Raw genomic sequence first — 280,221 nt, 5'->3', positions numbered from 1 at the left:
TTTGGGGCATACCAGGCCCACCAGAAGTTGGGAAACAAGCCATTTCTGGCCTCCACTGGGCCTTTGGTGCAGCAGGGGAATAGGCGTTGATTGCTTACCTGAACGCCTCTTCTCGTACGGTGAGCGGGTACAGCAGTCACATGGGTTGCTCATGTCCAATCCGGTGGAACTGAGCCTAGTGTTAAAAAAGCTTGCCGGATCCGCCCCTTCCCCAGAATTCGCGAATCCATAGACTAGGCTCAGCTGTGAAGCTCTGTAGTGTTCAACTCTCATTGTTAGAGGAAGAAAGATATAGAAAGGTAAAGAAGACACATACAAGGGTGGGAAGTGACTGCTGTACCCGCTCACCGTACGAGAAGAGGCGTTCAGGTAAGCAATCAACGCCTATTCTCCGTACTGAAGGAGCGGGTCCAGCAGTCACATGGGACATACCCAATAGATGGTCCCTAGGGTGGGATTAGATTGCTATCGTGTGAGATAACGGATTGGAGTACCCTTCTGCCGAAGGCAGCGTCCGCTGAAGCGTAAGAATCAATCTTGTAGTGCCTGATGAAGGAGTTTGGCGAGGCCCAAGTGGCTGCTTTGCAGACCTCCTCCAACGGGGCTTGAGTCGCCCAAGCGGCCGAGGTGGCTGCGCTCCTGGTGGAATGCGCTGTGATGTTCCTTGGAACTGAGAGGGAGGCCGACTCATAGGCCTTAGATATAGTCCCTCTGATCCAACGGCCTATTACTGTTGAAGACACTTTGGCCCCCATGACTCTGGGGTGATAGGCTATAAAAAGTGCTTCTGACCTCCGAAAGGGTCCTGTGCGTTGGATATAGATTCTCAGCGCTCTGATGAGATCCAGGGTGTGCCATCTAATTGCCAAGGGATGGTCTCGTTGGAGGCAGAAGGAAGGTAGGACAATATCCTGAGATCTGTGGAACATGGAACTGACCTTGGGTAAGAAGGTGGGGTCCAGTCGCAAGACTACCTTGTCCTGATGGAATTGACAAAGGTCCTGCCTGATTGAGAGGGCAGCCAGCTCCGAAATGCGTCGGGCAGAGGTAATAGCCACCAGGAATGCTACCTTAAAGGATAGGTACCTGAGGGACGCCGATTTTAGGGGTTCGTATGGTGCCTGCGTGAGGGAATGGAGAACCCGTGGCAAATCCCAGGATGGATACCTGTGGACCTTGGAAGGTCTGAGGTTGGCTATGCCCTTGAGGAATTCCTGAACTTCAGGGAAGGATCGGAGAGGCTGTCTGCGGGGACCCCCTAGGACAGATGAAATGGCTGCCAGATGACGCCGGAGGGTGCTGGTGGAAAGTCCTTTATGGAAGCCTTGCATAAGGAAGGAAATAATTCTGTGTATGGGGATGCACAGAGGGGAGAGACCTTCCTGTAGACACCACTGGTGAAACTTGGACCACGTGTGGTCGTAGATTCGATTGGTCGAACCCCTTCTGGCCTTTAAAATGACCTCCACTGAATCGGGGTCATGACCACGCAGTTCTAAATCTCTCCTGATAACAGCCAGGCGGTGAGGTGGAACCACTCCGGGTCTGGATGGAAAGAGGCCCCCTGCCGCAGCATATCCCCCGAAACGGGGAGTCGCCAAGGGTCCTGGACGGACAGCTGTTGGAGATCCGCGAACCAGGGCCGGCGGGGCCAATGAGGGGCGATTAAGATTATTCGGGCCCTCTCGGTGAGGACCTTGTGAATCACGTCCGGGAGAATTGGAATTGGAGGAAATGCGTAGAGTAGGCCTGGAGGCCATGGACTCCGGAGGGCATTGATTGCTTCCGCTCCCGGGGATGGAAATCTGGAAAAGAAGCGAGGGAGTTGGGCGTTCGCATTGGTCGCGAAGAGATCCAGGATTGGTAGGCCGAATCTGAGGCTGATTTGATGGAACAGGTCTTGATGGAGGTTCCACTCTCCTGGGTCTATCGTTGCTCGAGATAGCCAATCCGCCTGGACGTTGAGGCTCCCCGAGATGTGATCGGCTAGGAGCGACCGAAGATGTTTTTCCGCCCAAAGGCCTAACTTGAGGGCCTCCCTCATGAGAGCCTTGGATCTCGTGCCCCCCTGTCTGCAGATATGGCTTTTTGTGGCAATGTTGTCGGTGAGAATGAGAACGTGCCGGTTGGGAATGCGAGGAGAGAAATGCTTCAGAGCCAGGGAAACGGCTCTTAACTCTAGCCAATTGATTGGCCTGGAAGCTTCCTCCGGGGACCACGTGCCCTGGGCTATCATCCCCTGGGCGTGGGCGCCCCATCCCGATAGACTGGCATCTGTGGTGATGACAAATTGATCCGGGCACCTGAACGGGGATCCTTTGTCCATGGCCGGAGACTTCCACCACTTGAAGGATCTGCGAACACTTGGTGGGATGACAATGCGCCGATTTGAGTTGCTGTGCCCCGATCTCTGAAAGGGTAATAGGAGCCACTGGAGTTCCCTAGCATGAAGGCGAGCCCAGGGAATGATGCCTATGCATGACACCATCTTCCCCAAAAGGGAAGACAGAGTTACTATGGATACTGAAGAATTAGATAAAATGTTAGAAATTAACTCCCCTATCCTAAGTTTTCTCTCGGGAGAGAGAAAAACCTGGGAGGATTCTGAATTGATAATGGAACCCAGGTGAGAAATGGATGTGGAAGGTTGGAGGTGACTTTTTTCAAAGTTGATGGAAAATCCATGGTCCTGAAGGACTGACATGGTGACAGAAAGGTCTGTTTTAACTTTCTCTAGGGAGTTCCCATGAATCAAAATATCATCAAGATAACATAAAATGTGGATGGGAGACGCCCGGATATAGGCCGCCAGGGACCCCAAGAGCTTTGTAAAGACCCGAGGGGCCGAGGACAGGCCAAATGGCATCGCCCTATACTGGAAATGCCTGCCTTGAAAGGAAAAACGTAAAAATTTTCTGTGGCATTTGGCTATAGGAATGTGAAGGTAGGCCTCAGTGAGGTCTAAGGAGACCATGAAATCTCCCGTGTGAATGGCGGCCAAAATAGAAGATAAGGAGTGCATCTTAAACTTCCTATATTTGATGAATAGGTTTAGTTTCTTTAAATCCAAAATAGCTCTCCAACCTCCGGAGGACTTTGGAACCATAAATAGGATGGAGTAAAAACCTAGGCCCTTCTGACCGGAAGGAACCGGTTGAATGGCTCTGATGGACAATAGATGAGAAATGGCCTCCTCCATACGGTTACAATCTGAGGAGGACCTGGGAGAAGGGCAGGAAATAAAACGTTTAGGGGGAGGAGAAATAAATTCTAAAAGAAGGCCTGTTTGAACAGTGTCAATGACCCAGGGGTCCTTGGAGGTGAGACGCCAATTAGAGGCGAAATGAGCTAGGCGACCCCCTATGGGAATAGAGGAAAGATTACCATCTAGGTTTTTTTGAGGCCCTGTTAGAGGAAGCTCCCCTTTGGAAGCGAAAACCTCTACCCCTAGAGTTCCTACCTTGGGAACGAAAGCGGGGGGAATACTGACCTGGAGATCTCTGATAGGAAGCCGCTTGATCTTGCTGGCGCCCCGGGCAACGAAAGGACTGCGTTTTGGTAGCCTTTTTTGTAGTTGGACCCAAAACTTTCTTCTTGTCCGTGGTTTCCGTGAGGAGTGGATCCAGAAGATCACCGAAAAGAAGGTCGCGCTTTAAGGGTCCCTGGGATAACTGCCACTTCTGGCGTACTCCCGCTTGCCAAGGGCGAATCCATAGGAGTCTCCTTGCCGTTGTAGAAGCTGCAATAGACTTAGCAGAAAATCTAGTAGATTGCAAGGTGGCATCAGCCACGTACTGGGCAGCTGCAAAGACCTTGTTGAAGTCTTGTTGACCTCTCAAGTCATCGGGAGGAATATGCTGTTGAAGTTGGCGAAACCACAGCAGCATGGCTCTGGAGAAAAAGGAGGCTGCTGCAGAACTTTTAATGGCCCAGGAATCTGCGGTGAATCCTCTTTTGAGCATTTGTTCAATACGCTTGTCCTCTGGGCGGAGGACTTCCTCCGCCTCTCCTGGCACAGCCGCTGCCGAGTGAAGGATCTTGACAGGTTCATCCGGTTTGGGAAAGGATAGAAGCTCTTCATAGGAAGAGGAAAGTTTGTACAACTTTCTGTCTTTGGTAGAGGGATTAAGGCCAGAGGCTGGGAAATCCCACTGTTTGAGTAAGGCATCTTTAAACAATTTAGGCATAGGAATTACCTCGTTATCCTCCTGTTCCTCCGTGAAGTAAGGTAAATTCTCCTCCGGGGGATCAGTGGAAGTGGAGGCTTGTTTCTCCTGGGCCGCTAATCCCGTAGAAATCCTAGCTTTGAGGAGGAGAGATTTGAATAATTGAGAAGGGAAAATGGTAATTGGAGAAGGAACCTTTATTTGGGATTCCTCATCATCTGATAGGCCTTGAAAAGGGTCCTCATCATCCTCCATATCCTCATATTCGTCCTGAGAGGAATCTGAATCATCCTGAATAGGAGCTCTAACCGCTGGGGAAGAACCCAAGGGGCGGGAGGGACGAGAAGGAGGAGGAGGTAAGGGAAGCTCATTGATGGAAGAGAGTTTGGCATCAATGGCCTTAGACAACACAGCAAAAATAGATTGGAACTCAGGAGGTAAACTGGAAATATCAGCAGGAATGGCAGAAGAATCCCTAAAGGCCTGGGAGGACCCTGGCTGGGGGGAGTCTTCAATAATATCTGGTTCCTCTGGACCTATGCCCCATAGGTTAGGTTGGGGTCTGTCTAGGTTAGGCTCATCCAGAGATAACACAGGGACCCCAGAAGGAGGTAGACTAGAAGCCTCTGGGGGGTCTTGACTACTGAGTACTTGGGCCTGCACTTTTAGACGTTTTGCTGATTTGTCATGGATTCTTTGTAGGGCTAGGTCCCTTCTCTTCTCGGCCCTGGTGACCTTGGTCGAGGGGCGGGCCCCTGGAGAAGAGGAGGAAGAGGCCTGGGGGATACTAGTAATCTCATCGCCTGTAGGCCTGGCCTCTCTGGGACCTTTAGTTGTGCCTCTCTTGGGAAAAGTAGCCATAGTCTGACAATTAACAGAAGACAAGGCTGAGCCAATAACTGAATAGATAAGGAGAAGAATTTCAAGGACTTCCCAAGAGGAATGGATCCTGCTTCGAGGCCTCGAAGCTGCTGAGACGTGAGGACAATCTGGGCAAACCCAGAGTTCGTGTCCCCAAATCCAGCGGGGCCAGCCTCCCTAAACTTTTTAATTAAGTAAACCAAGGCACTCTGGTTGGAGGCTTAGCCGGTGGAGAATTTAGCCTGGGCGTCCCAAGGCCCGCTCCGGGATCCACGCGGTGGACTGAGGCCTACGCGGCTGGCAGGAGGCCAACACGAGAGGCCTAAATTTAAAAAGGGCGCGAAGGCCTTCGCGCCGAAAAATCGCTCCGAATATGTCTTAAAGGGGAAGCGATCGACTAAGTCCAGGAGACTAGAAAGCCGTCTCACTCCGCAGGAGGTATTTCTTAAGCCCTTTAATATATATATACAATAAAGAATCAATAAATCAATAAATTAATACTTGCACCAGAACCTCCAGGCCAAAGGATTAAAAGAATCCACAAGCGGCCGCGGGGATCGTACACGGCAAAACCGCCGGGGGAAAACGAAACCGCAACTTCTCCAAAGGAAAAAAGCCGAGCCGCAAACGGCTGGCGCTATTAGTGCAAGTAAATAATGATGGTAAAACAATTCTTACTACTTTTGAAGAAAAAGATCGAAGGGAAGGTGTTAGAATGTTGAACGAGCTATCACAATACAACCGCAGGATATGCGAACTGAGCGAATTCTGGGGAAGGGGCGGATCCGGCAAGCTTTTTTAACACTAGGCTCAGTTCCACCGGATTGGACATGAGCAACCCATGTGACTGCTGGACCCGCTCCTTCAGTACGGAGAAGCCATATTTCACCCTCCCCAGGCATTGAATTATGGGTGTGAGCACTCGCGCATGTCTGATAGTGCTCACTCCCATGTTTTTGGCACCCGAGGAAACAAAGGTTTGCCATCACTGTTCCATTCCATTGTCCAAAACTCTTCCAGATGCAATGTTTATTGTAGAACGGCACTGTTGTTTTTTAATGCATTTTTTCAAAGAACCCAGATACGCATATTTTCTCACTAATCACCGCAGTTGTTAAATTAGCCACATGGCTGTTAAGTTAATCTAGCTCCCCTGTTGATTTTGCTGGACAGGAAGTCACAAAAGGGGATCACATGACAATTCCTTCTCCAAAGCCTCCTGTGATGGAGCAACCATAACTTCATTCCACTGGTTAATTGTTCTCACTGCCAGGAAATTTCTCCTTAATTCCAGGTTGCTTCCCTCCTTGATTAGTTTCCATCCATTGTTTCTTGTCTTACCTTCTGGCGCTTTGGTTTACCCCCTCCCCCCCTTTTCTTGCAGCCCCTCAAATATTGGAATACTCCGATGATGTCACTGCGAGTCCTTCTTTTCTCTAGATTAGACATAGCCAATTCCAGCAACTGTTCTTCATATGTTTTAGCCTCCAGTCCCTTAATCGTGATGCTTCCGTAGCTTTTTCTATTTGTCTCAGCTCCTTCCCAGCATAATAATAGTGGAGGGCCAGAAGATTCATGATAGAAATACCCTTACGTTCACCCAAGAGCCTATACTGAAGCTGGGAGGCAAATGACTTACTCAATATTTTCTGAGAAAGTTCCTCTTTCGGGTGATAATATGGAGTTGCTACATTGCAAAGTCTCTTTCGGCATTGAGCTATAACCTCCTTTTTTTCAGGAACCTTCAGCTGAATCGCTGGGGAAAAGCAAGCTTTACGTAGCCAAGATCTTCACTCCTCCTTAGAAAGAAGGAAGGAACCATATGCATGTTCAATCGAAGCTTGTGGTGTAATGTCAGCTCTTAGAAACAGAAACATAGAAGACTGACGGCAGAAAAAAACCTCATGGTCCATCTAGTCTGCCTTTATACTATTTCCTGTATTTTATCTTAGGATGGATATATGTTTATCCCAGGCATGTTTAAATTCAGTTACTGTGGATTTACCAACCACTTCTGCTGGAAGTTTCTTCCAAGGATCTACTACTCTTTCAGTAAAATAATATTTTCTCACATTGCTTCTGATCTTTCTCCCAACTAACCTCAGATTGTGCCCACTTGTTCTTGGGTTCACTTTCCTATTAAAAACACTTCCCTCCTGAATCTTATTTAACCCTTTAACATATTTAAATGTTTCAATCATGTCCCCTCTTTCCCTTCTGTCCTCCAGACTATACATATTGAGTTCATGAAATCTTTCCTGATAAGTTTTATGCTTAAGACCTTCCACCATTTTTGTAGCCCTTCTTTGGACCTGTTCAATTTTATCAATATCTCTTCAATGTCTCTGTCTCCTTATTCAAATCAAATCCATGTATGGTTTTAACTTTTCAACAGTTTAGGAGCAGGTTATCTGAAAGAGCATTTTAGAATAGAAGTCTTTACTGGCCAAGTATGATTGGACACACAAGGAATTTGTCATTGGCGCAGATGCTCTCAGTGTACATAAAAGAAAATATATATTTGTCAAGAATCAGGAGGTACCACACTTAATGATTGTCATAGGGTAGAAATAAGCAATCAGGAAACAATCAATATTAATATAAATTGTAAGGATACAAGCAACAAGTTGCAGTCATACAGTCATAAGTGGGAGGAGATGGGTGATAGGAACGATGAGAAGACTATTAGTAATAGTAATGCAGCCTCAGTGAATAGTTTGACAGTGGTGAGAGAATTATTTGTTTAGCAGAGTGATGGTGTTCGGGGAAAAACTATTCTTGTGTCTAGTTGTCTTGGTATGCAATGCTCTTCCATAAGTACATGCCGGACCTAAAGATCATCTAATGAAATCTTCTTCCAGGCTGGTTAACATAATTCAATTCAATTCAATTCAATTTATTAGATTTGTATGCCGCCCCTCTCCAAAGACTCGGGGCGGCTCACAACAACAATAAAAACAATATAACAATGGAACAAATCTAATAATAAAATTACTGTATATTAAAAAACCCCAACAAGGAGGTGAAGTGTAAGTCAACCTTTTTTGTGGTAGTATTCCATTTGCAGAACCAGTATGTTATAGTAGTTAAGGCATCAGGTGGGAGACTGGGAATTGTAATCCTGCCTTGGGCATAGGTAACTTTGAGCCAGGCATTTTCTTTCAGCCCTAGGAAGGAAGCAATAGCAAAACCACTTTTGAAAAACCTTGCAGAGAAAACTGTTGGGACTTGCTCAGTCAATCTCTGAGAATTGGATACAATTGAAAGGAATAATTTTCTTTTCCAGAATTCCTTTCCCATACGTGATGGGCACTCACATATTTTCAGGGTGTCCCTAAGGCAGTGCGTCTCAATTATTTTCCTAGGAAGTAGTAAACATTTTGTGCCTCCCACAACTCTACACCAGGACAATTGTTTGCAATATTCATATGTTTTCACTGAAAAAACTCAAGCGGCTTATCAGTGTGATTGGGGTGTAACGTGCTTAAGAGACACTTTAATTTATTTGGCTTCATGCTGTATGCTGCCAACATTTTTAGACACAGTAAACATACCGGTCTTTCCTTGTCTCCCACTGTAGTTACAGTCAAGCCAAGTACTATATATGCTTTGTCCTATTTCCTCATCTTAGCTTTCAAGAGACTTACATTTGTCTCATGATCTCCGTCTCTCTCCTCCTTTCTTTTCTTCTCTGTTAAATATTTTTCCACGGTGCCTCTTAAGGGTTTGTTATCTGCATTTCATATCTCCTGCTCTGTACTCTGCAAAAAATCCCTACTCCCTATTACGGCAAAAAAAAAGTACATTCCCCAGGGTCACACAGCCCCCCAAAACCAGTCCATCTCCCCCCAAGCGGGCCTGCCCCACTATTTTAGAAGCAGTGCCCAAAGGCAAGTTATCTTCTAGCCTTCTTTCCTAACTTAAAACTTGCTTGTAGGGGCCAAGTATTTGAGGGTTCAGAAGCAGCATTTGGAATTGGATGCCCCAATGACTTTATTCCAAAAGGCTTTTTTTTTCTTTCTTTTTTCAACTTGCTTATATATATATGCTGCCCAACTCTAATGAACTCTGGGTGGCTAACAAAATTTAAAACAAGTATAAAAAGTTACAGCATCAAAATAAGATTATAGAAACAAATAATAGCCCTTAAAATAACATACATATACTCAGTCATTCATGGTCCCATGCCTGCTGGAAAAGCTAGGTTTTAACAGCTTTCCGGAAGGCCGGTGGGGTAGGGATGATTTGATTACAAATTTGAAAAATATAAAATGAAACTAAGCCAAATAATCACAATGATTTTAAAGCATACACACACACACACACACACGATTGAGAAATAAACATAAAATGTGTAAGAATCAACATTAAATAAGAGCAGGGGGGAACCTAGAGTCTAAATGTTTCTATAACAAGTGCTAAACCAACCACACACAAAAAATCAGAGTGTACACAAAAATGAAACTCTGTGGTTGTCAAATACTGTGAAATACAGCCCAGCGGGAAACACGTTGCATCATTTTATGGTAAGCGGCAACAATTACCTTCCTGAAGAGAAGAACTCGGTGCCATTTCAGCCAATTTAATTGTGTGAACCCAGAAAATTCGGGGGAATTGAATTAACAATGGTCAGGCAAACCCTGCCAAGAACTTAAGGCATTACTCACATTCAAGAGTGCCTGCCCAGTCTGCCTTGGCCACTTAGAAGTTGAGGAAGGGAAGTTGTGTTCAGTTTCTTTTTTTCGTTTCTTAATAAAATCCAAGCTTCTGCTCTAAAGAAAACAGTCCTCCATTGTTCACTCAGTTTGACTAAAGCCCTCCATCCTATTCCCGGTAATGACATTTATGAGAAGCACTGGGCTGCATCCCCGAAGAAGGGAATAAGAACCAAGACCACCGTATGTCCTCATTTCAACCTATCCCAAACTATTGGGTAGCCCGTACCGGTAGTATTGGGTTCCTACTCGTACAGGCCACTCTATAGCATGGTAACAATAATAATAATAATAATAATAATAATAATAATAATAATAATAATAATAATAATAATTGTTAGTACAAGGTACATGGTTGTTAGGGTTTGCCATTGTAAACTACCTATTGTAGTCTCTTGTACTATCACTTTAAATATTTTGGGCTGGTTCGCCATAAGAGGGTGCCAGTACTCCTTCCCTGAATGATGTTTTAATGCTCATTCACTTTTGCTTTGCCTTGAGGAGGGAGTGTACTTGCTTAGTGCTTGTGTTTTCTTAGTGCTTGTTATGGATTGTTTCTGTTTTGTATATATGTAAATAGTACTTATTAAGCATAACTAAGTCTGTGTCTTCTTCTTTGGCTTTACCACATATCCACATTCTGTTAAAATTCTCTGCTCAGTGTATGTCAAAGGTCTCATAGCCTCGCTATACCGAGACATACCAACAACAACAACAATAATATTATTATTATTAATATTAATATTAATAATAATAATAATAATAATTTATTAGATTTGTATTCTGCCCCTCTCCGAAGACTCGGGGCGGCTCACAACATAACATCAATACAATATAAATACAAATCTAATGTTAAAAAATAAAAAAAAACTTATTAAAACACATCGTTATAAAAAAACTAAAATGGAGCTGTGTGCATGACTCCGCCCTGACTGGCTGATGTCATGAATAGCTAATCCAATTGGATGAACATGGATGATTATTTTTAGGAAAATGGGGTTTTTAGAATTTTTTTTTATTATTAGATTTCTTACACACTTTGTATTTTGTATTTATTTCTGTTGCCCTGAGTTAGTTGAGAAGGGCGGCGTAGAAATCGAATGAATGAATGAATGAATGAATGAATGAATGAATGAATGAATGAATGGCTAGCTCAGGATTTCTGGGAATTGAAGTCCATGGTCATAAAGTTATTACAAAGTTGCCTGCCTCTGTGATAAAGACCAGAATAGAGAGAATAGATCAAGAAGGAAAAGAAGCCAGGAGGCAGAAGCCAGCACCAAACGTAAATCAAGAGAGATTCCCATCAAAATCAGGTTAAAAATAATTCTATCCGCTTCCACGTTGGATCTAATTGATGCTATTACTCAAAATTAGCCTACCAGGAGCCGGAAATTAATGTTCAGTCCCGCATCTGGGGGGAGGAAAGGAAGCCATTATATACAGGAAGCCCTTGCCGATTTGTTTGTTGGCAAGAAAAGTTAAAATTAGATTGGGATCAAATGTGATGAAATGCTCAGCTTTGGAGTGTGCTTTTTCTCAAAAAGCGTGAGAAATTTCTGCACGTCGGATAGGATCAAGTTTTCCCACATATATAGAATAGAATAGAATAGAATTTTATTGGCCAAGTGTGATTGGACACACAAGGAATTTGTCTTGGTGCATATGCTCTCAGCGTACATAAAATAAAATATACATTTGTCAAGAATCATGTGGTACAACACTTAATGATTGTCATAGGGGTCAAATAAGCAATGAAGAAGCAATATTAATAAAAACAAGTTACAGCCATACAGTCAACATGGGAGGAAATGGGTGATAGGAATGATGAGAAAAACTAGTAGAATAGAAGTGCAGATTTAGTAGAAAGTCTGACAGTGTTGAGGGAATTATTTGTTTAGTAGAGTGATGGCATTCAGAAAAAAACTGTTCTTGTGTCTAGTTGTCTTGGTGTGCAGTGCTCTGTAGCGACGTTTTGACGGTAGGAGTTGAAACAATTTGTGTCCAGGATGTGAGGGGTCAGTAAATATTTTCCCCGCCCTCTTTTTGACTTGTGCAGTATACAGGTCCTCAATGGAAGGCAGGTTGGCAGCAATTGTTTTTTCTGCAGTTCTGATTCTCCTCTGAAGTCTGTGTCGGTCCTGTTGGGTTGCAGCACCAAACCAGACAGTTATAGAGGTGCAGATGACAGACTCAATGATTCCTCTGTAGAACTGTATCAGCAGCTCCTTGGGCAGTTTGAGCTTCCTGAGCTGGCGCAGAAAGAACATTCTTTGTTGTGTTTTTTTGATGATGTTTTCGATGTTAGGTGACCATTTTAGGTCTTGAGATATGATTGAACCTAGAAATTTGAAGGTCTCTACTGTTGATACTGTGTTGTCTAGTATTGTGAGAGGTGGAAGGGTTTCTCCTTTTAAAGAACGTATCCCTTCTCATAAGGGTGGATTCCTCCCAGAACTGGTAGCCACCTGCTGGTGATGTCATGAGGACATCGCCGACCCAGCACATAGGCACTGCCATCTTTAAAAAAAAAAAAATTCCATTTTTGTGGATGGAAGAAGACACAATAAGAAAAGATCATCTGCTCTATGTTTTTATTATCTTTTATTTGAGGAAGAATAAGTGAAGGACTTGAGAATTCTTTATGGCATATGTATCGTCTTGGTTTTCCAATTAATTTCTGGAAGCTTGAATGTTTCTAAAGAGCCTCTTGTAATCCATGTTCTTAACTCTTTTTTGAAATTCACCGTTTTCCCTTTTTTTCATCCATTTCTTCAGCTCAGTCTTTCATTTTTGCCATGTAATCTCATCATCTGGGTTTGCACAACAAAAAGAATCACAGTGAAACAACAGAAGGTTAAAAATTACTCATGTTGGACCTGCTGTCAAACACATCTTTGCTTGTTTCTTACCCGAGTTACCTAGATAAGTGTTAACTCGGTAGATTAAATCATCCTCATTTATTCTCACGTCTCTTCCAGCTTAGGCGAAATGATAAGCAATGCTTTCTCATGCAGGCCAAATAAAATGTTTAATTTGCATTAATATTATAGGCAAATCAAACAGCTATGACCCACTTCCGGAATCATCCTTCCAAAATCTAAGCTTACTGTTATGTGCAAATAAGGGGTCCTTTGGTGTTCTCTGACCTTGGTTGTTTTCTTGCAGATGTTACATTTACCCAAAATAGGTAGTGAACAGTATGAAACTTCTAGATGAGCATAAAAACCCAAACTGGATACAGTATTCCAAGTGTGGCATTACCAAGGCCTTATAAAGTGTTAATATTTATAAGTGGGAGATAATAAAAGTGGGAGAATATTTAGATAATGAATTAAAGGGGAGGGATAAAATGGCAGGAGCGAGCATCCAGTGGACTGTATTAAAAAAGGCCATCTTAAAAGCCACTGGACTGTATGTAAGACAAATAACTAAAGGTAAAAGGAAGAAGAAACCGCTATGGTTTAGCAATGATGTAAGGGCTGTAGTCAATGAAAAAAAGGCTGCCTATAGGAGGTATAAAGAGTCTGGAAGTATAGCTGATAGGGAGGTGTATAAAATGAGACAGAAGGAGGCGAAACAGATAATATATGATGCTAAAGCCTCAAAAGAGGAAGAAATTGCCAAATCTGTAAAGAAGGGGGATAAAACCTTCTTCAGATATATTAATGATAAGAAGAAGAAAAACTGCGGCATCACGAAGCTTAGTACCGGGAATAATACATGCATTAATGGGAATAAGGAGATCGCTGACCATTTCAATAGCTACTTCTGTTCAGTTTTCTCAAAAGACACCTTACAAAGTAATACTATAGAGGGATATAGCATTGCTTCCAACTGTACGGATTCAGCTCCAGTGATCTTAGAAGCCGATGTCTTAGAAGAACTTGAACGATTAAAGATAAATAAGGCAATGGGTCCAGATGGCATCCACCCCAGAGTTCTTAAAGAACTCAGATCTGTCATTACTACCCCCCTGACTGATTTGTTTAACCAATCGTTGTTAACAGGAGAAGTTCCTGAGGATTGGAGAATGGCCAGTGTTGTGCCTATTCACAAGAAGGGCAGTAGAGAAGAAGCTGGTAACTACAGGCCAGTTAGCTTGACATCAGTTGTAGTTAAAATGATGGAGACTCTACTCAAAAAGAGGATAAATCAGCACCTAAAAAACAATAACTTATTGGACCCAAATCAGCATGACTTTACTGAAGGCAAATCATGTCAGACTAATCTCATTGATTTATTTGACTATGTCACAAAGGTGTTGGATGAAGGTGGTGCCGTGGATATTGCCTACCTGGACTTCAGCAAAGCCTTTGATACGGTTCCACATAAAGAGCTGATAGATAAATTAGTGAAGATTGGACTTAATCCCTGGATAGTTCAATGGATTTGCAGCTGGCTGAAGCGTAGACATCAGAGAGTTATTGTTAATGGCGAGTATTCTGAGCAGAGTCAGGTTACAAGCGGTGTGCCACAAGGGTCTGTTCTGGGTCCTATTCTTTTTAATATATTTGTGAGTGACATAGGGAAAGGTTTGGTAGGGAAGGTTTGCCTATTTGCCGATGACTCTAAAGTGTGCAATAGGGTTGATATTCCTGGAGGCGTCTGTAATATGGTAAATGATTTAGCTTTACTAGATAAATGGTCTAAGCAATGGAAACTGCAGTTTAATGTTTCCAAATGTAAAATAATGCACTTGGGGAAAAGGAATCCTCAATCTGAGTATTGTATTGGCAGTTCTGTGTTGGCAAATACTTCAAAAGAAAAGGATTTAGGGGTAGTGATTTCTGACAGTCTCAAAATGGGTGAACAGTGCAGTCAGGCGGTAGGGAAAGCAAGTAGGATGCTTGGCTGCATAGCTAGAGGTATAACAAGCAGGAAGAGGGAGATTATGATCCCACTATATAGAATGCTGGTGAGACCACATTTGGAATACTGTGTTCAGTTCTGGAGACCTCACCTACAAAAAGATATTGACAAAATTGAACGGGTCCAAAGACGGGCTACAAGAATGGTGGAAGGTCTTAAGCATAAAACGTATCAGGAAAGACTTAATGAACTCAATCTGTATAGTCTGGAGGACAGAAGGAAAAGGGGGGACATGATCAAAACATTTAAATATATTAAAGGGTTAAATAAGGTCCAGGAGGGAAGTGTTTTTAATAGGAAAGTGAACACAAGAACAAGGGGACACAATCTGAAGTTAGTTGGGGGAAAGATCAAAAGCAACATGAGAAAATATTATTTTACTGAAAGAGTAGTAGATCCTTGGAACAAACTTCCAGCAGATGTGGTAGATAAATCCACAGTAACTGAATTTAAACATGCCTGGGATAAACATATATCCATCCTAAGATAAAATACAGAAAATAGTATAAGGGCAGACTAGATGGACCATGAGGTCTTTTTCTGCCGTCAGACTTCTATGTTTCTATGTTTCTAATACCAGTTTATAAAGTCTTGGTAAGGCTACACTTCGAATACTGCATTCAGTTTTGATCGCCACAATGCAAAAGGGATATTGAGACTCTAGAAAAAGTGCAGAGAAGAGCGGCAAAGATGATTAGGGGACTGGAGGCTAAAACATATGAAGAACAGTTGAAGGAACTGGGCATGATGAGAAGGACCAGGGCAGACATGGTAGCAGTGTTCCAATATCTCAGGGATTGCCACAAAGAAGAAGGAGTTAACCTATTCTCCAAAGCACCTGAGGGTAGAACAAGAAGCAATGGGTGGAAAATAATCAAGGAGAGAAGCAACCATAGAACTAAGGAGAAATTTCTTGACAGTTAGAACAATTAATCAGTGGAACAGCTTGCCCCCAGAAGTTGTAAATGCTCCAACACTGGAAGTTTTTAAGAAGATGTTGAATAACCCTCTGTCTGAAATAGTGTAGGGTTTCTTGCCTAAGCAGGGGGTCGGACTAGAAGACTTCCAAGGTCCCTTCTAACTCCGTTGTTGTTGTTGTTGTTATTCCCTTTTGCATTCCTCTCACCTGTCCAATTCAGCCCAGAGGAAATTATGTCTTCGTTTACATATTATACTATATCATGGTTTGTTTAGTAAACCACATTGGGCTGCTTTTCTAAATGCATAAACCATGATTTGCCACAATTCTGCTCACGGAGCCTGCTGAGCCACAACCACTAACCACGTTAGGTCTCTGTGCAGTGTGTGAACTCATCTATGTTTAGTTTAACGAATCACAGGTAAGGCAGTTCATTGTGCGACTCCAGCCTAAAGTTGGCAAACAGAGCTCTCAGTCGGAAAAATATTTACCTAGTGGTCAGCGTGAAGACATGGAAATGTCTAAATAAAGAGGATGATGTTGTTACTATAGCAAAATTATTGGCAGATGAAGAGTAGCTGAGTTCACACTCTTGAGTAAGTCATGGTGTGCTGAATAGCAATAGCATTAAGACTTATATACCACTTCATAATGCTTTTACAGCCCTCTCTAGATGAGTTACAGAATCAGCCTCTTGCCCACAACAATCTGGGTCCTCATTTGACCCATCTCAGAAGGATGGAAGGCTGAGTCAACCTTCAGCCGGTGGTGAGATTCGAACTGCTGAACTACAGCTAACAGTCAGCTGAAGTAGCTTGCAGTACTGCACTCTAACCACCGTGCCACCCCAGCCCTTTAATAAACCCCAATAAGTTGCATTTAGTGGTGGGATTCAAATATTTTACTGCCAGTTCTGTGGGCGTGGCTTGGTGGGCATGGTTCAGCTTGAGGGCCATGGCTTGGTGGGCGTGGCAGGAAGGATTCTGCAAAATCCCCATTTCCTCCCTATCAGCTGGGACCCAGGAGGCAGAGAAGAGATGGGGGTCAGAGGTGGTATTTACCAGTTCTCCAAACGACTCAAAATTTCCACTACCGGTTCTCCAGAACTGGTCATCAGCTGCTGAAACCCACCTCTGGTTGCATTCACACAAACCTCACAGTACTCATACTCTGGAAGAAGCCATAGTGTGCTGAATAAACTCCAATCAGGTGCATTCACACAACACCTCAAACACGGTTGAGTTCACACTCTACAATAATACTTCACCAGAAGAGCCCTTCACCCCTCTACCCGAAACAGAATTCCCTACGAAACTAGATTTACAATCCTGGGTCTTGAAAGCTTAGAACTAAGACGCCTTAAACATGATCTAAGTATTGCCCACAAGATCATATGCTACAATGTCCTGCCTGTCAAAGACTACTTTGGCTTCAACTACAACAACACAAGAGCACACAACAGATTCAAGCTTAATATTAACTGTTCCAAACTTGACTGTAAAAAATACTGTAAAAAATACTTTAGTAATCGGGTTGTCGATTACTCATTACCAGACTCTGTAGTATCATCACCTAACCTCCAACATTTTACCCTTAGACTATCCACGGTTGACCTCTCCAGATTCCTAAGAGGTCAGTAAGGAGCGTACATAAGCGCACTAGAGTGCCTTCCATCCCCTGTCCTATAGACTCCTATATTTCCTATATCTTCTCTACTATATCCTCTATAACCCTCATTGTGTATTATTGTGTATTGGACAAAATCAATCAATCAATCAATCAATAAATAAGCTATGGTGTGCTCAGGGGTAGGCTACTGCCCGGACAGGTGGGAACGCAGTGGGGTAGCGAAAATGGACCTCCACCCCAGAGCACCCAATTTGCACTGAAAGATGTTGAAAGAAAATGCAATGCCCACAGTGTGGTAGTAAAAATTTTGGTAGCCCTTCACTGGGTGTGCTGAAGAAACCCCAATAAGTTGCATCTGAAACATGGCTGACTTCACACTTAGCCATGAGGTGCTGAATAAACCCTCATCAGTTGCATTCACACAACACCCCAAATGAAGCAAGAATTGTCTTTGAGGCACGAGTGTAAAACTTCCACTCAGGGTTCGTGGGCCTAGGTTCAGGCTCGCGCTTCCAAAGGGAGCAAGCCACACAAGGGGACGCATGAATTCAGTGTGCAGGTTTGAGAAGAGGCAGGGAGACACCCCGGGTCAATTTCACCAACTTTTGGTAACGAAACTCCTGCAAGTGGAACAACAAAGAACAGTTTTTCCTCAAACGCCACCACTCTGCTAAACATTTCCCTCAACACTGTCAAACTATTTCCTAAGTCTGCAATACTATTAATTTTCTCATTGTTCCCCTCACCCATTTCCTCCCACTTATAACTGCAAGACTGTGACTTTGTTGCTTGCATCCTTACAATTTATATGGACTGGTTCCCAATATGATTGGATTGCTTACTATGAACCCGGACTATCATTAATTGTTGTACCTTATGATTCTTGACAAAGGTATATTTTCTTTTATGTACAGTGTTCCCTCGATTTTCACGGGGGATGCGTTCCGAGACCGCCCACGAAAGTCGAATTTCTGTGAAGTAGAGATGCGAAAGTAAATACACTATTTTTGGCTATGGACAGTATCACAAGCGATCCCTTAACACTTTAAACCCCTAAATTACTATTTCCCATTCCCTTAACAACAATTTACTCACCATTATTACTGGCATTCGCCATTGAATAAGACACTTAGTAATCCTGATATTTATAAACATAATAATTTATTAAAAATAATTTTTTTTTTGTTATTTATTTGCAAAAATTATTAGTTTGGCGATGATGTATGACGTCATCGGGCGGGAAAAACCGTGGTATAGAAAAAAATCCGCAAAGTATTTTTTAATTACGGTAATATTTTTTGAAAAACCGTGGTATAGGTTATTCGCGAAGTTCGAACCCGCGAAAATCAAGGGAACACTGTACACTGAGAGCATCTGCACCAAGACAAATTCCTTGTGTGTCCAATCACACTTGGCCAATAAAATTAAATTCTATTATGTTCTCTTCTATTCCATTCCACTCCACTCTCTGCTCCATCCTTCTTTCTTTATTCAATTTCACTCCACTCCACATATTCTATTGTATTCTATCTTCTGACCCCATCCTACTGGCCTTCTGGAAAGCTGTAAAGACCTGGTTTTTCCAGCAGGCCTGGGACCATTGAAGGTACCATCCTGATCCAGCCACAAATGGCATATATTTTTTTAAAAATAACGGTAGGATTTAAATTGTTTTTAAATTGTTTTTTAGAAGTTTACTACTTATATGTTTTAATTTTTGTTGTAAGCTGCCTAGGGTGATAGGTGGCATACAAACAAACAAACAAACGAACAAACAAACAAACAAACAAGCATACCTTCTATTGTATCCTTCATTTCAATATATTCTATTCTATTCTGTGTTCCATTCCATTCATCATCATCATCATCATCATCATCATCATCATCATCATCATTATTATTTATTAGATTTGTATGCTGCTCCTCTCCGAAGATTTTATTATTCTATTCTGTTCTATTCTATACTCCATTCCACTCCTCTCTATTCCATTCCGTTCCGTTCCATTCCAGGCTCCGGGAGCACCAAGGACCCCCTGCGGCAACTTTAAGTGGCGGGAAACTTTTTACCCCCCGGGGGCCAAAAGGCGAAGGGCGCGCCAGCAGGGCGGAGGTGGGAGGCTGCAGCGTCGGGGCCCGTCGTCCAAGCAGGTCCCTCGGGCGCCGAGACCAGCGGGAGCCCCTTCCCCAGCGCCGCCCGACCCTTCCCTTCTCTCCCTCCCTGCGGCGCGCCGGGGCTCCCGTGCAATTCCTCGGCGTGGGAGCGGGGGGGCGTCGCCGAGCCGCGCTTCCTGGGAGGAAGTGACCCAAGGCCGCTGGAATGCCAGGCTGGCTGCAGCGCCGCGTCTTCCCGCTCGCTGCTCGGGCTGAGCGGAGGGAGAGCCCGGTTGCAGGAGGAGGAGGAGGAGGAGGCGGCTACTTTCCCGACGTCCCGCCGCGGCCATGCCGCACTTCACGGTGGTACCGGTGGAGGACCAGGCGCGCGCCGGCTACGACGCCTTGGAAGGGCTCAGCTGGGTGGACTACAGCCAGCCCGGGGCGGACGGGGAGCCCCGAGCCTCCCGCCAACGGGATCCCTACGACTCTGTCAGCTCCGACGGTGAGTGACGGGGGAAAGAGGTCGGGAGGGCTGGCTGGATTTCCATGCGCCCTGGGCGCACGATGGCGCGCCAAGGCGCTTTGGAGAGGCGCGGCTCTGTTTGTAGAGGAGGGCGCTTTTTAATAAGCCAGCGTTGGAAAACGGTGGCCCCGAAAGTGGCTGGCTGGCGCCGTGCTTCCATCCCGGGCTGGAGAGACCGGGAGACGAGAGGTCTCTTGAGCATAGGCAGAGTTTGAGAGAGTCGCCCAGCTGGCAAAGGAAGGCGGAGAGGAGGCGCTTGGCGGAGTTGGTGGAATTTTAAGGATGGGTTTTCCTGGGCAGAATTGAGTCAGCTTCTTCTTTTAGGACACCCACGCCAACTCTTTTCTTTCTTTCTTTTTTAGACAACTTTATTGATTTAAAAAAAACAAAAACTTTATTATTATTATTTTAAAACAATAATAAACAATACAAACACCTGAAAGATATTAACAAATCATTCAAGTAACTGTTCACTTGCATTTCTGTAGCATAACCATTTCAATGCGTTGTTATCCAACTATCTTATCACTAGTTTATTTATGTATTGATCTTTACATAATATTTACAGGAAACTTATAACTACTAATTTCTAATTTCTAACTATTTATATACATACCTATTTACTGTTATTCTTATTTTCAAGTCATGTACACAATTTTTCCCACACGGTATAAAATTCTTCACTTTATTGAAGTTTACATTTAGTTTGAAACTATTACTTTTAGTAATTCTGCCTTGATGCATGAAAAGAACAATCACATAACTGCATTTCATCATGGTGCTTTCATTCAAACCTTATTTCTTTAACTTAATAGTTAATATGATTATACATTCTTGTTTACATTTACATATACCGATAATTATATCTTTCTGTTAAACCAGGGGTCTCCACCCTTGGCAACTTAAAAACCTGTGGACTTCAACTCCAGAGTTCTCTAATTTGAAGTTCACTTGTCTTCAAGCTGGTTGGGGAATTCTGGGAGTTGAGCTCCACAAGTCTGTGAGTTGTCAAGGTAGGACAGTCCTGGGTTTAAACCAAGGATATGGGGGGGTGGAAAACAGGGGTTACAAAATTGTACACCAGGTATGCAAACTGGTACATTGTGAACCTCAAAAAGGCCTTTTGAGTTCCCACATCTTTGTTACCTGGTAATACAAGAAATTAGGAACCTGCTTGAATTCATTTGTTTTGTTTTGTTTCCAAGCCATGCCATTTGGGGTATTTTTGGCAGATTTGGTTATAAATCATCTGAATCTAAGAGCACCATCATTTTGGAATTCTACACATCTCTAAAAGGAACTCTTTAAGTTAGACCAGTGATTGCTAATCTTTTTGTGTTCATGTGCCAAAAGCACATGTTTGTGTGTGTGTGTGTGTGTGAGAGAGCGAGCGAGCACATGTGTGCCAGCCCCCATAATGCAATGCGTGGGGTCCCTGCGCATGTGTGCGCCATTCCCATGCCCCATTTTGGGCCCAGTAGGCCTCTGCTGGTGACATGAAAATGGCATCACGGATCTGATTTGGGCAGTGCTGGTCCGTGGGTGCCGCCATCTTTTATTTTGAATTTTTGATGGAATTTTACATCTTTGGGTGGTTTCTCTTCTTTCTCTGCTTCAAAAAGAGCCCGCCCGCTGGCCCCTGGGCTAATACTCACCTTCATTTCTTCACCCGAAGCTCAGCTGATGAGCTCCTCAGCTGTGTTTCGGGCTGAATCTCGCTACGGAGCATGCGCAAAAGTGAAATTTCACGTGGGGACATGTGCGTGAAACGTCGTGATGCTCACTGGTAGCAAAAGTAAATGGAACCCATCCCTGCCATGCAGGGCATGGCAGGTGGTGTGGCCAGGGTGGGTATGGCTGGCTCGACGTCACTCACGTTGGCAGCCCGAGTGCTCTGCCAGCAAAAACGGGCTTCCGATCCATGTTTCCAGCTGGGACGGTTTCCTGCTGTCCTCTGGCAGTGAAAAGAGCTCAGGAAAGACGCACGTGGCCCTCCCAAGCTCCATTTTCGCTGGCACAGGCACCGCAGGCCGGTCCTTTGCTGTTTCTGGGGTGGCCCCGCGAGCCAAATCCGGTGAGGTCCCACAGAGTTGGTCTCCTTAGGGTCCCGTCGACCAAACAATGTTGGCTGGCGGGACCTAGGGGAAGAGCCTTATCTGTGGGGGCCCCAGCCCTCTGGAATCAGCTGCCTCGGAGATTCACACTGCCCCCACCTTCCTTGCCTTCTCTAAAGAGTTTAAATATTCATCTTTGCCACCAGGCCTGGGGTTCCCCCTTCTCCCCCTGACCAATGAGTGCTTTAGTTTGATTGTTAAATGAATGATATTGATGGGCTTTTTAATTAGAATTTTAAAGACTGTTATTTTAATGTATTAATTGGATTGCTATTATTGTTTCTTGTTTTTCTGTACATGCTGTGAGCCGCCCTGAGTCCTCGGAGAGGGGCGGCATACAAATCCAGTGAAATAAATAAATAAAAATAAATAAATAAATAAGCAACCTGCAGACCAGATATGTCCCCCGGGCCTTGAGTTTGACACCCCCTGATGCAGATCCTACACCGTGCAAGGATAATCAAGTGCTGGCCGTCAGAACAGAGATAGTAAACTGAAGCTTTGATTTTGGTTTTGTTGATTAAACAGAGTTGGTGTTATGGCTAGTTATATATTAGTACGTAAAAGCAAAAAGCTGAGGTTGGAGTCAATGGTGGGCAGTAGCCGGTGCAGTCAGGTTCTCCATCCCGGTAGGAAATTCCGGGATGCGTGCGCGGCTGCGTGCCCCCGACATGCCCCAGCGCAAGATTTGGCTTTTGCGCATGTGCAGCAAAATCTCCCTCGAGGATGTGCACGAGAGCAAGATTTCGGCAATTTTTTGCCTCTGCACATGCGCTGAAGCAAAAGTATCGGCGAAAATCGCCAAACTCTCACTTGCATTTTGATGCAAGATTTCATTTATTACACATGCACAAAAGCCAAATCTTGCACCAATGGGCGTGGGTGCACCCACAATGGCCTCAGAGGGCACACTGGTAGGAGGTGGGACGAGCGGCCCTTCACTGTGGAGTGTACTCAACTTGTACTGTGCTAGGAAGAGTTGAAGGTCGATGCCGGGTTTTTCTTTCTCCTTCTCTCCCTACCTTGTATTCCACACTCCATTTTTCTTTCTTTCTTTCCCTTAATTTCCTCTTTTCTTTTCTTTCTCTTTTGTATTTTATACAAGTTTAAAAAATAAAGTTTTCTTAAAAAAGAAGGCAGGTAGTTTTGACCTATGACCCCCAATGGAGCCTGTTGTTAAGTGAAACATTCATTAGGTGAGTTTGGGCTCATTTTGTGACCTTTCTCACCCCAGTTGTTAAGTGAAACACCGCGATTGATAAGTTGGTAGTTAACTGAATCTAGCTTCCTTATCGATTTTGCTGGTGAGAAAGTTGCAAAATATGATCCCGTGACACCCCCCTTCCCCCTGGGACACAGCAATGGTCATAACTGTAAACCAATCGCCTATCATTTAAAAAATTTGATTACATCATCATGGGGACGATGTAAAGGTTGCAATTGTGAAAAATGGTCATACGTCGCATATTTCAGTGTCATCGTAACTTTTAAGTGGTCACTAAGTGAACTGTTGTAAATCGAGGACGGCCTGTAACTGATTCACACAACAGGCTGGTTTAAAATGGCCAAAGTGTAACGATGCATTGTGTCTCCTGTGGCTTTTTAAAAGGTGCATCTTGCAGCTGACAAACTATTTCAAGCGGTATCATTTCGGACTCTGTTGTTACTGGCTGTAGAACTGTCCTATTTAGTTAACATCCTTGTTTGCATCACTTACCATATTTTTCAGAATATAAGACACACGGGAGTATAAGACGCATCTTAGTTTTTGGGGAGGAAAATAGGGAAAAGAATCTGCTTACCAGGTATTCCTCTGGCTAGCTTACTTAGCTTCAGTGGTCAGCTTCAGCACATTATTTTATCCCCTAGTTAGGGCTTTAAAAAACTATTTGGAGAGAATAACAATGAAAGAGCTTGCAAGCCAGTATGAATTTCATTAGCACCTGGAAAGAAACATTTGGAGCAAGTAGAGCAATGGAAAAAAATCTTGCAAAGGCTTAGGGCTTGGAAAACATTCTTTGCAGAGAGTAACAATGAAAGAGCCTGCAAGGTAAGATCTGGGAAGATAGTTAGCAGCTACTTAGGGCTGGGGAGAAAAAAAGCTACATTCAGAATATAAGACGCACTCAAATTATCAGCCTGTTTTAGGGAGGGAAAAGGTACGTCTTATACTCCGAAAAATAAGGTATTTTTTAAATGGATTAGATCAACTACATAAGGGCATTACTGTATCTTACTTGTTTGCAAAACAAGTCCCAGAGGCCCAACCTGTGTGACATCAACCTATCTGCAAAAAAATTAAAATGATCCTAATAAATTCGTTACTCTTCGGAGTAAGGTTTGATCCGTCTTAAGAAGAATTGCTTTGCGGGTTGGTTCTAACACCTGTTCCCTTCAGTGGCCGACCACCAGGTGGTTTGGAGCACTGAAAAGGTGTCTTCTGCCATCACCGACATTATCATCATCGTGCAAGGTTGTTCAGGCAATAAACCATTTAAGCTAAATTGGTGGTTTACATTCTAAACTGTCTCTGTGTAGGGTAAAGTTTGAAAGGGGAAAGGAAAGTTTTGGAAATGTATATGCTAAAGAGGAAAAAAAATCAAAACAGCTTTGGGGAAGGCTTTTCCTTGTCCTGCTATTGAAAATAAAAACAAGTTCAGACATTGGCAAATGGAACATATCAGCAATTCAATGCTGCCGATAAATTGATTCTTCCAGGGTTGTACAATCGTTTGTGGATAGACTAGACTAGGCTAGACAAATAGAATAGAATAGAATTAGAAGAATAGAATAGAATAGAATAGGATTCTTTATTGGCCAAGTGTGATTGGACACACAAGGAATTTGTCTTTGGTGCCTATGCTCTCAGTGTACATAAAAGAAAGGATACATTTGTCAAGAATCATAAGGTACAACACTTAATGATTGTCGTAGGGGTCAAATAAGCAATCAGGAACCAATCAATATTAATATAAATCATAAGGATACAAGCAACAAGTTACAGCCATACAATCATAAGTGAGAAGAGATGGGTGATAGGAACAATGAGAAGACTTATAGTAATACAGTAGTAGTGCAGCTTTAGTGAATAGTTTGACAGTGTTGAGGGAATTATTTGTTTAGCAGAGTGATGGCGTTCGGGGAAAAACTGTCCTTGTGTCTAGTTGTCTTTGTGCTCTACAGCAGTGGTCCCCAAAGTTTTTTCCACCAGGGACCAATTTCAGCAAGACAATTTTTCTATGGCCCAGTGGGGGCGGAAAGGGGCGTGGTTGGGGGCGGGATTAAGCATGGTGGTGCTGGTCCTCCCCGCCCCTCTTTCCCGCCATCGTCCTGTGGCCGGCAGAACCTGCCTCCCAAGCCCTCTTGCCCAGCGGGAGCTAAGCACTGGAGAGAGGGGGTCAGGCTGGCCCTCCTGCCTCCCCCCAGCCAAAAACGCAAAAGCGCCCCGCGGCAGAAGCCAAAAGAGGCTTGAGCCTCTCGGTCCTTCCCGCCCCTCTGTCCCATCCATCGTGTGGCCGGCAGAACCTGCCTCCCGGGGTCTCTTGCCCGGCGGGAGGCGAAGCGCTGGAGGGATGGGGTGGCGGCATGAGGGCTGGCAGCTGCTGACTCCACGGACCGGTGCAACATGCCCCGTGGCCCGGTACTGGTCCGCGGCCCGGTGGTTGGGGACCCCTGCTCTACAGCATGCCAGGATGTGAGGGGTCAGTAAATATTTTCATGGTGCTCTTTTTTACTTGTGCAGTATGCAGGTCCTCAATGGAAGGCAGGTTGGCAGTAATTGTCCTCCCCCTGCCCCCCTGCAGTTCTGATTCTTCTCTGAAGTCTATGTCTGTCTTGTTGGGTTGCAGAAGCAAACAAGACAATTATAGAAGTGCGGATGACAGACTCAATAATTCCTCCGTAGAACTGTATCAGATGCCTCTCCCTATAAAAATTGGCCTTAATATACTTGTTGTGTTCTTGCTTTCCGAAATATTGGAGATGGAGCCAAGAAGAACATGAGTTTTTGATAAGTGGCCAAAAGGGGTTGATAAACCTATTATGCATTTCAGATCAAATCGTAGTAATGGTAGGGCGTGGCTTTCGATGCATTCCAAATATTGCAGTTAGAGCCAGTTCTTCATAAGTAGCTAAAAGGCTTGATAATCATGTGAAGGATTAGCAACGGTAGGACACCACTAAGCAGAAATAAAAAATAATGGAATAAGCATGTTGGAAGGAACCGTGGAGGTCCTCTAGTCCAACCTGTTTTTGCATAGAATCAAGGACCAAAGGCGACATGGGGAAATTAAAAGGAAGGAAAAATCCCAGAAGACAATTGTGGGAAACCTACAAAACTGTCTACAGATATTGTGGTAGACTGAATGTATCCTTAGAATCCCCAAGAATTCCATTTGATTGGCAGAGTTTGCGTAGCTTAGACCAGTGTTTCCCAACCTTGGCATCTTGAAGATATCTGGACTTCAACTCCCAGAATTCCCCAGCCAGCATTCGCTGGCTGGGGAATTCTGGGAGTTGAAGTCCAAATATCTTCAAGTTGCCAAGGTTGGGAAACACTGGCTTAGACAGTTGAGACCTTGTAATCAACTTTGAAAAAGCTAAGCAGGTTTGGGTAATGAAACCTCTGCAAGAAAACAACCGAATTCAAATTGTTGAGCCTGCTTTGATTACAGTAATCAAAATCTAGTTCAGAATCTAGAACAGGACACTTTATCATCTCTACTTGGTGGAGGCAGGGATCCTTCTGAAGTTTGATATGTAAAGATTGTGGGATTTTTTTAAAAAAATGAAATCTGCCAAACTCAATCAAAGTGTATAACTTATTATCTGCACATGATTTGCGTGCCTGAAGATTCTCCTTGTTCTCAATTAATCAGGTCTAAACCAGGGTTGGGGAAATCTTAATTAGAATCATCAGTGTTAAAGGATGCTAGAAGCTGTAATTTAGCAATTTATGGAGGATTTCAGATTACCTATTCCTGCCATCAGTAATAAACTGCTATATTCTCCTTCCTTCCTTCCTTCCTTCCTTGCTGTCTTTCTTTCTTTCTTTCTTTCTTTCTTTCTAATCCTTCCTTCCTTCCTTCCTGTCTTTCTTTCTTTCTTTCTTTCTAATCCTTTCTTTCTTTCTAATCCTTCCTGTCTTTCTTTCTTTCTTTCTAATCCTTTCTTTCTTCCTTTCTTTCTTTCTTTCTAATCCTTCCTTCCTTCTTTCCTTCCTGTCTTTCTTTCTTTCTAATCCTTCCTTCCTGTCTTTCTTTCTTTCTTTCTAATCCTTCCTTCCTGTCTTTCTTTCTTTCTTTCTAATCCTTCCTTCCTTCCTTTGTCCAGTTTCCAGCCATTGTTCTTAATGGAGAATTCCTTAGAAACCCCAAACTTCATGCAATATTTATTGAATTCATATCCTGCAATTTCATTTGTAAATTATGAATGAGGAGCGAACTGCCTGGACATCCTTGGAGAAATATAATACGAAAGCTACCATTAATAAAGGGACGTTTATGAAAATGGAACAGAAACATCAGATTCGATTCAACAAATCACACTTCCGCAAAGAAGTGTGGGTCAGTTTTATTTTATGCCAGAATGTGTAAAATCGTGTTCTTTCCTTGCAGGTTATGGGTTATGAATGTTATGCAAATTTAGCCATTTAGTGATGTATTCAGCAAATCCTAGTTATAAAATAGAGACACATGTCTTCCACCAAACTTATCCTCATTGTTTTTTGCCAGACTTTTGGTCTAGCTGAAGAACAGCCTGTGTGTTCGTCGAAGGAGGGAGGTTCTTAAATAATGACATAGTTTTGTCTAAATGGGAAAAGGCAACATGTAATTTCCAGGCTTACGTCTACGTGGTATGGTAGCTAGAGCATGGATTTGCTTTCCACCTGATGGACCCCAACCTGCAGCTTTTAAATGCTTTTTTAATGCAGAGGAAACCCCATAGATCAGTGTTTTTCAACCAGTGTGCCGTGGCACACTAGTGTGCCGCGAGACATGGTCAGGTGTGCCACAAAGCTCAGAGAGAAAGAAAGCAAGAGAGAGAGAAAGAAAGAGAGAAAGAAAGCAAGAGAGAGAGAAAGAAAGAGAAAAAGAAAGCAAGAGAGAGAAAGAGAACAAGAGAGAAAGAAAGCAAGAGAGAGAGCAAGAGAACAAGAGAAAGAGAGAGAGAGAGCAAGAGAGAGAAAGAGAGGGAGGGAAGGAGAGAGAGAAAGACATAGAGGGACATAGGGAGGGAGAGAAAGAGAGCAAAAAAGAGAGGAAGGAAGGAAGAGAAAGAAAGGGATGGAGAGAGAGAGAGAAAGAGGAAGGAAGGGAGAGAAAGAGGGAGGGAGAAAGAAATAGAGCGAAGGGGAGGAAGAGAGAGAGAATTTTTTTTGTCCAAACTTTTTTTAGCTCCCCCCCCCCTCAATATGCCTCAGGGTTTCGTAAACGTAAAAAATGTGCCGCGGCTCAAAAAAGGTTGAAAATCACTGCCATAGATGAGCTTACAGAGTTGAGGACCAATGAATTTATTAGGTTTTCCAGCAAACCTGGGGGCAGGGAGATTGGAGAGAGCGAGCGGAAATTCTACAGAAAAAAAGGACAAAGGGAAAACTTTCTCCAAACAATAAGACCCCATAAAAGCTCTTAAGAGCCCCCTCTTGTTTTCTTTTGAGATTTACTGGAAAAGTGGGAGACAGCTGAAGGCTGGAGAGATTACTGTCCTCAATAAAAAGACCTTCACACAGCCCTTGACTAACTCAATGCCAAAGAACCGCAAAATAATCAAAATTTTCCCCCCAGGACATTTTCTTTTTTTCCTTTGAAACCTTTTCAAAAGCAGCAAATTCCCCATCTTGTCAGTTGAAAGAGAACTGGTAGAACAATCCAGCTAGATAATCAACCATCAGGAATTAGTCCCTTTTCCTTGATGGTTATTCTGAAATGAAAAGCCTAAAAGTTTAAGTGGTTTTTTTGAAAAAAAAAAAAACCCAGCTTGAGAATATTCTGAGTTTTGCTGACTGCTATTTTTAAACACTTTGGTTTGCCTCTTTTTATTTGCTTATGATTCCATTCCGCGGCACAAAAAGGCCTTTATATGAAACAAGTTTTATAGGATACAGGTCCCTTGTTTTATGTAACTCAAAAGCTATTTTTGCCTTAGGGGGGGAAAAAAAGGAAACGCTGTTTATCATTTCTAATGCAGACATAACCAATGGTCTCCTCTTAAACCTGTTTTGTAATTATCCCCGTCTGGCTCTCTTTTCTCTGTTTTGTGTCATAGTTTTCTGAACCGGAGATTCGTACTGCCCCCACCCTCCTTGCCTTCCAAAAGAGCGTTAAAAAATCATCTTTGCCGCCAAGCCTGGGTTTTTTAGATCTTCCCCCTGACCAATGAATGTTTCTTAGTACGATTGTTGAATGAATGGTTAATGGAAGTTTTTTAAAGTAGAATTTTTAGGATTGTTTTTTAATGTATTATTAATTGGATTGTTTATTATTGTTTCTTGCGTTTGCTGTGAACCGCCCCGAGTCCTCGGAGAGGGGCGGCATACAAATCATAGAAACATAGAAGATTGACAGCAGAAAAAGACCTCCTGGTCCATCTAGTCTGCCCTTATACTATTTCTTGTATTTTATCTTAGGATGGAGATATGTTTATCCCAGGCATATTTAAATTCAGTTACTGTGGATTTACCAATCCAAATAAATAAATCCTAATAAGTAAATAAATAAATCCGAATGAATGAATGAATGAATGAATGAATGAATGAATAAATAAATAAATAAATAAATACTGAAAATGTGCTTACCAAGGCATTCATACTTGGTCAAAATTGTACACTAGCAATAAAATTGCTTGCCAAAAGATGGTGGTGGGGAAATCAGAAAAGAAGTCATACATTTATTTATTTATTTATTTATTTGTCAAATATAGGATATTAGTAGTTTGTATAAACATAACATAAGTAAAAAGTAACGATAAAAGAGGACAGTAGGACAGGGACGATAGGCACATTGGTGCGCTTATGCACGCCCATTACAGACCTCTTAGAAACGGGGAGAGGTCGACTGTAGATAATCTAAGGTTAAAGTTTTTGGGGGTTTGGGGAAGAAACCACAGAGTCAGGTAGTGCATTCCAGGCGTTGATCACTATTGCTGAAGTTGAATTTTCTGCAGTCGGGTTTGGAGCGGTTTACATTTAGTTTGAAACTATTACGTGCTCGTGTATTGCTGCGGTTGAAGGTGAAGTAGTCATTAACTGGAAGGACATCTTGGTATATGATTTTATGAATTTTAGATCAGATCGGAGGCAACGTAGTTGTAAATGGTCTAATTCCAGTATTTCGAGCCTGGTGGAATAAGGTATTTTGGTGGGGACGGAGGAGTGAAGGACTCTTCTTGTGAAATATTTCTGGATTCTCTTGATTTTATTAATGTCTGATATGCAATGTGAGTTCCAGGTGAGCTGTATTCCAGAATTGGTCTAACAAATGTTTTGTAAACTCTGGTTAGCAGGGTAATACTGCCAGAGATGTGCAAGAAAGAAACATTTTGCTTTTTTGTCTATGGGTTGCACATTGTGGTAGAAAGAGGATGGAGAATTTTGAGAATGAAAAAAACCGTGGCAAGATTATTTGCCTTACATGTACTGACTTTGCTAACAGATAATGATAGAAGTCTGTTTTTCCCAGCGTGGTAACTTCTAAATATCCAGGCATCCATGCTGACAGGCAGTGCCATTAAATGAGGCCAAAAAGACCTGTTTTTATGCTGGTCTTTCAAGATCAGAAGCAACGTGAGAAAATATTATATTACTGAAAGAGTAGTAGATGCTTGGAACAAACTTCCAGCAGACGGTTGGTAAATCCACAGTAACTGAATTTAAACATGCCTGGGATAAACATAGACCCATCCTAAGATAAAATACAGGAAATAGCATAAGGGCAGACTAGATGGACTATGAGGTCTTTTTCTTTTTCAATATTTTATGTTTCTATGCTTAAAGAGTTTTGCTTTGAATTCACAAATGTGTTTTTGAAGATCTCTGGAAATTGGTTTCTTCCAACAGTGGTTGAATATTGTATTGTCAAATTTAAGAACCAGACTGTATTCCTTCCTGGTTTGCTATAATTGCAAACTCTATGCAGGATACAGATACAATAATGGAATTCCCCCACCCACAAGCGGGTAGAAGTTATTTAAAAGCTTCGGATAATTCTCAACTTACAACAGTTCATTTAGTGATGGTCCAAAGTTACAATAGCAGTGAAAAATCGAACTTACGACCGTTTTTCACAGTTATGACTTTTTACATCCTCCCCATGATCATGAGATCAAATTTCAGATGTTTGGCAACTGGTTCATATTTATGACTGTTCTGAAAGCAGGAAGTCGGATTCGCTTAACAACCAGATCACTAATTTAGCAACAGTAGGGATTCACTTAACAACTGTGGCAAGAAAGGTCGTAAAATAGAACAAAACTCTCTTAACTGCCTCACTTAGCAACATAAATTTTGGGCTCAATTGTGGTCATATGTCAAGAATTAACTGTAGAATAGAACAGAACAGAATAGAATAGAATTCTGTATTGGCCAAATGTGATTGGACAGACAAGGAATTTGTCTTTGGTGCATAGGCTCTCAGTGTACATAAAAGAAAATATATATTTGTCAAGAATCATGAAGTATAACAATTAATGATTGTCAATAGGGTGCAAATAAGCAGTCATATAATTACCACTATTGGAGGAGTAGAAATTTAAAATATAGATATCCAAATGTAAAAAAATTAAAACTTACTTAACAAATAATTTTGCTGAGATATATATAGAACCTGTGGTTTGTTAGCTATTGTGACTCAAAAGTTTCCTGTCTAGAGATAATTCCAAGAGGACGTAAAAGTAACTCAAAAATGCTGTTTTATTATTAATTCTTGAGCCTTCTCCTGCCATCCTCTAAGTCAGAGGTCTTCAAACTTGGCAACTTTAAGACTTGTCGACTTCAACTCCCAGAATTGTCCAGGCAGCCAAGAAGTCCACAAGTCTTAAAGTTGTCAAGTTCGGGGACCCCTGCTATGGTGGACTTTTCTAAAGACCTGAAAATATATATCTGGCAAAAGGAAAAATCATTTAATCTCTTCCCTGGTTCGGCTGATAGGGAAGAGAACTTGTGGCTTAGAGGTTAAAGCAACTGCCTAACAGGCAAGCAGCTCAAGTTCGAATCCCAGAAGAGTATGGCTAGCTGATGAGAGCTAAATAGCTTGAAATAGATCTATACTTGTCTCCCTTTATTTCTTAATCAGCAAAATGTAAAGTTTAAAGTTTAAATAGTTTGTTGTGTAAGCGACTGCCTCGAAAGGCGAAAGGAAGCAGTATGCTTCCTCCCATATTTGGGTATACCAGGTGATCTGGCAAAAGGAGTGTGTGTGTTTGTGTGTAAAGTAATTGCCAATTTTATTTGGTTTTAATGGCAACAAAGGGTGGTTGACAATGTCAACATTTACCTAAGCACTTTCTTTCTAAAGTAGGCTTTTTTATTGTGATGTGTTATGTTTATCTTTATATTGTGATGTGTTATGTTCCTCTGAGTGGTTGGCAGTCAGACGTCAGGCAGGAAAAACGAGGTTCACAGGTGAACATCCAGTTAAACTTATTGTTGAAAGCCAATGCTCAGGAATCTTTTCAACATCAGCGTCTGCTTGGAGTTAAATGAGGGTCAATGGAATTCAAGGGAGGTTGGATTTAGGCCACTTGTGGCTATGTAGGGATTCTAGACTGATCCCTCTCTTAACTCCACCCCAGATTCTCCTTTGTACAGCGTTGTTCGCTGGCGTCCTGCACAAATAATCATGGACTCAGAGGACGCAGAGACTGTGGAAGCACAATCTAGGAGACATGAATGGTTGGCTAAGAGGAGATTCAATCAGGAGTAGGACTGCTGGTTATTGTGTCACACCCTCAGGGTATTTAAGAATAAGCTGAGCCACGCCTCGTTGCAGAGAACATCTCATTTTATTTTAGCTTCTAGTTTCGTGATCATCCGTCTTGTGTTTGAAAGATCATTCTTGGCCTTCAGAAAAACTCTGGACTTCAAGATTATTCCTGTGCATCTCTGCTTCTGACTATTTACAGCTGGGTAATTATTATTGTGCTTATCTCTATTTCTGGGGCTCTTGCCAGCTGATAATACTCTCCCTGCTCATTCCAGCAAAAACATTTAGAGACTTTTATTTTATTCGAAAGACTTGCAAATATATTTCTTGTACAAAGTAAATCCTTTATTATCTACATTTGGTGGTCTGCAGTGAAGAGCTGCAAAACTTTTTACTACCACATTGGGGCGTGGCTTGTTTTGTGGGCGTGGCTTGCTGGCCATGTAACCAGGTGGGAGTGGTTTGATGATCATGTGACAGGGTGGCTTAAAGGTCATGTGACTGGCTTAAAGGTGGCCAACTGGACGTCATTCACGTCAAGGGTTTGGGTTAGGGTGCCTGGCCTCTCCTCGCCTCCAAGAGATACAATTTCCCTATCTATCTACTGTTATTGAACATCCAAAATATACTATTTGATTCTATGTATATATGCCATATTTACACACAGGCACACAAAAATATACATTATCTGTTATATAAACTGTATGTAGATGTACACACACACATGCATGCACAGCCCTTCTAAAATTATATACATTAAATCTCATTTACTGCAATAGGGAAAACATACCCAGAGCCCAGAAAGGAAAAAAAGAAAAAAAAATTCTACCGGTTCTGCATACCTGTAGGAGCCCATCACTGTCTGCATTTGATTCCTGGGGGGCTTGGTGCTAGAACTTAATAAGAGTAGTCTATAAATCTCATAAGATGAATAAATATATTTCAGCTCATGAGCTGATACTATGTAGAACAGCAGTCTTTCCTTTATCTCATATATCATATATATTTTCTTCCTTTCATATATCTTCTCCTCTATTTTTACATATTATCTTTATATATATTACTTCATGTCTATTCTCTTCCATATGTATTGTGTATTGGACAAATGAATGAATGAATGAATAAATAAATAAATCAAAATAAAGTATCAATTCCATCTGTCCATCCATTACCCTGGGGGGAGAATCACTGGCCCCCTCAGAGAAGGTTCGCAACTTGGGCGTCCTCCTCGATCCACAGCTGACATTAGGGAAACATCTTTCAGCTGTGGCGAGGGGGACGTTTGCCCAGGTTCGCCTTGTGCACCAGTTGCGACCCTACTTGGACCGGGAGTCACTGCTCACGGTCACTCATGCCCTCATCACCTCGAGGCTTGACTACTGTAACGCTCTCTACATGGGGCTACCTTTGAAAAATGTTCGGAAACTTCAGATCGTGCAGAATGCAGCTGTGAGAGCAATCATGGGCTTTCCCAAATATGCCCATGTTACACCAACACTCCGCAGTCTGCATTGGTTGCCGATCAGTTTCCGGTCACAATTCAAAGTGTTGGTTATGACCTATAAAGCCCTTCATGGCACCGGACCAGATTACCTCAGGGACCGCCTTCTGCTTCATGAATCCCAGCGACCAGTTAGGTCCCACAGAGTGGATCTTCTCCGGGTCCCGTCAACTAAGCAATGTCGCCTGGCGGGACCCAGGGGAAAAGCCTTCTCTGTGGCGGCCCCAGCCCTCTGGAACCAACTCTCCCCAGAGATTAGAACTGCCCCCACCCTCCTTGCCTTTCGTAAACAACTTAAAACCCACCTCTGCCGCCAGGCATGGGGGAATTGAGATCCTCTTTCCCCCTAGGCCTTTACAATTCTATGCATGGTATGTATGTATGTATGTTTGGTTTTTATATTAATTGATTTTTAATCATCAATACCAAATTACTATTGTACACTGTTTTATTGTCGCTGTTAGCCGCCCCGAGTCTCTGGAGAGGGGGGCATACAAATCCAATAAATAAATAAATAAATAAATAAATAACATCATAGGAAACTAACCCATGATAATATGGTGGATGTGACCTCAATATGGGTTCTTTTAGATGCCCATGCTTGGGTTAAGTCCATCTGATGGAAGATGTAACCAGGTCTTGATAAACTGTATGTGTCCTTTAGAGCTAAACATGTGTGAATACACCCCTTCAAAGTGATCCTTGTAACCATAGTGGTAATTTCCAGACAAATCTATCTGGATGACTGAGAATCTTCATCAACATCACAGTCCCTAACTATGCTAAATCCACATTAAACATTGTTTAACAACTGGTGGCCACTCTGGGGTGGTTTCATATGGAAACTTAGCTTCTCAATCTCTTGTAGGAGCTTTCAGACTTTCTAGTCAAAGAGGCAAGCCTGATACTTTTAGCCTGGTTTGAACAAAGATTTACGGGTGAAAATACAATAAAATCTACAAACCTCACTATTCCATTCCCAATTGTGGCTTTGCTTGATCAACCAACAGAATACATCTGGAACCACCTTCTACCGCACGAATCCCAGCGGCCGATAAGGTCCCACAGAGTTGGCCTTCTCCGGGTCCCGTCGACCAAACAATTGGGCGGGCTCCAGGGGAAGAGCCTTCTCTGTGGCGGCCCCAGCCCTCTGAAATCAACTCCCCCCAGAGATTAGAACGGTCCCCACCCTCCTTATCTTTCGCAAATTACTCAAGACCCACCTTTATCGCCAAGCATGGGGGAGTTAAGATATTCTTTCCCCCTAGGCCAGGGGTCGGGAACCTATGGCTCGCGAGCCAGATATGGCTCTTTTGATGGCCGTATCTGGCTCGCAGACACGGTGCCCGCCAAAAACTCCCCAACTCCGATTGAGACAAACTCTGCCTCTGCGGCCCGCACCTTCTTCCCACCCCCATGAGGAAAGAAGGCAGGGAGGCCGGCAGGGAGGCAGGGAGCCCCGATGGCAGCCGCGGAAGGAGGAATGACCATGGGGTTGGCTCAGCCCTCTGGAAGCCAAGCCGCGCTGCTGGGGAAGCGGAATTGGGGAAGCCAGGAGAGGGCTGAGCCCGGCCGGCTTCTCCGCCAGCCTTGTGTCCCCCCGAGGATTGCAAGGGCAAGAGAGCCGCGCCTTTCGGCTTCCGGAAGTGCTGGGCCGGGGGTTCGGGGGGGCCATGAACGCCGCCCGGAGCCAATGGCTTCTTTTGGGCTTACTCGAATTCCTGCTCCTGGTAAGCGCGCGCGGGTGGCCGGGTGGGAAGGGCGAGGCACGAGGGGGAGGCAAGTGGAGAAGCGGAGAGAGAGAGAAGTGGACCAAAAGAAAGAAAAGGGAAAGAGAGGGAGGGAAAGAGAAATGGAGAGGAAGGAAGGAGGGAGGGAGGGGAGGGAGGGAGAGAAGGAAGGAAGGAAGAGAAAGGAGGGTAGAAAGAGAGGGAGAGAGAGAGGAGAGAGAAAGGAAGAGGAGAGATAGAAAGGAAGAGAGAGAAAGAAAGAGGGATAGAGAGAGAGAGAGAGTGAGAGATGCTCAGTGAGCCTTTCTTTGAAGTTGCCTTTCTTTCTTTCTTTCTTTCTTTCTTTCTCTCTTTCTCTTTCTCTCTGGCTCTTTCATTCTTTTTTCTTTCTCTTGCTTTCTTTCTTTCTCTTGCTTTCTCTCCTTCCTTCCCTCCTTCCATTTCTTTCATCCCCACTCTCTATTTTTATTTCTCTTTCATTCTTTCTTTCTCTCTTTCTTTCTTTCTTTCTTGCTCTTTTTCTTTCTCTCTTTTACCTTCCCTTCCTCTATTTCTTCTTTTCTTTCTCCTTCCCACCTTCTTCCCTCCCTCCCTTCAGCCCTTCCTCTCTTACTCTCCCCTTTCATAAGTTTCCTTGCTTCCTTCCTCTGTTCCTGTCCCTTCCCCCTTTCTTTCTTTTTTTCTTTCCTTCCTTCCCTCCCTCCATTTCTTGCTTTCCTTCTCCTTCCTCCCTTGTTTCCTCCCTCATTCCCTTCTTTCACTCCTTCTTCTCTTACTCTCCCCTTTCACACCTTTCCTTGCTTCCTTTGCACCCTTCCTCTGTTCCTGTCCCTTCCCTCTTTCCTTCCTTCCTTCCCACCCTCCGTCCATTCATTCACCCATTCCTCTCTTGATCGCCCCTTTTACCATTCCTTCCTTCCTTCCTTCCGATGTGGGCCCGGGCCGGCAGAGTAGTTTGCTTTTGCACCCCGTCTCGAGCTCCCTTGGTGCCAACCCGGCCCTCCCCACTTCAGAGAGAAGGGGGAGAAAGAGAGAGAGAGAAAGAGAAAGAGAGAGATAAAAAGAGAAAGATAGAGGGAGGGAGAGAAAGAGATAGAAAGAGACAAAGAGAGGGGGAGAGAAAGAGAGAGAGAGAGAGAGAGAGAGAGAGAAAGGGAGATAAAAGAGAAAAAAGAGAGAGAGATAAAAAGGAAGAGAAAGAGAGAGGGGGAGGGAGAGAAAGAGAAAGAAAGAGAGAAGGGGAGAGAGGGAGAGAAAGAGGTAGAGAAAGTGAAAGAGAGAGGGAGGGAGAGAAAGAGATAGAAAGAGAAAGAGAGAGGTTGGGAGAGAGAAAAAAGAGAGAAAGAGATATAAAGAGAAAGGGAGAGAAAAAGAGAAAAAGAGAGAGAAAGGGAGAGAAAAAGAGAAAAAGAAAGAAAAGTAGAGAGAGAAAGAGAGACAAAAAGAGAAAGAGAGGGAGAGAAAGAGAGAGAGAGAGATAGAAAAGCAGGTGGGGGGGCACACCTATTTTGCCAGCCCTCGGATGGGCCATAGGGATCCAGTGTATGTGGAGGGAGAGGTCCCCAGCTTTTGTTCTGCAGAGGGGAAGCCAAAGCCAGTCATGCGCAGGAAAAAGAAGCCAGACTGCTGGACTGATGTCATGCATCACAAGCTCACAATGTAAGTTATTTATTTAATTTTTTTACTGCTAATTACCATTGTTTCAGTCCAGTTGTGGCTTTATACAGCAGGGAGGAGCATTCCTTGCTGTACTAAGTGAACATTGGAGCGATTGATCTGTCAATGGCCCTTTAAACATATTGTACGGCTCTCGCGGAATTATATTTCAAAATATGTGGCGTTTACGGCTCTCTTAGCCAAAAAGGTTCCTGACCCCTGCCCTAGGCCATTACAAGTTATGAATGGTATATTTGTGTGTATGTTTGGTTTTACTATAAAGGTTTTTAGTTGTTTTATTAATTGGATTGTTACATGCTGTTTTTTTTATCATTGTTGTTAGCCGCCCCGAGTCTGCAGAGAGGGGCGGCATACAAATTCAATAAATAATAAAATAATAATAATAATAATAATCCAGAACCCAAGACCACAGCCTGGTACTGATATGATTAATTTGTCCTGCATGAAGGATGGAGAAAGTTAAGAGTTCCTATACATGGACGTTTGGCTAGAAATGTAAGGCTTCTGATATTCTGCAGACAATTGTGTATCTTGAGGCAGAATTTCTCTCAGAAACCACAAACGAGGCGGGATGTTATTAATCTAATTTGGAAGGCAGCCGCTGTTGATTTTGTCTTGCTGCTTGGTTGCAGTTCTGTAATTTGGCCGGTGTTTGCCAAAACGCTGGCATTGACATAATCAGATCTGCCCTGACAAGAGACGGCAAGCTGGCCTTGTCAGCATGGAGGTCAAGTGGAATCAGATTTCATTGTCCTTTAATCAATTTTTATTAGTCTGGACAACTGTTTATAAATGATTAAAAGGCGCCAGTTTCTTATTTAGAGGGCAGAGTTGGCAGGATCTGCCTACAAATAGTGTTGGGCTGTTGAGCGTTGGTGTAGTCAGAACTAAAACTTAAGTGGAAGTTAATGAGGAAATTTAGATAAGAAAGTTGGTTTTATGTTCCTTTCTTGAATATAACCGAAATGTGATGCATCTTTCTTCCTTCTACCCTCCTTCCATCTTCCTTCCTTCCCTCCTTCCCTCCCTCCCTCCTTCCTTCCTTTCATTTTCTTTCTTTCTCTCTCTCTCACTTTCTCCCTCCCTCCCTCCCATCAATCAATCAATCAATCAATCAATCAATCCATCATTAATTTCTACCCTCTCATCTAAGTGATAGGGATTGGGGAAATCTTAATTAGAATCATCAGTTTTAAAGGATGCTAGGAGCTGTAATTTAGCAATTTATGGAGGATTCCTGTTTACCTGCCATCAGCAATAGACATCTATATTCTTCCTTCCTTCCTTCCTTCCTTCCTTCCTTCCTTCCTTCCTTCCCTCCCTCCCTCCCTCCTTCCTTCCTTCTTCCCTTCCTCCCTCTTTCTTTCTCTCCTTCTCCCTCCTTCCCATCAATCAATCAATCAATCAATCAACTAACTAAGTAATCAATCATTAATTTCTAAGTGATTCTTAGACCTCTCATCTAAGTGATTCTGGGCAGTTCACAATATCATCATAAAACCCTATAAATGTATAAATAAAATCATGAATTAAAAACAGATTAAAATGTATAAATAAAAATAAAAATCAAGTTAAAAATTTCAAAAGGCTGGATGGATGGCAAGTACAATGTGGGCCCGAGGATTACATGGGCAAAAGACAGATTTACACTCCAAGCCTTTGTTGTACAGCTTGGTCTTTTGTGCAGCCGCAACCAGAGCTAATGCAGTAAAAAGAAATCGCACAGTCCACGTGCGCAGCAACACACACAAAGGGATGTGATGACTTTTTAATGAACAGCTTAAACCTGGAGTTTTGCAGCAATAAACCCCATGCTAAGCGGAGATTAAGGCCCTTGGCCAAGCTGCTAAATATGGCTGTGCACACCAAAAAATTATTCTTTCATTTTTCTTTCTCCTCTTCACCAACTAAGGTCCTGTTTTCCTTCCCTTTAATGTTCATTATTTCCTTTGAAAAGTGAAATGCAGCAGGATGGAAGATGAAGGGAAGTGCAGCACAACCATTCCAAGTACACTGCTCAAAAAACAAAGGGAACACTGAAACAACACAATATAACTCCAAGTAAATCAAACTTCTGTGAAATCAAACTGTCCACTTAGGAAGCAACACTGATTGACGATCAATTTCACATGCGGTTGTGCACATTCAACTTTGTACAGAACAAAGTGTTCAATGAGAATATTTCATTCATTCAGATCTAGGATGTGTTATTTGAGTGTTCCCTTTATTTTATTTTATTTTGAGCAGTATAGTAAGTGCTTTTCAGGAGCTGGGATTAAGGGAACAAACCAGAAAACAGATATACTGTATATTTTGGGGAGGGTGGGGGTGGTATAAAATTTTCTTTATTTTTCTTCCAACATACAATCAACATGAGCAGTAAAAAGCACAGAATCAATGCTTAAAATAATAATTAATGATATTTCTTTGATGCGTTAAACATTCAGAGAAAAAGAAAATGCTAATAATGCTTTTAATATATACTTTTTATCCTCTTCTTTGCTAAATTGATTAAAATTAATGACACATGAGATATATTTCATCTACAAATAATAATATTATGAAATCTAGTCCCTTATATTCCCTTTTTCTATTTCAGATGTTTTCTAGTTTTACTGCACTAGATTTACTTACAGGTGTAAAGAGTCTGCTAGATACTTGGCAGAAAATGTGATCCAGAATATAGTGTTCCCTCAATTTTCGCTGGGGATGCGTTCCGGGACCGCCCGCGAAAGTCGAATTTCCGTGAAGTAGAGATGCGGAAGTAAATACACCATTTTTGGCTATGAACAGTATCACAAGCCATCCTTTAACACTTTAGACCCCTAAATTACCATTTCCCACTCCCTTAACAACCATTTACTCACCATTATTACTGGTACTCACCATTGAATAAGACACTTAGTTATCCTGATATTTATAAACATAATTATTTATTAACAATAATTATTTTTTTGTGATAACAATGCTGATTGCCTGAGATTTCGGCCAATCAGCAATGGCAGATGAAAGTTTGGCATATGACGTCATCGGGCGGTAAAAATCGTGGTATAGAAAAAAACCACAAAATATTTTTTAATTAATATTTCTTGAAAAACCGTGGTATAGGCTATTCGCGAAGTTCGAACCCGCGAAAATCGAGGGAACACTGTACTTTATATTTTTATCTTTGATTTGGACTGGGACATAATCCTAACCCTAAACCCTGGCAAAGTTGGCTCTTCTGTGACATGTGGACTTTAACTCCCAGAATTGCTGAGCCAAACATGCTAGCTCAGGAATTCTGGGAGTTGAAGTCCACATGTCATAGCAGAGCCAACTTTGCCTACCCCTGGTATAGACCTATGGTAATGTCATCCCCCCACCCGCCCTTTTAATATTAATCCAAATGCATTCAAGATAATTTTCATTATTTTTGTAGAGGTGTAGTTATTTCTTATATATATATAGCGCAACTCCACCTTCTCTTTTATTTGCTCTATTTCTTTTAAATACTTTAAATCTCTCTAGCTATATATTCCATTTGTTGGTTTTATGCCACCAAGTTGCTGTGATGGCAACAATATCATAACTTCCCTCATTTACTTGAATTTCTAATTCACCCTATTTATTCCTCATATTCTGTGCATTGGTGTATAGACATCTGAGTCCATTTTTATTGAACCTCTCTTTATAACTCTATTAATTTTAGATTGCTGGGGACAGAAATGTTCTATCTCAATTAATTCTCTGTTCCTGCTGTTCAGTTAAAATATTTATAAATGTTTTAATGGGTTTAATGCAATTTTTTTGGAGTATAAGATGTACCTTTTTCCTCCATAAAGGAGGCTGAAAATTCAGGTGCCTCTTATACTCTGAATGCAGCTTTTTTTAAAAGCTTTTTCCCCCAGCCCTAACTAGGTGCTAACAATCTTCCTAGCTCTTACCTTGCAGATTCTTTGATTGTTACTGTCTGTGAAGAATGCTTTCCAAGCCCTAAGTCTTTGCAGGGGGTTTTTCATTGCTCTGATTTGCTCCAAGTAAGTCCTAATCAGGTGCTAACGATGTTCCCATCTCTTACAGGCTTGCAAGGTCTTTCATTGTTACTCTCTGCAAAGAATATTTTGCAAACCCTGTCTTTGCAGGTTTTTTTCATTGCTCTAACTTGATCCAAATGTTTCTTTCTGGCCCTAACCAGGTGCTAATAATGTCCCCAGCTCTTAACCACTTGCAAGCTCTTTCACTGTTACTGTCTGTGAATAATGTTTTCCAAACCCTGTCTTTGTGGTTTTCTACTTGCTCCGAATGCTTCTTTCCAGCCCTAACCAGATGGTAACAATGTTCCCAGCTCTTGCAAGGTCTTTCATTGTTATTCTCTGCAAAGAATATTTTCCAAGCCCTGAGTCTTTACAGGTTTTTTTCATCGCTCTACTTGCTCAGAATTTTTCTGTCCAGCCCTAACCAGGTTCTAACAATGTTCCCAGCTCTTACTGGCTTGCAAGCTCTTTCATTGTTACTCTCTCCAAACAGTTTTTTTTAAAGCCCTAACCAGGGGATAAAATAATGTGCTGAAACTGAATAAGGATGCTAGCCAGATGAATATCTGGTAAGCAGATTCTTTTCCCTATTTTCCTCCCCAAAAACTAAGGTGTGTCTTATACTCCGGTGTGTCTTATACTCTGAAAAATACGGTAAAGGGGTTATAAATGTTTACATGGGGCAAAGCTCACTTAACAACTGTCTCGCTTAGCAACAGAAATTGTGGTCGTAATTCGAGGACACTCTGTTGAGCTGCCTAATTTTGCACTCAAACATTGCTCACACACACCAGGATGAATACTTACGCTGTGCTCCTGATGTGGCTGAACATGTTCCTTGCACACCATATTTACATCTTCGTAGGAAACTCATTCAACATGATGCATCCCAGAACATTATGTTCCCCTTCTTTTCCTAGATCCAAACTCCGAAGGATCAAAGTTTCAGTTCATATTTACATTTCGAAAAGCAGGGAATGGGAGCCAATTGTTTTGCTGTGCCCTGTTAATTCTTTTACAGGGCTGACTTGTTGAGGCTTGCTGGGGCATATTTCAAATTGCTCTTTGTTCAGAGAGGAGCTGAGACTGGTTGGTGTCTATCAAAAATGTCTATGGAGATTCATAGCCATCCAGACCATGTTTGTCCCAAAAGTTGCTTTTTCAAAAGGCAGCTGGCCTTCCTTTGTTTTTCTTGAAGACGTTTCACCTCTCATCCAGAACTGAAGAAGCTCCTTGGATGAGAAGCGAAAGGTCTTCAAGGAAAAACAAAGTCCAGTTTGTTTGGGATATCTACCTGAAAGGGTGCCAGAACTAACTTCAATTATCCTTTCTAACACTGTCGCTGGGATTTGTGTGGCAGAAGGCGGCCCCGAAGGTATTCTGGTCCGATGCCATGAAGGGCTTTATAGGTCATAACCAACACTTTGAACTGTGACCGGAAACTGATCGGCAACCAATGCAGACTGCGGAGTGTTGATGTGACATGGGCACATCTGGGAAAGCCCATGATTGCTCTCGCAGCTGCATTCTGCACAATCTGAAGTTTCTGAAGTGCACGCTGTAATTTGCTACCTGAATGCTGAGGGCATGAATGCTGCTGTGATGGGGGCCCAAGATTTGTGCACAATGGGTCCCCAAGATTTTTCTCGCGGATTGTTGAGTTTTGAATTTTTTGGCTGAAGGAGAATGGGTATGGCGGCCACTGCATTGATTGACGTTTGCTCTCTGGAGTAGGGTGGTAAGGCCAAGTTTCATCTCCTGTCACTATACAGTTCAGAAAAGCCTCACCTTCAATCTCAAAATTTATTTATTTTATTTATTTGTCAACCAAGTATAGGATAGTAGTTTATATAAACATAACATGATAAATGATAAAAAAGTAATGATAAAAACTAATGTAAATAAAGAGCCGGGGTGGCGCAGCAGGTAGAATGCTGTACTGCAGGCCACTGAACCTGACTGTAGATCTATAGGTCAGCGGTTCAAATCTCATCACCGGCTCAAGGTTGACTCAGCCTTCCATCCTTCCGAGGTGGGTAAAATGAGGACCCGGATTGTAGGGGCAATAGGCAGGCTCTGTTAAAAAGTGTTATTGCTGACATGTTGTAAGCCGCCCTGAGTCTAAGGAGAAGGGCGGCATTAAAAAAAATATCAAATAAACAAACAAACAAATAAATAAATATAAAAAGTAATGATAAAAAAAGACAATAGGACAATAGACAGGGACGGTAGGCACAATGGTGCGCTTATGCACACCCCTTACAGATCTCTTAGATAAAAGGAGAGGTCAACTGTAGACAATCTAAGGTTGAAGATTTGGGGGTTTCGGGAAGAAACAACAGAGTCAGGTAGTGAATTCCAGGCGATGATCACTATTGCTGAAGTATTATTTTCTGTAGTCTAATTTGGAGCGGTTTAAATTTAGTTTAAACCTATTGCGTGCTCATGTGTTGTTGCAGTTGAAGGTGAAGTAGTCATTAACAGGAAGGACATTTTGGTATGCAGTTTTGTGAACTAGGGTTAGATCAGTTCGGAGACGACACAGTTGTAAATTGTCTAATTTCAGTATTTCAAGTCTGGTAGAGTAAAGTATTTTGTTGCGGGAGGAGGAGTGACGGAGTCTTCTTGTGAAATATTTCTGGACACTCTCAATTGCATTTGGTCAGTTGTAATTGGACGGCACTGACTCAATTTTGTGCTCTTCAGTAAGCATTCTGACCACCCATCGCGGCAGCGTTCACGCCCTTAGCATTCAGGTAGCGCACTTCTCACTTGGCAGGAAACGGAATGACGCTTATCTCTAACCTTCAACGCAACGGCCAAACAATGATCTACTGACCACTGGCATGGCTCGTTCTCTCCCGCTGGCTTCCCGCTACATGATAATAATACCAGCTTCCTCGGGAACATTCTCCGCGAGAGCTACGTGCCTTGTAACCCTACTTTCCAGATAACCTTCGTATTTATGTTTATTTTGTCTATTAATAAAAGTTCGCAGACTCCTATTTTTAAAAGGTTTCTGCTTGGAGTTTTGACGCCAAGAATTAGGGGGATGAAAGCTTGAGAACTCCAATAAAATCCTCCAGCCTTACCTGATGAATGAGTTCATTCAAGGTGGGGTCTGTTGGAAGCTTTTGAATTTCTTTTTCCCAAGGCTGTTTGCATGATGAGCTAAGGATTTGTGCCTTTGATAAGCCCTCAATAATCTTTCTCTTCTGATCCTGTCTAGAGATATTCCTCCTTTCTCAACCTCAGCAAAGTTGTAGCTCAGGTTGCAGCTTTTTCGTATGCTAACATCACAGCTACCGTATTTTTCAGCTGGTGCAAATCTTTGCAAAATTTTAGAAGCCCTGTAAACTTCCATTTCCATATATATATAATACATTTCTTTGTTAATGTTATGATTGCATAGTCTTTGATTATACTATAAATAAAATTACTTCAAGATACTTTATTAAACTACAGTAATACCTCGTCTTACACACTTAATTGGTTCCAGGACAAGGTTCGTAAGGTGAAAAGTTTGTAAGATGAAACAATGTTTCCCATAGGAATCAATGGAAAAGCCAATAATGCGTGGAAGCCCATTAGGAGAATCCAAAATATTAAGGCTTAAAAAAAAAAGCGGTGGCCAGACAAAGCTGAGGCGAACAGAGTGGGGGGAGGGAGTCCCAACGAAGCAAGGTGAAAAGAGCCTCTCTTGAGCTCCATGAGTCCCTTACTCCCGTTTTTGCCCACCCCACTCTCCTCATCTCCCCCACACTTTTCTCCTCCCTTGAGCTCCATGAGTCTTTTCTTCCTGTTTTTGTCCCCCCTACTCTGCAAAAGCAGAGCGCCCGTTTTTGCGATCCTGGGATTCCCCTCCTGGGATTTCCCTACAGCATTGCAAAAACGCGGAAGTCAGGAGGTGGGGTTTCCCATGGAGGGGAAGCCTCAGGGGGGATCCCAGGATCGCAAAAACCTTGGCTTGGCTTGCAACGAAAGTCCGGAGGCGGGGAATCTCAGTGCAGCGGCAGGTTCGTAAGGTGAAAAAAAATTGTAAGAAGAGGCAAAAAAATTCCGAACCCTTGGTTCGTATCTCGAAAAGTTCATATGATGAGGGGTTCGTATCATGAGGTACCACTGCACTAGACAATATCCCTATGTAATTTTACTTCATTTATCAGTTCTTTCTCTTAGCCAATTACAAAATTTATTCCATATTTTGTAATAATCAGATTTCACTTTCCCTTTCAATTTCCTTGTGACCACAATGCATTTTTTTAAAATGATCATTTCCTCATTCGGTATTTTCTTATTTTTCCATTGTTGCGTGTAAACATTCCTGGCTGCTGTTAAAATACCAATGATGAAGTACTGAGTTTGTTTTTTATAAATCTTATTAAAAATACCTAAAACTCAGGTTTTTTTCTCAATTTTTTCTTTTATAATTTCTTTTAACCAAATAACCAAATAATAAGTCCACCATTAATGATAAAATACTCTGATTTCTTTTTAAAAATTTTCAACATATGGATGATGTATTTGGAAGCATCTTTGATATTCTTAAGGGAGACAGATGCCAATAGTAAAACATTTTGCACTGGTTTTCCTTGAACACAGTGTAATTTGCCAATTAAATGTCCATAGTTTTTCCCATTTATTCAGATCGATTGGGTGTCCAAAGTTTTTTGCCTAACTAATCACAGGGTCTTTCACCATCTCCTCTTTTGTTTTATATCTGATTAAAAAATTATAAATTTCACCAATTAATTTTTACTCCGTACGCATGAATATCATGTTGAGGTCGCCCCTTCCCATTTAAAAATCTTGACCTTTATTATTGTCCTTTTGAAATCTGTCTTGTATCTGAACATAGGTCCATCAGTCTAGTGGTGTACCCCTTTCCACTAACTCTTCTTTGGATCTCAATTTTTGTTGTTCATTCAGTAAATCTTTATATTTTATTATAGCATCAAATTGTATTAAATTTGGATGATAAATTGATTGTAATGGTGAGATCCAGTCTGGTATCTTTTGATAACGGTGCTTTTTGATATCCAGTCAAATTTGTAGCAGGTGTTTTTTGAAATATGAATGGATTTTATATTTTTCATACCAAATAAAAGCATGATGATGGCCAGATCTTCGAAATACACGGAGCTTAGGGTAGGGGTGTCAATAATGAAGCCGTGCAAGAAGTTTTGGGCCTTCCCATGTCTCTCCAGCACTCCGTAAGCTGCATTGGTTACCGATTGGTTTCCGAACGCAATTCAAAGTGTTGGTTATGACCTGTAAAGCCCTACATGGCATTGGATCAGAGTCTTCGGGGAAGGGCAGCATACAAGTCTAATAAATAATAATAACAATAATAATAATAATAATAATAATAATAATAATAATAATAATAATACTTTCGGGACCGTCTTCTTCCTCATATATCCCAGCAGCTGGTAAGGTCCCACAAAGTTGGCCTTCTCCAGGTCCCGTCAGCTAGACAATGTCATCTAGGGCAGTGTTTTTCAACCAGTGTGCCGCGAGACATGGTCAGGTGTGCCGCGAAGAAGGAAGCTCAGGTTCCAATCTCGCAACTTTTTGCTGAGAGAGAAAGAGTGAGAGAGAGAGAAAGAAAGCAAGAGAGAGAGAAAGCAAGAGAGAGAAAGAAAAGAGAAAGAGAAAGCAAGAGTGTGAGAGAGAGAGAAAGCAAGAAAGAGAGAAAGAGAGAGAAAAGGAGAGGAAGGGAGAGAGAGAGAGAAATGAGCAAAAAGGGGAGGAAAAAAGAAATGAGAAAATGATTGAGACAGAGAATGAGAGGAAAGAGAGAGAAACAAAAGAGAGAGAGAAGTGACTCTTGATTTAAAGCATATGATAAAAAGCACCCAAAGAATAAGAGAGAGAAAAAACCCAGCCCTCACCTGTTTTTGGAAATGGTTCAAGAGTGTGTATACACACACACACACACACACACACAAGGGGGGAGGAGACAGGGATGGAAAAAGAGAGGAGAGTGTCTTAGGGTGTCATTTTGTGTCATTTTGGTTGGTGGTGTGCCCCAGGATTTTGTAAATTTAAAAAATGTGCCGCGGCTCAAAAAAGGTTGAAAATCACTGATCTAGGGGAAGAGCCTTCTCTGTGGTGGCCCCAGCCCTCTGGAATCAACTCCCTCCAGAGATTCATACTGCCCCCACCCTTCCCGCCTTCTGCAAGAGTTTAAAGACCTATCTCTGCCGGTAGTCTTTGGGCCATTAAGTCCATCACCTTGCCCCAGCCGGTAAATGAATGTATAGGTTTGACTGAATGTGAGTGATCGGGTTTTTTAAGAAATGGGGTTTTTAGTATGTTGTAATTTTAGATTTTTATATGTTATGTATTCACTTTTGTTGTGAGCCACCCTGAGTCTGAGGAATAGTCCTCGGAGAGGGGCGGCATACAAATCTAATAAATTATTATTATTATTATTATTATTATTATTATTATTATTATTAATAGGGTGGCGTAGAAATATAATAAATAAACAAGCAAGCAAGCAATGATGGTCAGGTCTTCTGAATGCAGGAAGCTCAATGGGAGTTATACACTGCTCAAAAAAAAAATAAAGGGAACACTCAAAAAACACATCCTAGATCTGAATGAATGAAACATTCTCAAAGTTGAATGTGCGCAACAGCATGTGAAATTGATTGTCAATCAGTGTTGCTTCCTAAGTGGACAGTTTGATTTCACAGAAATTTGATTTACTTGGAGTTATATTCTGTTGTTTAAGTGTTCCCTTTATTTTTTTTGAGCAGTATATAAGCAAACAAAGTTCCTAAGAACAAAAGATGTTACACAGTTGGGTAAAGAAACTTCTGCAAACAACCAAGCGTAGAGAGCACCAAGGATTCCACATTCCTTAAAATGATTTTAGTTTGGAAAGGATGATAAAGATTGTCACCCAAGAATACTGTACAGCTGGGGAGGCGGGGGGATTGTTACACAACCAAATATTCCACCAACAAACAAAAAACTAAAAGAAAAAAATACTTCGAAGCCTCATGTCTTTCCTGTTTCTCCGTACTGAAGGAGTGGGTCCAGCAGTCACGTGGGTTGCTCCTGTCCAATCCGATGGGACTGAGCCTAGTATTAAAAAAGCCTGCTGGATCCGCCCCTTCCCCAGAATTCGCTCAGTCCCCGCATCCAGCGGGTCGCGTGAACGCTCGTTCCTCTCAAAACACCTTCCCTTCGATCCTTTCTCTCTAAAACAGTAAGATTATTTTATTACTAAAGCTTGCCGGCAGTGAAATCTACTCAGCCGTATCGGGCTTCGAGTTTGGGGGAGAAGTGGGCGGCGCAGCCATTCGCGGCTTTTTTTCCCTCCGTGCTGTCGCTGCGGCCGGCCTGGAATTTTATCTTATTCCTCTCGGCCTGGAGGTCCTGCCGGGCAAGCCATTCTTTATGTAAGGATTAAAGGGCTATTTACCTCCTGCGGTGTGGGACTCGTTTGTCTCCCGGACTTAGTTCCCTCCGATTGCAAAAAAACGGAGCGGGTTTTTTGGCGCGAAGGCCCTCGCGCCCAGTAACTTCGCACTTTCGGTTTGCCCTGCTTGGTCATCCATCAGTGCTTCCAGTCCGCCACTTGACCCTGGAGTAGTTGTGAGTTTCCTCAGGTCCATTCTCCATGGAAGTGGCCTCCAACCAGTGTGCCTTGGTTTACTTAAGTTAAGTTTAGTGAGGCCTGCCACGCTGCATTTAGGGACACGAACTCTTGGTTCCGTCCGGATTGCCCCTAAGTCGCAGCCGCTCCTGGGCCTAGGAGCAGGGTCACCTCTCCTCTTGGGAAAGCTATTAAATTCTTCTCCCCCCTATTTTCTTTGGCTCAAGCCTTGTCTTCTGTAATTTGTTCAGACTATGGCTTCTTTTCCCAAGAGAGGCACTACCAAAGGTCCCAGAGAGGTTAGGCCTACTGGTGATGAATCTACTAATATCCCCCAGGCCTCTTCCTCCTCTTCTTCAGGAGCCCATTCCTTGGCCAAGTCCACCAGGGCTGAGAAGAGAAGGGACCTAGCCCTGCAAAAAATACATGATAAATCAGCCAAACGTTTAAAGGTGCAGGCCCAAGTGCATGTGAATCCAACCCCCCCGGAGGCCTCTAACCTGCCTCTCTCTGGGGTTCCTGTGCTATCCCTGGATGAGCCAAACCTAAATCCACCCCAACCTAATCTATGGGGCTTAGGTCCAGAGGAGCCAGATATTACTGAAGATTCCTCCCAGCCAGAACCTTCTCAGGCCTTCAGGGATCCTTCTAACTTTCCGGCTGATATTTCTTCCTTGCCTCCGGAGTTTCAGTCTATCTTGTCTGTTTTGACTAAAACCATTGATGCTAAACTCTCGGCCATCAATGTTCCTTCTCTGTCTCATCCCCCTCCACGCTCCTCCCGTCCCGTGAGTTCTTCTCCTTCCTACAAAGCCCCAGTCATGGAGGACTCAGATTCTTCTCAGGAAGAGAATGAGGACGTGGAAGCAGAAGAGGATGATGACCCCTTTCAGCGTCTGTCGGAAGATGAGGAATCTCAAATTAAGATTCCAGCCCCAGCTGCCATCTTTCCATCTCAACTCTTCAAATCTCTCCTTCTCAAAGCAAGAGTATCCACGGGGCTAGCCGGGCAAGAAAAGCAGGCTACTCCTTCCACAGATCCTCCGGAGAAAAATCTTCCTTATTTCATGAGAGAACAGGAAGACAATGAGGTAATTCCTATGCCCAAATTGTTTAAGGACGCCTTGCTCAAACAGTGGGACCATCCAACCTCTGGCTTCACTCCCACTTCCAAGGACAGGAAGCTCTACAAGCTCTCTCCCTCTTATGAGGAGCTCCTAGCCTGTCCCAGGCCAGATGAACCGGTGAAGACTCTCCACTCGGCTGCTGCCATGCCTGGCGAAGCAGAGGAGGTCCTCCGTCCAGAAGACAAGCGTCTTGAGCAAATGCTCAAGAGAGGTTTCTTCGCAGACTCATGGGCCATTAAAAGTGCTGCAGCAGCATCTTTCTTCTCCAGAGCTATGCTCTTGTGGCTTCATCAGCTCCAACAACATCTACCTCCAGATGATCTACGAGGCCAACAAGATTTCAACAAAATCTTCGCAGCTGCCCAATACGTAGCGGATGCTACTCTCCAATCTTCCAGATTTGCAGCCAGGTCAGTAGCGACCTCCACAACGGCCAGAAGACTTCTATGGCTCTGCCCTTGGCAGGCGGGAGTAAGGCAGAAGTGGCAGTTAGCCATGGGTCCTCTGAAACGCAATCTCCTCTTCGGAGACCTTCTGGACCCTCTCCTCACGGAGACCACGGACAAGAAAAAGGTCTTAGGACCTACCACCAAGAAGGCCCCTAAACCGCAGTCCTTTCGGCGCACAGGTCGTCAACAGGATCAGGGTTTCGCCTTTCAAAGGAATCCAGGTCAGTATTCCCCTCGGTTTCGATCCCAATCTAGAAACACCAGGGGCAGAGGTTCCCGCTACCAGAGAGGATCCTCCTCTACCAGGGCTTCCAAAAAACCCAGATGGTGAGTCTTCCTCTTTTCCCATAGGCGGTCGCCTGGCCTGGTTTTCCACCTCCTGGCACCGTTCTTGTAAGGACCCCTGGGTCATTGATACTGTGGAGAGGGGTCTCCGTTTAGAGTTTATTTCTCCTCCCCTAAGCGTTTTATTTCTTGCCCCTCTCCCAGCTCCTCTCCATCTCGTATCCGAATGGAGGAAGCTATTTCCCACTTGTTGGCTATTAAAGCTATCCAACCGGTCCCCTCTCTCCAGAGAGGCTTGGGCTTCTACTCCATCCTCTTCATGGTTCCTAAGACCTCTGGAGGCTGGAGAGCCATCTTAGACCTAAAGAATTTGAACCAATTCATTAAATATAGGAAATTTAAAATGCATTCCTTATCTTCCATCTTAGCCACCCTGCATCCTGGGGATTTTATGGTCTCCCTGGACCTTACGGAAGCTTACCTCCACATCCCCATTGCCAAAGGCCATAGAAAATTTCTACGTTTTGCCTTCCAGGGCAGGCATTTTCAGTATAGGGCTATGCCATTTGGGCTCTCCTCGGCTCCCAGAGTCTTTACCAAGCTCTTGGGATCCCTGGCGGCACATATCCGGGCCACGCCCATTCATATTTTATGTTATTTAGATGACATTTTAATTCATGGAAATTCTAAAAATGGAGTGGCTGCAGATCTCTCTTCCACCATGGCGGTCCTACAGAACCATGGTTTCTCCATAAATTTCAAAAAGAGCCACCTTAAGCCATCTACTTCCATTCTACATCTGGGAACTATCATTAATTCTGAGATATCCCAGGTTTTCCTCTCTTCTGAGAGAAAACACAGCATGTTGGATCTCATTTCTCGTATTCTATCCCAACAATCTGCCTCCATTGTCACCCTATCTTCCCTACTGTGAAAGATGGTGTCGTGTATTGGCATTGTCCCCTGGGCTCGTCTTCACGCCAGGGAACTACAGTGGCTTCTGTTACCATTCCAGAGATCGGGGCATAGCAACTCGACTCGTCGCATCGCCATTCCACCGGCAGTTCGCAGATCCCTCAAGTGGTGGACTTCTCCAGCCCTAGACAAGGGATCTCCCTTCAGGTGCCCAGACCAGTTTGTTGTCACCACAGATGCCAGCCTATCGGGCTGGGGAGCCCATGCCCAGGGTCTAATAGCCCAGGGCACGGAGGAAGCCTCCAGGCCCATCAATTGGCTAGAATTAAGAGCTGTGTCCCTAGCTCTAAAACAGTTCAAACCTCACATCTCCAACCAGCATGTTCTGATTTTTACCGACAACATAGCCACAAAAAGCCACATTTGCAGACAGGGAGGCACAAGATCCAAGGCCCTCATGAGGGAGGCCCTAAAGTTAGGCCTTTGGGCGGAGAAACATCTCCAGTCGCTTCTAGCCGATCACATCTCGGGGAGCCTCAACGTCCAAGCGGACTGGCTCTCTCGAGCGACCATAGATCCAGGAGAGTGGAATCTCCATCAGGCACTGTTCCACCAAATCTGCCTCAGGTTCGGCCATCCAGTGCTGGATCTGTTTGCGACCGAAGCCAATGCCCAGCTCCCTCGCTTCATCTCCAGGTTTCCATCCCCGGGAGCAGAGGCAATCAATGCTCTCAGGATCCCTTGGCCTCCAGGTCTTCTGTATGCCTTCCCTCCAATTCCAATTCTCCCAGACGTGGTCCACAAGATCATCCTAGAGAGGGCTCGAGTAATCCTGATCGCCCCCCACTGGCCTCGCCGGCCCTGGTTCACGGACCTCCAACAGCTGTCCGTCCAGGACCCCTGGCGACTCCCCGTTTCGGAGGATATGTTGCGGCAGGGGGCCTCCTTTCATCCAGACCCGGAGTGGTTCCACCTCACCGCCTGGCTATTATCCGGAGAGACCTAGACCTGCGAGGGTACGACCCGGACACAGTGGAAATCATCCTGAAGTCTAGAAGAGGGTCTACCAACTGGATATACAACCATACCTGGTCCAAATTCCATCAGTGGTGCTCGCAGGAGGGCTTATCTCCCCTGTGTCTTCCCATTCACAGGATAATCTCCTTCCTCATGAAAGGTTTCCACCAAGGCCTCTCTACCAGCACCATCCGTCGCCACCTGGCAGCTATCTCTTCTGTCTTGGCGGGGCCTCGCAGGCAGCCTCTCCGCTCCCTTCCGGAAATCCAAGAATTTCTCAGAGGAGTGGCCAACCTCAGGCCTTCTAAGGTCCACAGATATCCTTCTTGGGACTTGCCACGGGTTCTCCATTCCCTTACTTAGGCACCCTATGAACCCCTGAAATCTGCGTCCCTCAGGTACGTATCCTTTAAGGTAGCATTCCTGGTGGCGATTACATCCGCCCGACGCATATCTGAGTTGGCAGCGCTCTCTATCAGCCAGGACCTCTGTCAGTTCCATCAGGACAAGGTGGTTCTGCGACTGGACCCCACCTTTCTACCCAAGGTCAGTTCCATGTTCCACAGATCCCAGGATATTGTCTTACCTTCTTTTTGTCTCCAACGGGAGCACCCCCTGGCAATTAGATGGCACACTCTGGATCTTACTAGAGGGCTAAAAATTTATATTCAACGCACAGGACCCATTCGGAGGTCTGAGGCACTCTTCGTGGCCTATCATCCCAGATCCATGGGATCCAAAGTGTCCTCATCAGTAATAGGCCGTTGGATCAGAGGGACCATCTCTAAGGCCTATGAGACAGCCTCCCTTTCCATTCCAAAGAATATTACAGCGCACTCCACCAGAAGTGCTGCCACATCTGCCGCTTGGGCGACTCAAGCCCCGTTGGAAGAAGTCTGCAAAGCAGCCACTTGGGTCTCGCCAAATTCCTTCAGAAGGCACTACAAAATCGATTCTTACGCCTCAGCGAACGCTGCCTTCGGCAGAAGAGTACTCCAATCCGTTATCTCTCACGATAGCAATCTAATCCCACCCTAGGGACCTATCTATTGGGTATGTCCCACGTGACTGCTGGGCCCACTCCTTCAGTACGGAGAATAGGCGTTGATTGCTTACCTGAACGCCTCTTCTCGTACGGTGAGTGGGTACAGCAGTCACTTCCCTCCCTTTTATGTGGTCTTCTATGTCTTCTATTCCTACCTTTCTTCTAACACATGAGAGTTGAACATTATTGAGCCTTCACATCTGAGCCTAGTCTACGGATTCGCGAATTCTGGGGAAGGGGCGGATCCAGCAGGCTTTTTTAATACTAGGCTCAGTCCCATCGGATTGGACAGGAGCAACCCACGTGACTGCTGTACCCACTCACCGTACGAGAAGAGGCGTTCAGGTGAGCAATCAACGCCTATTCTATGTTGCTAAGTTGGAGATATTCTTTTGCTTTATCTCCTTTTTCCATTAGTTCATCTAATCATCGGATGCTCTTCTTTCAAAAGCATTCCCTTACTCCTTTTCTGTCATCCGTGGCACAAAATTGAACCTTGTAAATGATTGGCGGATGCCAGGACTCGCTGCCAGCAATAGCTAATAGCTAGAGAATGAGAATTGTTGTTCCAAAATCTCTGGAGAGTCTTAGATTGCCTGGTTCCAAGTATTATGTTACTTTCGTGTTTACTCTTTGTCTGGGCTTGAACATTATGTAATTCTTCTTCTTCTTTTTCTTTTGGTTTTTTGGTTATTCCACTTTTCTTCCAGATACAAATACATAGCATCCGACAAGCCACTCACACTAGACTACAACCCCCAAGAAGCATCCCCTCCGAATTCTTATTTTTAGTTCTGGTTTTGAATTGTGCCATTGGGGAAAGCTCTTGTGAGTTTCTTGGAGATCTAATTAGTCAATCCTATCTATCTATCTATCTATCTATCTATCTATCTATCTATCTATCTATCTATCTATCTATCTATCTATCTATTTATGATATTTATTTGCCGCTCCATTCTAAGAGGACTTTGGGCGGCTAACAATAATCACAGCTACTAAAAACAATGTAAAAATATGACAATCATTAAAAACAATAAGTACCGTAATATAAAATACACAAAAACACTAAAAACCATGCATACACTCACTCATTCCTAATTCCAAGCCTGCCAGAAAAACCAGGTCTTCAGGGCTTTCTGGAAGACCAATAGGGTGTGCATAGTCGAAACATAGAAGCATAGAAGATTGATGGCAGAAAAAGACCTCATGGTGCATCTAGTCTGCCCTTATACTATTTTTTGTATTTTATCTTAAGATTGATCTATGTTTATCCCAGGCATGTTTAAATTCAGTTACTATGGATGTACCAACCACGTCTGCTGGAAGTTTGTTCCAAGCATCTACTACTCTTTCAGTAAAATAATATTTTCTCACGTTGCTTCTGATCTTTCCCCCAACTAACCTCAGATTGTGCCCCTTTGTTCTTGTGTTCACTTTCCTATTAAAAACACTTCTCCCGTGAACCTTATTTAGCCCGTTAACATATTTAAATGTTTCGGGCTTCCGGTTTGGTGGAGATCGCGGCGGGACGTGTCTGGCAGGGCTCTGCCAGGCGAATCCTTTCTACCCCCTCCGAAGGTCGCATTTGCGATCGGATCGGGCCCGGATGGCCCGATCCATGAACAGGGGGCTCTCCTCTGCCCGAGGACCCATCGCCAGGACTCCGGAGGCAGCGGTTCGTCCCGCAGCTTCGGAGACAGGAGAACCGCTCCTCCTCGACTAGGAGGACCGGCCAGCGCTTTCTCCCCTCACTCAGCGGGAAGAACAAAATCAAAGAAGAGAAAGTATAAATATCTACATTTACATTGAAAAAGAATATAGCAGAGAAAGGACCTAAGGTAAAAATCTCCTTGTGTTTCGTGTTTAAAGCCAGAGATCGTAAAAGTTCCAAGTAAAATTTTTTTTTTCTAGGGCGAAAGTGAAAGTTTTTCCTTGTTTAAACCCATCCGCAAATAACAGCCGGATCTAATTCTTTTTTTCACTTTTACTTTTTCATCTTAACGTGAACTTTGGAACCTATAAAATAACTTTTTGACTTTATGGTTTAACAAAATAGTTTAAACTTGATATGACTATTTAACTGCTAAAGGAAATTCCTAATGAGGATCAGAATTTGTTCCTGATAGATTTTTAAAATCATAATGTTCTGGACTTAATTTTTGAAGCGGAGGAATACAGTCTTGCTGCCTTTTTTTTCTTCTGCTGCTCTTTTTTACAATATGAAATAATTTAATAACTATGAGTTATGGAATCTAGAGGAGATTGAAATTACTTCTTTTTTGGATTACTTATTGTTGGATTAACCTATTTGGAATACTTGCTGAGCCTTTTGGATTATTTGCTGACACCTTTTGGATTATTTGCTGAGAACTCTTTGGTTTAACATCTGCCTGCTGCACCGAAATTAACTTGACTCCATCTTGGGATCTGTTTCTTTGTTCTTTGTTCCTGTCTTGAACTTGGAAAATAAACTGACTTCATTTTGAACGCAAGCAAGCTTTGGATTCGTTTTACTCTTTGAACTTTGAATTGACATTAAATACAACTTTATCCTTTGAGATTTGGATTTTCATCTTCACTTCCTAGCAAACTACAGGATTTATAAGAAGAACTTAAGTATACAATACTGTTATTGTGTCTTTGAATAACTATCTGTTTCTTTTTTTTCCCCTGAATTCTCTTTGACTTTCTTCCCTATTTTTGGATATTTTATTACTAGAAGAAGCTTGATTTGAACTATATGCATTGTTAAAAACCTTGGGTTCCTGCTCTATTCTAAATAGTTGAATTAAAATACTACCCCCCTTCCTTTTCTCTTTTTGAACAACTCTTTTTACTTCATTTTTTTCCCCTTCCTTTTTTTCTTCTCTCCTCCTAAAGTTTCCTTTCCAATTCCTTTTTTTTCTGTTTCTTATATACAGTTGACATTCTTTCCTTTTTTTCTTTCTACTTTTTGTCTCCCTTGTACTTGAAAAGGCACCTGTTTTTCAGTTCTGTGGCACTAAATAATAATATTTTTTTTTCCTCCTTTTCTTTCTTCTCTTTTCTTTTCTTTTGAATTCTGTTACTAATTGAATTGTTATTGAATTGGCATAGTCATATTATAAGGGAAACAAAATATATTGAACAGATTTGGAATTTATAGTAATTTCTTTTCCTTTTCACTACATATAAAATTGAAACTAACCTTAAAATTTGAAATAGTGGATTTTAATTTGATAATGTCCCACACCTCAACCCTTGTTAAAACAACCAAAAAACAAACTACACCAACTACTCTATCTCCACAAGTCTCACCGCACTCTTCTCCTTCGCATCAAGTGTTAACCATGTCTACTAAAGACAAAGACAAAGACAAAACAATGCAGTCCAATCTTGCAACTATACATGAGACTTTGAATACTTTGAAGGACTTCATGGTCAAATCACAAGAAGATGCTACTCAACAAAGAGAGGCCATAAAGGAGGAGGCAACACAACAAAGAGAAGCCATAAAGGAGGAGGCAACACAACAAAGAGAAGCTATAAAAGCTGACTTGGCAGAATTTAAAGTGGAGATGGCCCAAATGAAAGCTGATATGGGTGAGATGAAAGACCAGATAAAGCAGATCCAACAAACACTTCAAGAAAGTGATGACTGAGTTAAAAAAGTTGAAGAACAATCTGATAAAAATGAGAAAAGAATGGAATATCTTGAAGGGAGAGCCAATGAGAGATACAAAAGATATGATGAATCTATTATCCAACTGGAGATGCAACGAGCTTCGTACGGACTTCGATTTCAGAATATAAAAGAGGAAAAAGATGAAGACTTAAAAGTGACTATGGCGGAAATCATTGGAGCTATACTTCAAGAGGACCCCATAGCTTTACAGAGAGAAATCGATGAAGTTTACAGAATCTCGAATAGCTATATCCGTCGGCACAACCTTCCAAGAGAGATACATATTAAATTTACAAGAAAGGCGTTGCGAGATGAGATACTTCACTATTCAAGAAACTCCCCGCCCCAACGCCATGGAGTAGAAATAAAGATACTAAAGCAAGTTCCAAGAAGTGTCAGAGAAAACAGAAGAGATTATCACTTTCTAACAAAAATTTTGATCAAAGAAAACATTACCTACCGTTGGCTTATTCCACAAGGACTTTCTCTGACATGGCGTTCTACAAGGTACAAACTGGAAAATGTAGATCAAGCCATGTACTTTCTTGAACAGAGTGGTTTGGGCCACTCCGACTACGCAAGTAAGCAACAAGTGGTTCAACTACAACTAGTTCAACAGCAACCAGGGGAAAAATCACCAACTCAGCAAGAAGAAAACCTGGGGGCAACTGCTCAAGTAATAGAGCAGGATCAAGGTGCGAGAAGAGTTCAACCTCAGCGAGAAACCAAAAAACCCATTAAATGACAACGAATAAAGACCTAAAAATCTTTTCCGTAAATGTTAATGGACTTAATGAACCAAGAAAAAGGAAGCAAATTTTTTCTAAAATTAGAAACCAAAATGCTCAGATTGCAATACTACAAGAAGTTCATATTAAAAAAGATAATCAAAAATTACTGTTGAATCCCAAAATTGGAAAAATGTATGCTGCATTAGCAGACCAAAAAAAAAGAGGTGTAGTGATGTATGTCAAGAATTCTATAAATTCCAAACAAATATATAAGGATAAAGAGGGTAGGATATTGATTGTACAAGTAGATATCGAACCTAGACCTCTAGTGGTTGTTTCTATTTATGCTCCCAATGAAGACCAAATGACATTTTATAAAAATTTACACCAAACAATAATAGATTTAGCTATTGACAATGTATTGATAATAGGTGATTTCAATGCTATCGCGAATAGACAACTAGACCACTCAGGAGGGGGAGGTAATAAAAAAAGGGGAAAAGGTAAAAAAACAAGAAGAAATTTGTTACCTAGTGCTTTTCAAAAAATGAAAGCGGAATTACTACTAAGCGACATTTGGAGGGAAAGACACCCTCACAAAAGGCAATTTACCTTTTACTCCAATCCTCACAAAATTTGGACGAGAATTGACATGTTATGGGCACCAAAAACGGTGGCAGAACAAATAAGAGAGGTCGAGATAGACGTTAATACATGGGCTGATCATAACCCAATAGTGGTCTATATGACGATGAACAATAAACAGAACAACTGGCGGATGAATAGGTATATATTAAATGATAAGAAATATAAGGATTGGATTGAAAAGGAATTAAAAATATTTTTTGAAATTAATAAAACATCAGACACTACTCCACAGAACTTATGGGATACAGCTAAAGCGTATATAAGAGGTTTAACAATATCTTACACAGCAAAACACAATAAGGAAAAGAAATTAGAGTACTCACAATTAACAAATGAACTAAAACAATTAGAATCCTTATCGCAGCAACATACTAAGAACAGAGATCTAAAGACAGAAATAAACGTAATTAAACATAAAATTAGAGTTATAGAACAAAACCAACTAACTGAAAAGATCAAAAGAGCAAAGCAACATTATTTTGAACATGCAAATAAACCTGGCAGATGGCTAGCGTATAAACTTAGAAAACAGAGTCAATCAAAATTAATCCAAAAATTAGAAGATAAAGATGGTAAAATAAAATATGACACAGAAGGTAAGGCAGACATTGTTTATAATTTTTATAAAGAATTATATGCTAAAGATCATGTTATCGAAGATGAAGTTTTTAACTATTTAGAGGCTTCAAATTTACCACAAATAACAGAAGATCAACAGGCCACCATGGACGGACCAATAACAATGGAGGAACTCTTAACAACAATTAAAAAACAGAAAAGCAACAAGGCTACAGGCCCAGATGCCATACCTGCAGAATGGTACAAGATAGACAACGAAATAATAAGAAACCATATGTTAGAAACTTTTAATTTATGTAGACTGGAGGGAAAAATTCCCAAATCTTGGTCAGAATCATTGACAACCTTAATACATAAACAGGGTACAGAACCAGAAAAGATTAAAAACTATAGGCCTATATCACTATTAAATGTAGATTATAAGATTTTTATTGCCATTTATGCAGAGAGACTCAAAAGAGTTATAAATGGAATAATACACCAAGACCAAAATGGGTTTCTTCCAGGGAGACAAATTAAAAACAATATTAGAACTGTAATAAATATACTAGAGTACTATGAACAACACCCAGACAAGACGGCATCTTTAATGTTTTTGGATGCTCAAAAAGCCTTCGACAACGTTAATTGGATATTTATAAAAATGCAATTAAATAAAATGAGATTTGGCCCAAAATTTGTTAACCTAATAGATACCATATATTCAAAACAAACAATGAATATAATATTGAATAACAGTCAATTACCAATACTTGACATAAATAAGGGAGTTCGCCAAGGATGTCCTATATCACCATTGCTATTTATTATGACCCTTGAAACCTTATTAATTAAAATAAGAGCGGACCCCAAAATAAAAGGTTTAACCGTAGGAGATGAAACCTACAAACTCCAGGCCTTTGCAGACGATCTAATGTTTATAATTGAAGAGCCGATTACAACAGTTCCTACCTTACTACAAACCATTGAACAATATGGAAACGTAGCAGGTTTAAAGATAAACAAAAGTAAAACACATTACTTGACTAAAAACATGAATAAAACACTAGAAACGAAATTAGAAAGTATTTCTGGAATAAAGATTGTAAAAAAGGTAAAATATTTAGGAATAAATTTAACAGCGAAAACAATAACATTAAAAAATGATAATTATATGAAATTACTAGCAGAAATTAAAAATGACTTAGCAATGTGGAATAATTTGAAAATATCTTTCTTAGGAAGAATTGCAACAATCAAGATGAACATTTTACCCAAGGTCTTATTTCTTTTTCAGACAATACCAATAAACCCAGGGGGTATCTTTTTAAAAACTTTAACAAACTTAGTTAAAAAATTTATATGGCAAGGTAAAAAAGCAAGGATAAAAATGAATTGTTTAGAAGATATTAAAGAAAGAGGCGGATTTGGCCTTCCAAATTGGAAACTATATTATCAGGCCGCTGCATTAACATGGCTTAGAGATTGGATAACTTTAGATAACAAAAGAATACTTGACCTAGAAGGACATGATTTAATGCTTGGATGGCACGCATTTTTATGGTATGATAAGGACAAAAACCATTCATATTTTAAAAGGCATACGTTGAGGAAATACTTATTAGAAGTATGGAAAGACATAAAGAAAAATCATTTTTTAAGTATCCCAGACTGGCTAGCTCCTTTAGAAGCAATAATACATCCAAAGTCTATAAAGGATAAGAAAATAACTTATAGATACAAAGAACTATTAAATGATCAGATGAAGCTTAAATCTAGAATTGAATTACAAGAAGAAGGGATAATAATAGATTGGTGGCACTACGCCCAGATCCGATCTAGATATCAGAAGGATAAAACTCTTTACATTTTTAATAAAAGTAAAAATCCTTTAACTACTTTAATTACCACTAATTCAACAAAAATGATAGGGAAAATATATAAACTACTTATCGCTCATAAAAATATAGAGTTGACTTTAAAAGATACTATGATAAGATGGTGTAGAAATATTGGCAAGGAAATAGATATAGACACATGGGAGAAAGTATGGATTAACAACTGGAAAATGACTAAATCAGTTTCCCTAAAAGAAAATCAAATCAAAATGTTTTATAGATGGCACCTCCCACCAAATAGGATAGCAAAAATGTTTCCTAAAACATCCCCAATATGCTGGAAATGTAAGAAGGATATAGGAACCTACTATCATCAATGGTGGACATGTGGTAAAGCAAAAATATATTGGAAAATGATTGAAAAAATATTAAAAGAAATAATAAAGCAAGATATAGATAATACCCCGGAATTTTATTTACTAGGTGTTACAAATCAGACCTATAAGAAAGAAATCTTTTATTTAATTATACACATATTAACTGCGGCTAGAATAATATATGCGCAAAATTGGAAAGGGGAGGAAATCCCCAAGGAAGAAGAGGTCATAGCTAAAATATTAGATTGCGCTGAAATGGATATGATGACAAGAAGATTAAACGATCAAGAGGATACTAAATTTTATGAAACATGGAACAATGTCTATAAATGGATAGATAAGAAAAAATAAGATATATCTTTAGTTGTTTTTCTTTGTATTAGTTTTTACCTAGGTGATAATAATATTAATATTAGTTTAAAAGGACTTTTTGACGATTATGATATAGTAGTGTATGTATGTATAAGTATAAGCAATATACCAAGATGCATAATAGTTGAATTTAGCTTTATTGTTTGAATTGAAGGTTTCACACTATTTTACTATAGTAATTAAGATTATATTAAAGGTATTTTTTGGTAATTATGTTATACTAACCCTACTTAACACTTACATCAAGATTTGTAAAACTTTAACTCAAATTTATTAACTTTTTTTACTATAATAGTTAACATATATTTAATTATGTATTCTTTTTCTATATTTGAATGTATACTTTCAAAAGAAGCGGGGGAAATATACCCCCACTTTATGTTTATTGTTTGTATGTATTTGTCTGTTTTTATGAAAAAAATAATAAAAAAAAATTGGAAAAAAAAAACATATTTAAATGTTTCGATCATGTCCCCCCTTTCCCTTCCGACTACTGCAATGCTCTCTACATGGGGCTACCTTTGAAGAATGTCCAGAAACTGCAAATTGTGCAGAATGCAGCCGCGCGAGCAGTCATGGGCTTACCCAGACATGCACATATCTCTCCAACACTCCCCAGTGACTGTCAATTGGTATCCGGATGCAATTCAAAGTGTTGGTTATGACCTATAAAGCCCTACATAGCATGGGACCAGAATATCTACGGGACTGCCTTCTGCTGCACGAATCCCAGTGACCAATTAGATCCCACAGTGTCCGCCTTCTCCAGGTCCTGCCAACTAGACAATGTCGTTTGGCGGGAGCTAGGGGGAGAGCCTTCTCTCTGGGGGCCCCAGCCCTCTGGAATCTGCTCCCCCCCCCCAGAGATTTGTACTGCCCCCACCCTCCTCGCCTTCCGTAAGAGTCTTAAGATTAATTTATGCCGCCAGGCTTGGCGCTATTAGATTCTTGCCCCCTGGCCAATGAATGTATTGAGAGAATGCCGAGAGAATGGAATGACTGTTTTTTACGGTTTCTTGGGCGTTTTAGACTTTTAATTTAATTAATTGGATCTAAGATATTGTATATTGTTTATTATATGTTGTAAGCTGCCCCGAGTCCTCAGAGAGGGGTGGCATACAAGTCCAATAAATAAATGAAAAAATAGTACCGATCTCTGGAGAAAGTTGATTCCAAGGGGTCGGAGCTGGCACAGAGAAGGCCCTTCCCCCATGGCTCCGCCAGCCGACATTGTTTGGCAGACGGGACCCGGAGAAGGCCAACCCTGTGGGCCCTTATTGGTCGCTGCGAAGTATGAGATAAAAGGCAGTCCCATAAGTAGTCTGGCCCTGAGCCATCCTTCCGAGGTGGGTAAAATGAGGACCCAGATTGTTGGGGACAATATTCTGGCTCTGTTAAAAAGTGCTCTTGCTAACATGTTGTAAGCCGCCCTGAGTCTAAGGAGAAGGGCGGCATAAAAATCGAATAAATAAATAAATCGAAAAATCGAATAAATAAATAAATCGAAAAATTGAATAAATAAATAAATGATTGACCGTGCAAAGAGCCTCCTGGTCTAGGTAGGGTCACCTGGGATCCTAAAGGGAATCACTGCCTGGGAAAGCCAAGGGAAGTCATCAAAACCATTAAAAAGCAAAAGTTAGAATATTTTGGACATGTGATGCGCCACCCGGAAAAATATGCCATACTTCAGTTAATCCTCCAGGGAAAGATTGAAGGCAAACGATGTCCAGGCAGAAGAAGAACATCATGGCTTCAAAATCTGAAGGACTGTTTTGGACAAAACTCAGCAGAACGTTTTTGTGCGGCTGTCGAAAAAACAGGATCGCCAACATGATTGCCAGTGTCCAGTGATGGATATAGAAGGAGGAAGAGGAGGAGGAGGAAAAGGAATCAATCCTAGATGTTCATTGTAAGGGCTGATCCTGAAGCTGAAGCTCAAATACAAAGTAAGAAGAGGAGACTCATTTCTAAGCAGGAGATAAAATTATGTGCTGAAGCTGACCAGATTAAGGAGGCTAGTGAGATGAATACCTGGTAGGCAGATTTTTTCCCTGCCCCCAAATTAAGGTGTGTCTTACACTCCTGTGCGTTTTATATTCTGAAAAATACGGTAATTAATGGAATAGCTTGCCTCCTGGAGTCGTGGATCCTAGAATAAAAAAATTGGACAGACATTTGTGGTATGAAGTCCCCCACTTGAACAGGCGATTGGACAAGGCTCCTTCCAGCTCTATGAGTTTATATGATTCATTCCACAATTATAATGCAGTGATACGTCGTCTTACGAACCCCTCGTCATACGAACTTTTCAAGATACGAACCTGAGGCTTAAGATTTCTTTGCCTCATCTTAAAAACCCTTTCCGTCTTACAAACCTGAGCCCGGGTCCATGGGCTCTCCTACTGTGCATGAGCTATCTGACTGCCGAAGGGATTCCCCTGCCTTGTGACTGTCACCACCAGATTCCCGCCTCCTTTTGCTTGCACCTGAGGCGGGGAACGCCGGAGCTGCCCCATTTCCCTGCCACTTTCCCCTCTAGCCCTCCGCTTCCTCTGCTCCCCGCAGCCGCCCCATCCTGCTGCCAAAATCCCCCCTAGCCTGCCACTTCCTTCACCCCATCTCGCTGCTAAAATCGCCAGTCCAAAAGCTTTGTATCTTGCCCCAAACCTCTCCAAAAATCGCTCCCCCAAAAGCTTTGTATCTTGCCCAAATCTCTCCAAAAATCTCTCCCCCAAAAGCTTCCTAAGCCACCCCAAATCACTTCCAAAGTCTTCCAAACTCACCTCTCCTTTCAAAATGCCTCGTTTCTTCTTGCTGCCTTTCTTCACTCCATTTGCCTTCGTTAGAACCTCGATTTAGCTGGCATAGGAAGCTTTTGGGGGAGCAATTTTTGGAGAGATTTGGGACAAGATGGGAAGCTGTTGGAGTGATTTTTGGAGAGATTTGGGGCAAGAAATGAGGCTTTTGGGGGAGCAATTTTTGGAGAGATTTGGGGCAAGAAATGAAGCTTTTGGGAGAGCGGTTTTTGGAGAGATTTGGGGCAAGAAATGAAGCTTTTGGGGGAGTGATTTTTGGAGAGATTTGGGGCAAGATACGAAGCTTTTGGGGGAACGATTTGGGAGAGATTTGGGGTGGCGTTAGCTTTTGTTAGGACCTCCATTCCTCACTTCTCCTCGCTGTCTGTCTCCACTCAGTTAGCCTTCACTTTGTCTGCCTGCCGCTTTTTTTTAAGCCTTAAAGTGGGTTTGCACGCATTATTTGCTTTTACATTGATTCCTATGGGAAACAATGTTTCGTCTTACCAACTTTTCACCTTACGAACCTCATTTTGGAACCAATTAAGTTTGTAAGACAAGGTACCGTGTTTCCCCGAAAGTAAGACAGTGTCTTACTTTCTTTTTACCCCCAAAAGCCCCACTACGTCTTACTTTCGGGGTATGTCTTACATTGGAAAAAAATTGAAAGGGTCCTTTCAGCGGCGCAGCAGCGAGGAGGCGAAGATTGGGGTTTCCCCTTTGCGTGGGCGGCGGGGAAGACCCAGGGAAGGTTTCTTCGGCCGCCCAGCAGCTGATCTGCTCGGCAGCGCGGCAGCAGCCCTGGCGGCGGTTCCCTCGGCAGCGCGGTGGCAGGGAGAGGCTTGCGGCCGCCGAGCAGGTGGGAGAGCTCGGCGGCAAGGCACAAAGGATTTCCCTCGGTGCACGCGTGGAGCCGCAGACGCGTGTCGGGGAAGCGTGTGTCTGGAGGGGAGGAGCCGCTCTGCGCAGTTGGGCAGCCCCACCTGCCTGCCGGAAAGGAGGCGGGCGAAGGAGGGCACAGCTCCGGCCGCTCGCCTCGGAGCCGGTCGGCTTCGCTGGCCGCTTGCAGCCGAGCCTCGGCAGGACTCGGTTGCTGGGACGAGCGCTTTCGCTGCAAGCCGCCGCCCGCTCGGCTCGCTTCGGACCAGCGCCGTCCTTCGCTTTTTATGACATCTCTTCTCAAAATCTCTTCCTAACATTTTACCAAAGATCTGATTATATGTGGGGGGAGGGAAGGGGCAATCTATTTCCCAGCTCCATTAGCTTATTTCATGCTAGCTTGTTCCATTCCCATTTACTGATCAATACTGTGAAGCTGTAGCACCAAAGAACAGAGTAGATTTTCCAGGGGAAGTACCCCATTACGGTCTATCTTCCTTGTTTGCTGCCAACATGATGATATTGGACATGTCTGCATACAAGGTGATTTCAAGGGTTGGGTGAGTAAGATAAGAGTGATGAGCCACGTGTCAGACAATAGACAAGAATTCTTATTAACAGGTAAGGTTATTCCTTGGCTTTCCATCATAATTTTGTCGCCCCCCCCCCCCCGCCTTGTATTTTAGGTAGAATCCTCTTGCTGGACAACATAAAGTGAATAGACTGGGCATTCATTATGTTGCCTTTCCATTTTTTTAGAGATGTTTATTTTCATAAAGTTTGGTAGTAACAAAACAAAGGCAAAGAGATGTTGATATATAAAGCTGTGAGCCAGATCTAAAATCAGAACTATTTTTTTAGCACTTCTGAGAAACATAGAAACATAGAAGACTGATGGCAGAAAAAGACCTCATGATCCATCTAGTCTGCCCTTATACTATTTTCTGTATTTTATCTTAAGATGGATCTATGTTTATCCCAGGCATGTTTAAATTCAGTTACTGTGGATTTACCAACCACGTCTGCTGGAAGTTTGTTCCAAGGATTTACTACTCTTTCAGTAAAATAATATTTTCTCATGTTGCTTTTGATCTTTCCCCCAACTAACTTCAGATTGTGTCCCCCTTGTTCTTGTGTTCACTTTCCTTTTAAAAATACTTCCCTCCTGGACCTTATTTAACCCTTTAACATATTTAAATGTTTCGATCATGTCTCCCCTTTTCCTTCTGTCCTCCAGATTATACAGATTGAGTTCATGAAGTCTTTCCTGATATGTTTTATGCTTAAGACCTTCCACCATTCTTGTAGCCCGTCTTTGGACCCGTTCAATTTTGTCAATATCTTTTTGTAGGTGAGGTCTCCAGAACTGAACATGGTATTCCAAATGTGGTCTCACCAGCGCTCTATATAGCGGGATCATAATCTCTCTCTTCCTGCTTGTTATACCTCTAGCTATGCAGCCAAGCATCCTACTTGCTTTCCCTATCGCCTGACTGCACTGCAGTCAGATGCAGTGAAATAAGATGAAAGCATAGAAGTTTTCAGCTGAATTCAAAACGGTGCTAAATTGGAAATGTCACATGTATTTTTTCCTTCAGATCCAAAAGATATCTGCTGTTAAACCATCAAAATATTTACAAGTACTTTGCTACAAATTATGTGAAAAGAAACTTCAGTGTTACATAAAATAAAGCTAAAATATTTTTTTTGAACATGACTCTTGTGATGTAGTTTGCTGTGATAACAGTTTCATAAAAATACAGTCAAACAAACTAGTTTTGAACGGACCCAGTTATACATATGTGTGAATCCATTGCGTACATTTTTATTTATTTCTTTGTTGCTCTTTTCTTTAACCAATCATAAAATTTTGCCCATATTTTATAGTAATCTGATTCTTCTTTTCCCTCTAATCTTTTAGATAACCTGTCCATCTCGGCAAAGTCCAATATTTTTTTAATTACTATATTTTCTTCCAGTAGTTTGTCTATTTTCCATTGTTGGGCATATACTATCCTGGCAGCTGTTAGTATGTGTATATATAAATATCTTACCTCTTTTTCTATTTTTTTATTAAAAATACCCAATAAATATAATTCTGGTTTTTTTCCCAATTTCTTCTTTTACTATTTCTTTTAACCAGTTTGTTATTTTATTCCAGAAATTTTTTGCTTGTATGCATGTCCACCATTGGTGGTAGAACGTGCCTCTTTCTTTTTTGCACTTCCAGCATAATGGGGAGGTTTTTGGGAACATTTTTGATAATCTTTCCAGTGATAGGTGCCACCTGTAAAACATTTTTAATTGGTTTTCCTTGAATGCAGTCAATTTTGTCATCTGCCAATTATTAGTCCATAATTTTTCCCATTTTTCTAATTCAATTGTGTAGCCACGTTGAATAAAAGAATTGAAAAATTAAAATTAATACTATGTGAAAGAAGTAAAATTCTCTGATCATGTGCATGTTTGTGTATGTTTTTTCTTTTTTATGTTATATTTGAAAAAAAACAAACAAATAAAAAAATACATATGTGTGAACCCAGTCAATAATTCCTTCCTCAACTTTTGTTTGGGGGAAAATTGAGCTTATTTGGACAACAGCCTACTAGGACAAGATATGATTTGTGTTTCTTTGCTGTTTACAAGTAGTGTGGCAATTTGTCTGGAACCAGAGAGAGGGAAAAAAGGAAGCCATGATATTAAATGTGGGTGAGAGAGACTGACGGAAGGAGGAAGATGTATTTAGAAGCTTGCTTGTGACACATTATGGTTGGTAGGATGTCTAAGCTCTTAGTTTATGGGCAAAATTTAAGAATGTATTCATGTTCCATTGTAACAATCCATTTTTGTTTTAACAAAACTGTTGAAGGGAGCAGAGAATTTGGTCATGGGGTGTTAACTGCATTTTCGATTATGAAGTTCAGAACAAAAGCCTCGAGCTGTTGGGAATTGATTGGCCTCCTCTGGATACAAAATTCAATACAGTTAATGATAAAAGTTCTTGACCTCCTCTGAGTTGGCACATACACAAACTTTGCTGTTGGAATCATTGGTTTCACTTCATTCCCAGAGTCCTGAATTGCAGGAGGAACAGAGCTCACCCGGTCATGCAGTGCTTGGGTTCACTAATATTTATTTTTATTGATATGTTTCATTGGATAAAGTTTGATTTATTGCAAAGGTACGATATGCATTGAGTATATTGCTAGTAAGCTGCGTAGAGTTTTATGAGTGAAGGGACCTAGAAGCATTTGTAATAAAGCCATTTTCTAATAGCCCTCAGATAGAAAACCAGAAATGGCTTGGGTTATGTTGTGGTTAGCTCTGGCCCAGCTCCTTCCCCAAGGACTGTGGATGTGGGGGAGACATCCACATGCTGCAGGCCTGTTTTGCTCCTGGTGGAATCTGTTGATGAAGGCTCCTCTGACCAAGAAGACATGAGTGACATGGAGGAGGAGAGTGTGGCAGACAGCTCAGAAGGAGATCAATTATCTAGTTCCTCCTTGAATTCGGAACAAGAGTTAATGATACAGCCACGCATGAGGAGAGCGATGCATAGGCAACAACAACTGAGAGATTATTATCAAAGAAAATGAGGCCACCTGTGGTTGGGTGGGGCTGTGGTGATTAGTGAGGCTGCTATAAATAACAGCCTGTGGGTTTGGCCATTGTGGAGGATTATCTGATCCTTGTGTTTCGTGACTGCTTTACTGACTTTGACCTTTTGTGTGCTGATTTTCCCCCGCTTTGAAACTAAACCAGAGCAAATGTGTTTCACTTTGTGAAAGAAGAAGGACTGTGAATTGCGTCACAGCTGCAAGCTAAGTATCACAGAACTGATAAGGGACTTGTACAAATTACCAGTTTGTTTGGAGATGAGTGCTCTTTGCTATACCAAAAGAGGGCTTAGGTTAAGTGAATTTTCATTATAAAGAACATTGTTTTGAATTTTCAAACGTGTGTGTGTCTGAAATTTGTACCTGTGAATTTTTGGGAGGAGTCTATCAGAGAGCCCGACAGAACAAGTAATATAAAGGCAAATCCCTTTATGCTACTTTAGTTTATAAGCCATGACTTATAAACAAGAAAGAGAAGAAGTCACCAATAACCCCAAAATGGTCAGTAATAATCCAGTTTACAGCATTGTAAAATACAATGGAGGGATAGTTCCGTTTCTCAGAATTCTCCTGTACTTCCCTTCTTGAAATCACTGAAATCACCCTTATTTTTCCTTCTACAGGACATGGAAATCATAAAGAGAATTGCCCCTTCCTCAACAGCTCGGATCAAGGCAAATCAGATTACTATGACCGAAACTTGGCCTTATTTGAGGTAACGATGCTTGAAAATTTCATATTTTTGGGGGGTCAACCTTTTCAGCTTTCCAGAATGCTCATCTTGGGGCTTGTCCCACAAGTGGAGTTCTGAAGGACGTCAAGGAGGTTCTGGGTCAAGGAGGTTCAAACCATAGAGCACCTCTGTCGTCAAGCGTGGGGGAACTGAAACATCTCCCCCTGTCTATGTAGTTTTCTGTGTATGATATGACTGTATGTATGTTTTTTATATATTGGGATTTCTTGTTTTTTAGACTTTTTAAATGTATTATTGTTATTTTAGATTCTAACTATTAGATTTGTCACTATATATTGTTGTTATCATTGTTGTAAGCCGCCCCGAGTCTACGGAGAGGGGCGGCATACAAATCTAATAAATAATAATAATAATAGCACGCGGAGCCGTTTCTGCCAGAATGCGAGCTGTTGCCCTAGCTTAGCTCTAATGCTCATTGCAGCTGATTTTGGCTCACATGGAGGTTCTGGGAAGGCGTTTTTGGCTTCCGGAGGGCCCCTGGGGGGCGGGAGGGGGCATTTTTGTCCTCCCCAGGCTCCAGGGAACCCTACTGGGCTTACAGGAAGTTTGGAAATAGGCCATTTCCGGCCTCCAGAGGGCATCTGGGGGTGGGGAAGGCCGTTTTCACCCTCCCCAGGCATTGAACTATTCTTGTGGGCAGTCATTTGTGTGTAATAGTGTGCACACATGCGCTTTTGACACCTGAGGAAAAAAAGGTTCGCCACCTCATGCCTTCAGTTTTTTTAACCTAATTTTACAAAGGTGTGTAAAGACCCTCAGCATCCATAATAAATGTTGTTGTTCAGAAATCATTTGATCTAAAACGAAAAAATATTGATCTAATTTTTTTAAAAAATCAAGTTGTGATGGTCACAACTCCACGGTTGAAATACTGCTCTTTTATTGCATGTGCACATAATTTAGGAAGTACAGTGGTACCTCGTCTTACGAACGCCTCTTCATACTGTTCTGTCTGGGTCACTCCAGAAGCCAATACCAACCCAAAAAGAGAAGCCAGACACACTGGTAAAAGGCAAAGGCAGTTTATATAATTCAAGGAAAACACAGGTAACAGAAAATGTCCTTACAAACAGGAAAAACGCTGGAACTTCAAATATATACACGAAGGGAATAGTCCATGAAGCAATACCAGATTCTTGCTGCCAAGACGGAAATGTAGATAGCAAACAGACGCCTCCCACAAGTCTTCCAGACTGCGAGGCCACAAGCCAAGATCAGAGACGCTGAGAATCAAAACAGGGCAACGCAACTCCAATTGATAACACTCCACATGGCTTCAAGGCCTTGCCTGCCTTTTAAACCCTGCTGATGAGGACCACACCCAAACCCAGCTGCTTCTAATTCAATGGTGATAATATCTCTTTAACTGTTCCTTTTGTTGCTCTGAAGGTCTCTGTCTCATGTTAATGACAGCTTGTGCGTCATCACCTAATGACTCCAAGCTACTAGCTGGGGAGAGGCCCCCCCCCCCCCGGGGCTCTCATGCTGTTCTCCTTCATCCCATTCCTGACTCTCCTCTCCCCCGTCTGACTGTTCAGCCCCCTCCTCTGTGCTGTCATCCTCCTCCGGGCATGGAGCCAGCTGAGACACAGCTGGTCCCTGAGCAGCCTCAGGCTGAATCACAACACATACAAACTTTTCAAGATACGAACCGGGCGTTCAGGATTTTTTTTGCCTCTTCTCATGAACCATTTTCGTCTTACGAACCGTCGCTTCTCTCCCGGCTGCTGCTCTTGTGAGCAGCGGCCGAAACAAGCGCTTTTAAGTTTGTAGGCTCTGATGATCGCAAGGGAACTGGAGCCAGGCTTTGCCGTGCAGGGTCTCCACCCCACCCCACCCATCCCTTCTGCTACCGTCATGGAAAAGTGCCAAGGCATTGGAGAAGAGAGAACGGGCAGCGAACGTAGCAGCGGGTGCGGCAAGAGAGTTCGGGTACAGAACGTAGCAGCACATCAGGGACATATTGAAGAAAGATCGGGCACAGAACGTAGCAGCAAGCAGCAAGTTACGTTATGCCCCTGGCTTGCTGCTATGTTCTCCGCCCGATCTCGCTTCCAAAGTAACCTCTCGCCGGCCACTTTTTTTTAAAGCATTTAAAACATTATGTGCCCAAACTCTCTTCAATATGCCCCTGGCTTGCTGCTACGTTCTTTGCCCGGTACCTCTATACTTTGTAACTCAGGTTCTTATATCACTTGGTAGTAATAATTACTATAAGGTGCTCTACACGTGGCTACCAGAGATGGTTTGCTTACCAGTTCAGACCAGTTCAGGCAAACTGGTAGCACTGACTGCAAGTGGACCGGCCTGCCCACCTGCCCATACATAATGCCGTCCTGTTTAGCCAAGTTTTTGTGTTTGTGCGCATGCGCGAAGAGCGCATGTGTGAGTAAAGAGCATGCATGGGAGGCTTTGCGCCTGTGTGGAGGCTGCACGTTCATGCATAGCGAGCGCCCACACATTTGCAAACTGGTAGGGAAGGTAAGTAAAAACCACCCTTGTCATCTACCTTTAAAGACTATGTTGTCTCTGTTTCCATGAAAATAAGACGTACCCCGAAAGTAAGGCATGTCAGAGGTTTTGCAGAATTTGCTAATATAAGGCAAACTCCCCCCCCCCCCCGAAAATAAGGCGTAATCAAGTTTACATACGGTACGGTGGAAAATAATATGGTACCATTCAAAGCTGTTCATAGCGGTACCGTAATAATGTGGTGTCCCCTGCTGGCCCCTTCCATCGTTTTGTACCGTCCAGTACAGCAGACACAGTCTGCTGCTGTCTCACCGCCATTACAGTCTCCACTACAGTGCGTAGACTGTAGTTCCTCTGGTGGCCGGAAGCTGCAATAGCGGGAGTATACTGTTGTACCGTATAAGTGCCGTCGTTTGTGTGTGTGGGTGCCATACTGACAGGTACCGTACCGTAATCAGTGTACCGTACGGTACACTTTCTTTGGGGGGTGTCAGCTTTTCTGCCTGTGAATTTGTCTTATTTGAGAAATATAAGGCACCCCCTGAAAATAAGACGTAGCACAACTTTTGGAGCAAAAATGAATATAAGACAGTGTCTTATTTTCAGGGAAACACGGTAGTTGTTTTTTCTTCTTCTGATCAATCATGTCCAATTCTCTGAGCTTAGACAAGTCCCTTCAGTTCTGTTGCCAGGGTTTTTGAGAGTTCTTTGCCATTGCCCACTACCTAGGGTTGAGTCAAAGTGATTGGCTCAAGGTCATGCAGCTGGTTTTTGTATCTAAGGCGAAACCAGAACTCAGGGTCTTCTGGCAGTTCTGAAAAATTAATATTTTAGATTGCCAAAATTAATCATGATAAATGTTGGCAATAAATCTGCAGCAAGGATGAATTGGCCAAAGGTCCGTTAATGGTTTTTTTAAAAAAAAAAATCCTAATTTTTTTTGACTCAACAGAAGGAATTAATTTACCATGGCAGTACATAAATGTACCAATTTTATTTTTTTAACCCTTTACAAGGCGGGTGTCAGTTCCCTGGGGAGTTTGCACACACAGCCCAGTCCACCAACCAGTGTGTCTCTTTGTCCCCTCCCCTCCAGGGAGGTTCTGACCCGATAGCAACTGATAGTGGGTCTCCAGGCGGCTAAGATTCGGGGCTCCCCTGCGGGGCGCAGGGAACTCTGTGCCCCTTGCCCCGGGCTACAAAATTTTCAAAGTTTACAATGTCAATTTTAAAAAGATGTAGTATTATCAGTGAATAATAAGGTTGTATTTGTAGGTAATTTGTAGGAGAAGGCAAACTGTATCTTGGCTCTACACTTCCTTGGTCTTGCCTTTGATTCTAGGATAGTATTATCCATGCTTGACAGGTTGAAGATAAATGGACTTCATCTCCCAGCCGGCTGGGTGAATCTGGGAGTTGACCTACACCCATGTTCAAGTTGCCAAGGTTGGAGAAACACTGCTCCAGTGTTGGTTATGGAACTTTGGTTCGCATCATAGTAGAGAGTCAATGCCTGGATACGAGCTCAGAAAAGAGAATTGGGTTATGCATGGACGAGATGAGCATATCTTACTATAACTCCTGGGAAGATGTCTACTCACAGGTTTGGGACTAATGACACTTTAAGTTATCTTGAGTGCAGTTCTAGCTGGCTAAGAGAGAAGGATGGGGAGGTAGCTTAATATGGAAGGGGACAGGAAGCTCCTTGTTTATGGAAGCCACTTTATTGGACAGGATCTATAACTCTAAGGCAGAATTCTGGGAGTTGAAGTCCACATGTCTTAAAGTTGTCAAGAAACACTGTTCTACTCAATTATTGTATTTGTTTATTTGACTTATATGCCGCCCAATCCCTCAGGATTCAGGACTGCTTACAACAATAAAACAATACAATAACAAGCTAAAGTCAAATATTAATTGGGGGGTAGTTGGTTCCAAAGAACCGGGGCTGCCACAGAGAAGGCTCTCCCCCACGGGCCTACCAATCAGCACTGTTTAGTCGACGTGACCCGGAGAAGGCCAACCCTGTGGGATCTAATTGGTCTCTGGGAGGTGTGCGACAGAAGACGGTCCCGTAGATAGCCTGGCCCTAAGCCATTTAGGGCTGTATAGGTAATAACCAACCCCTTGGATTGTGACTGGAGAACAATTGGTAGTCAGTGAATGAACTAAAGATCTAAAGCACATGGAATGTTGCAATAAGTCTACAGTAGAATGAATTGGAGATCCATGATTGATTTTTTTTTTTAAAATCCTAAAAAATGGACTCAACACAAGGACAGAGGTAATGGCCAACCATTTCTGAAAAACCTTTCCAAGAAAACTGGGAAATTTGTCCAGGCAGATGTTTCGATCATGTGCCCCCTTTCCCTCCTGTCCTCCAGACTATACAGATGGAGTTCATGAAGTCTTTCCGGATAAGTTTGATGCTTAAGACCTTCCATCATTTTTGTAGCCCATCTTTGGACCCGTTCAATTTTGTCAATATCTTTTTGTAGGCGAGGTCTCCAGAACTGAACACAGTATTCCAAATGTGGTCTCACCAGCGCTCTATATAGCGGGATCACAATTTCCCTCTTCCTGCTTGTTATACCTCTAGCTATGCAGCCAAGCATTCTACTTGCTTTCTCTACTGCCTGACTGCACTGTTCACCCATTTTTAGACTGTTAGTTCATATATTGACAAACCCAACTGGTGCACTACGTAATACTGAAAACTATATCTGTAATATACACAATTATACATTTTTATCCAATCAGTCATAAATCAATAACCTATTTTGCACCTATTTTGTACTACTGTTGATCAGTCTGTTTTTCTTCACCTCTTTACACTCCCCTCCTCCCTCTGTCTCCATCCCCTCCTTCTACCTTCTTATTCCTTCTCTCCCCCTTCCTACTTCCCTCCTCTTCCCCTTCTCCCTTTCTACTTCCTCTTTCTCTCTCTTTAACCTTTCCCTGAGTGATTCTTATCCTAGTTCATCTCGTGTTTAACAGGCTGATGACATATTCCCATACATTTTAAATCTATCGGTGTCTCTTCTAACATCATTGCTTCTGTATTGTTTCTATATCATTTCTGTACATGTAATTCTTTATTCTAGGTATATGTTATTATACCGCCTTCTACTGCACGAATCCCAGTGGCCAATAAGGTCCCACAGAGTTGGCCTTCTCCGGGTCCCGTCGACCAAACAATGTCGTTTGGCGGGCCCCAGGGGAAGAGCCTTCTCTGTGGCGGCCCCGGCCCTCTGGAATCAACTCCCCCCGGAGATTAGAACGGCCCCCACCCTCCTTGTCTTTCGCAAGTTACTCAAGACCCATCTATATCGCCAGGCATGGGGGAACTAAGACATCTCCCCCAGGCTTATTATATTTCATGTTTGGTGTGTATGTTCTGTATGGTTTTTAATTGTTGGGGTTTTTATATATTTTATTATTAGATTTTATCCCATTGTTATACTGTTTTTTATATGCTGTTGTGAGCCGCCCCGAGTCTTCGGAGAGGGGTGGCATACAAATCTAATAAATAATAATAATAATAATATTAATCCAATGCTGCTTCTGCCAATGCATGTTTTCGCTTGTAGGAAGAATTGGATATTCGTCCGAAGGTGTCTTCTCTATTGGGCAAATTGGTCAGCTATACCAATCTCACTCAGGGAGCCAAGGAACACGAAGAAGCAGAAAATGCCGAAGGCTCGAGAAGTAAAGTTCCAAAAGTATGTAGCTTTCTTTAGTTTTTGTGTTTGGTTTTTCTTTGTGATTCAACTTTGCAAGGCCCAGCCAATCGGGTCTCTCCCACGCCTGGTCAGAACGTCCTACCTGTGGGATGCAGGCAGCACACGAAGCCACGGCCCCTCTGGTCCATGGGAAATCCTCTCCCCGTGGAACCGTCTCCCACAGCTGAGCCTGGAACATCGTTTATCGACTGTGGCGAGGGGGACGTTTGCCCAGGTTCGCCTGGTGCGCCAGTTAATACCTTATTTGGACAGGGGGTCTTTCCTTATAGTTGCTCATGCGCTCATCACCTCGAGGATCGACTACTGTAATGCTCTCTACGTGGAGCTACCTTTGAAAAGCGTTCAGAGACTGCAGGTAGGTGTTGGGGTTTTTTTGTTTTATTTATTTATTTGTTTGTTTTCGAATATAACATACAAAAGAAAAAACATACACATACAACATTTGGGAAATGAAAGTTTCCCCACTGTTTAGGTGTTCGATCAGAGAATTTTACTTCTTTCTTTCACATAGTATTAATTTTTAAATTCTTTTATTCGACGTGTTGCTTTGCATAAATTTTTATTTATTTCTTTGTTGCTCTTCTCCGTACTGAAGGAGCGGGTCCAGCAGTCACATGGGTTGCTCATGTCCAATCCGGTGGAACTGAGCCTAGTATTAAAAAAGCTTGCCGGATCCGCCCCTTCCCCAGAATTCGCTCAGTTCGCATATCCTGCGGTTGTATTGTGATAGCTCGTTCAACATTCTAACACCTTCCCTTCGATCTTTCCTTCAAAAAGTAGTAAGATTTATTGTCTTTATTTATTTACTTGCACTAATTGCGCCAGCCGTTTAAAAGAAAAAAAGAAAAGAAGCGGCTCGGCTTTTTTCCTTGGGAGAAGTTGCGGTTTCGTTTCCCCCCGGCGGTTTTGCCGGTTACGATTCCCGCGGCCGCTTGTGGATTCTTCTAATCCCTTGGCCTGGAGGTCCTGGTGCAAGTATTTATCCATTGAATTATTGATTATTTATTGTATACAAATATTTAAGGGCTTATAAAATACCTCCTGCGGAGTGAGACGCCTTCTAGTCTCCTGGACTTAGTCGATCGCTTTTCCCTTAAGAAATTCTACGGAGCGATTTTTTCGGCGCGAAGGCCTTCGCGCCCTTTTTTTAAAATCTAGGCCTCTCGTGTTGGCCTTCTGCCAGCCGCGTAGGCCTCAGTCCACCGCGTGGATCCGGGAGCGGGCCTTGGGGGTCCCAGGCTAAATTCTCCACCGGCTAAGCCTCCAACCAGAGTGCCTTGGTTTACTTAATTACAAAGTTTAGGGAGGCTGGCCCCGCTGGATTTGGGGGCACGAACTCTGGGTTTGCCCAGATTGTCCTCACGTTTCAGCAGCTTCGAGGCCTCGAAGCAGGATCCATTCCTCTTGGGAAGTCCTTGAAATCTTCTCCTTATAATTCAGTTATTGGCTCAGCCTTGTCTTCTGTTAATTGTCAGACTATGGCTACTTTTCCCAAGAGAGGCACAACTAAAGGTCCCAGAGAGGCCAGGCCTACAGGCGATGAGATTACTAGTATCCCCCAGGCCTCTTCCTCCTCTTCTCCAGGGGCCCGCCCCTCGACCAAGGTCACCAGGGCCGAGAAGAGAAGGGACCTAGCCCTACAAAAAATTCATGACAAATCAGCCAAACGTTTGAAAGTGCAGGCCCAAGTAATCAGTAGTCAAGACCCACCAGAGGCCTCTAGTCTGCCTCCTTCTGGGGTCCCTGTGTTATCTCTGGATGAGCCAAACCTAGACAGACCCCAACCTAACCTATGGGGCATAGGTCCAGAGGAACCAGATATTATTGAAGATTCCCCCCAGCCAGGATCCTCCCGGGCCTTTAGGGATTCTTCTGCCATTTCTGCTGATATTTCCAGTTTACCTCCTGAGTTCCAATCTATTTTTGCTGTGTTGTCCAAAGCCATTGATGCCAAACTCTCTACCATCAATGAGCTTCCCTTACCTCTTCCTCCTTCTCGTTCCTCCCGCCCCTTGGGTTCTTCCCCAGCGGTCAGAGCTCCTATTCAGGATGATTCAGAATCCTCCCAGGATGAATATGAGGATGTAGAGGAGGATGAAGACCCTTTTCAGGGCTTATCAGAGGATGAGGAATCCCAAATAAAGGTCCCTCCTCCAATTACTATTTTTCCTTCTCAACTATTCAAATCTCTCCTCCTCAAAGCTAGAATTTCTACGGGATTAGCGGCCCAGGAGAAACAAGCCTCCACTTCCACTGATCCCCCGGAGGAGAATCTACCTTACTTCACAGAGGAACAGGAGGATAACGAGGTAATTCCTATGCCTAAATTGTTTAAAGATGCCTTACTCAAACAGTGGGATTTTCCAGCCTCTGGCCTTAATCCCTCCACCAAGGACAGAAAGTTGTATAAACTCTCCTCTTCCTATGAAGAGCTTCTATCCTTTCCCAAACCAGATGAACCTGTCAAGATTCTTCACTCGGCAGCGGCTGTGCCAGGCGAGGCGGAGGAAGTCCTCCGCCCAGAGGACAAGCGCATCGAGCAAATGCTCAAAAGAGGATTCACCGCTGATTCCTGGGCCATTAAAAGTTCTGCAGCGGCCTCCTTCTTCTCCAGAGCCATGCTGCTGTGGCTTCGCCAACTTCAACAGCACATTCCTCCCGATGACTTGAGAGGTCAACAAGACTTCAACAAGGTCTTTGCAGCTGCCCAGTACGTGGCTGATGCCACCTTGCAATCTACTAGATTTTCTGCTAAGTCTATTGCAGCTTCTACAACGGCAAGAAGACTCCTATGGATTCGCCCTTGGCAAGCGGGAGTTCGCCAAAAGTGGCAGTTATCCCAGGGCCCCTTAAAGCGCGACCTTCTCTTTGGTGATCTTCTGGATCCACTCCTCACGGAGACCACGGACAAGAAGAAGGTTTTGGGTCCAACCACGAAAAAGGTTACCAAAACGCAGTCCTTTCGTCGCCCAGGGCGCCAGCAAGATCAAGCGGCTTCCTATCAGAGATCTCCAGGTCAGTATTCCCCCCGCTTTCGTTCCCAAGGCAGGAACTCCAGGGGTAGAGGGTTTCGTTTCCAAAGGGGAGCTTCCTCTAACAGGGCTTCAAAGAAACCTAGATGGTAATCTTACCTCCATTCCCATAGGGGGTCGCCTAGCTCATTTCGCCTCTAATTGGCGTCTCACCTCCAAGGACCCTTGGGTCATTGACACTGTTCAATCAGGCCTTCTTTTAGAATTTATTTCTCCTCCCCCAAAACGTTTTATTTCCTGCCCTTCTCCCAGGTCATCCTCAGATTGTAACCGTATGGAGGAGGCCATTTCTCATCTATTGTCCATCAGAGCCATTCAACCGGTCCCTTCCGGTCAGAAGGGCCTAGGTTTTTACTCCATCCTATTTATGGTTCCAAAGTCCTCCGGAGGTTGGAGAGCCATTTTGGATTTAAAGAAACTAAACCTATTCATCAAATATAGGAAGTTTAAGATGCACTCCTTGTCTTCTATTTTGGCCGCCATTCACTCGGGAGATTTCATGGTCTCCTTAGACCTCACTGAGGCCTACCTTCACATTCCTATAGCCAAGTGCCACAGAAAATTTTTACGTTTTTCCTTTCAAGGCAGGCATTTCCAGTATAGGGCGATGCCTTTTGGCCTCTCCTCGGCCCCTCGGGTCTTTACAAAGCTCTTGGGGTCCCTGGCGGCCTATATCCGGGCGTCTCCCATCCACATTTTATGTTATCTTGATGATATTTTAATTCATGGGAACTCCCTAGAGAGAGTGAAAACAGACCTTTCTGTCACCATGTCAGTCCTCCAGGACCATGGATTTTCCATCAACTTTGATAAAAGTCACCTCCAACCTTCCACTTCCATTTCTCACCTGGGATCCATTATTGATTCAAAATCCTCCCAGGTTTTTCTCTCTCCCGAGAGAAAACTCAGTATAGTGGAGTTAATTTCTAACATTTTATCTAATCCTTCAGTATCCATAGTTACTCTATCTTCCCTTTTGGGGAAGATGGTGTCATGCATAGGCATCATTCCCTGGGCTCGCCTTCATGCTAGGGAACTCCAGTGGCTACTGTTGCCTTTTCAGAGATCGGGGCACAGCAACTCAAATCGACGCATTGTCATCCCACTGAGTGTTCGCAGATCCTTCAAGTGGTGGAAGTCCCCGGCCATGGACAGAGGATCCCCGTTCAGGTGCCCGGATCAATTTGTCATCACCACAGATGCCAGTCTATCGGGATGGGGCGCCCACGCCCAGGGGATGATAGCCCAGGGCACGTGGTCCCCGGAGGAAGCTTCCAGGCCAATCAATTGGCTAGAGTTAAGAGCCGTTTCCCTGGCTCTGAAGCATTTCTCTCCTCGCATTCCCAACCGGCACGTTCTCATTCTCACCGACAACATTGCCACAAAAAGCCATATCTGCAGACAGGGGGGCACGAGATCCAAGGCTCTCATGAGGGAGGCCCTCAAGTTGGGCCTTTGGGCGGAAAAACATCTCCAGTCGCTCCTAGCCGATCACATCTCGGGGAGTCTCAACGTCCAGGCGGATTGGCTATCCCGAGCAACGATAGACCCAGGAGAGTGGAACCTTCATCAAGACCTGTTCCATCAAATCACCCTCAGATTCGGCCTACCAGTCCTGGATCTCTTCGCGACCAATGCGAACGCCCAACTCCCTCGCTTCTATTCCAGATTTCCATCCCCGGGAGCGGAAGCAATCAATGCCCTCCGGAGTCCATGGCCTCCAGGCCTACTCTACGCATTTCCTCCAATTCCAATCCTCCCGGACGTGATTCACAAGGTCCTCACCGAGAGGGCCCGAGTAATCTTAATCGCCCCTCATTGGCCCCGCCGGCCCTGGTTCGCGGATCTCCAACAGCTGTCCGTCCAGGACCCTTGGCGACTCCCCGTTTCGGGGGATATGCTGCGGCAGGGGGCCTCTTTCCATCCAGACCCGGAGTGGTTCCACCTCACCGCCTGGCTGTTATCAGGAGAGATTTAGAACTGCGTGGTCATGACCCCGATTCAGTGGAGGTCATTTTAAAGGCCAGGAGGGGCTCGACCAATCGAATCTACGACCACACGTGGTCCAAGTTTCACCAGTGGTGCCTACAGGAAGGTTTCTCCCCTCTGTGCATCCCCATACACAGAATTATTTCCTTCCTTATGCAAGGCTTCCATAAAGGACTTTCCACCAGCACCCTCCGGCGTCATCTGGCAGCCATTTCATCTGTCCTAGGGGGTCCCCGCAGACAGCCTCTCCGATCCTTCCCTGAAGTTCAGGAATTCCTCAAGGGCATAGCCAACCTCAGACCTTCCAAGGTCCACAGGTATCCATCCTGGGATTTGCCACGGGTTCTTCATTCCCTCACGCAGGCACCATACGAACCCCTAAAATCGGCGTCCCTCAGGTACCTATCCTTTAAGGTAGCTTTCCTGGTGGCTATTACCTCTGCCCGACGCATTTCGGAGCTGGCTGCCCTCTCAATCAGGCAGGACCTTTGCCAATTCCATCAGGACAAGGTAGTCTTGCGACTGGACCCCACCTTCTTACCCAAGGTCAGTTCCATGTTCCACAGATCTCAGGATATTGTCCTACCTTCCTTCTGCCTCCAACGAGACCATCCCTTGGCAATTAGATGGCACACCCTGGATCTCACCAGAGCGCTGAGAATATATATCCAACGCACAGGACCCTTTCGGAGGTCAGAAGCACTTTTTGTAGCCTATCATCCCAGAGTCATGGGGGCCAAAGTGTCTTCAACAGTAATAGGCCGTTGGATCAGAGGGACTATATCTAAGGCCTATGAGTCGGCCTCCCTCTCAGTTCCAAGGAACATCACTGCGCATTCCACCAGGAGCGCAGCCACCTCGGCCGCTTGGGCGACTCAAGCCCCGTTGGAGGAGGTCTGCAAAGCAGCCACTTGGGCCTCGCCAAATTCCTTCATCAGGCACTACAAAATTGATTCTTACGCTTCAGCGGACGCTGCCTTCGGCAGAAGGGTACTCCAATCCGTTATCTCACACGATAGCAAGCTAATCCCACCCTAGGGACCATCTATTGGGTATGTCCCATGTGACTGCTGGACCCGCTCCTTCAGTACGGAGAATAGGCGTTGATTGCTTACCTGAACGCCTCTTCTCGTACGGTGAGCGGGTACAGCAGTCACTTCCCGCCCTTGTATGTGTCTTCTTTACCTTTCTATATCTTTCTTCTTCTAACAATGTGAGTTGAACACTACAGAGCTTCACAACTGAGCCTAGTCTATGGATTCGCGAATTCTGGGGAAGGGGCGGATCCGGCAAGCTTTTTTAATACTAGGCTCAGTTCCACCGGATTGGACATGAGCAACCCATGTGACTGCTGTACCCGCTCACCGTACGAGAAGAGGCGTTCAGGTAAGCAATCAACGCCTATTTTCTTTAACCAATCATAAAATGTTGCCAATATTTTATAATAATCTTTTTGTGTATGATATGACTGTATGTATGTTTTTTATATAATGGGGTTTCTTGTTTTTTAGACTTTTTAAATGTATTATTGTTATTTTAGATTCTAACTATTAGATTTGTCATTGTATATTGTTTTTATCATTGCTGTGAGCCGCCCCGAGTCTACGGAGAGGGGCGGCATACAAATCTAATTAATTAATTAATAAACAAACAAACAAATAAATAAATGCAGCTGCGCGAGCTATCGTGGGCCTTCCTGGATACACCCACATCTCTCCAACACTCCGCAAGCCGTGTTGGTTACCGATTGGTCTCCGAACGCAATTCCAAGCGTTGGTGGTTACCTATAAAACCCTACATGGCTAAGACTAGGTTATGGGACCATTTTTTACCTCACATATCCCAACAACCAGTCAGAGACCACATGGTTGGCCTTCTCCAGGTCCCATCAGCTAAACAATGTCGGCTGGCGGGCCCTAGAAGAGCCTTCTCTGTGGTAGCTCCAACCCTGTGGAACTAATTCCCTCTGGAGATTTGCACTGCCCCTACTCTTCTGGCCTTTCAGAAGGGTCTAAAAACCTACCTTTGCCAGCAGGCCTGGGACCATTGAACTTGACACTCTGCCCCAGCTGATTGTTGGTTTGATAGTTGATGATTGGTATGATTGTGGCTGTATGTTTTCTTTTAAAAGCTGGGTTCTTTTAGTCGAGTTAGGTAATTTTTTAACTTTTTGGACTTAGGATGTTTTATATTGTTTTATACATGTTGTAAGCCGCCCCAAGTCTTCAGAGAGAAGTGGCACATGTCCAAATAATAAATAGAATTGTAGATGGATGGATGGATGGATGGATGGATGGATGGATGGATGGATGGATAGATAGATAGATGAGATAGATAGATAGATAGATAGATAGATAGATAGATAGATAGATAGATAGATAGATAGATAGATAGATAGATAAAAAACAACTCCCTGGTGCCCAGAAGATTGGGGATCTCTGATTTACATGGACAAAAATACAAGCTCTAATGAAGCCCATGAATTGTAACCAATCCCTTGGCTAAATCTCCATGCACTTACAGGTGACCTTTATAAGAAAAGGACAAGCTTTGGATTTAGAAGGATTATTTTTTGTCCCAGGAGATGACTTGCCTGAGCAAGGGGCATCTCTGAAGAGAGGGAAAGGGTGCTTGGACCACAGAGTCCACCATATATAAATATAAATACTTTATTGTCATTGCCAATACAACGAATTGTCATTGACAATGAAAGTCCCGTGACACCCAGAGACCAGTCCCACCACAAATAACAATCAGAAATAATAAAACAAAATGAAATGCCCCACCCACCACTAATTCCCCACCCTGAGCCACCCAAACATCTGCACAACAGACCAAATAATATTGTCAAAGTACCATCATGCATCTTGTTGAGATGTTTTCTTCTCTTTTCCAGTCTCCCAATATGGGGACCCTGATGGGCGTCTACCTGCCATGCATGCAAAATATCTTTGGGGTCATCCTTTTCCTTCGGCTGACCTGGATAGTGGGAACAGCTGGTGTCTTCCAAGCCTTCCTCATTGTCTTAATCTGCTGCTGCTGTGTGAGTACATGGTGTCAGTACTGTATATCTGACCAGTTGGTTTTGCCAATATATAGCTTAAGCCAGCAACGTATGGTTAAGAGAATTAGCACAATGTTGCTTTAAGGGTCTCTCTCCCCCTGATCTCTTACTGATTATTGTTCTGCTAGTTTTGTCTGTGTGGCTGCTGTAGAACTGCTTTGTGCTAAATGCTGGTTTAATGTATATGCATTGTGTAAGTAAGCTTGAAGTTGGTTATATGTATTGATTAAGATTAAGATTAAGCTTGAAGTTGGTTATATGTAGTGAATAAGATTAACTTTGTATACATATTGAGAATATTGCTTACTGTAATATATAAATGGTTAGGACTGGAACTGACTATGCTATTTGTCTACTGTAAATAATATCTGTACATTCGATGTATTTGGTCTAGTTATTTAAAGTACTGCTCATATATGTATGAACCTTAGCTGGATATCTATAACTTCCACTTCTGTCCTCTGTGTATACGCTCAGTAACTCTGCTAACTCCTTAATACTTAACACATGGCCTAGGGCAGGGGTAGGCAAAGTTGGCTCTTCTATGACTTATAGACTTCAACTCCCAGAATTCCTGAGCCAATCATACCAGCTCAGGAATTCTGGGAGTTGTAGTCCACATGTCATAGAAGAGCCAACTTTGCCTACCCCTGGCCTAGGGACAAACCTTCTTTAGATGCCACCTACTTTTTTACCTTCAAACCACACCATGATTTTTTTCCATAACCTTCTCGATTGACATATCTCAACGTCCAAATTTATGACCCACCCAGATTCCAGCTGGGTGGGTTTCTTCCCTATATTTTCCTGTGCCTTTTTTTTAAAACTAGAAACCTCAAGGCTTGCGAGATGGAAACTACAAACTCAACAAATTGGTTGGATAAACATGTACTTAGAATCAAGGAATTCTAGATCCAAGACTGAATTTGATGTTCTGTTGGCACATTCTCCTAGTTCTCTGCTTCTTCCATTCCCTTAAAATAGGCCCATTTGATGCAAATGAAGGGAACATTAAAGGAGAATATTTGTAGCTCAGGCTTGAAGTATGCAGGTCTTTGGGGGTTTCTGAGCTTGGTTGTTTTGTTGAAGATGTTTCATTACCCAAACTAAGTAACATCATCAATGGAGGAAACATCTATTGACCCCTAAAATCGCTAGAAATCTCTGTGATACTGAAAAATACATGTGTTTTCATCCATCCTGAATTTGATCTTGTTCTGTTCAGCTTTCAGAGATTTGTCCTTCTGTTATATAGACAGTACAGAATCCCAAATCCCTTACATCAGGGGTCCTCAAACTTGGCCACTTTAAGACTTGTGAACTTCAACTCCCAGAAGTCTTAAAGTGGCCAAGTTTGAAGACCTCTGCCTTACATAATAAAACTCTTTTGGGTTTGAAAGACAAACAGCTAAAATATTTGGTCACATCCCTTTGCAAACATGTGGTGTATTTAAATGGGATGGTTTTTGCGTTCTCATAGGTTTAAACTCTGTTGTTGTCATTCACAGACCATGCTGACCGCCATATCAATGAGTGCAATTGCAACCAATGGTGTAGTTCCAGGTACACTATGTTTTGTTTGTCATGGTGGTGATTTTAAAGCTCTTGAATCCCAATGGTAAAAAAAAATGCATGAATAAATGAAAGAAAGAAAGAAAGAAAGAAAGAATGACTTGCTATCAATTTCATGTTGACTACCTAGTTAGATTTTCCCCAGAATAGAGCCTGCGTAGTTAGATTGCAGTATTGCAGGCTAACTCTGCCCTCTGTCAGGAGCTTGATCCTTACCAGCTCAAGGATTCAGCCTTCCATCTTTCTGAAATATGTTCATTCTGTAAACTGCTTAGAGAGAGCACTGTAAAGCAGGGCTCTCCAACCTTGGCAACTTTAAGATTTGTGGACTTCAACTCCCAAAGCAAAGCAAACCTGGCTGAGGAATTCTGGGAGTTGAAGTCCACAAATCTTAAAGCTGCCCAGGTTGGAGACCCCTGCTGTAAAGCATTGTGAAGCGATAGGTAAGTCTAAGTGCTATTGCTATTGCCACCCTTTCAACAGATATACACCCATCACTGCTGCTATTTCTATTGTTATTCTCCATCTTCGGGTGATTGAACCAAAGTCAACCAACTGGCTTTTGCGGCTAAAGTGAGACTAGAACACCCCATCTCCTGGTGAACATCCTCGAGTTGGATATTTATTTAATTTACAGTGGCACCTTGGTTAACGAACGCCTTGGTTGGCGTACTTTTCGGATAACAACCAAATATTTCAGCAAAAATTTGCTTTGGATACTGAACAAAAATTAGGATACTGAACAAATTTTTGGTTATTAACCATAATGTTACACCCATTGTCCTTCACTCCTGCCCCCTCTCCTTACGCCTTACCCCCCCCATTGTCCCTCACTCCCCCCCCTTTACCTCTTGCCTCTCTGCCTTAATCTCCTCGCGGGGGGGGGGGTGAAGGACAATTGGGGGGGGGGGAGAGAAAAAAATCCTCAATTTTCCCCATAAGAAATAAAGGCTGGGAACCAATTAAATCCAAATCCAAGCTCTAAATGGCATTGGACCAGAGTATCTACGAGATCGCCATCTGCCGCACGAATCCCAGCAGCCGATTAGGTCCCACAGAGTTGGCCTTCTCTGGGTCCCGTCGACAAAACAATGCACTCTGGCAGGACCCAGGGGAAGAGCCTTCTCTGTGGTGGCCCCGGCCCTCTGGAATCAACTCCCCTCGGATATTCGAACTGCCCCTACCCTCCTTGCCTTCTGTAAAATGTTGAAGACTCACCTTTGCCGCCAGGCGTGGGGGGATTAATCTCCTTCCCTTCCTTTTTTCGCTGACCTTTATTATGTTTATGTTCAGTCGGACTGAGTGTGTATGATTGCATAGCAGGTAAGTTTTTATAACAATGTATTTTAAATTAGTTTCTTAAATTTTCTAACATTAGATTTGTATTTACATTGTATTGCTGTTATGTTGTTAGCTGCTCCAAGTTTTTGGAGAGGGGCAGCATACAAATCTAATATGTTGTTGTTGTTGTTGTTGTTGTTGTTATTATTATTATTAATAATAATTTCCATTATTTCCTATGGGGAAAATTGTTTCGGATAATGACCATTTCGGTTAACAACCAACCTTCCGGAACATATTGTAGTTGTTAACCGAGGTACCACTTTTCACTTTTTTTTGTATGCGTTTATGTGTGTGTTGTAGCTGGCGGTTCCTACTTCATGATTTCAAGATCACTGGGTCCTGAATTCGGAGGTGCGGTAGGACTGTGTTTCTACTTGGGAACAACATTTGCAGGTTCCATGTACATCCTGGGTGCCATTGAGATCTTACTAGTACGTAGTCAACAAATACATTGCCACTGTATTGAATTACCAATGAACATGTAGATACATTCACTGGGATTATTCCATTATTGCTTCTGCAGATTGAAGCATCTGTTTTCTTACAAGATGCTGCTCTTGGTGATTTCAGATAGCAATAATAGGCCACTGGTAATTCTTTATTTTTTGCTAACATTCCATCTGTCATCATATTTTACTTGCTACCATGCTATATGGGACAGACTGAAGCTGGTATCTCAAAGATCTGGAGACAAACGCTGTAGTTTTCAGCCTTCTGTTTTCTGAATACTATGCATTAAAATGTTGGGATTGCTTGGAATGGAATAACATGGGTTGAATTAGCAACACTAGTTAAATATGGGGAATTACGAGAATTTAAAGAAATCAAAAGAGCAGCTTTGGAAAGCGCTCAAGCAGTAGTGGTATTAGGGTGGACGGATAGCAATAAATGGACAATCCAGAATTGGTACTGGTACATGGTGGACCACATCCACTTCGAAATTATGGAAATAAGATTAAATAACTTTGATGAAAATAAATTGGAGAAGCTGATGGCATGATGGAATAAGGTGGAAAATTATATTTTAAGTAGAATTTATGACGACAATATGAAAAATAAATTCCAAGCACTTTTTGTATGTAAAGAAATGTAAACCGGAGCTAAGGAAGAAATTGAAACTTATTGCAAATAATTTAACCCCGCTAAATGGTGGTGGGGTTTATTGGTGTTGGGCACTTTTTCTTTAAGTATTTTTTTTGTTTGTTGTAATAAAATTTAATAAAAATATATTTTTTAAAAAATGGGTTGCTGTTTCTGCCTGAGATATCACGTTTCCCTGAAAATAAGACCCTGTCTTACATATATTTTTTTGACCCTGAAATAAGCACTTGGCCTTATTGCCATCTTATTTTGGGGGAAACAGGGTAGACTTTGTGCGATCATTTTAAAGAGTAGATGTCTTTTTAGATTTTGGCAGTGCAGAGCTGAGGCCAGAGAGGAGAAGCAGGAAGCAGATTTTTGCCTACTTGCTTTGATCATAGGATTAAAAAACCCCCAAACTTAAAAACGCCTACTGTATTTTTCGGAGTATAAGACACACCACGGTATAAGATGCACCTTAGTTTTGGGCAAGAAAAGCAAAATTCCCTTCCTGCTTTCCTTTATATCATATCAGATTTTAAAATAAATTGTAGTTATTTGCCTCTTAATGTCTCACACTTAGAAAAATATAGGTACGTTGTAAGTGTTAGTGTTGGTGATGATGGTATCATGTCATTTGAAAAGTAAGACCCTCTGAACTGAATGGGACATAATCACCGTTGAGACAACATGGGTTTATAATCCATGTTTAAGAAGTAAGCATGGAATTCTACAGCACATCTTCTCCTTTCTAGAGTCTGTTGGTTAGGTAAAGGCATCTCCACTGCAGAATTCCCTCAGCAGTAGCTTTTCAGATAATTTAGTATTTCTCAACTACAGTGTTCCCTCGATTTTCGCAGGGGTTGTGTTCCGAGTCCGCCTGTGAAAGTCGAATTTCCGTGAAGTAGAGATGCAGAAGTAAATACACTATTTTTGGCTATGAACAGTATCACAAGCCTTCCTTTAACACTTTAAACCCCTAAATTGCAATTTCCCATTCCCTTAGCAACCATTCAGATTATTACTCACCATGTTTATTTATTAAAGTTTATTAAAAAAAATATTTATTAAAGGCAGACGAACGTTTGGCGATGACATATAACGTCATCGGGCGGGAAAATTTGTGGTATAGGGAAAAAACCCCGCAAAGTATTTTTTAATTAATATTTTTGAAAAACCGTGGTATAGACTTTCTGCAAAGTTCGAACCCGCGAAAATCGAGGGAACACTGTGCAGCAATTTTAAAAAGATGTGTTAAAAAATGTGGAATGCTTCACCTGGTGGGAGAATTCTGGGAGTTGAAGTCCACACACATTAAATGTAGGAAGTCGAGGGGTGCTGTGTTTGTTTGTTTGTTTGTTTGTTTATTTGTTTATTTGTTTATTTTTGGGATTTATAGGCCGCCCAAATCCTTACAGATTCTGGGCGGCGAACAGCAATATAAAAACAACCAGGTTCAAATTTTCTTGGTTGAAATTCTGGAAGCTTCAATCTCAAATTGTCCGGTGGCTGGCCTCACATTGGAGGGTGGGGACTGTAGGGTCTGGATGTTGTCTCGACTTCCCCACCTGTGCCTTGGACAGCTTGTTTTTGTTGCCAACACTAAAGTTGTGTTCTTACTCTTTCAGACATATATTGCTCCCCAGGCCGCCATTTTCCATTCAACTGGGGCCCATGATACTTCCAGTGCCACCCTGAATAACATGCGAGTCTATGGGACCTTATTTCTCAGCTTCATGGCGCTTGTGGTCTTTGTGGGTGTAAAATACGTGAACAAGTTTGCCTCGCTCTTTTTGGCTTGTGTCATCATTTCCATCTTATCCATCTATGCTGGGTCAATTAAATCCATCTTCAGTCCACCTTTTTTCCCGTAAGTAGAAGCAGTGGAAGGGATGTGCCGGTGTCTGGAGGCTGTTGGGGCCTGGATGGGTGTCAACAGACTCAAACTCAAGTCTGATAAGACGGAGTGGCTGTGGGTTTTGCCTCTGTCCACTACCCGGGGGGGGGGGGATTATTGATCCCCTCAGAGAGGGTCCGCAACTTGGGTGTCCTCCTCGATCCACAGCTCACATTAGTGTTGTGGTTAGATCTGGCCCAGCTCCTGCCCCAAGGACTGTGGATGTGAGGGAGACATCCACATGCCGCAGGCCTGTTGTGCTTCCGGTGGAATCTGCTGATGAATGCTTCTCTGACCAAGAAGACATGAGTGACAGGGAGGAGGAGAGTGTGGCAGATAGCTCAGAAGGAGATCAATTATCTAGCTCCTCCTTGGATTCTGAACAAGAGTTAATGATACAGCCACGCATGCGGAGAGTGATGCATAGGTAGCAACAACTGAGATATTATTATCAAAGAAAATGAGGCCACCTGTGGTTGGGTGGGGCTGTGGTAATTAGTGAGGCTGCTATAAATAACAGCCTGTGGGTTTGGCCATTGTCGAGGATTATCTGATCGTTGTGTTTTGTGCCTGCCTTGCTGACTTCGACCTTTGTGTGCTGATTTTCCCCGCTTTGAAGCTAAACCAAAGCAAAATGTGTTTCACTTTGTGAAAGAAGGACTATGAATTGCCTCACAGCTGCAAGCTAAGTATCTCAGAACTGATAAGGGACTTGTACAAATTACCAGTTTGTTTGGAGAATAGTGCTCTTTGCTATACAAAAAGAGTGCTTAGTTCATTTGGATTTTTCTGTATAAAGAACATTGTTTTGGATTGTCAAACGTGTGCTTGGTGCACCAATTGCGGCCCTATCTGGACCGGGAGTCACTGCTCACAGTCACTCATGCCCTCATCACCTCAAGGTTCGACTACTGTAATGCTCTCTACATGGGGCTACCTTTCAAAAGTGTTCGGAAACTTCAGATCGTGCAGAATGCAGCTGCGAGAGCAATCATGGGCTTTCCTAAGTATGCCCATGTTACTCCAACACTCTGCAGTCTGCATTGGTTTCCGATCAGTTTCTGGTCACAATTCAAAGTGTTGGTTATGACCTATAAAGCCCTTCATGGCACCGGACCAGGATATCTGCAAGACCGCCTTCTGTCGCACGAATCCCAGTGGCCGGTTAGGTCCCACAGAGTTGGTCTTCTCCGGGTCCCGTCAACTAAATAATGTCGTCTGGCAGGACCCGGGGGAGAGCCTTCTCTGTGGCGGCCCCGGCCCTCTAGAACCAACTCCCTTCAGAGATTAGGGGAAGAGGCTTCTCACATATACAAATGTTCAATATTGTTTTGTGCTCTGGTAGAAGAATGCAAAATAGAATCTATGGTCTGTTTGATCTTTCTATTTCGTCCTCGGTTTCTTAATATATACAGTATTGTTAATATATATTGTTGTCTTTGTATCTCCAAGTTAATAACTTTCAAATGGGTTTTAATAGGAAAAAAACGTTTGAATTCCTAAACCAAAATTGGAACTTTAATTGAAAAGAATGCAACTTGTAAAAAAAAAAAGGTAGAAGGGTCACCCACCCCCTCGACCCTAATTGCTAATATTAGAACTTGGAATCTTTCTCTTGAAAGGGGATACATTTAGCTAAGAGGATTAAGAGGATAAATTTAGCTAAGAGAAAAGTTTCTTCTATCAGCAAATGTTGGTTTTCACCCTTGGTTTTACATGGCTGGCTGCTTATTTTGGAAAATCAGATGGTGGATTTAGCCTTATTCCTGTTGAGGGACGGATTTTTAATGAGTCTTGGCAGGCAGGAATCAAAGTAAAACAAACTTTATTTAGAAAGTAAAAAAGGAGTACATTGTGCCAGGAGCGGCACTTTATCAAGCAGCCTAAATCATGGCTGAACAGAATGGAATATAGATTGGAATGCTTGCTACTACGTAAGCAGGCGGATGTGACATGTAGGAAAGGATAAGAATTGTGGGAGTGATGTATGAGGGGGTGTGATCAGAGGGAAAACACACATTACTCTTTAACTACTGAATGTCTCTGTTGGCTGGCAATTCTCAGTGTGACAATTCCTGCTGCCTTCATGGCGTTTATCAAAAAGAGGTTTAATAAGATTAGAAATAAAGAAATATCCTTGCATATTCCTAATGAACCATTTTTGGCAGCCTTTTCAGAAAAGTTGGGTTAGTGGAAGAGGGGCATATTTCTCTTTGAATAGAAATGTGCAAACCTACACGTGGTGGAAGTGTTGATGTCCTTTTCCCCCTTAGGGTCTGCATGCTAGGTAACCGGACTCTTTCAAGGGACCAGTTTGATATTTGTGCCAAAACGACAGTGGTCAACAATGTGACGGTGCCCACCAATCTCACCAACCTCTTTTGCCCCGGTTACAACACAACCTCCAGCCAGTGTGATGAATATTTTCATTTAAATAATGTGACCGAGATTGCTGGTATCCCAGGAGCGGCGAGTGGAATTTTGAAAGGTAAACTTAACACCAGGGCATAATTGGGGATGAGGAAGTAAGAGCATTGATGGACACACCCAAGGTTTGCAGATTATCCACTCCGTGTACAAGCCCTGTGGCAGTTTGTATGGGGAGGAAACTGAGTCTGAAACTTTAATTATTGGTTAATTATCAGCAATTAAGCAAAGTCACAATGTATATTGAAACGTGCTGGAAACAGCAATGAAATTATAAGAATGTCAGTCGACTGCCAAAAGTCAACTGTTATCAGCACATTGGATAACAAGCATCCAAAATAAGGTTATAAATTCGAGTCATTAGTTCTCGTGTTGAAAGGTACTCACAAATTTCTTCAAAAACCAGGATTTGGATGGATGGATGGATAGATACAATAAATAGGTAGGTAGGTAGATGGATAGATGAATGGATGGATGGATGGATGGAAGGAAAGGAAGAAAGAAAGAAAGAAAGATAAATTGATAAATTGATTTCCCATTTCTGGACAAGCAAGAATACCAATCTTTGGGGCCTAAGTTTATTTTATTTATTTATTAGATTTGTATGCCGCCCCTCTCCGTAGACTCGCATATAGAAACTTTGCTTAGTGTTTAGTAAGGAGGGTTATTTTTGTTGTTGTTTCATTTATTCCTGATGGATCTTGTTTCCACCACCCTAGATAACGTCTGGGGTAATTACTTGGAGAAAGACGAGATCCTGGAGAGAGCAGACTGTCATTCCGCTGACGTTGCTGGAAATAAGAACAACCTCCACTTGTATGTGTATGCAGACATAGCGACCTCTTTCACTATCCTTGTTGGCATCTTCTTCCCCTCTGTGACTGGTGAGATTTTACAAAGGCTGAAGTTTCTAGCTGTATTTTGGTACATTGTGGGGCTTTGGAGCAGTACTGGTCCTATCTGTCTTTTTTTGTTTCCCTTTTAAGGCATCATGGCCGGCTCCAACCGATCGGGAGATCTCAAAGATGCTCAAAGATCTATTCCAGTGGGAACCATTCTGGCTATCGCCACCACGTCTCTTGTCTGTATCCTTTAAACCAGTGTTTCTCAAATAGTGGGGTGAGCTCCCGGAGGGGTGGGGGGCGTGACTCTGGAGAATGTGCTTTTTTTGCCGCAGGGAGTAGGGATTTTTTGCCCTGAACAATAGCACACAGCACAGAGCAGGAGATATGAAGTGCATATAACAAACACTTAAGAGACACCATGGGAAAATATTTAACAGGGATGAAAAGAAAGGAGGAGAGAGACGGAGATAATGAGACAAACGTAAGTCTTCCGAAAGCAAAGATATGACAAAAGAAGCGTATGTAGCGCTTGGTTTCACTCTAACTACGCTGGGAGACGAGAAAAGACCGGTATGTTTACTGTGTCTTAAAAATGTTGACAGCGGACAGCATGAAGTCACTTGCCCCCCTCAAAGATATAAACATAAAAATGTTAAGCACCATTAGGGTTATTGCGCTTATTTTTCACTTTTTCAAGTTCTTCCTTCTGCACAAAACACATGAACAAGTCCTTTTTCCCCGTGATCTCATTCTATTGAAGTCACATTTTGGAGCATTTAGAAGGTAGACAAGTACAGCAACAAAAAAAGGAAGTCCTTCTAGGTATTAGGTAGCTGTCTGAGATGTGATGGGGAGAATGTTTTCTGCGTGATGTTAGACCAACACAAGCCTCATGTTTTTATCTGCGTGTTGTGCAAACACAACAATGGTGTGATGTTAAGCATTACGTTGGCTTTTGTGCGTCAAGTTGTGAAACTGTGGTCTGTTCTTGAGATGCTATAGTTGACTTGAAGGACCTACCGTATATATTGGCCAGGTGCAATAAATGTTGATCTGCTGACGCACAGAAATGATATTCTCATTTTTATGTGTTATGAATATGTATGTAATGAAACCTAAGTGCTATAGTGCATTTAATTGCTCCCGATGTATTTAATTTCAATCTATTACCAAATGCTGGTAAGAAAAGTGGAAGAAGAGGAAGAAGAAGAAAGGGAGGGGGAGGAAGAAGAAGTGGAGGAGGAGGAATGGCATCCCCTTAGAAATAACCAATATGACTTTTGTGCTGTCCTGATCATTGCTACTTTGCTTTGCAAATTGTATTGGCAGAGTCTGACTATTTTTAAAATGTAGCAGAAGATAAGAGAAATGTTTTATGCCTGGTTGCCACAAATGTAGATATTTATTAATTGCATCAAAATTCTGGCTTCCTTAACCTTGATTTGCATCTCACAGATTTCAGCTGTGTGCTGTTGTTTGGAGCTTGCATTGAAGGCATTGTTCTTAGAGATAAGTAAGTATTGTAATTTTTGGACTCAATGATGCACCAGAGTATAAGATGCACCTTAGTTTTGGGGGAGGAAAATAAGAAAAAAGCTGATTGGTGGGTGAATCTGCCTCCTGGAATACCTCCAAACAGCTGTTCCCAGAGGTGAACTTTAGTAACAGGTTTGTTGGTTTGTGCCTTGCTTTTTCAGCCTCTAAAACCTCCAATTGAGGCTTTTTCCCCAGCCCCTGAAATCTCTGTTTCAGAGGATTTTTTTAGCCCCTGAAACTTCGGTTGAGAGGCTGGGCAGGGCTACATTTGATGTGTGAGATGCACCCAAATTTTCACCCTCTTTTAGGGGGGAAAGGTGCATCTTATACTCTGAAAAATATTCCAGATTTTCCTGGAAAGGAGTCAGTTTTTTCTCTGATTATTATTGCTGCTTTCCTTTGCCATATAGATATCTGATTTTTCTTTTTGACAAGCTACATGAAATGTATTTTTGCCCCCTAACAAGCATTAGTGGCTTTCAGTACACAGGACTATTATATGCAGAGCCTGATTTCATACAGATTTTAAAAAGTATCATACCAAATGCTCAGTAATGGCAAAAACTCTAAATTAAAACCTCACTTCTTTTTTAAAAAAAAATATAAAGCAGTTTTCTAGTCTTCCTTCCCCCCCCCCCTTTATTTATTTAGCCTTTAAAAAAAATCATTAATGTCCTTCCTTAGAATAACTACTCTAAACATTATGGTAGGAGAAGCCAAGAGATACTGATAGGCCCCAAATCACCCAGAATTGTTCAGAGATGAGTAAGACTTTGCATTGTTCATTCTGAATTAATCTGAGAATGAACTCAGAGCATCGCTGGCATTCTTGGAGTTGAAATCCACCCATCTTAAAAGTTGGCAAGGTTGGGAAACACTGCCCTACTGTGACTCGGTGCTGGGTTGATATTTACTTTGCTTGCATTATTTATATTTTGCATCTGACAACATCCAGATGGGTTTTACCCGGGACTCTCCCAGAATTGCTCAGCCGGCATGGATTTGCACGTCTTCGTGACGTCAAAGCTCCGCCTATGGAATTCCTTATTGGGATTCCCCACCTTCTTTCTAGCCTCCAGATCGGCCGAAAACGCCACCGCCGATCGCAAAAACGGTGCTCCGCCGAGTGGCAGCGCCCGGCTGTAACCTTCTGAAACAGCCGGGCACTTCTGGGCGGCCTCTGGAACCTGAACCCAAACCTCCGGGTTCGGCGTTCATGAGAACGCCAAGAAGCCCCCCCCCCCCCCCCGGCTGTTTCAGAAGGTGACAGCCGGGCGGCGGCACTTCTCGGCAGCCTCCCGAACCCGAACCCAAAAAGTTCGGGTTCGGGAGAATGCCGAGAAACCCCCCAGCTGTTTTAAAAGGTGACAGCCGGGCGGCGGCGCCCAGCAGAGCACCATTTTGCGATTTTTGTTTCTTTTTGCATGGATTAATCGCTTTTACATTGTTTCCTATGGGAAACAATGTTTCGTCTTACGAACGTTTCGCCTTACGAACCTACTTCCGGAACCAATTAGGTTCGTAAGACGAGGTATTACTGTATCTCAATTCCCCCATGCCTGGCGATACAGGTGGGTCTTAAGGAATTTACGAAAGACAAGGAGGGTGGGGGCAGTTCTGATCTCTGGGGGGAGTTGATTCCAGAGGGCCGGGGCCGCCACAGAGAAGGCTCTTCCCCTGGGGCCCTCCAGACGATATTGTTTAGTCGACGGGACCCGGAGAAGGCCAACTCTGTGGGACCTTATCAGCTACTGGGATTCGTGCAGCAGAAGACACATTAGAAGCATTTGTAAATGCTTGAAGGTCTCTGAGCCATTTCACAAAGACAGCACTTTTATTATTTAACCAAAGTTTTGCAGAATAGAAGCAGACTTTTATGTTTCCAAGAAATTGTTGTTAGATAATGTGGAAACAGATGATGTGAAGGGAGAAGGGGAAAAAATGTGGTTAAGCTACATTGGTATTATCTTACATTCTTAAATGGAGAGAATGGGAAATTTTAGACATTACCATTGCTATCAAGTTGTCCTTAAAGGCTCTGAATCCTGCCCTTGTGTGGTCTAAGATTAAAATGGTATTTATTGGGTTCCTAAGAATAATTTTTTTTTTGGCAACTTGAAAAGCTGAGGTTATTTTGTAAAACTTGAGTTGAACTAATAAAAAGACCAGCTCTCCTGCTGTTGTTTGCTAGTGCCTTATATTTATATTTTGCCTTTTCTCTATAAGAGTTTAATACAGTATACATCATTAAGTCTGTGCAGTAGGCTGGGCTGAGAGACAGCAATTGACCCAGCAACTGTGGTCAAGTAGCGACCTTAACTACAAACTTTTCCAACCGAAGTTCAGCACTTTATATTATGAGATCATGTTAACTTTTACCTAGTTTGTTTACTCTTCCCTTTTGTGAGAGATTTTTAAACAGATGGGGTTCTAGGACAGAATAAGGAGTGTTGATGGTGATGATGATTGAGGAGGAAGGAGGGGAAGGAAAAAGAAAAAGAGAAAAGAAATAAAGAAAAAGATAGATTGACATAATAGACAGATAAATAGATGACAGGTAGATGTAGATATAGAAGATGGATGGGTAGGTAGGTAGGTAGGTAGATGATGTAGATATAGAAGATAGAGGGAGATAGGGATGGATGGATATGGAAGAATAGATATGTATGTATGGATGATAGAGATTGATGGATAGAGAGAGAGAGTAGATAGATAGATAGATAGATAGATAGATAGATAGATAGATAGATAGATAGATAGATGATGTAGATAGAGTAGATAGAGAGAGAGAGGGATGGATGGATGGATGGATATGGATGGATGGATGCATGGATGGATATGGAAGAATAGATATGGATGGATGGATGATAGAGGTTGATGGATAGAGAGAGAGATGATAGGTAGACAGACACAGATAGATACCGTGTTTCCCCGAAAGTAAGACAGTGTCTTACTTTCTTTTTACCCCCAAAAGCCCCACTACGTCTTACTTTCGGGGTATGTCTTACATTGGAAAAAAATTGAAAGGGTCGCGTTCCCGAAGGCATCTCCCCAGAGTCCAGAAGGGCAGCCGCGGGACAGGAGCCTCGTGAGCCCTTTTCCAAGTTCAACCTCAGGGCTCCAAGCGGCGTGCATGCGTGGAGCCACAGATGCGTGTCGGGGAAGCATGTGTCTGGAGGGGAGGAGCCGCTCTGCGCAGTTGGGCAGCCCCACCTGCCTGCCAGAAAGGAGGCGGGCGAAGGAGGGCGCAGCTCCGGCCGCTCGCCTCGGAGCTGGTCGGCCTCACTGGCCGCTTGCAGCCGAGCCTCGGCAGGACTCGGTTGCTGGGACGAGCGCCTTCGCTGCAAGCCGCCGCCCGCTCGGCTCGCTTCAGACCAGCGCCGTCCTTCGCTTTGCCAAGCCGGGGAAGAGGCGGTGGCGCCGCGGCGAGGCGAAGGCGAGGGGCGCGCTGGGAGCTTGGAAGCGACGTCATCGGGCTCCCCCCCCCGGCAATACCCCCGTGTTTCCCCGAAAGTAAGACATATGTCTTACTTTTGGGGTACGGCTTATATTAGCCGACCCCCCTGAAACCCCCGATACGTCTTACAATCAGGGGTGTCTTACTATCGGGGAAACAGGGTAGATATAGATGGAGAGAGAGAAGTAGCTGGAATATGTATATGTAACTGAAGGTTTCTGGGAATATTTCTGGTGTTAACATGTTTCATGGTCTGAAAAAATTTGAACCCCTGCTTGATGTGAAGAGTAAGTTGACTTGTCCTTGGAAAGAGAATTGAAAATCAGATGGTGATATCAAACAATTTCCAATTTTTTTAAAATGACAAATTCTCTCCTCACAGGTATGGTGATGCGGTGAACAAGAACCTGGTGGTGGGCACGCTGGCCTGGCCCACGCCCTGGGTCATAGTGATCGGGTCCTTCTTCTCGACCTGTGGAGCAGGATTGCAGAGCCTCACTGGAGCTCCGCGTCTCCTTCAAGCAATTGCCAAAGATAACATCATTCCATTCCTCAGGGTTAGTCCTTTTTTTAAAAAAAGTGGAAGTTGAGATAATTTAATTTAATTTATTTAACTTCTAAGCCGCCCAATTCCTAGTGGCATACAGTCATAGGCAATATAAAACAATAAAATATATAACATTAAGTAGCACATAATTTGATACATAGATCTAGAGCGGTGTTTCCCAACCTTGGCAACGTGAAGATATCTGGACTTCAACTCCCAGCCCATTACTGGTTTCACTTACCATTGCTTCCGTTTGGGGAATTGGAGCTTGAGGGTGCATTAACAGAAGTATTGTGCATGCACCCACGAGCTCCCATTCCCAAACCGGTAGCAATGGTAAGTAATGCCTCTGTGCATGCACAGAACATTTTTGATGGTGTCCGGGTGAGTGGGCGGAGCCTCCCTCCACCGCTACCAGTTCACCGAACTTGTGCGAACTGCTAGCCAACCACTCTTGATTAACACCCTTTGAATTGGTTTCTGGACTCAATTCAAAATGTTGGTTGTTACCTATAAAGCCCTACATGACATTGGGCCAGAATACCTACAGGACCGCCTTCTGCCGCATGAATCCCAGCGACCGGTCAGGTCCCACAAAGTCGGTCTTCTCCTGGTCCCATCAATTAGACAATGTCGGTTGGCAGGGCGTAGGGGAAGAGCCTTCTCTGTGGGAGCTCCGGCCTTCTGTAATTAGCTCCCCCTGGAGATTCACACTGCCCCACCCTCCTTGCCTTTCGTAAGAGTCTTAAGATTTATTTATGCTGCCAGGCTTGGGGCCATTAGATTCTTGCCCCCTGGCCAATGAATGGGCTGAGAGAAAGTTTTGGTTTTTTTTAGATTTTATATTTAATTAATTGGATTTTAAGATGTTATACACTGTTTAATTGTATGTTGTAATCCGCCCCAAGTCCTCGGAGAGGGGCGGCATAAAATTCCAAATAATAAATAATAAATAAATAATTGTGTGGGAGAGGGAGTAAATTTCCAGAGAAAAATTGCAGACTGTAGGAACCATTTGCAGATAAACCTCCAAGTTGCCTCAACGACCCTCTGAAAGGATGCAAATGACCAGCTGTCTGCAAGGGATATCAATCCTTCCATTCCCCAGTTCTTCAGAACCGGGGAAGCTTCTTGGATGAGAAGTGAAAGATCTTCAAAGAAAAACCTTTGGAAAGTCCAGTTGCCTCCTAAAATAGAAGCTTTGGGACAATTCTGACTTGAAGGCACTTCAACAACCATCTCCAGGAAGTTGTTATAAGTTATCTACAATTTGTGACCTTCTGACTTACAACAGCTTTAGTTCTGAACTTAATTTCCAGTACTTGCCCTGACTCTCAGATATGCTTAAGCTGGCTGGGAAAGAGAGGGGGGAAATTATTTATTTATTTATTAGATTTGTATGCCACCCCTCTCCGTAGACTCTGGCGTTGGAAGTCATTGGGTAGAATGGAGACAGATGCTGCCCTCTTGCAATCGGAAGCTGCTTCTCCACAATTTGGGCCAATTTTCTGTCAAAACATCAGCACCAGATGCTGGATTTAGGTGCCTGTCAAGCTAGTGGAGAAGTTGGTTAACAGCTTGCCACATTATCTATAGATGGCCTGATGTTTATGGGAACTTGAGAGAGGGGATTTCAGGAGGGAACAGGTGCAGGCACAAAGCAATCTTTCCAGTGGTTCAAGGACATCTTATGCCCACTCCCCTGGGCGGAAGTGGAAGGAGGACTGGCCACAGTGGCACAATCTGAGTGGGCAACATAACAGGTTTGTGGGTGGGGGACAAGGGATGTGAACTTTCAACTGAGTGGGGAAAATACAGCAGACTAAATCCAATTAATTAAAACTAAATAAACTACTCTAAAATCATAATTATATTAAAAATCAATCACACCCATTCAAAAAAACAACCATACATAACATTTGTTGGTCAGGGGACTAAGGTCTAATCGCCCCCAGCCTGGCAGCACAAATGAGTCTTTCACTCTTGCGAAAGGCAAGGAGGGTAGCGGCAGTGCGAATCTCCAGAGGAAGCTGATTCCAGAGCGCCGGGCCCCCCACAGAGAAGGCTCTTCCCCTAGGCCCCACCAAGCGACATTGTCTGGCTGACGGGACATGGAGAAGGCTGACTCTGTGGGCTCTGACCAGTCGCTTGGATTCATATGGCAGAAGGTGGTCCCACAAGTAATCTGGACCGATGCCATGTAGGGCTTTATAGGTCATAACCAACACTTTGAATTGTGCCCGGAAACCATGTTCTCATTGAGGCTAAGCTAGAGGCTGCGAGACAATAACTTGTGAAACTGAGGCCAAGGGAAATTTTTGTACTCCTGAGTATGAAACTAATTCTCGTCTGCCTGTGGTACCAAATGGAGAATAGAGACCACAGATGTTTCTTTCAGAAGTGAGGGGGAAAGCCACTGTTTTGACCCAACAGAAGATGAACCCAACAAAAGTCCTGATGAATGGTGCTTAAGTGAATCATCATGGAAGGATGGCATACAAAATATTTTTGCTCTTCATTCTCTGTTTCTCTCACCTCCCCTGTCCCCCAACAGGTGTTTGGCCACGGAAAAGCAAATGGAGAACCAACCTGGGCTCTTCTGCTGACAGCCCTGATAGCCGAGCTTGGCATTCTAATTGCCTCCCTCGATATGGTGGCCCCGATTCTTTCGATGTAAGTTTGCAAGGTATTGGTTTTTAGATGGAGGAGGATAGGGGTGAAATCCAGCTGGTTCTGACGGGTTCTGAAGAACTGGTGGTGGAAATTTTGAGTGGTTCAGAGAACCGGCAACTACCACCTCTGGCTGGCCCAAGAGTGGGGAGGGAAGGGGGATTTTGCAGTATCCTCCTGCCACTTCCCTCAAGCCACGCCCACCAAGCCACATCATGCCCGCCAACCACGCCCACATAAACGGTAGTAAAAAAAATGGATTTCACCACTGGTAGGGGTGAGGGGACTTTGGGCCTTCTGACAAAGCACACGATGCACCATCCACCTTTGTAATTCCATGGAAGTCTTCTCCTTTGAGCGGAGTTGAAAATCTTGAAAGTTTTGTCTCGGAGATGGAAATGGTTGAAATAGCCTCTCTTCTTTTTTACTCTTGGAGAAGCTCAGAATGTTTTTACGGTATGATGTAGCTTACGTTTTTGGAATATGATGGGAATTAAAGATGAGAATACACTACCAGACAATTGGGGAGAGTTTCAACTCCCAACTTCTAGAAGATACCTAGAAGGTTGCTCCTGAAGGTTCTTTTCCAAAGACAATTGGGCTTTCTTGGGTTTTTTTCCTTGAATAAGAAAAAACAAGAAAGTCCAGTAGCTTTTGGAAAAACACTTTTTGAATAGTCATGAGTTGGACGATTGAGACTCTTCATAGGCATCAAGAAGATTGCCCATTCTTTATCATTTCTGGTCCTGTGGAGAAGGAATGATGATGGTTGGAATGATGCATCTGGAGGAATCTAGGCTGAAGAAACTTGATATAAACATTAAGAAATTTTTGGTGCCAGTATCTTAAAAAACAAAACAAAACTGGAATTTAAAAATGGCTGAGAACTTGAGTGAAGGCCAACATTTCATTAGACATCAGCCTTATCACAAAAAGTCTCTCGACAGATCATGCCAGAACTCTGATGTTTGTGAGATGTGGCAGCCTTGTGAGATTTCAGACCTTATTACTAGATTTTGCTTTATTAAAGACAAATATTGCTTAATATCTGTGGCAGGAAGGCTGTTCTGAGTCACTTGGTCTAGTGGCTGCCCGATTGCAAAGGAACATCGGTTATATTGAAGAAACAACTAGGGACATTCTCAGTAGGTTTCTGAGTGTTTCCTGGGATACACTTGGAAAGTACCACAAAATGTTGCAGTCAGAATAAGAAGTGGATTGCGTATTTTGATTCTTTTGGGGATTTATTGTAGGAGACAATTTTCGAGTGCCCCCTAGCGTTCATTCTGACACATCACTGCTAAACCCAAGGAAACTTTATTACTGTAGTTATTTCTCAAGTGGTTATTACCCGTTATTGCCATGGCAGTCTTTAAATCAATCTAATATTTGGTAACTTAGAAAACTTTTTCATTCCTCTGTTGTTTTCCTTTCCTGCATTTTTACAGCAAGTCAGGAACATCTGCAGGGCATGTTAACAAAAGTCAAGAGGGGGCACCACATTGATGTGGTTGTGGCTTTGTTGGGTTTTTAAAGTGCATCAAACATGGAAAATGAGTAGAGCTGAATTTGTTCTTTCTACTTGGGGAGGAGTTAAGATGGAGGACAGACAGCAACGGCTGTAAAGAGCTCCTCCAAAAATAAATTAGGTTTTTCTTTTTTTTATTACACCATATTTTTCAGAGTATAAAACGCACCGGAATATAACACACACCTAGGTTTTTGGGGAGGAAAATAGGGAAAATAATCTTCTTACCAGGTATTCATCTGGTAGCGTCCTTAGCCAGCACATTATTTTATCCCCAGGTTAGGGCTTAAAAAAAACTTATTCTGAGAGAGTAACAATGAAAGAGCTTGCAAGCCAGTAAGAGCTGGGAACATCATTAGCACCTGGAAAGAAACATTCGGAGCAATTACAATAGAATGCAAGTGCAATAGAAAAAACCCTGCAAATACTTAGGGTTTGGAAAACATTCTTCACAGAGAGTAACAATGAAAGAGCTTGCAAGCCGTTAAGAGCTGGGAACATTGTGAGCACCTGGTTTGAGCTGGAAAGAAACATTCGGAGCAAGTAAAGCAATGGGGGGGAGGAAACTACAAAGGCAAGGTTTGGAAAACATTATTTGCAAAGAGTAACAATGAAAGAGCTTGCAAGCTGGTAAGAGCCGGGAACAGTGTTAGCACCTGGTTAGGGCTGGAAATAAACTTACTTGGAGCAAGTTAGAGCAATGAAAAAAACCTTGGAAAGTCTTAGGGCTTGAAAAAAAATTCTTTGCAGAGAGAAACAACGGAAGAGCTTGCAAGCTGGTAAGAGCTGGGAACATTGTTAGCACCTGGTTAGGGCTGAAAAGAAACTTATTTTGAAGTAAGTTAGAGCAATGAAAAAAAAACTGCAAATACTATGGGCTTGGAAAACATTCTTTGCAGAGAGAAACAATGAAAGAGCCTGCAAGTTAAGAGCTAGGAAGATCGTTAGCACCTAGCTAGGGCTGGGGGGGGGAAGCTACATTCCGAGTATAAGATGCACCCAAATTATCAGCCTCTTAGGGAGAAAAGAGGTCTTATACTCTGAAAAATACGGTAAGTATTTATATATTTTTAACTCATTTTTAATCTATACCAGACTTTTACAAAAGCACATATAGTGTGCAGTTTGTTTTAGATAAATTTTTATGTCCACCTTGGCATTTCTGACTATACCCTTCAGAAACCCTGGCTGCAAATAGTACATAGCAGGAATTGCTACAAAAAGCAAACCAACGTTCAAATAAAATTTAGAAAGAAGAAATGGACAACTGCCAACTTCCATGCACTGATCTTTTCTCCTCTTTTGTCTTCTTTGCCACCCCAAAATTAGGTTTTTCCTAATGTGTTACCTGTTTGTCAACTTGGCCTGCGCAGTGCAGACTCTCTTAAGAACTCCCAACTGGCGGCCCAGATTTAAGTATTACCACTGGTAAGAGTTTTTGGAGTAAATGTGCTAGGAGGGGAGAGTTGCTTCTAAAATTGACTTCATGATCATGAGATGAGTTATGAGTCAAAAGCCCGAAACACTTGAGAATTTGTGAAACCAGAAGTGCTTGGAAAATGTCTCTTAGCCTATTATGTTTTTCTAGCCTGGTTTCATACCTTATTGTGTCTCATTAGCAATAGTAATAGCACTTGACTTATATACCACTTCACAGTGCTTTACAACCCTCTATAAGCGGTTTACAGAGTCAGCCTATTTGCCCCCCACAATCTGGGTCCTCATTTTACCCACCTCGGTAGGATGGAAGGCTGAGCCGACCTTGAGTCAGTCAGGATTGAGCTCCTGGCAGAGGGCAGAGTGGACCTGCAATACATTCTTAACCATTGTAATCATGGATGGATGGATTTGTTTTATTTATTTATTTATTAGATTTGTATGCCGCCCCTCTCCGCAGACTCGGGGCGGCTAACAACAGTAAAAAGACAATGTAAACAAATCTAATATTAAAAGTAATTTAAAAAAAACCCAATTTAACGAACCAATCATACATACAGACATACCATGCATAAATTTTATAAGCCTAGGGGGAAGGGAATGTTTCAATTCCCCCATGCCTGACGACAGAGGTGGGTTTTAAGAAGCTTATGAAAGGCAAGGAGGGTGGGGGCAACTCTGATATCCGGGGGGAGTTGGTTCCAGAGGGTCGGGGCCGCCACAGAGAAGGCTCTTCCCCTGGGTCCCGTCAAACGACATTGTTTAGTCAATGGGACCCGGAGAAGGCCAACTCTGTGGGACCTAACTGGTTGCTGGGATTCGTACAGCAGAAGGCAGTCCCGGAGATATTCTGGTCCGATGCCATGAAGGGCTTTATAGGTCATAACCAACACTTTGAATTGTGACCGGAAACTGATTGGCAACCAGTGCAGACTGTGGAGTGTTAGTGTAACATGGGCATATTTAGGAAAGCCCATGATTGCTCTCGCAGCTGCATTCTGCACGATCTGTAGTTTCCGAACATTTTTCAAAGGTAGCCCCATGTAGAGAGCGTTACAGTAGTCGAGCCTCGAGGTGATGAGGGTGATCTATAGAAGAAAGGGCAATAGCACTTACACTTATATACCGCTTCCCAGTGCTTTACAGCTCCATCTAAGTGGTTTATAGAGTCAGCTTATTGTCCCCCAACAATCTGGGTCCCCATTTTACTGATCTCGAAAGGATGTATAGTCTGGAGGACAGAAGGAAAAGGGGGGACATGATCGAAACATTTAAATATATTAAAGGGTTAAATAAGGTTCAGGAGGGAAGTGTTTTTAATAGGAAAGTGAACACAAGAACAAGGGGACACAATCTGAAGTTAGTTGGGGGAAAGATCAAAAGCAACATGAGAAAATATTATTTTACTGAAAGAGTAGTAGATCCTTGGAACAAACTTCCAGCAGACGTGGTAGATAAATCCACAGTAACTGAATTTAAACATGCCTGGGATAAACATATATCCATCCTAAGATAAAATACAGAAAATGGTATAAGGGCAGACTAGATGGACCATGAGGTCTTTTTCTGCCGTCAGACTTCTATGTTTCTATGGAAGGCTCAGTCAATGTTGAGCCTAGTGAGATTTGAACTGCCAAATTGCAGTCAGCCGGCAGTGAGCAGAAGTGGCCTATAACACTACAGTACACTCTACCCGCTGCACCACCTTGGCTCATTAATATTGATAATATCTGCAACCTGAATGTGTAAATAAACTGTTGTAGAATCTGCAAAATCTTGCATTGCCACTAACACAGGTTCTCTGGAATCCTGCCATCTGTCATTCTTCAAGAAATACTTGCATGTATGGAACCCGCCCTGTCATAACCTAATAACATTCCATGGTTTATTTTCCTAGGGCCCTGTCCTTCTTAGGGATGAGTATCTGCCTTGCCCTGATGTTCATCTCCTCCTGGTATTACGCTCTAGTGGCCATGCTCATTGCTGGCATGATCTACAAGTACATTGAGTATCAAGGGTAAGTAAATTTATGCATGGTATGGTTGTGTGTATGTTTGGTTTTATAATAAGGGTTTTTAGTTGTTTTAGTATTGGATTGTTACATGCTGTTTTTATCATTGTTGTTAGCCGCCCCTAGTCTACGGAGAGGGGCGGCATACAAATCCAATTAATAATAATAATGATGATGATGATGATAAAAGTAATTTGGGGCATTTTTTTATTATAATTTTTTTATTAAGAATATTAAAAAGTAAATTGGCATATACAAAAATGAAAGCTATACATAAAAAACAAAAAAAACCCAAAACAACAAAAAGCAGAAGCAAAAAAGGAAAACATCACATTTCTATCATAACTACCGTTCATATTCAATACTCATTGTCAAACCTACGCAGTTACACAGATCATTTTCTTTTTCTACATCAAAAATTTAACAAATCTCATTCATCATGGTAATATTAGTAATGGTAGTGGTATTTTCCAAGAAACAATGTCAATTATCAATTCTATTCCTACCTCCACTTCTTTACTCAGTCTTTTCTACAAAATGTTACCATTGTCTATAAATTCTCATTTATATTACTTCTATACTACTGATCTTAATTTATTTCATTATAAAATAATGGAAGTAATTTGATTTAAAGTAGATGGAGGGATAAAATTGTGAAAACTGGACACCTAAACCCCAACTGGTTCCATCTAGACCAGGGCTGGAGATTTTGCAGTATCCTTCCCTTGCCATGTCCAACAAGCCACGCCCAGTAAGCCACACCCAAAGAACTGGACATAAAAAAAATTGAAACCCACCACTGTATTGCATTATAGATTTATTCAAGCCTAAAACCAAGAATCTGGTCAATTAAAGTTGAGTACCAAATTGGCTGCAGATAAAGGTAATTGGAATTCAGGAGGGTTTAGACTTGGACTCTTTGTGGCAGTGCAACGATTCTAAGCTGATGATGCATTTAACACTACCCCCAGCTCTGCCTGCTCTTCTACAATTCTGATGCTCTTTATTTATTTATTTTTTAAACTAGGGCAGAGAAGGAATGGGGCGATGGGATTCGGGGCCTCTCTCTAAGCGCTGCCCGGTACGCTTTGCTGAGATTGGAAGAAGGTCCTCCCCATACCAAGAACTGGAGGTGGGTTCTTTCAGCTTAAAGTAATTTTGAAGTTGATTGGGGCATGAATGAGTGTGAGTGTGTATGCATGGTTTTAAATGGGTTTTAGATTAATTGGGGTTTTAAATTATTTAATACTGGACTTTGTATTTGAATTTGTTTTTCTATTTTATACCTTTATATGTTGTAAGCTGCCCCGAGTCCTCGGAGAGAGGTGGCATAGAACAGTGTTTCCCAACCTTGGCAACTTGAAGATATTTGGACTTCAACTCCCAGAATTCCCCAGCCAGCATTCGCTGGCTGGGGAATTCTGGGAGTTGAAGTCCAAATATCTTCAAGTTGCCAAGGTCGGGAAACACTGGCATAGAAGACCGAATGAATGAATGAATGAATGAATGAATGAATGTATGTTATGTAGGTTTTTTAATGCATTAAAATGCATATTATTAATGCATTATTGTTAATGCATTCCTGACTTCATCATCACTTCTCTGTGATTCAGAATTAGTCAACTTCTCTTTGGGGGCTTGATTTTCTGCAGTTGCTAAACTTTGAGGGACTCTGAAGTCATAAGAATAGAAGTACAGAAAGGGAATTCCCGGAATGACAGAATATTTGCGACACAAATAGAATGCCTTTCATGGTGTCTCAGGGTCCTTAAAAATCAAACCAGTTTGCATTAGATTTGGCTGAGAACAAACCTTCTGTGTGTGAAACAAATTGCAAGGAGCCCAAAGGAGCCGGGGGCAAAACACTGAAATTTCTTAAAGTCTCTTGGGCACAGCCAGAAGGAAGGGCCGGTCCTCTGCAGAATGGTATTAATTTATTCCAGTTTGTTGTCGGAGCGCATGACCTCTGTCTATCAAAATTCACCCCCTTTTCTTCCTTCTTAGACCCCAACTGTTGGTGTTGCTGAAGCTGGATGAGGACTTGCATGTGAAATACCCCAGACTCTTGACGTTCGCATCACAACTCAAAGCTGGCAAGGGGTTGACCATTGTAGGGACTGCCATACAAGGGAACTTTCTAGAAAGTTATGGAGAAGCTCAGGCAGCTGAGCAGGTGAGGCTTGCCGAAAACAGGGGGGAGGCAGGAATGGGCTGCTGCCCCCCACGGGAGGGTGTAGTGGGGATAGTAGGTTTATGCACTATTTATTGAATACTTTAGTGTTTTTTCATTGTCCTTCCTTCTCTAATACCTTAGTATGATCCTTAATTAATTCATTGCATGGGTATACTGGGTATATACATATAATGACAATAAAGTATTTATTTAATTATGATTAATGTTGGGTGAACCCAATGAAGTTTGGGTTTGGCGAACTCACCCGAACTTTGCCGTGAAGTTCGGATGAGTTCACCGAACCCGAACCTGAGAATCCGCAGCACCGCTGCGGCATCCTTTCCTGTAAAAATAAACAAGGAGGTGGAGAATTCCCCACCTCCTTTTGCTTCTTTTTATTTTTACAGAAAAGGATGCCGCAGTGGCACAGCAATCAAAAGGAGGTGGGGAATCCCACGATGGGATTCCGGGGGCGGGGCTTTGACGTCACGGAGGCTCCTTCCCCATTTCAGCCGGCCAGGAAGTAGTCTCTGTGACGTCAAAGCTCCGCCCCCAGAATCCCATCGTGGGATTCCCCACTCTCCTCCCGGGTGGCGGCGTTTCGCGGTGTTCGAGCAAATGCCAAACCCGAACTTTACCTGAACTTTTTAAAAAGTTTGCGTTCGGCATGCCGAACACTGCAGAGTTCAGCAGGAACCCAAACTTTTCAAGTTCGGTTCACCCAACATTAATTATGATCCTTGATTACTTTTAAAATAGGAAATAATTAAATAGTATGTTTTTACCCATAACACTTTAATCATTATCTAGAACTGAACTTTTATAGCAGTTAAAGAAAATTGAGCTACTTGCCTAATTTGTTATCATACTGAACCTTATGGATTCAGTATAACACCTTAAAATGTTACTGTGCTCCTCAACAAATAATGCTATCTATCATTTGTCCTTTTTGTGGCTATTCCAATAATGTGACTTAATCAACTGAAAAAGAGTCCAAACACCTATTTTAAAACTTACCTTGGTCGGTAAGCCACTCCCACCCAGTCACATGACCTTTAAGACATCCCCCACCTGGTCACATGGCCAGCAAGCCACCCAGTCACATGACCATCAAGCCACACCCACACCGTGGCAGTAAAATTTTGGCAGCCCATCATTGGGTGAAGGATGAAGCCCTGAGTCTACGGAGAGGGGGGGGATACAAATCAAATAAATAAATAAATAAATAAATTCTGTCTCCTGGAATCTTGGACCAAAATGTTTATAACATATTTCCGTCCACCAGAATGAAAGTTCAATGGCAGATCAACCAACCAACTTCTCTTTCAGCATTTCAAACCATTCATTATGTGCGCAATAGCTAAATTTTGTGTTGCTGCGATGAAAGCAATATTAAAGTTTATTGCAAACATCAAAACCAGGAGTACACACAGATAACCGATTCAGTTAGATTCGTTAACTTCTTTATAAACATAATAACAGATGAATTTACAATACTATTAGCAGAGTTCTTCTTCAATGTAGGTACAAGAAAGCAGGTACAAGCAGAAGAGTTAATTTCATTTCAGCAGCAGACAAGCACATAGTGGACAAGAGAGCAGAGTAGACTGAGCCACATCCAGCCTTTCAGTTTCAATTCTCTGCACAGACTAGAAGTGGTTAGCTCCTATTGGCTGACTTAGTTGCTATGCCTATTCATTGGCTAACCTTATTAACATGGCTCTCCCAGTTCATAAATATCTTACTAAGCAAAATGTCATTGGTTAAAGACACATTTATTTTTGCTTTAAACATTACTTCGGGTTGGATACATCTTAACTAATCAATTGTGGGGGATATATAGTTTTTATTTGTCAGAAACGAACTGTCAAAGCTACTACAGCCAGATTTATTAATATTGTAAACTGCATATTTTAAGCTCATCTATGAACTGCCACAGGTATAATATTTGTGGTATAATTTCAGAGGACACAGTGGTTAGAGTGCAGCACTGCAGGCTACACAACGTCCAGGGTCCCTTCTAGCTCCTATTATTCTAGATTCTACATTCTAATCTCACGACTGCAATTTACTTCATCGTGAGTTTTTCGTGTAATCTGCATTCAATTTATTTATTATTTTTAGGATTTGTATGCATTCAATTTAGTCTCTTCCCACCCTATTGTGACTAAATGAATAGTCTTTAAGCATACATGGGTTTAAAATCTCTGCCCCATTGGTCATGTGGGGGCCAACAAATATTTCTAAAATGAAGTATGATTTATCCTCTGTAAAAGGGACAGATCTTTGTGTGTATTAATGGTCTCCTGTCCAGCTTCCCATAATGATGACCCTTGGGTCTCCTTGGTTGTCTTTCCAGACCATCAAGAACATGATTGAGATCGAGAAGGTCAAAGGATTTTGTCAAGTTGTTGTGGCCAATAAAGTCCGTGATGGCATTTCACACTTAATACAGTCCTGTGGATTGGGTGGCATGAAGCACAACACTGTAGTTTTGGGGTGGCCCTACGGCTGGAGGCAGAGTGAAGATTCTAGGGCTTGGAAAACCTTTATAGGTAAGTTTCAAAGGATATTGGTTAGCGTTCTTCTTGGCTGGCTTCCCTTCTCGAGCATGATTCAAGCATTGTTTTCCATGGTGAGTAGTAGAAACGAATTACAGTGGTACCTCTACCTAAGAACGCCTCTATTTACGAACTTTTATAGATAAGTATTGGGTGCTCAAGATTTTTTTAGCTCTTCTCAAGAACCATTTTCCACTTACAAACCTGAGCCTCCGAAATTGTAACCAGAAAAGGCAGGAAGAAGTCTCCGTGGGGCCTCTCTAGGAATCTCCTGGGAGGAAACAGGGCCGAAAAAGGTGGGCAGAAGCCTCCATGGGGTCTCTCTAGGAATCTCCTGGGAGGAAACAGGGCCGAAAAAGGTGGACAGAAGCCTCTGTGGTCTAGGAATCTCCTGGGAGGAAACAGGGCCGAAAAAGGTGGGCAGAAGCCTCTGTGGTGCCTCTCTAGGAATCTCCTGGGAGGAAACAGGACCGGAAAAGGCAGGGAGAAGCCTCCATGGGGCCTCTCTAGGAATCTCCTGGGAGGAAACAGGGTCGAAAAAGGTGGACAGAAGCCTCTGTGGTCTAGGTATCTCCTGGGAGGAAACAGGGCCGGAAAAGGCAGGGAGAAGCCTCCATGGGGCCTCTCTAGGAATCTCCTGGGAGGAAACAGGGCCGAAAAAGGTGGGCAGAAGCCTCTGTGGTGCCTCTCTAGGAATCTCCTGGGAGGAAACAGGGCCTCCACCTCCCTGTGGGTTTGTACTTAAGAACCTGGTCATGGAACGAATTAAGTTCGTAAGTATAGGTACCACTGTATTTAGAATTCGAAATAAGGATATTCTGCTGCTCAAAAAGATGGTTAATACTGTTGTGGGTTTGCAAGGATTTCTGTTGAAAACACTGGTATGGATGGATTTTAATCTGAGTAAAAAAATCCATCTGCCCATAAAATTTTTGTATGTGCAATTCTTCCTAAGTCTTCTGTATCCTTTCTTATTCCATCCTTTCTTAATATTTCTTTTAAAAGTGTCTTTGTTATTTCTCTGCACTGGTTTCTAAATTGCCACGATATAAATTCTGGTATCTTGTCAAGTCCTACTGCGTAGCTCTGTATATCCAGACAGATTCTGTTTCTCTGTATATATAAACAAATATGTCTAAAACAATGACCAATGCCTAGCGGGTTTTCAAGCATGAGATATAATTAAAATCCAGTTCTGCAACTAACCAGATTCGACTCTCGGCAACAATGTCTTCCCTCTTTTTTAAAAAATAAAATTCAGATACCGTCCGTTGCACAACTGCAGCCCACCTCGCCTTGCTTGTGCCGAAAAATGTGTCCTTCTATCCCAGCAATCACGAGCGTTACAATGAAGGGAACATCGACGTGTGGTGGATCGTGCACGATGGAGGCATGTTGATGCTTCTTCCGTTTCTCCTCAAACAGCACAAAGTAAGGAGGCTTTTCATCCTTCTGTCTCCTACTCCAACCCCCTGCCCAAGCAGGAGACCATGGACTATTTGTATGTATTTCTTGGATTACATTTCCAAAAAAAAAAGAAACTCATTTTTATTGTGATTAGAGAAGTTGATGATTTCTCTCTCAATCCCCCATAAAGTGACCAGGCTAGATACCTTACTCATTCATGTGGCCCAAGTTCAGATGATTGATGTGGGTGCCCTGTGGGTGGGGAATTGGGAACAATATGTGACCTGTGACTCACACACCTATACAAAGAGGCATTGCATGGAAATGCTGGTGTTTACCAAATGCTGATTAGTTTGTAGTCTTGTTTTTGCTTACGTACAAATATATATATACTATATCTACAGCAGCACGAAGCTTACAATTCGGGTTTTGCCCCGTGTAATATTTTGCATGTCAACGCGACATTTCGGTGAAATCACATTCACCATCATCAGGCTGAAGTTGAAAGCTTCGTGCTGCTGTAAATATAGTTTGTTTGCAACTGCCATTTGTTCCTTATAAATAGTGGTGGGGATGGAGATTTGGTTTGAATGTAGCAAATAGATTGGGTGGCTATGTTTTAATGATTTGATTGGTTGGTGGAATCACATTTAGTTGAAGGATTGACATGGTGATGATTATGATATGTTTTTTATTTAGGGCTGGTTTCCAAATTTCTGGTAGGCGGGACGTGTCATCACGTTTATCCATACAGAGGGGGTGTTTTTCTATCTCTATGGCTTCCATGATTATTCTTTTATATACGTGTTCTGTTTTGGAAAGTAATTTAGTTTTTTCGAAATCAATTTCATGTCCTGTTTTTTTAATATACACAGGATGTATAGAAAGAGGTATATTTTAGTTATTTAGTTAGGGTGTTTTTTTTAACTTCTTCCTTTTATTATTTTTATAAATAATTCAAGGTAGCTAACCAGAGCTGGGTTCTGGGGGTTCACAGGGGTTCTAGCTAAGATTGTGTGTAGTTCGGAAAACCCCTCTCCACACAAATCCCATTCCTCACTGGTCCTGCCCTCTCCTCCCAGGAATCACCACGGGGCCCATTTTGGATGTAGGGCAGTGATAGCGAACCTATGGCACAGGTGCCACAGGTGGCAAGCGGAGCTATATCTGCTGGCACATGAGCTGTTGCCCTAACTCAGCTCAAACATGCATGTATGTCCTGACCAGCTGAGTTTTGGCTCGCCCAGAGGCTCTTGGATGGTGGTTTTGGGTTCCAGAGAGCCTCCAGGGGAATGGGGAAGGGTATTTTTACCCTCCCCTGGCACCAGGGAAGCCTGTGGAGCCTGGGGAGGGTGAAACATGAGCCTACTGGGCCCACCAGAGCTTGGGAAACAGGCCGTTTGAATTATGGGCGTTTGTGAATGCGGAAAAAAGGTTCGCCATCACTGATGAAGGGCGTGTGCAGAGGCTTGAGGAGGCCTACTGGAAGTTTGGGAAGGCCGGAAGCAGGTCTGTTTCTGGCTTCTAGAGGGCCTCCGGTCTGGAGCCTGAGGAGGTCATTTTTACACTCCAAGGGGCTCAAGGAAAGCCTCTGGAGGCTGGGGAAGGCACCTCCCACCCACCGTGATGTAGGAGGCTGACTAGGCCACGCCCCCCATGACCACACCCACTCACCCACCAGGCAGAGAACACCTTGCTAAAATTCTTGAAGCCCACCCCTATAGCTAACATATCCAACACACCTTCCTCCTCCTATTTTTTCCACAGCCGTAAGCCTGTGAAGTGAGTTGGGCTGAGAGCATATGGATGGCCCTAAGACACCAAGCTGGCATTCATGGCTAAGATGGGACTTTCTCGCTTTCTAGCCTGATGACTTAACCCACCAGGCCAAACTGTCTCTCTCATGCTGTTTAGGGGCCTGAAGGGCTGAAAATTTTACTGCCACCCTGTGGGCGTGGCTTATTTTGTGGGTGTGGCTTGCCAGCCATGTGACCAGGTGGGGGTGGCTTGACAATCATGTGACTGGGGTGGCTTAAAGCAGTGTTTCCCAACCTTTTTTGAGCCGCGGCACATTATTCATATTTTCAAAATCCTGGGGAACACTGAACGGGGGGGCGCGAGGGGGCTAAAGAAAAGTTTGGACAAAAAAAATATCTCTTCCTCCATTTCACTCTATTTCTCCCTCCCTCTTTCTCTCTCTTCCTTCCTTCCCTTCTTTCTCTCTCCATCTTTCTTTCTTCCTCTCTTTTTTGCTCTCTTTCTCTCTCCCTCCTTCCCTCCCTCTATGTCTTTCTCTCTCCCTTGCTCTCTCTGCCTCTCTTGCTATCTCTCTTTCATTCTCTCTCTTTCTCTCTCTTTCTCTGTCTCTTTCTCTCTCTATCTCTCTCTCTGTCTCTCTCTCTGTCTCTCTTGCTATCTCTCTCTTTCTTTCTCTGTCTCTCTTGCTATCTCTTTCTTTCTCTCTCTCTCTGTCTCTCTTTCTCTTGCTATCTCTCTTTCTCTCTCTTTCTCTGTCTCTCTCTGTCTCTCTTGCTATCTCTTTCTCTCTCTCTCTTGCTATCTCTTTCTCCCTCTTTCTCTCTCTCTCTCTTGCTATCTCTTTCTCTCTCTCTCTCTTGCTATGTCTCTCTTTCTCTCTCTGTCTCTCTCTCTCGGGTGGGGGGCGCGGGGGGGCTAAAGAAAAGTTTGGACAAAAAATATCTCTTCCTCCATTTCACTCTATTTCTCCCTCCCTCTTTCTCTCTCTTCCTTCCTTCCCTTCTTTCTCTCCATCTTTCTTTCTTCCTCTCTTTTTTGCTCTCTTTCTCTCTCCCTCCTTCCCTCCCTCTATGTCTTTCTCTCTCCCTTTCTCTCTCTCTGCCTCTCTTGCTATCTCTCTTTCATTCTCTCTCTTTCTCTCTCTTTCTCTGTCTCTCTTTCTCTGTCTCTTTCTTTCTCTCTCTATCTCTTTCTCTGTCTCTCTCTGTCTCTCTCTCTGTCTCTCTTGCTATCTGTCTCTCTTTCTTTCTCTGTCTCTCTTGCTATCTCTTTCTTTCTCTGTCTCTTTCTCTCTCTTGCTATCTCTCTTTCTCTGTCTCTCTCTGTCTCTCTTGCTATCTCTTTCTCTCTCTCTCTTGCTATGTCTCTCTTTCTCTCTCTCTGTCTCTCTCTCTCGGGTGGGGGGGGTGCGGGGGGGCTAAAGAAAAGTTTGGACAAAAAAATATCTTCCTCCATTTCACTCTATTTCTCCCTCCCTCCCTCTTTCCATTGTATCTCCCTCCCTCTTTCCTCCCTCCCTCTTTCCTTTCTATCTCTCCCTCTTTCCTTTCTATCTCTCCCTCCCTCCCTCCTTCCTTTCTATCTCTCCCTCCCTCTTTCCTTTCTATCTTTCTCTCCGTCCCTCAGCGGCAGCAAAGAAGAAGGAAGGAAGGCTGTAGAGGGCACCGAGGACAAGAGTGCTCACTCGCTCCCTCACCCTCTGACTTCCCTCCCTCGCTGCTGAAGGGACGAGCGCGGGCACGAGCGCGCGCACAGGCCCGCTGCAAGAAGGGTTTTTTTGCTTTTTTTCCCCTTCCCCTGCCTCACGGGAGAGAGAGAGAGAGAGAGAGAGAAAGGGCAGCGCCCTGTCGGTTCCGAGCGCAGCCAGGGAAAGCGGCCTCGAGCCGAGTGCGAACTGCGGGATGCGGCAAAGGACTCCTTGCCAACCAAAAAAGGGGTGGGGGTGGCGAAGGCAAAGCCTGGGAGGCGGGGAAGGGAAGAGCGGGAGACCCCCAGACAGAACAGCTGAGGGGAAGGAAAGATGGAAGGAGGGAGGGATTGAGAAGCGAAGCCAGGGAGGGCTGAGAGAAAAGGGGAGCGGCGCGAGAGGGGCGGGGCGGGCATTCCCGAAACGGACGGAGAAAGCCCTCTCTTGCAGCGAAAGCGCTCCCAGCCAGGGGGCTGCGAGAGAGGGCTTTCTCCGCCCGTTTCAGGAAAGCCCGCCCCGCCCCTCTTGCAGCCCTTTGGCTGGGAGCGCTTTCGTCCCAAGGAGCTGAAGCCACCGCGAGAGAAGTCACGCCCCAAGGCAGGGGGCGGAGGAGGAGGAGAGGGGGCAGATCGGGCAAGAAAGTTGCGAGTGGGAGCTCCAGGTCGGAGGCACCGGCGGTCCGGCACCAGCAGCGCCCCGCCCAGCTGGAGCTTCCCTAGGAGCTTCGCAGCACACCTGACCGTGTCTCGCGGCACACTAGTATGCCGCGGCACACCGGTTGGGAAACGCTGGCTTAAAGATCCTGTGACTGGCTTAAAGGTGGCCAACTTGACGTTACTCACGTCAGGTTTGGGTTAGGGTTAGGATTAAGGGTGCCTGGCCTCTCCTCACCGCAAAGAGATAGAATTTCCCTATTTACTATTCCTGAACATCCAAAATTTACTATTTAATTCCATGTATGTTATGCTGGGCATCACGTTACAAGCCCCAATTAAATCTGAAGTGGAAATTCAAATACACACTCTCTTATAAGGTAAACAAAGGCAGTTTGTTACAAAGAAAAAATACGATCCAAACCCACTTTTATCAGCCAAAGTGCTCTCCCACAAACCAGAAACTTTGAAGTCTGTGATAAGTCAAAACAAAAGAAAAACAGATAAAGGCAGCTGTGAAGACGTCACAGCCACACACCCCTTCAAGAGTCCTCAAGCCAAACTTAACTGTGAATTGGTCCAAGAGTCCTGGTAAAATCCTGAAACAGTTCAAAGAGTCCTTGTAAAATCCTGACGTAAAATACAGTTCTCTCTCCAAACGGATAAACTCCCACGCCGAGAGGCAACAACGCTGGCAATTTATCAGCAACCCCATTAACCTAATTGCCCCAGCCATAGATGTTCTCCCTTATTTCCTATAATGCTTACGCAGTTGTTCCTTCCTTGACATCAACCTGTGTCTGCGAACATCTATGAATGCCTCCTCTTCTGCATCTAACAATGATAATAATGATGATGGTTCACTAATGGGGTAATTATCTAATGGGCTGCCTGTAATTACCTCCTCCGTTGATCCTACTTCACTTCCAGAATCTTCTTCTGACACAGACGCTTCACTGTCGGAAGCTGTTGGCAGTAAAACCGCCCTCTGATAATATGAGGATTCTCCCACATCAACCCCCACAGTCCTTGGAGCAGGAGCTGGCCCAGAGCCAACCACAACAATGTATATATGTCATATGTGTACATACATATTACACACAGGCACACAAAAATATATGTATGTAGAAACACACTCATGCACATTCAACCTCATTTATTGTGATAGGAAAAACAAACCCAGAAAGGCGGGGTGGGATTTAAAATTTTTCTACCGGTTCTGCATTCCTGACTGTACCCATAGGAGCCCATCACTGACCTGCATATATTTGCACAATGGCCTGAACCTGTCAAATAACCTTTCTATAAAAGCATGTTTTACCAACTTCATTGAACTCTGCAGAATGGACTGAACCGTTTCTGAGAGGATAAGAGGTTTTTTTTACCTCTACAGGTTTGGCGGAAGTGCAAAATGCGAATTTTCACCGTGGCCCAGATGGACGACAACAGCATCCAAATGAAGAAAGATCTGGCGGTCTTTCTTTACCACCTCCGAATCGAGGCCGAAGTAGAAGTGGTGGAAATGGTAATGGACCTCTCCTGTCCTTTGGGGGCTGGTCTAAGTATTGTGAGCCTGGTTCCAACACGGTCTTTATGCTTCCTTTAGCAAAACAGTGACATCTCGGCCTACACTTACGAGCGGACCTTGATGATGGAGCAGAGATCTCAAATGCTGAGGCAGATGCGGCTGACCAAAACAGAAAGAGAGAGGGAGGTATGTCTTCTAATCGCCATCGCAAAATGATGGGTGGAGTGACCATCAGTTGGGTTATTTTTGAAGCAAGGATGGCAAAACCAATAGGCTGTAGGATTATCTATAGACATCTAGGACAAACCATAGAGGAGTCCTGCATTGTGAGATGTTGTAAATCCTCGTACAAAATTATATATAACAATAAGTCACTTTGACCTAGTACCTGTTGTGAGTGGTCCACATCCGGCTCAGCTGGTCACGGATTTTGAGGACCAGGAAACGGAGGATTACGGGCATCTCAGGCCAATGTTATTGCCATCTGAGAGTGAGAGTGAAGGGGAATTAGAGACTGAGGAACCACCAGAGACTGTAACACCCCCAGTTATGGGACTTAGTGAGTCGGAGAAATCAGAGGAGGAGGCCCCCCTATTAGATGCAAAGGTCTAGACAGGAATATCTGAAAAAGTGGGGTTCTTGGTGTTAATCTATGATCTATGGAACCCTTGGTCACGCCTTGTCAGTATATAAGGGACTTCCTAAGAGGAAGGGAGTGTGGCGAACAACATTCCTCATCATGGTTGCTGGAGAATCGAAGCTGGGAGGACTTTCTGAGTCCCAATCCTTCCCCTTCATGTCTGTATTACGTTTTGCACTTTTTCCCTAAAATGTAAGTTTTGTCCAAGCTGCCAGAGAAACTTCAAGGACTAAAGATTTATAGCCCCTTGGCTCACAGCCTGGGCTTTCCTTATCTTCAGCTCATTAGAAAGAAATCACTGCCAGCATGAGTTCCTTAGCATTAACCAATGGGTTGCATGATTTGCTTTGCCAATAGATTTTGCTTATAATCAAAACTTGAATCAGTATGTGTGGCTCTTTATTTCTGATCGGTACGAGGCTTAGACAGACCAATATCCCTTATGAAACCCAATCCTGTTCCCGTGATAAGGTTACTACAAATACAGCAGCTCGTGTTTAAATGTCTAGGGGATTCTCAGCCATCCAGGTCATTGTCCCAAAAGTGCTTTTTAAAGAAGCAGCTGGACTCTCTGATTTATCTTTGAAGATGTTTCATTTCTCATCCAAGAAGTTTTTTCAGCTCTCAGTGACTTGGATGAGAATCAAAACACCTTCAGAGAGAAACAAGAAAGTCCAGTTGCCTCTTGAAAAAGCACCTCTGGAGCATAGCCCAAGTTCTTCTGCATTGCCAGGTCTGCAACGATATTCATCTTCAGTAGATTCCTTTCTTTTATTTAAATTTTATTTAAACTCTCAACTTTTATTTAATTAATCAAGATAAATATATTTCTCTAAAAGTATCAAAACTTTGCTATGATATGTGTAAGCTTCGCTCTCAAATGGTTGCTAATAATTCCTGTTGTTCATTTTATGGATTGTATCTTTATTGGTCATTGGCTGAAATGACATTCTGTCTATATCACGGGTCTCCAACCTTGGCAACTTTAAGACTTGTGGACTTCAACTCCCAGAATTCCTCAGCCAGCCATGAATGATAGAGTTAGAAGAGGCCAGAAGGGTCTCTGCTGATTGAGGAACTCTGGGAGTTGAAGTCCACAAGTCTTAAAGTTGCCAAGTTTGGAGACCCCTGGTCTATATGACTTGGCTACATTACCAATCAATCGTGATATTTTGCTCATCCCAAGATACTCCATATTTATTTCTTGATTGATTGATTGATTGATTTGATTTGATTTGATTTGATTTGATTTGATTTGTATGCCGCCCCTCTCGGTGGACTCGGTTCTTTGGAGAACCACCATTCCCCACCATTTGTTCTTCTAGGCTCAGCTGGTGAAAGACAGACATTCAATCGTAAGATTAGAGAGCCTTTACTCCGATGAGGAAGATGAAGGGGAAGCAATCCCAGAAAAGATCCAGATGACTTGGACCAAAGCTAAACATGACTCTGAGAAGCAGATCGGAAATAATGTGGTGGAGAACTTCCGAGAACTCATCAGCCTTAAACCGTAAGCATACAAGATCTGTGCTGGAATGAAAGCTCTGCTGTTTTTACTTTGACCCAAATCCTTCGGGTCAATAGTGTTGCATAAACGTTTGGTTGAATTGGCTCTGTGTTCATCCTGATGCTTTTATTTATTTATTTATTTTGCTTAATGCCATGAAAAAATATTAGTTATATTGCCCTGGATGCAAAATCTAGCTGGAAGAAATCACCACTACTGCCAGAAGTCCTTAATTAAGGAATGATGTGATGCATCATGTCCTCTCCTGGTTAAATTGGTAGGAGTTCCCAAAAGATCCAAAAACATGGCATTGTCTAATTAAACATCGCCAGCCCTCCTCCTCTTCCTCCTGTCTTCGCTCCCTTCCCCTTCCTTTGCCTTTCCAAAGAGACTTAAATTGAGAATCTGAAAGATGCCATATAGATTGTTGTAGTTGTTGTTAGTTGCAAAGTCATGTCCCACCCATCGCAATCCCATGGACAACGTTCCTCTACAATTCTCTGGAGTTCATTTAAGCTCATACCGACTGCTTCAGTGACTCCATCCATCCACCTCATTCTCTATTGCCTCCTTCTTTTGCCCTCCATCGTTCCCAGCATTAGGTTCTTCTCCAGTGAGTCCTTCCTTCTCATTAGGTGGCAAGAGTATTTGAATTTCATCTTTAGGATCCGGCCTTCTAAAGAGCAGTCAGGGTTATTCTCCTCTAGGACTGACCGGTTGGATCGCCTTGCACTCCAAGGGACTCCCAGGAGTCACATAGATAGCAATTCTTAATTAACTCCATGCGATCAAGAAGTAAAGACTGTTTTTACTCCACCTCTGGAATAGATTGTTATGAATCGTTCCTGCTCTTTTACTTTTGTTCATCTCTATAATCTGCATTATTAATGTCACCTCCAATCCAGTTTTTGTCAACGGCCAAGTTTAATGTCGGTACACATGCAGCATCTAATCCATGAACATACATACACACATCCACCTTAATTAAGACTGATGTGTGCATTGGAGTTGATTAATTTTCCTTAAGTGAAATGAAAAAGAACTATTCCTAGATCCATTTTCATATGTAAATAGAGACAGAACACATTATTATAATGATCAGTGCCATCATTTTTTATATGTTTTGAATGCCCAACTGTTGACATTTGAGCAAGTATTTTCTTTAAGGAGATGGAGCTCAGGTTTCCAACTTGACAACTTTCAGACTTGTGGACTTTAGCTCTCAGAATTCTCCAGCCAGCATAGGTGGCTGGAGAATTCAGGGAGTTGAAGTCAACAAGTCTTAAAGTTGCTAGGTTTGAAGACCTCTGCTTAAGAGGACGACTAGGTATCACTTGTATCAGAGAGGCCTTCCAAAACAAAGTGTGGGTTTTTATGTACACTGCTCAAAAAGATAAAGGGAACCCTTAAACAACACAATATAACTCCAAGTAAATCAAACTTCTGTAAAATCAAACTGTCCCCTTAGGAAGCAACATTGATTGACAATCAATTTCACATGCTGTTGTGCCCATTCAACTTTGTACTGAACAAAGTATTCAATGAGAATATTTCTTTTAAAAAATTATTAGTTAAAAGCAAAGTAAACAAGCCTTGTATTTACGGATGTGCATATGAATCAAAGAGAATAACATGGCTGCAACAAAGAAAGAAAAGAGAAGAAGTACAAAAACATACAAAAATTCACTTTGTTAAAAATAGGGGAGAAAGCTCCCCTTCTCTCTTGTCTATCAAGTTATTTATCTTTTTTTTTCCTTTTCAAAGAATATTTCATTCATATTGTTTAGCATTGTTACATTCTCATTTTTGGTGTATTATAGATCTATCACTTTAATAATACATTATTGCTATTCAGTAAAATATACTATAATTAATTAACACATTTACTATCTTTCCACTTTGTATACTAAATGTTTTTATCTATACCAATTTTCTTGTTGTTATGTATTTTCCATAAGGTCACTTCATTCAGATCTAGGATGTGTTATTCGAGTGTTCCCTTTAATTTTTTGAGCAGTGTATTTGAATGTGTGTGTGTGTGTGTTACCTTCAAGACAATCTTGATTCTCGGCGGAAAATCATTGGACAACTTACTGAAGTTTTCTTAATTGATTTTTCAAAATTTTCAAAAAATTTTCAAATCTCCTACTGAGAACTGAATGGGAGTGACCAGCCCAAAGTCACCCAGCTGGTTTTGTGCTTAAGGCAGCAGTAGAACTCACAGTCTCCTAGTTTCTAAACTGGCACCTTTAGCTGCACACCAAACTGGATCCCAACAATATTTCTTGGGGTAAGCTATTTCTGACTTGTTGATTTCTATGTAATTTTGATCCCTCCAGTGACCAGTCAAACGTCCGAAGGATGCACACTGCTGTGAAATTGAATGAAGTCATTGTAAATCGATCGCATGATGCCCGACTTGTTCTTCTCAACATGCCTGGTCCACCAAGAAACACGGAGGGGGATGAAAACTGTATCCTTTTCAATGGTTCCATGTACAATGTGTAAAACCGTCTGAATGTAGAACCTTATGATGGATTCATCTAAATTTAGTTAGGTCTCCATTAGCTAGCTAGCAATTTGACTCTTATTTCTTGGACTCTTCAAGTGCCCAAAATATAATTCCCTAAGAAAAACAATTCATTTTCCCAATAATTTAGACCAGTGTGGCTCACCTTTTCCGGACTGATTGCCCCAACCGTATGCACGCAGGTGCTAATACAATGTGCATTAAAATGCAATGTGCATGCCCCTGTCTATGTACCCCACACACCCCACATGTTCACATATCCCCCACATGTGCCATGCCCCCTGCATCCACTCACAGCCCAGAGTATGCGCCATACCTCCTGCGCATGCATGGCAGATGTTGTCTTGACTCAACAACCAGTCAACAATTAAATCCCCATTAATTTAATTTCTAATAGAAACATTTCTATGTTTCTATGTTAATACTCAGACACAGAGTTGGGAAGTGTAATAGTCTATTGTAGAAGCAAATTTGTTGAAAACCACAAATTAAAGCAAAGAACGTCCGTCGACTGCCAAAATTCAAAGCAAGCGGCAAAACTGATAAGGAATGTTCCCAAAACAGGGTTGTAACTTAAAGCTTGTAGCTTGGTTGAAGCAGAAATACTCACAGACAATTTTTTTTTTAAAACTGCAGCAATATTTGAGAAGGGGGGGGGGACTCTGAACTTGCTCTTTCCCTCTTGTAGGTATAAACGTTGATCTCCTGCAAAGGGAACCTCCCAGTCTCCTCCCCTTTTAAATGCTCTGTGATTACACACTGCACACAACAGTATTCAAGGCCTCCCTGTACGTCTGCGTAACTGCTCTTGTCTCCCACGCATTCTTCTCACCTGTGCATCTAAAATAGGGGTAGTGATTTCTGATAGTCTCAAAATGGGTGAGCAGTGTGGTCGGGCGGTAGGAAAAGCAAGTAGGATGCTTGGCTGCATAGCTAGAGGTATAACAAGCAGGAAGAGGGAGATTGTGATCCCCTTATATAGAGCGCTGGTGAGACCACATTTGGAGTACTGTGTTCAGTTCTGGAGACCTCACCTACAAAAAGATATTGACAAAATTGAATGGGTCCAAAGACGGGCTACAAGAATGGTGGAAGGTCTTAAGCATAAAACGTATCAGGAAAGACTTCATGAACTCAATCTGTATAGTCTGGAGGACAGAAGGAAAAGGGGGGACATGATCGAAACATTGACATATGTTAAAGGGTTAAATAAGGTCGAGGGGGGAAGTGTTTTTAATAGGAAAGTGAACACAAGAACAAGGGGACACAATCTGAAGTTAGTTGGGGGAATGATCAAAGGCAACATGAGAAAATATTATTTTACTGAAAGAGGAGTAGATCCTTGGAACAAACTTCCAGCAGACGTGGTTGGTAAATCCACAGTAACTGAATTTAAACATGCCTGGGATAAACATATATCCATCCTAAGATAAAATACAGGAAATAGTATAAGGGCAGACTAGATGGACCATGAGGTCTTTTTCTGCCGTCAGTCTTCTATGTTTCTATGTTTCTACAATCTCCCCCTCCTCATCAGACCCGGACAAGGCCCTAGCTGGGTGTTCTATATTCTTTGCAGGACCCTCAATCTCTATCCCTTACTCACCTTCACTATCTGACTCCTCTGATAGCCACATGGGTCTATAATGCTCAGACCCACCCGGTTCCTCCTCTTCAGAGTCTGTGAGTAAAGATGCTGGCTGTGATCCAACCACAACAGAAGACGCCCAAAGACCAGTAGGAGATGCATGTGTATATGTGGTGGAGCTCAGCTGGGCAACAACTTGTGTATCCAGAGAGGACTCTGTGTGCCACCTCTGGCACAAGTTGCCATAGTTTTGCCACCACGGACCTAGACCATAATTCAGGATAGTGCAATCCAGTGAAGCAATTTTTTTTAACTACCAGTTCTGTGGGCGTGGCTTGGTTGGCGTGGCAGGGAAGGATATTGCAAAATCCCCATTCCCAGGGTGCAGTTGAGCAGTGATTAGATCAAGTGACTCAGAGCAGCCTTCATGCCACAGATATGAAGCAATATTTGTCTTTAATAAAGCAAAGTCTGGTAATAAGGTCTGAAATCTCACAAGGCTGCCACCTCTCACGAACACCAGCATTCTGGCATGAGCTGTCGAGAGAAGGCTGACATCTGATGAAATGTCAGTTTTCACTCACATTCTCAGCCATTTTTAAATTCCAGTTATTATTTTTAAAGATGCTGGCACCAAAAAGTTTCTTAGTGTTTATATCAAGTTTCTTCAGCCTAGATTCCTCCAGATGCATCAGTGCAAGCCTTTTCATTCCTTCTCCACAGGACCAGAAATGATAAAGAATGAGCAGTCTTCAGGATGTCTATGGAGAACCTCAATTGTCCAACTCAGGGTTATCCCAAAGGTGCTTTTCCAAAAGCTTCTGGACTTCCTTGTTTTTTCTTATTCAGGAGAAAACAAAAACAACCAAGAAAGTCCAATTGTCTTTGGAAAAGAACCTTTAGGAGCAATCTTCTAGGTATCTTCTAGAAGTTGGGGACTCAAACTCAAATGATCTGGTAGCATATTCTCATCTTTTAATTCCCATCCTATTCCAAAAACTTAAGCTATATCACCCTATAAAAATATTCTGAGCTTCTCTAAGACTAAAAAAGAAGAGAGGCTATTTCAACCATTTCCATCTCCGGGACAAAACTCTCAAAATGTTCAACTCGGCTCAAAGGAGAAGACTTCCATGGAATTACAAAGGTGGATGGTGCATCGTGTGCTTTGTCAGAAGGCCCAAAGTCCCCTCACCCCTACCAGTGGTGAAATCCTCCTTTCTTTTTTACTGGCAGTTATGCGGGAGTGGTTGACGGGTGTGGTGTGGCCTAGTGGGCGTGGCTTGGTGGGCGCGGCAGAGGAATGATACTGCAAAATCTCCCCACTCCAGGGGAGGGATCCTGCAAAATCTCCAATCCCACCCAACTCTGGGACCAGCCAGAAGGGGGTATTTGCTGGTTCTCCAAACTATTGAAAATCTCCACTACTGGTTCTCCAGAACCTGTCAGAACCTGCTGGATTTCACCCCTGGTGCAATCTTTCCTTGGTAATTGTTATTTATCCATTGCAATTTTATGTTGCATGGGTATATAACCAAAAATGTATTTGAGGTTCCAAGGAACAAGTGCCAGGGCCACCGGAAATCAGGAACTGGGCCATTTCCACCCTCCTCAGGCTCCCTAAATTTGGGAAACTGGATCAGAAGGGATCGTGCACACATGCACGTGCGTGTATTCACAGGGGGCATTATGGTTGTGGGCACTCGTGCATGTGCTTTTGGCACCCGAGGTAAAAAAGGGTTTGCCATCCCTGCTCTATGCCATTTCAGACAAATAGTTATCCAACGCATTTGCAGTTCCAGAATACAGTGGTACCTCTACTTAAGAACTTAATTCGTTCCGTGGCCAGGTTCTTAAGTAGAAACGTTCTTAAGTAGAAGCAATTTTTCCCATAGGAATCAATGTAAAAGCAAATAATGTGTGCAAACCCATTAGGAAAGAAATTAAAAGCTTGGAATTTGGGTGGGAGGAGGAGGAGGAGAGTCACTGCTGAAGAAGGTGAGTTGAGGGGAATCAAAAAAATCCAAAACTATAAGGCTCTGAGGTGGCGAGGAGCACGCGCTTTCAATACACCTGGCGTGAGGCTGCCTCCCATACCTGCTACCTGCTGCCTCTTCCTTCCCATGCTGAAGGGCTCCCCTCTCCTCTCGCTCGCTCGCTTTGTAGCCGGCGCCTTTCCTTCGCTGTGGTGACTCCTCGGCTGCCCAGAGTGAAGGGAGCATTTCTTTTCTCTGGGCGTTGGCAGAGGTTTAATCCCTCTCCAAGTGCCCAGAGAAAGGAAAATGCTTCGTTCACTCTGGACTGCCAAAGCCGCCTTAAGCACCACCGAAAGGCTCCTCTGGCAGCCCAGAAAAGCCCGAGATGGCTGGGATTAAAGGGGGAATGGCAGGAAACTGGCCGGGCCTTTGTGCCGCTCTCAAATTAGCTGGGAAATTTTTCCGGGCTCGGGTTCTTAAGTAGAAAATGGTTCTTAAGAAGAGGCAAAAAAATCTTGATCACCCAGTTCTTATCTAGAAAAGTTCTTAAGTAGAGGCGTTCTTAAGTAGAGGTACCACCATATTTGTTTGACACATACGTTTTGACATTCCATTCACAATTCCAATTATGTTGATATTTCTTAACACTTCTGATCCAGACATGGAATTTCTTGAAGTTTTAACGGAAGGTTTGGAGCGTGTATTGCTAGTTCGAGGAGGTGGCCGGGAAGTCATTACTATTTATTCCTGATCCAAAAAGGATCTGCTGTAGTTACTATTTTACCTGCTTCACCAGAAAGGACATTACAGATGGAGAACATTTTAACTTCTCTTGCTTTCTGTTACTTGGTTTCACACATGTGCCCCAATACACTACAGATGTGAACACAAATTCCAGTGAATTCTTCCATTTGCCATCTATATGAATATTTCTGCTAGGGACACACATTTAATCACAAAGGCTGGGGTGCCAATTTGCTTTTTTATTCCAACAAATTTGTGTAGTTTCAATGCACAAGGTTTTCATATTATTTTTTCCAACACCCCCCCCCCCTCCGCAAAACTCAAGTACATAATTTTAAATTGTGTCCCTTGCTGAAGGACTGGATTTGGTTATTAGGTAACATTTAAAAGAAGTCAATTTCTCCGTTAGGATTTCACAGGGACTTTTATAGAACTGCTAGGGGTTGTTTTCTCCTCTACTCAGTATTTTCTACATGAAAAGAACCCTGCATTGTTTTTTAAAATGTGTTATGTGTATAGTTTTTGTAAACTCACCACAACCACAATTTCAGTGTTGGATAAGAATTTATACTTCACCAGTTTTAAATTAAAACGCTAGTTTCTTGCAGTGTTACCTACAAAACTCGGGGTCTCAGATTAAAGTTAGACCCTCTATGACTTATTTATTATTTTTCCTATTTATTGATTAGAATCAGTGGCAATAAAAATATCACCTAGATTTTGTTAAGGTTGTGTTGCTGCACTAAGAGAGCCTGCTGTCGGCTAAATTTGCAACTGTCGGCTAGAGGTTTCTTAAGGGGTATTTTTTAAACATTTACTGCTATCTTTGTTCTCTTCCAAACTGCACGCAAATATATAGATCACACTTATGAGAACATGTTAAATACACCAGGTGCTCGCTACAGTTTGACGAGAGTAGACATTTAAGGAAAAGACATTTTATACTCGAAACGTACAGATTTTAAAATTAGTTTTCACATCCATTCATTTGTACTTATTGATATAGGTCTGTATCTCTCTTTTTCCAATAAAATGTTACATACTTTTCAATCTGTATTGGATGACATGAAGTGAATAGTACTGTTTATCATGCTTAAGGTAAGTATTTCTGCCATATGATTTACCTTGACCTCTTCCCTAACTAGTTTGACTGCTACTGTAGAAAAATCTGCAGCCCATTTGATAAACGCTGCAGGACAAACGGATGCCAATTGCCATGGAAACTTTGAGATGGTTTGCCTGTCTCATAGGCTCATCCTATTGTGTAACTTCCATTATCCTTGTCCTTTGGCTAGAACAGTGTTTCCCAATCTTGGCAACCTTGAAGATGCCTGGACTTCAACTCCCAGAATTCCCCAGCCAGCAAATGCTGGCTGTGGAATTCTGGGAGTTGAAGTCCAGGCATCTTCAAGGTTGCCAAGATTGGGAAACACTGGGCTAGAAGATGTAAGGGCTCTATTCAAAAAATCTTTGGAGTGCAAAATTGAGGATAGCTGATAAACTATTCAATCTTCCTGGTTGATTTTATTATTAAGAGATTATATTAACAGTTGTCCAATGCAGTCATTAACAATATTAACTATTCTAAAAAAAACCACTATATTAACTACTCTTGATGTGTATATATCAAGTGATATACTGGTTAGCTATCTTGTCTGTCTATCAATTATCTAGTCTAGCTATCTTATCTATCTACAGTATATATATCAATCTATCTATGTATCATCTCTGTCAATCTATCATCTATATATCTATCCATCTAATGTCTATTTATTGTCTATCATCTGTCTATCATCATCTGCCTAGCATATATTTATCATCTATCGTCTATCATGTATCTATATATCAGCTATCAACTGTTTACCTATCATGTCTGTCATCTGTATCATCTATCTCTGTCTATCATCTATTTATCATCTGTCTATTATCTATCATTTTTACCTATCTGTTTAGCTATCGTCTATCAGCTGTCTATCATTCTATCTCATCTATCTATCCACCCATTTATCTATCTTCTGTCTGTATCATCTATGTCTATCATCTATTTACGTATCATCTATCATGTCTGCCTATCATGTCATCTGTCTATATCATTTATCTTTCATCTGTCTGTCTATATATCTAAAATTTGTCTATATCATCTATCAGAATCATCGGTCTATTATGTATCATCTGTTTACCTATCAGGTGTCTGTCTATATCATCTATCTTCTGCCTGTATCATCTATCTCAGCTATCTATCATCTGCTTCTTTCTGTCTATCATGTATCTATCATTTGTCTGTCTCATCTATCTGTCCGTCTATCATGTCTATCATCTATTTGTCTATCTCATCAATCATCTATCATTTGTTTCTCATCTATCATGTCTGTCTCATCTATTATCTATCATCTTTTTACATATCTATTATCTTAATCTGTCTATATTATCTATGTCTATCTCATGATCTATCTTCTGTCTGTATCTATCTTCTGTCTGTATCTATCATCTATCATGTTTACCTATCATCATCTATCGTCTATCATCCTATCTATCCACCGATTTATCTTTCATCTGTCTTATCTATCATCTATCTTGTCTGTATCTATCTTCTGTCTATCATCTATCATCTATGCCTGTCAGATGATAGATACATGATAGGTAGACAGATGATAGACAGAAGATAGATGATAGAAAGATGGTGTTGTGGTTGGCTCTGGGCCAGCTTCTGCAACGGAGAATTTGGATGTTGCTTCAGGGGAACTCTTGAGTTCACAGAGATGTGTGTTATTGCCAGAAGATTCTGATAGTGACGATTCATTGCCAAGGTCAGAAAGTGGGGGAGGGGAATCAGACGGGGAGATGGGTGCAGCCAGGTCTTCTTAAAGTGTGTGCTTTCAAAACTGTTTCGGAAAAACTATTTCCATTTTTCTTCTGTGCTGGTGTGTGTTTGAATTTGCATTCCTAACTCACTGGGGGGCTATTAGCGAAGAGCCCGGCATTACAGATGATAGACAGATGACAGACAGGCAGATGATAGATGATAAATGATAGGTAAACAGATGGCAGATAAGACTGAAAGATAGATGATAGACCGACCGACAGACAATTGATAGATGATAGATAATAGACAGGTAGATGATAGATGACTGGATAGATAGGTAAACAATGATAGATAATAGATACACAGACAGGCATGATAGTTGATAGATGATAGAGACAGATGATAGACAGACCAAAATATGATAGATAACATAGACAGATGATAGATGGACATGATTGATGATAGACAGACAGATGAAAGATGGGTGGGTAGATGATATAGATGGATAGATGATATAGACAGATGATAGACATGATAGGTAGACAGATGATAGGCATTAGATTGATAATGATAGGATGATAGAAAGATGAGATAGGTAAATAGATGATAGACAGACAGATAGATGTTAGGTAAACATGATAGATAATAGACAGACCAAAAGATAAAAGATAGAGGATAAACATGATTGATAGATAATAGATGACTGATAAATAGATGTTGGATGGATAGGTAGGTAGGTAGGTAAGCGTGATATAGACAGATAGAGACAATAGATGATAGGTAAACATGACATAATAGGCAGATGAAAGATAGACGATAGACAGATGATAGACATGATTGATAGTAGATAGATTATAGATGGGTGGATAGACGATATAGATGTCTATCATCTGTTTACCTATCATCTACTATCATGTCTACCAATCATCTTATCTTGTTTATCATTCTATCTCATGTATGTATCCACCTATTTATATATCATCTATCAGTCTATCATTTCTATTGTCTGTCTATCATCTATTATCTATCATGTTTACCTATATCATCTGTGTCTATCATGTCTATCATGTTTACCTATCATCTATCATGTCTCCATCATCTATCAATCATCAATCTATCATCTATTATCTTTACCTATCATCTATCTCTAATATCTTATCTATCTTATCTATCCATCCATATCCATCTAACCATCCATCCATCTCTAATATCTATCTATCTATCCATCCATTATCTGTCTGTCTGTCCATCCGTCCATCCATATCTGAATATGGCATCCCGGTCCCAAATCGGGGTTGATAAGCCCCCCCGACTGTGGGAGTACTGTACTGCAACCTGCAAAAAATGCAACCCAGTTATCAAGCCCCCAAAACACAATCACGTAACTGTGTGTGTATATTTGAGGAGGGGTGAACGTTGGAGCGCTGGAACCAGGTCAGAAGTAGCGCTGGGGAAGTCTGTCATAACTGGACGGTCGCTAAGCAAGGATTACCTGTACTTAATATGAAAATTTTCATTTCTTTGTATCCTGTGATGCCGTTCAAAGTTGAAACTGGAGGAAAAAGTTATTTCAGTAATGACACGGAATAATCATTTTAATATGCTCCAGGGCCTTCAAAGTTGCCACAAAAACAGCCACTTTACAAAGTCACCCAGACAAAATATATACATTTATACTTGTCGTGTTTTAATCCCCTACAATTGTACAAATCTGTGTAAATTTAGTGCCATTCAGCCTTATACATACACTCATTCCTTTTGACGTACACAAACATTTAGAAATAAATAACGCTCCAGCCTCGTAACTCGGAAACGGATTTTACAACTTTTTTAAAAAACCATGCACGCACGAAGTTGGTTTTTTTTCTTTTCTGACTTTTTTTTCCTTCTAGATCTTGCATAGGAATAATCAGGCATGCTCCATAATCCAGCAGGTGGTTTAGCCTCCTTTTTTGGTCTTTATATTATTTCAAAACTTTTAATCCGGTCAAAATACAGTGGATGTCTTCTCTTCCAGAAAACAGGCAGGCGGGCAATACAGTTTCACCTAGCAAAGGCACAAGAAAAGCATAACACTGGGTTTGTTTAGGTTTGGGGAAAGTATGCCTATGTCTCTCCAGCACTCTGCGAGCTTCATCGGTTGCCGATTGGTATCTGAACGCAATTCAGTGTTGGTTATGACCTATATAGACTTACATGGCATTGGACCAGATTACTTACGGGACCATCTTCTGTCTCATATATCCCAGCAGCTGGTTAGGTCCCACCAAGTTGGCCTTCTCCAGGTCCCATCAGCTAGACCAGTGTTTCCCAACCTTGGCAACTGGAAGATATCTGGACTTCAACTCCCAGAATTCCCGAGCCAGCGAATGCTGGCTCGGGAATTCTGGGAGTTGAAGTCCAGATATCCTCCAGTTGCCAAGGTTGGGAAACACTGAGCTAGACAATGTCGTCTAGGGGAAGAGCCTTCTCTGTGGCGGCCCCAGCCCTCTGGAATCAACTCCCTCCAGAGAGTCGCACTTCCCCCCCTGCCTTTTGCAAGAGTTTAAAGATCTATCTCTGCCGGCAGGCTTGAGCCATTAAGTCTATCATCTTCCCCCGGCCAGTGAATGTATAGGTTTGATTGACTGTGAGTGATTGACCTTTTTAAGAAACAGGTTATTTAGTAGGTTTTAATATGCTTTAATTTTGGATTTCTATGTTATGCTGTGAGCCGCCTTGAGTCTGAGGAATAGGGCAGCATAAAAATCAAATAAATAAACAACAAACATTGGAATTGATGCAGGTCGCCCTAGACCAGGAGTGTCAAACCGGATTTCATTGAGGGCCGCATCAGGGTTGTGTTTGAACCTGGAGTGACAGGTGAGCATGGCCAGCTTGATATCACTTGTCAAGGCTCCATTTTTGGCCTCAAAGTCCTCCTGCTTCCCTCTGCCAGCAAAAATTGAGCCTGGGTAGGCCGCATGTGGGTCTCCCTCCATTTTCACTGGCAGAGGACTTCACTGTTTCCAAGGTGGCCCTGCAGGCCAGATCCTAGCACCCTTCTAAGATTTGGAAAGCACCGGGCTCCCATTTACCAGACAAGCACCTGTAAGTTTCCAACCTCTGAAAAGTGGAGAGATAAACTCCGGCGGCAACACGGAAGGCCAAAAACAGCCCTTCATCCTGTGCCTACAGGATGAGGAAGCAATTTTCTCTATCCAGTTAAATCGGACTCTTAAACATAAAATGAGAACAGTGATCCCAGTGGAGAAGGACCAGTAGTTAACATTGTTTTGTAGAAGTGGTGGATCAGTGTCAAAGTTTTCCCAATTCTCGATAGAGGGAGAACCAGCAACCACCAGCAATTTGTCTGAGGACTGAGTCAAACAGGGGTCCCCTGGCTCACGGGCAGGAATGATTGGTTAAAAAAAAGACTTAGTCCTTTTGGATGAATGGACGAGGACAATTCTAGCTCCACCCTCTATGGAGAAAGGTGCTGATAAGTTTAGGAAGCCGAGGCTAAAATATACGATGAACGGTTGTAGGAATTGGGTATGTCTAGGCCAGGGGGTCAGCAACTCTTTCATCCTTCTGATACAGCTCCCTGTCACTGGTCGGCTCCCCAATTGATAGGGCTTTCGGTTAGGACAGATAGAGGAAAAAGGATGCCGCATTAGGAGGAGACAGATGGAGGAAGCGGTCCTCTGCTCAATTCCAGAATTGAATGGGGTTGGGGGCTTCCCTTTAGGACCTTTGTGGCTCTTTGAGTGCTTAAGGTTGCTGACCCCTGGTCTAGGCTAACAAAGAGGAGTGTGTGTGTGTGACATAATGGTAGTCTTCCAATATTTGAGTGGCTGATACAGAGAGGAGAGGGGTCAACTTAATCGCCAGAGCATCTGTAGGCAGAACACGAAGTAACGAATGGAAACTGTTGTGAGTGGTCCCCGACCAGCCCAGTTAGTCACAGATTCTGAGGAGGATGAACCGGATCCTTCTTGGTACCCTCGGCCAGTGTTCTTGGCGGCTGAGTCAGAGTGAATTGGAACCTGAGAAACCTTGGAGAGAGGCGGCATATAAATGAAAAGGAAGGGAAGAAAGAAAGAAACAGAGACTATAGAAACCTCAATTATGGTAATGTCTGACTCAGAGGAGGAGGGGACCAGGAGCCCCTATTAGATGCCAGAGCAAACAGAAATACATTTATGGGAAAAGTTCTAGAAGGTGATATTTCTATGAAAGAAAGTCTAGACAGTAAATATATCTAGGAGACAGTTGACCACACCCAGACAGTATATACCGTATTTTTCGGTGTATAAGACGCACCTTTTTCCACCCTAAAATAGGCTGATCATTAGGGTGCGTCTTATACACTGAATGTAGCTTCCCTTTTCCCCCCCCCCCCACCCCAGCCCTAACTAGCTGCTGACGATCTTCCCAACTCTTACCTTGCAGGCTCTTTCATTGTTACTCTCTGTGAAGAATGTTTTCCAAGCCCTAAGTCTTTGCAGGGTTTGTTTCATTACTCTAACTTGCTCTGAGTAAGTTTCTTTCAGCCCTAACCAGGTGCTAACAATGTTCCCAGCTCTTACCCGCTTGCAAATTCTTTCATTGTTACTCTCTGCAAAGAATGTTTTCCAAGCCCTAAGCCTTTGCAGGGTTTTTTCCATTGCTCTACTTGCAACATAAGGAAGATCTGAGGAAGGCTACGCAACTGGGATCGGATGGAGTGTGAGTTCGGATGGGGGCGGCTAGCTTTCCGCCAGGTTCTTTTCTTTTAAAGAGAGAGATAAAAAAGGGGGTGGGCAAATAACCAGCTTCTCTAGAGAAAGAAATGTGTATCTCCCATCAATTGCAGTGTAAAGACAGAACTCACACTCCAGCCAATTGCAGGTGCAAAGACTTCCTCAGATCTTCCTCAGCTGGGCTTGGCTTCTCACTTGCGGCTGCTATGTCTTCAGAGCCTGGAGCTGTCATGCAATTGCAGAGTGATGCAGCTCTAAGTCCAGCTAAAGCAGAAGCGGGTGTGAATCTGAACCGTGGGGTGGGTAGGTATGGGGGGGAAGAGAACCAGGAGGAGAGCCGAGTCTGGAATGACTGGTGGAGGAATTCTGGGAGTTGAAGTCCACAAGTCTTAAAACTGTCAAGTTTGAAGTTTGTAAAAAGTGTACATGGTTTAAAAAAGTATTCATGGTTGTAAAAAGTATTCTGCTACAATGGTATTTTATTAAACAATTTAGTTCACCATTTAGTTCAGAATACTTTTTTTCTTATTTTCATCCTCTAAAATCTAGGTGCACCGAAAAATACGGTAAGTGAGGATTTATGGGTAAAGAGGTGTGGAGTTGCAACATTTGCAATGGAGAAGGTCCTAGATCCAGGGTTCCAGAAATGCTTTGCTAGCAAACTGCTGTTATTCCTTTAAATCCATCCTGCGGAGATGCAGCTGTCTGAGGAACATCTGAAGAATGTGACTGTGTGTAAAAAGACCTGACATCATTGAAGAAAGTCTGCTTTGGATCTCAGCCACAGCCATGTTATCTATCAATTAATTTGACCAGGAACGCTGCCAACATGGACTGAATTTCTGACTCTGTTTTGTACAAATCATTCTTAAATATAGTTTTGTTTTTGGTTTAAATTTTGTGAGTGGGTGCTTTTTTGTTCCGATCCGAGTAGGCCCAAGCAGAACAGAAACTAATCAAAGAGAGATTGTATGTAAAATTACATCTCTCCTTAAATTGTAAAATTAAGGTGTTTCCTGTCAGTGAGAACAATCCCAACTGGAGATCTGAAAGAAGAGAATGGACAACCATTGGTCTATAATTGTACAGTGTCTCCTGCTTGAACAGAGGGTTGGACTAGAAGCTTCCTACGTCCCATCCAACTTTTGCTATTCTGATATTTTTATCTACCCACCATAGATAGATGTTTTGTTTGGAACATAAGATGACAAAGCTAAAACCTCACCTCATTGCAAGTGGGGGAAAAAACCTGTTAGAAAATTGTTTTTTGATCTCTTCCAAGACCCACAACCTCCGAGTTAAGCAGTATTTTCAGGGCGCGGTAGGAGTTCTTACCAGGTGGGTTTTACATAGAACCCATCAAAGGAAACTCTGGTTTCTAGGAATAGAATTTGCTGTTGCTAACTCGTTTCTCTTTCAATCTGAAAGAAAGCAGAGGGGGAAAGAATCAGAAAGGCCACTTGACATGCACGAGCTCTCTTCTTCCCTAGCATTGCGATTTCTTAAAACTACTTGAATGCAAATAATTCAAAATAAGTAAAAAGGGGATAATAAATTGGTAGGAGACAAATTTGCAGATGGTACTGCATACTTTTGGAAGCTCCAAGCTATTTTATTAATCATTCATTCATTCATTCATTCATTTGTCCAATAGACAATACATGTGGAAGAGAATAGACATGAAATAGTATATATAAAGATGATATGTAAAAATAAAGGAGAAGATATATGAAAGGAAGAAAATATATATGATATATGAGATAAAGGAAAGACAATTGGACAGGGGACGAAAGGCACACTAGTGCACTTATGCATGGCCCTTACTGACCTCTTAGGAACCTGGAGAGGTCAATCGTGGATAGTCTAAGGGAGAAATATTGGGGGTTAGGGGTTGACACTATTGAGTCCGGTAATGAGTTCCATGCTTCGACAACTTGATTGTTAAAGTCCTATTTTTTACAGTCAAGTTTGGAGCGGTTAATATTAAGTTTGAATCTGTTGCGTGCTCGTGTTGTTGCGGTTGAAGCTGAAGTAGTCATTGACCGGTAGGACGCTGCAGCATATGATCTTGTGGGCAATACTTAAATCGTGTTTTAGGCGCCGTAGTTCTAAGCTTTCTAGACCCAGGATTGTTAGTCTATTTTCGTAGGATATTCTGTTTCGAGTGAAGGGCTCTTCTGGTGAAATATCTTTGGACTTTTTCAAGGGTGTTGATGTCCGAGATGTGGAATGGGTTCCAGACAGATGAGCTGTATTCTATTTTATGTATGCATTCATTTTATAAAACAGCCACTTGACATCAACTCTGGCCGACGCATGCAATTTTTTAATTAAAAAAACCCAGCAACTAATAACTGCAATATAGCAAGCTTATTGTACCCAAGGCAGTTCAGACAACCCAAACAAGCTCACAGGGCCAATGCTGGTGGGAGAAACCACATCATTTGGGTCATTTATCAACTGTGACTGTTCATCTGTTGCCCGACTGGTTTTGTAATTTCTATTTCAAATGCTTACTCTCCTGTCTTTAATAAGCATCTCAATATGGAATGTAGTAGAATACAAAGCTGTAAATAAATAAAGCACGGTGTTTTCTGACTTTGAATTGAATGTTCTCCAAAGGATGGACTTGCAGAATTTGTTATCTAGTCAACTTCCAACATTCAATTCTATTGCCCACTTATTTCAGTTATTTAATCAAATTCTTTGAGGATCCCTTGATGCCACAAAATTATCTGCCACAACATCCTACCTATCAATGGCTACTTCACCTTCAACTACAATAATACTCCAGCAAACAATAGATACAATTTCGAGGTGAACCACTCCAAACTCGATTGCAGAAAATATGACTTCAGCAACGGAGCAGTCAGTGCCTGGAATTCCGTACCTGGCTCAGTTATTACATCTTCAACCACCCCAAACTTTAACCTTAAACTGTCTACTGTGGACCTCACCCCATTCCTAAGAGGTCTATAAGGGGACATGTATAAGTGCACCAGTGTCTTCTGTTCTTGTTCAAACTGTCCCCATTTATTTCCACCCATTTCCTATATTGGTTGCCGATCAATTTCCGGTCACAATTCAAAGTGTTGGTTATGACCTTTAAAGCCCTACATGGCATTGGACCAGAGTACCTCCGGAACCGCCTGCTACCGCACGAATCCCAGCGACTAATAAGGTCCCACAGAGTTGGCCTTCTCCAGGTCTCGTCGACTAAACAATGTCGTCTGGCGGGCCCCAGGGGAAGAGCCTTCTCTGTGGCGGCCCCGGCCCTCTGGAATCAACTCCCCCCGGAGATTAGAACTGCTCTCACCCTCCTTGTCTTTTGTAAACTATACAAGACCCACCTATACCGCCAGGCATGGGGGATTTGAGACATCTTTCCCCCAGGCTCCTTATAATTTATGTTTGATATGTATGTGTTGTTTGATTTTAATATGATAGGGTTTTAGTTATTTCTTTTAATATTAGATTTGTGCTACTATAATATTGTTTTTATCATTGTTGTGAGCCACCCCGAGTCTTCAGAGAGGAGAGGCATACAAATCTAATAAATTATTATTATTAATTATTATTATATTACTGAAGAGCTGGGAGTGGCGCAGCAGGTAGAGTGCAGTACTGCAGGCCACTGAAGCTGACTAGATCTGTAGGTCAGCAGTTCAAATCTCATCACTGGCTCAGCCTTCCATCCTTCCGAGGTGGGTAAAATGAGGACCCGGATTGTGGGGGCAATATGCTGGCTCTGTTAAAAAGTGCTATTGCTAACATGTTGTAAGCCGCCCTGAGTCTAAGGAGAAGGGCGGCATAAAAATCGAATAAATATATAAATAAATAAATATTCATAAATACTTATATCTGTTACCTCGTACATGTTCGAAAAATAAAATGACTATCCAAAGGTTATGGAGATTTGAGCGTTAGTCTGGCAAGATCCTGTCAATAGTGAGCAATAATAAAGTACAGTGGTACCTCTACTTAAGAACTTAATTCGTTCCCTGGCCAGGTTCTTAAGAAGAAAAGTTTGTAAGTAGAAGCAATTTTTCCCATAGGAATCAATGAAAAATGCGTGCAAACCCATTAGGAAAGAAATAAAAGCTAAGAATTTGGGTGGGAGGAGGAGGAAGAAGAGGAGGAGGACAGTCGCTGCCGAAGGAAGAAGGTGAGGTGAGGGGAATCAAAAAAATCCAAAACTTTAAGGCTTAAAAAAAAAAAGGAACTCTGAGGCAGCGAGGAGGAGCATTCACCCTCCATACACGCGGTGGGAGGTTGCCTCCCATACACTGCGCCAGAGAGAGCAACCCAGGGGGAATGGCAGGGAATTGGCTGGGCCTTCATGCCACTCTCAAATTTCCTGGGAAATTTTTCCGGGTTCGAGTTCTTAAGTAGAGAATGGTTCTTAAAGGGGACATGATCGAAACATTTAAATATGTCAAAGGGTTAAATAAGGTTCAGGAGGGATGTGTTTTTAATAGGAAAGTGAACACAAGAACAAGGGGGCACAGTCTGAGGTTAGTTGGGGGAAAGATTAGAAGTAACATGAGAAAATATTATTTTACTGAAAGAGTAGTAGATGCTTAGAACAAACTTCCAGCAGACGTGGTTGGTAAATCCACAGTGACTGAATTGAAACATGCCTGGGATAAACATAGATCCATCGTATGATCAAATACAAGAAATACTGTAGTATAAGGGCAGACTAGATGGACCATGAGGACTTTTTCTGCCATCAATCTTCTATGTTTCTTAAGAAGAGGCAAAAAAATCTTGAACACCTGGTTCTTATCAAGAAAGGTTCTTAAGTGGAGGTGCCACTGTATTGTGAAGTCACTTCCGGTGTCGTTCTTGGTTCTTTGGGCCTGGCACATACCTCTTGTTGCAGGTTTCCTGATAGACCTGCAGCTGCCCCTCATTTGCACTGAACTCTCTCAGCAACGCATCCCGGCTGGGACTCCGGATGTTTCGCCGAGTGTCGTATAACTCATTGTTCAGTTCCGCTTGCCGTTGACGCAGCTGCCGAAAGGAGGAGTATAGATCTTCCTCGCCTTCCTTTAGAGGAGAAAAGAAAGGAAAGAAAAAGGAAAGGGGTCTTAAGCCATGTTAGAACATATTCTGCCGGCGTGTTTCAACCGCCCGTAATTACAGGGTAATTAGTCCAGGAAGACACACACCACACGATAAAAGGAAAAACCAAACGTTTTTATAAACAGAAAAACAGAAACAGCTCCCTTTTTAAATGTCAAAGGGATTTTCTTGTACGCACAAGGCACAGGTTAAATGCAGTCCAATCGCTCACCCAATAACTCTGAAATTGAATCCAATTCTAAAGTCCAGAGAGTCCACACACACAACCCTGAAGAGCAAAAACCACGATCTTGACGAAACAATGAATCAGATAAACTGCCATGAGGCTAAAACACCAAGCTGCACTGTTATCTGTAGCACTAATTACAGCAGCCCCACCCAACCACAGGTGGCCTCATTTTCTCTTGTAATAATCCTTCAGTTGTTGTCTCCTATGCATCACTCTACGCATGCGTGGATGTGTCATTAATTCTTGTTCAGAATCCAGGGATGATACAGATGATTGATCTCCTCCTGGGCTGTCTGCCAAACTCCCCTCTTCCCTGTCACTCACGCTTCCTTCGTCAGAGATTCCATCGGGAGCAAAATAGGCCTGCGGCATGTGGATGTTTCCCCCACATCCACCTGCACATTCCTTGGGGCAGGAGCTGGGCCAGAGCTAACCACAACAGAACACAACTGACAGAAAAGCAAAAATTAGATTGGACGGGCCAGCTGGAGGTGGTTTCAAGAGTTATGCCCATGAAACTGAAAGTAAATTTAAGTCAACTAAATTTTTGCCGTTAAGTTATATCAGAAATTGGCCGGATTGAGTCACTCCTGGAAAGACAAGGACTTTTTATTTTAAACCAAAAGAAATATAAACACATGCATAGTTTTTTATATGGGTTTATAGCTTTGCTGGCTGGGGAATTCTGGGAGTTGAAGTTCACACATCTGAACGAGGTTAAAGCTGGGAAACACAGATTTAAACTGTTCTGAGTCTAAGCGCTCCTTAAATAAGACGTGGAAAAAAATTATTTTTTTTTTCATTTTGTTCTGTCTAGATCAGTGGTTCTCAAACTTTCTAATGCCGCGACCCCTTAATACAATTCCTCATGTTGTGGTGACCCCCAACTATGAGTCTAGCACCAATTCTCCCAGCAGAGCTTTAAGCTGATTGGCTGGAACGTCAAAGGGACACCCCCAATGTAAATGCCTGATTGGTCGGATTGTAAAATGTGCCACAATAGAAGCTGTAGTTCCTAACATCGTGGGAAATTTGTCATTTCCCATGGTCTTAGACGACCCCTGTGAAATGGTCATTCGACCCCCCCCAAGGGGTCCCGACCCCCACGTTGAGAACCACTGATCTAGATGAATCAACGATCAGAATAAAAACCACAACACACACTCAGAGGATTCAATATAAAACTACATTGTTGTAAACGTCCAGATGAAAACAGGTTAATATTTTTTGTCCATACTGGCAGTGTTCCCAGCTTAATAGCCTCTGAGATAAGAAATTAATCCTGGGCCAGAAGCCAACCCTCATTAGAAGAAATTCGTTGACAGCGTTTCTCTCAATTATCAGAACTTATCCGGAGCCTTTTTCAGAAGATGCAAAGTACATTTGGTTAAAGTGATCTGAAAGCAAAAGTGCTCACCATGGCCATGTTTTCAGACTTTTTCGTCATGCCCTCTTCTCCCAGGCCTGTCACTTATATAGGGACCAGGCGTAGCCAAGTGCTCCACAGAGCTACTAATGCCAAGACCTTTTCTTTCTCAGATATTCTTGCCTTGATATTGTTCCCCTGATCCTTGCATCTAACAGGGGCTCCTCCCCATCGTCTAATTCCCCATTGTCCTCTGACTCACTCCATACCAAAACTGTGGGTGCTACAGTCTTTACTTGATCCACAGACTTTAACTTCTCCCCACTCTCAGGGGACAAGAACACTGGCCTAGGATACCAATATCTGGTTTCTGGACACAATTCAAAGTGTTGGTTATGACCAATAAAGTCCTACGTGGCATCGGACCAGATTATTTGCAGGACTGCCTTCTGCCGCATGAATCCCAGCAACTGGTTACGTCTCACAGAGTCGGCCTTGTCCAGGTTCCATCAAGTAGATAGTGTTTTTAATAGGAAAGTGAACACAAGAACAAGGGGGGACAATCTAAGATAGTTGGGGGAAAGATCAGAAGCAACGTGAGAAAATATTATTTTACTGAAAGCGTAGTAGATGCTTGGAACAAACTTCCAGCAGATATGGTTGGTAAATCCACAGTAACTGAATTTAAACATGCATGGGATAAACATATATCCATCCTAAGATAAAATACAAGAAATGGTATAAGGGCAGACTAGATGGACCATGAGGTCTTTTTCTGCCGTCAATTTTCTGTTTCCATGTTGCAATAAACTCACACGGAGTAATAGGATTGTGTGTTTGTTAGCAGGATTTACTGGGTCAGGGATTTTGTGTCTTCCACTGTGAGTTGCACTGGGTCGGGGGAGTGCACGAAGGAAGGCTCAGCCAATCTCATTGCACACACGTACTCTGACAGTCAAGGTTTGGGGTTTGAATTTGAGATTGGAAGCCCCAAAACAAAGACACGTCCGAATGGAAGCTCTGAACGGAACCTTTATTTCTTCTCCCGAATCACAGCTGATCAACTCCTCAGCTGCGTTTCAGGATGATTCCGGCTCCTGAGCATGCGCAGAAGCCTAATTGTATGTGCATGTGCGTGGAATGAACGCACGTGTGCCAAACGTGGCAATGTGTGCTGGGGGGGAAAGGCAAAGTGGAGCCCATTCCTGAATCAGACGTCCAACTTACCAAGATCTGTTGCATTTCACAATATACCAGGAGGGAAGCCAGCTCTATGTCTTCGCTATATCCGTTTTTGAGGGGGACTGACCGATAACCTAAAAGGGGCAGGGGAGAAAGTGTTTTAATGGCCACTTCGAGGCAGTCTCGGATTTCACACACCTGAAAGAACAGACCGAGGCTCACCTGTTCTTCTCTTGAAAGGACAGAGTTTAGTAGGAAGCGGCAGGAAAGAGAAGGCACCGCGAAGGATCGCAAGACCATCACCCACGCCCCAGAGCTGGAAAAAACCACAAGCAGTCGCAAGAGATCTGAACTTCTGCAACAGGTCAAAAGCAAAAGAAGAAATAGAAGCGGTCCAGACAATTTTATTTATTTTTTTAGTGGGAGGAAAGTACAGATGGAACAGTAACAGAGTTGGAAGGGACCTCGGAGATCATCTAGTACAACCCCCTGCTCTCACAGGAGACATATACTATTACAGTGATACCTTGTCTTACAAACTTAATTGGTTCCGGGACGAGGTTCTTAAGGTGAAAAGTTTGTAAGATGAAATAATGTTTCCCATAGGAATCAATGGAAAAGCGATTAATGCGTGCAAGCCCAAAATTCACCCCTCCTGCCAGCCGAAGAGCCCGGTTTTGCGCTGCTGGAATTCCCCGAGGCTCCCATCCATGCGAAACCCCACCTCCGGACTTCTGTGTTTTTGCAATGCTGCAGGGAAATCCCAACAGGGAAATCCTAGCATCGCAAAAACGAGTGCTTCGCTGGCAATGGAAGTCCGGAGGTGGGATTTCCAAGTGAAGGGAGCCTCAGTGAAATCACAGCATCGCAAAAACACCAAAGTTCTCAAAACTCCACCTCCGGACCTCTGTGTTTTTGCAATGCTGCGATTTCACTGAGGCTCCCCTCGTTGGGAAACCCCACCTCCGGACTTCCGTTGGCAGCGAAGCACCCGTTTTTGCACTGCTGGGATTCCCCTGCAGCATCACAAAAACATGGAAGTCCGGAGGTGGGGTTTCCCATGGAAGGGAGCCTAAGGGGAATCCCAGCAGCCCAAAAACGGGTGCTTCGCTGGTAACAGAAGTCCAGAGGCGGGGCATCCCATCGGCGGCGCTGGGTTTGTAAGGTGAAAATAATTTGTAAGAAGAGGCAAAAAAATCTTAAACCCCCGGTTTGTATCTCGAAAAGTTTGTATGATGAAGCGTTTGTAAGACGAGGTATCACTGTACTGTTAAATGGCTGTTCTATCTCTTAAAAATTTCCAGTGTTGGAGCATTAACAACTTTTTCTTTTTTGGAAAAATAAACTTCATTAAATATATACATTAAAAGCACCACAATATACAATATACAGTGTTCCCTCGATTTTCGCGGGGGATGCGTTCCGAGACCGCCCGCGAAAGTCGAATTTCCGCGAAGTAGAGATGCGGAAGTAAATACACTATTTTTGGCTATGAACAGTATCACAAGCCTTCCCTTAACACTTTAAACCCCTAAACTGCAATTTCTCATTTCCTTAGCAACCATTTAGATTATTACTCACCATGTTTATTTATTAAAGTTTATTTAAAAAAATATTTATTAAAGGCGGACAAAAGTTTGGCGATGAGGTATGACGTCACTGGGCGGGAAGGACCGTTGAACTTACCTTAACGGTCTTCTCGATGTACTGCGAGGAGAGTCCAACGTGCGTGATACTTCAGCCTGATTGGTTAGGGACTGAGTTAAATTAGAATATTAATTAGCTCCACCCTGTAGACCCTCCCTTGTAGCTCAGTCAATAAAACGAAGGAGTAGTGAAATCAACAGAACTTTATTAACTTAACTAGAACTGTAACTGAGCCCCTGGGCCCCAAGGTCGGGTTGGGTTTGGACTCTCCTCGCAGTGCATCGAGAAGACCGTTCAGGTAAGTTCAACGGTCCTTCTCCAATGCACTGCTGCGGAGAGTCCAACATGGGATATGCCCAAGACTAAGACAACAGGGTGGGTGACGACTGGACCAGGGGCGCATGCGACACACCCCCCCTCTGTAATACCCTACGGCCAAAGGCCGCCTCTGCAGATGCAAATGAGTCCAGTTTGTAATGTCTAATGAACGTGTCCGGAGTGGCCCACGTTGCTGCTCGGCAGATATCTTCCAGAGGCGCTTGGGTGGCCCACGCCTCTGAAGTTGCAGCGCTCCTCGTGGAGTGTGCCGTAATGTTGCCTGGTACAGTTCTTCCTTGGGAAGTGTATGCTGTAGCGATGCATGATGTTATCCAGCAACTAAGCATCGTCGGGGATACTCTGGTCCCCTGTGAAGGAAGTCCAAATGATACGAACAAGGCCTCCGTCTTGCGGAACGGCGCCGTCCGCCGAATGTAGATTTTGACAGCCCTGCGTACGTCCAGTTTATGCCAGCGCAGTTCGAGTGGATAACTCCCCTGCGCGCAGAAATCCGGAATGACGATGTCGTTAGACCTATGAAACAGGGTATTTACCTTCAGTAGGAATGTCGGGTCAAGCCGCAGGACCACCCGATTCTGGTGAAAGATGCATAAGTCCGATCTCACCGATAGGGCCGCAAGTTCGGACACCCTTCTAGCTGATGTGATAGCCACTAAAAAGGCTGTTTTAAGTGACAGCAATCGAAAGGAAATAGTGCGTAGTGGCTCAAATGGTGGAGCGGTTAACGCGTTCAGCACCAGTGGGAGATCCCATGAGAGGAATCTGTGCACCGCTTGAGGGCGGAGATTTGATGCTCCCCTCAGGAAGTCTCTCACCCATGGGTGGTGAGAGATGGATCTCCAATTGTCTAGCTTAATTAGTGTGGAGATGGCTGCTACTTGCCTTCGTAAGGTGTTAGGGGCAAGCCCCTTGTCCAGTCCGGATTGCAAGAATGACAAAATGTGTTGTATCGATGCAGATTGTGGTTCCACCTCTTGGTTTGCGCAGAACTGATGGAATGCTGCCCAGGTGGCCTGGTAGATCCTGGTGGTGGATGGTCTGCGGGCCGCTTGGATGGTGGAAATTACATCCTGTGAAAGCGACGACGCCCTCATTCTTTCCCCCTCAAGTGCCACGCGGCAAGTTGCCACCAGTGGGGGTCTGGATGGTAGACTGACCCCTGGCTGAGGGAGACCAGGTTGAGCGGGATCCGCCAGGGCGGTGATATCGATAGGTCCATTAGGTCCGCGAACCACGGGCGGCGAGGCCAGTATGGTGCTATAAACAGGACCTCGGCCTCCTCTCTGATTAATTTGGCGATTGTCTTGTGGATCAGGCATATCGGTGGGAAGGCGTATAGCAGGCCGTCCGGCCATGGGCTCCTGAGGGCGTTGACCCTCTCGGCCCCTGGTGCCGGAAAGCGGGAGAAGAAGCGGCTCAGGTGGGTGTTGTCCGGGGTGGCGAATAGGTCCACCAGTGGTGTGCCGAATCTGTCCGTCACCGCTTGGAATGCCTCCTGTCCCAGACTCCACTTGGATGGGTTGAGAGTGGTCCTGCTGAGCCAGTCTGCCTGCGTGTTGCTGACCCCCGAGATGTGTTCTGCCCTGATTGACAGCAGGTTGGACTCTGCCCATGCCATCAGGGTGTCTGCCTGTTGCATAAGCCTTCCTGACCTCGTTCCCCCTTGGTGATTTATATGGGAACGGGTGGCCACATTGTCCATGAGTATCAGGATATGGTTGTCCTGACACTCTGTCCGGAAGGCCAATAGGGCCAGGAATACTGCCCTCAACTCCAATAGGTTTATGTTGACGTCTGTCAGGTCTGCTGGGGTCCACAGTCCCTGTGCGACCTGGGTCTCGGAGTGGGCTCCCCAACCCGTGAGGCTTGCGTCTGTGGTAATGACCACCTCCTCCTGCTTCAGGAAGGGGGAACCCCGGAGGAGGGCGGATGAGAGCCACCACGTGAGGGAACGCTTGACCGTCCTCGGCAATGTGACTAGGCGGTGGAAGTGGCTGAGCCGTCGCCGTTGGTAAGGCAGGAGAAACCACTGAAGGGGCCTGTTATGCAGTCTGGCCCAGGGTACGATATCGATGCAGGACACGAAGTTTCCTAGAAGTTGGGATAGGAATGCCAGTGATACCTGCCGCTGATGACGGAGGAGTTGGACTAAGTCCCGTATTCGTTGTCGACGTTCGTCTGACAGGAATACTTCGCCAATCTGAGAGTCTATGGTGGTTCCCAAGTGAAGAATGCGCTTGGTGGGCGTCAGATGGCTTTTGGGAAGATTCACCGTAAAACCGTGTTCCTGCAAGATCTGCATGGTAAGAAGTAAGTTCTGTCTCGCCCTCTGAGGATCCCTTGACAATATGACGATGTCGTCCAGATACGCCATGAAGCGTATCGAACGGGATCTGAGGGAAGCTGTTAAAATGTCCAAGAGTTTTGTGAAAGTCCTTGGTGCTGAGGACAAGCCGAATGGCATTGCCCGGTATTGAAAGTGGTTGTTGTTGATACAAAATCTGAGGTATCTGCGGTGGTCTGCGTGCACTGGCACGTGCAGATATGCCTCCTTCAAATCCACTGACGTCATCCAGTCGCCTCTTCTTATGCAGGAGAGGATGGTGCGGAGGGAATGCATCTTGAACCTGACGTATCTGACGTACAGGTTGAGTTGTTTCAGGTTCAAGATGAGCCTGCATCCCCCCGATGCTTTCGGCACCAGAAATACTACGAAGTAATATCCCAGTCCCTGTTGGTTTACTGGTACTGGTTTTATTGCCCCGATGTCTAACAAGTGGAGGATCTCCTGGCATAGGAGTTTCCGCTTGTGTGCACACTTGGTCCAGGGGCACTGAATGTAGCGTTGGTGCAGAGGGTAAAGGAAATCCAACTTGAGACCCTGCAAAATTGTGCTGCGGGCCCAAACATCCGAAGTGGTGTGGTGCCAGGTGTTGGTGAACGCCTGGAGTCGACCTCCTATGGGAATACGTTCCGCCCAGTCACTTGTGTCCGCGGAAACCCTTCTGATTGGTATTTCGGTAGGGCTTCCTGGAGTTCTGGTATTGCGGTCCTCTGCCTCCGTATCCGCCTCTGTCGGATCTGAAGGTATTCTGGGAGTATCCTGTAGAGTATGGTCTTGCAGTCTGGGTGCCCGCCGTAGCAGGCTCCTGCCGAAAGGGCTGTCTACGAAAGAACGGGTTCTGGCGCCGTTCAGTGCGTTTTGCTGATTTTGGAAGCACCTTCCGCTTTTCCTTATCCTCGATAAGGACCTTATCCAGTGATTGGCCGAAGAGTTCAGACCCATGGAAGGGTGCTGAGGCCAGGCGCCACTTGGATTTTGCATCCACTTGCCATGATCGTAACCAGAGCAGTCGGCGCGAGGCCAAGGTGGTTGCCATTGCTCTGAAGGCAAATTTTGACGCATTCAGCGTAGCATCCGCTGAAAACTCTGATGCCAGGATCAGTTTGCTTAGGTCTTGCCTAAGGCGCCCGTCCTCTGGCCCAACTCTGGTTTGCATTTCCTGGAGCCAGAGTATGCAAGCTCTGTTGAAGTAAGAGGCAGCTGATGTCGCTCTGAAAGCCCATGATGCCATTTGATGGGCCTTTCGAATCAAGGTTTCGGCCCTCCTGTCCTCCGGTTTTAGGCCCTCAGCCAATTCCGATGGGACCACTGCATTCGAGACAAGGCTCGCTACTGGTTCATCAATTGTTGGGAAGGTAAGTAAGTTTTCAATGTCCGGGTCAAAGGTGTAAAACTTACGATCCATCATGGACGGTCCCTGCGCCGCAGCTGGATTCTGCCATGGGCGTTTGACACTATCCATAAAAATCTTTGATGATGGAATGTGGTAGGACTCCGGTTGTGGTTCCGTGAAGAGTCGTTCTGCCGGTTGCAGTCCAACTGCTGCCTCAGCAGGTTTAGAAGTGGGTGTCACCGTGGTGACCTGCTTGGCCTTTCTGAGCATGACGTCATAGAGAGCAGGTTTAAAAAGCATAGCAGATATGGGTCGCTCTGGTGGAGGGCCCTCATCTTCAGACAGCTCACACTCGTTGTCTGTATCCACCTCCCCTTCATCCATCTCTGATTCCTGTGGGAATGAGGAATCTAGAGGCACTGACCAAAGGTCTCTTCTGACCGGCCTGGATTGGGTGGCTGGCCTTTGCTGGGCACCCATGGACAGTCCTTGGGTATAGACATTAGTAATCATGTCTTGTAAGGCTTGAGGCATAGATTGCCAGGTGTCATTGGCTCGCAAGCCTGCTGCTGAAGGGGTAAATGTTGCTGATGGAACTGGAGCTGCATGGCTCTGTTGTGGGAGCTGGAACCAGGCACTAGGCTGAGGTAGTGGGAGCTCAAGCCTTTGTGTTGCCTCAGCAGGTTGATATGCTTGTCTCTCAGGGGATAGTTCTGCACTGTGCCCTGACATCATTGATCCCCTCGGTCCTGGGGAGCCCAGGGGTGGCCATTGTGCTGGGCCTTGAAAGGCAGCTGCGCTCTGGACTGGAGGCGAAGGAATCAGCGATGCCTGCCTTTGGGCGGCCTCTAGCTGCGCCTCTAATGCCTTTATCTTCTTCTCTGCCTCTTTAAGGGTAGAAGAGGACTTCTCCTTAGAGCGAGAGGGATGTGACTTGGCACTTGATTTTGGTGCCTCATCCCTCCCAGACAGGGCCTCAGCCGGGGCAACAGATGCCTGTTCAGCCATCTCGGTACTCACAAATTGTTGTAGAAAACTGCAACGCTGTTAGAACGAGTGTAGCTTGAATGCCTGGAGCCGGTAAAAAAACCCTCTGCCGTTTATGGGTGAGAAGAAAAGCAGTCTCACCAAGATGGCGCTGCCGTTTGTCGTGGGCGTGGCCAGGCTTCCGGATCTGGCAAAATGGCGGGTGCATGATTTTGGCGCCCAAATATGGCGGCCGCATCAGTTTGGCGCCCAAAAATGGCGGGCGCAACCGCTGCGTTCCCTCCGAGCTCCCCTGAGAGCGGGCTACAGCCTTGACTCTCCTGCGGGGGCTTCTCGGCTCTCGCTCCTCATTGCCTGCTGCGTTTTCCTCCGACGCCTCTGCTGCTATCAGCTGGGCGTTGGGCTCCCGCTGGGCGTGCCGCCGTCGAATCGGCGGCTTTTTGGCGATCCGAGCAGAAGAAAAAGTCAGCGCTGTCGGCTTCTCGGCTTGCCGCTCTCGGCGGTCCTTTAAAGCTGCCGATTCTCCCGGGAACGAACTCAAGGTTTTTTTCTTACCCTGGGGAGGAGGAGGAGGAGAGGGGGGGGGTTGCCTCTGGGGCTGCTGTACCTTCGCCCCTCTAGACTTCCTAAGGTCTGGCCATGGAGGCTAGGGACCTTAAGTCTACTTACAGCTCCATATCCATTCACTAGGCATAAGAAGGGGGTCTGGCCACGGAGGTCAGGGACCCAGCCTAGGGGAGCTATACCTCTGGGCTATGCCCACGGGGGGCAAAAAGCCTTAGGAGGTATTGGGTGCAGGTTTTGCCCACGGGGGGTATCAACCTGAGGTCCTCTGTCTTCTGTCCTCTTCAGATTCCTGTAGAAAGGAGAGAAAGACAAGGAAAAACAGATAATTCATTAGTAAAACTTTATTAAAACATTCATTAACCTAACAAAGGTAGAGAGAACAAAACTCTAGTCCCTATCACTACGACTGAGTTTTTAAAACTGAGCTACAAGGGAGGGTCTACAGCAGTGATCCCCAACGTTTTTTCCACCAGGGACCAGTTTCAGCAAGACAATTTTTCTATGGCCCGGTGGGGGCGGAAAGGGGTGTGGTTGGGGGCAGGATTAAGCATGGGGGTGCTGGTCCTCCCCGCCTCTCTTTCCCGCCATTGCCCTGTGGCCGGCAGAACCTGCGGCCCAAGCCCTCTTGCCCGGCAAGAGGTGAAGCGCTGGAGGGAGGGGGTCAGGCCGGCCCTCCTGCCTCCCCCCCAGCCGAAAACACAAAGGCGTGCCGCAGCAGAAGCCAAAAGAGGCTTGAACCTCCCGGTCCTTCCCGCCCCTCTATCCCATCCATCACCCTGTGGCTGGCAGAACCTGCCTCCCAAGGCCTCTTGCCTGGCGGGAGGCGAAGCACTGGAGGGAGGGGGCAGCGGCAGGAAGGCCGGCAGCTGCTGACTCTGCGGCCCGGTGCAACATGCCCTGCGGCCCGGTACTGGTCCGCGGCCCGGTGGTTGGGGACCCCTGGTCTACAGGGTGGAGCTAATTAATATTCTAATTTAACTCAGTCCCTAACCAATCAGGCTGAAGTATCACCCACGTTGGACTCTCCGCAGCAGTGCATTGGAGAAAAACCATGGTATAGGGAAAAAACCCACAAAGTATTTTTTAATTAATATTTTTGAAAAACCGTGGTCTAGCCGTTTCGCGAAGTTTGAACCCGCGAAAATCGAGGGACCACTGTACAACAAAAGGAGAAAAGAAATAAAGGAAAGATAGAAAGAAAAGAAAAAATAGATGGACATATGAATAATTCACACTTACGGATAGCGCAAGTGCTCGGAAAGATCGCCATTTTAGACAACACAATTTTTTTTCTTCATATATACAAATTAATTACCTTATCTTGCCTTGTTGGATTTATCATTGGAAATTTTCTGCTTCTAATGATTGGACTGGAGTATTTTCAGCCTAAGGCTGTTACAGGTTTATGGGAGAGTTCTTCTCCAGACTGGAGAGTAAAAGGAACATTGGGGGCAAAATTGAAGCTAGTAAAGGGACTCAGACATATTCCCTGGCTGTGTTGCCTTTGTGCCAAGCCCCGGGTCATCACAGTTGTATGTCTAGTTGTAAACTAGATATATCCAGTTACAAGAGTGCTTACTCCACGGATTAAAGAGAGTTAGGAAAGTGTTTGAGATGTCACCAGTGAAACTTGAAGATCAAAGGTTGTGATGTAATCCCATTGTCACTCCAACCACCAGAGATAAGAGAGCGAGCTCATTCTCTCTCTCTGCATCGATCAAACATGTTATAGAAATCCAAAGATCAATATCATACAGGTAGCCTTCAAACATCTGGCCACAATTGAGCCCAACATTTCTGTTGCTAAGCGAGAAGGTTGTTAATTGACTTTTGCCCCACTTTACGACTCTGTCTTGCCACCCTGAAGTTAGCAACATTTACTTACTCACTGACTGTATTTTTCGGAGTATAAGACGCAGCCTTTTCCTCTCTTAAAGAGGCTGACAATTTGGGTGCATCTTATACTCTGAATGTAGCTTTCCCCCCCCCCAGCCTTAACTAGATGCTAACGATCTCCCCAGCTCTTACCTCGTTTCTCTCTGTGAAGAATATTTTCCAAGCCCTAAGTCTTTGCAGGGTTTTTTTCCCATTGGTCTAAGTTGCTCCAAATGTTTCTTTCCAGCCCTAACCAGGTGCTAACAATGTTCCCAGCTCTTACTGGCTTGCAAGCTCTTTCATTGTTACTCTCTGCAAAGAAGGTTTTCCAAGCCCTAAGTCTTTGCAGGGGTTTTTTTCCATTGCTCTACTTGCTCCGAATGTTTCTTTCCAGGTGCTAATGATGTTCCCAGCTCTTACTGGCTTGCAAGCTCTTTTATTGTTACTCTCTCCAAATAAAGTTTTTTTTAAAGCCCTAACCAGGGGATAAAATAATGTGCTGAAGCTGACCAGACTAAGGGCGCCAGTCAGATGAATACCTGGTAAGCAGATTCTTTTCCTTATTTTCCTCCCCAAAAACTAAGGAGCATCTTATACGCCGAAAAAATACGGTATATATTTAATTTGATTTGTATGCCACTCAACTCCCTAGGGACTCTGGGCAGCTCACGACCATTAACTTGTCAGAAGGTCACAAAAGGGGATTGCATGACCCCATGGACACTGCAACCGTCAAAAAATAGGAGCTGGTTGCCAAGCATGTGAATTTTGATCACTTGACCATGTGTCAAAGTTCCAGGTAACATCCAAACTAAATCAGAATTTATCACCAACTTCTGCACAAGCTTGACACAATGGGGAAGTTGCAACAGGGTGACAAATGGCCACCAGTCACTTTTTCCATCAGTGTTGTCACCTCAAATGGTCACTAAATGTTAGGCCCCAAGTCGAGGACTGCCCGTATGCAAAGTTCCATGTTTGATCCAGTTATATTTGATATCTACCTGATTTGACTCCTTTGATTGGAAACGTCGCGTGCGCTAAGAAGTTGAGGTCACTGAACATGTCTTCTTCGTAGACAACGAAGCGCAGAAATGCTATGGTAGGGTCGTGAATTTCAAATTTCACTTGCTCCTGAAGCGTCCAAACTGGATTGAGGCCATTGTCATCTGTAACAAAATGAACTTTTTGTTATATCTTCTAGTCCACACTCTGGCTTGAAAATCTGAATAGCAAACTCAAGCACTGAGGTTCGGCCATGCACTAGCACTTAAGATTTATATACCGCTTTACAGCTCTCTCTAGACCAGGGGGAAGCAAAGTTGGCTCTTCAATGACATGTGGACTTCAACTCCCAAAATTCCTGAGCCAGCATGATTGGGGCTCAGGAATTCTGGGAGTTGAAGTCCACATGTCATAGAAGACCCAACGGTTTACAGAGTCAGCCTCTTGCCCCCAACAATCTGGTCCATCATTTTAGCGACCTCGGAAGGATGGAAGGCTGAGTCAACCTTGAGCCTAGTGAAATTTAAACTGCCAAACTGCAGGCAACCGGCAGTCATCAGAAGTAGCCTGCAGTACTGAACACTAACTATTGCACCATGGCTGCCCATACTGATCTTTCAAGAGTCTCAAGTGTCTCTTATTTTTATAAAAACGATGCACGGTTTTGTGGCACTTTATAGGTTACCCCAATTTATTATGGCATAGGCTTGTGTAGCCCCAGATACATTGAATAATCTGGAGAAATGGAAATTCTTTCTTTTGCTCACAACAAAAAGATGGAAAGAGTAAGAAAGCATCATCTATAGACCACTATTTCTAAACTTTGGCAGTCTTCAGTTCAATCCCCACAATTCTCAGCAGGGGCCATGCTAGCTGGGGAATTCTGGGAGTAAGAATTATTTATTATTTATTTATTTATTTGATTTTTATGCCGCCCTTCTCCTTAGACTCAGGGCGGCTTACAACATGTTAGCAATAGGACTTTTTAACAGAGCCAGCCTATTGCCCCCATAATTTGGGTCCTCATTTTACCCACCTCGGAAGGATGGAAGGCTGAGTCAACCTTGAGCCGGTGATGAGATTTGAACCACTGACCTTCAGATCTACAGTCAGCTTCAGTGGCCTGCAGTACAGCACTCTACCTGCTGCACCACCCCGGCTCTATTACCCAAGTCTTAAAAGTTGCCAGGGTTGGACACCGTCTGATTTAGCAACAGCAATAGCACTTAGACTTACCATATTTTTCAGACTATAAAACTACCTTCCACTGCCTCCCAGCAATTCGCCTCCTTGTAGCAAATAGCAAACAGCACAGTCAACTCCAGCACAGCCTGATGTAGCACAAGCAGCTGATCAGCCATTGTTTCTGCCTCCTGGAATACCACCTATCAGCTGTTCCAGCCTGCAGGGATCGCCACCACCCATTGCCGCTGTCATCGCTCATTGCCGCTGTCACCGCCCCATTTTCAGCCTCTGCACGTGCCATTCTGGGCCTCTACATGCCCCATTTTCAGTCTCCAAAAGTCCCAATTCCAGGCAGCAGCGATAGGGAGCAGAAAAAGGTGGTGACAGTGATCCACCCAGCCTGGAACAGCTGATAGGCAGTATTCCAGTAGGCAGATATAACTTCTAATCAGTTGCTCGTGCTAAATCAGGCTGTGTTGAAGCTGACCAGGCTGTCTGCTGTTTGCTGCAATGAGGCAAATTGCTGGGAGGCAGAGGCCAAAGGGGGGGGCGTTGGGTGGACAGGGGCTTCAGCAACATTCACTGTATAAAACATAGAAACATTTCCACCCATTGTGGAGGGGAAGAAGTGCGTCTTATACACCGAAAAATACGGAATATACAACTTCACAGTGCTTTACAGCCTTCCCTAAGCAGTTTACAAAAGTCAGCATATTGCCCCCAATAATTTGGGTCCTCATTTTACTCACTTTGGAAGGATGGAAGGCAGAGTCAACCTTGAGACTGGTGAGATTCGAACTGCCGAACTGCAGGCAGCCAGCCGTCAGCAGAATTAGAATTTACACCATGTAAGTCCTCTCCCGATTAAAAGGTGAACCCAATTTTTAAAGAGCAGCCAACAGTACTTACTCACAACAGTTGTCTTGAACTTATTGTTGTCATATTCGGCCCCACAGATCTCCACCTCTACAAAGGGGCATGCGATGCTTCTGCCAGACTTGGGGAGATGTCGGGCAGCAATGACCTGTTTCAAGGCAGCGTATAATATTCAAATGATTCCAAATAATACTGAATTACTGTTCCACGTATCCGAAAGCTGTTTCTCAAACCAAATCATAATTTATCAGCTCCCTCCTCCAATTATATAAGGCACAACTAGTTCAACAAAGATTCAATCATATTCATTGGTTCCCATTTAGCTACACACTGAAGCTGCTTGGGCTTTGTTAAAGTCAGATTTTTGTAATAATTTTGATTGTATTAATCCCACTGAACGTAAATTTAATAATAATAATTTATTAGATTTGTATGCCGTCCCTCTCCGTGGACTCGGAGCGGCTCACAACAAAATAACACAGTATAACAAATCTAATATTAAAAAACATTTAAAACCCAACATTAAATCCATGCAATACAATCATTCCATGCATAAACTATATATGCCTGGGGGTATCTTAGTTCCTCCATGCCTAGCGACATAGGTGAGTCTTTAGCAATTTACAAAAGGTAAGGAGGGTAGGGGCAGTTCTAATCTCTGGGAGGGAGTTGATTTCAAAGGGCTGGGGCCGCCACAGAGAAGGCTCTCCACCTGGGGCCCGCCAATCGACATTGTTTAGTTGATGGGACCCAAAGAAGGCCAACTCTGTGGGACCTAATTGGTCCCTGGGATTTGTGCGGCAGAAGACGGTTCCGCAGGTATAATAATACATTATTATAATACACGTTATTACTACCACCCTATAGCAGGCAGGGTAATAACTGTGGGGTCCTTGGTACTCTCTGAGTTTGGTAGTTTTCTTGCAGGCATTTCATTACCAAACTAGGTAATATCATCAGTGCTAGAAGAAAGTTGTGTTTGCCTGGTTTGCCCCAATTAAGTCAGACATACAATCAAAAACAACAAACAACAGTCTAATCAAGGAACTACCAAGAAGAAAACCCCACCAAGTGTGACAGGGAAAGCCACTGATATATCAAATGACAGCAAACCCCACTCTCTTCTGATGAAATTACCTAGTTGGGTAATGAAACGTTAAGCAAGAAAAACACTAACGGAGAGTACCAGGGACCCACAATTCAAATCTGAAGCTACATATGTTACATTCTCTTCTAAGGGTAAGAATTAGTCAAGAAATCTAAGCACAGGAAACTTACTTATGGCAAATTATAACACAGTTTTAGTAGTTGGAACAATAGCAGAATCTAATGAGGTTGATATTTTTTTTAAAGGCCAACTTTGGTTTAGCCAATATATAACTAGAAAGGTGGCAATCACCTTGATGGCTGACATTTCTGCAGTTTTGTGGAAAGTGTGGTGCTTTGATGACAGAGGCCCAATAAGTACAGTTTCATAATTTTTTCACCCATATGTTAATATTAATATTTGTTGCTTTCTTGCGCAGGGCAGAAAAAAACCCAGGAGCCCCAACGTCATGGGAGGAACAACATTTACCCTCACGGTCAAAATCATCTGCAGCTTCTTCTTGCATTCAATAGTCATGGGGTCGTAGGCCTCGTTTCTCATGCTTTCCGGCTGCAGCACGAAGCCGGTCCAACCATTCAGGGAGAACAAAGCTTGATTCATCTGCATGTATTTATCTGATGAGAATATTTGGAAGGGAGGAAAGGGTGGGGGGAGAGAACATTAGCCGGATGGTTACCTGGTTAACCAAGGAAAAGGACTGGCGAAAAGCAAAATATTCTAAATAATAATATGGGCTGGAGCTTTTCTATATTACCCTAGGGCGAAAATGAGCAATGTGGAAGAATTGGGCAGGATTGGGCAGCAAAGAAGTCAAACAATCAAATTAATATTGCTTCTTCATTGCTTATTTGACCCCTATGACAATCATTAAGTGTTGAATCACATGATTCTTGACAAATGTATATTTTATTTTATGTACGTTGAGAGCATATGCACCAAGACAAATTCCTTGTGTGTCCAATCACACTTGGCCAATAAAAATTCTATTCTATTCTATTCTAAATAAACATACATACATAAAGAGGGAGGGAGGGAGGGAGGAAGGAAGGAAGGAAGGAAGGAAGGAAGGAAGGAAGGAAGGAAGGAAGGAAGGAAGGAAGGAAGGAAGGAAGGAAGGGAAGACAATGGGATAATTTCCTAGACGATGCAGCGATCATCCTTCTCAATAGAAATGAAAGAACTATAATAGGCAGCTAGTCCTCAACAAAGAGGACTGAAACTTCAATCTCAAATGACACGGTGGTTAAAACATAGAAAGAATGGTTTCTGGAATTTGGTATGTCTGGTCTGAGGAAAAGACTAAAGGACTAAGGGAGACATGATAGCTGTGTTCCAGAAGAGGGAGTCAAACTATTCTCCAAAGCACCTGAGGGTAGAACAAGAAGCAATGGGTGGAAATTAATCAAGGAAAGAAGCAAGCAACTTAGAACTAAGGGGAAATTTTGTCAGAGTGTGCACAGCGAGACTATTATTTTGAGACAACCCAGGAGCAAAATACAGGACACAGAGGTTTGTCTTGCAAACAGAGATTTATATACATGACTTCTACATATATACATACACCTGGTAAGGACATACCAAGCAAGCAAGCCAACTTCAACTCTACACCGAGAACTACAATGCAGATAGAACACGACACAGCCTCTCATGGCCTCCCTGATATAGACAGCTTCTTAAAGAGGCAGTAACCCTCTTGACTCATCCTCATTGCATCAGCAGTGATAGATAGATAGATAGATAGATAGATAGATAGATAGAGCCAGACAGACAGACAGACAGACAGACAGACAGACAGACACATACTTACAAACAAACAAATATAAAAACAATTACTGCTAGTAACTGAGAACTGTCAGGTTTGAATTCATCTGGGGATAAAACTTAAGATACTGCACTCTTAAAACATTCAATGGAATCATTTCAGAAGGTTGTGTCTTCAGTAGCTTCAGTTTTCCCTTAGACCAGGGGTCTCAAACTCACGGTCCGCAGGCCAACTGTGGCCCTCAGGACAATAGTGTGCAGCCCCCTCCTCAATATCAAAGTTTAATGTTAGTGCGGCCCAAGTTTGATACGAATGGCACTTTTCAGTGTTGTGTGTGGAGCTGAATGTGGTTTCTTCAGTCTTCTATATCTGCTGTACTATTATTATTATTATTATTATTTTCTTTTTCATTTTATTTATTACTGACTTATTTATTTTTTACTTATGAATTTGTTAATTTATTTTTATTTATTTTTAACACAAAATAAGATGAAAAAATAAAGACATTTGATAACATTGGAATGTTTTTGTAAAAGCTTTTCTTGTGGAAAACCTGATGTGGCCCAGCCTCACCCAGACTCTACCTCCAGCGGCCCCCGGGTAAATTGAGTTTGGGACCCCTGCCTTAGAGCTTCAGGTGGAGGATAATTTTTTCGGTTTCCGCAAGGCATTAAAGACATTCCTCTTTGATTCGGCAGATTAAAACATCCTTGTTCTGGGGATCAGCAAGAGGGGAGGACATTGGAGAGGATGGGAAGGTTTTTTAAACAAGTTTTGTGGTTTTATTAGATGTATTCTAATTAAGTGTGTGTATTGCCTACTGTCTGCCTTTGTTAGTTGTATATGGCTTGCTGTTATGCCCTTTGTTAAAAGGGCATTATAAATAAGCGTTTATTATTATTATTAATGAGAACTTTGCCTTTCGGTTTTACCTGGTGTCTGGAAATTAAGAGCCACCATCTGCACCCCACAAAACCAGAAGCGAAAAGGATCATAATTTGAGGAATCCACTCTTTGTCCTTTGGGGTAAATTCGAGTCAGTCCTTTCTGATTGTACTTCAGGAGGTCAAGGGGTTTCTGCTTGACAATGCTTTCTGCTTTGGTTTCCACAAAAGAGCGAATTTCTCTGAAACTGGGATTGTCTGCAAAAAGAAGGTGTGGGGAGAAGCAATTTCAGACATATATAGTTACAATAACCTACGACAGAGCTGCAATAAGAGAGTCTGTTTGTCTCAATGGTTAAAGCACCATGATAGAAAATAGTAGTGCTACTTTAGCCATGAAAGTTAGGTGGGTGGACTTTGAGTCAATCACCAGGAGACTGTGAGTTCTAATCCTGCTTGAAAGCCAAGTGAGTGGCTTTGGACCAGCCTCCATCTACAGTTTAACAGTTATTAAAGTCTTCAACTATTGGTAGAGGATTCTCCCAATGGAACCTGACAGACTCCCAAAAATGTGCTTAGAAGAACAGATGGGCACACCCAAACCCACTATATGGGTCAACCAACTTTCTCAAACCACCCTATATTTCAGTTTCTCAATGCAACACCTGCTTTCAGGCCAAGGCAATATTTAAACAAAGAGTTTTAGATGTTAATGCACAAACTGATATTGAGGTACTTTCTAAGTGCAGGTCACTGAAATGGTTAGCCAAGAACAAAACAGCCTTTCAACTATAAAAATACCTGACAATGGGTCTGACCCAATACCATAGAACAGCACTCACTAGAGCAAGATTTGAGCAGTTAGATTCTATGGTCAAATATGGACGATTCCACCAAGTACCATATTTTGAGAGAACATGCATTTGCGGTGCACCAGAAATAGAAGACATTGCACATGTGCTACTCAATTGTAAACTATACTCCTCAGTAAGACCTCAGTATTTACAGCCCCTACTTGACAAACTCATACACTAGGACTGTAATAAACAATTATCATATTTTCTTCAGGGTACAAATATACCGGTATATGTAGTTTCTAGAACCGCTAAGTTTATAGTCAGGGCTGTTCAGATGAAAATACGTTTTATAGAACATATTGGGGTGGCATGCAAAGGAGATGAACTCACTTAATAATATTTTATATCAGTATCTTATATTTGTTTAATATAATCCTTTGCACGAGTTATATTCTCATGTTTTACTACTCAATTTTAGCATATTATACTACATTTTAACTTATTATTTATTCAAATTCCCTCTATTTTAGCCAATTTTATTGTATTTTAACCAGTCACAGTTTTATGACGACCGATGGGGTCCTTTTCCTCTCTTTGATATGGTCGATTGACTAATCAAATAAAGTTGATATTGATATTGATTGGCTTTGGACCAGCCCTTCACTCTCAGCTCAATTCACCCCATAGGTTGTTGTGGGGAAAACAGGAGAAGGATTGTGAATTAAGATACGCTTGCTGCCTTTAGTTAAATTAAATTGTAACACGAATATGCTGGTGGCAGAAGTTTGCAAAGTAGATCGTCGTACATGGAGGCGGAAAAGATAAGAGTGAATGACTTCCAATGGCTCATGCAGTAATTTCCACCTATATCTCACTTCAAATAGAAAGAAATTGTCCCATCCAAAACCCTTATGTTGCAGATCTCCCAGGTTTGCAATATTGGAAAATATGCAAATATCAAACAACTTGATTTGAAGATACACCTCTCTCCTCTCTGAAAACAACAAATATTCTTTTGGATTTAGCAAGCCAACTGTTGGGTTGAAAATGGTTTACCGAGGTTGTCTTTGGTTTTGCTCGTTGGTACGCAATAGATCACCAAGTCAGATAACTCTATGGCAATTAACTGCTTCTTTTCCAAATATCCTTTTAAATTTTCCTGTTTTAAAATGTAATTAGAAAAGCAAAGTTTAGAGAATATACATTAGATCATGGCAGTTATCCAACAGGAAAAGAAACATCACAAAATCCCTCAGTGGACGTCAACTTTAGGCTGGCTTGTAAACAAATCCTGTTGCAAGAAGATCTGCAAATATTTTAGCTACCACTCCAACTATGAAATCTCACTGAACTTTCTACCTTCCTAAAAAAGGAGAGAACAGCTCCCTTTCAATCATGTCAAAACATAAAAGTGTTCATAATATTTGATTTCCAGGTAACCTAATTAGTCAACTGTCAGAAATGCCATGCTACCTTTTTGTGATGAGAATAACATTTGGGAGTAAAAGCTAATTTGGAATAATAAAGTAATTGAAGCACAATTATCTGATGTTGAACCATACACAGAATATCCTTGACTTATAGCCTTTCATTTAATTATCATTCAGAGCCATGGTGGCGCAGTGGTTAGAGTGCAGTACTGCAGGCTATTTCTGCTGACTGCCAGCTGCCTGAAATTTGGCAGTTCAAATCTCACCAAGCTCAAGACTGACTAAGCCTCCCATCCTTCTCAGGTGGGTGAAATGAGGACCTGGATTGTTGGGGGCAATAGGCTGGCTCTGTAAACTGCTTTAGAGAGGGATGTAACAGATTGGGGAGTGGTATATAAGTCTAAATGCTGTTGCCCTTCCTTCTATCGACCATCCATCCATCCATCCATGGTGTGCTGTGGTTAAGAATGTATTGCAGGTTAACTCTGCTCACTGCCAAGAGCTCGATCCTGACTTGGCTCAAGGTTGACTCAGCCTTCCATCCTTCCGAGGTGGGTAAAATGAGGACCCAGATTGTTGGGGGCAATAGCCTAACTGTGTAAACCACTTAGAGAGGGCTGGGAAGCACTGCGAAGCAGGGCTATTGCTATTACTATTCAAACTTGCATGAAAAAAGTGACTTGCAGCCAGTCCTCACATTTAAAACCACTGCAGCATCCCCAAATTCAGGCACTCGGCAGCCAAATGTATTTGTGATGGTTGTATGATCCCGGGGTTGGAGGGGGAGGCGGTCGTGATAGTCTTTTGCAACCTTCTCAGCTTGCTTCGAAGCCGGATTTCTTTAAAATGAACTGTATGATTCATTTAATCTGCAACAATTTGCTTATTGACTGTGTACTAGCAAGTACTAGAAAGTTGTACTAGCAATAGCAATAGCATTTAGACTTATATACTGATTCACAGTGCTTTATAGCCCTCTCTAAGCGATTTACAGAGAGTCAGCATATTGCCCCCAACAATCTGGGTCCCCATTTTACCAACCTTGGAAGGATGGAAGGCTGAGTCAACCTTGAGCCTACTGAGATTCGATCTGCCAAACTGCTGGCAGCCGGTGATGTTGCCAACCGGTGATCAGCAGAAGTAGCTTGCAGTACTGCACTCTAATCACTGCACCTCTGAGGCTCTTGGTAAAATGGGGCATGAGTTAAATTTAATGACTGTCTGGTTTAACCACAAAAAATCCAGTCCAAATTGTGGTCATAAGTCTAAGATTACTTTACTTCCAAGGAAAATAATATTCACAGGAGAATCTCTATTCGGATTTTCGGTTACCAGCATTAACTGGTTGGAAAACTGGTCTTTTCAACCCCTGCCAAAAGACTATTTATTCATTTTATTTTATTAATTTAATTTATATGCCAACTTCCAGAAAATTCTGGCCTGCTTACAACAAAAATTAACATTTACCAGGGTCACCCAGAAAATGATGCACCACGTTTTTTTTCTAAGCCTACAGTAATGGTACGAATGCGAAACTTTAGGTATACATTATTTGAATTGTCAGGGGTGCGTGTGTAAATTTTGCATTTCTTCAGACAGATAGCATAGCTGCAGCAGTGTTTCAAAAGTTCGTCTGTAAATGAGTTACGTTACAAGCTGCATGTCGTCATTGAATTTCTCACTGCGGAGAAAGAAACTGTTGGAAACATTCACAAACGTTTGTGTACAGTTTATGGAGAATCTGCAGTCGACAGAAGTACGGTTAGGCCATTAGAAGACAGTGCACAGTGCAGAAATGGCTTTGTGACCAGAACAAGGAGTGGTACCGACAGGGCATACACGCCTTTTGTGTCTCGCTGGAGTAAAGCCATACAGCGGGACGGAGATTACGGGATAAAATAGGGAGTGTAGAAGAAACATCATTCTTTCTTGTGTGTAAGTTTCACTGTGTTCAATAAATAATTATTGAAGGGGGGGGAAATGTGGTGCATTACTTTCTCGTAAAGAGGCAATTTAAAAACAATTTAAAACCCGCTAATAAAATCATACCTATCTATTGTGGCTGGATCTAAAAGCTGTGTCAGTTGATCAACGCTTGGGCAATTATTTTATTGGGTGGTTTTCTGTTTTTGACAAAACGTATGAATAAAAACTATCCTAAACTAATAAAACCTGAAGACTAAACCGAATGGCTGAGCAGTGCTTTGGGCAGGGACCAGAGCTCCTACCTCTTCGACAGTTCTCCAGGTGATTTCTCTGATGCTCTGAAACCACTCAAACCATTCTTCTACTTTGTCGGTGGCGAACTCAACGGGAGGGTCTTCGGGGTTCTTGGGCTCCAGGACAAAGACAAAGCTCTTCCTGTGGTTTCCTTGAGGCATTTTCACTGTTGGAAATGACAAAAATGAGGAATTTGCTCCATATTCCACTAGCTTAGGAGCAAAGGTCAACGAAGCAGTGAAAGTGATGTGCCGGTGCCTGGAGGCTATTGGGGCCAGGATGGGTGTCAACAAACTCAAACTCAACCCAGACAAGACGGAGTGGCTGTGGGTCTTGCCTCCCAAGAAGGACAATTCCATCTGTCCATCCATTACCCTGGGGGGAGAACTATTAACCCCCTCAGAGAGGGTCTGCAACTTGGGCGTCCTCCTCGATCCACAGCTGACATTGGAACATCATCTTTCGGCTGTGGCGAGGGGGGCGTTTGCCCAGGTTCGCCTGGTGCACCAGTTGCGGCCCTATTTGGACAGGGAATCATTGCTCAGTCACTCATGCCCTCATCACCTCGAGGTTCGATTACTGCAACGCTCTCTACATGGGGCTACCTTTGAAAAGTGTTCGGAAACTTCAGATCATGCAGAATGCGGCCGCGAGAGCTATCGTGGGGCTTCCTAGATTCGCCCACGTTTCTGCAACACTCCACGGCCTGCACTGGCTGCTGATTGGTTTCCGGTCACAACTCAAAGTGTTGGTAATGACCTTTAAAGCCCTACATGGCATTGGGCCAAAATACATCTGGAACCACCTTCTGCCGCACGAATCCCAGCGGCCAATAAGGTCCCACAGAGTTGGCCTTCTCTGGGTCCCGTCGACCAAACTATGTCGTTTGGCAGGCCCCATGGGAAGAGCTTTCTCTGTGGCGGCCCCGGCCCTCTGGAATCAACTCCCCCCAGAGATTAGAATGGCCCCCACCCTCCTTGTCTTTCGCAAATTACTCAAGACCCACCTTTGTCGCCAGGCATGGGGGAGTTAGGATATTCCTTCCCCATGGCCATTACAAGTTATGTATGGTATGTTTGTGTGTATGTTTGGTTTTCATAATAAGGATTTTTAGTTGTTTTATTAAATTGGATTGTTACATGTTGTTTTTTATCATTGTTGTTAGCCGCCCCGAGTCTGCGGAGAGGGGCGGCATACAAATCCAATAAATAAATAAAATAAATAAAGGTGGCTCTTCTATGACTTGTGGACTTCAACTCCCAGAATTCCTGAGCCAATCATCTTATAATTTGGTATGAATTAGATGCAAAATCCAGATGACAAAATGAGCCTTTTTACTGGTGGAGGTCATACACATACACACACATACACACACGCCTAAAATAAAATTGTATTGTTTTCGGAATTATGAGTAAGAATGAAAAATAGTGGTGGTTTAGATTTTAAAGTTGAATATACAATATCAATCTGCTAAGGTAGATGTTTATTATTTTAATTTGGGGGGGGGGGATGGAAGACAGTCTAGGAAAGGTATTAGAAGGTGGAAGGGGAAGTAGAAAGGGAGGAAGAGGAGGAAAGAGAGGTCAAGGAGGAGTGAAGGGAAAGCAGGTAGGAGGAGGAAAGAGTCAGAAGAAGGAGGGAGAGTCCAGGAAAGAATAATTAAAGGGACAGACTGGTGTTGGTTAAAGAGGGGGGAAATTAATTAAACAAGATATTTTGGCTTATAAAACAATGGATAAAAATTTGGAAATATGCGCATGAAATATTGAAAGGTATATACATGTTAAATTTGTACACGAATGTGAAGAAAAATTAAAAAAATTGGACAAAGGAATTCTGGGAGTTGTAGTCCACATGTCATAGAAGAGTCAACTTTGCCTATCCCTGTTCTAGCTGGAGTGTTCTACAAGGCCTCCAGGGCCTAATTTATTAGGCCATGAAATGCCAACTGTATCTTGTCTATGGTGCCTTCAAAGGTTGCTTCATTTGGGGGGGGGGGATTTATTAGCTTTGGAAGCGTTGTTCACCCTCTGGAACTGCAAACACGGGAAGGAAAAGCTGTAACACTGAGTCTATGGAGAGGGGCGGCATACAAATCTAATAAATTATTATTATTATTATTATTATTATTATTATTATTATTATTATTAAACACATCAAAGATCTATGCAGATGTGGAGTATATGGAGAATATAGAATAACAAAGTTGGAAGGAACTTTGAAGGTCTTCTACTCCAACCTCCAGCTCGAGCGGGAAACATCAATGATGGTGGACCAACGGCAAAGGTGCCACCAGCCATATTGGAGGGTATGCGAGGCAACGCCCTGTCAACTCCAATGCACACACATGTGCTGGCCAGCTAATTTCCGGCATTGGGGAAGGCTGTTTCGCCCTCCGAAGGCTTCATGAAACTTCCCTGAAGCCTCCGGAGTGCGAAAAACAGCACAACGGGCAAACCGGAAGTCCGTTTTCCCGAACTTCCAGTTTGCCTTTCACTGTCCCAGGCTTCAGTGAGGCCTGTGCAAATGCACGGGGGTGGGAGGATTGTGCGCATGCACAGAGGCAGCATGCGGTGTGCGCATACATTGGGGGGAAGGGAATGGGTGTGGGCATGTGTCTGGGCACACAAATCCAAAAAGGTTTGTCATCAAATAAAGATTTGCCATCAAATGGTCTATGAGTCTTTGGAGAGGGGCAGCATACAAATCTAATAAGTAATAAAAATAATCAAATAAATATAATATAAATCCAATAAATAAATAAATCCAACCAATCTATAAATGACTCACTGCTGTATAGCTATCCAATTTCTTCTTTAAAACCTCCAGTGACGGAACACCACAACTTGGAGGTAAGTCATTCCACTGATTAGAAATTTCTCTTTGGTTCTAGGTTGGATCTCTCTTTCATAAGCTAGTTAGAAAATAATCAATGGTACTGCCCTTATGAATAAGATGATGGAGGAGGAGGAGGAGGAGGATCCTACGGTGTTCTGTTAGAAGTACATTTTTTTTCTTCCATGACATCTACATTAATTCTAATTTAACGAGCAAAAAAAAAATGAAGCCCAGCATCTACATACCCACTGTATATAAATTGAGATCCAGAATGCCTCGACATAGTGACCCTAAAGGATTGTCCTCAAAGATCTGGAAAAGAAAGATTTGTATTTCATTATATAAGGTTTAAAAAAATTCATTTCAGAAATGGGAGTACAATAAAACAAATTTGCACGCATTAAATTTCAAAAAGCAATATTTTAGAATAAGAAACTGTCACCATGAAATTTAATCACTGAGAAATTAATAACAATGATTTTAACCAAGACTTTGAAGAAAGATTAGTAACGTGTTTTTTGTTTTGTTTTTTATTAACAAGACAGTTGTAAAAGGAAATATTTTAGATGGACATTCATATTTTTCAAGAACTTTAATCTTAAAAGATAATTTAAAAATTAAAAAGCACAAATTAAAAAAGAAAAATCTTGTACTTATTAATAATGCCTGGTTTTCCTATTATACATTTATTCTTAATAACATACAAATTGATATTAAAACAGTTCCTAATATATGCAGTTTTTCTGTTACTGGATAACATTAGCAAAGCAGAACAAAGAAAGAAATCTCTTTACTGCCACTTTACCCACCAACCTGTAACTTTTTCATTCTAGTGATTCTGATTGTATAATCAAAGTGCTACAGCTATAACTTTCTAGTTACTCAAATATTGATTGGTGTTAAGGTTTTGCAGGTTTTTAAACAGCAAAATTTTTTATTGCTTTTCTTGTTCTATGAATGGACATTATTCCCTGGTTTTGGCATACAGAGTTTATATGTCAATATTCGTATTTAACAGACAATAGAGCATAGAGAGGCATAGAGAGATTATTTTCACATAGAAAAACATTAAGAAACATAGACAAATATCTTAATTTGTCCATATGCGGAACACAGTTTTGAAAGTTATTTTTCAGGTCCATGTGCTGATAAATACTTTTAATGGATTTGAGGAACTTCAGGAATACATTTAACACGTGGGTCAGAACAAAAATTTTCCCCACCTGATTCTCAAGCTCTTCCATGCTCTCAGATGACATGTCTTCAACATAATTGGACGGAAAGTAATGCTGGACCTTATATCCATAATCACCTTTCCACCTAGTAACAAGGAGAAAGAACTAAGGAGTGGGATTTGAATAATAAAAGTAAAAATTATAATTATAAATCAAATGATAGTGGTTTTCCAGCATTAATAGTATTAATGTGGTTGCTGTCTGAGTGGGTATGACTGGTTCTTTTTTTTTTAATAAATTGGGGATTATAGATTGTATAATTACTTTTAAATTAACTGGATTTAACTATCATTGTATTGTTTTCTTTTTTATATGTTGTAAACTGCCCCAAGTCCTCGAAGAAGGGCGGCATATAAATCCAATTAATAAACAAATAAAATAATAAATTTGAGAGGTTGCCACAAAGAAGAGGGGGTCAAAATATTCCCCAAATATTAATAATAGTAATAATATTATCCCACAAGATCTTCACAGTCTCAGAGGTTACTGAAAATGAGACAGTGAAGATCTTGTGGGACTTTCGAATGCAGACAGATCATCATTTGGAACACAACACACCAGATATCACGGTTGTAAAGGGCTGAAGAGTACAGTTTATTGATATTGCTGTACCAGGAGATGCCAATGTCGAAGAAAAAGAACTGGGAAAAATTATGAAATATCACAACCTGGCCATTGAGACTACACGGCTATTGATGAAACGTGTAACAGTGATACCCATTGTCATCAGGGCACTTGGTACCAAGAATTTCACAAAACACATCAAGAAATTGCAGCTTCCTGCAATAACACCAGCAGAACTGCAAAAAACATGCGCTACTCATCTTACATTTTAAGAAGATACTTGGTTGATACATAGGATACTGTATCAGCAACCTGTATCAATCATTAGTACTAGTCAGTGATATTTGTGATGTCTTTTAAAATGTCCAGTTGACTGAATTTCATGTTTAATGAATAAAAGAAATCAATGTCATCATCATCATCTTCATCATTATCTTACCAGCCACCACTTTCTTTGGAGACATTATGAATTAAGGCTCCCCGACAGAATGTCAGTTCATCATCTCTCTTTGCTTGATAGTCGTATAAGGCTTTAACCGTTCTCTGGGGCTTTGAGAAAAAAGCAATGGAAAAACATTTCAGAGCCACAAGTCAGCTAAATTTTGGGAAATGGTATGAATTGGGTTGACATTTGAATGGAAAAAGGATAGATGACGCGTAATTAGTTCCCCATTCTTTCTTTGCTAAGATCAAGATGAATATAACTCACCACAGAAGGTGTTATCTCGGTGGGTTCCACGTACATCTTGACTTCATATAAAGAGCTAGGATCTTTCTCCTAAATTGAAAATCAAAATGAAATGAATTGCTACGGTATACAGCCACTGAATACCAAAAAATCTACTTCTGAGATTCTCCCGACCCCAAAAAGTCCAGCGTTACTTTAGCAAAATTTTCAGGGGATCTTTTTCGATATTTGAGCAAGTTAGAAAAGGGAAGCTTTCGTAATGACTGATAATTTCATTGTGTTTAAGATCTAGGTCTCTTTTCTTCTTAGTCTTCTGCGCAGAAAAAATACTATTCACAGACATAATGTCTAAATTGCCACTGATCCATAATGGGATTATGGGTCCTGATTGTGTTGTTAGATGGCAGCTGCAATGGTATGTAACACAAGAGAATTTTAACAATTCAAGGTAGAATCATTCAATCATTCTCACACATTTATTTTCTCATACAACCAGATTTTTATTTTTATTTTTTTGCTGTGGCTTCTTTTTATCTGGTTGGGATATAAGATGATTGAGTCTCTTAATCAGAGTCTGAGGTTGACTGTATTGAAATCTCAATTTTTCAATCTTGTACTCTCAAAGTAAGTGAATACATGATTTTAAGGACTGTTCTAAAGTGATGAATTGTATCTAAAGAATTCTGTGTGTTTACGTCGGCTTTAAGGGATTGCTGCCTTATATTAAAAAGACCAACAATTTAACTACTTGCATGATCATCTTGGCTACATGTCATTCTATAAATATGCTATGCTCTTAAAAACTATTATCGATCTTACAATAATTATTTGGGCATTCTTCATTTAACTTTATTTACAATACAATGAAAAGATGATATCCTTAATTAGAGAGATTAATTTAGGAGGGTAGGAAGGTAGAAAGAAATCATTATGTCTCTTTGGTACATAACTAGTAAGTTGAATTTTTATTCCTAGCAGGATAAAAATTGGTTCCTGCAGTGCTTTAATACTGATATTTTTGGAGGGCATCAAATTTTTCACTACCAACGTATTTGGTGGCTCTATGCATTTCATCAATTAATAAAGTGCAAAGGATTTGCCAGAGCATGCTTAGTTTAGTAATTAAGGTATCTGGCTAGAAACCAGGAAACCCTGAATTCTAGTCCTGCTTTGGGGACGAAGCCAGCTGGGAGACCTTGGGAGACCTATCTGCTGGCTCGCAAATCGGGACCCTAACTCAGCTCCAGGGTGCATGTATGTGCCCTCCAGCTTATGCAGAGGCTCTGGGAGGGCAATTTCAGCCTCCAGGGTGGCGAGGGGGATCCTTTTCACCCTCCCCAAGCTTCCAAAAATCTCTGGAGCCTGGGGATGGTGAAAAACGGGTCTACTGGGCCCACTGAAAGTCGGGAAGTGGGGGGGGGGAGACGCAAAGGCATATGCAGGGGGTTAGGGTGAATGGGGGGCTTTGAATTATGGATGTAAGCATGCATCCACGAGTGATAGCATGCGCGCGCACTATTTTGGCAACCCAAGGGAAAAAAGGTTCTACATGTTTGTCTCCTTGATTGGTTTCCCTCCGTTGCTTCTTCTCCAACAGTTCTTAAAAGTTACAGTAGACCCATGCTAAGCTTCCATAAGTGGGTGGGGTTTTTTTTGCACCCTCCTTAAAAAGTGGGACCTACCATGCTGTAACGCTCCAGAAGTTCCTCGGTCACCGGATATCGCAGCTTCATCTTCCTGTACAGGGGGTGCTTCTCATAGTAGTTCACCAGTTCCACCAGACTCTCAAAATAAGCAGAGGTTCCCAAGACAAAGAGACGCCCTTCTTGTTTAATCCGACAGTGCTTCACTTTCCCCTCCGCTCTGCAGAAAAAACAAGAATGGCCTTTTTTGTTGTTGTTGAAAATTTTTTATTGGTTTTCAAATGTATTTTAAAACAGACAAATAAAAAGCAACAAAAAACCAAAAAACCCCAAAAACAGCAATAAAAAAAGTTATATCAGCAATCTTCTATGAGCAGGAACTTCCAGATTAATCTATTTATTTATTTAATTTATACCCCGCCCTTTATTATTTTTACAAGTAACTCAAGTTGGAGAAGATCCAACAAGTCTTCCTCTTCCCATTTTCCCTACAACAATTCTGGGTTGTGCTGAGAGAGGGGGAGGGGGGAAACTGGCTCAAAGTCGCCCAGCTGATTTTCATGGTTAAGGCAGGACTAGAACTCACAGTCTCCTAGTGATTAGCCCAAAGTCAACCGACAGACTTTCTCAGCTAGATAAATACTTTATTGTCATTGTCAATACAACGAATTGTCATTGACAACAAAAGTCACGTGATGGCCAGAGACCAGTCCCACCACACATAACAATCAGAAAAAAATAATTTTTTAAAAATGCCCTACCCACCACAAATTCCCCACCAGAACCACCCAAACATCTACACCGCAGCTAATATTGTCCAACAACTCACTGACCCTTTAGTTTGTTGTTAAGTGCAAGTATAGCTCTGGGATAAAAACTATTCAGGAAATGTGTGGTCCGAGTTTTAGTTGTTCTGTATCTCCCGCCAAAAGGCAACAGTTCAAAAAGATTGTAAGGAGGATGAGAAGAGTCTCTGAGAATGTTGTGCAACTTCCTAGAACAGCGAGAACTCAATGATATTCTGGGCAGTTTTAATAATTCTCTGTAGAGCCTTTTTATTTGCTGTAGAGCTGCTCCCATGCCATGCAAGAATGCTGTAGGTCTCAATGGTGCTGCGATAGAAGGACAGCAGTAGACGCTGAGATAAATTTAAGGCAGGACTTGAACTCACAGTCTCCTGCTTTCTAGCCTGGTGCCTTAACCACTAGACCAAACTGGCTTTCTGTTTTAGCTGAGCCTTTGCAAACCAGAGATTACTGTTTATGGATGACTCCATCTCCTCGCATCTACAGGAGAAGAGGCATGCAATATTTACAAAGGAAGTATTAGAGGACCTGTTGACCCTTTGAGGTAGACCAGACAAGTAGCACAACCATGAGTACTGACAGTATCCTTATTGTAAGGTTATGTTAACGGAATCCTGAAACACCTTCTCTTTACTGTCCAGAAAGGAAACAGAAGTCCCCTCTGAGAAATCCTATGTCCTTTTTCCTTCCTAGGCTGAGACACCATTTGTGTGACAGTTCTTTAGGTTAAGACTCTTCCTCCATCCCCAAAGGTCGTTCTCACAGATCTTCTTGTCCGAAAATGTTTGCATTCTCCTGGCTGTACATTCAGCCCCCCCAGACCTTTCCTACCACACTAGATAATAGGATTCATCCCTCTTCTTTTCCTACTGGCAGCTGGGACTACCTGGGTAATGGGTAATAATCAGCCATATTTCTCAGGTTCCATCTTAACAGATTTGGACTGAACTAGATGAAACCAGAGGTACTTGAGCCATGGTGGCGCAGTGGTTAGAATGCAGTATTGCAGGCTGACTCTGCCAACTGTTAGCAGTTCGATCTTGACCAGCTCAAAGTTGACTCAGCCTTCCATCCCTCTGAGGTTGGTAAAATGTGTCAGAAATAGAGATTAATTACAGTCCATGTGGACCATAATAAATCATTTCCGGAGGCGATGGAGTGAGAGAAAAGCATTTGTATTCAAACAAGGTTTCTTTTTATTATAAAATTATAAAAAAATAAAATATGCCATAAGAGGCAAATAAAATAGATCTTCACATGATGGCAGCTAACAAAGAACTAACAATATAAAATGGAGAATCTGAGGAGGACGGATGTGATGCATAAATGACGTGGCAGGATTTTAAATCATAATAGGAGGAGCTAATAAAACACACACACAGTTAACTATTTAATTACTGAATAACTCTGAATGTCTCTAAATGTCTCTGGGGCTGTCAATATTCAGCGTGAAAAAATGAAGATTCAGATTGTTGGGGGCAATAGGCTGACTTTGTAAACCACTTAGAGAGGGCTGTAAAGCACCGTGAAATGGTATTTAAGTTTAACTGTTTAACTGTTATTGCTGTTATTGCTATCTTCCTTCCTTCCCTCCCTCCTTCCTTCTTTCCTTCCCTTCCCCCCCTCCCATCCATCCATCCATGATGCACAGTAGTCAGACGGCAATGTTGCAGGCTGACTTTGTCCACTGTTAGAAGTTCAATTCTGACTGGCTAGGGGTTGACTCAGCCTTCCATCCTTCCAAGGTGAGTAAAATGAGGACCTGTATTGTTGGGGGGCAATAGGCTAAGTCTCTAAACTGCTTAGAGAGAGGGCTGTAAAGCACTGTGAAGCAGTATATAAGTCTAAGTGTTTTTGCTAATACAGTGATCCCTCGAGTTTCGCGATCTCGATCTTCGCGAAACGCTATATCGCGATTTTCCCCACCCGATGATGTCACTCTCTTCCTTCCTTTCTCATCTTTCTTTCTCTCTCTCTTTATCTTGCTTCTTCCTCTCTCACACTCTCTTCCTCCCTCTCTCATCTCTTTCTTTCCTTCTCTCTCATTCTCTATCTCTCCCCCTCTTGCTGGCGGGCGGGCGGGCGAGCGGGGGCATCAGCGAGGAGCCGGGGTTTCCCCTTTGTGTGGGCGGCGGGGAAACCCCGATCTTCGTCTGCTCGAAGCAGACGAAGATCTGGGTTTCCCCACCGCCCACACAAAGGGGAAAGCCCGATTCGGCTCCTCGCTGCTGCTGCGGCCGCCCAGCATCTGATCTGCTCGGCGGCAGCAGCGAGGAGCCGAATCGAGGTTTCCCCGCCGCCCACGCAAAGGGGAAAGCCCGATTCGGCTCCTCGCTGCTGCCGCCGAGCAGATCAGCTGCTGGGCGGCCGCAGCAGCAGCGAGCAGACGAAGATCCAGGTTTCCCCGCCGCCCACGCAAACTCCACCATCTGCGCATGCGCGGCCATGGAAAAAGGGCGCACATGCGCAGATGGTGTTTTTACTTCCGCAACCCTACATCGCGAAAAATCGATTATCGCGAGGGGTCTTGGAACGGAACCCTCGCGATAATCGAGGGATCACTGTACTAGTGCTATTGCTCTTCCTTCCTTTTCCTTTCTTCCTTCCTTCCTTCTCTTCTTCCTTCCTTCTCTTCTTCCTTCCCTCCTTCCATCCATCCATGACTTGCAGTGGTTAGAATGCATTATTGCAGGCTAAGCCTGCCCATAAGGCAGAAGTTCCATCCTGACCAGCTCAAGGTTGACTCAGCCTTCTGAGCTGGATAAAATGGCAACCCGGATTGTTAGAGGCAATAGAGAGAGAGAGTTGTAAAGCACTGTGAAGCGGTATATAAGTCTAAGTGCTACTGCTATTGCTACTTTCATTTTTAGAGAAGAGAGAATCTGCTAAGTGTAACCTGAGACTTACCCATCTCTGCAACTTTGAGGGCTGATTAAAGACGTTCAAGAACCCATGAAACTCAAGAACCCATGAAACATGATGCTATTATTGTAATCTGATTAATCCAATGAAGTCAAGAAGGCTTTTTCGAAGCGTATGCAGCAATAGATGATTTAGTGCTTTAGATACCCCAAGATTCTTCATTGTCTGGGGTTTTTTTTCCCTTCCTTGAAGTCAACCACAAGTCCCCTCCAAAAAATTACCTAATCATTATCCCGTGTGTCTTATCTTACCTGAAAGTTATGGCATAGGAATCCCGTTCATCTCTCTTCCTTATCAGGAAGGCTCCATCCCTTGGAATCCGCATCAACATGTCTTCTGCTTCTCCGCGACTCAGGTTGCTGTAATACCAACTAACAAGAGAAAAAAAGATGATTGCAGTTTCAAAAAAACTTAATCCCATGGGAGTGGGGGGACGCAGTGGGGGTAGTAAGTTTATGCACTATTTATTGAATGCTTAATAGTTTTTTTTAAATTGTCTTTCCTTCTCTAGTACCTTAGTATGATCCTTAATTACTTTTAGAATAGGAAATAAATAGTAAGTTTTTAACCCATAAACACTTTAATCATTTTAATCATTATCTAGAACTGAACTTTTATAGCAATTAAAGAAAATTGATGTACTTGCCTAATCTGTTATCCTACTGAACCTTCTGGGTTCAGTACAAAAGCTTAAAATGTTACTGTGCACCCTCAACAAACAATGCTGTCTATCATTTGTACTTTTTATGGCTCTTCAAAGAATGCGACTTAATCGACTGAGTCCAAGCACCTATCTGAAAACTTATCTTGATCGGTAAGCCACTCCCACCCAGTCACATGACCTCTAAGCCACCACCAGTCGTATGATTGTCAAGCCACTCCCACCTGGTCACATGGCCGGCAAGCCATGCCCACAGTATGTCATTAAAAGTTTTGGCAGCCCATCACTGCCCATGAAGATGTTGTTTCAGACCCCAGAGACTGAAAGGATAACAGGATTCCTTCTTTCTGCAATCAAGAAGTTATTCTTGAATGCTGATACTGTTGGGTTTTTCCCTTCCTGATATCTAAATCCAATCCTTTAGATCGGGGTCTCCACCCTTGGCCACTTTTAAGACGTGTGGGCTTCCGCTCCCAGAATTCCTCGGCCAGCAAAGCTCCAATTGAGATAAAGTGTGTGCTTATAAATATTCCTCTGAAAGACTGTTTGATAAGCCTTGTGAACCGTGAATGAACAGAATTCACAGTTGTGAAAATAAAAGAGGTTTGATGGCAGGAGTCCCCAAATTTGGCAACTTGTGGACTTCAACTCCCAGAATTCTCCAGAATGGAAATGCTTTTTCCCATGTTTTCCGTACAGTAAATTTATTTATTTATTTATTATTTATTTATTTTGTCCAATACACAACAATACACAATGAAGGTTATAGAGGTTATATTCGAGTAAAATATATTAGAGAAAGAATAGAAGTGAAAATTTAGGAATGCAATATATCAATTAGAGAATAGAAGGATATTATGAGAGTAGTATAAGAAGATTAGAATAGAAGAATAGTAGATATGAGATATAGGAGAGACAATAGGACAGGGGACAGGAGGCACGCTAGTGCACTTATGCACTTATGGATAATTAAACCAAAGATTAAAAGCTGTGTGTAAATTTTGTGCCTCAGAATTAGGTGGTGTTTTCCCCTGCTCAAATAAATGAGAAGCAACAAACTCTGACTTAAAAGTTCCTTTACAGATCATGTCTTATTTGGTTTGAATAAACCATGATCTTGGCTTCATGAAAATCAGGGCTCCCCAAACTTAGCAACTTTCAGACTTCAACTCCCAGAATTCTCCAGCCGACATAGCATAGCTGGCTGGAGAATTCCGGGAGTCGAAGTCGACAAGTCTTAAAAGTTGCCAAGTTTGAAGACCTCTGTTTTATGAGGATTAAGACTTTGATTCATGATTTTTAAGGAAACTGAGGTCACAACTCCCTCAGACACCACACACATACAAGACAGACAGACAGACGGACAAGACTATGCCTTCCAGCTCATGTGGCTATGCCAAGAGGCTCCACCAAACCTCCAAATTTTCTCAGAGACAAAAGCCAAACCAATAAAGGACCATGAAAAGTTAAGCCGGATAAACTGCAACGAAGATGAACAGCAAAAACCTAGAAACATAGAACATTGACGGCAGAAAAAGACCTCATGGTCCATCTAGTCTGCCCTTATACTATTTCCTGTATTTTATCTTAGGATGGATATATGTTTATTCCAGGCATGTTTAAATTCAGCTACTGTGGATTTATCAACTACGTCTGCTGGAAGTTTGTTTCAAGTATCTACTACTCTTTCAGTAAAATAATATTTTCTCACGTTGCTTCTGATCTTTCCCCCAACTAACCTCAGATTGTGCCCCCTTGTTCTTGTGTTCACTTTCCTATTAAAAACACTTCCCTCCTGAACCTTATTTAATCCTTTAACATATTTAAATGTTTCTCCCTTTTCCTTCTGTCCTCCAGACTATACAGATTGAGTTCATGAAGTCTTTCCTGATAAGTTTATGCTTAAGACCTTCCACCATTTTTGTAGCCCGTCTTTGGACCCGTTCAATTTTGTCAATATCTTTTTCTAGGTGAGGTCTCCAGAACTGGACACGGTATTCCAAATGTGGTCTCACCAGCGCTCTATACAGCGGGATCACAGTCTCCCTCTTCCATTTTGAGACTGTCGGAAATCACTTCCCCTAAATCCTTCTCTTCTGAAGTTTTGCTAACACAGAACTGCCAATACAATACTTAGAGTGGGGATTCCTTTTCCCCAAATACATTATTTTACATCTGGAAACATTAAACTTCAGTTTCCATTGCTTTCCAAAAGCCTGCAGTTTTAAAAGGAGAGAAAGTAAGGGAAGAGAACCCTACTAAATTACCATCTCCCCCATTCTCTCTTGGTCAAGGGATAATCTTAGAGCAACTGGCTCTCCAAAAGTTTGCAGCTCTTCCCAGACTCCTGAGGTTAAACTATAAGGCATAATTCAACACTGTGGTCAGTTTAGCTGACTTTCCTTGTTGTCTTAAATAAAATTCTCCATCAGCCACCATAAGCAAAGACCAACAGAAAGCTTCAGTATTTAAAAATAGCATTGCACCCCGCCCTGGAATTTCCTGTTGGCTCCACGTACTTCTTAGATTGGTGAGGGTTGGGATTCGGGACGGCGTCAGTCAAACGCAGCTCAAACTCAGCGCATCGTAAATGGGCTTCTTTGTAATGCTGGATTAGGTCAGAAATGCTGTCAAAGGTGAGGTTATTGGTCAGGTAGTATTTCATGCTGTCTCCATCTGTAGAAGAGCGGATGTGGCAGTGCTGGACTCTACCTGATCTCCTAGGATGAACAAGGAAAAAAAGAAAGTTTTATATATATATAAATGATTTGACACAAAAATATGTAACCCTTCCCTGGTGCAGAGCTGAAGGGATTAGATACTGCAGCCTAGAGGATAATTCTCTGCCTTACAAGGCAAAGGTTGCAGGTTCAAGTCCCAGTGGGTATGGCTAGCTGATGAGGCCAAAATGAGGGCGAAATAGATCTATCCTAGTCTCCCTTAATTTTCAAATTCAGCAAAAAAACATGTGACACATACAGATAGAATTGTCAGCTATCAATAAAATTAACTGCCTTGGAAATGGCCCTGGGTTGGGCCTAGAGATAAATAAGGAGCTGTGATGTTCCTTCAATACACCAGGGTGATTTGACACAAAAATATGTAACCCTTCCCTGGTGCAGATCTGAAGGGATTGGATACTGTAGCCTAGAGGATAATTCTCTGCCTTACAAGGTAAAGGTTGCAGGTTCAAGTCCCAGTGGGTATGGCTAGCTGATGAGGCCAAAATAAGGCTGAAATAGATCTATCCTAGTCTCCCTTAATTTTCAAATTCAGCAAAAAAAACATGTGACATATATATATATATATATGTATGTATGTATGTATGTATGTATGTATGTATATGTATGTATGTAGATTGTTCTGAGTTCGGGTTTTGCTCTGTGTAATATTTTGCATGTCTATGCGACGTTTCAGTGAAATCACATTCACCATCATCAGGCTGAAGTTCCAAGCTTCGTGTTGTTGTAAAATGGAATGTTTGCAACTGTCATTTCTTCCTAGTATATAGTGTGGGGGTGGAGATTTGGTTTGAATGTAGCAAATAGATTGGGTGATTATGTTTTAGTGATCTGATTGGTTGGTGTAATCATAATTATTAGAAGGATTAACATGGTGATTTTTATGAAGTGTTTTTTGTTTAAGGCTGGTTTTCAAATTTCAAAATTCCAAAATCATAATTATTAGAAGGATTGACATGGTGATTTTTATGAAGTGTTTTTTTTGTTTAAGGCTGGTTTCCAAATTTCTGGTAGGCGGGACGTGTCATCTCTTTTATTTATGCAAAGGGGGCTCCTCTCAATTTCTATGGCTTCCAGAGCAATTCTTCTATATAAATTCTCTGTTTTGTGAAGTAATTTAGTTTTTTCAAAGTCAATTTCGTGCCCTGTTTTTTTAATGTGCTGGACAAGGGAGGAAGTCTTTTCTTCTTTTTTAACTGCATTCACATGTTCTGCAATGCGTTGGCTCACTCTTCGGTTGGTTGTCCAATGTATGTGGCTGCACATGTTTTGCAAGGGATTTCATAGATTCCTTGGTATTCCAATTGGATTTTATCTTTGGGGCTCCTTAGGATATTAGATATTTTTTGGTTAGTGCAAAATGAAGTTTTGATGTTATGTTTGTGCAGAATTTTACTAATTTTGTCTGTGGTGCCCTTGATGTAAGGGAGGATGGTGGTACCATTGTCCTGTTCTTGATCTTGTTTTTTGGGGGGTGTCTCTTTTTTGATTAAGTTTGTGATTGTTTTCCCTTCGAATCCATTAGAAATTAATACATCTTTGAGTTTGTTCAATTCAGTTTTTAAGTGCTCATGGTCAGCTAAGCGTTTGGTTCTGGTGATGAGAGTTTTGGCCACTGAGGTGATTTGTGCGGGGTGGTGGTGTGAGTGTGCATTTAGATAATGGTTGGTATGGGTTTTCTTTTGGTAGATAGTGTGTCCTAGGCTGCCATTGCATTTAGATAACGGTTGGTATGGATTTTCTTTTGGTAGATAGTGTGTCCTAGGCTGCCATTGGGTTTTTTATAGACCAGTACATCTAGAAAGGGAAGTTGATCAACTTCCCTTTCTAGATGTACTGGTCTATAAAAAACCCAATGGCAGCCTAGGACACACTATCTACCAAAAGAAAACCCATACCAACCGTTATCTAAATGCACACTCACACCACCACCCCGTACAAATCACCTCAGTGGCCAAAACTCTCATCACCAGAACCAAACGCTTAGCTAACCATGAGCACTTAAAAACTGAATTGAACAAACTCAAAGATGTATTAATTTCTAATGGATTCGAAGGGAAAACAATCACAAACTTAATCAAAAAAGAGACACTCCCCAAAAAACAAGATCAAGAACAGGACAATGGTACCACCATCCTCCCTTACATCAAGGGCACCACAGACAAAATTAGTAAAATTCTACACAAACATAACATCAAAACTTCATTTTGCACTAACCAAAAAAAATCTAATATCCTAAGGAGCCCCAAAGATAAAATCCAATTGGAATACCAAGGAATCTATGAAATCCCTTGCAAAACATGTGCAGCCACATACATTGGACAAACCAACCGAAGAGTGAGCCAACGCATTGCAGAACATGTGAATGCAGTTAAAAAAGAAGAAAAGACTTCCTCCCTTGTCCAGCACATTAAAAAAACAGGGCACGAAATTGACTTTGAAAAAACTAAATTACTTCACAAAACAGAGAATTTATATAGAAGAATTGCTCTGGAAGCCATAGAAATTGAGAGGAGCCCCCTTTGCATAAATAAAAGAGATGACACGTCCCGCCTACCAGAAATTTGGAAACCAGCCTTAAACAAAAAAAACACTTCATAAAAATCACCATGTCAATCCTTCTAATAATTATGATTTTGGAATTTTGAAATTTGAAAACCAGCCTTAAACAAAAAACACTTCATAAAAATCACCATGTCAATCCTTCTAATAATTATGATTACACCAACCAATCAGATCACTAAAACATAATCACCCAATCTATTTGCTATATTCAAACCAAATCTCCACCCCCACACTATATACTAGGAAGAAATGACAGTTGCAAACATTCCATTTTACAACAACATGAAGCTTGGAACTTCAGCCTGATGATGGTGAATGTGATTTCACCGAAACGTCGCATAGACATGCAAAATATTACACAGGGCAAAACCCGAACTCAGAACAATCTACATACATATACCCGTGAAAATTTACGAAAACACACACACACACACACACACACACACACACACACACATATATATATATATATATATAAATAATTCAAACCATATTCAAAGCAGCACGAAGCCAATAACTTCAGTCTGATGATGGTGAATGTGATTTGACAAAAACGTCGCAAAGACACTCAAAATATTACACGGGGAAAGACCCAAACTCAGAACAATCTACGCACACACACACACACACACACAAAGTCTCGTTCTTATTTCAATTTGTGAACTGCCACTATTTGCATCAGGAAAAGAGAAAGGAAAATTGAAGGAAACTATATTTCCTCAATTGAATGCAATTCTTTATTGGCCAAGTGCGATTGGACACACAAGGAATTTGTCTTTGGTGCATATGCTCAAAGTGTACATAAAAGAAAAGATACATTTGTCAAGGATCATGAGGTACAACACTTAATGATTGTCATAGGACTCAAATAAGCGATCAATAATCAATATTAATAAAAATCTTGAGGATACAAGCAACAAGTTACAGTCATACAGTCATAAGTGGGAGGAGATCAGTGATAGGAATGATGAGAAAAAAACTAATAGAAATAGAAGTGCAGACTTAGTAAATAGTTTGACAGTGTTGAGGGAATTATTTGTTTAGCAGAGTGATGGCGTTCGGGGAAAAACTGTTCTTGTGTCCAGTTGTCTTGGTGTGCAGTGCTCTGTAGTGATGTTTTGAGGGTAGGACTTGAAACAGTTTGTGTCCAGGATGTGAAGGGTCAGTAAATATTTTCACAGCCCTCTTTTTGATTCATTATGCAAAGAGGAATAAAACAGGGGTTCTTGGGGCTCCCTAAACATGGCTGTTTTCGTACAGACCTATCATTATTCAACTAGTTAATATCATCATTGCTAGAACGGTGTGGGGTTTGGGAGGACGATGACGACAACAACGACAACAGTGGGGTCCTTGGTGTTTTGTGAGCGTGGCTGTTTTCTTGCAAACACTTCATTACCAAATTAGGTAACACCATCAATGCTAGAAGGAAATGGGGCTTGCTCTCTGTTTATATATTAGCGTGTGGCTTGTCCTTTCAGTTTTGATGGGGGTGTTGCTTTCTTCTTAGTAATTCCTTCTCGATTCGGCTCTTTAATGTTGTGTTTGAGTCAGTTCCATGACTGGGGTAAACAGAGAACAAACCACATTCCCTTCTAGCACTGACGATGTTACCTAGCTTGGTAATTTAAACATTTGCAAGAAAACCACCAACCTGGGAGAACACCAAGGAGCCCATCGTTCAACCCTGAGATACAAATATTCTCATCTAGGATTTTAATGATATATAGGTCATCCATGACTTATGACTGTAATGGAACCTGCCCATCGTGGTTGTAACTCATGACGGTGACCCACAATCTGATTTTACAATCTGATTTCTTTTGTGGAGATTGTTAAGCAAGCCGTGGTTTGTTATGGGCTGCTTTCAGCAAAAGGCCTTGAAGACCTGGGGGCTGTGAGATTAACACCTAGTCAAGGCCAAATTACTATTTGCTTGGTATGTATGAGTGTATGACTGCAAAGTGTAGTTCAGAGTTTTTTTAATTGATTAGTTACTGTTATATTTTTTATTGTTATATTTGACTTTTAATATATTGTTGTAAGCTATCCTCATATATATATATACATATACATAAACATATATATACACAGTATTTGTTTTCGTACATTTTCATGAGTATATGTACGTAGATTATTGTGAGTTTGGGATAATATTTTATTAAATATTACACGGGGAAAAACCCAAACTCACAACAATATATATATATGTTTTTTTATGTCTCCCTTAATTTTAAAATTTCAGCAAAAAACATGTGATACATACATACATACATACATACATACATACATACATATATATATGGGTGGCATATAAGTCAATTAAATTAAATTAAATTAAATTTTTGCCCTCCCCAGGCTCCGGACGCTTTCCTCAAGCCTTTGGGAGGGTAAAATTGGCCTCCCCAGGTTCCGTAAGCCCTCCGGAGACTTTTTTGTTAGCTTATTCATGACTGGGAGAACCAGTGGTAACAAGGTCAGCCAATAAATAGGCATAGCAACTCAGTCAGCCAATAGGGGATAACCACTTCTGTGTCTGTGCAGAGAATCGAAACTGAGAAGCTTAAGGCTGGATGTAGCTCCAGGTCCACAGCCTGCACTCTCTGTACTCCTTGCTGAAATGAAACTAACTGTAACTGACTGAAAAAGAACTCTACCTGTGGTATTGCAAATCTTACTATGTTTATTAAGAAGTTAATGAAGCTGGCTAAATCAGTCATCTATGTTTGCTTCTGGTTTTGATTTTTGCAAGAGACTTTAATATTTTTCACCCTCCCAGAGCCTCCATGTGCCCCCTGAACTTATCTACATCCAAAACGGGCCGCATGGGATTCTTGGGAAGGGTGCGTGGAGTGGGCGGGACCAGCCAGGAGTGGGATTTGGGGGTTCTCCGAACTGCACAGAATCTTAGCTAGAGGTTCTCCCAAACCCCTGCAAACCCGCAGCAGCCTACCCCTGCTTCCTCCCCAGTGTGACAAAACTACATTGTTACACTAAAACAGGAACAGCGTCTTCCAAATTAGCCCTTACCAGAATGAGAGGGTGTAATCATTTGGGTAGGCTTCACTCTCCCTGACCAAGAACGTGCCGTCTTTGCCACCCATTTCAGCGCAGTATTCCTGCAGGAGCTTTTCGGCTGTGGTCCTCCCTTCCGCCATCTTCCCATGGAACCATTTCTCATTGCAGTGTAACTCTGTGCTTTTCACTTCCTGAAATGCAATGAAGAATATTTCACCCTTTGTCATTGTTGTGAATGTCCACCTCAGGTCATGCCTGTCCACCTCAAGTCATGTCCAGTCAGTGAAGCAGTGGAAGTGATGTGCCGGTGTCTGGAGGCTGTTGGGGTCTGGATGGGTGTCAACAGACTCAAACTCAACCCTGATAAGACGGAGTGGTTGTGGGTTTTGCCTCCCAGGGACAATTCCATCTGTCCATCCATCACCCTGTGGGGGGGGGGGAATCATTGACCCCCCTCAGAGAGGGTCCATAACTTGGGTGTCCTCCTCGATCCACAGCTCACATTAGAGAAACATCTTTCAGCTGTGGCGAGGGGGGCGTTTGCCCAGGTCCACCTGGTGCACCAGTTGCGGCCATACTTGGACCGGGAGTCACTGCTCACAGTCACTCATGCCCTCATCACCTCAAGGCTCGACTACTGTAACGCTCTCTACATGGGGCTACCTTTGAAAAGTGTTCAGAAACTTCAGATCGTGCAGAATGCAGCTGCGAGAGCTATCATGGGTCTTCCTAAATATGCCCATGTTACACCAACACTCCGCAGTCTGCATTGGTTGCCGATCGGTTTCCGGTCACAATTCAAAGTGTTGGTTATGACCTATAAAGCCCTTCATGGCATCAGACCAGATTATCTCCGGGACCGTCTTCTGCCACACGAATCCCAGCGACCAGTTAGGTCCCACAGAGTTGGCCTTTCCGGCTCCCGTCGACTAAACAATGTCGTTTGACGGGATCCAGGGGAAAAGCCTTCTCTGTGGCGGCCCCGACCCTCTGGAACCAACTCCCCCCAGAGATCAGAGTTGCCCCCACCCTCCTTGCCTTCGTAAACTTAAAACCCACCTCTGTTGTCAGGCATGGGGGAATTGAGATATTCCCTTCCCCCTAGGCTTATAAAATTTATGCATGGTATGTCTGTATGTATGATTGGTTTCTTAAATTGGGGGAGGGGGGGTTACATTACTTTTAGTATTAGATTTGTTCATATTGTCTTTTTGCTGTTGTTAGCCGCCCTGAGTCTACGGAGAGGGGCGGCATACAAATTTAATTAATAAATAAATCTAATTAATAAATGCCTGATTCTGAAGAGAATGAGCCAGGCCCCTCAGGGTACCATGGGCCAGGGGGGCTGTCAGAGGAAGCTGAGAGCGAGGGTGAGGCAGAAAGTGACTGGGGGAAGTCTGAGGGGGCTGATGTGACATTGGGAGAATGGTCTCTGTCAGACAGTGGGGAAGACATATTAGGGCAGACCTGGGCAAGGGGCGGCCCATGGGCCGCATCCGGCCCACCTGCTGTCTGTGACCGGCCCGCCCGCTATCTGTGACCGGTCCACAGAGGTAGGGGTCCGCTCCAGTGCGAGGATGAAAGAGCTCACCGCGTCTGCCAGGACTCCTCCGGTTCCTGCTTTCCTGATGAATCATGAGGAAAGCAGGAACCGGAGGAGTCCCGGCAGACGCGGTGAGCTCTTTCAACCTCGCACTGGAACGGACCCCAGCCTCCTACCAAGAGCGGCCGAGCACAGAAACCATGCACACACTCCAGCGCAGTGACTGTGGTGCACCGTGTTGCCATAGAGCAAACAATTAGAGGTCTGTAGAGTGGGTCTGGGTATACAGTGTTCCCTCAAGTTTCGCGGGGGATGCATTCTGAGACCACCCGCAAAAGTCGAATTTCCGCGAAGTAGAGATGCGAAAGTAAATACACTATTTTTGGCTATGAACAGTATCACAAGCCTTCCCTTAACACTTTAAACTCCTAAATTACAATTTCCCATTCCCTTAGCAACCATTTAGATTATTACTCACCATGTTTATTTATTAAAGTTTTTTTTTAAAAAAAAATTATTAAAGGCGGATGAAAGTTTGGCGATGACATATGACATCATTGGGCGGGAAAAACCGTGGTATAGGGGGGGAAACCACCAAGTATTTTTTAATTAATATTTTTGAAAAACCGTGGTATAGACTTTTCGCGAAGTTTGAACCCGTGAAAAACGAGGGAACACTGTACTATATACACTATTGGGTAGAACTGAGTTAATTATATTAGTCCGGCCCTCTAAAACCATCCCAATTTCTCATGCGGCCCCATGGCAAAATTAATTGCCCACCCCTGTATTAGGGGGAAATAGCTGGATTAATCCACGCTATAGAAGAATGTCTAGAAGGCGGGAGGAGATCCAGAGTAAAAGGTATTAATTCATAGCCCTAGCTCTTTGAGGTGTAATGTCACTTCAAGGCAATATAAAGGAAGGGAAGTGGGGGCATGGATTATCTGCTTTTTAAAAAAAGATTCAATAGCAATGGACCTCTTCAGATTAAACATTTACTTTAAAAAGCTTCTTCCTTTTGTTAAGTTGTCTAGACCAGTGTTTCCCAACCTTGGCAACTTGAAGATATTTGGACTTCAACTCCCAGAATTCCCCAGTCCAAATATCTTCAAGTTGCCAAGGTTGGGAAACACTGGTCTAGAACAATAAAAAGCAGTCCTTAAAAATAATTTGAGCCCTCTACACTTATTCACTTACCTCCTTGCATCCAATTCAGTAGAAAATAAAAATCTGCCTCTCTCCCACCCAACAATTTGCCTCCTTGCAGCTAGCTTCACTTCCAGTTCTAACAGACGGCCTGCTTGTGCTGAATCAGCTGGTGTTCGGGAGGCTGATATCAGTTGCTTGTGCTAATCTGGCTCCGCACTGTTTGCTGCAAGGAGGTAAAATGCTGGGGGGCAGAGGCCAAAGGGTGGGGATGGCTGGGTGGGGCTCCATTTCGTGTACAAAATGCACCCAAGTTTTCGCCCTCTTTTTTTTGGGGGGGGGGGGGGTTAAAAAAGGTGCATCTTATACTCTGAAAAATAGGGTAATTTGGATTTAAATCTTCCAGAGCTGCTGGGTGTCAGGTGGCACATAAATGTAATAAAAAAATAAGTAAGTAAATAAATAAAACATACCTTTGATGGTTCTTCTTCAGCATTCTGTTCTATGTCATCACTGAAGGAGAGCTTTCCGCTGGCTATAGCACAATAATGGCGAGTCCATTTCTACAAGACCAAAACTGGTTTTTAAAGACGAGTTTGCCCCAAATCAGAAAAAGATAGCAATACACTCCTCAAAGTATCTCTTTCCCTCCTCCCCTTTTCTCCACGATGGATGTCAGCTACAAAGGAACGTCTGTGCCAAACTTCTGGTGAAGTAGGAACATTGGTTACCTGGTCAATGGTATCCCACATGTAGAGTTCGCCTTGCTGCTTCTTTTCCTCTTTCCTATCTTCTGTGTTCACATCTACGTCACCTTTGGGCCCTAGCTTTTTATGCTGGTGTAAATGAAGGAAGCAATGATTAGAAAATGAACACCTTGGATGAGCTCTCTAAAACTTTTCCTTCAAGCTTCTACTTTAAACAGCATCAACAACAAGGGGACACAATCTGAAGTTAGCTGGGGGAAAGATCAAAAGCAACATGAGAAAATATTATTTTACTGAAAGAGTAGTAGATGCTTGGAACAAACTTCCAGCAGACTTGGTTGGTAAATCCACAGTAACTGAATTTAAACATGCCTGGGATAAACATAGACCCATCCTAAGATAAAATACAAAAAATAGTATAAGGGCAGACTAGATGGATCATGAGGTCTTTTTCTGCCGTCAGTCTTCTATGTTTCCATGTTTAAAGACGACATCTAGGTCTAAAATTTTGCACACCTCAGTTTTATACTATAAGGAATCTATGTGCAAAGTTTCATTGAAATTGAAGGTGGTCAAGTGGGGACATCTGGTTCACTTGACAAAGAATGACCGTATTGACACATCTGGGAAAACCCGAATCTGAAAATTTCCAGGTTTTCCCCACCCAAAAAGAAGTTCAAGCCCCTGCCCCAGCATTCACATGTACCTCCGAGCCCACCCACCCCTAAAGAAAGTGATACTTCCTATCCACTTAGGATATGAACATTGCAAAATCTCCATTCTCTCCTCTGTCCAAGGGAAGGTTACTGCAAAAGCTCCATTTCTTCCTGATCAGCTGGGACTCGGGAGGCAGAGAATAGATTGGGGTGGGGCCAATAAGAGGTGGTATTTACCAGTTCTCCGAACTACTCAAAATTTCCGCTAGCAGTTCTCCAAAACTGGTCAAAACCTGCTGAATCCCACCTCGGCTGCATAGATGTACTGAAGACCCTTTGTCTAAAACCTCATTGTATATGGGTTTACTTGCTTTGGAAAATTTCAATTTCCTTGACCGAGTATTTCTGGCACTCAAGCTTAACATTAAAATAGGGCTTAAGGCTCAACAATTCGACTTTGAAACCCACAAATGCAAAAGTTGATTTCCTTTGCTACTCCCAATGAAATTTTCTGCATTTCCAGGATTTGTTCACCAGAAAGAGAAGCCTGCCAAGATGTACACCTGCTGCACCACTCGGGATTATTAAGCACAAGATGGAATTGTTTCACGGTAGGCGTTGGTTAGGAACGTAATGGTTCTAATGAATGGTCAATTCCGATCTGGATGAAAGTTTGCCTTTTAAGGGTAGCAGATTTAAGGCTTCTGCTGAATGCCAACCCAGTGCTATTAGTATTAGATTAGTTATCACAAATCTTTAAAAATAATGCATTTGTTGGAAAAGAAGAGAAATACAATATTTCTCTTCTTACAATACAATACAATTCTCTTTTTACAATACAATTCTCTTCTTACAATACAATTCTCTTCTTACAATACAATACAATACAATATTCACAGCTTGGCCTCTGTGTACAGATCTATCATAGCTTTTAAAATTTTTAAAGAAAGAACGGACAGAGGGATGAATTGTAAAAAGCCAACTCCGTGCCCAAATCCAAAGCTGGAGGACGGATATTTAAAAATAAATAAATCTCAGGGCATTTCCTAAATTTTATTACCCAGGGAGATAGAATACGAAACCTCCATCTCAGTTCCTTTTAAGACATCAAGACAAAAGGAGACAACTGCATGCATTTTATTACTTTGCACCAGTTGCGGCCCAACCTGGACCAGGAGTCATTGCTCACAGTCACTCATGCCCTCATCACCTCGAGGTTCGATTACTGCAACGCTCTCTACATGGGGCTACCCTTGAAAAGTGTTCGGAAACTTCAGATCGTGCAGAATGCGGCCACGAGAGCCATCGTGGGGCTCCGTAGATTCGCCCACGTTTCTGCAACACTCCATGGCCTGCACTGGCTGCCAATCGGTTTCCGGTCACAATTCAAAGTGTTGGTAATGACCTTTAAAGCCCTACATGGCATTGGACCAGAATACATCCGGAACCGCCTTCTACCACACGAATCCCAGCGGCCAATAAGGCCCCACAGAGTTGGCCTTCTCTGGGTCTCTTTGACCAAACAATGTCATTTGGCGGGCCCCAGGGGGAGAGCCTTCTCTATGGCGACCCCGGCCATCTGGAATCAACTCCCCCCAGAGATTACTCAAGACCCACCTTTATCGCCAGGCATGGGGGAACTGAGACATCCTCCCCCAGGCTTTTATATTTTATGTTTGGTATGTATGTGTTGTATGGTTTTTAAATAGTTGGGGTTTTAGATATGTTTTATTTTAATATTAAATTTGTCTCACTGTTATATTGTTTTTGTATTACTGTTGTGAGCCGCCCCGAAGTCTTCAGAGAGGGGTGGCATACAAATCTAATTAATAATAATAATAATAATAATAATAATAATAATAATATAATAATAAAATAATAATAATAATACTATATTACTTTTTTTAAAACTGCCAAATCAAACTGACCTTGATGATGACCTTTCCTTTCAACTGAGTTGGAGATGGGAGCTGATCAGCGCTGGCTTCCACAGGCCTTGCTAGAAGTTGGTCTCCAAACACTTCCCGGAACACCTTTGCTATGTGACGCTGCTGCTCCACACTACAATGCTCTTCGATTGACAGGATTACTGGGTACCTTCAAGAAAGAGAGACAATAAGAGTTCCCTTGGCTAGATCATCGTGACTGTGGTAGACTAGAGTTTAGTCCAATGTCTACGGAGATTCTCAATCGTCCAGGTCACGGTTGTCCCAAAGATGCTTTAACCAACAGGAAATTGGACTTGCTTACTTATGGCCTTTGAAAACGTTTTGCTTCTCATCCAAGAAGCTTCTTCGGTTCTGAAGAATGGGAAAAGCTTCTTGGATGAATAGAATAGAGTGGAGTGGAGTTGAACAGAACAAAACAAAACAGAACAAAACAGAGTTTTTAATGGCCAAGTGTGGTTGGACACACAAGGAAGTTGTCTTTGGTGCATATGCTCTCAGTGTTCATAAAAGAAAAGATACATTTGTCACGAATCATGAGGTACAACGTTTAATGATTGTCATAGGGTGCAAATAAGCAATCAGGAAACAATCAATATTAATATAAATCGTAAGGATACAAGCAACAAGTTACAGTCACACAGTCCTAAGTGGGAGGAGAGGGGTGATAGGAATGATGAGAAGACTAATAGTAATAGTGGAGCTTTAGTGAATAGTTTGTTAGCCGTCAAAAAAAAGCAAAACATTTTCAAAGGAAGTCTTTTGCCTTCTGGGGGAAAAAATATTAGAGTTTATCCTAGTGCTTTACACTGTTTGCAACTTTAAGATGGGTGGACTTCAACTCCCAGAATTCCTCATCCGGCATGGCTTACTGGAGAATTCTGGGAGTTGAACCTCACCCATCTTAAAGTTGTCAAGAGTGAGAAAGATTGGTTTAGCCATTATAAGGCTAGGCCCCACAAACCTTGAGTCTATAGCTAGTCCACTTGGAAAGAGCTCTGGCATGGGAATGAATTCTGCTTTATTTTAAGGCCATATCAACAGAATCTGGCAAAGCATACAAAAATGAAATGCTGTTTGCCAGGCTATCAAAAGGAACTACCTATTGTTGTGGTTAGCTCTGGCCCAGCTCCTGCCCCAAGGACTGTGGATGTGGGGGAGACATCCACATGCTGCAGGCCTGTTTTGCCCCGGTGGAATCTGCTGATGAAGGCTCCTCTGACCAAGAAGACATGAGTGACAGGGAGGAGGAGAGTGTGGCAGACAGCTCAGAAGGAGATCAATTATCTAGCTCCTCCTTGGATTCAGAACAAGAGTTAATGATACAACCATGCATGCGGAGACCGATGCATAGGCAGCAACAACTGAGAGGTTATTATCAAAGAAAATGAGGCCACCTGTGGTTGGGTGGGGCTGTGGTAATTAGTGAGGCTGCTATAAATAGCAGCCTGTGGGTTTGGCCATTGTGGAGGATTATCTGATCGTTGTGTTTCATGACTGCTTTACTGACTTTGACCTTTTGTGTGCTGATTTCCCCCCGCTTTGAAACTAAACCAGAGCAAAGTGTGTTTCACTTTGTGAAAGAAGAAGGACTGTGAATTGCCTCACAGCTGCAAGCTAAGTATCACAGAACTGATAAGGGACTTGTACAAATTACCAGTTTGTTTGGAGAGGAGTGCTATACCAAAAGAGGGCTTAGGTTAAGTGAATTTTCATTATAAAGAACATTGTTTTGAATTTTCAAACGTGTGTGTGTCTGAAATTTGTACCTGTGGATTTTTGGGACGAGTCTACCAGAGAGCCCAACAGAACACCTACAAATTTCTTTTACAGCCTATAAGGACGTTCCTTTCTGCATTTCCTTCTCTGCCTGTTATGCAGCTAGGCACGTTCTTATCTAATGATCCCAAGCAGCATCTCTTTGCCTACTCTCCCAAGGTCATTCTTACACATGGCGACAGTTACATGTAAATTGAAGAAATATGGTAGGTGGGCTCTGAATCTGTTTGCACCGTTTGACAGTTCTTTACTAACAGAGGCAGAAATACTGTTCATAATTGGCCACTTATCTATTTGCAATTAAATTTAATCTTCCACTGTTGAGTCATATGGGTGTTTCAGTGGATAATGGCAGCTCAATTCCCAGAACTGGTGCTCCTTATACCAATATGGCACAGAGGAAACCAAATAAAGCTTTTCTAGCAAAGCAAGGATGTTTATTCATTTATTTAGTCTAGGGCATCTACAGAGGTCATGCAAACATTGATAAACAACACTAGTAAATCCCACTGTACATAAATACACAAATGTAAGTTGAAATAAAGCATCAGCCAATGCACACACAGAAAGACATACAGATAGAAAGAATGTGGCAATACAAGAGACAAGATAAAATATTAAAATAAAACTATGATAAGGTCACCATAATAGGGCACCATGGAGTTGCAGTAGGATAGATGTTATAATTAATTAATTGTAAATAAGGAAGTTACTTAAAGTGATTGACAATAAGCAGGAGGTCATCCGAGTTTATGGAGAGGGACGGCATACAAATCTAATAAATAATAAATAATAATAATAATCCTGGATCTGGTGATCTAGTAAAACCCACTGTACATAAATACACAAATATAAGTTTAAATAAAGCATCAGCAAATGCACACACAGAAAGACAAACAGAAAGAATATGGCAATGCAATATACAAGATACAATATGAAAATAAAACTATGATAATATCACCGATGTTATCATATTAAAATAAAACTATGATAAGATCACCGTAATAGGGCACCATGGAGTTGCAATAGGATAGATGTTATAATTAATTAATTATAATTAAGGAAGTTACTTAAAGCGATTGACAATAAGCAGGCGGTCATCCTGGATCTGCAAGTTGGAATTTTGTGAAATCTCTTCTATCCTGGAAGACAATGTTTTGAATGCCCAACACGCTTGAAATGTTTAAGAACAAAGAGGGGAGTGGTGAAATTCAAAATATTGCATTTATTTTTGCAGCAGAAAATTCTGAAAAGCTTTACTCTCGGAGTAATTAAAAATCACCAGCACTTACTCAGATGCTACAAACGCATAGTCTTTGATTGCCTGCACAACATCATCGAATTTAATTTTGGTGGTTCGTGTCCATCCATGGTAAATAATTGGCTTCCCGTCGGGACCATCCCAGCAATCCACTAAGACAGGCAACAGAAAGTAAAATGCTTAGTTGCAATAAAGGAAATATTAAGTTAAATATTGATAGAAGAGAACATTTGTAGCTTAGGGTTGAGTTCAGAGCTTGATGGGTTTTCTTGCTGATGTTTTGTTAGCCAAACTAGGTAAGATTAGCAATGACGACGTGACCTTAGTTGGGTAATGACCTGTCTGCCATAAAATTACCAAGCTCAGAGAGGACCCCAAAGTTAAATATTTAATTGCCCAATAAGTAAATGAGAAGTGTGAGTGACAAATTAGATACTTATCAGTTATTAATTTTGAAGGGCAATGCAACTCTTGAGACACCAAAGAAGTAAAAGCAGAAAAGAAAAGTCTTATCATTTTTCTTCTGCTTCTTCATGTCAGCCGGATCATTTTAGAAGGAGGATTTCTTATTTGAAGAACAAAAGAAAAATAAAAGAGCAGCACAAGAATGCAAATCTCAATGTCAATCCTGTGCTTGACATTCTGCTTTTTTGAACCACCGTTTGGGTAAGACTTGTTTTGCTAATCAAAGCAAGAAACTCCAGGGTTACTTTCTTAATACACGAGATAAAGAAGCAGGGCAAACACATTCATTAATAGGTTGCTGTGAACAATAAAGTCTGGAGTAATTCAACAGGAAATTTCACAAGGACGAATAGCAAATGTTTATTTTAATTGATAACTCTAGTATCCATTGTTTTATTTTTCCCTGGTCAACTGCAGCTGCATTTCGGCATCAAAAGCAGAAATAGTTTAATAAACACAGGCTTGATTATGATGATCTTCTAAAACTATTACTGCCTCTGATTTTAGATTCCAATGAAGGAGAGTATTTGCAGTTCGGGGTCGAAATGTGGGGTCCTTGATGTTTTCTGAACTTCTTTACTTCCTTGAAGGTCTTTTTTTCCAAAATAGGTAACATCATCAGCATTGATTATGTTAACATATTGTATTTTTGGAGTATACGACGCACCGGAGTATAAGACGCATCTTAGTTTTTGGGGAGAAAAATATGGAAAAGTATCTGCCTACCAGGTATTCATCTGGCTAGCGTCCTTAGCCAGCACATTATTTTATTCCCTGGTTAGGGCTTTAAAAAAACTATATTTGGAGAGAGTAACAATGAAAGAGCTTGCAAGCCAGTAAGAACTGTGAATATCATTAGCACCTGGTTAGGGCTGGAAAGAAACTGATTCAGAGCAAGTTAGAGCAATGAAAAAACCCTGCTAAGACTTAGAGCTTGGAAAACATTATTCGCAGAGAGTAAGAATGAAAGAGCTTGCAAGCCGTAAGAGTTGGGAATATTGATAGCATCTGGTTAGGGCTGGAAAGAAACATTCGGAGCAGGTAAAGCAATAAAAAAACATACAAAGACAGGGTTTGGAAAATATTCTTTGCACAGAGTAACAATGAAAGAGCTTGCAAGCTGGTAAGAGCTGGGAATATCGTTAGCGCCTGGTTAGGGCTGGAAAGAAACATTTGTAGCAAGTAGAGAAGGAAAAAAAAGAAGCATACTATAAAGACAGGGTTTGGAAAATATTCTTTGCAGAAAGTAACAATGAAAGAGCTTGCAAGTCGGTAAGAGCTGAGAACATTATTAGCACCTGGTTAGGGCTGGAGAGAAAGTGATTCGGAGCAAGATAGAACAATGAAAAAAAACCCTGCAAAGACTTAGGGCCTGGAAAACATTCTTCGCAGAATGGACAGTTTGGATAATGAAACCTCTGAAAGAAAACACACAAGCTCAGAGAGCACCAAGGACCCCTCATAAAAAATTATATTTTCTTAAATTATGGTCATAATCCAAAGTCTGAGGGCTCTCCCCCCATGTCAATCCTGTGTTACCAATATTCTCCTTTTGGGTGAAAAGGGAGAAAGAGATTACTCACACTCAATACATCGACACCCCATTCGGAGACATCTAATGTAAGCTTCTGGAGAAGATTCGCTACGAAGTTGGTCACCAGTGAGATACCTAAGCCCGAAAGAAAAGCATTCAAAATTGAAATGCAATATTCCATGTTGTCAATGGTGAGCAGATAGAATAAAATAGAATTCTTTATTGACCAAGTGTGATTGGATGCACAAGAAATTTGTCTCCGGATAACACTGTATATTTACTAAATTTTATCACCTTCACTTTTGTGTAACTTCGCTTGAAGATGAAAATGTTTATTAGATAATGTTTATTTATAGAGACTTTTTAAAAATTAAACTTTATTAAATTTTTCATAAAAAGATGAACATGACATACATACATTTAAAAAAATACCCCACTTATTTTTGAAGTCTATCTAATACAGAAAAAAGAAAATTCACTGATAACATTTAAAATTGATATAAAATGAAGAGTTTTTGTTTTTATATACTTTATACCTATAAAAATGATAAGATATAATTCAATATAATTCCAAATCATTTAAATCTTATTTTTTTCCCTTTTATTTAACCATGTATACAATTTGTTCCATATATCATAAAATTCTGATTCTTCATGATTGTTTAACCGCCTTGTCATCATGTCCATCTCGGCACATTCCATAATTTTTCTTATTACCTCACCTTCCTTGGGTATTTATAGAGACTTACTGGCTTATAAATGAGTTTAAAAATACTTCATTATTATGAACTGACCATCTTTTAGGCAACTTCTCTAGAAAGTGTATTATTTTTGCACAACCCTTTACAAACAATAATTCAATCAAAAAATAAATGAACAACAACATACTGATAAAGTAAGTTAAACACAGTTTAAAACTAAAAACTGATCCATAAAAGGTGGGTTTCTTAATCTAAGGATCCCAACCCAAAGAGTGTTTCTTTGGGATCCCAAGCCCACACAAAATACAGTATTATTGTCTTAATGCTGAGTTAAATTTCTCAGTGTTCAGACATGTCACTAATCATGCTCACAACCGTAAAATACAATCAGATTAAAGACCAGCAACTTACGTATTATGAGAAGAAGAAATCCAGTAATGGGATAAAGGATTATTCATATCTTGCGGGTCCGCGGAAGCATACTTCTCATCCCAAATGGTGTTTTCTTTTGAAAAAAGGTAGGTAAGAAACTACAGTACAGAGAGACAGAGACAGAGAGATGGAGAAAGGTAAATAAATGTTATTTAACTAGGATGGACTAATTCAGTGTTATCCCCAATTCCCTGTTGTCACTGTGTAGTTGTTTTAAAGAAATAAAAGGGGGAAACGGAGGTCGAGAACGAAGGGATGTCAGAAGATTTGACAAGGAGACAGAGAGAAATTCATTCTATTACATACTTAATTTAATTAATTACTTGGTCTTAATTAATTACTTGGTCTGCTGTGTAGATGTTTGGGTGGTTCAGGATGGGGAATTTGTGGCGGGTGGGCTGTGTTTTGGGGATTGTTATGTGTGTTAGGCCTGGTCTTTAGGCGTTATGTGAATTTTGTTGTAGGGGGATACTGTGTATAGGCATACAATGACAATAATAAAGTATCTGCCGCACGAATCCAAGTGACCGATTAGGTCCCACAGAGTTGGCCTTCTCTGGGTCCCATTGACAAAACAATGTCTGGCGGGACCCAGGGGAAGAGCCTCCTCTGTGGCGGCCCAGACCCTCTGGAATCAACTCCCCCCCGGAGATTAAAACTGCCCCCACCCTCCTTGCCTTTCGTAAACTCCTGAAAACCCACCTATGTCGCCAGGTATGGGGAAATTGATATACCCCCTTGGCTATTTCCGCTGTATGATTTGTTTGGATTGCATGATTGTTCTTAATAAGGGTTTTAAATATTGTTTTAATATTGGATTTGTTTATTGTATTGTTTGTTGTGAGCCGCTCCGAGTCCTCGGAGAGGGGCGGCGTACAAATCTAATAAATTATTAATTATTATTATTATCTATTAAAAAAAATAACCCCATTTACCTCATCAACATAGAGGAAAGGTTCGTCTGTTTCTCTCATAGTGTCGTCTATAAATTTGGACATCCGTTCTCTAACTTTATTAAGATCCTGGGCCCAAGATTCCTGAAATTACAAAGCGTAAAATCAAACATGTCTGTTCATCTGCAACATTATCATCTCTGAAAAGAAACAATGACATCACAGCATGTAACGGTTAAGGTGTTGGACTAGGAGTGAAAAGGCCCAAGTTCTAATTCCTGTTCAATGAAGAGAATGTCCGTGGTGGACTTTGGGTGAATCCTTCCCTCTCTGTCAAAGAGCCAGGCTGCTGTGGTAGCTAGTGAAGGTATTGGATCACGAACTGTGAGACCTAGGTTGGCACGGGTGCCACAGGTGGCATGCGGAGCCATATCTGCTGGCACACGAACCATTGCCCTAGTTCAGCTCTAACATGCATGTGTGTGCCGGTCAGCTGATTTTTGGATCGCACAGAAGCTCTGGGAGGGCGTTTTGGGCTTCCAGAAAACCTCTGAGGGGATCAATGTTCCCTCTAATTTTTTTTCGGTGTGGGCAGAAAAGTATAGTGTCTGAGCGACAGTCCCTTTGGGACTGGGCGGCATAGAGGTATAAATAAATAAATAAATAAATACATACATACATACATACATACATACATACATAAATAACCCCCTCATATATACAATCCCATGTAACATCCCCTTATAAATACAGTCAATCATCAATCATCCCTCCTGAAATTTATACCACTGTCTCATTTCTGGGTACTTCTCCTGTCTTTCCCCCTTTTCTCTCTCATGTTTCTCATTTCTCTCTCTTCCTCCCTTTTTCCCTCATTCCTTCTCCCTCTCACTTCTCCTCTTTTTCCATCCCTGTCTCTCTCCCCACCCTTATGTGTGTGTGTGTGTAACCATTTCCAAAACCAGTTGAGGGCTGGGGTTTTTTTCTCTTTTATTCTTTTCAAAAACAGGTGTGGGCTGGGGGGGGGTTTCTTATTATTTGGATGCTTTTTACCATATGCTTCAAGAATCACCTTTTTGTTCTCATTTCTCTCGCTCTCCTTTCCTCTCCCTATCTGTCTTGCTTTCTCTCTCTCTTGCTATCTTTTTCTCTCTCTTGCTTTCCTTCTCTCTCTCTCTCTCTCTCTCTCGTTCTCTTATTTTCTTTCTCTCTCTCTCTTGTTCTTTCTCTCTCTCATGCTTTCTCTCTCTTGTTCTTTCTCTCTCTGTTGCTCTCTCTCTCGTTCTCTCTCTTATTTTCTCTCTCTCTCTTTCCTTTCTCTCATTCCCTCTTTCTCTCTATCCTTTCTATCTCTCACTCTTTCCTTCTCTCCCTCCCTTTCTCTCTCTTTCCTTTCTCTCATTCCCTCTTTCTCTCTATCCTTTCTATCTCTCACTCTTTCCTTCTCTTCCTCCCTTTCTCTCTCTTTCCTATCTCTCATTCCCTTTCTCTCTATCCTTTCTATCTCTCACTTTTTCTTTCTCTCCCTCCCTTTCTGTCTCTTTCCTTTCTCTCATTCCCTCTTTGTCTCCTGGGGCTGATTGCGCCTGCCCTGCACCCCCCACCGCGGAGGGAAAGCATTTGGCATCGGCACCGCCAACCCCCCCCCTCCACGAGCAGCAAAAGCCTAAGCGACAGAGCCGAAAGGCAAACGGCGCACCCCGCCGCTTAGGCTTTTGCTGCTCCTGGAGGTGGGGGAGGATTTTCTCCTCCCCGCCCCCCCCCCCCGGCAGCCAAACGTCGCTGAGGCTTTCGGCATCGGCGCCCACCCCTCCAGAAGCAGCAAAAGCCTAAGCGGCAGGGCGCGCCGTTTGCCTTTCGACATCGGCGCCTTCCCCTCCACGAGCAGCAAAAGCCTCAACGACGGAGCCGAAAGGCAAACGGCGTGCCCAGTCGCTGAGGCTTTTGCTGCTCGTAGAGGGGTGGCGCTGATGCCACTCCCCCCCCCCAGGAAAGAGGTGCAGGAAATAGGCGTTGATTGCTTACCTGAACGCCTCTTCTCGTACGGTGAGCGGGTACAGCAGTCACATGGGTTGCTCATGTCCAATCCGGTGGAACTGAGCCTAGTATTAAAAAAGCTTGCCGGATCCGCCCCTTCCCCAGAATTCGCGAATCCATAGACTAGGCTCAGTTGTGAAGCTCTGTAGTGTTCAACTCTCATTGTTAGAGGAAGAAAGATATAGAAAGGTAAAGAAGACACATACAAGGGCGGGAAGTGACTGCTGTACCCGCTCACCGTACGAGAAGAGGCGTTCAGGTAAGCAATCAACGCCTATTCTCCGTACTGAAGGAGCGGGTCCAGCAGTCACATGGGACATACCCAATAGATGGTCCCTAGGGTGGGATTAGCTTGCTATCGTGTGAGATAACGGATTGGAGTACCCTTCTGCCGAAGGCAGCGTCCGCTGAAGCGTAAGAATCAATCTTGTAGTGCCTGATGAAAGAATTTGGCGAGGCCCAAGTGGCTGCTTTGCAGACCTCCTCCAACGGGGCTTGAGTCGCCCAAGCGGCCGAGGTGGCTGCGCTCCTGGTGGAATGCGCTGTGATGTTCCTTGGAACTGAGAGGGAGGCCGACTCATAGGCCTTAGATATAGTCCCTCTGATCCAACGGCCTATTACTGTTGAAGACACTTTGGCCCCCATGACTCTGGGATGATAGGCTACAAAAAGTGCTTCTGACCTCCGAAAGGGTCCTGTGCGTTGGATATAGATTCTCAGCGCTCTGGTGAGATCCAGGGTGTGCCATCTAATTGCCAAGGGATGGTCTCGTTGGAGGCAGAAGGAAGGTAGGACAATATCCTGAGATCTGTGGAACATGGAACTGACCTTGGGTAAGAAGGTGGGGTCCAGTCGCAAGACTACCTTGTCCTGATGGGAATTGGCAAAGGTCCTGCCTGATTGAGAGGGCAGCCAGCTCCGAAATGCGTCGAGCAGAGGTAATAGCCACCAGGAATGCTACCTTAAAGGATAGGTACCTGAGGGACGCCGATTTTAGGGGTTCGTATGGTGCCTGCGTGAGGGAATGGAGAACCCGTGGCAAATCCCATGATGGGTACCTGTGGACCTTGGAAGGTCTGAGGTTGGCTATGCCCTTGAGGAATTCCTGAACTTCAGGGAAGGATCGGAGAGGCTGTCTGCGGGGACCTCCTAGGACAGATGAAATGGCTGCCAGATGACGCCGGAGGGTGCTGGTGGAAAGTCCTTTATGGAAGCCTTGCATAAGGAAGGAAATTATTCTGTGTATGGGGATGCACAGAGGGGAGAGACCTTCCTGTAGACACCACTGGTGAAACTTGGACCACGTGTGGTCGTAGATTCGATTGGTCGAACCCCTTCTGGCCTTTAAGATGACCTCCACCGAATCGGGGTCATGACCACGCAGCCCTAAATCTCTCCTGATAACAGCCAGGCGGTGAGGTGGAACCACTCCGGGTCTGGATGGAAGGAGGCCCCCTGCCGCAGCATATCCCCCGAAACGGGGAGTCGCCAAGGGTCCTGGACGGACAGCTGTTGGAGATCCGCGAACCAGGGCCGGCGGGGCCAGTGAGGGGCGATTAGGATTACTCGGGCCCTCTCGGTGAGGACCTTGTGAATCACGTCCGGGAGGATTGGAATTGGAGGAAATGCGTAGAGTAGGCCTGGAGGCCATGGACTCCGGAGGGCATTGATTGCTTCCGCTCCCGGGGATGGAAATCTGGAATAGAAGCGAGGGAGTTGGGCGTTCGCATTGGTCGCGAAGAGATCCAGAATTGGTAGGCCGAATCTGAGGGTGATTTGATGGAACAGGTCTTGATGGAGGTTCCACTCTCCTGGGTCTATCGTTGCCCGGGATAGCCAATCCGCCTGGACGTTGAGACTCCCCGAGATGTGATCGGCTAGGAGCGACTGGAGATGTTTTTCCGCCCAAAGGCCCAGCTTGAGGGCCTCCCTCATGAGAGCCTTGGATCTCGTGCCCCCCTGTCTGCAAATGTGGCTTTTCGTGGCAATGTTGTCGGTGAGAATGAGAACGTGCCGGTTGGGAATGCGAGGAGAGAAATGCTTCAGAGCCAGGGAAACGGCTCTTAACTCTAGCCAATTGATTGGCCTGGAAGCTTCCTCCGGGGACCACGTGCCCTGGGCTATCATCCCCTGGGCGTGGGCGCCCCATCCCGATAGACTGGCATCTGTGGTGATGACAAATTGATCCGGGCACCTGAACGGGGATCCTCTGTCCATGGCCGGAGACTTCCACCACTTGAAGGATCTGCGAACACTCAGTGGGATGACAATGCGTCGATTTGAGTTGCTGTGCCCTGATCTCTGAAAAGGTAACAGGAGCCACTGGAGTTCCCTAGCATGAAGGCGAGCCCAGGGAATGATGCCTATGCATGACACCATCTTCCCCAAAAGGGAAGATAGAGTGACTATGGAAACTGAAGAATTAGATAAACTGTTAGAAATTAACTCCACTATACTGAGTTTTCTCTCGGGAGAGAGAAAAACCTGGGAGGATTCTGAATCAATAATGGATCCCAGGTGAGAAATGGATGTGGAGGGTTGGAGGTGGCTCTTATCAAAGTTGATGGAAAATCCATGGTCCTGAAGGACTGACATGGTGACAGAAAGGTCTGTTTTCACTTTCTCTAGGGAGTTCCCATGAATTAAAATATCATCAAGATAACATAAAATGTGGATGGGAAACGCCCTGATATAGGCCGCCAGGGACCCCAAGAGCTTTGTAAAGACCCGAGGGGCCGAGGAAAGGCCAAATGGCATCGCCCTATACTGGAAATGCCTGCCTTGAAAGGAAAAACGTAAAAATTTTCTGTGGCATTTGGCTATAGGAATGTGAAGGTAGGCCTCAGTGAGGTCTAAGGAGACCATGAAATCTCCCGAGTGAATGGCGGCCAAAATAGAAGACAAGGAGTGCATCTTAAACTTCCTATATTTGATGAATAAATTTAGTTTCTTTAAATCCAAAATAGCTCTCCAACCTCCGGAGGACTTTGGAACCATAAATAGGATGGAGTAAAAACCTAGGCCCTTCTGACCGGAAGGGACCGGTTGAATAGCTCTGATGGACAATAGATGAGAAATGGCCTCCTCCATACGGTTACAATCTGAGGATGACCTGGGAGAAGGGCAGGAAATAAAACGTTTAGGGGGAGGAGAAATAAATTCTAAAAGAAGGCCTGTTTGAACAGTGTCAATGACCCAAGGGTCCTTGGAGGTGAGACGCCAATTAGAGGCGAAATGAGCTAGGCGACCCCCTATGGGAATAGAGGTAGGATTACCATCTAGGTTATTTTGAAGCCCTGTTAGAGGAAGCTCCCCTTTGGAAGCGAAACCCTCTGCCCCTGGAGTTCCTACCTTGGGAACGAAAGCGGGGGGGAATACTGACCTGGAGATCTCTGGTAGGAAGCCGCTTGATCTTGCTGGCGCCCTGGGCGACGAAAGGACTGCGTTTTGGTAGCCTTTTTTGTGGTTGGACCCAAAACTTTCTTCTTGTCCGTGGTTTCCGTGAGGAGTGGATCCAGAAGATCACCGAAGAGAAGGTCGCGCTTTAAGGGACCCTGGGATAACTGCCACTTTTGGCGAACTCCCGCTTGCCAAGGGCGAATCCATAGGAGTCTTCTTGCCGTAGTAGAAGCTGCAATAGACTTAGCAGAAAATCTAGTAGATTGCAAGGTGGCATCAGCCACGTACTGGGCAGCTGCAAAAACCTTGTTGAAGTCTTGTTGACCTCTCAAGTCATCGGGAGGAATATGCTGTTGAAGTTGGCGAAGCCACAGCAGCATGGCTCTGGAGAAAAAGGAAGCCGCTGCAGAGCTTTTAGTGGCCCAGGAATCAGCGGTGAATCCTCTTTTGAGCATTTGCTCAATGCGCTTGTCCTCTGGGCGGAGGACTTCCTCCGCCTCGCCTGGCACAGCCGCTGCCGAGTGAAGAATCTTGACAGGTTCATCCGGTTTGGGAAAGGATAGAAGCTCTTCATAGGAAGAGGAAAGTTTGTACAACTTTCTGTCCTTGGTGGAGGGATTAAGGCCAGAGGCTGGAAATTCCCACTGTTTGAGTAAAGCATCTTTAAACAACTTAGGCATAGGAATTACCTCGTTATCCTCCTGTTCCTCTGTGAAGTAAGGTAAATTCTCCTCCGGGGGATCAGTGGAAGTGGAGGCTTGTTTCTCCTGGGCCGCTAATCCCGTAGAAATTCTAGCTTTGAGGAGGAGAGATTTGAATAATTGAGAAGGAAAAATAGTAATAGGAGGAGGAACCTTTATTTGGGATTCCTCATCATCTGATAGGCCTTGAAAGGCATCCTCATCATCCTCTATATCCTCATATTCATCCTGGGAGGAATCTGAATCATCCTGAATAGGAGCTCTGACCGCTGGGGGAGAACCCAAGGGGCGGGAGGAGCGAGAAGGAGGAAGAGGTAAGGGAAGCTCATTGATGGTGGAGAGTTTGGCATCAATGGCTTTGGACAACACAGCAAAAATAGACTGGAACTCAGGAGGTAAACTGGAAATGTCAGCAGAAATGGCAGAAGAATCCCTAAAGGCCTGGGAGGATCCTGGCTGGGGGGAATCTTCAATAGTATCTGGTTCCTCTGGACCTATGCCCCATAGGTTAGGTTGGGGTCTGTCTAGGTTTGGCTCATCCAGAGATAACACAGGGACCCCAGAAGGAGGCAGACTAGAAGCCTCTGGGGGGTCTTGACTACTGATTACTTGGGCCTGCACTTTCAAACGTTTTGCTGATTTGTCATGGATTTTTTGTAGGGCTAGGTCCCTTCTCTTCTCGGCCCTGGTGACCTTGGTCGAGGGGCGGGCCCCTGGAGAAGAGGAGGAAGAGGCCTGGGGGATACTAGTAATCTCATCGCCTGTAGGCCTGGCCTCTCTGGGACCTTTAGTTGTGCCTCTCTTGGGAAAAGTAGCCATAGTCTGACAATTAACAGAAGACAAGGCTGAGCCAATAACTGAATAATAAGGAGAAGAATTTCAAGGACTTCCCAAGAGGAATGGATCCTGCTTCGAGGCCTCGAAGCTGCTGAAACTTGAGGACAATCTGGGCAAACCCAGAGTTCGTGCCCCCAAACCCAGCGGGGCCAGCCTCCCTAAACTTTATAATTAAGTAAACCAAGGCACTCTGGTTGGAGGCTTAGCCGGTGGAGAATTTAGCCTGGGACCCCCAAGGCCCGCTCCGGGATCCACGCGGTGGACTGAGGCCTACACGGCTGGCAGGGGGCCAACACGAGAGGCCTAGATTTAAAAAGGGCGCGAAGGCCTTCGCGCCGAAAAAGATCGCTGCGTAAAATTTCTTAAAGGGGAAGCGATCGACTAAGTCCAGGAGACTAGAAGGCGTCTCACTCCGCAGGAGGTATTTCTTAAGCCCTTAAATATTTTGTATACAATAAATAATCAATAATTCAATAGGTAAATACTTGCACCAGGACCTCCAGGCCAAAGGATTAGAAGAATCCACAAGCGGCCGCAGGAATCGTAACCGGCAAAACCGCCGGGGGAAAACGAAACCGCAACTTCTCCCAAGGAAAAAAGCCTAGCCGCTTTTTTTCTTTTTTTCTTTTAAACGGCTGGCGCAATTAGTGCAAGTAAATAATTAAAGACAATAAATCTTACTACTTTTTGAAGGAAAAGATCGAAGGGAAGGTGTTAGAATGTTGAACGAGCTATCACAATACAACCGCAGGATATGCGAACTGAGCGAATTCTGGGGAAGGGGCGGATCCGGCAAGCTTTTTTAATACTAGGCTCAGTTCCACCGGATTGGACATGAGCAACCCATGTGACTGCTGGACCCGCTCCTTCAGTACGGAGAAGCAGCGTGTTTAAAAGGCGCGCTGCTTTCACGGAAAGCAAACCCGGCTTTCCTGGCCGGCACAGGGCTTTCTCGCCGCTCCCCCCCAAAAAACACAACGGAGGATGACAAGCAGGACGAAGCGGGGTGGAGCAACGTGGGGCTCAATCAGGCAGCTTCCGCGCGTTTCTTTCGGCGGAAGAGGAGAGGGAGCGGATTGGGCGGGCGGGGGCAGCGCCTTCTACTGCCAGCGCCTCCCCGCTCCCCCGCGGGCTGGCAGGGGGATGGGGACTGCGCGCCCATGGAAAAGGGCGCACGGGGGGGTATTTTGGGGTGCGCGGGCGCGCAGCCTACGGGGAACGGTGGAGGGGATGGGAGCGGGCGTTTTTACCCTCCCCCAGATCCAGGGAAGCATGTTGAAGACCCATTTATGTCACCAGGAATGGGGGGGCTAATCCTCCCCCCCTTCTGACTTGTAGCATTTGAGTGTGGTGTGATTGTGTGGGTTTTAACTTGTTCTTTTTAATATTAGATTTGTATTATATTGTATTGTTATTGTTGTTGTGAGCCACCCCGAGACTTCAGAGAGGGGTGGCATACAAATCTAAATAATAATAATAATAATAATAATAATAATAATAATAATAACAATAATAATAATAACAACAACAACAACAACAATAACATCATCATCATTATTATTATTATTATTATTATTATTATTATTATTATTATTAGACTAGGGAGGGCAAAACTCGAGCTTACTGGGCCTCCCAGAAGTTGAGAAACAGACTGTTTCTGGCCTCCAGGGGGGTGGGGGAAAGCTGTTTTCGCCCTCCCCCGGCATTGAATTATGGGTGTGGGCACTCGTAATTGCATGATAGTGCACGTGCACGCTCTTTTGGCACCTGAGGAAAAAACGGTTCACCATCACTGTTCTAGACCTTGTCTCCAACCCAGCCATGAGAGCAATAGAAATAGCATTTAGACTTATATACTGCTTCACAGAGCTTTACAACCCTTTCTAAGCGGTTTACAGAGTCAGCCTCTTGCCCCCAACAATCTGGGTCCTCATTTTACCCACCTCGGAAGGATGGAAGGCTGAGTCAACTTTGAGCCTGGTGACAACTACTGACCAGAGGCAGTCAGCAGAAGTAGCCTGCAGTACTACATTCTAACCACTGTGCCACCACCGGTCTTACTAGTTTAACAAGTGCTTTACAGCCCGCTCTAAGATGCTTATCCCCAATAATCTGGTCCTCATTTTACCAGCCTTGGAAGGATGAAAGGCTACGTCAACCATGATACCATTCTGGCCCAGCTTAAAAGCAGAGCATTATACTAGAAGCAGGGATTATACTAGAGGAGTTATGGCAAAACTATAGCACGGGTGCCACAGGTGACACGCGGAGCCATATCTGAGGGCACATGAGGCATTGTCCTATGTCAGCTCCAGAGCGCATGTGCACCCTGGTCAGCTGATTTTTGGTCTTTTGGGCCATTTTTGCCCTCCCCAGGCTTCAGGAAAGCCTCCTGAACCCTGGGTGGCGAAAAACAGCCCAACGGGCCTAGCAGACATCTGGAGGCTTCAGTGAGACTTTTGCGCATGTGCAGGGGATAGTGTAAGGGATTGTGCTTGTACATGGGAGGCAGTGCAGGGCTTGTGCACATATGCAGGGGGAGGGCATTGCATTATGGGTATGGGCACACACTGCACGCTATTGCGTGCGCACACACCCTTTTGGCACCTGAGCCAAAAAAGGTTCACTGTACTAGAGATAGGTATTATATCAGAAACCGGGAGAGCCAGGTTGATTCCTTCAGACATAAATATATTCAGTGTTCCCTCAATTTTCACGGGTCTGAACTTTGCAAAAAGTCTATACCACGTTTTTTTTTAAAAAAATATTATTAAAAAAATACTCTGTGGTTTTTTTGCACACCCAGGGTTTTCTGGGGCTGCCCGATGTACAATACTGTGCGTTTTAACTCTCCTCTGCCCCCCCTCCCCCCCAGCCATCCTGCTTCTTTAAATAAAAGCTCCGCTTCGGCCCCAGCCTTCCGATCCCACCCCTTTAATTCTCGGAGTGTTGGTATGCTCCAATTGAAGCAGCGAGCGCAACAAAAAACCCTGCTTGCTGCCCCATTGCCCCTGCGGGTTCTGGGCATAAGTAAAACCAGGAATGAAGGAGGGAGGGGGAGGAAGGAAGCAAAGTTGTGAGCTGCCCCGAGTCTGCGGAGAGGGGAGGCATACAAATTTAATAAGTAAGTAAGTAAGTAAGTAAGTAAGTAAGTAAGTAAGTAAGGAAGGAAGGAAGGAAGGAAGGAAGGAAGGAAGGAAGGAAGGAAGGAAGGAAGGAAGGAAGGAAGGAAGGAAAGAAAGAAAGAAAGAAAGAAAGAAAGAAAGAAAGAAAGAAAGAAAGAAAGAAAGGGAGCATCTCTACTTCGCGGAAATTTGACTTTCGCGGGCGGTCTTGGAACGTATCCCCCGTGAAAGTCAAGGGAACACTGTATTACTCAGCACCAGTCTCTGGAATAAGTCTTCTAACCATGACTCTTTTGCTCTGCCACGGACCCAATCAATATTTAGCCATGACATCAGGCATACATGTACAGTATGTTGAAAAGCAAAGGCATTAGGATTTTCGTACCTGCTGTTCATGTAGCAGAAACCTCTGAAAATCGTGCAAATGTACTGCTGAGGCATCCGGGCGATCTGTGTTTCTGTGACACAAAAAGTTAAAGCAACTTGACAGGAGGAGGAAACAAAATGCACAATATTTCCGTATGTATTCTGACAAAGCTGAGGCTAAGGAGAAGCATCGTCTTTATTTTATTTTATTGGATTTGTATGCCACCCCTCTCCGTAGACTCGGGGCGGCTAACAACAGTAGTAAAACAGCATATGACAATCCAATATTAAAACAGTTAAAAACCCTTATTGTAAAACCAAAATTTGTTCTTCAAACAAACACAACTGCAATAGGCTAAAATCTGAGCAATAAAAAAAAAAGGATTTAATTATCCTCATTTAAAAGGAACTACAGTGATCCCTCGAGTTTCGCGTCCTCGAGCATCGCGAAAGGGCTATATCGCTAGTTTTCAACCCGGAAGTAAACTCCACCATCTGCGCATGCGTGCCCTTCCACGCATGCGTAGATGGTGGAGCTTCCCCGCCGGGCAGAGGCTTCCCTGGGTCTTGCCCCTCTTGCCCCGGTAAGACCCCAGCGGCGGCGCGAGCAACGGCGTGGGCTGGCGGGCGGCACGCACGCGGAAACCCCAGCTCCGCTTCCCAGCTGGGAAGCGGAGCCGGCAACAGCGTGGGCGGGCGGGCGGCGCGCGCGAGCCTGGGGACACCCCACCTCCGCCTCCCAGCTGGGAAGCGGAGCTAGGGTGTCCCCACCGCGCGCGCGTTGCTGGGGAACGCGCGCGCGCTTGGGGACACCCCACCTCCGCCTCCCAGCTGGGAAGCGGAGCTAGGGTGTCCCCACGCGCGCGCGCGTTGCTGGGGAAAGCGCGCCCGCCTGGGGACACCCCACCTCCGCCTCCCAGCTGGGAAGCGGAGCTAGGGTGTCCCCACCGCACGCGCGTTGCTGGGGAAAGCGCGCGCGCCTGGGGACACCCCACCTCCGCCTCCCAGCTGGGAAGCGGAGCTAGGGTGTCCCCACCACGCGCGCGTTGCTGGGGAAAGCGCGCGCGCTTGAGGACACCCCACCTCCGCCTCCCAGCTGGGAAGCGGAGCTAGGGTGTCCCCACGCGCGCGCGCGTTGCTGGGGAAAGCGCGCGCGCCTGGGGACACCCCACCTCCGCCTCCCAGCTGGGAAGCGGAGCTGGGGTGTCCCCAAGCGCGCGCGCACCCCAGGTGCGAGCAACGGGGTGGGCGGGCGAAGGGCGGGCGGCAGTGGAAGCAAAAACACCATCTGCGCACGCGCAGATGGTGTTTTCACCTCCGCACCGCTACTTCGCTAAAAATCGATCATCGCGTGGGGTCCTGGAACGGAACCCTCGCGATAATCGAGGGTTCACTGTATTGTCTTCTGGAACCCTTATCCTTAATTACTTTCCCCCCCTACCAAATTGTGGGGCAGGTCAATACCAGTTGAAAAGATGGGAAAGACTTAAATGGAAACACTGGATGGGAAAGGAAGATAGAAAGCAAAGAATGATTGCATCTAAGGACATGAATGTTTCATTTCTTGCATTGTACTGTAACTATCAAGGTAGGTCTGTGCCACACGATAGAAAAAGTTCACATCAGAGGTTTGGAAGCACAGACGTGGTTCGTTGAAGCTGTAGCCTCTTCTCATGGGACAACCACAGCTACCACAAGTTCCAATGCTAGCAATTAAGTGAGTTACACCCGCTTTTATAACCTTTTTGGCAAGGGAATCCCTGTCAAATGATTCCCTTGTCAAAAAAGTACATAAAATTCGGTGTGACTCAGTGCAGAGAAGAGCAACAAAGATGATTAGGGGACTGGAGGCTAAAACATATGAAGAATGGTTGCAGCAACTGGACATGGCTAGTTCAATGAGAAGAAGGACCAGGGGAGACATGATAGCAGTGTTCCAATATCTTAGGGGTTATCATAAAGAAGAGAAAGTCCAACTACTGTATTATCCAAAGCACCTGAGGATAGAACAAGAAGCAATGGGTGGAAACTAATCCATGAGACTCTAGAAAGAGTGCAGAGAAGAGTAACAAAGAGAATTAGGGGACTGGAGACTAAAACATATGAAGAACAGTTGCAGGAACTGGGTATGTCTAATTTAAAATGAAAAGAAGGACTAGGGGAGACATGATAGCAGTCTTCCAATATCTCAGGGGCTGCCACAAAGAAGAAGGAGTCCAACTATTTTCCAAAGCACCTGAGGGTAGAACAAGAGGCAAAAGGTGGAAACTAAACAAGGAGAGAAGCAACTTAGAACTAAGGAGGAATTTCCTGACAGTGAAAACAATTAATCAGTGGAACAACTGGTCTCCAACACTGAAAATTTTTAAGATGATGTTAGGTAACCATTTCTCTGAAGTGGTGTAGTTTCCTACCTAAGCAGGGAGTGGGACCAAAAGACCTCCAAGGTTCCTTCCAACCCTGTTATTCTATTCTGCCTTTTTATTGACAAGGGAATCATTGCAAATATTCATGCTTTATACAATATCTCACCCTAAGAGGAACATAGTAGAATCCTTTTTGAATTCATCCAGAACCTGGTAAGAGAAAAATGATGAATAAAGAACGAATCATTTTCTTCTGCATAGAACAGTTATTGCCTGGAGGAAAACAGGTTGGTTAAACAACTGAAAATCATCAAAAGTTTTTTGTTTTGTTTTTAATTTCTGTCCTATTCTGGAAAACATGCTTCTTCTTACATTTTCTGCCAAGCTACTTAGGGGTGGGATTCTGGGGATTTGGGAAAACCTCTAAGATTCTGGGCAATTTGGAGACCCCCAAATTCCACTCCTGGATGCCTCCGCCGACCCTTGGAGTCCCCATGTGGCCTGTTTTGGATGCAGGTAAGTGGAGGGTGCATGCAGAGCCTCAGGGGGGTGAAAAATGCACACACCCCTAGAGGCTTGAGGAAAGCCTCCGGAGCCTGGGGAGGGCAAAAACACCCCACACACACCATGATGCAGGAGGCTGATTAGGCCATGCCCACCCAACAGGGCAAAGATCCTCTTTGTTGTGGTTGGCTCTGGCCCAGCTCTGGCCCAGGGAATGGGGAGGTGGATGCAGGGGAAACTTCAACATGTCACAGGCCTGTGTTATTGCCGACAGAGTCAGTTCAGAGTTTAGTTTCCTCGGATGAAGAAGAAGGTGGGAGTGACTCAGCAGAGGGGGGCTTGGCACACAGCCAAGGCAGTCAATCTCCCTTATCTTCCATTGAGTCGGATGAAGACGTTTTGGATCCACACAAGCGCAGAATTATGCGTAGAAGAGACCAAGTAAGGACATATTACAGGAGATAATAGTGGCCACCTGTGTTTGGGTAGGGCTCCAGTAACTAGGGACGCTGCTATAAATAGCAGCATGTGGGTTTGGCCGTTGTGGTAGAGTATCTGATCGCACTTTGTCAGGAATCCTGGGTTGCTGGTTTATGGACTTTGGTTGTTGATTTTTCACGCCTTTGAAAACAAAGCAGAGCAACGTATGTGTGTGTGTGTCTCACTTTGTTGTAAGAAGAAGGGGTGTGAAGTTTCTTCACAGCTGCTAGCTAAGTACTTAATGACTGCTTAAGGTTAATTGTACAGACTACTCAGTTGTTTTGGGATGAGTGCTCTTTGCAATACAAAAAGAGTGCTTAGTTTATTTTGAATTTTGGGATAAAGAACATTGTTTTGAATTTTGTACCCTTGAATTTTCAGGAGGCTCCTACCAGAGAGCCCGGCAGAACACCCTTGCTAAAAATTTTGAAGCCCACCCTGTACATACATACCCATAGATGTATACACATGTATAACCACATACACATGTCTGTTTGTGTGTGTGTGCACAATAGACTAATTACAGCTGTGAATCTACTCAATTAAAAGTAAAGAAGTTTCATGCTTGAATTATGCTTGAATTAAATATAAAACTGAAAACCTATGTACTAACTAGTTAACTGAATTCGGGTTACAACACCGAAAGTCACTCTGCATACAAAGAGGAAGTAAGATAAGAGCAGAACGTTTACCGATTTCTGTTGCTCAAACATAATCTTCTTGTAGAAAAGATGAAATTGCTCAAAGCTAAGTTCGTCTTTAGCAGCTTTTATTTCCTGCGTGGGGAAAAAACAAAATAAAATAAAATAAGCCAATTGTAAATAAGGAGGCAGCAATTAGATTTCTTCCAAAGCTACGCCTACCCTCAAGCTACCCGAAATCCAGGCTAAAGGAAAGGCAGATAGTACTGTGTAACCTATCAGAAAGATGGTTCTGCAGCAACTTTACACACTCTGTTTTCTCACCTTCAATCACCTTCATTGTTATTTCATTAGAAAGAGCATGGTTTTTTTCTATCATATATGTTGTTTTTGTGATGGTTTCTTTTCAAATAAGGCTTCAATTTCACCTGGTCCATTTGACAAAGAATGACCCAATAGGTAAACTGCAGGACATGTAGCTTAAAGCAATACCTACCGTAAACTTATCTTTCAAGTACCTCACACTGTTCACTTTGAAGTTGACGGAGGGAAGCATCGTTTTCAACTCTCTCAAGCTGATGCTGAATTTAAAAGAAAAGAATCAATATTAAGAACTTTTAAAAAAAGATTTATTCAACATTCTTTATTCAGAAACTCAGTTGTCCATCCCAACAGTGGTCACTAAAATCTATTTATTTATTTATTTGTTTGTTTGTTTGTTTATTTATTGTTTAGATTTATATGGCACCCAATCCCATGGGACTCAGGGCAACTTACAGCAAAGATAAAAAAACAAATAATTAAAATACAACAATTAAAAGTACAGTACTTTAAAACCCTAAATAACCCATTACAATCATACTATCAAACATCCCAATCGAATCCTATCTTGGCCAGAATACGGTATCAGTCTCATGGCCCCCAGGCCTGCTAAAAAAATCCAGGTCTTCAGGGCCTTACAGAAAGCCAGTAGGGTGGGGGGCAATACGGATCTTGGTGGGGTAGTTGTCGGGGCCGCCACAGAGAAGGCCCTTCTCCATGGGCCCGCCTACCGACATTGCTTAGTCGACAGGACTCGGAGAAGGCCAACTCTGTGGGCTCTAGTCGGTCAGTGGGAGGTATGCGGCAGAATAGGACTAGATATGAAAGGATGTTCCTAGGATGCTAACAAAATCTTTGGAAACTGAAGGGCTTTGAGATAGGAGTCAGAAATGGACACATGGAGAGATATACTATACTATAATAATATTCATATACACGATACTAGTAACAAGAAAAATAAAAGAAACATTATGACAGGGGACAGAAGGCATGCTGGTGCACTTATGCACGCCCCTTACTGACCTCTTAGGAATCGGGAGAGGTCAACGGTGGATAGTCTAAGGATAAAGTTTTGGGGATTAAGTGATGCATTATATTTTTATACTGAAAATATAATCTCAACAGAAGCGAATATTTGTAGATCAGAAATGAACTGTGGGGTCCTTGCTGCTCTCTGTGCTTGGTTGTTCCTTTGCAGAACTTCCATTACCAAACTATGTAACATCTTCAGTACTAGAAAGGAGTGGGATTTGCTCTCTGTTTATATTCTAGTGGCTTGTGTTAAGTATTAAGGAGTTAGCAGAGTTACTGAGCGTATGCACAGAGGACAAATGTGGAGGTTATAGATATCCAGCTAATGTTCACACAGATATGAGCAGTATTTCAAATAACTAGGCCACATAAATTGAATGCATAAATATTATTTACAGTAGAGAACTAGGGTAGTCAGTTCCAGTCCTAGTCATTTATATATTACAGTAAGCAATGTTCTCAATACATATACAAAGTTAGTCTTATTCAATACATACAGAATAACCAACTTCAAGCTTACTTACATAACACATGTACATTAAACCAGCATTTAGCACAAAGCAGTTCTACAGCAGTCACACAGACAAAACTAGCAGAAAAATAATCAGTAAAAGGTTCCCTTTTATAGCTAATTGCAGCACTAGCCCTTAAAGCAAGGGTCCCCAAACTTGGCAACTTTAAGACTTGTGGACTATAACTCCCAGAATTCTCCAGCCAGCTATTCGACTTTCACGGGCGGTCTCGGAACGCATCCCCGCGAAAATCGAGGGAACGCTGTATAGTCTTTTTTTAGATGTTTTGAGTTTCTTAAGGGATTTTATATTATACTGTTTTTAGGGGGGTTTATATTTTATATTTAAGGGTGGGTTGGTTGGTTGTTTCTATGCTGCCCTTCTCAAAGCGACTTTATATTTTGTATTTGGTTGTAAACTGCCCAAAGTCTTCTGGGAGTGGGACGGCGTATAAATCCAAAAAAACAAACAAACAAACAAATAAATAAATGTTTTGATTTTATAAGACAGTCAACACTTTTCTGCGTTTCTGATCTCACAGTCAGGCCTTTACGGCATGAAGGAATAACACCAGGAAGGTATCGTAAAGTCCAAAGGCCATGCTAAATTACTATATTATCTTCTTGTTGTACAACACGTGGTGTGAGAAATGACAGATGCTTCCTTGAACTCAGACAGTTACTAAATTTAATCGAAATGATGAAGTGCAGGGAAGGTACACTCCACTAATTCACTCGGTGTCAGATGGTGAGTTGATAAACTGTCTTTTCATTTACACAAGGTCATATTTTAGAAGGAAAACAGTCCGTTGGCTGTGTGCGGTTGACTAATTTTTCCCATCTTAAAAGTCTAGCGTACCACACACACACACAAAAAATCCCGCAGAATACCTGAAGCAAAGGTCCCCAAATTTTCCACAAAAGGCAATATAATTACCCTGTTTGGAAAGCTAAGAAGCAAAATCACCTCCCTCCCCTAACATTGAGGTAACACCAGCTGTGGTTACTGTTTGGTATTATGGACACAATCAAGAGGCCGCTAAGGTCGTGTGGGGCTCATTTAGGAGAGTCGCAAAGGTTCAGCTGCCCCTTGGGCCTCTCATTCATCACACTCTTTCTTTATTGTGTTGTTTCTTATTTAAACAAAGGTGCCAGCTTGGTGTTGTGGGCTAGCTACGAATAACAGGATGGGCTGCGCCCTTCAACCTTCTCCTGAGACTCAAAACTCAACCTCGGTCACACCAGTTCAGTTCCTGGGGAAGCTTGCCCTGGCATCTTACAATTTGATGCACAATAAATACACAATAATGCAATGGCACCTATTTGCACAAGCGTCGTTTCTTGCATCTTCCAACCTGCTTGTCTCGAAAGGCGCTTTTTCCAAAAGGCAACTGGACTTATTTCCTTTATTTTTTTTCCCCTTAACATTTTGCTTCTCATCCAAGAAGCTGCTTCCGCTTGGACCTCAGAAAGTTCAGCTGCCTTATGGAAAAGGCATCTTTGGGACAACCTGGATGATTGAGAATCTCCATAAACTTCCAAACATTTTCTTTGTCACGTTCAGAATTTGCCTTCGGGTGTACGGTAGACCACATAGGATTAGAAGACAGGGAGTGACAACTAACTGCACCAAACCAAGTAAGAAGTACCATATTTTTCGGAGTATAAGATGCACCCCCCCCAAACAGGATGGAAATATGGGCGCATCTTACACTCCAAATGTAGCTTTAAAAAAAAATTTCCCCCAGCCATAATAATGTGCTAACAATCTTCCTGGCTCTTCTGCAGGCTCATTTTCATAGCTACTCACTTAAAAAAGGTTTTTTGCAGCCCTAACAAGGCGCTAACAATCTTCCTGGCAAGCGAGATTTTTTCATTGCTAATCTTTCTGAATGAGTTATTTTTTTCCAGCCCTTAGTCTTTGCAGACTTGTTTTCATTGCTACTCCCTCCAAAGATTATTTTTTCCAACCCTAACCTGGGGATAAAATATTGTGCTGAAGCTAGTCAGATGAACACCTGATAGGTAGATTTCCCCCCCTATTTTCCTCCCCCCAAACTAAGGTGCATCTTATACTTTCAAAAAATATGGTATGCATAAAATCAGGACTTTGGGGACTCAATGCTACATGGTAAACAGGAACTTTCCATAGGAAGGGAGTTTTCAATTTTACTAAATTAGTCTGCAGAAATAAACAATAATATGCCACTGAAGAATACAAGTGGCATATAATAGATCATTTAGTGACCAAAGCTACAACCTACCAGTAATGGGCTGCCAAAAATTTTACTGCCACACTGTGGGTGTGGCTTATTTTGTGGGTGTGGCTTGATGGCCATATGATTGGGGTAGGAGTGGTTTGCCGGCCATGTGACCAGGTAGGAGTGGCTTGAACTAAGGTCATCCTTCAAGTGAACTGTTAAGTCCTTGACTTACAACCTTACTAGTGTCGCTCACTGGAGTGACAATTTGCTTTGCATTTTCCTCACTCTCCTTCCTCGGCCACCACCACCCTGCCTCAGGCTGCGTAGCTAGGCAAATGGGTGCTGCCAGAAGCATAAATGCTGCCAGTGCCACTTCCACCCACGCCTTCTGCTTGCACCTCAGGCGGGAGGTGGCCGTGTGAGGCTGGAGGGGAGCGGACAGGAGAGAGGGAAGCTTGTCCGAGGCCGGAAGGAGGAAAGAGGAAAAAAGCAAGGAGCGCAAACGCAGCAGTAGCAGCAGGGGAAAAGAGGAGAGCCCAGCGGAGACCAGTAAACCAGGAAGTGACAGCCACCAATCAGCTGGAGCTGTGCATGCATCTTCATTGCCACCGGTGGAACTGCATTCCATCCCATCCTGCCTGCTGCCCATCCCTGCAACCTACCTGAAAAAGAGGGGGGGGGGTTTGATACAGATCTGAAGTTCTGATAGTTACCCCAACTATCACAATCATGTGAGATTGTGGCATTGCAGAAAATGGGCAACATTATCCGCCATTTCTGGTGTCCCAGAATCACAGGATCATGTTTTACAATGGTTTTGCTGAAAATCCAGCACTTAAATCTGGTTTTTAGCAAAAATGCGCTATACCAAACGATGGGTTCATTTAAAGATGAGCACAAAAAAGGCAGGGGATTATATTAGAAGACCTCCAAGCCTTCCAGTCCTTTGATTGTACGATTTATTCCAGTCCTGCTTTCAGAGTTGAGATTTAACCTCAGTTGAACACCAAAGCTGCTGACAAACTCTTGTTCAGTGATGGTGAACCTTTTTTAGTTTGCGTGCCAAAAGGGTGTGCTAGCACACACACATGTGCGCTTACCCATTCCCTCCCATGCTGCCCTTCACATCTGCACAATCTCCTCCGCATATGCGCACAGGCCTCACTGAAGCCTGGGATGGTGAAAAAAACAGCCAAATAGGCAAACAGAAGTTCGTAAAAATGGATTTCCAGTTTCTCAATTGTGCTGTTTTTTGGGGAAGCTTCCTGAAGCCTCGGAGTGCAAAAAACAGCGCAATGGGCAAACAGGAAGTCCATTTTTCTAAACTTCCGGTTTGCCCACAGGGTGGTTTTTTGTACTCCAGGGCTCCAGGAAAGCTTTCCTGAAGTCTCTGGAAGGCAAAATAGCCTTCCCCTTGCGTGCCTTCCGATATGGTTCTGCGTTCGCCATCACAGCTCTAGTTAATATGGAAATTAAAATTATCATCGGGTTCCCAATATTTTCTCAGACTTCATTTGCTCCATCTGTATTTAGTGCACTTTTTAAATCAGAGGGAAAAAACCAGATCCAGTTTTTAAACCACTATGCAGAGGTCTTCAAACTTGGGAACTTTTAAGACTTGTGGAATTTAACTCCCAGAATTCTCCAGCCAGCATAGTGAATTCTGGGAGCTGAAGTCCACAAGTCTTAAAGTTGCTAGACTTGGGGACCCCTGTGTTATAGAAACTGCTCCTGACCCCTACCAACCTTTTTGGATCACAAGCACATAGAAGGCAAAAAGTGAAGAATTTGTACTGAAAGCAAAAACAGGCCTAGTCCCAGTTTAAATGGCTTTAAAAAAAAAGTTACTTATTTACAACAAAAATACATAATAGAGGTGGGGAAAAACAGAGCACAGCTTTAGAATCTGAAATGAATAAGTACCTGTTCCTTCTGGATTGATCCACCGAGTAAATCAGCTTCCTCAGCCAGCTTTAAAGAGTCAATAAAAATACACCCAGGATTAGTTTTGTAAATAGAAGACCGGACTTAATGATGTGTTGTAATTTCAATATATAAAACATTGAAATGAATGCTCCTATTTTGATGCACAACTTTTTATGAAGCGCAAACAAGCCCCAAAGTATCTTTTTTATTATTTTTCTGTGAGCATAGGAAAGATTCTGAAGAGCCTATCTAATATTTCGGCATTAAATAGTATGAATTATTAAATACGAATGTGAAAATTTCTTATTTATGAGTACGGAGATTATTCAGCATGGAGCTAAGACTGATGTATCACCAATGGCACGTTAGAATTACCTATGTACAATCAGTCCAGGAACAGGAAGGAGAAGAGGAGGGATGGAGAAGGAGAGGAAGAGAAAGGAGGAAGAAAAGGATGTGAAAGGTGTGAATTTAAGTCTAAAGGGGATGAAGATACTTCAACCCTGACTGAACAATTAAACGATTTGTGTATTCAGTTCTATAGAGGAATCATTGAGTCTGTCATCTGCACCTCTATAACTGTCTGGTTTGGTGCTGCAACCCAACAGGACCGACACAGACTTCAGAGGATAATCAGAATTGCAGAAAAAACAATTGCTGCCAACCTGCCTTCCATTGAGGACCTGTATACTGCACGAGTCAAAAAGAGGGCGGGTAAAATATTTACTGACCCCTCACATCCTGGACACAAATTGTTTCAACTCCTACCCTCAAAACGTCGCTACAGAGCACTGCACACCAAGACAACTAGACACAAGAACAGTTTTTTCCCGAACGCCATTACTCTACTAAACAAATAATTCCCTCAACACTGTCAGACTTTCTACTAAATCTGCACTTCTATTCTACTAGTTTTTCTCATCATTCCTTTCACCCATTTCCTCCCATGTTGACTGTATGACTATAACTTGTTGCGTATATCCTAAGATTTTTATTAATATTGCTTCTTCATTGCTTATTTGACCCCTATGACAATCATTAAGTGTTGTACCACATGATTCTTGACAAATGTATATTTTATTTTATGTACGTTGAGAGCATATGCACCAAGACAAATTCCTTGTGTGTCCAATCACACTTGGCCAATAAAATTCTATTCTACTCTATTCTAGTCTACAAGGAATTTGTCTTTATGCACATGCTCTCAGTGTACATAAAAGAAAAGTTTGTCAAGAATCATAAGGTACAACACTTAATGATAGTCCAGGTACAAATAAGCAGGAACCAATCAACATAAATTGTAAGGATACAAGCAACCAAGTTACAGTTATACACACATTTGTGGGAGGAGATGGGTGATGGGAACAATGAAAAGATTAATAGTAGTGCAGACTTAGTAAATAGTTTTGATAGATTTGAAGGAAATATTTGTTTAGCAGAGTGATGGTGTTTGGGGGGAAAATGTCCTTGTATCTAGTTGTCCCTGTGCTTTATAGTGTCATTTTGAGGTTAGGAGTTGAAGCAGTTTGTGTCCAGGATGTGAGGGGTCAGTAAATATCTTCACAGCCTTTTTGACTCGTGCAGTACACAGGTCCTCAGTGGAAGGCAGGTTGGCAGCAATTATTTTTTCTGCAGTTCTGATTATCCTCTGAGGTCTGTGTCAGTCTTGTTGGGTTGCAGAACCAAACCAGGTACAGATAACAGACTCAATAATTCCTCTGTAGCAGTGATGGGCTGCTGCTTACACAGTCCAGTGCTCTGTCCTGATAGGAAATTCTAGGGTGCGCAAGTGAAAGATTTCGGTGATTTTTGCAGTTTCTCTCTTTCTGGGCATGCAGGTAGTGCCGAAGATGCTCTGTAGTACAGTATAATTCTAGTGGACAGAAGGACTAGGGGAGTGTTTCCCAACCTTGTCAACTTGAAGATATCTGGACTTCAAATCCCAGAATCCCCCAGCCAGCATTTGCTGGCTGGGGAATTCTGGGAATTGAAGTCCAAATATCTTCAAGTTATCAAGGTTGGGAAACACTGGACTAGGGGGCGACATGATAGCAGTGTTCTAATATTTGAAGGGCTGCCACAGAAAAGAGGGAATCAAGCTATTCTCCAAAGCACCAGAAGGCAAGATAAGGATCGATGGATGGAAGAGCTTGCCTTGTGCTCCATCACTTGAGGCTTCTAAGAAGAGATTAGACAGCCACTTGTCTGCAACAGTAAAGGGTTGGACTAGAGGACCTCTCAGCTCCCTTCCAACTCTTATTATTTTGTTATTCTGTTACCATATATAAATACATAGAAACATAGAAGACTGATGGCAGAAAAAGACCTCATGATCCATCTAGTTTGCCCTTATACTATTTCCTGTATTTTATCTTACAATGGATATATGTTTATCCCAGGCATGTTTAAATTCAGTTACTGTGGATTTACCAACCACGTCTGCTGGAAGTTTGTTCCAAGGATCTACTATTCTTTCAGTAAAATAATATTTTCTCATGTTGCTTTTGATCTTTCCCCCAACTAACTTCAGATTGTGTCCCCTTGTTCTTGTGTTCACTTTCCTATTAAAAACACTTCCCTCCTGGACCTTATTTAACCCTTTAACATATTTAAATGTTTCGATCATGTCCCCCCTTTTCCTTCTGTCCTCCAGACTATACAGATTGAGTTCATGAAGTCTTTCCTGATACGTTTTATGCTTAAGACCTTCCACCATTTTTGTAGCCCGTCTTTGGACCCGTTCAATTTTGTCAATATCTTTTTGTAGGTGAGATCTCCAGAACTGAACACGGTATTCCAAATGTGGTCTCACCAGCACTCTATATAGCGGGATCATAATCTCCCTCTTCCTGCTTGTTATACCTCTAGCTATGCAGCCAAGCATCCTACTTGCTTTCCCTACCGCCTGACTGCACTGTTCACCCATTTTGAGACTGTCAGAAATCACTACCCCTAAATCCTTCTCTTCTGAAGTTTTTGCTAACACAGAACTGCCAATACATACCTCTCCGTAATTGCTGGGGTGCCTGCGTTGACAGCTTCCTGGTACAAAATATTCAACCCACAAAGCCATTTGTCAGCCTCCTCCTTGGAGTCAGCTGCCACGGAAAAGAAATATAAAGACGCAAATTAAGAAAGTTGATGATGGGGAGTGTGGGGGAAAAAACACACCCAAGAATGAGAAACATCTGTTATCCCAAAGCACGAGCTTCCTGATGCCAAGCATAAATTGATGCTTCTGAAGAAAAGCAAAATGTCTGAAAGGAATTCCTTGAATTAAAAATAAAAAGTTACTTTAAACTGGGGGTTCCCCCAACCCCCCACATCTGTAGACTGGCACTATTTTTTTTATTTTTTTATTTAATTGGATTTGTATGCCGCCCCTCTCCGAGGACTTGGGGCGGCTCACAGCATGTACAGAAAAAGAAGAAGAATAGCAATCCAATTAATGCATTAAAAAAACCAGTCTTTAAAATTCTAATTAAAAAGAAAAACCATCATTATCATTCATTCAACAATCAAACTAAAGCATTCATTGGTCGGGGGGGGGGGGGAGATCTAAGGAACTCCAGGCCTGGCGGCAAAGATGAGTTCTTAAACTCTTCCATAAGGCGAGGAGGGTGGGGGTAGTTCGAATCTCCGGAGGAAGCTGATTCCAGAGGGCCGGGGCCCCCATAGAGAAGGCTCTTCCCCTAGGTCCCGCCAGCCGACATTGTTTGGTTGATGGGACCCTAAGGAGACCAACTCTGTGGGACCTCACCGGTCGCTGGGATTCGTGCGGCAGAAGGCGGTCTCGGAGATAGTCTGGTCCTATGCCATGTAGGCTTTCTAGGTCATAACCAACACTTTGAATTGTGCCCGGAAACAGATTGGTAGCCAACTAATCTGCAGTATGCCATGAACTGGACCAAGGAAACAAGCAAAACCCCATCCGTGGGATGGAGGTAGCATGTGAAACCCGCCCCCTCTGCATTGTGAGTGGTCCTCATCCATCTCTAGTCGTGATAGATGCTGAGGAGGATGAGCCAGACCCATCTTGGTACCCTGGGCCAGTGGTGTTGCCAGCTGAGGCAGAGAGTGACAGTGAGGGAGAAATAGACCTGGATGAAACTGAAGGACTACCAGAGATGGCAGAGATGCCAATGACAGTAGAGTCTGACTTGGAGGAGGAGGAAGATCTGGAGCCTTTGCTGGATGCCTACTTTAGAAGACTAAAAAAAAAGACAAGAATACTTGTATGGAAAAAAGAAGTAGTCTGTAGTTTGTCAACTCTAGGGAATTGTTGACCACTTCCTATAGGTATTTAAAGGTGCCGTATGGGTAATTCGGGGTGGAGATACAATGTTTTCCAATGGAGTCGGATGATGTTTGAGGTCTCAGCCAGGTTATGCTAGCCACCTCTGTTATTTCCCTGCTAGAATCCTTGGAGAAAAAGTGCTCTGTCTGCTGAGATACTGAGAAGCTGTAATAGTAAGTCTGTGAAACCGGAGGCTCCTTATCTCATGGAGGAATGGACACATAGCTTTGGTCTTTGGCAGCAGACTAGCTGCAGAACTGTTATATCTTAATTACCCGCACTGAGTAACTGCCAAGATTATACCATATGCATGATTTTGGCTTGTAAAAAAGGAGACTTTATATATAAAAAGACTGATTTGAAATATCAGTGCGTGGAGTCCTCCTTTGTTTTCAAGCTGAGTGGTCCACAGAAAATTACACACACACACAGAACCTGTCCCTGGTGCCAAAAAAGGTTGGGAGCCCACTACTTTAAACTTTTGGAGCATGGGTTGTTGTCGCCCGTTTTAAGGTATGTGGACATCAACCTCCAGAAACTGAACCATATGAAAAAGCACTGCAGGATTTGGGTTTGGCTATACATACATATGCAGTTGGGAATAAATATTAAGAAGATGTCAACAAGCATTTGGAAGGATCTGCAATCCCATATTTTAAAAGAGAGATTCAGGCACAATAGGTTTTACCTGCTAGGCTCAAAGTGTTGAGAACAAATTGAGAGCCATAAAAAATGGTGAAGCAATGCTCCTCCTTCTGCCGTGCAGCTTTTCCACGCTCAAAATCCTTCGCATTTTTCCCCGGTCTGATTTCCTTGATTTCCGTTAAATCCACTGGAAAAAAAATGAAAGAAATCTAAAATGTCACGGTTATTTCAGCATCAGCAACCCTTTCTGCAGGATGGCGACTGGATCTCATTTCATAATCGGACTCTTGGGTAAAACCGCTATAGGAATCTCATTTGAGATTGGCGTTGATCAACAGCCCCCAAAACGTCACCATCTAGTCCAGTGTTTTTCAACCAGTGTGCCGCGGCACATTAGTGTGCCGTGGGACACGGTCAGGTGTGCCGCGAAGCTCAGAGAGAGAAAGAAAGAAAGAGAGAGAGAAAGAAAGAAAGAGAGAGAGAGAGAAAGAAAGCAAGAGAGAGAGAAAGAGAACAAGAGAAAGAAAGCAAGAGAGAGAAAGAGAGGGAGGGAAGGAGAGAGAGAGAAAGACATAGAGGTAGGGAGGGAGAGAGAAAGAGCAAAAAAGAGAGGAAGGAAGGAAGGAAGAGAAAGAGGGATGGAGAGAGAGAGAAAGAAAGAGGAAGGAAGGGAGAGAAAGAGGGAGAAATAGAGCGAAAGGGAGGAAGAGAGAGAATTTTTTTGTCCAAACTTTTTTTAGCACACACCCCCCGCCCCACTCAATGTGCCCCAGGGTTTCGTAAATGTAAAAAATGTGCCGCGGCTCAAAAAAGGTTGAAAATCACTGATCTAGTCAACAGAAAACTAGAGTGAGTTAATTGGTCATATGCAGAGATGGGCTGCTGGGGGTTTGCAGGGGGTTTGGGAGAACCTCTAGCTAAGATTCTGCGCAGTTCAGTCAGCCCCCAAATCCCACTCCTGGCTGGCCCCACCCACTCTCCTGCCCCTCCCTATACCGCCTGTTTTGGATGTAGGCAGTGAAGGGCTGCAAATTTTTTTACTACCAAGTGCTATTGCTAACATGATGGACTACTGTGTGAGCATGGCTTATTGTGTGGGTGCAGCTTGTCAGCCACTTGACCCAGTGGGAGTGGCTTGGCAATCATGTGACCTGGGGTGGCTTAAAGGTCATGTGACTAGGTGGGTGTGCCTTGCTGGCCAAGATAAGTTTTCAAATAGGTGCTTGGACTCTTTTTTCAGTTGATTAAGTCACATTATTTGTATAGCCACAAAAAGGACAAATGATAGACAGCATTATTAGAGCACAGTAACATTTTAAGGTTTTGTACTGAACCCACTGGGCGGCAATAGAAGTCGAATTAATAATAACAATAATAATAGAGGGGCGGCATACAAATCTAATAAATAATAATAAGAAGAACAACAACAACTTCTTCAGACTAGGCAAGTAGCTCAATTTTCTTTAATTAGATTAAATTAAAATGATTAAAAGCGTTTATGGATAAAAAGATACTATTTATTTCCTATTTTGAAAGTAATTAAGGATCATGCTAAGGTACTAAAGAAGGAAGGACAATAAAAAACTATTAAGTATTCAATAAATAGTGCATAAACTTACTACCCCCACTGTGTGTGTGTGTCCCCCCCCACCCCCATGAGGGCAGTATCCTGTTACTGGATGCAGGTTAAGTACAATCCTGCCTTGAAGCTATCCAGGCTGACAGCTGTCACGACCTCTTCTGAAAGTGAATTCCATAAACCAACGACCCTCTGGGTGAAGAAATATTTCCCTTTATTTGTCCTCACTTTCTTACCTGTGAGCTTTAGGGAGGGCCCCCTTGTCCAAGTATTGTGTGATAGAGAAAATATTTTTTCTCTATCCACCTTTTCTATCCCATGCATGATTTTATACACTTCGATCAAGTCACCCCTTAAACACCGTCTTTCAAGGCTGAAGAGACTAAGGCATTGCAACCTGATTTCGTAAGGGAGGGGCTCAATTTCCTTGATCATTCTTGTTGCCCTTTTTTGCATCTTTCCTTTGCACCTTTGTTGCCCTTTCCTAGTTTCTTGGACAGTAATGGTGAAGGGGTAGAGACAGGGGTGAAATCCAGCAGGTTCTAACATGTTCTGGAGAACAGGTAGTGGAAATTTTTAGTAGTTTGGAGAACCGGTAAGGGAAGGCAAATACCACTTCTGGCTGATCCCAGAGTGGAGAGGGAGTGGGAATTTTGCAGTATCTTGCAGTATGGGTGGGCACTGTGGTCGGACGGTAGGGAAAGCAAGTAGGATGCTTGGCTGCATAGCTAGAGGTATAACAAGTAGGAAGAGGGAGATAATGATCCCGCTATATAGAGCGCAGGTGAGACCACATTTGGAAAACTGTGTTCAGTTCTGAAGACCTCACCTACAAAAAGATATTGACAAAATTGAACGGATCCAAAGACGGGCTACAAGAATGGTGGAAGGCCTTAAGCAGAAAACGTATCAGGAAAGACTTCATGAACTCAATCTGTATAGTCTGGAGGACAGAAGGAAAAGGGGGGACATGATCGAAACATTTAAATATGTTAAAGGGTTAAATAAGGTTCAGGAGGGAAGTGTTTTTAATAGGAAAGTGAACACAAGAACAAGGGGACACTTCAGTTAGTTGGGAGAAAGATCAAAAGCAACATGAGAATATATTATTTTACTGAAAGAGTAGTAGATCCTTGGAACAAACTTCCAGCAAACATGGTTGATAAATCCACAGTAACTGAATTTAAACATGCCTGGGATAAACATAGATCCATCCTAAGATAAAATACAAAAAATAGTATAAGGGCAGACTAGATGGATCATGAGGTCTTTTTCTGCCGTCAATCTTCTATGTTTCTATGTTTCCTCTACCACGCCCACCAAGCCATGCCCACAAAACCATGCCCACAAAACCAGTAGTTTAAAAAAAAGGATTTCACCACTGGGTAGAGAGATGTATTTTCAGACTTGCAAAATTTTATTAATGTAACTTTACTGTAGATTTAAGGCTAGCATGTCTGGCTGTGCTCCTTGTCTGGACTACCTTGCAAGGGTGACCCTATGTTAGATATGAACCACATTTTCAGGGATATCAATCTTTGCACTTTTCCAAAACCATCATACAGGAGTATGATACAGAAGGTATTCTGGCAAAATCTACCCTAACGTAGACCCCCATATGTTGGAAATGTAAAAAAAGAACACGGAATATACTACCACATAAGGTGGTCATGTCAAATGGCACAAAATTATTGGATAAAAATTAAGATTTGGTTAAAGGAAATAACACAATGCGACACTGAATTAAGACCCAAGACTTATTTATTAGGAATTATTAGGACACCATACTAAATCAAATTACTACTTAATTATTGATATATTAACTGCCGCAACATTAGCATAAGCACAAAACTGGAAAGACAAAAATCTCCCAACAGACAACATAATAATTAATAAAGTTATAAACTTGCCGAAATGACCTGGCTTCCATATGAATTACAAAATAAACAAGAGAGAGACTTCTATATTGTACTGGAAAACTTCTACAAATGGCTAGAAATCAGAATAAAACAAACAAATAACAAAATGAAGGGGAAATTGTAAATAATAAATTTAATGATAATAGTTGGAAATATAGTTGACAAGACAGAAAAAGCACAGACTTATATAAATTTATAATTTATATTAAATTTATATTTTCTTCTTTATGAATTACCAGAAATGTAAAACAAGAAAATAAGAGTGTGTTACATAACTGCCTTTTATGTGTATGTATTGTAACAGTTGTGTTTCTGTACTATTTTTAATGTTTTTGTTTAATCGTTGTGGTTTTTTTTACTTTTCCGCTTTTTGTCTTTTGTTATACATCTAAATTTCAATAAAAATTTGCAAAAAAAGAAAAAAGAATTAGTATAAAAGACACTAGAAATGGGGGGAATATTACTTGTTTAACTAAGGAATTAATTTATCAAGGTTTAAAAAATAGAAGCAGAAGTGAGAAATGTGAATGTATAAACAATGATGAAATAATGGGTATAATTGAATAACTGAATAATGAACATCAAACAATTATGAGAAGTAAATTATTTGGAGGATGGATTATAAATGTGATCTCTATTTGATATCTATAATGTTTGATATTATCAATTGATTATAGATAAAACTGAGAAGAGGTTTAAATAAGTAGCGGGGAAAAATGTAAGAACTACTGAAGATAATGGCAAATAGGATTTGAGAATAATAGTTATAAATACTGTGTGTATAAGATCTACCATTTGTGCTTAAAAGAAATTATACCCAGCTGTAGTACACTGTTACTATGAATATAGACATTTTATATTTAACTCAAGAAAATTGTATTATAATAACAACAACAGTATCAGGATATCCACAGAAAGTCCTTTAGAAGCATAGAAGAGTGACGGCAGAAAAAGACCTCATGGTCCATCTTATACTATTTCCTGTATTTTATCTTAGGATGGATATATGTTTACCCCAGGCATGTTTAAATTCAGTTACTGTGGATTTACCAACCACGTCTGCTGGAAGTTTGCTCCAAGCATCTACTACTCAGTAGCAGCCTTGTTCTAGTATCAACCAGGAAGTTCCTTCTCATTCACCAGCTATTCCACATCTCAAAAAATGTTTACAGAACACAAAAGAGCCTTTTTTTCTAACAAATGGCAGCAGCTGGTCCTCCAAGAAGGACAAACAGGTCACAGCACAAGAAGAATGGCTGAAGGTTCAACCTGGATAAGTGAAATTAAAAGAGGTGGCTCATTGAATCTGTTCTATCCCAGCGATGAGCCACCCCAAGAAATAGGTCCACACACATGGATTTGACAAGATTTAAGCATGTAATTCCAACAGTTTAGTAGCAGAGAGGTTTAAATGCATCAGCAAAACAAGAAATAATCCCGTTCGATTTTAGCTGTCCATTAGAGTCTCAAACAGAAAACCAAACACCCAAATACACTGCTCAAAAAATTAAAAGGAACACTCAAATAACACATCCTAGATCTGAATGAATGAAATATTCTCATTGAATACTTTGTTCTGTACGAAGTTGAAGGTGCACAACGGAATGTGAAATTGATTGTCAATCAATGTTGCTTCTTAAGTGGACAGTTTGATATCACAGAAGATTGATTTACTTGAAATTATATTGTGTTGTTTTAAGTGTTCCCCTTATTTTTCTGACCAGTGTATATTTGAATATTTGTATTATTGCAAACACTTCCGTCTAGATAAAGGCAATTTGCCCTAAGAACTTAAAAATGTTCTGGTGATCTTAAACAATATGCTAAAATGATAAACTGGTTAAGTTAATAATGTAAGACATATAGGATTACACTAAAACAGATGTTAAAAGACCTCTGAATTCTATTTATGACTGACAATCCATTTCAGAGTTCTTATATATACATGCAAGTTATGATGCTCAATATATACATCATACATCTCCATAGAAAAATACATGTGTGTGTATATACTGTACATGTGTGTGTATATATATATATGTGTGTGAATGTATGTATGTATGTATACAGTAATCCCTCGCTACTCTTTCGCGGATTCGCTATTTCACGGGTTTTTCAAAGGAGGCTTAAATCCATTAAATCCATTAAAAAATTTAAATCCATTAAAAATTGATAAAATTCTTCTACAGTACGACTGTACTTTATTAAAGAAACTGGTAGGATATCACATGTAATTCCAGCTGAGAAACATTATAGAATGACTATTTAATGCAAAGGGTGGGTTTTAAAAGTCCAAATATTCGTTAAATACATAAAAAAATATATTTCCTCTACTTCACGGAAATTTCGTTTTTCACGGGTATATATAATTTGTGAACAGTAGAGTTTAAGGTGAATATTGATGTAATAATTTAGGGTATTTAAGTGTTAATTGTTTCTTTTTTGTTGTTTGTTATGTGTGCTTTATTAATAAAAAAGATTAATAAAAAATATAGAGATCATACAGTCATGATGCTAAATATGTATCATCCATCCATCCATCCATCATCTATCTACATACCTACCATATGTGTCTTTCTGTCTATTTTTGTCCCTGTCTCTGGTCTGTCTCGTTCTCTGTCTCTGTCTCTCTCTGTGTCTCTGTCTGTCCGTCTCTCCCCTCCCTCAATCTCTCCCTCCCCCTCTCTCCCCCCCCCCCCCTGTATAGGACTGGTGCTTCTCTGAGAATTTTGGTCTTCAAAATTATCCTTGGCCTCATAGTGGCCAAGCCAAGCATCAGCTTTGTCCATGTTGCGTTGTTCATTTTTTTTTTAATTATTAATTTTCCATAAAAATCACAAACAAACATACAAACACTTAACATGTAGTAGGGGTTACAATTACCCCTCTCATCTTAGAAGTCAATTTTTAATACAGAAAAAGAATATATTCTTAATTCATTAACTCAACATATGAATCTAAGTGAAAAGAAGAATTTTGTGCAAACATTATAATAACATAAAATTAATTTAATAAAATAAAAAAGAAGAAAATATAAAATAATTCTAATATATTCATACTTTCCCATAGCGTTTAATTTTTCTTTTTCTTTTTATCTATCCACATATAAACTTTATTCCAAATAATATAAAATTCAGATTCTTCTTGATTATTCAACCGTCTTGTCATCATATCCATCTCTGCACAGTCTAGAATTTTCTTTATTACATCTTCTTCTTTGGGAGTATTTTCTCCCTTCCAATTTTGTGCATCATGTTGTGTTGCTCAAAGGTGGGGGTGTTCCCATTTTAAAAAAAATTGAAAGGGAAGTTAACATGACATAAGCAGAGTATTAAGTTCAAATATCAGGTTTATTTCCAACGATGTTTCGGAGCCTGCCGTGACCGCACGTCCATTCTTAGAAAAGGAATTCGAAAGGCCGCCGAAGCGTTTTGCCTGGACATGTTCAAAAATGCTTCCTCATGCTAAGTTTTTATTAAAATAATTGCATTATACATGGAACAGAAAGGAAGACCAAAAAACTGGTGTGCGTTCTTTCGATAAAGCACTGACTCAAGAAGAGAGGAAGTGGTTTCATTCCACTATGCAAAGTGGATGTGAGAACAGACAGATCTTCCCACAGGTTAAGAAGGGTTAGAGTTTGAACAGCCACGAATAAATTGAGTGTTTCAGTCTACAGCCGGAATTATCTCCCATGCTATTTACATGATGTAGTCGTAGGCCATTTCCTGAATAAGTGTAAGGTGTAAATTTGAACAAGTGTGGAATGGAATGGGATGGGAATAGAGTAGAGTAGAGTAGAGTAGAGTAGAGTAGAGTAGAGTAGAGTAGAATAGAATTCTTTATTGGCCAAGTGTGACAGGACACACAAGGAATTTGTCTTTGGTGCACATGCTCTCAGTGTACATAAAAGAAAAGATAAGTTTGCCAAGAACCATAAGGTACAACACTTAATGATAGTCCAGGTATAAATAAGCAATCAAATCATATTGGGAACCAGACAATATAATGATATAAGCCATAAAGTTACAGTCATACAGTCATTTGTGGGAGGAGATGGGTGATGGGAACAATGAGAAGATGCACTAATAGTAATGCAGACTTAGGAAAAAGTTTGACAATGCTGAGGAAATTATTTGTTTAGCAGAGTAATGGGGTTGGGGGAAAAGATGTCCTTGTGTCTAGTAGTCTTTTCCCATGGTCTTAGGCGACCCCTGTGAACCGGTTGTTCCACCCCCCAAAGGGGTCCCGACCCCCAGGTTGAGAACCATTGCTCTGGAAAGGGTGCAGAGAAGAGTAACAAAGAGAATTGGGGGGCTGAAGGCTAAAACATATGAAGAACAGTCAGGAACTAGGTATGTCTAGTTTAATGAAAAGACTAAGGGTGACATGATAGCATGTTCCAATATCTCAGGGGCTGCCACAAAGAAGTGGGAGTCAGGCTATTCTGCAAAGCTTCTGAGGGTAGAACAAGAAGCAATAGGTGGAAACTAAACAAGGACAGAAGCAACTTGGAACTAAGGAGACATTTCCTGACAGTGAGAACAATTAATCAGTGGAACAGCTTGCCTCCAGAGGTTGTGAATGCTCCAACACTGGAAGCTTTTAAGAAGATGTTGGGTAACCATTTGTCTGAAGTGGTGTAAGGTTTTCTGCCAAAGTAGGAGGTTGGACTAGAACAGTGTTTCCCAACCTTGGCAACTTGAAGATATCTGGACTTCAAATCCCAGAATTCCCCAGCCAGCATTCGCTGGCTGGGGTATTCTGGGAGTTGAAGTCCAAATATCTTCAAGTTGCCAAGGTTGGGAAACACTGGACTAGAAGACCTCCAAGGTACTTTCCAATTCTGTTATTCTACTCTATTCTATTCCATTGCCATCTCTAAGTACCTCCAGACTTCAGTACTTATGTAAAAGGCAAAGTAGATCGATAATAGTTAATGGGTTCACTACGTATTTGTTTGTAAAAGAATGTTGGCCCAACTTTAAATGATTAACAAAGGAAAGGAAATGGGAGGAAGGGATGGAAAGGAAAGGAAAGGAAAAGGAAGACTCAAGTTAAAGCCAAATAAAAAATTGGTATTAAGATTATAAATGGGAAGGAGAGTCTAGCCATTTCCCCCCTCCTTTATATCAAATTTAGAGAGAAGTCTAACTAAGTACTCCCCCAAGAATCAATACCGGTTCTAGCAAGATATAAACACTGTTGAATAAATAAAGCAGACACCAACTGAAACAAAGGAAATTCGATTCCATATTTTCAGAAAAATACAAAAGTAAGCCGTTTTCCCCACTACACTCTTTCCCTCCGTTCACAAAATAGAGGTGTAAAACAGAATGCAAATACAAACAATGGTGTGTGTGTGTGTGTGTTTTCCCGGAAAGTCAACATGACCAATATTTTCACAAATCAGCCTTGGATATGGAAAAAGTTTTAAAAGCCATTGTTTCCTTTGCAAATTTTATCTCACCAACCCCAAACAGTGAAAACAATAGCTTAATTCTTGTTTCACCTTGCTTGGGATTGTGTTTTATGTAGCTGGAAACACACCTGACAACTCAGGGGGTTAAAAAAAAAGGTTTATCAGTTATGAGTATCAGCTTCATTACTTCTGCATGCCTCGCTTACTGCAACTTGGAGGCTAAAGCATTGCAAGAAGAGTTGCAGGAATTGGCCAATCTAAAGAAAAGAAGGACTAGGAGCTTTGATTGTTAGTAGTGCAGATTCTTATAGAGAATACAAAAAAAAAATCTTGTTCAAGCAGTGTTCCAATATCTCAGGGGTTGCCACAGAGAAGAGGGAGTCAAGCTATTCTCCAAAGCACCTGAGGGTAGGACAAGAAGCAATGGGTGGAAACTAAACAAGGAGAGAAGCAACTTAGAACGTAGGAGAAATTTCCTGACAGTTAGAACAATTGATCCATGGAAGAACTTGCCTCCAGACTTTGTGAATGCTCCAACACTGGAAGTTTTTAAGAAGATGTTGGATAACCATCTGTCTGAAGTAGTGTAGGGTTTCCTGCCTAAGCTGGGGGATGGACTAGAAGACCTCCAAGGTCCCTTCAAACTCTGTTGTTGTTGTTGTTGTTGTTGTTGTTGTTATTATTATTATTATTATTATTATTAGTAATAATAAATAATATAAAAGCAATAATTGAGTCTCCGGAGAGGGGTGGCATACAAATCTAATAAATTATTATTATTAAATTATTATTTTGAACTACCCGGATTTTCAGATTTCCCCCTCCAATGTTTACAGTGATGCCACCAAGGCGGATACTCACAAAATCCTTCTATCTTGTCTGCCATATGAAGAACAGTTGCAGGAACTGGGTATGTCTAATTTAAAATGAAAAGAAGGACCAGGGGAGACATGATAGCAGTCTTCCAATATCTCAGGGGCTGCCACAAAGAAGAGGGAGCCCAACTATTCTCCAAAGTACTTGAGGGTAGAACAAGAAGCAATGGGATGAAATTAATCAAGGAGAGAAGCAGTCTAGAACTAAGGAGACATTTCCTGACAGTTAGAACAATTAACCAGTGGAACAACTTGCCTCCAGAAGTTATGAATACACCAACATTGGAGGTTTTAAAGAACATATTGGATAACCATTTGTCTGAAGTGGTGTAGGGTTTCCTGCCTAAGCTTGGGGTTGGACTAGAAGACCTCCAAGGTCCCTTCTAACTATTATTCTGTTATTTTGTCAAGTGAACCAGGTGAAATTGAAGCCTTATTTGAAAAGAAACCATCACAAAAACAACATATATGATAGAAAAAACCATGCTCTTTCTAATGAAATAAAAATGAAGAAGATTATCAGTGAGAAAACAGAGAGTGATAGAAAAAAACATGCTCTTTCTAATGAAGTTGATTGAAGGTTATGAAACAGAACTCTGTTTTCTCACCTTCAATCATCTTCATTTTTATTTCATTAGAAAGAGCATGTTTTTTTCCTATCATATATGTTGTTTTTGTGATGGTTTCTTTTCAAATAAGGCTGCAAAAATCAGACAACTGGATACCTGGTCCACTTGACAAATAATGACCCTTATTCCTTCTGATTTCTTTTTCTTAAAAGCTGAACTGCTTCTTTATAAATATTGCACTTCTGTAATCATCCTGAGAATAAAAATGGGAAAAAGCAACACAAATGTAAAAAAACATACAAGATACTCAGTGTTGTGGTTAACAGCTGTGATGTTACTGTGTTCAATTTTGGAGACCTCACCTACAAAAAGATATTGACAAAATTGAACGGGTTCAAAGACGGGCTACAAGAATGGTGGAAGGCCTTAAGCATAAAACGTATCAGGAAAGACTTAATGAACTCAATCTGTATAGTCTGGAGGACAGAAGGAAAAGGGGGGACATGATCGAAACATTTAAATATGTTGAAGGGTTAAATAAGGTTCAGGAGGGAAGTGTTTTTAATAGGAAAGTGAACACAAGAACAAGGGGGCACAATCTGAAGTTAGTTGGGGGAAAGATCAAAAGCAACGTGAGAAAATATTATTTCACTGAAAGAGTAGTAGATCCTTGGAACAAACTTCCAGCAGACATGGTGGGTAAATCCACAGTAACTGAATGTAAACATGCCTGAGATAAACATAGATCCATTGTAAGATAAAATACAGGAAATAATATAAGGGCAGACTAGATGGACCATGAGGTCTTTTCCTGCTGTCAATCTTCTATGTTTCTATGTTTCTATGCGCTAATTTGTAGTCCTAGTGCCATTTCTCATTCTTCATCCTTCAAAATCACTTACACTGGGAAAACTGAGTCTCCGGAGAGGGGCGGCATACAAATCCAATCAATCAATCAATCAATCAATCAATCAATCAATCAATCTGGATCTGAGTTTCCCACCCAATTGAAAGTTCACATCCCTTGTCCCCCACTCACAAACTTGTCACATTGCCCACTCAGATTGTGCCAGCATAGTAAGTCCTCCTTCCACTTCCGCCCACGTAGGTGGGCATAGGATGGCCTTGAACCACTCAAAAGAATGCATTGTGACTGGATCTGTCCCCTCATGAAAATCACCCCTCCCAAGTTCCCATAAACATCAGGCCGTCCATAGATAGTGCGGCAAGCCGTTAATTTATCACCAACTTCTGCATCGGCTTGACTGATCCAGGAGAGGCTTCTGCCGGGGGCTTTAGCAAATGTAAATTTAAGCCCACTGGGCAAAATTCAATGCTATAATTCAGAGTTCTGCAGATTAACATGTCACTGAAAGTCAAAAATATATCAGATTTTTTAAAAGGATAGGGAAGTGCTAGTAAGGTTCGTAATATCTTCATTCCATCAATTCTTCATCTCTACCCTCGTTCTCAGCTTCAGGTGATCGAGCAGGAATAATAGCATTTCTCACTCATTTTTTTTAGTTTAGTTTAGTTTAGTAGCTTTAGTTTTCAAAGCTCAGACCCGAACACCTTTTTTTTCTACAAGACAGTTGCAGTTTTGTGTTTGAATGTATGAATCTACCCTTATTTTGTTTATTTTCTGGTTCTCTGTCCATTTATGCAGATGTAAACACAGATCAATTTCCGTTTTATTTTTCTTGTGGATATATTCCATCTACCATCTATACTTGAATTTTTCTTCTCTTACCTCCTCTTCTCTTACCTCTTCCTTCCTTTTTTCTTTCTCCCTCTCCTTCCTCTCTTTCTCTCCTTCCTTCCTTTCCTTCTCTTCCTTCCTTTTCCCTCTCCTTCCTTCTTTTTTCCTTCTTTTGTTCCTTCCTTCCTCCCCTATCTTTCCTTCTTTTATTTCTTCCTTTTCTTGTCTTCTTTTGTTTCTTTCTTTCTCCCTTCCTTTTCTTTCCTTTTGTGCCTTCCTTCCTCCTTTCCTTTCCTTTCCTTCCCTTTCAATAACCTATGAAATAAAAGCAAGAAAAAGATTTACAATTCATATGTGACTAAGAATTTAGAGGTTTAATGCACACTGCGTGAAAACAAAAAAACTGCTGGAAGGTATGTCTTTTTTTTTCTGTCACTGTTTCCTTTTCCTCTTCTGATTTTCAACAGGTTAAACTTCCTACCTAGGGCCTGGCTTTTAAATGGGGCAGGTGCGCAAATATCAATTGGTAAAAATAGGCACTCAGATGATGGCAGAAGAGGACATGTGACTGCCTCCGTCATGCCGTCCAATCATGCAAATGTTCACCTCTGTTTCCATATAGGTGAAAGTTAACTAATTTTAGTTTTTCACTTGGGCGTAGGAGAGAAAATTAAAGGGTGGGTCAAAAGTCCACGTGAGATTTTTTTTTTCTCTCTAAAGAGGCAAGAACAAAGTTAAGATTTACCAAAATGTAGTTGTGAGATATTGTGGCAATTAATGAAGGTTAAAGGAGGAGCTGGGTATGTCTATGTTTGATGAAAAGAAGGACTACAGGAGACATGATAGCAGTGTTCCAATAAGTAAGTAAGTAAGTAAGTAAGTAAGTAAGTAAGTAAGTAAGTAAGTAAGTAAGGAAGGAAGGAAGGAAGGAAGGAAGGAAGGAAGGAAGGAAGGAAGGAAGGAAGGAAGGTAGGTGTCAACCTACTCTCCAAAGCACCTGAGGATAGACCAAGAAGCAACGGATGGAAACTGATCAAGAAGAAAAGCAACTGCAAAAACTATGGACTACGGGAACCAATAGCACTACTCAGGTGACCTTGAAGATCAGTGGTTCTCAACCTTTCTAATGCTGCGACCCCTTAATACAGTTGTGGTGACTCCCAACCATACGTCTAGACCAATTCTCCGAACAGAGCTTGAAGCTGATTGGCAAGAAGGTCAGAGGGACACTCCCCCTGTAAACACCTGATTGGTCGGATTGTAAAAATATGTTCTAAGGCAGTGTTTCCCAACCTTGGCAACTTGAAAATATTTGGACTTCAACTCCTAGAATTCCCCAGTCAGCGGATGCTGGCTGGGGAATTCTGGGAGTTGAAGTCCAGATATCTTCAAGTTGCCAAGATTGGGAAACGCTGTTCTAGGGTGCCAGAATAGAAGCTTTAGTTGCTAACACCAGGTGAAATTTGTCTTTTTCCAGGGTCTTTGGCGACCCCTATGACCCCCCCCAAAAAAGCGTCCCGGACCACAGGTCGAGAGCCAGTGACATGGGTAAATATCCAGGTGCTCCAATGACCCTCTAAAACAGTGATTCTCAACCTTCCTAAAACCCCACCCTTTAATACAGTCCTAGTGTTGTGGTGACCCCCAACCATAAAATAATAAAATTACTAGAAAAATTCAGGGGTGGGATTCTAACATACCTCACTGCTGGTTCACTTCCTCCTGTGCCGCATGGGGATGCAGAGTGCCAATTTTGAAAAAATATTGCAAAAAAAGAGAAAACAAAGCTGAAAACAAAATGGCGACCCACGCGCAGTTTCCATAATACTGGTGTGGGTTTTTTTGCAGTAGTCTATTTGCATGTGGATAGACCCGCCTGGTGACAGATAGTGGAGCGGTGTCTTGATTCCTAAGACCATTGGAAAGAGGTGTTTTCCCGATGGTCTTAGGCGAGCTCTGTGAAAGGGTCACTGAGTGGTCAAAGCAATGGAAACTGCAGTTTAATGTTTCCAAATGTGAAATAATGCACTTGGGGAAAAGGAATCCTCAATCTGAGTATTGTATTGGCACTTCTGTGTTAGCAAAAACTTCAGAAGAGAAGGATTTAGGGGTAGTGATTTCTGACAGTCTCAAAATGGGTGAACAGCGCGGTCAGGCAAGTAGGGAAAGCGAGTAGAATGCTTGGCTGCATAGCTAGAGGTATAACAAGCAGGAAGAGGGAGATTGTGATCCCGCTGTATAGAGCGCTGGTAAGATGCCATTTGGAATACCGTGTTCAGTTCTGGAGACCTCACCTACAAAAAGATATTGATAAAATTGAACAGGTCCAAAGACGGGCTACAAAAATGGTGGATGGTCTTAAGCATCAAACTTATCAGGAAAGATTTAATGAACTCAATCTGTATAGTCTGGAGAACAGAAGGGAAAGGGGGGGCATGATTGAAACATTTAAATATATTAAAAAACATAATATTATGTTTTTTAATTCTATGTTTGTATTGTTTTTGTATTGTCATTATGCATTTATATATGTAAATAAAATTTATATTAAAAAAATAAACATTTAAATATATTTATATTTAAATAAATATAATATCCAGCATTATATTTAAATAAGGTTCAGGAGGGAAGTGTTTTTAATAGGAAAGTGAACACAGGAACAAGGGGGTGCAATCCGAGGTTAGTTGGGGGAAAGATCAGAAGCAACGTGAGAAAATATTATTTGACTGAAAGAGTAGTAGACGCTTGGAACAAACTTCCAGCAGACGTGGTTGGCAAATCCACAGTAACTGAATTTAAACATGCCTGGGAGAAACATAGATCCATCCTAAGATAAAATACAGGAAATAGTATAAGGGCAGACTAGATGGACCAGGAGGTCTTTTTCTGCCGTCAATCTTCTATGTTTCTATTCCCCACTATCCTGTCAGAGACTAAGAAGCTTCTCGGATGAGAAGCGAAACGTCTTCAAAAGTCCCTTGTGGGACAACCATGACCTGGATGACTGAGAATCTTCTCCAGGTCCCGTCGACTAAACAATGTCATCTGGCAGGACGCAGGGGAAGAGCCTTCTCTGTGGCAGCCCCAACCCTCTGGAACCAGCTCCCCCCAGAGATTAGGATTTCCCCCACCCTCCTTGCCTTTCGTAAACTCCTTAAAACCCACTTCTGCCGTCAGGCATGGGGGAATTGAAACATCTCCCCCTTGCCCGTGTAGTTTTTGTGTATGATTCGATTGTGTGCCTGTTTTTTATATACTGGGGCTCTTTTGGATTTTTTAACTTAAAACTGTAATTTAGATTGCGAAATATTAGATTTGTTACTATGTTTTGTTTACCATTGTTGTGAGCCGCCCCGAGTCTACGGAGAGGGACGGCATATAAATCCAATAAATCTAATCTAATCTAATCTCTATAGACTTTAACTTAGAACGGAGGAGAAATTTCCTGAGAGTGAGACCAATCACCCAGTAGAAGAAGAACTTGCCTTCAGACGTTGTGGGGAAAAGCAAGGACCGAGTGACGGGCCACTGCAGGGCTTCCGTGTGTTTAAAAAAAGAGGAAATGGATGTTTTGCGCTACGTTAGCACATAACATTAACTTTTGCAGAGGGATGGACTATATTTAAACTTTCAAAACATCCGAAGAGCGTCCAGCAAAGAACGCAGCTGGAGCAACAACTGTCTTGCGTGGCTTATTTCCAAAGAGATATACGAAAACCCCAAAATCCCAACACCAAGATGGGTGGGGGCCCTCTGCCCTCAACCCCCCCCCCCCCCCCGGGGCCAGGAAGTTAGCTTTAAGCAATGGATGACACTGAAGACAAGAACAACGAAAAAAATGGCAGCTTGGCTTTTAAGAGCACGAAAATCTGTGATTCTCTTCGAAACGGCTTTTTAGATCCGGATGTACATTGAAGCCTGTTTGAGTGTGTAAAACACAGCGTCGCGGAATACAGACTCTCGAGCCTCGGCAGGCGCTTTCCAGCCGATTGAAGCCGGAGTTACAACTCTTCACCGTGCAAGAAATCAAATGACTTTTGCAGAGCTGCAGCTTCTCACCAAAGAGGAAGTGTCAGGGAATCTAATAAAGGGGTAGGTTTGCTCTGCCGTGAATCACCCACGAAGGCAGAAGTGACAGTTCAGTGATAGTGCAGGAAAGGCAACAACTTTCTCCCTCTCGGGAAGCGGCAATTGGACGGAGGGTCTGAAATTGCACCTTGTTACGGTTTTAGTGAGAACCGGACGCCTTGGGGAGAGACAAGGAGCAACAAAGCCTTCTGATAAAAGCCCCAGTGTGGAATTCGCAACAAGTCAATCAATCAAAATAGAAACTTAATACGAACCGCTCCAAACTTGACTGTAAAAAATATGATTTCAACAATTGAGTTGTCGAAGCGTGGAACTCATTGCCGGACTAAATTGTGTCAACCCCTAACCCACAACATTTCTCCCTTAGACTCTCCACGATTGACCTCTCCAGGTTCCTAAGAGGCCAGTAAGGGGCGTACATAAGTGCACTGGTATGCCTTTTGTCCCCTGTCCAATTGTCTCTCCTTTCTCTCACTTATCATATATATTTTCTTTCTTTCATATATCCTGCCCTCTAAGTTCACTTTACCCCTATATATATTACTACATGTCTATTTTTCTTCCTATGTATTTGTGTATTGGACAAATGAATAAATAAATAAAATAAATAAAATGGAAGATATCTTGGAGGTCTTCTAGTCCAGTCTCCTGCTCAAACCAGAGACCCTGTACCCGTGATGTGAACCTATGGCATGGGTGCCACAAGGGGCAGGTGAAGCCATATCTGCTGGCACGCGAACTATTGCTCTAGCTCAGCTCCAATGTGCATAAGTGTGCTAGCCAGCTGATTTTTGACTCGCACAAAAATCGAGGGTATTTGGGAGGGTATTTTTGGCATCCAGAGAGCCTCCGGGGGGATGTGTGAAGGCGTTTTCACACGCCTCTCCTGCTCCATGGAAGCCTTTGGAGCCTGGGGAGGGTGAAACACGAGCATACTGGGCCCACCAGAAGTTGGGAAACAGGCCATTTTCAGCCTCCAGAGGGCCTCTGCAGGGCAAGGGAAGCTGTTTTTGCCTTCCCCAGGCATTGAATTATGGGTGTGGGCATTTGCGCATGCATGATAGCGCACGCACACGCTCTTTTGGCACCCGAGGAAATAAAAGATTTGCCACCACTGCCCTATACTCATGATGGTGAACCTATGGCACGGGTGCCACAGGGGGCAGGCAGAGTTATATCGGAGGGCACACGAGGAGGCACCTGGACTTTCTTGTTGAAGAAGCTTCTTGAATGAGAAGCAAAAAACATCTTCAAAAGGGAAAAAAACCCAAGGAAGTCCAGTTTGCTTCCAATTTTAAAGACTGTTCAAGAAAAGCTTTCACAATTCCTCTCGGTTAGTATAATGAATAGGTTCTTCTCATTGGTACTTCCACATCCTGACTCTTGGTTAGCAGGCTTTGACTGGCCCAGAACTGTCCAGATGTTGTCCTATGCCAGGGACCTAACAGCTGTGGCTTCAATGAGCATGTAATTTTGGCTTCCTTTGCTCGCCTTTGATCTTCTCTTTCATGTTTAAAGAAATGCTCTCTTCTTTCCTTCAGACCCAGTGATACCTGGATCCAGACAGGATCTTTTGCTCCCAAGTTTGTTATGTGGATATTTGGCCATGCCATCTCCCTTGTCAAAAGGGAGTTTTTGTTTCTTGTCAGGTTCTTATTAATGAGTCCCTTATCCAATGTCATTTAAAGTCTGGTAAAACTTTACCCTCCTGCCATAAACTTTACCCTCCCAGTCCTCAGAGAGGGGGACGGCATACAAATCTAATAAGTAATAAATAATAAATAATTCTTATTAAATGCATTATTTCATGAATAAAGAAACTCCATTTATTTCTCTGCTCTTCTGGAATTCAAACACATTTCATACAGGCACTTATCTGTTGGTCCGTTATCTCCCTTAACTGCATTTCGCACATTCCTTCTCCTTCTCCACTTAACAAGATTTATTTTCCTAACAGCATGATTTCTAAAACAGCAGCCCTGACTGTTAATCAACACAGAATACTTTTGCTTACTTGGGAACGGCAGAGAAAAACCTCCATTTTTTCTCTTCGGCAACGTTGAAACTCCACCCTTCTTCCCCACTGACCCCCTGATGTGCCAAATACATCACTGCAGTATTTAACCCATTCCTCTCCTTAATATCTTCTTCTAGACACCTGTTCTCTACATTTTTGGGCCCTTCTGAATTTAGGGTTAACCCAGCGAGCGTCTGATTCTCCCTCGCTAGATCCTGAACTCATAGCCCCATCCTGTGGCTGGCTTCCCACCTGTTCTACTACCTGTAACCCCGGGCCCCCCACTAATTCATAAACACTATCTGAATCAGAGTCCTCAATATCTTCATCATCCTCCAACTGACCAGGAGTATGTACAACAACAACAACAACAACAACAACAATAAATGGGTGTGCCATCCTGTTAGTAGGTTGTGTTTTCCAGTATTAATAATTTCCTATTCATTAAATTTATCCAATCTTTTATCCAAGTTAGAGAAGTTGTTTTATGATATAATTTCCAGCCTTGGAGCCATAGCCCCACCCACCCCTGCTCTTACTGTCTTGTACATTTGTAATTTTTATCCTTGGTTTCTTATTTTGCCAAATATACACTGCTCAAAAAAATAAAAAGCGCCTCCTAGATCTGAATGAATGAAATAGTCTCACTGAATACTTTGTTCTGTACTTTGTTTTGTACTCTGTACAAAAGTTGAATGTGCTGACAACATGTGAAATTGATTGTCAACCAGTGTTGCTTCCTAAGTGGACAGTTTGATTTCACAGAAGTTTGATTTACTTGGAGTTATATTGTTAGCTTTATTTTTTTTGAGAAGTATATTTAGTTATAGTTCTGTTAATTTCATTTAAAAAATTAGCGTCTAATTTGATTGGTGTTGCTTGAAATAAGTATAGGAATTTAGGAAGTATGCTCATTTTAATTGTAGCCATTCTTCCAAGAAATGATCTAATGAGCTTTCTTAGTAGCCGCCAAACACAGTTTAAAGCAGTCTTTTCTGAACACCGGTTGTTAATTCAACTTCGTTAACAGCCAATGGGAGTGCATAAAATAACAACTCAATTCTGAGTAAACAGTCTTGTAGATAACAGCAATCTTATGGTGGTTGGCAAAATGCCCAGAAGCAATTTGCAGGAAAAATGCCAAGAGAGAGATCAAGAGCCAATCAGACATTTCAGGAGTCAAGACACGAAGGAATATGAATGTAGTTGTTTCCCACAAATTGGCTCCTTCATGATCGTCCCTTAAATAGGCTAGGGGAGTGGCCAATTATCCCATGCCTTACTCCCAAGGAGACCTCCTTCTGAGGAATCATTCCTGCCTTTTGGCAGCTCTGCGTCTCCATGCATTAAGAATAGGTTCCTCCTCTTCTTCCTCATCACCGATGGCAGCTTTTGGAAGTTCTGAAGGCCCTGGTAGAATCTCCACCTTTGGCACCGAGTCCTCTCCAGCCTCCTTACTGTCCGACTCGGGTGCCAGCTGCACAGACCACTGCCGCATCACCACATCAGCCTCTTCACTGTCGGAGTCAGCTACCAGCTGCATGGTCTGCTGGCGGGCCACAACAGGATCAGCCACAAAAGCCGTTCATCATAACGACGTTACATTTTGGATTGGATAAAAAAGGCAAGCTAGCATTTGCAGGGAACCAGTTAATAGTCTGCTTGGAAGGGGGGAGATTACGATCCAACTCTATATTTGTGGCAGGAAGGCAAAAACCACAAACTGGAATGATTGGTGTTTTGCACATTTTTCAAAATGCTGGAACTCGGGACATCAGCCCTGAAAGAGATCAAACTTCTAAAAGAAGTCCAGGATGCAATACTATGCCCTGTTCCTTGGGAGTAAGGACCAATTACTTCAAGTGGCTATTAAGTCATTTATTTCAATCAAAGGTCTGCGCATGCAGAAAAATCAGGCTACCAAAAAAATCAAAAGGAGGAGAAGAACCATCAAGCAGTAGTAAGCAATACTACAAACTGAACGTGTTTTGTTCTAATAAATTATAACACAATCTTATAATATGTCGAGGAGCTTTACGGCAGTGGTTCTCAACCTGGGGGTCAGGACCCCTTTGGGGGAGTTGAACGGCCATTTCACAGGGGGCGCCTAAGACCATGGGAAAAGACATATTTTCCATGGTGTTAGGAACCTAAAGTTTCTATTCTGGCGCCTTGGAACATATTTTTATAATCCGACCAATCAGGTGTTTACAGTGGGAGTGTCCCTCTGTCCTTCCTGCCAATCAGCTTAAAGCTCTGTTGAGAGAATTGGTGTTGTTGTGGTTAGCTCTGGCCCAGCTCCTGCCCCAAGGGCTGTGGATGTGGGGGAGACATCCACATGCTGCAGGCCTGTTTTGCCCCCGGTGGAATCTGCTGATAAAGGCTCCTCTGACCAAGAAGACATGAGTGACAGGGAGGAGGAGAGTGTGGCAGACAGCTAAGAAGGAGATCAATTATCTAGCTCCTCCTTGGATTCAGAACAAGAGTTAATGATACAGCCACGCATGCGGAGAGCGATGCATAGGCAACAACAACTGAGAGATTATTATCAAAGAAAATGAGGCTACCTGTGGTTGGGTGGGGCTGTGGTAATTAGTGAGGACGCTATAAATAGCAGCCTGTGGGTTTGGCCATTGTGGAGGATTATCTGATCGTTGAGTTTCGTGACTGCTTTACTGACTTTGACCTTTTGTGTGCTGAATTTCCCCCGCTTTGAAACTAAACCAGGGCAAAGTGTGTTTCACTTTGTGAAAGGAGGACTGTGAATTGCCTCACAGCTGCAAGCTAAGTATCACAGAACTGATAAGGGACTTGTACAAATTACCAGTTTGTTTGGAGACGAGTGCTCTTTGCTATACCAAAAGAGGGCTTAGTTTAAGTGAATTTTCATTATAAAGAACATTGTTTTGAATTTTCAAACGTTTGTGTGTCTGAAATTTGTACCTGTGAATTTTTGGGAGGAGTCTACCAGAGAGCCCGACAGAACAGGTGTTAGACTTTTGGTTGGGGGTCACCACAACACGACGAACTGTAGTAAGGAATCGCAGCATTAGAAAGGTTGAGAACCACTGCAACTCTTAAGATTTAGCCTTATGGACATCCAGAATTACCTGGAGAATTCTGGGAATCGAAGTCCAAACATCAGGGCTGGGTTCCACTTACCTCCCGCCACCGCTTCGCATCGTGACATTTTGTGTGCACGTTCACTTCCGCGTATGCTCAGGAGGTGGTTTCAGCCCGAACCACAGCTGATGAACTGCTCAGCTGTGTTTCGGGCTCAAAGAAATAAAGGTCAGTATTGACCCAGAGGCAGGCAGGAGGGCTTTTTTTCACAGCAGGGGATGAGGAGAAGCCATCCAAGCACCCAAAAAATTGCAAAAAAATAAAATAAATGGCGGCGTGCATGGACCAGCACAGACCGAACTAGATCCGTGATGCCATCTTCATGTCACCAGTGGGTCTCTAACAGTTCAGGCGATCTGGTCCAAACCAGGGGGAACCCATCCCTGCCACACATCCTAAAGTTATCAATTTAAGAATAATAAAATAGAAGGAATTTTCCTTTATACAGAATGCTCGTAAAATCTAAACAGGATTTCGTATCTATTTGAGTTTAATTATTTTACACACGGCAAAACGAGAACAGAATTTTACACACCTTTTATATGTTACACTTCCCTGCTGTGTTATAAAGCTCTCTTTCTTTTTCTGACAGCTATTCAAAGGTGTAATTAATTTTTATTAGCCCTCCGTGTGATTTTATTTTTTCCGAACAGGCGGTTTCATTCTGATTTGTACAGTATAGGATTTGTAACATGCTGCTTTCACTATGAAAGCTGCAATTTTTTCAACCACAAAGCTTACTGTAATTAGTTTATGCTTTTACTCCTAATGATTTGAAGTTACATAATTGTAAGCCAACAATTTGGAATACATTAACATTGATAAATAATGTGGGATAAAAATGTAAAACCCCATATTTTCCCATAAGCGTTATGCAAAAACTCACCAGCAACAATAAAAATAAAAAATACATTTCCAAATCAGTAATGAAAATGTTTTTTTTAATTTTTGCTACATAAGTTAATATTTTAATTATATATGTGTGTGTAACATTTTTTTGCTGATAATGAAAAGGAAGGGAGACTACTATAGATCTATTATGAGCTTATTTGCCCTCATCAGGTAGCCATACCCTTATTGGGATTTGAACCTGGGGCTCTGCATGGAAGGCAGTGGCTTTAAAATGATATATAGATCTATCTTGGTCTCGCTCTATTTCTTTATCAGTTCTTCATAAATTTGAATATAATTGTATATATGAGATATATAATTATATAGATATATAATAAAATAAAATAAATATATATATAATTATTTAATTATATATCTATATCATTATATATATATTCACAGAAGATAATATTTTTAATGTTATATATATATATATATATATATATATATATATATATATATATATATATGTGTGTGTGTTAAATGTTTTTTTAGCTGGAATTTTAAAATTAAGGGAGACTAGTATGGTCCCATAATTTTAAAATTCCAGCTAAAAAAACATTTAACACATACAGAATATAGTTGTCGGCTATAAATATATTAACTGCCTTGTAGTGGCCCTGGGTTGGGCCTAGAGGCAAAAAGGAGCTGTGACGTTCCTTAAATATACCAGGGTGATCCGACATAAGAAAAACATATATATATATATATATATATATATATATATATATATATATATATATATATATATACACACACATTTATATATGTTTTATATCAAGGTTCGACAAACCCAGGCGCCTGGTCGCCAGTGGCGCCTAGAAAATGTTGTCTGGCGCCTAGAGCCGCCTGGGCAGGGCGCTGCGGTGCCTCTGACCTCTCCGCTCCTGCCCGATGCCGGGGTTTCTGGCGCTCTCCTGCTGGGTCCCAAAGAAGGCAGGCAGGAAGGAGAGCTCCATTCTTCGCGCCTTTTTCCCGCCTTCCTTCTTTGGAGCCCAGCAGGAGAGCGCCAGAAACCGCGGCATCGAGCAGGAACCGGGAGGTCGGAGGCACCGGCACGGCAGCGCCCGCCCAGCTGAAGGTTCCCTGTCGCCATCGGCAAGTGTCCTTTGGGGCCCGGCGGGAGGGCACTGGCGGTGGGAGCGGGGGGGGGGGGCCGCGGCTGCAGCGGCACAGGCAGTCGCGGGGAGATGGCGGGGGGAGCGGGGGGCGGCTAAAGCGGCCCCGGGCACCGTTCCCTGTACGCTTTTCCAGGGGCGCGCAGGGAGCCGCGGCCACCCGCCCGCCTACCGGATTTCCCTCCGCGCGGCTGGGGAGGTGGATTCGCCGCCCCCGCCAGCCCGATCTCCCTCCAGTGGCTGGTGACGTAGTTCTACCGCCCTCGCCAGCCTGATCTCCCTCCGTGGGGGGGTGGGGGGCGACGAACCGACGACCGGGGGCTGTCCGTCCGTGTTGGGTGGTGCAGGGCAGGCACAGGCAGCCCCAGGGGAGAACAAGGGAGGGAGAGAAAGGAAAGAGAGAGTAAGGGAGGGAGAGAAAATTGAATGAAGGAGGGAGAGAAAGAAAGAGTAAGAAGTAGAAAGGATAGAGAAAAAGGAAGAGAAAGGGAGGGAGAGAAAGGAAAGAGGGAGGAAGGGGGGAGAGAAAATTGAATGAAGGAGGGAGAGAAAGAAAGAGTAAGAAGTAGAAAGGATAGAGAAAAAGGAAGAGAAAGGGAGGGAGAGAAAGGAAAGAGAGAGAAAGGGAGAGAAAGGGAGGGAGAGAAAATTGAATGAAGGAGGGAGAGAAAGAAAGAGTAAGAAGTAGAAAGGATAGAGAAAAAGGAAGAGAAAGGGAGGGGGAGAAAGGAAAGAGGGAGGAAGGGGGAGAGAAAGAAGATATGAAGGAGGGAGAAAAAGAAAGAGAGATAGGAAGGAAAGAGGGAGAGAAAGGAATGAGAGAGAAAGGGAGGGAGAGAAAGGGAATGAAAGAGGGAGAAGGGGTGAGAGATAGAAAGGATAGACAGAAAGGGAGAGAAAGGAAAGAGAGAAAGGGAGGGAGAGGAAGGAAAGAGATGAGAGAGGAAGGAGGAGACAGAGGGGGTGAAAGCGATGTCAGGTGGAGACTCGGCAAAAAACCAAGTTTGCTTAAAAAAAATTCTGCCTCCTAAATTTTTTGGCTGGCTCCTAGATTCTGAACAACTTTGTCGACCCCTGTTTTATATATATAAAAAGCTTCAAGACAGCTATTTTTAAAGAATGAATATAATCCCATTTGCAAAGGGAATTTCGTTCTTACTGATACATTTTTAAAAAGTTATTTTAAAGTGCAGTCGTGCATGAAACCAAGACAATTCTTCTTGCATGCTGATGAAAAAAACCTGGTTCAGTTTGAAGTGCAGTCTTTAAGACTCACTTAAATTCCACTTGATTCCTCTTGAATCAAAAAATAAATATATTTATTTAGACATGGTAACATTGATAGAGGTAGTCCTCGGGTTATGCCGGCAATCAAGACTAGAATTGCCATCTCTAAGTAAATCTTAAAAGTGCAAAGCCCTCGGGACCACATCGCTTAGTGACCATAATCCCAGCAGTCTCAGTTGCCATCATTTATTTATTTATTTATTTATTATTTAGATTTGTATGCCGCCCCTCTCCGCAGGCTCGGGGCGGCTCACAGCACAACACAACAATTTGTAACAAATCCAAATATACTTTAAAACATTTAAAAGAACCCCATTTTGCTAACAAACACACACTCAAACATACCATACATAAATTGTACATGCCCGGGGGAGGTGTTTCAGTTCCCCCATGCCTGACGACAAAGGTGGGTTTTAAGGAGTTTACGAAAGGCAGGGAGAGTAGAGGCAGTTCTAATCTCTGGGGGGAGTTGGTTCCAGAGGGTCGGGGCCGCCACAGAGAAGGCTCTTCCCCTGGGGCCCGCCAACCGACATTGTTTAGTTGACGGGACCCGGAGAAGGCCCACTCTGTGGGACCTAATCGGTCGCTGGGATTCGTGCGGCAGAAGGCGGTCTCGGAGATATTCTGGTCCAGTGCCATGAAGGGCTTTAAAGGTCATAACCAATACTTTGAATTGTGACCGGAAATTGATCGGCAGCCAATGCAGACTGCGGAGTGATGGTGAAACATGGGCATACCATGTTTATAGCAATAGCACGTAAGCGCTTTACAGAGAGTCAGCCTATTGCCCACAACAATCTGGGTTCTCATTTTACCAACCTTGGAAGGATGGAAGGCTGAGTCAACCTTGAGCTTGCTGAGATACAAACTGCCAAACTGCTGGCAATCGGTAGTCAGCAGAAACAGCCTGCAGTACTGCATTCTGACCACCGAATCACCATGACTCAAGAATACAGTGGTACCTCTACCTAAGAACGCCTCTACTTAAGAACTTTTCTAGATAAGTTCAAGATTTTTTTGCCTCTTCTCAAGAACCATTTTCTACTTAAGAACCTGAGCCCGGAAAAATTTCCCAGGAAATTTGAGAGTGACACGAAGGCCCAGCCAGTTTCCTGCCATTCCTCTGTTAATCCTGGCCATTTCGGGCTTTTCTGGCCTGCCAGAGGAGTCTTTCAGTGGCGCTTAAGTAGGCTTTGGCAGTCCAGAACGAACGAAGCATTTTCCTTTTTCTGGGCGCTTGGAGAGGGAATAAACCTCTGCCAGCGCCCAGAGAAAAGAAATATTGCCCAGAGCGAACAAAGCGTTTTCCTTTCTCTGGGCGCTTGGAGAGGGAATAAACCACTTCGCTGTTGTGACTCCCCCACGCTGCCTCCCATACACCCACACTGCCTCCCGGAGCGTCTGGGCGCGGAAAGGCAAAAGGGGTGCTTTGCCCCAGCCGGATCAACTCAACTTCAGCCAAACCGAGGAGTCACCACAGTGAAGGAAAGGCAGCGGCTACAAAGCGAGTGAGCGAGAGGAGAGGGGAGCCCTTCAGCATGGGAAGGAAGAGGAAGCAGGTAGCAGCAGCAACAACAGCCACCTTTCCATCAAAGGAGAGAGAGGTTCCCCCCTCTTGCCCGCCTGGGTTTCTCTCTCTGGCGCAGTGTATGGGAGGCAGCCTCGCACTGGGTGTATTGGAGGTATGTGCTCCTCCTCGCCGCCTCAGAGTCCCTCTTTTTTATTTTAAGCCTTAAAGTTTTGGATTTTTTTTTATTCCCCTCACCTCACCTTCTTCCTTTGGCAGCGACTGTCCTCCTCCTCTTCTTCCTCCTCCTCCTCCCACCCAAATTCTGAGCTTTTATTTCTTTCCTAATGGTTTTGCACGCATTATTTGCTTTTACATTGATTCCTAGGGGGGAAAATGCATCTACTTCTAGTCTCCAATTTATTTTCTTTCATGCTATTGTGGCAGGTTGAAAATTGAATGGGATGGATGGATGGATGGATGGATGGATGGATGGATGGATGGATGAGCAAATGAGCAACATATAAATGTCATCTGATTTTGAAGCATTTGTACAAACATGCTGAATATCTTATCAATGTGACTATATTCTGATCTTATCTTGCGATATTAACAACTGTGCTAGTAATTGTGAAAAGGGAAGTTCCTTCCAGTTCATGTAGTAGATCGACCAAGACACGCTTGCTAAATTATGTTTTACATTTACAGCCACTGATTAATAATTATTCTCACCAATGAAATGAAGCTTTAACATCACAGGCTTTTCTTTATGGAGATTAACTTTGTGTGCTGCATAAAATGACAAAACTACAAATGGATAAACTTTCATTTGGTACATCTTACTACCACATATGTTTAACAAATGCGCAATTGCTTCTAGTAATAATAGTATAGCCTCAAAACACGGCAAGTTTATCTTAGGAAAGCAATGAATCAGTAACATTCAGATGCCGCACTAAACTACGATTAGCAACAGCCATGATTTAAAGCCAAATTATGACTGAGCCTTCTTTCTCCATTTCTGAATTTCCCCTTTCAGGCCTAGTTTGGGCGGAAAAACAGCTTCTATCCCAGGGCAGAAACTATATTGAATCTATTGCATAATGCAATATTAATTACCGCAGTTTTCAGTTCAATTGTATAGTATGTGTTTGTGTTTTATTTTTATAGTTATAATGTGCACTGAAATGGCATTTAATTTCGTTGTATGAGATGCAATGACAATAACATATACTACACTATACTGTATTATACTATACTAAACTACAGCAGAACCTCGACATACGAGCTGCTCTATATACGAGCATTTCGAGATGCGAGCTAGGAGGGGAGAGATATTGTTCTACTTACAAGCCCAAATTCGGGATACGAGCGCCAAGGAGCAAAATTAACTGCCCTCACCCTGCCTCGAGCCTCATCTCAAAGAAGGCAAAAGCGCGCGCGGCGCCTCCAACGAGCCTCGGAGGATTCGGGGCAGCTGCTGCTGGGAAGCCCCCCAGGCCGGCTGCGACCTTTTAAAACACCCGCGCCGCTTCGCAGCTGTCTCCTGAAGCCGAACGCGGAAGTTAGCGTTCGGCTTCAGGAGACAGCTGCGAAGCGGCGCGGGTGTTTTAAAAGGTTGCAGCCGGGCGGCAGCGGGTTTTTTTGTTGTTGTACGGATTAATTGACTTTACATTGTTTCCTATGGGAAACAATGTTTCGTCATACGAGCTTTCCGACTTACGAGCCTCCTTCCGGCACCAATTAATCTCGTAAGTCGGGGTTCTACTGTATAACTATAATTATAGTTTGTATTCCACATTTAAAATCCGCTGTTTGACTAAGTAAATTACAATCACCCAGGATATGTAGTTTTGGAGGCAGTCAATGCTTTCTCAATTTAGATTTTATTCCAAACCCTAGATAAACGTACTTAACCATGACATGATGCAACAGGTGAGCTGAGCAGGTACATTAAGTCATTATCTCATTAACATGACAAGACTGTATTTCAGTCTGTTATTTATTAAGCTTGCACAAAGTTTTCAATTTGATTTAGAAGAGGTGTTCCGGAATTCACAGAAGCATGAACGCAGAATTTCTTTGGGTGTCATTAAAGCCACAAATGAACAGCAGTGTCAATTCTGGAAACAGATGCACATTAAAACACCTAATCATCTAAACTGTAAACTAAACTGTGATCTTGGGGAAAAATCATTTTCTTGCTACTTGCAGCCCAACGGTGGGTTGCTCCAGGTTTGGCCTGGTTCTAAGAACCGGTAGCGCCAGTGGTGGGAGGCTCCTCCCACTTGCACGGAACTCTTCTGTGCTGTAGCCATGCCTCTATGCTAAAGGACAGGTAGATTAGGAACATGAGGCTGGAGACCATGGTACTGGTAGTCCTTGACTTACAACTACAATATTCTTCAGAGTATAAAACGCACCTTTCCTCCCTAAAAGAGGCTGATAATTTGGGTGCACTGAATGTAGCTTTTTTTTTTCAAGCCCTAACTAGCTGTTAACGATCTTCCCAGCTCTTACCTTGCAGGCTCTTTCATATTTTCTCTCTGCGAAGAATGTTTTCCAAGCTCTAGGTCTTTGCAGGGTTTTTTTCATTGTTCTCATTTGCTCCAAATAAATTTCTTTCCAGACCTAACCAGATGCTATCAATGTTCCCAGCTCTTACCCACTTGCAAGCTCTTTCATTGCTACTCTCTGCAAAGAATGTTTTCCAAACCCTGTCTTTGTAGGGGGGGGGTTCATTGCTTCACTTGCTCAGAATGTTTCATTCCAGCCCTAACCAGGTGCTATCAATGTTCCCAGCTCATACTGCTTGCAAGCTCTTTCATTGTTACTCTCTGCAAAGAATGCTTTCCAAGCCCTAAGTCTTTGCAGGTTTTTTTTCCAGTGCTCTACTTGCTCCGAATGTTTCTTTCCAGGTGCTAATGATGTTCCCAGCTCTTACTGGTTTGCAAGTTCTTTCATCATTACTCTCTCAGAATAAAGTTTTTTTTTTAAGCCCTAACCAGGGGGATAAAATAATGTGCTGAAGTTGACCAGACTAAGGATGGTAGCCAGATGAATACCTGGTAGGCAGATTCTTTTCTCTATTTTCCTCCCCCAAAACTAAGGTGCGTCTTATACTCTGGTGTGTCTTAAACTCCAAGAAGTACGGTATTTGTTTAGGCACTCTTCAACATTACAAGAGCACTGAAAAGGTGTGACCTACAACTGATCCTTGTGCTTAAAACTAATGCAGCATCTCCACAGTTACAGGATCAAAATTCAGGTGCTTGGCAATTTTCGGCATGTATTTAAAATAAGAGTTGCACATTGCAAATACATGCCAGTTGCATGTGCACCATCCTGGTGTCACGTGATTGTTAATGGTGACCTTCCTAGCTGGCGTCCAACAAATAAAGTCAATGGGAGAAACCAGATTCGCTTACCGACCACATGATTCATTTAACAACTTAAAATTGGGCATGGCTAACTGAACAATCATCTTGCTTAAGAATGGCAATTCTGGACTCGGTTGTGGTCATAAGTCAAGGACTCTCTGCAGTAACACCTATTGTCTTCCTGTCATCCTTTCCAATAAAGCTAGCAAGTAATCTTTAGGTGATGACCAGGCTTAGACTGAAGGAGGGGTCAAACGTGTCATCAGTTACAGTGATGGGCTCCTACGGGCATGGTCAGGGACGCAGAACTGGTAGAAAAAATTTGTTTTTTTTCCCCCTTTCTGGGCTCTGAGTATGTTTTTCCTATCACAGTAAATGAAGTTGAATGTGTATAATTTTAGAAGAGCTTTGCGTGTATGTGTGTGTGTAACATACACACTGTTTATATAGTAGATAATGTATACTGCTCAAAAAAATAAAGGGAACACTCAAATAACACATCCTAGATCTGAATGAATGAAAAGTTCTCATGGAATATTTCATTTGCACAACCATTCCATTTGCACAATGGCATGTGAAACTGACTGTCAATCAGTGTTGCTTTGTAAGTGAACAGTTTCACAGAAGTTTGATTTACTTGGAGTTATATTGTGTTGTTTAAGTGTTCCCTCTATTTTTTTGATCAGTGTATATTTTTGTGTGCCTGTGTGTAATATGTATGTACACATATGGCATATATAGAATTAAATAGTATATTTTGGATGTCCAGTAATAGTAAATAGGGAAATTGTATCTCTTTGAGGCGAGGAGAGGTCAGGCACCCTAACCCAAACCCTTGACGTGAGTGACGTCAAGTTGGCCACCTTTAAGCCAGTCACACGACCTTTAAGCCACCCCCATTATATGATTATCAGGCCACTCCCACCTGGTCACATGGCCGACAAGCCACACCCACAAAATAAACCACACCCACAGAAATAAGCCACACCCACAGAAATAAGCCACACCTGCAGTGTGGTAGTAAAAAATTTTGCAACCTTTCACTGATCAGTCATTGGTCCATTTCATGCCCGCAGGAGATCTAAGCCCAGCCCACCTTGAATTCCTTAGACTCTTTTGCCAATTTGCTTTGATCGTTAGTAGGGTAGATTCTTACAGGGAATACAAAAAAATAAACCTTGTTTAAGCAGGGTCCCAATATCTAAGGGGTTGCCACAAAGAAGAGGGAGTCAACCTATTCTCCAAAGCACCTGAGGGTAGGACAAGAAGCAATGGGTGGAAACTAAACAAGGAGAGAAGCAACTTAGAACTAAGGAGAAATTTCCTGACAGTTAGAACAATTGATCCATGGAACAACTTGCCTCCAGAATTTGTGAATGTTCCAACACTGGAAGTTTTTAAGAAGATGTTGGATAACCATCTGTCTGAAGTAGCGTAGGGTTTCCTGACTAAGCTAGGGGATGGACTAGAAGACCTCCAAGGTCCCTTCAAACTCTGTTGTTGTTGTTATTATTATTATTATTATTATTAAATAATATAAAAGCAATAATTGAGTCTCCGGAGAGGGGTGGCATACAAATCTAATAAATTGTTATTATTATTATTATTATTATTATTATTATTATTATTATTATTATTATTACATTATTATTTTGAACTACCCGGATTTTCAGATTCCCCCCCCCCCAGAGGCTGACACGATCAATTCCAATATTTACAGTGATGCCACCAAGGCGGATACTCACAAAATCCTTCTATCTTGTCTGCCGTTTTGCTCCAAGCCACCTGCCTGGTTTCCATGATGACCTGGATGGTTCTTCTTTCTGGATTACATTTCTTGAGGCTGTACACCGTCATCACCGTCCCCAGCTCTAAGGTCCTTTTGATCTGGCTCTTCTCATACTCCGGCAGCTGTCCGTACTCCATACTTCGGCCGGACATTTTCGGGTCGAAGAGAGCTCAGATCTTCCGAAGGCTGGAAAGGAAGGAAGAGACAGACGTAGTATTTTAAACCTGGCCCCTCTTGCGTTACAAATGATTTCGCTGCAGTTTCCTCTTCAAAAAAGACAAAGAGAATTTTCAAGAAGTGAAACTAGGCGCCCCGTGAACCAATAGCTTCTGAGGTCAAGGTTGCAAGGTTTTCTCCACTGGACCTCAACCACGGCAACAAAAGGTTTTATCCAAATTCAGTGATATAGAAAACAAAAACATGCCAACACCTTGTTGCTATAGAAGCAGAAGCGAGTAAACTACAAGATAACGTAAAAGAACAATTCTAATGCTGGTTAACTTTGGAGTCTTCGGAGAGGGGTGGCATACAAATCTAATAAATAATAATAATAATAATAATAATAATAATAATAATAATTATTATTATTATTATTATTATTATTAACAATGTTTGGGGTGAAACAGAAGAAACCTGATTATCAACAACAAGCCGAATGTGAGCCAATGGAATGAAATATGGAATATTATTATTATTATTATTATTATTATTATTATTATTATTATTTATTAGATTTGTATGCCGCCCCTCTCCGCAGACTCGGGGCGTCTCAAAACAACAATAAAACAATCTACAACAAATCTAATAATTTAAAAATCACTAAAAACCCCTTATTAAAAACAAACATACACACAAACATACCATGCATAAACTGTATAGGCGGGGGGAGATGTCTTAATTTCCCCATGCCTGACAGCAGAGGTGGGTTTTAAGGAGTTTACGAAAGGCAAGGAATATGGAATATGGAATATGGAATAGAATAGAATAGAATTCTTTATTGGCCAAGTGTGATTGGACACACAAGGAATTTGTCTTTGGTGCACATGCTCTCAGTGTACATAAAAGAAAAGATAAATTTGTCAAGAATCATGAGGTGCAACACTTAATGATAGTTATAGGGTACAAATAAGCAATCAAATCATGTTAGGAGCCAATCAATATCTAAATTGTAAGGATACAATTTATATTGACTGGTCCCTAATATGATTTGATTTCCAAGATCGGAGTAGTGTGAGAGAACTGCTATAAAAGCCAGCGTAATCCAGGAATAAATCTGAAGAAGCATTGTATTAAAAACAAAGTTCTTCTTCTCCTCAACTCTGTGCTGGGGGCGGAGGGGCACAATGGTTCAAACCTTCCAGGTGGCAGCTTGCGTTCGAGACCCTTGTGCTCTGCAACAGGTTGGGCTCCTGTTACTTGCTCCAGCTCCTGCACATCTAGCAGTTCAAAAGCGTGCAAATGCAAGTAGATAAATGGGTACCACCTTGGTGGGAGAATAACAGCGTTCCGTGCCCCACGGCATATACTCATGCTGGCCCCATGACCACGGAAGGGTCTTCCGACAATATTGGTTCCCACGACTAAGAAAAAAGAGTGTGCACTATTCCCTAAAGTTGGACCTGACTGGACAGGGGAAATTTTTCCCTTTATTTTGTGCTGATGTGACCAAAAGTGGACAATTGTGGACAAGAACCATGGTGGCACAGTGACTAGAATGCACTACTTGCAGGCTACTTGTAATTTGGCAGTTCGAATCTCACAAGGTTCAAGGTGACTCACCCTTCCATCCTTCCAAATGGGGTAAAATGGGGACCCAGGTTGTTGGGGGCAATAGGCTGACTCTGTAAAACACTTACGGCACTGTGATGCGATATATACTATATTTTTTGGAGTAAATAGGCGTTGATTGCTTACCTGAACGCCTCTTCTCGTACGGTGAGCGGGTACAGCAGTCACATGGGTTGCTCATGTCCAATCCGGTGGAACTGAGCCTAGTATTAAAAAAGCTTGCCGGATCCGCCCCTTCCCCAGAATTCGCGAATCCATAGACTAGGCTCAGTTGTGAAGCTCTGTAGTGTTCAACTCTCATTGTTAGAGGAAGAAAGATATAGGAAGGTAAAGAAGACACATACAAGGGCGGGAAGTGACTGCTGTACCCGCTCACCGTACGAGAAGAGGCGTTCAGGTAAGCAATCAACGCCTATTCTCCGTACTGAAGGAGCGGGTCCAGCAGTCACATGGGACATACCCAATAGATGGTCCCTAGGGTGGGATTAGCTTGCTATCGTGTGAGATAACGGATTGGAGTACCCTTCTGCCGAAGGCAGCGTCCGCTGAAGCGTAAGAATCAATTTTGTAGTGCCTGATGAAGGAATTTGGCGAGGCCCAAGTGGCTGCTTTGCAGACCTCCTCCAACGGGGCTTGAGTCGCCCAAGCGGCCGAGGTGGCTGCGCTCCTGGTGGAATGCGCAGTGATGTTCCTTGGAACTGAGAGGGAGGCCGACTCATAGGCCTTAGATATAGTCCCTCTGATCCAACGGCCTATTACTGTTGAAGACACTTTGGCCCCCATGACTCTGGGATGATAGGCTACAAAAAGTGCTTCTGACCTCCGAAAGGGTCCTGTGCGTTGGATATATATTCTCAGCGCTCTGGTGAGATCCAGGGTGTGCCATCTAATTGCCAAGGGATGGTCTCGTTGGAGGCAGAAGGAAGGTAGGACAATATCCTGAGATCTGTGGAACATGGAACTGACCTTGGGTAAGAAGGTGGGGTCCAGTCGCAAGACTACCTTGTCCTGATGGAATTGACAAAGGTCCTGCCTGATTGAGAGGGCAGCCAGCTCCGAAATGCGTCGGGCAGAGGTAATAGCCACCAGGAAAGCTACCTTAAAGGATAGGTACCTGAGGGACGCCGATTTTAGGGGTTCGTATGGTGCCTGCGTGAGGGAATGGAGAACCCGTGGCAAATCCCAGGATGGATACCTGTGGACCTTGGAAGGTCTTGGAGGAAATGCGTAGAGTAGGCCTGGAGGCCATGGACTCCGGAGGGCATTGATTGCTTCCGCTCCCGGGGATGGAAATCTGGAATAGAAGCGAGGGAGTTGGGCGTTCGCATTGGTCGCGAAGAGATCCAGGACTGGTAGGCCGAATCTGAGGGTGATTTGATGGAACAGGTCCTGATGGAGGTTCCACTCTCCTGGGTCTATCGTTGCTCGGGATAGCCAATCCGCCTGGGCGTTGAGACGAGATGTGATCGGCTAGGAGCGACTGGAGATGTTTTTCCGCCCAAAGGCCCAACTTGAGGGCCTCCCTCATGAGAGCCTTGGATCTCGTGCCCCCCTGTCTGCAGATATGGCTTTTTGTGGCAATGTTGTCGGTGAGAATGAGAACGTGCCGGTTGGGAATGCGAGGAGAGAAATGCTTCAGAGCCAGGGAAACGGCTCTTAACTCTAGCCAATTGATTGGCCTGGAAGCTTCCTCCGGGGACCACGTGCCCTGGGCTATCATCCCCTGGGCGTGGGCGCCCCATCCCGATAGGCTGGCATCTGTGGTGATGACAAATTGATCCGGGCACCTGAACGGGGATCCTCTGTCCATGGCCGGAGACTTCCACCACTTGAAGGATCTGCGAACACTCAGTGGGATGACAATGCGTCGATTTGAGTTGCTGTGCCCCGATCTCTGAAAAGGTAACAGGAGCCACTGGAGTTCCCTAGCATGAAGGCGAGCCCAGGGAATGATGCCTATGCATGACACCATCTTCCCCAAAAGGGAAGATAGAGTAACTATGGATACTGAAGAATTAGATAAAATGTTAGAAATTAACTCCACTATGCTGAGTTTTCTCTCGGGAGAGAGAAAAACCTGGGAGGATTCTGAATCAATAATGGATCCCAGGTGAGAAATGGATGTGGAAGGTTGGAGGTGACTTTTTTCAAAGTTGATGGAAAATCCATGGTCCTGAAGGACTGACATGGTGACAGAAAGGTCTGTTTTCACTCTCTCTAGGGAGTTCCCATGAATCAAAATATCATCAAGATAACATAAAATGTGGATGGGAGACGCCCGGATATAGGCCGCCAGGGACCCCAAGAGCTTTGTAAAGACCCGAGGGGCCGAGGAAAGGCCAAATGGCATCGCCCTATACTGGAAATGCCTGCCTTGAAAGGAAAAACGTAAAAATTTTCTGTGGCATTTGGCTATAGGAATGTGAAGGTAGGCCTCAGTGAGGTCTAAGGAGACCATGAAATCTCCCGAGTGAATGGCGGCCAAAATAGAAGACAAGGAGTGCATTTTAAACTTCCTATATTTGATGAATAGGTTTAGTTTCTTTAAATCCAAAATAGCTCTCCAACCTCCGGAGGACTTTGGAACCATAAATAGGATGGAGTAAAAACCTAGGCCCTCCTGACCGGAAGGGACCGGTTGAATGGCTCTGATGGACAATAGATGAGAAATGGCCTCCTCCATACGGTTACAATCTGAGGATGACCTGGGAGAAGGGCAGGAAATAAAACGTTTAGGGGGAGGAGAAATAAATTCTAAAAGAAGGCCTGTTTGAACAGTGTCAATGACCCAAGGGTCCTTGGAGGTGAGACGCCAATTAGAGGCGAAATGAGCTAGGCGACCCCCTATGGGAATAGAGGTAGGATTACCATCTAGGTTTTTTTGAAGCCCTGTTAGAGGAAGCTCCCCTTTGGAAGCGAAACCCTCTACCCCTGGAGTTCCTACCTTGGGAACGAAAGCGGGGGGAATACTGACCTGGAGATCTCTGATAGGAAGCCGCTTGATCTTGCTGGCGCCCTGGGCGACGAAAGGACTGCGTTTTGGTAGCCTTTTTTGTGGTTGGACCCAAAACTTTCTTCTTGTCCGTGGTTTCCGTGAGGAGTGGATCCAGAAGATCACCGAAGAGAAGGTCGCGCTTTAAGGGGCCCTGGGATAACTGCCACTTTTGGCGAACTCCCGCCTGCCAAGGGCGAATCCATAGGAGTCTTCTTGCCGTTGTAGAAGCTGCAATAGACTTAGCAGAAAATCTAGTAGATTGCAAGGTGGCATCAGCCACGTACTGGGCAGCTGCAAAGACCTTGTTGAAGTCTTGTTGACCTCTCAAGTCATCGGGAGGAATGTGCTGTTGAAGTTGGCGAAGCCACAGCAGCATGGCTCTGGAGAAAAAGGAGGCCGCTGCAGAACTTTTAATGGCCCAGGAATCAGCGGTGAATCCTCTTTTGAGCATTTGCTCGATGCGCTTGTCCTCTGGGCGGAGAACTTCCTCCGCCTCGCCTGGCACAGCCGCTGCCGAGTGAAGAATCTTGACAGGTTCATCTGGTTTGGGAAAGGATAGAAGCTCTTCATAGGAAGAGGAAAGTTTATACAACTTTCTGTCCTTGGTGGAGGGATTAAGGCCAGAGGCTGGAAAATCCCACTGTTTGAGTAAGGCATCTTTAAACAATTTAGGCATAGGAATTACCTCGTTATCCTCCTGTTCCTCTGTGAAGTAAGGTAAATTCTCCTCCGGGGGATCAGTGGAAGTGGAGGCTTGTTTCTCCTGGGCCGCTAATCCCGTAGAAATTCTAGCTTTGAGGAGGAGAGATTTGAATAATTGAGAAGGAAAAATAGTAATTGGAGGAGGGACCTTTATTTGGGATTCCTCATCATCTGATAAGCCCTGAAAAGGGTCCTCATCCTCCTCTACATCCTCATATTCATCCTGGGAGGATTCTGAATCATCCTGAATAGGAGCTCTGACCGCTGGGGAAGAACCCAAGGGGCGGGAGGGACGAGAAGGAGGAAGAGGTAAGGGAAGCTCATTGATGGTAGAGAGTTTGGCATCAATGGCTTTGGACAACACAGCAAAAATAGATTGGAACTCAGGAGGTAAACTGGAAATATCAGCAGAAATGGCAGAAGAATCCCTAAAGGCCTGGGAGGATCCTGGCTGGGGGGAATCTTCAATAATATCTGGTTCCTCTGGACCTATGCCCCATAGGTTAGGTTGGGGTCTGTCTAGGTTTGGCTCATCCAGAGATAACACAGGGACCCCAGAAGGAGGCAGACTAGAGGCCTCTGGTGGGTCTTGACTACTGATTACTTGGGCCTGCACTTTCAAACGTTTTGCTGATTTGTCATGGATTTTTTGTAGGGCTAGGTCCCTTCTCTTCTCGGCCCTGGTGACCTTGGTCGAGGGGCGGGCCCCTGGAGAAGAGGAGGAAGAGGCCTGGGGGATACTAGTAATCTCATCGCCTGTAGGCCTGGCCTCTCTGGGACCTTTAGTTGTGCCTCTCTTGGGAAAAGTAGCCATAGTCTGACAATTAACAGAAGACAAGGCTGAGCCAATAACTGAATTATAAGGAGAAGAATTTCAAGGACTTCCCAAGAGGAATGGATCCTGCTTCGAGGCCTCGAAGCTGCTGAAACGTGAGGACAATCTGGGCAAACCCAGAGTTCGTGCCCCCAAATCCAGCGGGGCCAGCCTCCCTAAACTTTATAATTAAGTAAACCAAGGCACTCTGGTTGGAGGCTTAGCCGGTGGAGAATTTAGCCTGGGACCCCCAAGGCCCGCTCCCGGATCCACGCGGTGGACTGAGGCCTACGCGGCTGGCAGAAGGCCAACACGAGAGGCCTAGATTTTAAAAAAGGGCGCGAAGGCCTTCGCGCCGAAAAAATCGCTTCGTAGAATTTCTTAAGGGAAAAGCGATCGACTAAGTCCAGGAGACTGGAAGGCGTCTCACTCCGCAGGAGGTATTTTATAAGCCCTTAAATATTTGTATACAATAAATAATCAATAATTCAATGGATAAATACTTGCACCAGGACCTCCAGGCCAAAGGATTAGAAGAATCCACAAGCGGCCGCAGGAATCGTAACCGGCAAAACCGCCGGGGGAAAACGAAACCGCAACTTCTCCCAAGGAAAAAAGCCGAGCCGCTTTTTTTCTTTTTTTCTTTTAAACGGCTGGCGCAATTAGTGCAAGTAAATAAATAAAGACAATAAATCTTACTACTTTTTGAAGGAAAGATCGAAGGGAAGGTGTTAGAATGTTGAACGAGCTATCACAATACAACCGCAGGATATGCGAACTGAGCGAATTCTGGGGAAGGGGCGGATCCGGCAAGCTTTTTTAATACTAGGCTCAGTTCCACCGGATTGGACATGAGCAACCCATGTGACTGCTGGACCCGCTCCTTCAGTACGGAGAACACACCTTCACCCCCTTAAAGAGGCTGAAAATTTGGGTGCATCTTATACTCCAAACGTAGCTTTTTCAAAGCTTTTTTCCCCAACCCTAACAAGGTGCTAAACATCTTCCCAACTCTTGCAGGCTTGTTTTCACTGCTACTCCCTTCGAAAAAGTTTTTTTTTCAACCCTAATGAGGTGCTAACGATCTTCCCGGCTAGCAGGATTTTTTAATTGCTACTCCAAAGAAGGTTTTTTCAGCCCTTTGCAAGCTTGTTTTCATTGCTTCCCTCTGAAAAAGGATTTTTTTTCAGCCCAAACCAGGGATAAAATGATTTGCTGAAGTTGACCAAACTAAGGACGCTAGGCAGATGAATATCTGGTAGGCAGATCCCCCCCCTATTTTCCTACCCCAAAACTAAGGTGCGTCCTATACTTTGGTGCATCTTATACGCTGGAAAATATCGTAAGACAAAATGCGATTGCTATTGCTGTTCTAGCTCTTTATTTCCAGAAGGATATCATTGAACAGGTTGGGAACAGGCCAACAAAAGTGACTGAGATTTTAGACATGCACTATGAGTATTTGGAACCCAAGACGTTAATTCTGAGAGAAGATTCGTGGTCAGGGAAAAGACACAGTCTTAATGTTCATCTAGATCACTGGTTCGCAACCTTTCTAATGCTGCGACCCCTTAATACAGTTCCACATGCTGTGGTGACCCCCAACCATAAGTCTAGCGTCAATTCTTCCAACAGAGCTTTAAGCTGATTGGCAGGAAGGTCAGAGGGACACCCCTCACTGTAATGGTTGGATTGTAAAAAATATGTTCCAAGGCGCCAGAATAGAAGCTTTAGTTCCTAACACCATGGGAAATTTGTCTTTTCCCATGGTCTTAGGCAACCCCTGTGAAACGGTCGTTTGACCCCCAAAGGGGTCCCAACCCTCAGGTTGAGAACCACTGATCTAAATGAAAGGTATACTAGAGATCATGGGCAAGGACTCTTCTCCATTTCTCCCACAAAAACTGCGACAAAAAAAATAGGTGTTAAATGATGGATACCTAAAATCATTTAATTTTAAATAACAATTCTTGCTAGTTTGATCTATCCACATACAACATGTCTATCTGTGGCTCTCCACCTCTGGAGAATTTTACGAAGTCTGGACAGCCACTACTCAATTATTTTCCTTATTTTTTCAGAAGATGGATCATCTTTCTGGTTCTATCCAACTCCACAATTCTAATTTATGAATAAAAGATAGAAATGCCTCTCAATCGTTAATTAGTCATTAAAGAAATTCACTGTCCATAATATTTTGTGTCCCGTCTATCGCTCCACATCATCTTCATTCTAGATCAGGAGAGGATTCCAACTTTGGGAACTTTAAGACCTGTGAGAGATTTCAACTCCCAGAATTCCCCACAGGTCATTGCAATTTTGGAAGTTGTAGACCACGGGTCTTAAAGTTGCCAAGGTTTGTGCTAATGTGACCAAAAGTGGACAATTGTGGACAAGAACCTCTCCTGATCTAGAGTAAAGGTGATGGTGTGCTTTTTTTTCAAACCATGCTACCAGATTTGGTACAACAATATTAAGTTTGGCTCTTTCTCCTTGCAAAATGATGATTAGGTTGAACCTTAAGACTCAAGGAAAATGTCATTTCCTAAAATGCAAAGATCTCTTACAACTGATGAGAGGTCTAACTAGCTAACCTTGAACAGATGCCTGGGCAAAAAAATATGCTTTGGCCCCAAATTCATTGCCCTCAAATGGACCATGGCCTATGCTTGGTTACTTCCATCCACTCTTCAACTACTTGTATTCCAGCCATTCTCTCAAAACATCTAGCCCCATTTCTTCAGAAAACCATAAAAGTATCTATGTACTGAACTGTGGCTTGGAAAAAAATATTCAGCCTTGCGGTGCATAATCATCCCATTTCCTTATTTCCAGGCACCAGCAAGGCTACCAGCTATGTTAGCCAGAAGTCCTTCATTCAAGTCCATCAGATTCCAAGAATGAAGGAGGTCCCTCAACCCAACAGGGCCTTGAAGGAAACTCAAGCCAACCAGATGGTGAGACCACAAAAATACCAACTGAGTGTACGCTCGGCAATATGAGTCAGACTAAATAAAAATTTGAGACAGATCCAGGGTTGTCATAGAAGCCGATAAAACTTGAGCCATCACAGACAAGTCAACCTCAGCAAAAATTCAAGAGATCTCCTAAAGTCGCAGCATGAATCTGCAAGATTATAGGTTGTGTTTTGTCCTGGAAGGACAAAACTGATGCGGTGTCAGACGTGAAAGACGAAGTACAATCATGAAGGTTCAATTACATTGATTTATTGCTACATATGCCTATGCATTGGATTCTTCTCAACTAACAGCTAGCGTCTGCTTGGAGTTTGATAAGGGTTCATGGAATTCAAGGGAAGTTGGACTTCGCTTGCTTTTGACTATGTAAGAATTCTAGACTGATCCCTCCTTTAACTCCTCCCCCAGGTTCTGCCACTCCTTCTCCTACATGTGGATGGTTACAAGTGGACATATTCTCCTCCCCAGCTAAAGGGAAACCACCCCTCCCACAATTATACTGCTTTCTTTTAGGGTCACCTCTGAGTACAAACAGAGGGGTTTTTAAATGCATTTTTAAAAAAATATTGCAGGTAAAATTCTACAAATTAAAATTGCAGTGTTTAACAAGTTAATTAGTGTTGAAATATAACCCAAAGTAGTTTATGTGTGTACATATACATATATACATACATACAAACAAACAAACAAACATACATACGTATATACATACATACATATACTGTGTGTGTGTGTGTGTGTGTGTGTGTGTGTGTGTGTGTATATATATATATATATGTCACATGTTTAAGCTGAATTTGAAAATTAAGGGAGACTAGGATAGATCTATTTCAGAGAATTATCCTCTAGGCTACAGTATCCAATCCCTTCAGCTCTGTACCAGGGAAGGGTTACATTTTGTGTCGAATCACCCTGGTATATTGAAGGAACATCACAGCTCCTTTTTGCCTCTTGTATATGTATATGTATATGTCACATGTTTTTGCTGAATTTGAAAATTAAGGGAGACTAGGATAGATCTATTATTTTGGCCTCATCTCAGCTATCCATACCCTCACTGGGACTTGAACCTGCAACCTTTGCCTTGTAAGGCAGAGAATTAACCTCTAGGCTACAGTATCCAATCCCTATATATATATATATATATATATATATATTTGTTTTCGTAAATTTTGTATATATATATACACCAGGGTGATTCGACACAAAAATATGTAACCCTTCCCTGGTGCAGAGCTGAAGGGATTGGATACTGTAGCCTAGAGGATAATTCTCTGCCTTACAAGGCAAAGGTTGCAGGTTCAAGTCCCAATGGGTATGGCTAGCTGATGAGGCCAAAATAAAGCTGAAATAGATCTATCCTAGTCTCCCTTAATTTTCAAATTCAGCAAAAAGACATGTCTCACACACACACACACACACACACACACACACATACAGCATATGGATATATATATAGATGTATACTAGCCTCCCTTCATTTTCAAATTCAGCAAAAATATGTTATATATATATATGTTGATATATATATATATCCCTAAACTTTTAACATGTTAAATTAATATAAATCACCTCCATATATAATATCTTCATTGAATCATTTAGTAACCGTGCATAATTCTTATTGGAAGTGTAAAGGAGATGTAGGTTTCACACGTAGTGGTTGTGTCCTAAAGCTAAGAAGTATTGGGGAAAGATTCATGGATGGCTACAACAGATAGCAGGAAGACAGATGGAATAGATTCCAGAATTCTTTTTACTAGGGATAATATAGAAGTAGCAACCAAAGGATATAAAATATTTATCACTACACATTATTACTGCAGCAAGAATAGCTTATGCCCAATATTGGAAGGATGACAAATCTCCAGTGGAAAATGTATTGACTGACAAACCATACAGATGTGCAGAAATGGACCAATTGACAATAGAATTGAAAGGAGAAAGTGAGTCGGACTATTATAAGTTTTGGACAAAATGATATAATTGGATGGGAAAAATTAGAGAAAAACAGAGTGGTAGTGTGGAAAAGGTTAAGAATCAGAACAATGGAAAGATATCATATAATGTAAACAGATATGTGAATTGTAAAGTATAAAATTTAGATGTGAAAAAATGATATATTTAAAGAAAAAAACAATAAAAATAAAATAAAATAAAACCTGTTTTTTCCTCTAAATTATGAAATGTATACCTAAGAAAAATTGCAATTTTTTTGAATCAGAGAAGGAAAAAGTCTTTTATAAAATAAATAAATTGTACATTACTTGAATTCAGCTTCTGTTATCTGGATTAATTCAGTAGCATTTTTCTCCAACCTGTCAAATTTCTCTTGGGTTATTCCCCAGGCTCAAACAAAGACAATATTTTCCAATACAATATACATTCTAGCTTTCAATTACCGTAATTGTATACTGTGCTTCAATTAAGCAAACATGTTTACTATATCATTAACAGGTTTTGGAAATACACAAAACAAATTTTATTACTTTTGTTTTAAGACAGAAAAAGAAACACAGAGTGTTACCTAATTTGTAAACAACTTTCATAGAACTAATTCACAAAGTCAATGGATGTACTACATTGCCAGACTGTTCTATAAATTCTAGGGTTTGTTTATATTCAAGCTGATATAGATTTGAATAAGATCCTTTTTAAAAAATCACTAGGTTTGCCCAGGTTTTCAGGAAACCAAATATATGATAAATTGAGCATATCTACAGGTTACTCAAATACTATAGTGTAGCATATTCCACTCCTAAAGTTAATCATTGCCTCTTTTAGTCATCTTAATAAAGTTTGAAAGAGGAATAATTAGAAAAAGAAAAATGTATCAAGCTTTTCCAAGTTCTGCTTTCTGCATCTCCAAAAGCATTTAAAATTATCAGCAGTCAAAACTAGAGAAAATAAATCTTCATTTAATTTTTGCAAATAGCAGTGGGACACTGTTAAACTTTCTTTTATATGCCTCGCTTGAACAAAATCTCTACTTCTTCCTTCCTAATTAGCAGTGTACTGTATATACAATTTTTTTGAACTGAGGAAATGGCATCTCAAGGTAATAAAGATTGCAATTTTAAAAGCACAGAGGAAGAGTTAATATCCTGACGATGAATGGATAGTTGCTAAACTGTATAATTTTTTGTTGAAATTTAGAAAGAGAGGAAGAACAGGTTAAAGAACGTGTGATAAAGTAGGCCAAGAACTTTGATTATAATATAAAGATAGACCACTTGGAAAATATGTGGCTGAAAGGGCTAAAATTTACGTTGTGTTATGATTTTAAAGAAAATTTCTACAAAATAATATATCATTGGTTTTTTATGCTAGAGGGATCATCTAGATTCTAGAATGTATAAAGGCATTCAAAATATATATTGTAAATGTACATTTTATCATGCTTGGCAGGCATGTAAAAAAGTTTTAAAAACTGATTCAAGTACATTCTTTGATTCAGAGGATTTTGAATATTAACATTCAATTCAAGGTAGAACTTTTCCTTTTCTGATGAAAATACAATTTGAAAAAATAGAAAATTAGAAAAAGCCTTTGAAGATTATTTCAATATCTGCTTAACTGCAGCAAGATTATCAAATGCACAATCTAAATGCACAATTTAAATGAATTAAATTCAACACCATTTACTATGGAGGAATGATTTGTGACCTTGTCAAATCTTGCTGGAATGGATAAACCTTTTTGATCGGATTTCTATTTCGTTAGTAAAACTTTATAAGCAGAAGTGGTATTCAGCTGGTTCGGGCAAACTGGTAGTAACAACCAAGAGGTGGACCCGCCCACCTGCCTAGCGCTATGCCTTCTAAGCACAGTTTGAAGCAATGCGCATGTGTTCTAGCAGCGTGCGCAAGTACAGCGCATGTGCAGAAGGCCATACACATGCGTGTAAGAAGTGTGCACTCAACATTTGTGAACCGGTAGGGAAGGTAAGTGAATACCTCCTCTGTTTACAAGCCTTAAGTTGTAAAACTTTACAAGTCTTTGAATGTTGCAAGTTATCTAATTTATATTCTATATTCTGTGCATTAAAGCAAACTGCTTTCATTCATTACAAGTTTGCATAAAAGATCATGTTTTAAAAAAATAGAAAACACGGTTATAAACAGCAAAATGACATGCTTCAGAGGGTGAGCTAAACCAGTGTTTCCCAACCTTTTTTGAGCCATGGCACATTTTTTACATTTACAAAATCCTGGGGCACACCACCAACCCAAATGACACAAAATGACACCCCAAGACATTCTCTTTTTCCATCCCTGTCTCCTCCCCACCCTTGTGTGTGTGTGTGTGTGTGTATACACTCCTGAACCATTTCCAAAAACAGGTGAGGGCAGGGTTTTTTCTCTCTCTTATTCTTTGGCTTTTTATCATATGCTTTAAATCAAGAGTCACTTCTCTCTCTCTTTTGTTTCTCTCTCTTTCTTCTCATTCTCTGTCTCAATCATTTTCTCATTTCTCTTTTTCCTCCCCTTTTTGTTCATTTCTCTCTCTCTCTCTCTCTCCCTTCTCCTTTTCTCTCTCTCTTTCTTTCTCTCTCACTCTTGCTTTCTCTCTCTTTCGCTTTTCTTTCTCTCACACTCTCTCTCTCTCTTTCTTTCTCTTTCTCTCTTTCTTTCTCTCTCTCTCTCTCACTCTCTCTCTTTCAGCAAAACCTGAGCTTCCTTCTTCGCGGCACACCTGATCATGTCTCGCGGCACACTAGTGTGCCACGGCACACTGGTTGAAAAACACTGAGCTAAACATACCAAACCAGAATCGCTAACTTGGAGCTTAATTTATGCATCTTTTAATCTGGGAGATTAAAGTAAAGCCCAGAAGATTAAAGTATTGTAAATCTAAAAGATTATGGATTTGTTTTCAGAAGCAGTTGTATTAAGTGAAAATACAAAATATGTTTCATATTTCATTATGGTATTGTAAAAGCTTAAAAATGTAACAATCGTTTTGTAAAAATGACCCACGCACCAAAATTTGGAAGTCAAATTCCTGCTACAATTGGAAATTTTTTTAAATTAAACTTTACGAAACTATACATCCTTCCAAAGAATACTGAGTTAGCTTTGTATATGCTAAGTACAGTACTTCAAAAATGCTATATATATACTTCTTAAATAGAAAAAAATATTTGATTCCTTCCTTGGAAAAACAGCTAAGTTATAAAAATATGCTCAGAATAATTGCATCCTTTAAGAATATATTTGACAGAGAATTAAATTCTAACTTCAAATCATTGCCGAACTAAAACTTAAAAGGTGGATTTGTATGTCATTCAAAATTGTGGATTTTTCTATGTAAGAATCATGCATTCATGCTTGCATTCACGATAGCAACAGAATGCACCATGCTTTGCTCTGGAATCATAGCCCTCTACCATACAATAAAACTCCCTTTCACAACTCTGTTATCCCTTCACCTGGAGTAGAATTGGGACGACTGGATGGAGTTGAGCGTTTACTGTCTGGATGCCCTTCCTGACGCCTATGCCACGTTCACAGCAGATAACTTTTTATCCGCAACTACCTAGGTTTAAACTCTCAACCTTCCGAGTGGGAGGTGAGCATCGCCACCATTAGACCACCGCGACACATGCCTTAATGCATCGTATAATAAGGCAATAAAAACCGTAGCATTTTCCTTCTTTTTTTTTCTTCATCTTTTTTGCCTGGTTTATGCTTTTCTGCAATCAACGCCTTTCAGTTTCCTTATTAACAAACTGACACCTTAGTCTATACTTTTACAAAAAAAAGTATTATTTATTATTTACTTACTTACTTTTTTTTCTTTTATGTAGACTGAGAGCATTTGCACCAAGACAAATTCCTTCTGTGTCCAATCACACTTGGCCAATAAAGAATTCTATTCTATCTTACTATATCTGTAATCTAATACATGCATGCATGTATTAAATAACAGATATAGGTATAAATATGGTTATTAATACATGAAATGGATACGAATAAAAGGGAACATTAGGACAGGGATGGTAAGCATGCTGGTGCACTTATCCATGTCCCCTTAGGAATGGGGTGAGGTCGACAGTAGATAGTCTAAGGCAGTGTTTCCCAACCTTGGCAACTTGAAGATATTTGGACTTCAACTCCCAGAATTCCCCAGCCAGCAAATGCTGGCTGGGGAATTCTGGGAGTTGAAGTGCAAATATCTTCAAGTTGCCAAGGTTGGGAAACACTGGTCTAAGGTTAAGGTTTTGGGAGTTTGGGGGAAGAAACCACAGAGTCAGATAGATTATGTTCTGAACATAATTTTAAAAGATTACGTTCTAGCCTTGGCGTTGTGCTTAGATTGCAGTACTGCAAGCTACTTCTGCTGATCACCAGCTGCCACCAGTTTGGCAGATCGAATCTCAGTAGGCTCAACGTTGACTCAGCCTTCCATCCTTCTGAGGTTGGTAAAATAAGGACCCAGATTGTTGGGGGTAATAGGCTGACTCTGTAAACTGCTTAGAGAGGGTTGTAAAGCACTATGAAGTGGTATATAAGTCTAAATTGTATTGCTATAATCTTTTCATGACTTTAAGACAATGCATAAGCCACCATAGATGTTGGTTCAGCAACATCTATCTTACTCCCTGTGGGATGGGAAGACGTGAAGCAAACCAAACAATACTCATCTTTGTCTTCTACATTGCAAATGGCCAGTAGGAAAAATTACAGTGCAGCCTTCGCCAAACCTCCCTGGACAAGTAATACCTTATAATGAAAAGGCAGCTGTCTCAAGTCTATAGTACAATTTCTATAGAAATAGTCTCTAAACCAGGGGTTCCCAAACTTGGCAACTTTGTGGATTTCAACTTCCTATGCTGGCTGTAGAATTCTGGGGGTTGAAGTCCACAAGTCTTAAAGTTGCCAAGTTTGAAGTCCTCTGCTCTAAACCCTAAAAACTTTAGCTCCTCTGTGTTTTTTTTGAGATCGCACCAAAAGAATTTACTCAACACCTGAAAAGACATTTGGGCTCCAAAAAGAAGACGCAGAACAAATGTAACTGTTTAGACAGGATAAACATCTGGAAGCAGCAAACCAAGCCACAACAAGACTTTGGGCTCAAAAGAGGCAGCTCGAAGACAAAGAGGCCAAGAGAAGAACAAAATTATGGTGGTTGGGCACGAAACAAATCTTTTGGGCGAATTTAAACAGCTGCCTACAGCAATACGCTTCTCAATCCATTGTAAAAAAAATATTTTTTATTTCTCAATCCATTTCTATTCAAGTTTGGACAACTGTCACTTTCTTCATCCCCTCTACAACTTTTGAGTAAATATTGACACCTTGAGTAAATGAGCCTCCAGGGACTCGGAAGAGTTAATTAGTTTGTTTATTTACTTACTTACTTATTAGATTTGTATGCCGCCCTTCTCCAAGGACTTGGGGAGGCTCACAGCATATAACATAACAATACAACTACAATGGCAAATCTAATTACTGTAAATTTAAAATTACAATCTAAAAATCCAATATTTTTTCATCAGTTCAATCATACAACATACATCTCATTTCGTTGGCCAGGGGGCTGAGACCTAATTGCCCCAAGCCAGGCGATATAGGTGAGTCTTAATATTGCGCTCACTTTTTATTGTTCGTTTGAATTATTTATTAATTAATTTATTAATTGGACTTGTATGCATCCCCTCTCCGTGGACTTGGGGCGGCTCACAACATATCAAAAGAACAATATACAATATACAATAACACGTCTGAAATCCAATTAATATAAATAGCTAATCGAAAACTATTCTAAAAAAGGTTAAACCATTAAAAACCATTCGTTCAGATTCAAACTACAAATATGCCACAAACCCGTTGAAAAGAGGCTAGGGACTAGTGATCCCAAGCCTGGTGGCATAAATAGGTTTTCAGATTCTTGCGGAACAGCGAGGCGGGGGGAGGGAGTACGAATCTCTGGGGGGAGTTGATTCCAGAGGGCCGGAGCCCTATCAAGGTGCTAACAAACTTCCCAGCTTGCAGGTTTTCATTCCTTCTCCCTTCGAATAAGTTTTTTTTCCAGCCCTAAGTCTTTGCAGGCTTATTTTCATTGCCACTCCCTCCGAAAAATGTTTTTTTAGCCTTAACCAGGGGGTAAAATGATATGCTGAAGCTGACCAGACTAAGAATGCTAGCCAGATGAATACCTGATCAGTAGATTTCCCTTCCCCAAAACTAAGGTGCATCTCATACTCCGAAAAATACAAGTGCCTTTCTTTATTTTTAACCCCAATTCACAGCTAGTCTTGTTGCTGCTGCTAACCCTCTCGCCACCCGATCAACGGGAAACGCAGCAAGGAAGTGGGGTGGACAATTAGTTTCCTTCCCTGTTTTTGCAAGGGCTGGGTCTCGGCGGGAAGAGCAGAGCAAGAAAGCTCTGTATGCCGGCGTGCTTCCACTTCACCCACTTTTACGATGGGTGGACTTCAAATCCCAGAATTCCCCAGCCAGAACGGTTCTGGAGCAAACCACCATAGCTGGGGGGGGGGGGGGTTTGTTAGATTTTTTAAAAAAATTCTCATACAAACACACAAATGAACAGTCTCTTAAATTTTAGGAAAGATAAGTGAAATGATTGTTAATGATTAAGAGATTGTATAAACCATCGTCGTTGTTAAGGACAGAGTCATTAAGTGAATGTATGTAATGAGCCAAGGTGGCGCAGTGGGTAGAGTGCGGTATACTGCAGACCACTAAAGCTGACTGTATATCTCCAGGTCAGTGGTTCAAATCTCATCACCGTCTCAAGGTTGACTTAGCCTTCCATCCTTCCGAGGTGGGTAAAATAAGGACCCGGATTGTGGGGGCAATAGGCTGGCTCTGTTCAAAAGTGCTATTGCTAACATGTTATAAGCCGCCCTGAGTCTAAGGGGAAGGGTGGCATAAAAATCGAATAAATAAATATATATATATATATATATATATATATATATATATATATATATATATATATATGTAGATTGTTCTGAGTTCGGGTTTTGCCCTGTGTAATGTTTTGCATGTCTATATATATATATAAAAATAAACAAACAAACAAGTAAATAGTAACCTGGTTTTTAGGCAAACCTGGCTTCCTCATTGTCTTTGCAAATTGTTGCAAAAGCGGATCACAGATTGAGATTAATAGAGTTGGAAGGGACCCTTGAAGGTCATCTAGCCCAACCCCCTGCCCAAGCAGGAGATCCTTACATCGGCCTCTACCTAGGTTCGAACTCACAACCTCCCGATTGCGAGGCAAGATCTCCATCTCATAGGCCACAGCACCTGGGGTGCAGGACATAGCAATGGGCATTAAGTATGAATCAATTGCCAAGCATCTGAATTTTGATCATGTGATCAAAGGAGATGCTTGATTACTGCAATGCGCTCTACATGGAGCTACCCTTAAAAAACTTTGGGAGACTTCAATTAGTCCAGAATGCAGCTGTGTGAGCTGTTATGGGTGTACCTAGATACACCCATATAACTCCCATCACTCCGTAAGCGGCACTGGCTTCCGATCGGTCTCCAAACACAATTTAAGGTGTTGATTATCACCTATAAATCCCTACATGGCTTAGGACCAAATTATTTATGGGATCGTCTTCTGTCTCACACGTCCCAGTGACCAATTAGATCCCACAGAATCGGCCTTCTCCAGGTCCCGTCAGCCAAGCAATGCCGACTGGCGGGACAGTGGGGAAGGGCCTTCTCTGTGGTGGCTCCAGTCCTCTAGAATCAACTCCCCCAAGAGATTCGCACCGCCTCCACCCACCTGGCCTTCTGAAAGGCCTTAAAAACATGGCTTTGCCGGCAGGCCTTGGGACACTGAGCAACAATACTCTGGTCCAGCTACTAGCAACGAATGTTGAATGGTTTTTAAATACTGTATTGAGGTTTTAAATTTTGTATTATTGTCCGTCAAGAGATGGGCGGCTTATAAATCTAAATAAATAAATGCTGCAAAAGTCATAACTATGCAAAGCTGTCCTAAATCACTTTTTTAAAGTGCCCTTGTAACTTTGAACAGTCACTAAATGAACTGTTGTAAATGTGAAGACTGTCTGCAGCCTACTTGTACCTTTGAAAATTGTAAATAATTGTGAATCATTAAAAAATGTAAATAGAATAAATAGGCTCAGGTTAGATACATTAACAACATCTCTCCCTGCAAAGAAGACTATCCTCTACTCCAGTGTTTCCCAACCTTGGCAACTTGAAGATACTTGGACTTCAACTCCCAGAATTCTCCAGCCAGCATTTGCCGGCTGGGGGATTCTGGGAGTTGAAGTCTAAATATCTTCAAGTTGCCAAGGTTGGGAAACACTGCTCTATTCTAGCCCAGAAGGGAAGAAAAAGACTGGAGCAATTTCTCCACCACCAATCAGCCCCCAGATCAACATAGATTAACTCCGAGGCTAACTAACATCAGATTAACAATCCAGCAAACAAGACCACAGTCAAAAAAACTGCCAAAGAAGCCAACAACAGCAAGCAGGCCAAACAAAGAAGCTCTTAAGACCACACGCACACCAAATACTGACAGGGGAAGACACTAGAATATAAACTGAGATCAAACCACACTTATTGCTTACACTGATGACGTTACCTAGTCAGGTCTTGAAACGTCTGCAAGAAACCCACCTAGCTCAGAGAGCACCAAGAACCCCCACAGTTTTCCTCCTCCTCCCCCCTCCCACTCATTTTCCCCTCCTCTCTTCCTCCTTCTCCTCTCTTCCCCAAACCCATTTCTTTCTAGCACTGATGATGTAACCCAGTTTGGGTAATGAAACATCTGGAAGAAACAAAGAAGCTCAGAAAGCCACCAAGGACCCCCCCCCCTTCCTCCTCCTGCCCTCTGCAAGCACCCCTCTCTTCTACCGTAGTACTGATGTTGTCATCTAGTTTGGGTAATGTAACCTAGTTTGGGTCTCCAAGAAAACCCCCAAGCTCAGAGTGCACCAAGAAGCCCAGAGTTTTCCTCTGCATCCTCACTCCCACTCATCTTCTCACCCCCTCCTCTCTTCCTCCCTCCCCACCCCCCAAACCCCCCCATTCCTTTCTAGCACTGATGTTGTTACCTACTTTGGGTAATGAAACGTCTGGAAGAAAACCACCCAGCTCAGAGAGCACAGCATTTAGCATTTTAGTGTTTTTCCCGCCCTCTCTAAGAGATTTACAGAATCAGCCTCTTGCCCCCAACAATCTGGGTCCTCATTTGACCCACCTGGGAAGGATGGAAGGCTGAGTCAACCTTGAGCCTGGTGAGATTTGGACTGCTGAACTACAGCTAGAAGTTAGCTGAAGTAGCAGCCTGCAGAGTGCACCAGGGACCCCACAGTTTTCCTCCTCCTCCTCATTCCCACTCATCTCCCCCCCTCCTCTATTCCTCCCCCTCCCCATTTCTTCTTAGCCCTGATGGTGTTACCTAGTTTGGTTAATGAACCGTCTCCCAGAAAAAAAGCAAGCTTCAAAGAGTAGCAAGGACCCCACAGTTTCATATCTGCCTCATTGAGAATGTAATTGTGATGGGCTTTTAAAAAAAAACATTCTGGCTCCAGGGTGAAAATAAATAAAACCCCAGAGGGTTACTAAACGGAATGGCCACAAGTCAAGGACTCCCTTGCAATTAAGCAAGCAGGGCAGATGGGCCAACTGCCAAAAGGCCCAGGTGCCAAGAATATATCCCCTGCAGGGAAGAGCCAGGCCCAAGAAAGCAGATGCAAACATAGTCAGCAGCTGCCAGCAATGAAGAGAAATTAAGAAATGGACTAACCACAAGTGGACAAAGTTGTGAAGCTGAGCCTCAGCAAACCTTGCAGGCACACAGAGCACAGTGCAACATTGCTTCCAGTGCCTAATTGCTCAAGGGCTTTCAGGTGTTCTAAGAGCAGTCTCGGTTTCATCCATGCTGGTTAGATTTGTATCCTGGTTATCGAGCCAGGGTTTCTTTTCAACTCCCCCGGGGATGTGCAAGTCAAGGCTGACTTTAAGGGCTCGCAGGTTTTGCAAAAGAAGCGGTTGGTTGCACCGCTGTGCAACATTTGGGTAGAGCAGTGTTTCCCAACCTTGGCGACTTGGAGATATTTGGACTTCAACTCCCAGAATTCCCCAGCCAGCATTCGCTGGCTGGGGGATTCTGGGAGTTGAAGTCCAAATATCTCCAAGTCGCCAAGGTTAGGAAACACTGGGGTAGAGAAGAGAGACTTTGGAATGCAACGCAACCCAGGTTCTTGGCCATGCCCAATCCGAGGTCGGCTTCACACGAGACACCTCCCCAAACAAACCCAGCTTCCTTCCCCACTGCAGCACGTTGCAAAACTACAGTCGGCTGCCAAAAAAAAAACCCTCCGGAAATGGGTGCATTCCCCCCCACAAGGGCCCATTGCGAGAGGGGCCGTGGGTACCCCAAAAGCGCCAGCAAGGACGCGCGTCCTCCCCACCTCTTCCTTCCCCAAACGGGACCAGGGGCTTCTCATGCGCCCACCCGACGGGCTGGTTGTCCAACGAGGCCGCCAAACACACACGCGCCTCCCCAGAGGTTCGTCTGGTGTCTCTCGGGCGCCCAACCCGGGTTGGGAAGCCCCCTCTCCAAAAAGCGCCTCCAGGACCAAGGCGAAGGAGAGGACAGCCAGAAAGCCAGGCGCAACCAGCTCCCCCCCCCTTTTCCCCCAACTCTGCGCCCTTTTCCCGGCCAGGGGTCTCTCTCTCTCTCTCTCTCCGCGGGGCCAGTGGGGACCCCTCCTCACCTGCGCTCCCGGCCTCCTCCCTACAGACGGAGCGCGCTCGGGGATGCGCGGCGGCGGAACGGCGCGCCCCCGGAGGCACCGGCTCTCCACCCGCTCTGGGACGCACCGCTTCTGCTTCTCCGGCGGCCGAGGAGGTTGGCCCGGCGAGGGCGGAGGGAGGCCCACGTGACGCCCCGCCCAGTGCACAGGAACGGCCAGGGGGCGCCTTGACGTCGGCCCGGGCTGAGGATTTGCAGCGGTGAGCCCGCGGTCCCCGCGCGGAAGTTTTTGGCGTCCCCTGACAGGAATGGGCTGCTGGGCGGGAGAAGGACGCGCTGGGGGTAATTGGTTGATGCACTGTTGATTTTTAAAAAAATTATTTATTGAAAACATAAAACACAAAATATTTTCTTGTGAACCGCTTCGAGTCTTCGGAGAGGAGCGGCATACAAGTCTAATATATTATTATTATTATTATTATTATTATTATTATCATCATCATCATCATCATCATCATCATCTAACAAAAATAATACCGTAACCATGACAGGAATAAACTATCCTGAGGTAATAGCTCAATGCAGAAGGAAGGCCTAGGTAGAGCAGTGTTTCCCAACCTTGGCAACTTGAAGATATTTGGACTTCAACTCCCAGAATTCCCCAGCTAGCAAAGAGTTGAAGTCCAGATATCTTTAAGTTGCCAAGGTTGGGAAACACTGTAGAGAATGCTGAGTCATTCTAAGGCAATTATCTTAGTTACAATAACTCACAGGAACCAACTGATCAATACAGCAACATGCAGCAACCTCAACAGATGAAAAGTCTTTAGACATGCAAGAGCTTTAGTCTCTGCTCTATGGTCGTGCTCTCTCTCTGATATCTGATCCTGCTCTGTGTGAAGTGTGCTCTGAAGTTGCTGTATTGATCTGTTGGTTCCTGTGAGTTATTGTAACTAAGATAGTTGTAGTGAGATACTAGTATAATGCATGTATAGTAAAATAGAATACAGTTAGTGTAAATAAGAAGTAGTACGTGTAAATAAGCATATATCTTAAGTGTAGTAAGTAAGAATTCATAAGTATTCAACTTTGCTTATTTACACCTACTACGCACTAAAGTCGTACAACTCTAAAGTGCCTGCTATGTTGCAGACACCCCTCCCTCCCTGCAGCCCCTTGGCAAGACAGGCGGACAATAAATTTAATAAATAAATATATCTAAAAATCTCTCTTGGCTTTGTTTCCTTTGGTTCAGGCTGTACTGCTGAAACAGCAAATCACTTTGGAATTAAAGCAGAAAAAAAGGGAGGGAGGGAGAAAAGGAAGGGAGGAGATGAAAGAAAGGAGAGAGAGAAGAAAGGGAGAGAGGAAAAGGGGGAAATGAAAGAAAGGAGAGAGAAGAAGGAAGGGAGAGAAGAAAGGAAGGAAGGAGAAAGAAAAAGAAAGAAAGGATGAAGGGAGTGGGGTAAGGAAGGGGAAGGAAAGGAAAGGGAAAAAGGAAGAAAGAAGAGACACACTCGTCCTTTCTCATCCCAACAAAATGAAGCCAATCAGGTTTCTCGGGAACTGCCCTAGCCCATTGCCAAAACACGCAATAGATTGAGCTGCAAAATCTAGGTGAAAAGCAAAGTCGCCTTTAAGACGCACCCAGGCAGAAGCAGCCGATCTTTCAAGGAACAAGCTCAGCAACAGAGAACGTTAAAGAAAGAAAGAAAAAAAACAGGACTGCAACATGGGTTCAACTCTCAAACTTCAAACTGCGTTTGTTTTGAGTGGCGTGGATGCCAGCCCCCCAAAATTACCTGTCTTAATACAAATGGGTTTATTCCCAAATTCTTTAGTTCGGCTGCCCCTCCAGAGAAGTCACCTAAATTTCACCTTAAAGGTAACTGCGGTTGATCACATATAACAATCATAAACTTTATACATTCATAAGCCCTTTGCGTGCCAGCAGTACTGATAGTGTGCCATGGTTCACTTTTCTCAAGGATTGGTTCCCAAGCCACCGCAGGGAGCTCCAGCTAATCTGGGTAGAAATGAGATTAGGGACTCAATTAAAAGATAAGCACGAGACAACTCCTGTTCCTGTAACCAATTGTGGAGCTTGGCGGGATTTAATTAAACTTGAATTAAAGGCAGAGAGCAAACACAATTCTGACTTGAACTAAACTGTAAGTTAAAAGGTGTTCTTGCAAAGCCTGGAACAGGTTGTGCAAGATGTTTAAAAGTATTTTGGAGCCCAGGAAACGGTCAAGATATTTCCATTCCTTTTGGAAACCCATAAAACCTGTGGCCCAGGGGTGAAATGCTACCAGTTCAGTCCAGTTGGGGCGTACAGTAGCAATGGGCGCTGGTGGTTTGAAGAACCAGTAATAGCAACAGAACAGAGCTCCGCCCACCCGTCTCGAAATTGCCATTTTCTTTTTAGCACTTAAGAACCTGGTCACGGAACGAATGAAGTTCATAAGTAGAGGTACCACTGTACTTCAGATTCAGATACCCGAAAACACAGATCTCTGATCTTAGGATAGGAGACGTTTATCTCGGTTAGTGAAATAATTTGATTTTGTAATGAGAAAGAAAGCCAATCCTCCATAGTTCCTTCCTTTGGATGACTAGCATTGGGTAAATTAGGTCAGGATTTAATTAATTCGTGTGCCGCACCTTGATTATGCCACACCGCTCGTTCGAAGAAGCTAGGAAATGCTGGCAGTTGTGTATTAACATCATCGATTATCTTTCCCTTCTCTCTAAGAGAAGGTAAGCATAATCTTAGATAAGCTTGTGCTTAGAGCTCAAATCATTGTTGGACACCTCACCCACCTCATGGTCTGTTTGCGGTGGAGGTGGAGTAACGCTCGGACACAGATAGTGGGCATAAGGGGTCACTTTATTGAAATTTGATTAATTAATTAATTAAATAATTATTCATGACCTGCAGAGGTGAATACTATAAATGGGGCGGAATCTGTATCCAAAACATTTCTAAGCAACTATAGGGCAAAAGATCCTTGCCCGGGCGAAAGGGAGTGGGTTTCCTTACGTCTGGCCCCTTCCCTGGGCCATGCCATGTGGGACGGCTCGCTCCCAGTCTCTGGGAAGCCCTGGCCAGCAAGCCCCAAGGACGGCTCCCCTCCTGAACCCAGGCTGGCCATGCCCTGTAGTTCAGGCGAGAGGTCGGCCATCACAGGTTGACCTGCGTGCCGGCTACGTCATCGGGGGATCTCGCTCCCTCACAGGAGACCGCCCGCTCCGCCTCCAAAATGGCGGGCCCCTCGCTCTCTGTTTCCCGCCGCAAACGCCGCCGGCCCAGTAAGCAGCCGCCAGTCCCTCTGGCAGGAGGTTTCGAAGCATTTCTAGCAGGATTACCAGATCCTGTAACAGCTTTGTTCTCTACGCCATCCGTCTGCTAAACTTGCAAGCTGCACTGGCTACATATATGGCAGATATACATAGAATTAAAGGGTATATTTTGGATGTTCAGTAATAGTAAATAGATAGGGAAATTGTATCTCTTTGAGGTGAGGAGAGGCCAGGCACCCTAATCCAAACGTGATTGATGTCAAGTTGGCCACCTTTAAGCCAGTCACTTGACCTTTAAGCCATTCCCAGTCATATGATCGTCAAGCCACTCTCACCTGGTCACATGTCTGGAAAGCCACGCCCACAAAATAAGCCACACCCACAGTGTGATAGTAAAAATTTTTGTAACCCTTCACTGAAGTCATAACCAACACTATGAATTGCGTTTGGAAACCAGTTGTCAACCAATGCAGCTTGCAGAGGTCTGGAGAGGCATGGTATACCTTGTGACTGCTCGCACGATAATAATAATGATAATAATAATAATAATAATAATAATAATAATAATAATTTATTAGATTTGTATGCCGCCCCTCTCTGAAGACTCGGCGCGGCTTCCAACAACCTCTGTTGTTCGTGTCTGATTCTTGAATAACTGCCTAGATAAATCCTTGTGATTTTCTTGGTCAGATTTTTTTCTGAAATGGTTGGCCATTTTCTTCTACATAGGGTTGAGCAATTAGCCAAATTCACCCAGTTGGCTTTGTGCCAAGGTCGGACTAGAACTCACGGTCTCCCTGTTTGCTATTTTAGGTAGTGGCACTTAACTGACCGTGGCTGATTTCAGAAGTTAAACAAAGTCAGGCTTATTCCTTGGTCATGAGAAGATGTTGGTTAGAGAGGTGCTACGTTTTTAGCCATAATGGGTGACAAACCACTTCCCTAATGTTACCAAGAACACTGTGCGGATGTACAGAAAAGAAGTTATGGTTGAGTTTATCTGGGCAAGCACAATTATCTGGCTGGACCAACTCAAAACCAAATAGATTTATTATTTATTGGTTTATTTGCCCCATTAATTTTCACAGCCGTGAAGTTTTTTTTAAATATGTGTGCCTGAAAATAGCCCAGGAAAACAAATGCATAACTAACAATGTCCCGCTTGTTCTAACTTTTGCTCAAAATTTTGAATAGTCTACCAACAAAGAGGATGACACTAAAATACAGCTCTTTACATGGAATGGGTCTGCCTTACAAAAAGAGCCATAGATTTTTAAAGGAGTGAAAAAAACCAAAATATTTTTTGTGTTTTTTTTAATTGCTAGAACAGCACAGGTATTCAAATCAATCCTGAAAAACAAAGGAAGAATGTTAGTGTAATTTGCACACTTCCTCCTCCGTGGCAAATAATGGTTGATCAAACTTGTCATAAGTCAAGGACTACTTGTAGATTTATCTAAAACATCACCGTTTTCCACTTTTCTCACTTTAACAATACAAATGCAATAAGGAAAATTCTTGAAAGCTCGAAGTCTTCAGTTGCAAACCGCAGCTAAATTTTTAACTGTTCAAATCGGTTTAATAATCAACTCCTGCCAACCAAAATTTTTCAGCCAAAGACTTCCCAGAACGGTGTGAGTCTATTGAGGCAGTAGATCTTTTGAATCTGCATAGATTTGTTTAACTGTTTCTCAATCCGGACGATGCCGTACTATAAACATTTCTATAATGCAAAACCTGGCAATCATTTACTCATTCAATGACTTTGTTAGAATGAATTTCCTTCCAACTGAAAAAAAACCCCTAGTTGGGTCAAAATTTAGTATTTAAGCTATGAGTGAGCTTCATTAGTAGTGTGCCATGTCCGTTTTATATTTCCCTTTATTTATTAAATTTATATGCTGCCTAACTTACTATCCAAAGCAATACTGGGGTCTTACAC

At 42.8% G+C, this 280,221-nt stretch overlaps 2 protein-coding genes and 1 long non-coding RNA gene across 5 annotated transcripts; 1 reads left to right on the top strand and 2 right to left on the bottom strand.

Moving 5' to 3' along the window:
- Positions 1-11,342: 11,342 nt before the first annotated feature.
- On the bottom strand, positions 11,343-19,304 carry LOC139171934 (uncharacterized). The gene is made up of 3 exons (XR_011559821.1): positions 18,959-19,304; positions 18,036-18,133; positions 11,343-12,555 (listed from the first exon to the last, which is right to left on the bottom strand). It is a non-coding gene; the product is annotated as an uncharacterized lncRNA (long non-coding RNA).
- On the top strand, positions 19,235-128,875 carry SLC12A4 (solute carrier family 12 member 4). Its single transcript, XM_070760460.1, has 24 exons — positions 19,235-19,758; positions 70,292-70,383; positions 76,485-76,616; positions 84,555-84,701; positions 86,231-86,285; positions 87,939-88,069; positions 90,347-90,588; positions 92,889-93,103; positions 93,762-93,926; positions 94,029-94,127; positions 95,343-95,400; positions 99,263-99,437; positions 101,982-102,100; positions 104,955-105,053; positions 106,960-107,079; positions 108,101-108,205; positions 109,078-109,246; positions 111,606-111,801; positions 113,069-113,238; positions 118,706-118,837; positions 118,919-119,026; positions 120,806-120,990; positions 123,327-123,460; positions 127,741-128,875. Exons 1-24 carry the CDS (start codon positions 19,602-19,604, stop codon positions 127,830-127,832), a joined length of 3,297 nt encoding a protein of 1,098 aa, XP_070616561.1. The 5' UTR covers positions 19,235-19,601; the 3' UTR covers positions 127,833-128,875.
- Positions 128,876-132,196: 3,321 nt separating this feature from the next.
- On the bottom strand, positions 132,197-275,179 carry PLCG2 (phospholipase C gamma 2). Of its 3 annotated transcripts, none has more exons than XM_070760457.1 (34): positions 274,999-275,179; positions 252,936-253,165; positions 221,759-221,902; positions 219,778-219,871; positions 216,771-216,818; positions 211,276-211,360; positions 210,831-210,914; positions 209,321-209,364; positions 206,808-206,880; positions 196,366-196,467; positions 195,410-195,528; positions 194,347-194,432; positions 192,330-192,450; positions 189,241-189,409; positions 186,681-186,785; positions 186,423-186,512; positions 183,270-183,448; positions 177,453-177,653; positions 174,524-174,643; positions 170,584-170,764; positions 168,923-168,991; positions 168,653-168,762; positions 167,638-167,734; positions 166,660-166,726; positions 163,585-163,742; positions 160,983-161,085; positions 159,178-159,387; positions 156,952-157,097; positions 155,409-155,523; positions 153,314-153,478; positions 143,263-143,351; positions 140,226-140,404; positions 136,688-136,773; positions 132,197-134,665 (listed from the first exon to the last, which is right to left on the bottom strand). In XM_070760457.1, the coding sequence occupies exons 2-33, from the start codon at positions 253,129-253,131 to the stop codon at positions 136,731-136,733; spliced, it is 3,792 nt and encodes a 1,263-aa protein (XP_070616558.1). In that variant the 5' UTR covers positions 253,132-253,165; positions 274,999-275,179; the 3' UTR covers positions 132,197-134,665; positions 136,688-136,730. The 3 variants fall into 3 exon arrangements, with proteins under 3 accessions (XP_070616558.1, XP_070616557.1, XP_070616560.1); XM_070760456.1 differs by having other exon boundaries at positions 132,197-132,675; XM_070760459.1 differs by lacking the exons at positions 252,936-253,165; positions 274,999-275,179 and adding an exon at positions 231,497-231,513 and having other exon boundaries at positions 132,197-132,675.
- Positions 275,180-280,221: the final 5,042 nt, after the last annotated feature.

Source organism: Erythrolamprus reginae, chromosome 9 (genome assembly GCF_031021105.1).
Source record: "Erythrolamprus reginae isolate rEryReg1 chromosome 9, rEryReg1.hap1, whole genome shotgun sequence".
NCBI classification, from domain to species: Eukaryota; Metazoa; Chordata; class Lepidosauria; order Squamata; family Dipsadidae; genus Erythrolamprus; species Erythrolamprus reginae.
Note: the sequence above shows the minus strand (reverse complement) of the source record. Positions and strands in the feature narration are given on the sequence as shown.

Coding starts and splice junctions, on each gene's coding strand:
- PLCG2 (XM_070760457.1), bottom strand. CDS start 253,131: ATGTCCGGCCGAAGTATGGAGTACGGACAGCTGCCGGAGTATGAGAAG. Junction 186,786..189,240: donor AAGGAAAGGTCATCATCAAG/GTCAGTTTGATT, acceptor CATTTACACCAG/CATAAAAAGCTAGGGCCCAA. Junction 174,644..177,452: donor AACCCTCACCAATCTAAGAA/GTACGTGGAGCC, acceptor TTCTCTTGTTAG/TTGGTATTACAGCAACCTGA.
- SLC12A4 (XM_070760460.1), top strand. CDS start 19,602: ATGCCGCACTTCACGGTGGTACCGGTGGAGGACCAGGCGCGCGCCGGC. Junction 88,070..90,346: donor GTGCCATTGAGATCTTACTA/GTACGTAGTCAA, acceptor TTACTCTTTCAG/ACATATATTGCTCCCCAGGC. Junction 93,927..94,028: donor CTTCTTCCCCTCTGTGACTG/GTGAGATTTTAC, acceptor TTCCCTTTTAAG/GCATCATGGCCGGCTCCAAC.